A 288,358-nucleotide genomic window follows, 5' to 3' on the forward strand; every position below is an offset into this window, starting at 1 on the left:
TAAAGGGTTTATCGCTATTCGCCTGCACTTTTCATTGTGGGACGTGAGCGTTAAAAAAGATCTCCCATAAACAAGATTTATATCAATGCTCACGTCCCACAATGAAAAGTGTAGGCGAATAGCTTTGCGGACGCATGTCGGCAGTTGCCGCACCTCAGCGCCCCTTTGTAATTGAAGTAGTAACTTAGCGCGATAAAATCACGGAAAGCTTTGTTTTTAAAGCTCGTGCTTTTATCGACCTAAGTTACCACTTCAATTATGGACGACCAACTAGCCCAACAATCAACTCTTCTAGCCCCTTTGTACGATGGGGAGATCAAAATATGCATACGAATAATCATTTCATCACAGCTACAGTTAGCTCCGCATCCAATGGAGCCATTTACTGCATTATACGGTTTGAAAAGTCTTGTATTGGTTGGTAAACACACAGTGGACTGGTAAGCTTCCTTAAAAAACTTCGGGAAGAGACGATACATATCTCTGCGGAAACCCAGTGACCCTGCAGAACAACAAATTTGTCCTCAGGTACGGATATGCGCTTGCGCACGGAGATACTTGATGTTTCAGTCCGCCAAGTAGAGCCTTACGCTCTTCCACACCAACGTGTTCTTTCTGCCCCGCCTATATCGGCATAGAACATTACTTCTTAGAATGCACAGAATGGCTTCACGAATACAGTGTGCCACTGCATTGCTCGAATGCTAATTTCATTGATATCGATAGTAAGCGGAAAATTAGCCCTGTCGTAAATTTTTTTTTTTTTAGTAATGAAACAGTAAATGCGCATGTAAAACCTGAACATAATATAGGTTCATGTGTATTGCCCCATCGCACAGACTTCTTTACGAAAGTGCGTGTAATAGTCAACGGGTTCTTCCATTACCTTGATAATCTGAGAATTATTTATTCGGAATATGCCACTGGGTGCCTGCCTATTCTTTCCCAGTCCTACGACTCCCTCAACTGTGGCAGATCGGGTAAAGAGGCCTTAGCTGAGGAGGGGACCTACCCACTCGTTGGGCTAGAATAAAGGTGTGGCGAGAGTCAGGTGGTATTATTCGCCGCAGCGGCCATGTTGTCGGAGCGCAATGGCGGTTTTGTAATGGCGATGTGTGCTTGTGCGCGTGCTGCCCCGTATGTCTCATACCATGTCAAAGGCGTCGTTTTTGCAGGATTGGGTTAGTCTCCGTGTTTTGTTCCTCTAGGTCATCGATACCATGCTCAGCCAGCTGTTGTTGTGGCCAGGTGCTACTGGAAGAAGTAAAAAGCGTAAAGTAAGTGCGCGTGCTACTCCGTACACCAGGTACCAGGCCACAGATGTAGGACGATCGGGGAATATATATGCCGTCTTCGACGGATTCATGCTAACGTGAAATCACAGACTGGAACCACTGTGCTTCAAAATATGTACGATAAATGCCTTGCGGGTCAGTGACAACTGAGGAATGTTCCGGCTTTTGACAGCGGACGATTTATTTTTGGCACGTAAAACAGCGATGTGGAAGGATGGCTGCCATCAGTAACTTATTTATTTGATTTAAAGGTACTCTTGGCTGATGCTGCCGTTACAGGAGTGGGGTACAAATATGGCACAAAACCCATCGTTGCTTACATAAAGCAGCAATGTATAGCTAACACCTAGAATTACAAATCACGGCGTGCCATTACACATAACGGTAATACAAAATCTGTCATAACAACCGTCATGTCAAACATAAAGCAGCAATTTATATCCGAAAAATCCATCACGATACTACATTCTAGAACTTACATGATGCATGTTACATCACGTACATTACAAAATTATACATAACAGTACTACTTTCTACAACACACACGACATATATTAGATCATGAGGATTCACTTAGAAAATATTTTGTAATCTTCGTTTCAGGATGTTCTACAGATTGAGAATCAAATATAACATCCGGTAAATCATTGCGCTCATTTATGGTTCTAGGGAAAAAAGAGTATGTATATGTGTTCACACGAGATTTAGAGACTAGAAAGTTTCTGCAGTGGTCCCTTCGTAGGCTGTGGACTTGTCGCGGAATTAGGCATTGCGCCGCATCAAAGTTAAATAAATTTGGAGAAAGCAAAAAGAACAATTTTATTCTGGCTATGCGATGACGTTCCAAGAGAGGGGGGGGGGGGGGGTAAATGTAGTTCTTGAAGCATCTCTGTTACAGAATCAGCACGAGAGTACCTGGAAAGAATAAATCTGGCCACCCATTTTCTGCACCCGCTGCATTTTATGAATTAATCTTTCTTGGTAAAGGTCCCATATGATGCTTGCATATTCTAGTGTAGGCTTTACTATTGTTAAATATGCTGTGAACATTACGTGGGCTGGGGCGAGTTTTAATTTGCGACGTAAGAACCATAACATCTTTTCAGCGATAGAGCAAATATTAGTGATAAGCTGAGTCCACTTGACGTCTTCAGATATTCTTACTCCTAAGCATTTACATTTGTTAAGGCTAGTTAGCACAGTGGAACTTATTTGATAATCAAAATTTAAGACTTGCTTAACGTTATTTGTAACACATAAAACAACCCTTTTTTCTTTATTTACTAGCATTTTACAAGTTTCGCACAATTTCTCAATAAACGTCAGTACATCGCTGAGCGTATTTTCATCATTTTTCATATTTTTTCATCATGAGCTTATGCAGTGCAAGATAATGGTTTTGAATCTTGCCCACAACGCATTGATGTCATCGTGAGAGCTTAGACAGACTCTAGATGAAACGACATATAATTCATGATACCTGTATTGTCAGCTTTATCAAAATTGGGGACGTGCGCCGTGCATTCTTTAATATTTCTCGCGGGAACCTTGTTTTTGATTTGTACAAATACAAGTTGATGGTCTGATATGCCTGCTTCAACTGCTACCTGATAATTTTCAAACCGTCGATCAAGAAATACTAAGTCCAGTATATAGACTGCACTGTTCCCGTTTTTCGAGTTCTTTCCTGTACCACCTGTTTAAAATCGTTAGCGAAAGCACAGTGGAACTGTGCTTTCGTCAATAACGTCAAGCAGCACTTCGAAGTCAGCTCGTTCCCGTGTCTCTGTGGTAACTGAGTTCCAGTCAACCCCCGGCAAGTTATAATCCCCGGCAATTATTAACCATTGGTTTCGCATCCTCTGTTTTTCTAAGTAACGTTGGATGGCCCCTAAGTAGTCGTTAAGTGCGTTAGGGGATCTATAGATTGCTCCTATTACGACTAAAGTAGTTCCCAATTTCATTTGGCACCAAGCGCTCTCGTGATTAAGGATACCGTTCATGCTTACACATTCAATATTTCATTTTATTTTTTTTTAGGAATACTGCAGGCCTTAGAAGGCACAGGCAGGAGGGGAAAGGTACATACAAAAAAAAAAGAAAACACAGTAGATTGACGAAGGAGTAAAAAAAAAAGCTCCGGAAAAAATGTAATAGGAAGTACATTTGCATAGTGAGTAAAGCACGTAAATAATGCATAGAGAGTGGCAGATACAAATTGAAACACTGTTTCACAAGCACAATTTCAAAGCACTGGAAATCTAATAGAAAAATAGAGGAGTGCATAATTCAAAATTACTACAACACGTAAATCAATAAATATTGCACAACAATACAAGTTGAAACGAGATTTCGTAAGAACAAGCACTAATATTAGATAGTAATAGACGCTATTGAGTCAGTGCTGAGAAGTTTGTTATAAGGTAGGCTGTTCCACTCCGTAACTGTTCGAGGGGAAAAGGAAGACATAAAGACATTGGTTCTACCATTATAAGGCGTTAATGAGGCAGCGTGGCGATGTCTTGTTCAACGGGCAGTAAGGGGTGTTATGTAAGGTTCGGGAGAAAGAGATTATTGTTACTCAGTAAGAAGAAAAATTTAAGCCTGTGAATTTTTCTTCTTAGTTGCAAAGACTGAATATTGTGTTCAGCCATTAACTGACTTGGGAAATCACTTGAGCGATATTAAAAGAAGGTGAACCTTACTGCTTTACGTTGTATCAATTCTAGCGCATCGATGTTAGCTTTAGTATGGGGATCCCATAGAATACCTGCATACTCGAGTTTAGGGCGGACAAGAGAGGTGTAGGCGATAAGACGGGTTTCAGAAGGAGCGTGTTTTAATTTATGCCTGAGGTAGCAAAGCTTCTTGAAAGCTGAGTCGCAATGATGGGAGATGTGCGTGTTCTAACTAAGGTTACTGGCTATTGTAACACCGAGGTAGTTATATTCATTCACCTCCGTAAGAGGTTTGGATGCTAGGCTACAGGTAAACGACAATTTATTAATTTTTCTAGTGATATTCATAACTACTATTTTATCAATGTTAACCTGCGTATCCCAGCGCGCACACCAAGCTAGTTTGTCTTGAAGGTTATAGTTTAGAATAACTTGATCTTGTTGGCAAGTGATCTCATTAAAGAAGAGACAGTCATCAGCAAATTGTTTTATTTGTACGGGTTGAGTAACAGTGTCTACAATGTCACTAATATATATGTTAAATAATAATGGTCCAAGAACACTACCCTGGGGAACACCAGAAGTGACAGGAAGGGTGCTGGAAGAGCAATTATCAACTACTACGAATTGCGTACGGTTAGAAAGATAAGCGCGAATCCAATTTACAAGATGTGAAGGAATGTTGAGTTGTTGAAGTCTTTCTATTAGCTTTGCGTGCGATACAAGATCAAATGCTTTCCTGAAGTGCAAAAAGATGTCAGTTGGCCCTGATTTGTCGATAGTGCTAACGAGACTGTGAATTACAGTGGTTAATTGGGTTACAGTAAAGAGGCCCTTTCGAAAACCATGCTGCATAGGAGATAGAATGGCCCTATCATCGAGAAATTTATTGATTTCAGAAGAAATGATATGTTCTAAAAGTTTGCAACAAGATGAGGTTAGTGAAATGGGACGGTAGTTTGCCACTAGTGATGGATCGCCTGTTTTTAGTATCGGAACAATACGAGCAGAAAGTCAGTCGTTAGGAAGCACCGCTGATGAAAGGGATGCACGAAAGATAATTACGAGAAAGCGAGATAGCATTTCAGCGTACCTGTGAAGAAACACGTTTGGTTATCAGGCCCAGGAGATGATCTTGTTTTAATACTCCGAAGCATAGAAAAGACGCCAGAGAAAGAAATAAAACTAAAATCATCGTTGTGTGGTACGCCATTCACACGAGGGGAAACGGGCGAGTTCGAAAAGACACCGTTAAAATAAGCATTGAAGTGAACAGCGATATCTTGTTTAGCGACGACAGGATTGCCGTCATGCATAATATGGTCAACTGATTTACTTAAGTTAAGAAGGGTGAACTGGTAATAGCGAAGTTTAGCAACACTGATAGCCTCATTTAATTTTGCTTGGTAGGGTTCTACTATGTCACGAGAAATACCCTGTCGTCTTAGTCGCTTGACCTTTCTCTTTATGTGCACTATATGTCACGTGTCATCCAGGGAGTAGCTCTATATGTTTTCTAGGTTTTATTTGGAATAAAGTTGTCAATACAGTTAGCCCAAATATTCTTAAATTCATCCCAAAGTTGAACGGTGTCATGTCCCCCAAAACCGCTAAGACGAAAGTCAAGATAATCCAGTATGACCTCATCCCTGGCTTGTGAAAAATCTTTTACAGTAATGGTTTTAGAATGAGTAGATATGAGAGGATCAAGGTAGCAAGAAAAAGCCACAAGTTCATGATCAGAAATGCCATGTTCAACAGAGACAGAATAATTATCTAAAGTCCGGCTAATAAACACAAGGTCAAGTAGTGAGGCAGAAGTAGTGCGAATTCGCGTTGGCTCAGTAACCACTTGCTGCAAGTTGTGCATCAAGATTATGTTACGCAACTGCTCATTATTTACACTAACATCAGCGCTAGGAGTTCCGTGAATCCAGTCAACTCCCGGAAGATTGAAATCACCTATGAGAAAAATTTTGTCGTGCAATAAAAGACGCCATGTGATCACGCAGATCATTGAGAAATTGCGGAGCGGAATCGGGAGCGCGGTAAACAGCAAAAATCAAAAGAGAGGCAATATGGCATAAAATTTTTATAGAGATCACTTCAAGATTATCAGCTTGACGTAGGAGAACTCCCGAGATATCTTGTCTCACCAAAATAGCAACACCGCCACCTATAGCACGTATATCACGACGGAAAGCACGGTAATTAGAGGGAAAGACATCCGTATCTTCTATTTCGTCATGCAGCCATGTTTATGTGATGACGAGAATGTGTGGGTTACGCCCAAGAATAATCGCGTCAAGCTGATCCCTCTTGTTGATAACACTACGTGCATCGATATTTGAGATTCGGAATTCTTGAGGGGGAGCAAGTCAGTCCCTTTTTGAATACTGCGATAGTCGTGGATTTTAATCCTGGTGTTCGTGGCATCATTCCATATAAAGTATTCGTTGTTGACCCGCAGTTTCGCGTCTATCAAAGTAACCTTTTTGCCCTCTTTTTTTCAGCCTTGGCGCTCTCCCAAAGCAATTTATGTTTTCTGAGGGTTTCATGCGAATAATCATTTTGTACAGAAATTCTGGTCCCTTTTAGCTTGTTGGCGTTTTTTAAGATTGCACGTTTTTCATTGAAGTCCTGAAAGAACATAATAACGGGTCTTTGTTTACCAGTCTTCCCTAAATGGTGGATTCTTCCAATCGAGCTGTAATTTACGTTTAGCATATGGGAAAATATGTCAGTCACAATTTTTTGCTTAAGCTCGGTTTCTGTTTCAGCGGCTTCCTCCCGAAGGCCAAATAGCATCAAATTGGAACGCGTACTCCTATTTTCCAATTCTACTATCTTGGTTTCTAGAGATTTAACGGTTTGTTCGAGTTCATCAACACGAGCGACACGTTCTACTAAAACAGTGAAACGATTGCACCAATCAGTAAAAAGTTTTTCCATATTGTTCTGCTGTGTTCGAAGCATCGCCATATCTTCAACCAACTTAATTTGTCCTGCCAGTATTTCTTGCAGCACTTTTTCAATATTGGGGCCTGGATTCGTCTCAACGTCATCGCACAGCAAAAATAAACACATACAGTACATTTCGTAAGCAATACTAGCACAACGCCGGGGGCACGGCCAGACCAAAAGACAGCGGCAATCGCTCTTAAATGAGGCAGAGTAGTAACTAACCTGCATAAAGCAGAGGAAAGGCTTGTGAGGCCACATGCCTGCAGTTGGTCCGCCGTGCCCACTGAAATTGTGCAGCTGCAGTCGTCCTTTTGTACAGCAGCCCACTGATGCCACATGATGTGTAGGTGGCGCTAAGGTAGGAGTGCGCGGAAGGAAGGAAGGTGTTTCCTGATAAGTCTCCATCGTTCCTGACGTGTTAAGAAAACACGTGAAGGAACAGGCACATTTTGGCAGCTTGAAGATCCTATAGAATAACTGTTTCGTTGACACGTCGCTCCGGTCAAACCAAGAACGAGCACCTGCATAAAGCATAGGAAAGGCTTGTGAGGCCACATGCCCGCAGTTGGTCCGCCGTGTCCACTCCTGTATTATGATTTTCTGTATTATGATTGCAACTCCTCCTCCTCCTCTAGTTTCTCTATCATTGCGCATTATCTTAAAGCATGGAGGTCTCAACTCGCTCTGTTGTATATTTCTGGTCGCAGCCACGTTTCACTAACAATAACTACGTCGGGGTCATTACTGGCTAGCACATGTTTTATATCGCCGACTTTGTTCGCGAGGCTTCGAGAATTAAGGTTTATAAGCCGAAAGTCTGTTTCCTGGAAGACGGTATCGGTTCAGTGGTCATTATCTGTCGGTGTAGTCTTTGATCGTGTCAATTCGGTTTTCGGGAATGGCCATATCCTGACGTGGTTATTCTTAGAATAATCCCATACGTAGACATCGTTATCTACAGTAAGCATGTCGCGGTTCAGGCGCACGCGCGAGCCTTCTTTTTCTTTCAACGCAGACTTCCAGAGTAGCCTGCGCTTAGTCAGCGTTTCTATTGAATAGTCGTCTCCAACAGAAAAACCACTTCGTTTCAGCTTTGCGCAGTTTCGAAAAAACTTTTTTTTCCCTAAAATCATAAGGCTTCAGTATTACTGGACGAGGCCTCAAGGTTTCTCTTGCGGATTCGTTCTTATTCGGCTTTCCGATTCTGCGCATCCGCTCTATTGTTTTCAAGTATAGACCAAGAATTTTTTTCAATATTTCTACAACTACTTTTTTTTTCAAGTTCTTCTGAAGTTTCAGTGTTACTCTCCTATATTGCAAACACCGTTAGATTGTTTCGCCGCACTCTATGTTCTAAACCGACAAATTTTTCTCGATGTTTTTCCAAAGCAGAATTCAGCCTCTCTTTTGTCTCTTTTAGCTCAACAAGACTTGCTGCTTGGTCCCTGCAAAGCTGCACAATGTCTTTCAGGGCCTTAAGTCTCTCGCTTAGGCCGCTTACGTTGGCCTGAATTGCCATTTAGCCGTCAAACAACCCTTGCACATGTACTCTTAATTCGGGTCCAGGATTTGTCTCAACAGACATAGTGATGCAAAAGCAAAAAACAACACCCGTGGGCATGGCAGCACTACGAGAAAACGATTGTCGCTCCTATAGCACGAGTTGGAACTAACTTGTTGAGAAAGCAGAAACTTGTTTGAGCACATCGCCCATGCATTGCCGCCGTGCCCACTGGATACTTCCGGCAAGGACGCTTGGTTTATACGGCCTTCCCATGGGGTTGTTTCACCATGGTTCCTGGTGTCGAGGCTGTCGATGATCCACAGGCGAGGCTCCGATTCGGCAGAATCAGCAGCAGCAGCAGCCAGATCGGTCAGGAGCATGCCCCGTGCACTCCCATGGAAAGAAGCGCAGATGAAAAGCGCCTGTTGAAAAAGCAGAAACTAGTTCGAGCACATCAACCATGCGTTGCGGCCGTGCCCACTGGGTCTTAATTAAGGGCACGAACCCTCCTTACCGCATATGTCGTACCGGTGTGCTCGAGGGGCGCAAGGAAGTGAAAGTTCATCGTGAAACTTTGTGCTACACAAATGGGGACGAAAAAAGATACGCAAGGACGAACGCCAAGTGAAGGTTGGCGGCTGCGGTGCAAGAGGGAATAAGGCTGGACATAACAACGTAGGCCTCGCGCACGTGAGACGGCACATTGGGCAGATTGTCGCACATAGGCCTGGTCAAATCACTATCTGCTTGCATACGCGCTTACTGCTCGTTACCACGCGAGGATACCACAGGAATTTCTCTCCGTGAAGCTTAACTTACAGTGAGAACAATATACCTCAAGCCGCAATCAATGTATTCAAACGCGTAAGGACGCGCTCCTGTTCTCCTCTTCGTCAGCGCGCGGTGACCGTCAGGTCTTGCCACTGCGCGGCCGCCCGAAACTTGTTCACTAAAGCAAAACGACTTTTATGAAGCGACGTCCAGCATGTGTATTCGTTCTCATAAACTGTAGATTGGCTAGCGACAGGTGGTTATGTGCGTAAAGTGTGCTGCCGGTTCTGGCCTGTGCATTCTTGCAATGCAGTGAGGATGCGAAGATCTTTTTTCATAAAAGCCGTCAAAAGTAACAGGGGTTCCACTTCACAGTCTAACTTGCAAAGTTCAACGTGAACTCCTTTCAACTCTAGAGCCCAATATTCGGACGAAATGACTTAGGCCACGGCATCGCGATGGTACACATCGCGAGTGCATCCGTTGGTCGGATCACTATGGCGTGCGCAATTCCGCGCAGCCCGGCGTGGTTGCGCGCCGAAGGCGAGAAATGCAAACAATAGAGGAGAATCTGCTCCGAGAAGATGGCGGAGTAAGGCCAACTTCCAGCGTCACTGACCTTCACAAAGAGCGACGTCAGGGCATCTCCTTAGTTTTTCCTTCCCCGTGGTTAACGCAGAGCTTTCTTTTATCTTCAAGAACTTTACAATCCAGAAGTCAAGACAACTCTTAGATATGCATGAATAAGGGCGGAGAAACGCTAACACCTGCAAACTCTTCGAACACCATATTGTGTAGAAGCGAAATTTCGGGCTGCAAGTTTGCAGACTTGGGTTTGACCTTCTAACCAAAGCCTGAACACGGGTCATGGGAAGCAGGATATTTGTCATGAGTTAGCTCAAAATTATGCTAACTTTTTTGCTATCTCATGTGCCCTCTTTCTTCCAATCTGCCTTGAAGCTAGCGGGAACGCAATAAGTCAAGCTTGCGAGTTAATGAAATGCACATTTATGCACTTCCTCACTACTGCTCATAGTCGCTAAACGAAGCGCTTACCTTTGTTTCTTTTTTTCCGCAGGTTAAAGAACATTGCCCCATGATAAGCTTTGTCAGTTTGGCTCTTATTTTTCCTTCAATGTTTCCACTTTCTTTTAAGATTCTCCACTCTGCCTGCTATATGCAATAACGCCGAACGCTCGTGCATTAAACCTTGGCGATGGCGAAGAAACTTAATTTTCCCAGCGCTGCCCTGTGAACAGGCTGGTCAGCGGAAGTAAGGTATTTACTGTTGCTCCCACGTTGCCCCGTGTCCTTTCCGCAGGCTGCCTCACTTCTTGCTTTCCTCTGTATTCGATGGCACCACAAACAGAGAATGGCACGGGTGACACGTTTGCCGCCTCCCGCTCAGCTCATGCGCAAAGACACAAGTGGATGAAAAGAAAGTGTCGAATCTGCGTGTGGGACCGACAAAACATAGGGCTTACGAGTCAGCAGTCTGAGACAAAAACGTTTTAGACGCCACGCTAACGTTCAATTCATCACTTTTGTATTCCTTATGGCGGACAGACATTCCTTCTTTTCAACTGACCTCCATATTTATGCACACATTTAAGTTCTTGTCACTTTGCTTCTCGTGCGTTCAGGATGTAGACGTATGCTTCCGTGAATGGCTCGAAAAACGGCACGAGTAAAGGCCGCAAGCTGACAGACACTCGCTAGTATATGTTATGGGGCGTGCACGTAAGTGTTACTAGACATAAAATCAGAGAACCATAAAGATCCTTCCTGTGTAAATAAACCATCTCATTGTCCTGTGTTTTCGCCATAATTTTTTCTCAGTGAATCGACATAGCTAAATTGATGCTGCGTGCGCGCGTGCATGCTTGCACACCTTTACTTCGTTGGCTTCGTGTGCGCGACCCATGGCGACGCTGCTAGGTCAAGCTTCCTCCTAATGCCTAATCCTTAAAGCTTGAGCAGTTACATCCTTGATATAGGTCGTATAATTATTGCGCTAAAAAGTAAAACAACAAAAGAAAACAAAGTTGACCCCGCTTCCACTACTGCGAAGAGGGGTGCAAGCGAAACTCGGGATCCGCGGCTCTTCGTTGTCGTAACGCCTCGGCTTTGCGCTCCCTCACGGCGAGGTCGGCACGTCGACGACGACCCCTTTCTAGGTGAGTTCCCGGCGGCGTTCATGAAACACCGCCGGTTATTGAGCCGCATGCCCGATGCGTGGCCCGTTCCCGCTGCCATTCCTTCAACGCAGCCTGCTCTTCGGCAGAACGGATCAAACGCAGGCCTCCCCATCTGACTGCCGAGCCCGAAGTGGCGGGAAATGCCAGGCGCGATGCGAGCGAACACGCGATCACATCATTTCCCCCCTCGGGAGGGAGGGGACGCCCGTGAGTGGCTCGCACCTTGCGCTGCGTCTACTTCTTCATACATATAAAAACCCCACTTTAAAGGGTGCGATTGATGAACCGACAATGGCTGAATCGGTTAGCGTGGTGGTCTCACCACCCGGAGGTCGGTGGTTCGTATGCGCAGCCCGGGAACTAATTGTTGCTTTCGCGCGGCTTCAGTTTTTTCGTGAGGCAACACCAACACAGACGCCCACACGAGTGAGCCAATACAAGCTTAACTTGTTAGAAAGCGATAAAGCGTATACGCATTCCCTTAACAGCCACTTCGCTAGAAGTACTTCATATCAAGAGTAGTAATGAAATAAAAGTATTATGCACTATTCGAGCTTTGCGAAGTAGGTGCGCGCACATACACAGATTCACCGCCTTCCTCTCTCTCCCTATACCTCTGTTTCCCTTCCCACAGCACAGGGCAGCCAATCAGACGCTTATTATTTTGCCATACCTGCCAGCTTTCTTTTTTTTTCTCCTCCATTTTCTCTTAAACACCGGGGGTGATAGATTGAGAATCCCTACTAATTGTTCCCCTCATAATTTCATAACTTGTGTACTTCGTAGCCGATACAGAATCTGTTTCTAACCAATTTTCGTTGTATGGAAGTTCATACAAAACCCTACATCTATGCACTTCAAATGCATACTAATAACTACCAGTTATGCAAAAAAGAAAACGGGGTTTGATATCTTGTTTTTATAGACAAACCATCAAGAATCTTCATTTATTCTTACGGAGCTCTTTTCTTGGGACTATACATAACGGTCATCATGCATCATGCGGCTTTTTCTTCCCTCTTTCTTTCCAGCTTCCCCTTCCCCCACGCATAATAGCTGGCTAGAGGAATGTACCTCAGGCGAAGCTCTCTCCATTTCTCATCATTAAACCTTTTTCTGTCTCATACATAACGGGCCAGTAGACGACTGAAATGCGACATCTTTTCTGTGAAGCATGACAGAAAAAAAAAGAACATGAGTATGGTGGGTTTCTGCCGTGACTGAATTTACCTGTTAGAAATAAATGGTCATGTGCTTACTCTTCAAGATGCGCAAGTAGTAACAAGTGCTACTGCTGATCAATACAGGGTTTCAGCGCTGGCCTTACTCATTCCTACCCATGCAAGAGGCCAGTGTACGTCCTAAATTGACCGTCTTCCACTTCGACTCCAAGCCTGAGTTATAAAAGAAAATACATTTGCGGAACTTGATTAGTTAAGGCATAGTCGTAGCAGGTGGCGGCATTTTTTTTTTTTTCGAAATGACCGACACAGCTTCACGTCATGGGCATTCAGCTACAACGACTACGTTTACATGAGCCCCACTGCTGCGCCTCGAGTCAAAAGCCGGGTTCAGACAGTCGGACTCGACAGCGTTTGCAAGGACATGTACCTGAGGAGGTCGACATTTTTGTGGCAGAGATAACGCTTCCGATCACTGCTGGCTGCGAACCAATGACCCGACCCGTCAGCCTTTATTTGTGTGCTTCAAGTGGGTCGGACTGGCTCAGGCCGACAAACTTGTGTTTGCAAAATTACAACAGAAAAATATCATTACTGTAAGTGGACTCGACCCGTTCTTGCCGGGTTCACATAAACGCTCCGAATGTAGCACTCTGCCTAATGATCAAACAGCAATCACCTCCGAGAAAGCGCCACAGCACTGAAATGAGCAGTGAAACGCAGAACAACTGATATATTGCGACGCCATACCGTTAAACCACTAATAATAATAGATAGCACAAGGTGTAAAACAGCAACAAAATGCACGCCATTCCTTTCCAGATAGAAGAAAATAAACGGCCTGGCATTGTGTAAAGATGTAATAAACAACAGGTAATCTCATGAATACAAACGCTTCATGGATTCGCCTCGTAAACTACGATATTTCAACACTTCTATCTGGACTGGTAACGTTGTTTCGAAACGTTGTTATGCGAGATTTTTTTCATGTGCTTCTAATTGCATGTCTCGGTCTATTAACTCTTGTGAGGGGCAGGAACCTTTCTTTTGTCGGGATACACTTCACGGCGTCCTTGTTTGCACTGCGTTGTTCGTATGGGTTGCACCTGCATAGCCTTTTTTCAGGCCATGCAAGATATTTATAAATGACCTGTGCAAGATAGCACAATTCTAATTTTTGAACTGGATTACTAAAGAGAAGGACATGCACGAGAAATTGAAATGCGTAATTTGCTAATTCAGACAGATACATAAATACGTTTCAATTCATTATTGTACGGCACATATTGCAATTTATGAACTATACAGCTTGAGCCTCTACTTAGTGGCTCAATTTAAAATTAATTAAATTATGGCGTTTTACGTATCAAAACCACTTTCTGATTATGAGGCATGCCTTAGTGGGGGATTCCGGAAATTTCGACCACCTGGGGTTCTTTAACGTGCGCCTAAATCTAAGTACACGGGTGTTTTCGCATTTCGCCCCCACCGGAATGCGGCCGCCGAGGCCGGGATTCGATCCCGCGACCTCGTGCTCAGCAGTCTAACACCATAGCCACTGAGCAACCACGGCGGGTCTTAGTGGCTCAAGATGGTATGCAACTTGAAGCCACAATGTTAGCATAGAGGCTCGATAGATAGATAGATAGATAGATAGATAGATAGATAGATAGATAGATAGATAGATAGATAGATAGATAGATAGATAGATAGATAGATAGATAGACAGACAGACAGACAGACAGACAGACAGACAGACAGACAGACAGACAGACAGACAGACAGACAGACAGACAGACAGACAGACAGACAGACAGACAGACAGATAGACAGATAGATAGATAGATAGATAGATAGATAGATAGATAGATAGATAGATAGATAGATAGATAGATAGATAGATAGATAGATAGATAGATAGATAGATAGATAGATAGATAGATAGATAGATAGATCTCCATTTTTAATGCTGTTTTGACTTTAATGAGACCACATTGATATTATGGAGCAGGGTGAAAAAATGGTATGTAGAAAAAGCGCGAAGGTGCAAGCATACACTTAGTACAGGCTCGGGGAAACTTTTTATTTTATCACAGCGCCATCTGCCGATCCATAAACGCAAGGCTGAATCTTACGTTATGCGAGAAAACTGGAACAGAACATTGGACAACGAGTGTTCGATGTTCAGGAAACCTGTTGCGTGAACTGCCGTGACGAGTGTCTGGGCTCTCAAAAGCCTAAGGGGTAATTTGTAAATGACATATAACGAAGCTAAGGACTTGGCGGTATCAATGTCCCTCCAAGATATAAGCTTCAAAATTGCAGACGTTGAAGATGGGCTCTAACATTATCTTCTATAAAAAAACAGAAAGAAAACGAGAGCGTAGTTTTTAAAAACCATGTGCGCAAGCGTGGTAATGCTGCTTAACATAAATGTCAAGCAGTATTAATAATTGAGAGTCATCTTACTGTTATCCACGCTGCCACCTACAAAGGATGGTGGTCAATCCACTTGACTCCTATTATCCTGCGTTCTGTAGAACCCTTCAAAAACCAGGGGCATGTTTCATGGTGATTAAACTTAACGCGTATTATGCAATGCACTAGCAGAAACAGGGAACGAACTGGTCACGATGCAAAAAGTCCAGTGACTGAGTGACTGAGTGACATGTCTAGTATTTGCGCGTCATAAAACACAGAAATAAGCCGTATCTTCCTCGACGGTCACAAGTCAAACTGTTCAACTCTCGCAACCTAATAGATATAGTGCAGTAGCAGCAAGGTTTGGCCTTCAGCATTGCGGCTATGGCATAGTAACAGGTACAAATCGTTCGAAGAGATGAGGACAAAGAGGGAGGACGAAGCACGAGAGCTAGCATTCTACAAAGTGCTTATTTGAAACACGAGGAGCACATATATACATTGACGACGTACACACGCCATAACAAGTACCATGCTCAGGGATATTACGTATGTGCTTTGGTACACGTATACCTTCACTTTCTCGCAAACTCTCTCGCGACTATCACGTGTGCTCTGATATCTTGACAATTATTTTTTTTAAGCCTATGCGTTTCAAAAGCAAACAGATCACATATCTGCGCATGACATACGTTGTAGAATATTGTGCGTCTTGAATGTACGTGAGTGTCTCTCAGCCTCAAATAAACGAGTTATTGAACGCTAATGCTCGTGCTCAGTCCGCCTTATTCGCCCCCTCTCTTCAAGCACTATATATCTGCTGCTATATGGTAGAGAGTCTTGAACTATGGCATGGAGCGTTGAACGGCGACCCTCTGCATGGGCTGCCAGCTAGTCTGGTCCCGCGGCTTTACACACTCCCGGCACGCGCCCCAGAAGCGCTTCGGCGAGTATCTGTTGCCATGACTCTCGAATATTTTCTAATCAGTTACGGCGCGAGACGCTTTTAGAACTGCGCGACAGGACAAAAGCAAAGTGGGTGCCCAAACTTTTAGCTAAGGTGAACGGGTACATAGCCTAGATGTTGCAAATCGTTTCATGCTTTGTTTTCCAATTGTTCTTGCTCCATTCTCTGTCGCTACCTTATTTTCACTATTGTTACTTTGTATGACACTCGGCGTACACCCCCTCCCCTCAAGTGGCCACGGTTCAAGTGGCAGCCTATACCAAGTCTAGGTCGTAGCGGTGCTTCCCGCCAGACTTTCTTCTCTCTTTCTTTTTAACCCCTTAGTCAACTTACTACTAACCTAACGACGTCACATGCAAGAACTATTTTCTTTTAGGCCGGTGCCTATGCTCAAGTACCTCTCGCTATTACAATTGTCAATTGCAGTTGTTACGATAATCTTTAACGAATTACGAGCTTTCAAAGGTTCATTAGTTCTTATTGACCTGCGTCTCGCGTGCGTTTTTGCGACTGCACTACAATCGAGGATCAACAGCCAAAATTAACGGCCAACATTATGGTAATGGTGTTCGAACCTTAATCTGCTACTTTTAGCGAAATTTAATAATGAGCGCAGACCCACCGAACTGAGAAGCTTTGTGTAAGAGTGGTGAGGAGGTAGAATTAGTGGTAATGGGGCTTCTCGCTGAATGCACAAGTATCGGACAGTTGCACGGAGACTGCTACAGCGTTCCCTGTATGTAGTGTAATTTGGCAAAGTGCTTGCGTGGGCCGAATCTCTCTGAGTTGGAAAGGATGGCAGTTGCAGAAGCCAAGAACTGGTCAGCCTTTGCGAGCTCAGACATCTTATTGAAAAATCGATGAGGTATGTACTCGTATCGAATAACAATGCATGAGACATGGTGATCGGCCAATTATGGCAACGTATCAGGCTCGTGTCGTACCATATGCTTTGAGTACCTGGATTAATGTTTATTGTTCTTTGCGGTGCCATATTTACGGTTTCCAGGTGCAATAAGACGAAATTGTTTGAACAAGAAATATCCAGAGGCTGCGAAGGCTTCGATAAACCATTTGGCAAAACATCACAAATGTGATCGGCGAAACAGGTCACTTTACGGTGCAGGCAATTCATAGCGCACTTTCAACGAGCTCGGTATTTCAGCGAGAACATTCAGTGATTCGTAGAAACTGTGGAATCCAGAAAGAGAATACTTTTTTGAAGACACAATTTAGCTCCTGCGAGAAAATAATAATTTTCGACATTATCGCTTTTTACCTGACTGAATTTACAGCGCACTAATTCACTTCTAATAAGGCAACTTGGTCCGCATTCTCCAGCTTCTGCAACAAAATTTGCCAGAAGAAAAATTTGACATAAACCTCAATGAATATATTGATTTGTGAGCTTTTCTCTGAAAATTTGCTAAAAACAGCACTCGAATTGCAGATCAAGCCTTCGTCGTTTGATATTTGCTGCTGAAACACGAAGAGGCTGAGCATGTAGCGAGAAAAACATTTCTCAAGAACGAGAAAAACCACGTCATTATTTTTTCCAGTGAATCTACGTCTTCGTTTCTCAGCCAGTGCTACAGTGCAGCCAGACATCACCTCAGGAAAGCGACAATTAAGTCACGCAGAAATGAAGATATGGCGCCGCGCAACAACTTGACAGTATGTTTAGTAACCACCCATTTTAGTATTTAGACGTCTTAAAGGCAACGTATGCCATGAGTCAGTTACATAGCTAGTCATGCGGGGCCTACTAATAGACCACTACTAATTCTACTACTACTAATAGACTACTACTACTACTACTACTACTAATAGACTACTACTAGTAGACTAAAAAGCTGGTGTGTTCTCTTGAATTTAGCGAAAAGCACCGTTGTCCAGCTATATAAGAATAAGCGCAAAACCGACTGCGCGTTTAAAACGACAGACAGCCTTGAGCAGTTTTTTATGCGTGAGGGGTCTATATAGCTTGATTTCCTAATATAGGCGCAGAACGAGCCATGGCGCGGACAAATAAAGTGGACGCACAAAGTTACGTAATTGCGACTGTTCCAACTTGCATGTCTGCAATAGAATCGGTTCCGTGTGTGTGCGCGCGCGCGTGCGTTTATGTGCGCCATTTCTAGCATACGTCCGCATACAGATACGTTAATGAAGTCAGCGCTTCTAGTGTGCAGTTTATTTAGTGACCGCGTGTTGCGCGTTGTATCGTCAAAACAGGAAGGCAGCTTTAAACAAGCGCGCCAATGCAGTTGTTCATACAGAATTGCTGTCTTTGTATAGGTACTCTCCTTGCCTATTCAAGCAGAGTTTTTTTTTTTTTTTTTTTTTGTCTTCGCGAAACCTCCCGAATTTCCCGAACCATGGCGGGATGCTCCTGCCTTCCCCAAGAGTGCACACTAACAAAAAATTTAAAAAATTCACGAGCAGCAGTGGGATGAAACCTCGGTCCCCTAACGAAAACAACAGCTCGATGCTCTGATTAGAGCACAATCGCCCTTACGCTTCTACCGTGGCAACGTCAACTAGCTCCTTGACATGATCACCGCGTGTGGGGAAGGACGGAGTTACGGGTGCGCCCGAGCCCACGCGCGCCCGCAACAGTTTCTTTTACGTCGAATAATGCACGAGTAGAATAGGCAAATTTGTAGTATTTGAATTAACTGCTCCAAGAACCCTCGCTTCACATTGCTTTCTAGATGTGCGCGGCATCCGCATAATTTTTTTTTCCCTGTACCTATCGTTATGTCGTCATCTTCCGTCAGCATGGAAAGGGAGATTAGAAGGACATTCGTTCGGTCGGCCCACGTACTTTTCCATTAAATCCATTGGTCTTCTTCCTCGCCGCTGTCGTATAGACGGTTGAAGGTAATCTTAAATATGGCTCTGCAGTATGTAGGCGCCCTATAGGTAGCTTTGGAATTGAAACCCGAATGTCAAAAAAAGTAAAAACAAATATTTAGTATTGTGCGAAAGACGACCAATTTTTCACGAATAAGAAAATAGCCTTAGTGTCTTTCGTAGAAGCCTATTTTAGTTTGTATGTAAATATTTTTTGTTGTTCGCCGCGCCTGGCTATGAAACATTGGGAATTTGGAAAGTGGTGCTTTTCTGATTGTATATAATTAGTGCATTATTCAAGTGGAAAATAATGAGAACGCCGCACCTGACATCCCCCCCACTTCCCCTGCTTTACTCTACTCCCTTCGTTGATGTCGCACTGCCCATTAAGAAAACATCGTAGTCATACAGGCATTCGTGTCCAAGTTTTATGCGGAGTTCTGCAATCTTTAGCGCTTAGCAGTTTATGTTCTCGCATATAGATGCCTCCTTTAGTATTTAAGTAAGGAAGAACAACGACTTAATTAAAGATGACGGTAAATTTACAATGATGTGTCAATGTAGCCCCAAAACTAGGGTAAATGTAATGTAATGCCTTATGTAATGCGTCCGGGCCTTTAAGGCTTCAATAAATGAAATGAAATGAAATGATGAAATGTGAACACGTGCAAGCTTGCGATACTTCTCATTCGGTGGGTATCAATGGTACCTCATTTGTCCTGCGCTTTTTGTTTTATTTACGATAATGACCGGCGTACTAATATTTCATGCTATGTGCACATTTCTTCAATATATTGCTGTGTTTATTGTACCACCGATGTCTCTGGTCAAGTAAGATTTTACTAGCAAAGTGTGGGCGAATCAGGGCATCTCTTATCGTGGAGAACCCTCTCAACCAAGGTGGACTTTTGAACAATTCCGCATCGCTCTACAAAAGATCTGAATCGAACTTTCCTCTGTGTGTAAAGCCCATAATTCATTCCCCACATAAGCTTCCCGGCTTCCACTTCTCTTATACCATTGAACATACCAATTCTGCGAATCAATTGGAAGAATTCACCGAGTTGGAAAACCTGGAAAGCAAAGAGCAGTTATAATATTCTTCCAAAACTGCAATGAAAAACACAAAATTATGAAAAACGCTTACAAACTTAAAGGAACAGACTTATCAGTTCAACACGATTACTCACGTGAGACACTTCGGAAAAGAAAGCTTCTTTGGGCTAGTGCCAAAGGGGAGAAAAAAGGCGGAAGGAAAATAATGCTGATAAACGATAAGCTGAAAGTGAACAGTGAAATTTACTCTTGAGGACAACGCCACGTGCGCGAGGGTCAAACTGCCCCGACGTCAGTCCAGTTCAGGCAGTGAGTGACGTCAGGCTTCCAGCGATAAGGAGCTGCACCTACTGAACCTTAATGCCCGTAGTATAGCTAATAAAAGCGACCAACTTGAAGCTCTAATCTTAGATTATAATCCGCATATTGTAATAATCACCGAAACTTGGCACAAAGTTGAACTAAATGACGAAGATGTTTTTCCTCCGTTGTATAACGCGTTTCGTTGCTACAGATAATCAAGGAGTGGTGGTGTAGCTGTGTTGGTGAAGCAGGGTATCGCAGCTTTTGTTTCACCGCATCTTATTCATCACGAGAGCGTCTCTTTAAAACTGTGCTTCTGGGGCCGGTCTTTGCTTTTATTTGTGGTTTACCGACCGCCTGATTCACCACAAACGTTTTTTCCGGACCTGGCTGATCACATGTCTAAGTAGATTAATGATAAAATAATTCTTGCTGGTGATTTCAACCTGCCTGGATTGGATTGGAATTGTCCTGTTTCGGGCTCTGCCCCTGGCAAGCATTACATTTTTGATATTATGTTACAAGATAACATTCAACAGGTAGTTACACAACCCACGCGTGTCCAGGGTACTTGTGCTTCCATACTTGATCTGGTGTTTATCAGCCGATCGATTAAAAATTTTCCCGTCTCGGTGAAAAACAGCCTCTCCGATCACAATATGGTGTATTTTTCATGCAGCATCCAAAATCCCAACAACTCTCCACCTACAAAGCAAGTCTGTGTAAGAGACTTTTCGCGTGCCAGGGACGAAAGTGTGCTTGATTACCTTGATCTATGCCTGAGCGATTTTAAAGAAAATGATGTGCATATACTGTGGGATAAGTTTTAAAAAATCTGCACGTACTACATAAAACATTTTATTCCCAATAGAATAAAGAAAACGCGCGAAAGAAATCCTTGGATCACGCGTAGGGTCTTGCATTTAAAACGAAAACTAAAGCGATTAAAGCGTACATGTGTCTGCCGAAATGCTCTAGCAACTGCACGACTTGCACTGCGTCAAGCTGTGAGCCAATCAAAACGTCATTACTTTGAACACACGCTGCCAAGCTTTACTCGAAACGTTCCGCAGAAGCTTTGGGGACACTTGTCCAAGAAAAACAAGCCTATCGACCAAATTATGCACAATGACGTTCTTGTCACCGATAAAGCCAGCATTGCTGAACATTTTAATACATATGTTTATAGTGTTTTCTCGAAATCTAACTCCCAAATACGACAAACAGCTCCATCATGTCCTCCCGAACCAAGCATTATATCTTCTGCAGGCATGTTATCCATGTTGTTAAATTTGAAAACAAAAGTGTCTCCTCGTCCTGACGGGATTTCAAATATGTTCTTGCAGCGTTATAGAAATGATATCCAAATTTCTTGTCATAATTTTCCGTGCAAGCCTATCAACTAGCAATGTTCCTTCGGATTGGAGAGTTGCACGGATTGTACCAATACTTAAGAAAGGTACCGCATCATCTGTTACAAATTTTCGTCCAATATCGCTTACATCTTCTTCTTGTAAACTTCTTGAGCACATTGTAGCCACTTATATAACTACATTTCTAAGTGACAGAGACATTCTATTTCCATTTCAACACGCATTTAGAAAGAGACTTTAAACAGTCACCCAACTAACATCTGTAGTTCATAGCTTTGCTGATACACTAAATGGGTCCGGGCAGATTGACGTTATTTTTCTAGATTTTAAGAAAGTGTTTGACCTTGTTTCACATGACAAACTAATATGTAAGCTTGAATCTACTGGGCTTCCTTCTTTCATAATTAACTGGGTGTCTGCTTACCTTTCTAACCGCACACAGTTCGTCAGTATTGATTCTCACTTTTCCAGCCACCTCCCAGTCCCTTCTGGCGTACCGCAGGCAAGTGTGCTGGGATCATTACTCTTCCTAATATACATAAATGACATTGTTGATATGATTAATGAACCAGTGCAGATTAGGTTTTTTGCCGACGACTGTGTATTGTTTAATGATATTAGGTCTTCTGAACATCAAGTCATCCTTAATTCTAACCTTCGGAACATTCATTCTTGGTGCAATCGATGGGACATGAAGCTTAACAATGACAAAGCAGTGTTCATGAAAGTTACCAATAAAAAGAGTAGCCTATCATCTTCATATAACCTTCCATCTGACCCGCTCGAGGAAGTTAATGAATACACTTACCTAGGTATTACTCTAACCAATAATCTTGGTTGGAATAAGCATATATCAAGCATATGCACGTCAGCTTATGTTACTAAAGCTTCATGCTAATAATTTCTACTTATGTTATTAGCATTTAATCCGACACAACACTGGTCAATCAATAACCATTCTTTTGAGTCGACAACGTCGTAAGTATTGTGAAAACGGCCTGTAATGAACAGGCAATCTTCCTGCGTAACTTGAGAACTTGCCGCTTGTAGGTTTATTGTCATGTGGACGACGTAGAATTCATTACGAAGGAGTCTGCCATGAATGCCTAGCATTAGAGTGAATCGGCAGCATTGTTTGGTGCGACAGCTCCAGTAATCAACAGGGACCTTCAAGTGTTTGGGTGTACTTCAGTGAAAGGAACAGCCCATTTGTTGATAATGGGCTCGCTGTGAGATGGAGTCTGCATTCACATTCTAAGCATCTAGCCCATAAGATGTATTTCGTACCAATAAAGTAGCCGTGAGACTTGTTTTAGCGTAATTTTTATGGAAGCCAATTGGTAATGTTCTTAAACATACCGTTTGTCAACCATGCTTCGGGCTAATCTGCCGGTAACGTCTGAAATTTTGGATTGCTTGGTGAGCACGGGCACGCCAGTTAAGAATGGCATTGGGGCTTATTGTGCAAGGTTATATTGTGCTTTGATTGCAAGTAAAAGTACCCCACGTGATAAGAATCATTTCAAATGTCCCGCCCCCTTCGCACCACGGCGTCTTTCATAGCGTCTATTACTTATTAAGGTTAAATCCCAATAATCATTTTTGATTGTCATCGTACACGTGATGTGCGAAGCAATCATCATTCTGCCTATTTCACTTGCTCCCGTGGCACCGTAGGCACAAAAGCTGAAGTAGACGGTGTCCTTTCGTTTTTATTGTTTTTTACAATGCGTAATTAAGTCTGTATAATATTTTTAACTCCAATTCGCGCATGATTTGCGATTGATAGCACTTGGTGTGTCATTCAACGACCACTGAAAAGGCCCAGATGAAGATATGTCTAGCCGCGTCATGCGCAGAATTGAGAACACAAAAAGGACTTGCTGTCGTCGGTGCGGTAAAATCAAACTGAAAGATAATTTACTATAAGAACAGCATGAGCATAAATCAGTAGCGTTTCGCCAACTCCTTTGAGATGAAGCAAGGAAAGACTGTTCCATATTAACCTACGTGACGTCAGTTACAATGATTGATAAAAAAACACAAGAAGAAAACACATAAAAGGGCTGAAGTCGTTCAGTAAAAGGCAGGTTTGTGCGACCGCAACTAAAATCGCTATCGCACTTTTCATCATCACGGTGTTGCTTTCTAACCTATCAGCTTTGCCGCTTGTATTCGCGTCCTAGACTGGGAATCTTTTGTTATCGTGAAGATTTTTCACTGTGTGTGGTCTACGTTATTCAAACCAGAAAATTTTGACTATGCAGGTGCAACGCCTATGCGTTTCGAAACCTGTTGCCCAGAAGCGAGTGCAAGCTTTTGTTGATTACAAAAGGTAAGTGGAGTTACAAACTGATGTATGTGGAAGATGTATATCACGTGGAGCGCGTCTGATGGGGCTTCAGAACGAGGTTTAAACACTTGGCCACGCTAGTAATCCTAAACGACGTGAGGTGTGTAACGAATACAAGGAAAACATTTATTGTTGGAGGCATTGTGTCTCGCTCCTCAGTATACGAATAAGGAAATTCAGAACTGTTGTTTCGATTATATATATATATATGAGAGCAAATAAGGGTAGCTTGCGCGAGGAATTTTTCCCTGAGGTTATATACAGAGCTCACGTGAAGCAAACATTCAGTGGACGTCTATTCGAGCGCTAAAGTGAAAGCTGCTTCAATCAATGTAATGCAAGAAGCGTATTTTCGAACGTTTACCCTCTACAGCGGTATCCTCAATGTTACGCACATTGCTCGGTATCGTTGGGCACAATCACTGAGGAACGCTGTAGAGATGAAAAATGGTGCGCCAAACTGCATTCGATGATTTATTTATGAATAAATAAATCAAGATGCATTATTTCAAGTCGGCGGGTATACTGGAATCATTTATGAATAGCACATGGAGTTATGAGCAGGAGGTGTTGGAATACGTGCAAAGGACAAAATCTATGTACAACCATACACCGTTGACTCACAGGAGGACAATGTCACCGGCTGTGCGGATGTCTGTGCCGTACAAACGAAAGACGGAATTGCGATATCCACTGTATTTATAACTCCAGGCACCCAAGTGTGATATTGAAAAGCTGATGACCACGGACTCTGCGTGGGTTAGCCGTGATTACACTACCCCTGTGATTATCGTTGCCTTCAATGGGGGCATTTCAAAGGCATACAAGTAATGGTTTACTTAGTTGGTGTTAAAAGAGTTCGGTTTGAAGTGCCACACCAATCCAAGTCACTCAACTGCTCAAAAAACGGTCGTGTATAGATTTAGCTTTGGCCAAGAATCTGTCTAAGACTGTAACCGAACCAATCATTGTATATCGAAGTAATCACAAAGCTGTCGTCACTAACATTACCAAATGATGAAAATTAATATGTGTACCCTTGTCTAACCCTGTGTGTTTTGTTACAGCTTCGCTGGTAATCCACCTCCACGGAGTGGGATGGATCCCCAATTTTTCCTATTTGACGTGTATTTATTTCCTCTTGCTGTAGTATGCGTCCCCCTTTCCAGACAGTCCCCCGTCACTCTCTTTCTCTCTGACTAGGGCCTATTTTTGAGTAAACAACAAAAATGGCCGGGAAGCGTCGTTAGGTAACATGTGTATGTACAACCTCGGGGGCATACATGACGAGTATGAAGCCGCGTAGAATGGCTGTGGCTTCAAAGCCAGGTAAAAAAAAAACTTCCCGTTGCTCTAGTAGGCCTAAATCAGGAAGCTGACTACTCTCTTTACATTTTTGGCTGCTTATTTGTGCCCTCTAGGGTCATTGTTAGCTGCGTCGTTTCGTTATTTCTAGTGTCGCTATTCGGTTCTGTCTCTTTTTTGAGCCTTGTTCCCGTACACATACGAAGTACGGCACAGCACTGAAACCATGGCTCGCTTAAACTAGAGCCTTCGCAGAACATAAAATCCTGAATTTACCCCGAAAAAGGTGCTTGTTAAAAGTGACAATACCGGGCGTCTGATTTCGAATCCCCGGGGGCGGCGCCAAGGGACCGAGTCTTCTAGCGCGGCGTTTCGCGGGATCTGCGCGTGTGGAAATGCACTTCATTTACAGTCGTCTCTGACGAGACGTTCTCCCAGCAGTCGGAATAGCTTGAACCTTTGCTACACTCGCGTCATCACCCACGAAGGAATGCACCAGTTACATATTTTCTATTTTTCTCTTGTCTTCTTCCTTTCTTTCTTTCTTTCTTTCTTTCTTTCTTTCTTTCTTTTATCCGTGAATTTCGCAGATTCTCTGCAGTGGTTCGAAGCGTGAGGCATTTCGTACGAACTACAATAGTGTGAAATTTTTGACATTGTTCTTCCTCTGACTTGAGACGTAGTTTCCAAACAAATCAGCATCGGCAGAACTGCGGCACTGCGTGCTTGAGACGTTCCATGGGTGTTTTCTTAAAATACATGGCAAGAAAAGCAGCCAAACGAAACGAGAGCTGCCACGCATTTTGTGAACGCGCGACGAGGAACGATATTGCACGTTCAATGGCGCTGCATAGAACTGGTGCTTGCAGTCCCTTGTTAGTTCGCGTAGGCAAAACTTTTGCACCACGGAAAAGAAATGAACAGTTTTTCCTGCTTTGGAATTCCCAGTCGACCTTTATCCGCTAGAGATTTCTACAGCAGCTTTCCTGTTGAGTACCGATTCTTCGTGCCTGTGAGTTCGAGAGATGATGCTCTTGTGCCTAAAGCTAGTGTGTTGAAGTGAGAGACGAAATGAACGTTGCGCGCGCTGAAAATAAATTCTGAGGGCATATATCGTTCGCTACAAAAGTTACCAAAGCAAGCTCGAGCACTAGCGTTTACGAGAGCCTCATGCACGGCGGTATAGCGAGCGTGGAATAGATGGGTGACACGTGGATTTGCCTGAACTTTGTCTTTCTGGGTTCGAACTACTTTGCAACTTTGCAAAATGACCACTTTCAACAAAGTATTGCGTCTTAAATGCCATAATATTACCAGACTTTAAAAATCTTCCGCATTATGGCTATTACATTTCTGCCTTCGCAAAATGATACGTGGACACGCGGACACATACACCACACTTTTCCCTCATCGTTTGATTATATAAGAAATGGCTAACAGCTGGTCAATACAGATTTAATGCATACATATGTATGGCGGCATTGTAGTCGCTTGTTCTCTAAGGCCCCTCTGTTGTGCGTAAAAGCTTCAGCCATGAAAATGTGCATATGCTATAGGTTTAAAAAAATGAACGGATCTAGGTTTTCGAACGCGTTACTTTGTGGAATAACACCGACTTGAAGCCAACTGGCCTGGCAGAATGAGAAATCGGAACCAGGAGTCGTATTGAAGGAAAAGAGTATGACAAGCGGTATATAATTTTTTATGTTTTGTCAGGATTCTTTTTTTTATTACTATTTTCGCTTTCTGTCGTTGGCTCGAACGCACCCGCGCCGCTGATATCCGCCATGGTACACGACGCAAAACAAGCGCGAAATGCAAAAATCATGCCGATCCCACGCACTGTGGGAATCAGTGCACGCGAAGCTTCCCGTAGTGTCTTACGCAAACTGATGTCCATGGTGAATGTTGGAGTTGTAGAGTGCTTGGTGCAATACGAGAGTGGTCAGGTAATGTTCTCCTAGCGCGCACCACTTGTCGTCGTCCGCGAATTACATAGAAGACACGGCGAGACGCGTTTTCTCGAAGCTTTGTCGCGGGACATTCTTCATAGCCTGCGAGAAAGTTGGCACTGTCATCGCCGCACGCGGCGTATCGTGGCAGAAGTTAAAAAGGTACTGGTTTGGGCTAGTTCGTATGTCCTTATTAGCAAGAGCTATAGCGCGAAGCAAAGGACGAGTACACAACCCGACAGAAGACGACCGTCATCTTCGTCGTCTGTCACATTCTGTGCCATCATTTGCTTAGCGCTGCAGCTCTCGCTAATTGTGGCAGAAATGTTAAAATTTCATTAAATAATGCTGCTTTACGTACCAAAACTAAGACTTGATCATCATGCACTCCGTAGTGGATGAGGACTCCTGAATCATGGCCTGGCCACAGATCTCACGAGCAGCTAGTTCCAAAGATCCACCATCTCGGAGCTCACAAATTACATGAAAGACTATTTTAATAGTTGCCCAGTGACTACAACACAGCGTGCTCCTGTATTAGAGTAATAAATATCTCGCCCGTCTTTATTTTAGTACAACGGGTGCAATAGGTCATTGCGCATAATAGCCACACTGACCACATCTCCACCAAAAATTAGCAAGAAATTTCCACCAGTGGTCTTTTTTTTCTTTCCCTATGGGAAAACGAGAAAACCTTATGTTGAGATGGCAATGGATGTCCCACTGTCTAAACATTTATGAATGGAAAAGGGTATCGCATGAACAGACTACTGTCTGATATCTCCTTACACTATGCAGTTCTTTCATAGCTAACTCAAGCACGAATCTCCAGTAAGAAAACAGCGACAGCGTGAATCGAAGACATAAAAAGTACTGGTGGGATGCCAGATAGAATGTCTGGAAATGGCTGATTGGGTCTTAATCCGTTCGTCCACATTATTTTAAATATTTATTTTTATTTTAAAAAGAAGGCATGTGAAGGCACATTTCTCAGAATAAGTAGGTCTCCCTCATCTCTAGGCTATTCGACTGGACGCTCACAATTTCAAATATGCCTTTTTTTCATCGCACTCCTCCTGCAAAACTCACTCTTTAGACGACCTCGCGAGGCACCGCTACCTACGACATCGAGCTGGAATTTGGTTAGGCGCCTTTTGTTTTCGCAAAGTACAGGTCCTACGTAGAGGAAAACATGAACGGAATCAGTGCTTACGTGTTTTGACAAGGTCCTATGCCACTCAATTAGAAATCATTCCAGATATAGTTTAAAGTTTAGCTTTGATCCAGAATATCGAAAAAGAAAAAGAACTGAGAATATCACAACACGAGGCCAACGTATTTTTCATTCAGGACGAAATTGACACGAAAAATAGGTCATTGCTTCAGCTGGGCTTGTACTCAAACTCCGCTTTGTGATTTTATTCTGTTGTTTCAGAGTCACTTATGTATGTTCGGTTCATATATTCTTCATTTGAGGTTGAAAATTTGCACCTTGCTCAGTTTTCAGCATACAACTAGCTCCAGCAGAAGCCTTGATAAATAAATAATCGCTGGTAACATCAGTTGTTCCTTACATCTGAGGTTTTAGAAATTGACTGGACATGTTCGGCTTTGACAAATTCATAAACACTTGTACGAATATATATATATATATATATATATATATATATATATATATATATATATATATAACTTCTAAACTTCGAGCGCGCGTTGGGTGAAATGCGTGTCACACATGATCCCCAGTAATTCAAAGATTTCTAGCGAAGAATGAGAGGCTCCCTTAATGGACACCTTCACCAACAGTATTCACGCCACGAACTAATGTTACCATGGCGAATACGAGTAGTTGTTCTCACTGCAGTCGCGTAGAACGATTGTAAGGAGACGACTGGGCAAGAAAATCAGAGGATATTTGTCAAATTCAAGTGGTAGCTTGCCGGTAGACCTGTTGCGATATGCGCAGAACACTTACAGGATAATTTTATTGGATAATGCACTTAAGATTGTGCAGTGTAAGATCTTTGTATACAACATGAGAAAAGCAATGCGTAATGACAAGTCTCATTGCGAAATATTAAAGGAAAATGACGTAATGATATTCACTAAGGAGCGCAGGATGCGAGCGTCTACACGTATCCATGTCGTCACTGGGAGGAATAAACAATGGAATCTCGCTTTAGTGGAACTCCTAACGCGGCAGTAATGTGGTGCAGCTTATCTTCTGCGTAGAAAAAAATATAACACAGAGAAACAGGTTGTAAACAAGAAATCAATAAAAGATAAAAATGTAGCTAAACTGCAAAAGAGATTCCTAAACTTTAAGGAATTGTAAATGAGTTAAATGTGTCATATCCTGAACAAATGGTTGACAAAAATGCGAGTGAGGTTGCTCCAAAATATATCCTTATTTAGGAGAGATTGCCTTTCACATTGCCTGTTTAGCGCGCTTTCCTAGAGCTTATGACTGACTAGCTTCATAGTGCAGTCGCGTACGCTGCTTCATTGCAATGTCCATTGTTTAGGGCGGAGAAATATTTTTCACGTGTAGCCGGCATTTCCTATGAATATGCATTCATGGTAATTTGCTCGAGTATGAGTACTTTCGAGGGCAATGTGCCCCAGTGAGCATATTAGGGTTAGGGCGTTTTGGTTCTCTGCTACATGTAAAGACTTCACATATATTTTGACAAACCCGAATAGAAAGACAGTCGTGTTTATTCTTAACTTATTTTAAAGTTGTCACCTTAGCTATGGTGCTGAAAACGTGCTACTGAAGGGAGTGATTATTCTAGCTTGTTCTTGTCACAGAATATGAGCCCCTTTAGTCAGAGATTAAAAAACGGAACTGCTTTCCTAGACTAAGCAAATAATTTTCTGTTTTTTAAGGGCAAGCTTTAGTTTGGGAGCTCGTATATAATTCATAGCAAAGAAGGAAACACTTTTCTTGGTAACACTGATTGGACAGCGTTACGTGGAGAAAATCTTTGAAGGAGTGGTAGGTGAGTTTCTCAGCGAAGTCCCACAGTCCCGTCTTCCACTTCTGAGGTATCAGCAAGAAGGAGCCTCAGCACTCAGCATCAGCCAAGGACGAAACTGGCTGCATGCGACTTTTCATGCGCAATAAATTGCAAGCCATGGCCGTTTAAATTGGCTAGCTAGGTCACCTGAGCTCTCCCCATTCCATTTCTTTCTTTGGGTTTATGTGAAAGATCGTGCTTACATGATCGTGCTTACATACATCGAATTAGCTGACGACCACTTGAATAACGCATGTCTGCAGTAGAATTCCGGCGTTGGTCATTAAGAAAGCCACTGAAGATGCGATAAAGCGGACCCAGTATAGCGTAGCTGCAGAAGGAGCTTGAAACACACGTCTACACCGACTGGACCCGTCCCTTCGACTTCGACCCCGTCTGCACTCTCTCGACTCGAGACAACAATAGTTTAGTGTCTGGCTTGGTGTCAGTGTCACAAGATATTTTGCCTTCCGAGTCGGTATGGACAAGAGCGAGCCTTGCAGTCCCTGCGGCGGCAAGAAGACTAAAGAACACGTAGTTTGCCGCTGTACTCAATACAGCGTGCACCGGCTGTCGCTGGCTCCATGTTGACACGCCTTGACGACAGGTCACTTTCAGAACAGACAGCCGTGGAATGCCGACTTGAACAGTCGTCCCACCGAAAGCCACTCAAGGCTTTGTTGACCTTTTTACTAAGCAGTCGCCTATTAGAAAGGCTATAATGATCCCGTCTTTTTTTGACGCCTTTCTTTTTGTCCCCGCTCTTGTTTGCCTCTTTACTTCACCCTTCCCTTCCCCTATTGCAGGATAGCAAACCAGACGGTTGAACTCTGGTTCACCTGCCTGCCTTTCTCCATTTGCATTTCTCTCTCTCTGTCTATCTCACTTTCTCTCTCTCTTTCCCTAAGCAGCAGCTGGTGTTGAACGGCGCTTACGAATTCATAGATAATAAGGCCATACTGAAATCTCACGTATTCCTTGTTTTTTTTTTCTGCAGGCGTTTACTTTCTTGAACGCATCGGCTTTGCCTTTTGTCAACACGTGGACGGCTTCCCGGTCCGTTTGTTTCGCTTTAATTTTATGTCATGAACCTGTTTTTTGCAGCACGTTGTGAGGATTGGGAGGTCAATCCCACCGTTCGTAACTTGTTGTCAAGATTGGAGTCGGGCATGATTTAGATGGTAGCTGGCCCATGCCGTCATCCAACATATCCACGCTGAGGACGTTGTTGAAGGGAAGGACTGCTTCTCATCGAGAACGAGGAATATGGGTTTATTTACAGTATCGACATAAGGACGCTGCAGTTCATCAGTCTAGCATGAGTGCGAGAGAGAGTACACTGAGCAGTCGCACAACAGCGGTTTATAAACACTCAGTCCTCCCCCGGTCCCCAGGTGAGGGGAACGTACGACCACTCAATGCAGCCGAGCCGCCATTTTTGGGGAGGGCTTACATACACACACACTTCCGCACCGGTTTCACGGAGCCCACCGAGGTCCGATGGTCTTCGCAGAACACGGGGCTTACTTCAAGAACGGAGCGTGGGAAGGGGTCACCGAAGACGTTCCCTCGAGACCTCCATGCCTTATGGCAGACCGGGTCGGCGGTGTCGTGTTCAGGCAAAAAGCCTCCTTTGTCGAACTCGCCTTGGCTCCTGTGCCGGAGAGTCGAGGACGCGCTTATTGTCGACTTAGTGACGCCGTGGCTAGAGGGCTGCGGTGGCGTTCCAGGAAAAGCGGGCGCCGCTGTCGCAACAGGCTGGCAAAACTTGCACCTCAGCGGGCCGTTCTTAACAGCGCCTCCACGGCCCGGAAAATCTCGACTGTCCAGCGCTGACAACCGCTGGGCAGGAAGAGAACGGCTGGTGGCCAGGGGGGATGCCTTGGCTCGCAGCGACCACTTGTGTAATGATGTCACCACCCCAAAACATCAAACAAGGACAGGCAACTGCAAAACGAACCCCACAACACGGCTCTGCGCCTAGATGACGTACCTTGGATCTCACTTTAGACCTGCTACGCTTAAAAAATAACATAAGTGCAGAAACAAAAAATGCTGCATTTCGCTATGCGAATTTTTGAAGCAATTTCGTGCGGACAAATTCAGCAATCATGGAGGGAATCCTGCTAAATGAGAGGAGATCTTCTAGGCTTAACAAAATTAACTGTAATAACCCTAAAATTTAGGCGGGACCCTTAAACGCAGAATTCACATCAGCCTGCTCAAACCCTCCGCATTGCTATGCAACTTTCCCTTCTTAGTTGTACTCTTGAAGAGTGAGACTCCATCGGAGCAAGCGGCCATTTTTGTGTGACATTTGATTGAGTCACGTCAGAGGACAGTGGTCGGTCTCGAAGACGAACGTCGCTCCATACAAGTAACACGACAACTTCTGGGCGGCCCAAACTAAACAAGCTCATTCCATCTCTGAAGCGCTGTATGCTCCCTCTCTTACAGTTAGTTTGCGGCTGGCATAGAGGATGTGATGTTCCTCAGTGTCACAATAACAAGATAGCTGAAATGGGACATACATATCAATAATGTTTGCGCACGCGCGTTCAAACAGCTCGGATTTTTACGAAGAAAGCTAGCGACGGCCCCAACCTCGGTGAAATTAACGGCTTATAAAACTCTGCTTAGGCCGATATTAGAATACGGCAGCATAGTATGGAACCCGCATCAAAAGTATATAATCTTGGCATTAGAAAAGATCCAAAGTAGGGCGCTCCGATTCATATACACAAGGTATTCAAGGTACGACAGCGTAACTGCGCTTCGGACACAAGCAGGCATACCGACACTTGCTGGTCGGAGGAGGTTGGCCTGTTTGAAGTTCCTTTACCTTCTTTACCATGACCCGATAAACTTAACAAAATCCGACTACTTGGTGCCCCCCGCACGTCACTCCAGTCGAACTAACCATGATAAATGTATCAGACCATTCTTTTCTCGTTGCGGGACACTAAAATACTCATTTTTTCCTTGAACAATACATCTGTGGAATTCCCTGCCAAGTGACATCGTTTGCTCACAATCTGTGCATTCATTCGTGTCGGCACTCGAATTGCACTTCGAGTCATTATAGGAATGATGACCGCATTGTGGTCGTCTTGGCTGAGCGTTCCTCAAAAAATTATGAATGACGTATTGCCATACCCAACTTCTTTCACACGCCGGTGTCCATACGTTGTTTCGTACTTATCTGCGCTTGGTTCTTGCGCACGTTTGTCCATAGGGAGGTATGATAATATACATTACGTTTGATACTGTTTGTACATTACACGGCACACCCAAATGCATTTTTTCCTGTATTAACTGCTTCTTACACTTTACATGGCGAACGCACTGTGTAGGTTGTTTTTGTTTCATTGTATTTACTTATTGCTGACATGGCGCGTCCATTGTAACCATTGCTTTTTTGTTTGAGTTTGCTGCACACCTCCTGTGTGACAAAGCGCTACGCATGTACCGTTTGTATGTCCATTCCTGTATGAGCCTCTCTAGGCTTACAGTATTGATAAATAAACGAAAAAAAATTAGTTCGAATCTACCTGGCTGATCGCTGAATCTGTCGAGATATTCCCCTAACACCCCTTTTAGCACATATAGCTGCTCGGGTCATAGGGCGTGCGAGCTTACCGAATGTTTTACTACTGCTTCTAGGCCGATTTCAGAGTTGGAGGTCGCCTTATACTCTTTAAACTTGGTACTAGTGTCATCCTGCCCTTTGATGGTATAGTTAACGACTCCGCTAGCACACATTATCTGTGTCTGCCCACGGTACAGTGCTGAGAGAGAAGTGATGTGCAGAGTACAGGACCAGTTGGACAATCGTCCACTTTCAGAACTGAAAGCTTTAGGCCAATGGTCCGAAAGAACATGCGCGTTGAAGGCATTACTCGCGCTGCTAAGGTTCTTGCGGTCCACGGGCCTTCACGACAGACTCTAAGAATGACGCCCCCTACCGCTCTGTAGTGCACGCGCTTTGTTCGTGCTGGTCTCCCTTTCTTTCTATCTCCGCCTTCCTCTCCGCTTCTCTTTCTATCCCCCTTAAGCCTTCCCCCTGCGCAGAGTAGCCAACCGGAACTTTCTCTGGTTAACCTCCCTGCCTTTCACTGCATTATTTTCTCTCTCTCTCTTAATGACTCCGCTCCGCTCTACATACGGCTTCATCAAATTGCAGTGATATATCCTCACTTCCTTCCTGCGACCGGACATTTTCAGAGCATAGTTAGTTTTTGAAAGTTTGTGCAACACTTTAACGGGCCCGTCCCAGTGAACTTCAAGCTTGTTCTTTCTTGAAGGTTTGAGGATCATTACCTGGTCTCCGGCGTTAAACGTACGAAGTCTCGCATCCTTGTCGTAATAGAATTTGGCGTTCTTTTGAGCTACTCCCATGTTCTTTCCGACTAGTTCTTGGGTTGTGCTTAGCCGGTCCAGCAGATTTAGCACGTATTCAACCACTACTGGACTACCCCTCTTTCCTCCCACATCTCTCTTAACATTCTCAGCGGAGAACGGAGTGTCCTCCCATACACTAGTTCTGCTGGCGAGAACCCTGTAGCCTCATGTGGAACCGTTCGCGAAGCAAACAAAGTTGCCGGCAAACAGTTCTCCCAGTCCCCCTTGTGCTCGTAACAAAGCGCACGCAGAACTCGCTTAAGCACTGAATGCCACCTCTGTACACTGTTTGACTGAGGCTGATAGACGGAACTGTGTATCAACTTTACCCCGCACTTTTGCAAGAATGTGGAAGTGAGGGCGCTGGTGAATACTGACCCTTGATCCGCCTGAATTTCGGCTGGAAACCCAACTCGTGCAAATAATGTCAAAAGTGCGTCTACTACTTCGGTGGAGCTGAGCTCTTTCAGAGGGATTGCTTCGGGAAACTTTGTAGCCGGACACAGCATGGTAAACAAGTACCTTTAACCCGATTTTTGTTTTTTGTAGAGACCCTACCGTGTCTATCACAAGTCGTCTGAAAGGTTCTGTTATTAAGGGCACCACCTTTAGTGGAGCTATCCATGTCTCTCCTGGTTTACCCAAGCGCTGGCAGGCGTCGCATGATCTTACAAAGTTTTCTACCTCTTTAACACAGCCAGGCCAGTAGTATTCCATAAGCAATCTTTCCTTTGATTTGTTTATGCCTAGGTGGCCGGACCACCCATTCCCATGACAGAGACTCGAAAGGTCCTCCCTGTACTTAGTAGGTACGACTTACTGATCTAGAATCCTACCCTTTCGATCTCTGTAGTGCCGATACAACAATTCTCCTCTCTCTTGTATCATCACGTGGCGCTTAGCAATGCCTTCTTTAGCTGTGTGGTGTAATTTAGCTAAGCTCTCATCATCCTTTTGCTCCGCTGCAGGTGGCTCTCTGTCCACACGTAAGAGCTGATCAAAGTTCCTTGCGGCCGGTGATAGGAATGACTCTGTCTCGCTTGCGAGTGCATCAGCGGGCTCTTCCTGCAGGGGTGCACTTTGACACCCTAGCGATCCGCTCTCATTGAGCTGGTCAGCTGGCGCGCTTTCCTCGACCGTTTCTTCATCCCTCGAGCCTAGCTCGAATTCGGTTATTGAATTTATCTCTTTAGCTGCTTCCGCTGGAGCAGCTGGTGCATTTTCAGCCAAAAGCGACGCGATTTTAAGAGCTTGGCCTCGCGTCAATGGTCCAGTGATTTTGACTTTGGCCATGGGCAGACACACGCTGTGTTCTTCTACAACCTGTTTGATCAATGGTACTTCTGCAGTGAAGTCATCTACCGTCACGTAAGACGGATGGACAATGTCCATCGTGGCGGCACTGTCTCTTAGCACTCGGCATGGTTTGCCATTAACTTGCAGGTCGTGAAGATATGGGCTTAAAAGTTACATATTCTCGTCTTTTTCATCTACGTAGGAAAAAACTACTCTAGGCTTTCCGCAGTTCACAGCTGTATGTCCCAGTTTCTGGCACTTATAGCAGCGGATCGGTCTAAACGATTCGAATTTTCTTTTGTGTTCTTTTTGTGCGGTTTCCCCGTTAAGTAGCTCCTCGCTCTTTTCTGCGGACTTTTCTTCCACGTCTACAGGCTCCGATCCTCTAGTTTGCGAACCCCTTTTGAGCGGAAATGGTTTCAGCGGTCCATTTCGACCGTCCCAATTACCGTCCTCGGCGTTCAGCTTGCGTTGCCTACTCTTCGGCTAATTCCGCCGCCCTTTCTACAGTGTTTACATTTCCTCTGTCTTGCACTCACGGCTTCACAGATTGTGGGATGCTTCTGTAAAACTGCTCTAGACACATGCAGTCAATAATCGTGTCTCTGCTGTCGTACGCCTCCGCGCTTTTCAGCCACTCGGCTAGGTTGGCCTTTAAGCCGTATGCAAACTCCGGATACCCCTCGCTATCTTTCTTGCCTGTGCTCCTTAACATTTGGCGAAAAGCTTCGGCTGAAAGGCGGTATTTCTTCACGAGACTAGCCTTAACTTTCGCATAAGCATATGCATCCTGTGAACTGAGTCTGGCGATTGCTTCTGCCGCCTCACACGGCAACATAGACAGCAACCGCTGTGGCCATGTACTCGGACCGAAGTTCATCTTCTTGCAAGTCGTTTCAAAATTGCATAGGAACAAGCCTATGTCGGTCCCGACCTCAAATGGCTTTAATGGCCTGTCCATGCGGTATGATTCTGCCTCACTTGATCGTCCCAGGGCCCCTGCACTTCCTTGAGACAACTCCAAACGTTTGCTTTCAAGTTCAAGTTGCATTTTTCTTAACTCGTGATCTTTATCGCGTTCCTCTCTCTCTTGTTCTTTTCTCTTCCGTTCTTCTCTCTCTCTGTCCCGTTTCTCTCTTTCTTTCAGAAGTTCCAACCCCATTTCAATTTCTTCCTCACTGCTCTGTTCGGAAATTAGCTTCAATAATGCCGATTTTAGCATTTTTTGCGTACATCTACGCCCAGTTCCTCACCAACAATCAACAATTCGTCTCTCAGCAGTGTCCTTACCTCCATGATTGCTGCTTTACTGCATTGGTCCTGCTAACTAAATCTACCTAGGAAAACATAACCTAGCTAACAATCAACAATCTAGCTTCCCTACAGTTCTAAACAGAACAACTACAAAATGAAGCCTAGAAAGTCAAAGCAAGAACCAAGCACTCACCGCAGACACAGCACCACGTCCCGAAGTCCATCTCACCGCTGTCAGCCAGTTGTGAGGATTGGGAGGTCAATCCCACCGTTCGCAACTAGTTGTCAAGATTGGAGTCGGGCACGATTTAGATGGTAGCTGGCCCATGCCGTCATCCAACTTATCCTCGTGAGGACGTTGTTGAAGGGAAGGACTGCTTCTCATCAAGAACGAGGAATATGGGTTTTTTACAGTATCTACATAAGGACGCTGCAGTTCATCAGTCAAGCATGACTGCGAGAGAAAGTACACTGAGCAGCTGCACAACAGCGGCTCATAAACACGCGGTCCTCGCCCGATCCCCAGGTGAGGGAAACGTCCGACCACTCACTGCAGCAGAGACGCCGTTTTTCGGGAAGGCTTACACACACATACTTCCGCACTGGTTTTACGGAGCCCATCGAGGTCCGACGGTCTTCGCAGAACTCGGGGCTTACTTCAAGAACGGAGCGTGGGAAGGGGTCACCGAATACATCCCTCGGGACCTCCCTGGCTCATGGCAGACCGGGTCGACGGTGTCGTGTTCAGGCACAACGCCTACTTCGTCGAACTCATCTTGGCTCCTGCGCCGGAGAGTCGAGGACGCGCGTATTTTTCTGCGCATAGTCGACTTAGTGACACCGTGGCTTGAGGGTTGCGGTGGCGTTCTAGGAAAAGTTGACGCCGCGGTCGCAACGGGCTGGCAAAACTTGCACCTCAGCAGGCAGTTCTTAACAACGTACACACTTACATGAAAACTAAAACCGTCACTCTAATTCGGTTTCGGTCTGCAGCAAGTGTCTGCCGCGAAATATAGCTCCGTGCGCACTCTGTCGATGCAGTGCCAGCAAAGCCGGGATTTCGAAGCATGCTATGCCTATTGGAATCTGAACCCCGGAAAGTTTAACGCTACAACGTTATCTAGTGAGGAGAGTCTAGCAGTGCTATTGAACGAATTAGAGGGCAGTAAATGGGATATAATACGACTCAGTGAAGTTAGGAGGACAAAAGAAGCATATACAGTGCTAAAAAGCGGGCGTGTCCCGTGCTACCGCGGCTTAGCGGTGAGACGAGAACTAGGAGTCGGATTCCTGATTAATAAGGATATAGCTGGTAAAATACAGGAATTCTATAGCATTAACGGGAGGGTGGCAGGTCTTGTTGTGAAATTTAATAACAGGTACAAATTGAAGTTCGTACAGGTCTACGCCCCTACATCGAGTCATGATGACCAGGAAGTTGAAAGCTTCTACGAAGAGATGGAATCGGCGATGGGTAAAGTCAAAACAAAATACACTATACTGATGGTCGACTTCAATGCCATGGTAGGCAAGAAGCAGAATGGAAACAAGTTACAGGGGGAATATGGCATATGCTTTAGGAATAGCAGGGGAGAGTTATTAGTAGAGTTTGCAGAACAGAATAATATGCGGATAATGAACTACTTTCTTCCGCAATCGGGATAGCCGAAAGCGGACGTGGAGCAGCCCGAATGGCAAGACTTGAAATGAAATAGACCTTATACTCTATGCTAAGCCTGGCATCATACAAGATCTGTTCGTGCTCGGCAAAGTGCGCTGCAGTGACGATAGGATGGGATGGCAAGAACTCGAAGTAACCTAGACCTGAGGAGGGAATGGAAGAAACTGGTACATAAGAAGCTGATCAATGAGTTACTGGTAAGAGACAAAATAGAGGAATTCCGGATCAAGCTACAGGACAGGTATTCGGCCTTAACACAAGAAGAGGACCTAAGTGTTGAAGATATTCTTACGATATCATCGAGCGATGCTCAAGAGACGAGCCGCCGCGAGAACGACGACGAAGTTGGTCGGTGACCTTGGCACGAGCGAGTGTCAGCCTGGCTCCAGTGTAAACAGCGTGCAAATAGCATCTTTCGTCTGTGTCTTTCCGCTCGTAACATTTCTGGTGGAGATGCGGGGGTACCATGACTGGGACCTGGCTCTACCTTACATTACCTTTGCATATAACTCTTCCCGTCTCGAAACTGCTGGCTTTTCCCCGTTCTAGCTCTTGTATGGCAGCGAACCGACGCTACCACTGGACACTCTGCTTCCGTCCGCCACAGCTTCAATTAGCGATTATGCCCGTGATGCAATCACCCATGCTGACCATGCTCGCCAACTTGCGCGCGCTCATCTACAAGTGTCTAAAGACAAGCGAAGACAACGCTACGACCTCCGTCACCGTGATGTCCATATTGTGCCCGGCGCCCTCGTGTTGCTTTGGTCACCATCGCGTAAAGTCGGCCTTTGTGAAAAACTGCTTTCCTGTTACACAGGCGCATATCGCGTGATACGCAAAGTGACCGATGTCACCTATGAAATCGTTCTGGCCACGCCCACTACGTCCTCCGCTGTGACAACCTGTAACATTGTCCACGTTGCCCGACTCAAGCCCTACAACTCTCCATGCACCTTGGACATTTAACAGCACCGTGACGGTGCTTTCCCGGTCGGGTGGTAATATTACCATATCATCGAGCGATGCTCAAGAGACGAGCCACGGCGAGAACGACGACGAAGTTGGTCCGTGCCCTTGGCACGAGCGAGTGTCAGCCTGGCTGTCTGGCTCCAGTGTAAATAGCGTGTAAATAGCATCTTTCGTCTGTGTCTTTCGACACGTAACAATATGAACGACAATCTTATGGGCATTATTAAGGAGTGTGCAAAAGAAGTCGGTGGTAACTCCGTCAGACAGGATGCAGTAAGCTATCGCAAGAGACGAAAGATCTGATCAAGAAACGCAAATGTATGAAAGCCTCTAACCCTACAGCTAGAATAGAACTGGCAGAGCTTTCCAAGTTAATCAACAAGCGTAAGACAGCTGACATAAAGAAGTATAATATGAATACAATTGAACATGCTCTCAGGAACGAAGGAAGCCTGAAAGCAGTGAAGAAGAAACTAGGAATGGGCAAGAATCAGATGTATGCGTTAAGAGACAAAGCCGGCAATATCATTACTAATATAGATGGGATAGTTCAAGTAGCTGAGGAGTTCTATAGATATTTATACAGTGCCAGTGGCACCTACGACGATCATCGAAGAGAGAACAGTCTGGAGGAATTTGAAATCCCAGAAGTAACTCCGGAAGAAGTAAAGAAAGCATTGGGAGCTATGCAAAGGGGGAAGGCAGCTGGGGAGGATCAGGTAACAGCAGATTTGTTGAAGGATGGTGGGCAGATTGTTCTAGAAAAACTGTCCACCCGGTATACGGAATGCCGCATGACTTCGAGCGTACCGGAATCTTGGAAAAATGCTAACATAATCCTAATCCATAAGAAAGGGGACGCCAAAGACTTGAAAAATTATAGACCGCTCAGCTTACTATCCGTTGCCTACAAAGTATTTACTAAGGTAATCGCAAATAGAATCAGCAACACTTTAGACTTGTGTCAACCAAAGGACCAGGCAGGATTCCGTAAAGGCTACTCAATAATAGACCATATTCACACTATCAATCAGGTGATAGAGAAATGTGCGGAATATAACTAGCCCTTATACATAGCTTTCATTGAATACGAGAAAGCGTTTGATTCAGTCGAAACCTCAGCAGTCATGGAGGCATTAAGGAATCAGGGTGTAGACGAGCCGTACGTAAAAATACTGAAAGATATCTATAGCGGCTCCACAGCAACCGTAGTTCTCCATAAAGAAAGCAACAAAATCCCAATAAAGAAAGGCGTCAGACAGGGAGATACGATCTCTCCAATGCTTTTCACAGCGTGTTTACAGGAGGTATTGGATTGGGAAGAATTGGGGATAAGAGTTAATGGAGAATACCCTAGTAACTTGCGATTCACTGATGATATTGTTTTGCTTAGTAACTTAGGGGACCAATTGCAATGCATGCTCACTGACCTGGAGCGGCAAAGCAGAAGGGTGAGTCTAAAAATGAATCTGCAGAAAACTGTAGTAATGTTTAACAGTCACGGAAGAGAACAGCAGTTTGCGATAGGTAGCGAGGCGCTGGAAGTAGTAAGGGAATACATCTATTTAGGACAGGTAGTGACCACAGATCCGGATCATGAGACTGAAATAATAAGATGAATAAGAATGGGCTGGGGTGCGTTTGGCAGGCATTCTCAGATCATGAACAGCAGGTTACCATTATCCCTCAAGAGAAAAGTGTATAGCAGCTGTGTCTTACCATTACTCACGTAAGGGGCAGAAACCTGGAGGCTGGAATAGCTGCAAAGCCACGAGACCTGCTGTTAGTGCTTCTTCCACATCATCATCATCAACGCAAAGCGCTCTCTCTTCGCGTTTTCGACAGGCAATGCAGATGCTTTCCATCAGCTTATTCGAGTGCAGTGCTTTATGTTGTGGGTGGGAGCGCAGTCACGTGCTGTTTTTCCATATTTCATGAGGTTTGTTTGCCAGTCGGAAAAAATTGCACGCCATTAGTGCCTTATTGCCACTTTGATTATTAATTAGCGCAGTACTTCTTGAATTAGGTAATTAATTGCAATTATAGAATTAAATTTCAGGAATAAGGTAATTACTGGCGGCCACACCACAGCACTGAAAACGATATACACTAGGTTTTCTTGGAGTAAGGCAACTGCTCATTTTTGCACTCTTGGTGCATGGTAGTTGGGGAACCCTGTATAACTCACTCAGTAACAGAAATGAGGCCTAAACGGACTCACTCGAAATTAGAATCAACAGCAGACATGCGCAGGAGCGTTTATACTTGGGTACATAGAAAAAGATTCTGCTTCACCGCAAAGGCGGTGCTCTATTAGTGATAGTGAAGTATGCGACAATTACACGAAGGAAGATCGCACTTCGAAGGGACGCAAGATGCGCGGTGGTGTGAGAGGATTCAGGCTGCGAAATTGAATGGTGTCTTACTATGAGATCTTGAAAAGTATCATATAATTCCGCCACTTCATTGAATAGTTCTTCGAGGTCACCCGATTATGCTTCAAGGGCAAGAAATATATATATATATATATATATATATATATATATATATATATATATATATCACATGGAGTTCGGAAAGCTGGTCGCGCCCTCGCACCCATCCCGACAGGATGAAAACTTTCTGCCTATGGTAACAATGTTTCACAGCATCCTCGTAGCCTTCAGCTACGGGGAAAGGACTGAGGAATGAGAGCTGACCCAGAAGGGCGTTGTAGCAGTTTACAACAGTGTCCCGAATTGTTCGCTGCCAGCAGGCAACAGGGGGGCAAGCTGACACGTACGCCCCCGATCGTAACGCAAGGAAGAAAGTCATTAATTCTAATGGCCGTATGGAAGCTAGAGAGTACACAAGTGTTCTAGCTAGTGCTATGTGGGACGTGACGTATACGTGCCAGTCGTGTAAAAGAAGTGTAATTAAGTCGAACTTCCTTATGACGAAGTTCTTGGGGCGTCCGAAGTCCTTCATTAAACAGGTCACTTAACTGTAAATGTGGAGCAGCGCACAGCTCACACAAGAACAGGGACTGAATTATTCTTTCGTTATGCAGGTATTTCCGTTCTACAAAGAGAGGCTAGACTGTAGTTGGTATCGGCACGACACAAGCGTGCGTATGAATTGAGCATCGCTCTGCTGTCTGTGTTGTGTCAGCGGTTCGATCCCATCGTCTATGCTCCATTTTTGCGAGCTGCGTTCTGAAGCTTCGCCTTCCGCATGGCTTAGCACGACGCGAGGTAACTCTCATCTGTGGCCTATAGCTTGGAGTAGCTTTTACGAATGCGTACTCTTAACCTCATCGGAATGACCACAAGTCCAGATTGTGATGTTTGCGGCTGCAAAGGGACAATAGCGCAGCCCCTGTGTGATTGACTTTGTTTCAATGCACGAAGTCTTCAGCGCCACGCTCAACAGGACCGACAACCATACCGTTACGGAAGGCAGAATTATTGGACCCTGGTCGCAGCCGACGTCGGTACAAACAGCTTTGAAACGGCTATTGTGTTTATTAAGGAAACGGGACTCAATGAATAACTCTAAAGTGTGCTAACTGATGCTTTGATTTCTCTATTTTTTTATGTTCTCTGCCCATACCCCATCCGCCTGTTTAGAGTAGCCAACCGGACGATTAATCTTTCTGGCTATCAACTCGTGTTTGCCTTCCTTATTTTTATCGCTCATGTTTTACTCTCCTGACAAAGCTGCCTTATGAACACAAGAAATGAGCGGGGACAGTAGCTATTGGCGCCGAATATAGCACGCGCCAGTCTACATGTTAGCGCTTATAACAAACGCAGTGACTCTGCAAATCTTTATAGTCTGCTGACAAATACTTCGTCTTTGTATGATTAACAAGAAAATTGGAACAGTCCTGGCGCTCCGTTTTGGCAGGAGCGAAAGCCTTTTAGCTGAATATGTCCTACGTAGAGCCCGTAAAGAACACGAACGTGGTGTTGGCGGTCATATTTAGCGAGAAAGCCCCTTTGAAAGTCGAAAATATCCACAACGTCGATGCCGACTCTCAGTTGCAAGAAAAATCGCATTATGTGAACGTCGCCGCGTAGATGTGATGTTGCTGTGATGCTTGCAGTGACCGAAGTTGACATAAAAAAGGTTCATTCATGAGCGTAGGTGCCCGTTGGCTCTTGGAGTACATAGTGGCACACACCTAGCGGCCTTACTGTAGATACCCAATGGTATGTTTGATTTTGGCTTCTAGCGCGAAGTGAAACACGACACAGAAAGGAGCAGACAGGACGAGCGCTAACTCTCAACTAAATTTTTATAGATTAGTTTAGAAAAGATTTAGAAGAAAAGATTAGTAACTCAAATAAAGTCAATGAAAGCGACTGCATTGCATGTCGCAAATCTGAAGACTGTCTGTTCTGAGAGTGGCATGTTGTCAAGGCGTGCCACCATTGCCGCCAGCGACATCCGGTGCACGTGTATTGAGGACAGCGGCAAACTACGTGTCGTATAGCCTCCTCGCCGCTGCAGTGACTGCAAGGCTCTCTCTCGTCCATACCAACTCGGAAGGAAAAAGATCTTGTGAAACCGACACCAAGGCACAGTCACCAAACTACTGTTGTCTCGAGTCGAGAGAGTCCAGATGGGGTCGAAGTCGAAGGGACGGGTTCAGTCGGTGTAGACGTGTGTGTTTCAAGCTCCTTCTGTAGCTACGCAGTACTGACCCCACTTTATCACATCTTCAGCAGCTTTCTTGATGGCCGACGCGGGGATTCTACGGCAGACATCCATTATCAAAGTTGTCTTCAGGTAATCCGATGTCGGTCTTGATCAGGTAAGCACGATCTTCCACATGAACCCAAAGAAAGAAATCGAGTCGAGAGAGCTCAGGTGACCTAGCCGGCCAATTTAAAGGGCCGTACCTTCCAATCCATTGCGCATGAAAAGTCCCATCCAGCAAGTTTCGTCCTCGGCTGATGCTGTGTGCCGACTCTCCTTCTTGCTGATACCACACAAGTGGAAGACGTGAATGCCGGACTTTGCTAAGAAACTCACTTACCACTCCTTCAAAGATTTCGTCCATGTAACGCTGCCCAGTAACTGTTATCAAGAAATGTGTTTCCCTCTTTGAACTTATATAGGAGCTCCCAAACTAAAGATTTTTCTTAAGAGTAAGCTTTAGCTCGGGCCCAACTCCGACGCGGCCTATTCAAATACATGTAAAACGCAAAAACTTACGGACGGAAAAAAACTTTAATGGGAAAAAGACCTGCGAGGTTGCCAGCCCGGGCTCAGGCCACCCGGGCATTATGTGCGGGGAGGCATAGCCTTTCCACCGCTGCCCGGGCTCTCTGGATAGCCCATAATTGGTAATGTAGTTCCGAGCTAGTCAGAGCGCTTAGCCATGGCTCCTCGAGAAGGTCCGGTTCTATCTTTTTCTCTACATATACTGATCTGATCTGTGTGCACTTCCATAAGATGTGTGCCATGTCTGCATGTTCGTGTATGCAGAGCTTGCAGCTCGCGTCTGGGTATTGTGTTTAATTTGTTCTGTTTAAGTGTATTGGGTTTCGGAATGTTCTGGGTTTGCAATCTTCTCCAATCTGTTTCCTGAGACCTGTCGAGTTGTTTGTGGGGTCGTGGGTATGCTTCTCTTTGTTTCGTGAAGTGTGTCAGTACACAGTGGTACTTGACCAGTTTGTCCCTGTCGTCTTTTATCACTTCTTCGTCGTACTCGCCTCCGTCTTCTCCATCGCCTCCGCCGCAGCCCTTCCTCCTTCCCCGGGGGTTGCGTGGTGTTGAGCCGTCACTGTCCGTGCCACGGTGGGTTAGTTCTCGCGCGACTCGGTGGGCCTTCTCGTTGAGGTTGGGAGGGGCATTCATGGTAACTTCTCCCAAATGGGCCGGATCCAGTTGAGGTATTTGGATGAAATTTTGCCGTTATTAAAGTCTTCTGCTCTGCGGTTCAAGATTTTGGCCGCCTCGGTGGAGACCCAGCCCTTTGTGAAATTCCCAATAGCCGTCTTGGAGTCGCTGATTATTGTTCTGTATTGTTGCCGACCGTTGATTACCGCAAGAAAGTTTTTCTGAGATAACGCGTGGACCAATTTTAATGAGATCTGTTGTATTTGCGCGAGAAAGTTAAATTCTAGTGACTGCTGGAAGCGGAATTTCGATTTCAGGCCTGACTTTTGTTAAAGCGATTTTCAAAAATTCAGCAGTTCGAAAAAATAGAAGCACGAAGTTTACAAATTCATAGCTTTGCATCAAGAACAGATAGCGCGGTTCTGTAAACGGCATCAATTAGATCATTCAAAGCGGACAAATTAGATATGTAATTTTACATCTTATGTGAATTAGTTGCGTTGGTTACAAGGGTTCTGCAAAAGCTGTATTTCCGTATTACTAAGCTTTTTAATATTCATGTGCAACATAAATTTTGTCCGCTTTAGATGTACTATTAGATCCAATCCGCAGTACTGTATTATCATTTTTCGTTGTTCAGTTACAGAGTTGTTAACTTAATAGTTTCGTTTTGTGAAAATGTTCGATTTTTGCCAATATCTTAAAAAACATTGACGGCCTAACTCAACAATTCGAAACCAACAGTCACCATATTTTAAGTTTTTCTTTTAAATGCCACAAACCTCGTCAAATTTGGTGCAGTGATTGCCGAGAAAAACTAATTCTCCTTTTACATGTATTTAGATAGGAGTCACTGCAATCATCACAACAACATCACACCTACGCGGCGACGTTCACATCATGCGATGTTGCTTGCAATTGAGAGTCAGCATCGACGTTGTGGACATTTTCGACTCTCAAAGGGGCTTTCTCGCTATATATGACCGCCAACACCACGTTCGTGCTCTTTACGGGCTCTACGTAGGACATATTCAGCTAAAAGGCTTTAGCTTCTACCGAAAGGGAGCGCGACGACTGCTCCGATTTTCTCGTTAATCATAAAGTTACGAAGTATTTCTCAGAATACTACAAAGTTTTGCAGAGTCACTGCGTTGGTTATAAGCGCTATCAGGTAGACTCGCGACTGCTATATTCGGCTTCAATAGCGCTGTGCGGCAAATCACCGTGGCTATACAACGACGAAGCATTTGTCAGGATAGTACAAAGCTAAGGTAAACTGTAGTGGTTATGAGCGATAAAATAAAGAAGGCGAACACCTAGGTGAAAGGCAGACAGGTTAACAGATTAAGTGTCGGCGTGGCTACTCTGCCCAGGCGCATGCTGTATGGGCAGAGAACATAAAAAAAAACACAAAGCAAACATCAGTTAGCACATTTTATAGTTATTTATTTATTTATTTATTTATTTATTTATTTATTTATTTATTTATTGATACTGCGGTCCTGTTTCCAGGACCTTAGCAGGGTGCATACAAAGTGAAAAAATCTAAGTACAAAATACAGTGATACATAACATAGGTCACTGGCGATGTACAAATGCAAGCAGTTACTGAACAACACACAGTAAATCACTCGCTACATAAACATAGGTGCGACTCAAACAATGGCAGAGAGCATTGAGTTACAACGTCATCAGTAAGATTATTCCATTCAACAGTCGTTCTGGGGAAAAAGGAAAATTTGAAGCAATTCTTTTTAGTAATTAATGGTGTTATTGTCTGTGAGTGTCGATGACGTGTAGTATAACCAGTAGAGAAAGTGATAAAGCGTGATGTATCAATGTTGTAATGCCCTTTTATGAGCTGAAATAAAAATTTTAAACGGCATGTTTGGTTCCTTTGTGTCACAGATGGCAATCCACTTCTCTTGAGAAGCTCCGTAACTGAAGTGCGGCCATACGAAATATATATGAATTGTACTGCCCTTTCTTGAACTTTTTCTACTTTAGTAATGTTTCTTTTAGTAAAGGGATCCCATATGACAATTGCGTATTCCAACACTGGTCGAATGATTGCATTGTAAGAAAGAAAACGCACAGGAGGCGTAGCGAATTTTAGAGAGCGTCTTAGAAAAAATAGTTTTTCAAAGGCAGTTTGCCGTGACAATGTCAACATGTTTGTTCCACGAGTTATTTATTGATTCCCGTTTCCTTAAAGAACGCACTAGCCATTTTAAAGCAAAGCATCAGTATGACATTTTATAGTTATTCATTGAGTCCCGTTTCTTTAAAAAACGCACTAGCCATTTTAAAGCAGTTTGTGCCGACGTCGGCCTGGACCAGGGTCCAATAATTCTGCCTTCCGTAAAGGGATAGTTGTCAGTCCTGTTGAGTGTGGCGCTGAAGACTTCGTGCATTGAAACGACGTCAATCACACACAAGCTGCGCTATTAACCTTTTGCACCCGCAAACATCACAATCTGGACTTGTGGTCATTCCGATGAGGTTAAGAGTACGCATTCGTAAAAGCTACTCCAAGCTATAGGCGACAGATGGGAGTTACCTCGCGTCGTGCAAAGCCATGTGGAAGGCGAAGCTTGAGAACGCAGCTCGCCAAAATTTGAGCATAGATGGTGGGATCGAACCCCTGACACAACACAGACAGCAGAGCGATGTTCAAACCGTACGCATGCTTCTCTCTTGCCGATACCAACTACGGTCTAGCATCTCTTTATACAACGGAATGACCTGCATAATGAAGGGATAACTCTGTCCCTGTTCACGGGGGAGCTGTGCGCTGCGCGACATTTACAGTGAAGTGACCTGTATAATGAAGGACTTTGGACGCCCCAAGCACTTCGTCATAAAGGTGTTCGACTCAATTACACTTCTTTGACACGACGGGCACGTATACGTCGCGTACTACATAGCACGAAGTAGAACACTTGTGTGCTCTGTAGCATCCATACGGCTACTAGAATTGAGGACTTTCTTCCTTGCGTTACGGTCGGGAGCGCACGTGTCAGCTTGCCCCACTCTCGCCTCGTGGCAGCTAACGCTTTGCAACGCCGTGTTAAACTGCACCCCCGGCTTCCTTCGGGGTCGCCTCGCATTCCCCAGTCCTTTCCCCGTGGCTGAAGGCTACGAGTATGCAGCTAGACATCGCACCATAGGCGGAAATTTTCATTTTTGGGGGGCATACTGGGCCCCGACCAGCTTTCCGAACCGCATATATATATATATATATATATACATATATATATATATATATATATATATATATATATATATATATATATATATATATATATATATAGCTCGCATTTGGAGAAACTTCGTGTGACCTTCAATAGCTATTCAGTGAAGTGATGGGCTTATATGATAATTTCCAAGATCTCATAGTAAGATCTCAAATTCGCAGAATTGTGTTATCATTTTTCATTATTGAGTTACAAGGTTGTAAACTTGATAGTGTCGTTCTTGAAAATTTCTTATTTTTGCCAATATTTCAGAAAAAATTAACGGCCTAACTCAAGAATTCGAAACAAACAGTCACCAAATATTAAGGTTTTCTGTTAAATGCAACAAACCTCGTCAAATTTGGTGCAGTGGTTGCCAAGAAAAACGAATTATCGTTTTACATGTAATTAGATAGGAGCACCCGAGCTAAAGCTTCGTCGTAAGAAAAAAAAAAGAATATTATTTGTTTAGTCAAGGAAAGCGGTCCTGTTTTTTAATTTTTGACTAAAGGGCTCATATCATGTGACAAGAACAAGCTAGCATAGTCATTCCCTTCACCAGCATGTTTTCGGCACCATAGCTAATGCGAAAACTTCAAAATAAGTTAAGAATAAACGCCACTGTTTCTTTCTATTCTGGTTTGCAAAATATATGTCAACTGATTACATGTAGAAAGAGAACCAAAACGCACTAACCCCAGTATGCTCACTGGGGTGCATTGCCCTCGAAAGAATGCATAGGAAGTGGCGGCTACACGTGAAGAACATTTCTCGGCACTAAACAATGGAGATTCCAATGAAGCACCATACACCACTCAAGTATGAAGGCCGTCAGTCATAAGCACGCTGCACAGGCAACTTGAAAGGCAAGCTCTGGTAAATAATAATTTAGTTGGAGCTACTTCACTCGCATTTTTTCAGCCATTTGTTCAGGATACGAGACATTTAACACATTTACAATTTCTTAAGGTTTCGGAAGCTCACTTGTATTTTAGCTGCTGTTTTATCTTTTATTCATTTATTGTTTCCAACTTCTCTCTCTGTGTCGAAGGTTTTTACACAGAAGATGGGCTACACAACGTTACTCCCGCATTAGCAGTTTCACTAAAGCGAGGTGCCATTGTTTATTCCCCCCTGTGATGACATGGATACGTGTAGTCGCTCGTCTTTTGCGCTGCTTAGTGAATTTCGTTATGTCATTCTTCCTTTGATTTTTCGCATTGAGAGTTTTCATTGCACACTGATTTTCTTATGTTGCATTCAAAGTTGCCAAGCGGAAGATTTCACATAGTTTGTTCTGAGCCATCGCCTATCTTCCGCGCAACAACTGTGCCTGCTCTGAAATTCTGTGCAAGCTTGATAACGTTCATCTGCCCATTCGTCACCACCTACATAAGCAGCATCAAGACCAGTGTGTCACAAGTGGAACGTTCCTGCCCGGTGGTCGTGGTCGTGGCTTGCCTCCTCCGTGCTGGAGCGCAACTACTCAAGCTGGCGGTTGGCTGTGTGCACGTGTGCGAACGTTTATGCGGACAAGAACATGTCACCAGTCCATCGTGTACGCCTTGCGGTTGCTGCAAGACACTTCAGCACCTGATATTGGAGTGTCTGTTTCAGTGCGTAGCGCATGTCGGTAGCGATGGACCAGCATATCCCTAGCCTGCGCTGTACGACACTCGAAGAACGTTTGTGCCCGGGTAGTTGGGGGTCTGGACGCCGATCAGGCTGATCGCGCTCAACTTCCTTTTATAGAATGAACTAAATTAGGTTCGCGTTTGTCGCTCAGCTACTATTCTTCTATTTCACATTCTGTAGAAGCGTTAACTTCACTGACCGATTCTACCGTGTGACGGTTCTTCCTATCTTCCATTTCTGTATTTCCGTCACTTCTCTTCTTAAGAGCGCGCAGGCGTTGTGCCCCTTCCGGTGGCAGTTGTCAGACTGCTCCTCGCTCACCCTTTCCTGTCAAATGTATATATTATTAATAATTTCACTCAAGAAGCCGGTTGGAGGGTCTCCATCGCTGTGACCGCGTGCAGTCGCCGTTCACTGTACGTAATCGGTGGTAGCCTCCATAAACCACGCTGTGCTTTCTGTTTGCTCAAGACTATTACTTTGGCAGTAAAAGACTTCCGTCGTTTCGAGAGTACTTGGATCAACGTTCAGCAGGGATGCTGTGGGCTTTTTTTATTGAGTGCCGACAGCCAAGCCTATGAGGCTCGCCGCGTTGTCCCTCATACTACGCAAACGATTCGGTTCCAACAGATGGCAATTGCGTAAGTCCTCGCCGCCAATAGGCACCGGCTGGCTGTGGTAAGGCGCCAGCGGAGCGTCAGTGACGTGCTGGCGAACGGCGCCGCGAACGGCAGAAGTCAAAGCACTGGCGTGTGAAGCAGACGACGGTAGGTAGGCGGTCACGGTGCGTCCAGCGATTTCGCACTGCGGGTTTTAAGGCCTGACGTACGCGAAAACAAATTTTCGTGCATGGCCTTTTCAGAAAGCTCGGCACTTGTACTAGCCAGGCCACGTTCACGGCACCAGGTACTATACAAATAAGAAAACTAGTGCAAATCGCGATGCAAATGAACCCGACCAAACGAGCTCACCGCGGTAAGCAAAGGCGTGGAGGTCCAGCGTTTATAATCGAGATGTTATGTTGCTGTTTCAGTTAACATTGTGGCGTGGCTAATCAAGTATACAGGGGAAGAGCACAAAAAGCAATTCACCTACAATGAAACATGTATAAAATACATACCATTGGGTATTTATCGTGAGACCGGTAGAAGCCAACGGGCTTCTACCGCTCATGAATGAACCTTTTTTATGTCAACTTCAGTCACTGCTAGCATCACAACATCATCACACCTACGCGGCGACGTTCACATAATGCGATTTTTCTTGCAATTGAGAGTCGGCATCGACGTTGTGGACATTTTCGACTCTCAAAGGGCTTTCTCGCTAAATATGACCGCCAACACCGCGTTCGTCCTCTTTGTAGGTTTTACATAGGACATATTGAGTTAAAAGGCTTACGCTGCTGCCGAAACGGGGGAAGAAGACTGTTCCGGTTTTCTCCTTAGCCGTACAGAGAAGAAGTACTTGTCAGAAGACTGCATATGTTGGCAGAGTGACTGTGTTGGATATAAGCGCTAACACGTAGGCTCGCGCGTGCCACATTCGGCTCCAAGAACAACTCCCCTGACTTTTCTGTGGCAGCTTTGTCAGAAGAGTAAAAAATGAACGATAAAAATAAGGAAGGCAAACACGAGTTGAAAGCCAGACAGATTAATCGTCCAGTTGGCTACCCTGCATAGGCGGATGGGGTATGGGCAGAGAACATAAAAAAAAATAGAGAAAGCAAAGCATCAGTTAGCACACTTTAGAGTTATTCATTCAGTCCCGTTTCCTTAATAAACACAATAGCCGTTTCAAAGCTGTTTGTGGCGACGTCGGCTGGGACCAGGGTCCAATAATTCTGCCTTCCGTAACGGTATGGTTGTCGGTCCAGTTGAGCGTGGCGCTGAAGACTGTGTGCAACTGCTACAACGCCCTTGGGGGTCAGCTCTCATTCCACAGTCCTTTCCCCGTAGCTGAAGGCTACGAGGATGCTGTGAAACATTGTTACCATAGGCAGAAAGTTTTCATCCTTTCGGGATGGCTGCGAGGGCGCGACCAGCTTTCCGAACCCCATGTGATATATATATATAATGTATATATATATATATATATATATATATATATATATATATATATATATATATATATATATATTTCTTGCCCTTGAACCAAAATCGTGTGACCTCGAAGAACTTTTCAATGAAGTGGCGGAATTATATGATACTTTTCAATTTCGTTCAATTTCGTCGTTCAACACCGTTCAATTTCGCAGCCTGAATCCTCTCGCACCACCGCGAATCTTGCGTCCCTTCGTAGTGCGATCTTCTTTCGTGTAATTGTCGCATACTTCACTATCACTAATAGTGCACCGCCTTTCCGGTGAAGCAGAATCTTTTTCTATGTACCCAAGTATAAGCGCTCCTGCGCATGTCTACTGTTGATTCTAATTTCCAGTCAGTCCGTTTAGGCCTCATTTCTGTTACTGAGTGAGTTATACAGGGTACCCCAACTACCATGCACCAAGGGTGCAAAAATGAGCAGTTCCCTTACTCCAAGAAAACCTAGTGTATATCGTTTTCAGTGCTGTTGTGTGGCCGCCAGTAATTACCTTATTCCTGAAATTTAACTCTACAATTGCAATTTATTACGCAATTCAAGAAGTACTGCGCTAATAATCAAAGTGGCAATAAGGCACCGCCACTCATCCCCAAATGACATCCAACTGCCATGTTTTCAGCGACGTACTAATTGCGTGCAATTTTTTCCGACTGGCAAACAAACCTCATGAAATATGGAAAAACAGCACGTGACTGCGCTCCCACCCACAACATAAAGCACTGCACTCAAATAAGCTGATTGAAAGCATCTGCATTGCCTCTCCAAAACCCGAAGAGAGAGCGCTTTGCGTTGATAATGATGTGGAAGAAGCACTAACAGCAGGTCTCGTGGCTATGCAGCTATTCCAGCCTCCAGGTTTCTGCCCCTTAAGACACAGCTGTTATACACTTTTCTCTTGAGGGATAATGGCAACCTGCTGTTCATGATCTGAAAATGCCTACCAAACGCATCCCAGCCCATTCTTATTCTTCTGATTATTTCAGTCTCATGATCCGGATCCGTGGTCACTACCTGTCCTAAATAGATGTATTCCCTTACTACTTCCAGCGCCTCGCTGCCTATCGCAAACTGCTGTTCTCTTCCGTGACTGTTAAACATTACTTTAGTTTTCTGCAGATTAATTTTTAGACTCACCCTTCTGCTTTGCCGCTCCAGGTAAGTGAGCATGCATTGCAATTGGTCCCCTAAGTTACTAAGCAAAACAATATCATCAGTGAATCGCAAGTTACTAGGGTATTCTCCATTAACTCTTATCCCCAATTCTTCCCAATCCAATACCTCCTGTAAACACGCTGTGAATAGCATTGGAGAGATCGTATCTCCCTGTCTGACGCCTTTGTTTATTGGGATTTTGTTGATTTCTTTATGGAGAACTACGGTTGCTGTGGAGCCGCTATAGATATCTTTGAGTATTTTTACATACGGCTCGTCTACACCCTGATTCCGTAATGCCTCCATGACTGCTGAGGTTTCAACTGAATCAAACGCTTTCTCGTATTCAATGAAAGCTATGTATAAGGGCTGTTTATATTCCGCACATTTCTCTATCACCTGATTGATAGTGTGAATATGGTCTATTGTTGAGTAGCCTTTACGGAATCCTGCCCGGTCCTTTGGTTGACACAAGTCTAAGGTGTTGCTGATTCTATTTGCGATTACCTTAGTAAATACTTTGTAGGCAACGGACAGTAAGCTGAGCGGTCTATAATTTTTCAAGTCTTTGGCGTCCCATTTCTTATGGATTAGGATTATGTTAGCATTCTTCCAAGATTCCGGTATGCTCGAAGTCATGCGGCATTCCATATACCGGGTGGACAGTTTTTCTAGAACAATCTGCCCACCATCCTTCAACAAATCTGCTGTTACCTGATCCTCCCCAGCTGCCTTTCCCCTTTGCATAGCTCCCATTGCTTTCTTTACTTCTTTCGGAGTTACTTCTGGGATTTCAAATTCCTCCAGACTGTTCTCTCTTCGATGATTGTCGTAGGTGCCACTGGCACTGTATAAATCTCTATAGAGCTCCTCAGCTACTTGAACTATACCATCCATATCAGTAATGATATTGCCGGCTTTGTCTCTTAACGCATACATCTGATTCTTGCCCATTCCTAGTTTCTTCTTCACTGCTTTCAGGCTTCCTCCGTTCCTGAGAGCATGTTCAATTGTATTCATATTGTACTTCTTTATGTCAGCTGTTTTACGCTTGTTGATTAACTTGGAAAGTTCTGCCAGCTCTATTCTAGCTGTAGTGTTAGAGGCTTTCATACATTTGCGTTTCTTTATCAGATCTCGTCTCCTGCGATAGCTTACTGCATCCTGTCTAACGGAGTTACCACCGACTTCTTTTGCACACTCCTTAATAATGCCCATAAGATTCTCGTTCATATTGTTACGTGTGGAAAGACACAGACGAAAGATGCTATTTACACGCTATTTACACTGGAGCCAGACAGCCAGGCTGACACTCGCTCGTGCCAAGGGCACCGACCAACTTCGTCGTCGTTCTCGCCGTGGCTCGTCTCTTGAGCATCGCTCGATGATATCGTAATATTACCCCGCGACCGGAAAAGCACCGTCACGGTGCTGTTAAATATCCAAGGTGCATGGAGAGTTGCAGGGCTTGAGTCGGGCAACGTGGACAATGTTACAGGTTGTCACAGCGGAGGACGTAGTGGGCGTGGCCGGAACGATTTCATAGGTGACATCGGTCACTTTGCGTATCACGCGATATGCGCCTGTGTAACAGGAAAGCAGTTTTTCACAAAGGCCGACTTTACGCGATGGTGACCAAAGCAACACGAGGTCGCCGGGCACAAAATGGACATCACGGTGACGTAGGTCGTAGCGTTGTTTCTGCTTGTCTTGAGACACTTGTAGACGAGCGCGCGCATGTTGGTGAGCATGGTCAGCATGGGCGATTGCATCACGGGCATAATCGCTAATTGAAACTGTGGCGGCCGGAAGCAGAGTGTCCAGTGGTAGCGTCGGTTCGCGGCCATACAAGAGGTAGAACGGGGAAAAGCCAGCAGTTTCGAGACGGGAAGAGTTATATGCAAAGGTAATGTAAGGTAGAGCCAGGTCCCAGTCATGGTACCCCGCATCTCCACCAGAAATGTTACGAGTGGAAAGACACAGACGAAAGATGCTATTTACACGCTGTTTACACTGGAGCCAGGCTGACACTCGCTCGTGCCAAGGTCACCGACCAACTTCGTCGTCGTTCTCGCGGCGGCTCGTCTCTTGAGCATTGCTCGATGATATCGTAACAATATCTTCAACACTAAGGTCCTCTTCCTGTGTTAAGGCCGAATACCTGTCCTGTAGCTTGATCCGGAATTCCTCTATTTTGTCTATTACCAGTAACTCATTCATCAGCTTCTTATGTACCAGTTTCTTCTGTTCCCTCCTCAGGTCTAGGTTACTTCGAGTTCTTGCCATCCCATCCTATCGTCACTGCAGCGCACTTTGCCGAGCACGTCCACATCTTGTATGATGCCAGGCTTAGCATAGAGTATAAGGTCTATTTCATTTCTAGTCTTGCCATTCGGGCTGCTCCACGTCCGCTTTCGGCTATGCCGATTGCGGAAGAAAGTAGTTCATTATCCGCATATCATTCTGTTCTGCAAACTCTACTAATAACTCTCCCCTGCCATTACTAAAGCATATGCCATATTCCCCCAGTAACTTGTTTCCATTCTGCTTCTTGCCTACCATGGCATTGAAGTCGACCATCAGTATAGTGTATTTTGTTTTGACTTTACCCATCGCCGATTCCATGTCTTCGTAGAAGCTTTCAACTTCCTGGTCATCATGACTGGATGTAGGGGCGTAGACATGTACGAACTTCAATTTGTACCTGTTATTAAATTCCACAACAAGACCTGCCACCCTCTCGTTAATGCTATAGAATTCCTGTATTTCACCAGCTATATCCTTATTAATCAGGAATCCGACTCCTAGTTCTCGTCTCACCGCTAAGCCGCGGTAGCACGGGACATGCCCGCTTTTTAGCACTGTATATGCTTCTTTTGTCCTCCTAACTTCACTGAGCTCTATTATATCCCATTTACTGCCCTCTAATTCGTCCAATAGCACTGCTAGACTCTCCTCACTAGATAACGTTCTAGCGTTCAACTTTCCGGGGTTCAGATTCCAATAGGCATAGCATGCTTCGAATTCCCGGCTTTGCTCGCACTGCATCGACAGAGTGCGCGCGGAGCTATATTTCGCGCCAGACACTTGCTGCGGACCGAAACCGAATTAGAGTGACGGTTTTAGTTTTCATGTAAATGTGTACGTTGTTAAGAACTGCCCGCTGCGACCGCGGCGTCACCTTTTCCTAGAACGCCACCGCAACCCTCAAGCCACTGCGTCACTAAGTCGACTATGCGCAGAAAAATACGCGCGTTCTCGACTCTCCGGCGCGGGAGCCAAGATGAGTTCGACGAAGCAGGCTTTGTGCTTGAACACCACACCGTCGACCCGGTCTGCCATGAGCCAGGGAGGTCCCGAGGGATGTATTCGGTGACCCCTTCCCACGCTCCGTTCTTGAAGTAAGCCCCGAGTTCTGCGAAGACCGTCGGACCGCGGTGGGCTCCGTGAAACCGGTGCGGAAGTGTGTGTGTGTAAGCCTTCCCGAAAAACGGCGGCTCGGCTGCAGTGAGTGGTCGGACGTTTCCCTCACCTGGGGACCGGGGGAGGACCGAGTGTTTATAAACCGCTGTTGTGCGACTGCTCAGTGTACTCTCTCTCGCAGTCATGCTTGACTGATGAACTGCAGCGTCCTTATGTAGATACTGTAAATAAACCCATATTCCTCGTTCTCGATGAGAAGCAGTCCTTCCCTTCAACAACATCCTCAGCGTGGATAAGTTCGATGACGGCATGGGCCAGCTACCATCTAATTCATGCCCGACTCCAATATTGACAACTGGTTACGAACGGTGGGATTGACCTCCCAATCGTCACAAAGTGCTGCAAAAACAGGTTCATGACATAAAATTAAAGCGAAATAAACAGACCGGGAAGCCGCCCACGTGTTCACAAAAGGCAAAGCCGATGCGTTCAAGAAAGTAAATATACCGCTTCTAAATGAGCCGGATTCGCAATCGGGACGCCTGCAGAAAAAAAAAAGGAATACGTGAGATTTCAGTATGCCCTTATTATCTATGAATTCGTAAGTGCCGTTCAACACCAGCTGCTGCTTAGAGAAAGAGAGAGAGAAAGTGAGATAGACAGAGAGAGAGAGAAATGCAAATGGAGAAAGGCAGGCAGGTGAAAGAGAGTTCAACCGTCTGGTTTGCTACCCTGCAATAGGGGAAGGGAAGGGTGAAGTAAAGATGTAAACAAGAGCGGGGACAAAAAGAAAGGCGTGAAAAAAAGACGGCATCATTATAGCCCTCTTAATAGGCGACTGCCAAGTAAAAAGGTCAACAAAGCCTTGAGTGACTTTCGGTGGGACGACAGTTCATGTCGGCATTCCAAGACTGTCTGTCCTGAAAGTGACCTGTCGTCAAGGCTTGCCAACATGGAGCCAGCGACAGCCGGTGCACGCTGTATTCAATACAGCGGCAAACTACGTGTTCTTAAGTCTTCTTGCCGCCGCAGAGACTGCAAGGCTCGCTTTTGTCCATACCGACTCGGAAGGGAAAATATCTTGTGAAACTGACACCAAGCCACAGTCACTACACTATTGTTGTATCGAGTCGAGAGAGTGCACATGGGGTCGAAGTCGAAGGGACGGGTCCAGTCGGTGTAGAAGGGTGTTTCCAGCTCCTTCTGCAGCTCCTTCTGCAGCTACGCAGTACTGAGTCCCCTTTGTCCCATCTTCAGTGGCTTTCTTAATGACCAACGCCGGAATTCTACTGCAGACATGCGTTATCCAAGTGGTCGTCAGCTAATTCGATGTCCGTCTCGATCATGTAAGCACGATCTTTCACATAAACCCAAAGAAAGAAATGGAGTGGGGAGGGCTCAGGTGACCTAGCTAGCCAATTTAAAGGGACATGGCTTGCAATTGATTGCGCATGAAAAGTCGCACGCAGCCAGTTTCGTCCTTGGCTGATGCTGTGTGCTGAGGCTCCTTCTTGCTGATACCCCAGAAGTGGAAGACGGGACTGTGGGACTTCGCCAAGAAACTCACCTACCACTCCTTCAAAGATTTTGTCCACGTAACGCTGTCCAATCAGTGTTACCAAGAAAAGTGTTTCCTTCTTTGCTATGAATTATATACGAGCTCTCAAACTAAAGCTTGCCCTTAAAAAAAAGAAAATTATTTGCTTAGTCTAGGAAAGCAGTTCCGTTTTTTAATTTCTGACTAAAGGGGCTCATATTCTGTGACAACAAGCTAGAATAATCACTCCCTTCAGTAGCATGTTTTCAGCACCATAGCTAAGGTGACCACTTTAAAATAAGTTAAGAATAAGCACGACTGTCTTTCTATTCGGGTTTGTCAAAAGATATGTGAAGTCTTTACATGTAGCAGAGAAACAAAACGCCCTAACCCCAATATGCTCACTGGGGCGCATTGCCCTCGAAAGTACGCATACTCGAGCAAATTACCATGAATGCATATTCATAGGAAATGGCGGCTACACGTGAAAAATATTTCTCCGCACTAAACAATGGACATTCCAATGAAGCAGCGTACGCGACTGCACTATGAAGGCAGTCAGTCATAAGCTCTAGGAAAGCGCGCTAAACAGGCAATGTGAAAGGCAATCTCTCCTAAATAAGAATTATTTTGGAGCAACCTCACTCGCATTTTTGTCAACCATTTGTTCAGGATATGACACATTTAACTCATTTACAATTCCTTAAAGTTTCGGAATCTCTTTTGTAATTTAGCTACTGTTTTATCTTTCATTGATTTCTTGTTTCCAACCTGTCTCTCTGTGTTATATTTTTTCTACGCAGAAGATGAGCTGCACAACATTACTGCCGCGTTAGGAGTTTCACTAAAGCGAGATTCCATTGTTTATTCCTCCCAGTGACGACATGGATACGTGTAGACGCTCGCATTCTGCGCTCCTTAGTGAATATCATTACGTCATTTTCCTTTAGGTTTTCGCATTGAGAGTTATCATTGCACATTGCTTTTCTCATGTTGCATACAAAGATCTTACACTGCACACTCTTAAGTGCATTATCCAATAAAATTATCCTGTAAGCGTTCTGCGCATATCGCAACAGATCTACCGGCAAGCTACCACTTGAATTTGACAAACATCCTCTGATTTTCTTGCCCAGTCGTCTCCTTACAATCGTTCTACGCGACTGCAGTGAGAACAACTACTCGCATTCGCCGTGTTAACACTACTTCGTGGCGTGAATAGTGTTGGTGAAGGTGTCCCTTAAGGGTGCCTCTCATTCTTCGCTAGAAATATTTGAATTTCTGGGGATCACTTGTGACACGCAGTTCAGCCAACGCGTGCTCGAAGTTTAGGAGTTATATATATATATATATATATATATATATATATATATATATATATATATATATATATATATATATATATATATATATATATATATATATATATATATATATATATATATATACATATATTTATTTATATATATATTTGTAGAAGTGTTTATGATTCTGTCAAAGCCGAACATGTCCAGTCATTTTCTAAAACCTCAGATGTAAGGAACAACTGATGTTACCAGCGATTATTTATTTATCAAGGCTTCTGCTGGAGCTAGTTGTATGCTGCAAATTGAGCAAGGTACAAATTTTCAACCTCAAGTGAATAATATGTGAACCGAACCTACATAAGTGACTCTAAAACAACAGAATAAGATCACAAAGCGGAGTCTGAGTACAAGCCCAGCTGTAGCAATGACCTATTTTTCGTGTCAATTTCGTCCTAAATGAAAAATACGTTGGCATCGTGTTGTGATATTCTCAGTTATTTTTTCTTTTTCGATATTCTGGATCAAAGCTAAACTTCAAACTATATCTGGAATGATTTCTAACTGAATGGCACAGGACCTTGTCAAAACACGTAAGCACTGATTCCGTTCATGTTTTCCTCTACGTAGGACCTGTACTTTACGAAAACGAAAGGCGCCTAACCAAATTCCACCGCGATGTCGTAGGTAGCGGGGCCTCGCGACGTCGTCTAAAGAGCGAGTTTTGCAGGATGAGTGCCATGAAAAAAAGACATACTCGAAATTGTGAGCGTCCAGTCGGATAGCCTAGAGAAGAGGGAGACCTATTTATTCTGTAAAATGTGCCTTCACATGCCTTACTTTTAAAATAAAAATAAATATTTCAAATAATGTGGACGATCGGATTAAGACCTGATCAGCCATTTACAGACATTCTATTTGGCATCGCACCAGTACTTTTTATGTCTTCGATTCACGCTGTCGCTGTTTTCTTACTGGAGATTCGTGCTTGAGTTAGCGATGAAAGAGCTGCATAGTGCAAGGACATATCAGACAGTAGTCTGTTCATGCCATACCCTTTTCCATTCATAAATGTTTAGACAGTGGGACATCCAATGCCATCTCAACATAAGTTTTTCTCGTTTTCCCATCGGGAAAGAAAAAAAAGACCACTGGCGGAACTTTCTTGATAATTTTTGGTGGAGATGTGGTCAGTGTGCCTATTATGCGCAATGGCCTATTGCACCGGTTGTACTAAAATAAAGACGGATGAGATATTTATTACTCTATTGCACAAGCACACTGTATTGTAGTCACTGGGCAACTATTAAAATAGTCTTTCATGTAATTTGTGAACTCCGAGATGGTGGATCTTTGGAACTAGCTGCTCGTGATATCTGTGGTCTAATGCGGAGAGTAAACTCCTAAAGCAAGAAAACTTTATTTATTTATTTTTCTTAGAAAACAGATAGCGTAGATTACCTCCACGTTGCATTGTTCAATGATACGAATGCGTCTCAAATATGAATACAGGCAACTTTCTTTCACGTAAACTTCTTTACTCACATTTCTTGAAGGCCGGGAACCTGGGTGTCACAATTTCAAAAAAGAGAAAAAGAAGGTAGAAAACCAAGCTCTCCATATCCTACAGCCATGAAACTGTGCTGAGGGGATTCCGCAAAGCAACCTTAATTATCCATCTCATTGCCAACCGTATGTCGACAAACTCATGAATCGACTTGTTCAGACTCACTCATACTCACACAGACTCAGTCCAAGCCGTGAAACTGAGTCTGAATGATTCCGGCTGAGTATTATTTTGGTGAGTCTCAGTCCCTGTATATCGGGCCAAGTGAAATGTTCTTGATTTGGAGCCTGCGTTATCCCAGGTTTATTAGAATTTTGGTCAGTCTGAGTTTGAGTAAGAGCTGCTGAATAGAATATTGATTGGTCTGTCTTCGAATTAGCGCATGCTGAGTAGAATTTTGGTGAGTCGGAGTCCAAGTGAGCCTTAAACAAAAAATATTTTTTTATTGCATCTGATCTGATCATTTTGCCGACCTATGCTGACGTTTTTCGTGTGTTTGTTTTACGTCTTCATAGAAGCATACACAATTATCTAGGCTCAATAATAAAACTCGAATGAACAGCTTTTACACTGCAATATAATGCTGGTAAAATGTATCGGTTATTAAACTCAACCCAAAATAATTCATGAATGAATGTATCGGTTATTAAGAGTGAACATCTTCGATGGGGTAAATCCTCATACATAATGAAATGAAGTGATGAACCAAGAATATGGACAAATTTAAAGCTTTGAAGGTGTTTAGAAATAAGCTCAGCGATAAACGAGAAACCGCGAAGCAAGAGTATTTTATTATCAGTACTATTTAACGATGTGGTGAATAATTCTGTTCTGTTCTGGAAGCGACTGAACAGCCTTATAAAACATACCGGTGTAGCTAACGTTGATAGCAGTCTCGTGAACAACATCGTTGTCCGCGCCGCCAGCTTTTTCAATGTTTTAAGCGCCCACTTCGTAGCCGTTGGAGAGCCTAGATGTTGCACCACGGCAAATACTCCCTCGATTCACAAAACAGCAAGCTTTTGTGGCAGCATGGTGTTTTTCTTTTCTCATGACTGAGAATAAAGTCATCAATGTGTCTCATAGCCTAAAAAGTTCCAAGTCACGTGATGCAAATGACATGCAGATTAGGTCAATGATGTTTATTGTGGACATAATTGCACCGATTTTAACTGAAATTGGTAACTTATCTCTAGAACAATGTTGTTTTTCCAATGAAATTGTGATTGCAAAGGTGGTAGCAATCTACAAGGGTGCAAACAAAAATTAGAAATAATTTTAGGTCAATTTTCCTTTTACAAGTCTTTTCGAAGGGCTTAGAAAAAAGTCATACATGAGAAATTGTATAGTTTTCGTAGACAAACACTCGCTTATCTTGACAGCACAATACGGATTCCTGAAAGGCATGTTAACGGAATTGGCGTTATTATTAACCTTATTAACTTATTAATAATTCGCCTTATTAACAGAAAGGATTTTATAACTCGGCACTTGACGCAAAAGAGGTAGTCTTAGGTATATATATAAATCTTACGAAAGCATTCGATTACGTTCCCCATATTACGCTTCTAGGGAAGCTTGAGCAACATGGAATACGTGATGATACAAACAAGGTTTTGTCCTCCTATCTTCAGCATCGGTCTTAGTACGTTAGCCATGACTTGAAACTCGAAAATGAAACCTATCCCACACGGTGTGCCACAAGGGAGCATTATCGGGCAACTTCTTTTTATAGTTCATATGAGTGATATTTTTTCCACTACGGAAAATATCAAATGGATTGCATATGCCTCTGACACCGCCATTTTTTTCAGCGGCACTATTCCAAACACTCTCGTTAATTTTACAAAAGTCATGCTCCAGGATATTTTAAAGTGGTGCGATAAAACTTCCTAAGAATTAATGCTAAGCAAAGACAGGCCGTCATCTTTCGCTCAAGGCATGAGGCCCTAAATCTTGAAAGCTTGTATCTAAACAATGAGGAAATAACAAATTTAAGTGAGATAAAACTCTGGAAGTTATATTTTCAGAAAATTTACTTTGTAGCAAACGTAAAGAGTTTCCTTGCAGTATACGCTAGACAGAATAGCAGGAATATTACACAGACATCGAAATGCCTTTCCCACTAAACTGAAACGAACTGTTTCTATCTATATTAAATTAGTGTCACCTAGTCTGGGCAACAACATCAAAGCAAAACATCACAATAATAAAGTTATGTAAAAAACGCGCAATTCGTGCAGAAGTAAATATTTCCTCCAACGTACACATTTCTAAATATTTTTCGAATACGAAATAATGTCAGTGCAATTTATTTACTCATTTCGCATGGCGTGTATATAGAAATCCGCATCGCAAAAGGGAAATGTTGGCTACATTAATTCGTTTAACCTGAACCGTCACGCGATTCCATATAATACGAGACATACAGACCTTTGTTTGGAACGTTTATGTCGTACAAATTATGGAGGCAATAGGTTTCGTACCGCATTGGTCCTCTGTTAATCACACTGGCTACTAATAGACTAAACCCGGATAACACGTCTATTCGTTCTATTTTCATTCATTTCTTAACACAAGAGACCCTTGGATTACTCTTGCTTGCTCTTTATCCAGACTGACTGATCTTGATGTGCTTATTTATTTTTCTCTCCCGCCCCCCCAGCTTACGATTATTTTCTATTTATTTGTGTAATTTTGTCGACATCTCAGTTTATTGCTATTGCATTTTTCCCCCTTCTAAATTAAGCATTGTACTTTTTAACTGAAGTCATTTCCTACCTGTACCATTTTGTTACTGGAATAGGACTCTTTTTCTTCGCATTTTTGTATCTCTCACACAGTGCCCAGATTTATGTCAAACTACCTCGTACTATACCAGCGCTGCTGTAACACAGGGGGCCGTGCTTAGTCAAACTGCAGTGTGCAGCTCTTTCCCGGCATCCTCTTTCTCCTCTTGAGATGAATAAAGATTGATTGATTGATTGATTGATTGATTGATTGATTGATTGATTGATTGATTGATTGATTGATTGATTGATTGATTGATTGATTGATTGATTGATTGATTGATTGATTGATTGAGTCACTCATTCATTCGTTTATTGATGAACCGTGGTTGATAAAGGTATGTCGGCTGAAGCCAACATTTCGACAAGCGGGCTTGTCTTTCTCCGAGTAGCAGCTGCTTTCATTAGCAGCGTTTTAAGTACGCGTAGCTCACCTTACTGTTCAATTAATGAGGAAGGAAAAAGTGAATACGCTGGTGCGCAATTTGTTTTGTGAACTTTGTCTTAGTGTTATTATGATACGAAATGGATGCACATGCGTGCTCTGGGCAAATATTGTTAATTAACCCTTGAATCCTCTCATTTGTGATCGTTCTGTTGCAGTTCATTTGAACATTACGTTGCAGATGCTGAGGTATCCTTTATGGTCCCAGACCAACTAAATGAGGTTATTATGCAAATGGCGTTCCCATATTTATTTATCTACTCATGCATTCAATGCACTTGGAGTTCGTTCGTACAATTGGGCTAAAGAAAGCTGGAGCAGTTCTTTCGGCAGTTCGCGACAGAATAAAAGAGAAGCTTGGCGAAGAGAAGGATATCGTTTTGCTCAATAGAGGAAGAGGGAAGAAAGGGGGGGGGGTGAAAAGAGAGAATAAAGAAAGAAGGCAGTGACGGAGCAAGAAAAAACGTTTGAACAAAAGAAAAAGGGTCTTCATCAGTGGAACTACGGTGGGAAAGTGTTTTCCACCCGCCGACATGAGGGTGCGAGTGAGTTCTTCCACGTGCCCTTTCAGTCGGTGTGAAACGAGTTTACGTCTGCACTTCATGTTGCTTCATTGCTCTGCCTGGCGCGGCGGTAAATGCCTTTGATGCGGTGGTCTGCACTCAGGACACAGGCGGGTACCGTACTCTTGTAACAGCGAGATGTTGAGGGCCAACGTATATCGTCAGCACGCGCCGCTGAGTTCTGCGGTGATACAGCAGAGCTAGGAGTGCCGCCCCTATTGCGTGTACCCGCAGAATTTCTCGTTGCTCTTTCGTTTCTTGTTTTTCGTTTTTGTGCTTTAGCGAACAGATTTATTCGCTTCCTTTTGACAGTTTTCGTGTTCGGTGGTAGAAGGTTGGGCTTGTAACACCGGTAAAAGGCGTTGACTCAAAGGGCGCTTGTACCCGAGTTGAAAGAAATATTAACTTGCACGTGCGGGGCTCTTTGAGACGCACTTGCGTTCCACGCATTCTGTCGCTCTCGATGTGCTGGTTAACGGCTTGGCTCTTTACGGATTTACGCAACGAAAAAAACCCACCACCCAAGTATTCTTTACTGCAACAAATGTACGCCCTCAAGTGCACCATTCTTTTAATATAGCAGCTGTTCATTTTATTCAGCTATTCACGCGGAGCGTTCGATCAACCATTCGTCTATGTGGACAACGGTCGTCGACAGTTTCTGCAAATATTATTGCGAAGCAATACTACTTTAGGTCGCACTTCAGCCCGTTCCGTGGTGAGGCGGTGGTAGGCACCATTGACCTTTAGCGTGACCTCGCTGCGTGACGTCACACCACTTGACCTAGAGTGACGTCACATCAGCTGTGTAAAAACGGGGCCCTATCTCACGCCGTCGCGAGGCGAGGCGGTAGCCACCAACGGCGGCCTAACTCCCGCTCCTCTCACTAGGGGCGCTACGGTCGGTGTGACGTCACACCAGCTGTGTAAAAACGGGGCCTCATCTCACGCCGTCGCGAGGCGAGGCGGTAGCCACTAACGGCGGCCTAACTCCCGCTCCTCTCACCAGGGATGACTTCTCTCGACGGATGACTTCCTCTTAGATGATTCATTGTAAGCCGTAACACTAGCATAACCCAAGACTACCACCAGCCTTACTACCAGCTCATCCGAGAATAACACACTATTGCTTCGCAATCACCAGGCTTAACCAAGCTAAGCCACAGCCGTTTTTTTTTAGCTATTGCTTAAATGATTTATGAAGGTGTAATGCCCGTAGCCCATGATTCTTTTTTTTTTTTTTTGTGAAGGTAGGACGTCGCTGACTGAAGGCAATCCTACGTGGGTCAAGGATAGGTAAAGTTCAGTGACTGCTAACAATCTTACTGCCGCGCTTTTACAGCCAATAGGTATAACAAATCGGTCGATCTGACCCCTCGTCCGTTTTTTTGTTGAAAATTTTGTTTCGTTTCGCGTTGTTTGGCAACTAACCACGATTTATTAAGACTACCTAATCGTTTCCGTGAGCCAATCTCGAAGATAGTGCTGTGAAGCATAGCGGTGAAAACCGCATGGTTTTGCCGATGGTACGTCGTGCGGCACCGCTAGGGGAGTGTTCTCGCATTGATCCCTCGAGACGGCTAGCGTTTGGAGACGCTGAGCCTCTGATCGAAGACAGAGACGCTGTCATTTGAGATGCGATGCCTCTGGTCACAGAACCTGCGCGGGTTTCTAAAGTGGTCCTTGAGGAAGCGGTGCTCGAAGCATCGGTTTGGGTCTTGCGAACGTGTAGGGCATGGTGGTAAGGGGAGTGCCACCCATAACCCATAATTCAACGTGGTGCCACAAATACCTACCTCCTAAAGCATACTAGACGCATCCTTGCACAGAAATCGGGATAGGTTGCTCACAGACGTTTTTCGAAATAAATTAGTAGCATGGCTTTCGCATTCATTGCGATATCTCAATTTTCCTGCAATGCTAGCGAGCACGCATGAAAATATTTGTCAGCCCATCTAAAAGTTGTGTCGACACTCTAAAGAAAGGCTATACGATAATGATTAACGGAGACTTCATGGGCGACTATAATGCATAAAAAATTAGGCTTTGGTAATCAGTTATCGTGTTCTATGGAGGTCTTTATTGGGTAACGCCATGCCAGCCGTGGTATCAAAATTATTTGTTCGCAATATTTTCATTTTTGTTCGTTTAGACAAGCAGACACTGAACATATCACTGCTACCCGTTGTTGAATGAGTCAGCCCTTGTACCACGTGATAAAAAAATACCTGATTATCACTTGTTCTTTTCGCACAAAGGCGCAACCGTTGGGTGTGGGTGTTTGTATGAAAGCTCACTAACTCTTGCCAATATTTTCCGCCACTTAGCAGCTCTATCTGTAAGCTTACTTAGGAAATTGTGCTCACCAAGTCAGCTAATGATGAAAGGGAATGCTCTTGATTGCAAAGTTAGACAGAGAAATTTAATTTTTGAGAATAAGAGATTAGCAGTACCTTCCGAGTTCTTGTCCTGTTTCACAACTTTGAGAAAGCTATGCCTAGAACGGTGACTGCCACGATCAGGGATAATAAGGCCGCGTGCCGACAGGCATGGTGATTAATTAGACTATTCGCCTGTACAGCTTGTTCTGATGTGATAAAGACGCAGTCAGTGTGAAAACGCTCATAGAAGAAGGTTCACGACGTTCACAAACGTTCATACAGTCAATTCGCCTTTAAAGAGAGCTGTAAGGCTTGTGAGTGCAAAAGTGCTTAGTATAAGGTCCGAGGAACCCTTCCTCCGAGAGCACTCTGCCATCTAAGCGGTGGAGGCTAGCTCGCAGAGCACATGGCTGAGCGTCGTAGGATGGACAGTGGTACAGAAGGTGCCCTATTGCCTCGACGCACCATGAATGCATGCGGTAATGTTGGTCATTGTGATGAGGAATGAATAAGCATTCTTGATGCAGTGCCAAACGCCATCCGACACAATAGGGCTGTTTCGCGACGGGATAGTCCAGGTAGCCGGCTAAGTCCTAAGTAAAGGATGACTAAGTGAAAGCGGGAGTTCGTGAAACCTAGTGAATTTCACCGCCAAAGTGGGATGTGGCGAGAAAGTGATCGAACTTGTCAAGAAGCGTTCGTTCTCGAGTGCTATATAGGTGCTCGCAAATCTTGACTAACGCTGCACGCATACCTTCATCTGCACTGTCATGGCCAAAAATTAGGCAGTGGCTCACCAGCCATTGAAATTCGCTGTGGTGTCAATTCTTGAATGCTTGGCAGTAAGCGTGCCTTATTTCCTACGCTAACTGCTCTCCTGAACCATCACGTAAGGCGAACTGCCGAGTTAGTAGGACTGCCTTGAAGTCACAGAAAATATCTCGCCTAAACTTCATCTTGTATTCAATTTTTTTTTTTTTTGAAGAGGACCGCCTTAAGGCATTATTTATTGTTACTTCATCACCTGAAAAACAAATGTATTCAGTGGAAGAAATAGACAGTACTTTTCGCTTTCAGGAGCTTATGAAAGCCAGTCGTGCTTATAGGGGCTGGGCCACGGGGCCCGGCACTTGAACACGCATATCAGCTTGCGTGCCTTCGAGAAAGTGTGCGCACATCCGTCGGCGACGCCAGAAATCACGTCTCTGTCAATCTCCTCGTGGAAACAAAAACACTCCTCTAGAGCAAACACATTTAAAGATTACTTCCACTTTAAGTTGTTTACTTTCCCGCGTTGTTTTTTGAAGGCGCGGCACAGGCATGGAATAATGGATCGAATACCCATCCATTATGGGTCCTTATCAAGACGAAAGTAATGCAATAAAATGCCGCTTGTCAGACAAAGGTTTCAGCACACGCTGGTTGCTGAAACCTTTGGAGTTCCAGTGAGTCTGAAAAAGATAGAGACGTGTCGAAGCATTCAATTTTCAACATAATCTCACTGTAACGCAACACGTTGCGCCAGCGGTATTGTAGTTCTAACCGTGTTGAAAGGAACGCTTCAAATTGCGTGCCCAAGAACTTCATAACAGAACCGATGACGTCACTGTCAGCCTCATATCTTTGTCCTGCAATACATTTCTTCACATTTTGAAAAAGATGGAAGTTTCAAGAGGCCAGATGTGAGTAATAACGCAGGTTTGGTAAACGGAAACCATTCATATGAAGGGTGCAGCGATACACGCTCTTCTGGTAGAGAAGCTTAGTTCAAAAATACAGGCCATTTTTTTTTCTTTTCGTCTTTTTTCAAGGAAACGTTATAGAGGAGTAACGAATACCATCGGGCACTATTATTGCCCTGTTCAACGTCATTCCATAAAAATAGATTTAATAAGTCTTTAGGCAGTTTGAAGATTTGCGAGAAGCTGATTAAGCTTATGCAGGTTTGTTGTTTTAATGCCAATAACATTCTTAGGATACGTCATACATTTTTTGGATGGATGGATGGATGGATGGATGGGAAAAAATTATTGTGGTCCATTAGGTCGTGCTAGTTTCCTAGCCCGAAGCGGGCCACTCCCAGGTTCGGACAGAAAGGCGAAGCCTTTCGGCCGCTTTGTGGACCCTTTGGACTGCCCATAGCTTTTCTTCGAATGTGAGGCTGCTTAGAGCTGCGTCCCACCGCTCTTCAGTTTAACAGTGAAGCTGTATACCTCTACCGTCCAAGGAACTTTTCGTGTCGTTGCAAGCAAAAAACTCCCCATACGTGGGCCGACCCGCGGTGGAGGTGAAGCAGGCGTTAAGCACTCCCCATACGTGGGCCGATCCCGAAGTTAGTACAATGCCGGACCGATCCGCGGCTGAGGTGAAGTAGCCATTAAGCAGTCCCCATACGTGGCCCGATCCCGAAGATAGTGCAATACCGGCCCTACCCGCGGTGGAGGTGAAGCAGGCGTTAAGCACTCCCCATACGCGGGCCGATCCCGAAGAAAGTGCAATGCCGGGCCGACCCGCGGTGGAGGTGCAGTTCGCCATTAAGTGGCCCACACACTCAGCTTCACTGGTCATCCTTCTCCACAGAGTGGAAGGGCACTGTATTTTTTCGGAAACTGTCTGTTTTATTTGTTTTAGTTTGTCTTATTTATGTAAATGTTCTTTTTATTTGTACAGTACAATATCAGAATTGGCTAAAGAAATCTAATATGTATTTAGAAATACGATCACGTGCAGAAAATTATAACCGTGAATGATGGGAAATTATCGAAGTTACTATTTGTCTTTACTAACCCTCCTTGTGTTTTAAGCTGCTCAAGACGTATCCACTAACTATCGTTAAACAGATGCCTCAATTTAATAAAATTTGCTGCGTTATACTCGAGAAGCTCTAAATTACTGCCTAACAGCTCACGTTCGTTGCTTAGCAAGCGCAGCTTAATAATTAGCGCACACAGCTGGCAACGATTGCTTTTACTGCCAGCGTTGAGAAATACCTCCTGACGTTTTGCGTAATTGATTATTGCGCCTTCTCTTGCAAGAAGCTGCTATCACACCCTAAGAAGTGCTTTGGGATGAAGGCACAATGCGTCGAAACCTAACCAAAACTCAACCGCAACTGAAATTGAACTGCAATAGGAAATTTGCCGCTGATCTTCGGTGCGCCGTAATGGAACCCGCCCAAAATGCTTTCTTCCTACCATACTTCTTTTGTTGTATGACTTATTTTGATCTCTATAACAGATTGACAGCAAGCATTTCTGCGAAGAAGCCGTGTCACCGCTGGTAACAGCAGCAGCCCGCTATCAGTGTCTGCTCATTGTCAATTCCGGTTTTGTTCCGGTTAGGTTTTGTTGTGCTGAGTGGAAGCACTTCCTCTATATAGTGTCGCAGTACTTTGTTGCAGCAAAATGCGTAAAAACATTACGCACAATGTTTGGCACAGGAACTCATGTGTTAGGTATTTCACGACACTCGCTGTGAACTGAAGAGTATTCCGAAGTAGGCTGCTGTTGTTCAGGCGGAACAAGATGTACACATAGACGTTTCCCGACACTTTATTACGCAACCCGAACAAGATGAACACGCAGGGCGGCTGCAATTTGAAGTCTATAACGGTTAGGAATAAGAAAAAAAATCAAGTATTTCATGTGGTTTCACTAGCCTGTTCGTAACAGATAGCGGCAGTCAGAGCGTTATTCTGTAAATACAGTTACTGAACACTTAAGAAGCTATGCACTAAAGGATAAAGCAATTTCCTTCGAAGCCGATATTTTTACTACCTTATTCTATCATGATTCACTGCAGATACCAACACACATTTACGCGTACTGTACACAAGAAAACGTGATAGCACTATTCGCCGGTTCTTGCGATAGCAATATTACAGCAAAAATAACAATATTCACCGGTACTTGTGCATATTCGGTTAGTCGACGATGATGTATAAGTGAAAACATTCTACCGTTATATGCAACGAACTTCTTTTTTATGTGTAAACGGTATCTTACTCCGTAGTGATATTATTAGTGAAGCTAGAAAGCGTATTGTATCTCTGCATGAGGAACGAACATCTTATCGTCGTCAGAGCTGGCATTGAAGTGTTGCCTCATGGCTCTGTAGTATGCCTTCCGAATAGTTAACGCCTAATGTCTGTACCACTATTGCTATACCTATAAGGCATTTTGTTCGCAAATAAAATGCACGCCATTGAACTTAAATTTTCTCTATATTTGCCATTTCTGGACAAACTTTACGTATCACGAAAATTGGGAGAGAAAACTCCGGCATTATGGAATGCTTTTACGAGAGTCTAGGAATTGATTTTGTGATCCTTACCTAGCTTTTCTTCAAAACTGTTTTGGCTTTGAGTACTATTTATCGCCGCATAACTTTGTCTACAATTATCCACTACCATCATTAGTGGCGTGTAATCACAATGCGTGTATTTATGCATACCGACTCTCTCACTGCTTGAAAAGACATTTTCGCGCAGTTGTACGTTTAAATTTTACGCCGGTATAACAAGACGTGAATCTATTTTGCTTAACCGTTCAAGAATTATTTCGATTACGTTCGTAATGGTGTGGCCAGGGCATATCTAGAAAGTCTGTATTCAAAGTACAGAAAGATGCCAACGCAGATAAGTAATGGTAACGTTATTAGGTAGTATACACCAAAGAAGCCCTTTCTTCGTATTCTGACCCTTGAATTCTGTCAAGAACTATAAATAATTCGGGCTTTATGTTAGATGTCGTGCTAAAGTTATTCTATTGTTAATTCACGTTCATGTGTTATTTTATTCTCTTCTAGATGTATCCTTCCTTTTTTTCAAACACGTTCTTGGCTTGCATGAGGAATAAAAATAAAAACGTCTGATGAGCAACTCGTTTATATAAGTTCTTAATAATTCATAATAAATCTAAAGATAACTCTCCGCACGCAACTGATACTATACTCGGCTCGAGGTGTTATTAGCACGATAGATTTATAGCTATTGCCTTCTGGTAACAGTATACTCACACATATAAGTTATTTCACGGCTGCAAGATCAATCCTCTACGACGAGGCAGAGAGGCCAGCGCTACTTGGGAATGAGCAAACCCGGGAAACAAAATTTTTAGCACTTCTGGCCATTGTTTGACGCTTGCGGACAAGTTCGAAGCTACGTTTATAGTCTAATGATTTACACTTTGTACATAACAAATTTCGATTTTCAAAGCAATGCCGACCTATTGTGCTCCCAACCAGTAGAATGCTATTGCAGAAACATTTTCAATTCGCTAGTTTTAGTCTGTGCTGCCACAAATTACGTTTTATTAGGAGAACTACCTCGTTAGACGTTGAAATAAATGTTTTTTGGCTCCTCTAAAGCTGGGCAGGGGCTGCCCTAAAGTACAGAGGCTCGCCGGCAACGCGAGCACCGGTAAGGATGAGGGTTGTGCTGTGAAGGCTTTGCGAATTGCAGAACAGGTGCAGTGTATAGCCTGCCTTTCTCTTGTGCAAAGTATGCCTATGACATCCAGGCCTACGCATATTCCTCAGGGAGTGTGATTGCGCGTTCAGAAGCAACGCACCTTCGCACTTGGCCCTACATTGTAGAGGCTGTTTATGACAACCACTGCCTAATGAAGCAGATGTTTTGTGCACGCACCGTAATCAAGACGCGCGCAAAATTTCAGAAGTTTATCGCGCAAATGAAAACGACGCCCTGTCCGTAAGTACAGAGTGTTCCATTAAGTAGCTACTCTGTGTAGTCTTCGACTATTTCTGTAACCTTATTAGTATTGCTTTCTTGTTCATCTGCTAGGGCATAATTTTTTTTAATTGGTGCTTATGAATGCAAGTATACCGTGCTGCATATGCTATAAAACTCTCGCGCTAGGTGTCGACATCTGACTTCTTCTGCGACATGGGGTGATCATCCCTGTGCGCACAAATATTTGTTTCCTTGCGTGCTTTCATGACCTCATAGGTGCTTCCAAGTTTAACGCCCACACATAGATCGGTGATAAAGCTCCCGTGAAAAAAAATCACAGCTAACCTTTCATTTCAACATTAAATTGGCATTGTGATTACTTCTGACGTCGACATTTTGAGGCAAACATGCTAATAAACTCGGATACAAGTTAATCTTCATGCAAGATCATTTTGTGGACCCATCGGTAATGATAAAATATGTGCAAGCATTATGAACTCCCACACGCTTACGGTCATAAGTATGCCCAGCACTTCGCCAGTGCCTTTGCTTCACAACAGTTCTCAGGCCGTTACACTTCGATAGTCTTCCAAATAATTTCCCGTAATGCCACAGTAAACCCGTTCGAACACTTGAAACGCTTGTGCGACCGCGTGGAGCACTTATCCACTTTGGCTCATCAAATTATTAGCATTCGTTCTAGCAAACATGTGATTACCGTACCAGCGGAATTATCATGCGTTCCGCTACTGTCAGCCAGCAGTCTGCAATATATGCAACAAATATGCAAACCTTGCAGTTACACCAATACTTCGCCTTCGTAATGTACTCAAGAATATGTGCGTATCTGTCTACAAGTAGTTACTTCCGGATTTTTTTTGTCTTTCTCCTTTTTTTTTACAACAACGCTGTTTTATTTCTTTTCAAATCTGAATAGAGATGCTTAACCTGAGTGCCACTTTGTTACTGTTCAAAGACATATCACCAACATCCGTTAGTTCGTCGAAAAAGAAATAGAAGTTAGCACTGCATATAAAACAAATAATGGCACTTTCTCGGCTTGTGTCCAAAGGCACAGGGCGAACTTCTGAATGAAAATAAAGTAAAACTTAACAGACATTACAGTGATTCGTTAAAATCGCTTCGCACGAACGAAGTCCACCAACATCGCATTAGCCCAACAATATCCATGGACTCACGTGTCCCTGCATGGCACTTCATCCCACTTTTCCTGTATAATTCCACAAGGCCCTAGCGACGCCTTTCAAGCACGCCTGTTGGAACGCCGCTCTACCGCGAAACGACCAATTATCTCGGCTCAATTTCCTCCAAACTTTAGGTCGCCTCTCTGACGACAATCTTGGCTGTTGCTCGGACAAGTGACCTCAAGCGCACTGTGTGCAAACCCTTATGCAAAGCAAGGATGGCGCGCTTGACCAGACCGGAGAACGTGTTGTTGGTTCTAGACTAGAGCCAAGTGCAATGCGATGTCCAGCGGTCAGTTCCAAGGAGATCAACACCCCCCAATATCCTCTCCGACTCGCTCTTATAACCTTCCGTCGGGCTCAGACAGGCAGTGGGCTTCTCTGTCGTTGCCATGGCGACTGGACTCGTATGAGAAGTTTCTCCGGTGCTCGTTCCAGGCGGCCGACAACCAGCAGACGTAAGCGCTTCGCTAGAATGGTCACGTAGACAACACGTACGCTGTTTTTCTATCCTCTTAGTGAGAAGCCGCATGTTCCTGTTTGTTTACGGGAGAACTGCCGTACTTTACTTCGGCGACATGAGACTTAAGCTTAAAGTAAAACAGTGGTTTCTGCGCAGGAAGCTATAGTCTCGTAAAAACATAAGCGAGAAACGTATAAACGGCTTTAGAAAATGCTACAAGCAGGCACCAATACATTTCACGCGGTACGAAGGAAACTCGTCAGAGAGTATGCCGAACTATGCCTCCGAGAACGCGAAGGCGGCGGCTAAATACATTGCGGCGTTTCTAAAACAAACGTGTGCCACCAGCACCCCTGCCACAGGCAGCCAGTAGATTTACAGCATGAATTATTACATCTCTTTTTCTTTTTTCTTTTTGCTTCAGCTCTTGCCAGCCGAGAAACCCACGCGAGTCATTCTGCAGCACTCAAAGGCAACTGACTTGAGAAACGTTAGGCCGGTCATTCTCATAGCGTCATGCGCAGTATTTAGCCATCTCTAGCGTTTCTTCGTTAGCACCGGAGCCCCAGCCGATATGTTGGCGCTAATAAAACAGCCAACTAGTACTTTTTTGTTTATTTTACCTACTATTCATGCGTTGGTACTTTCTGTCATACACAGTACAACACGCTTTAAAAACTGTCATAAAATATCCCTGGAGTCAGTTTGTCCCAGACCATTCCGCAGCACGTCAGATGTCTTCCGCAAACTATTTTTGCCGTAAATGACGATCGGCTTCGCTTTCTAGCCAGCGACTGTAAGCAGTGTGTTCATCTTGGTGATGTTTCAGCAGCGATGCTGCAAGATAAATAGCGTGGTCTAGAACGCATATCCAATACACGACGGGGTGTGAGAAAGTCCATGTATATGCAACATGCATTGTACTGAACATGCCCGAGGTCACAGCGAATTCCTACGCCGGAAAAATGATAACTGGGATGTGAGGTTTAAATTAAACAGGGTCAATTTAGGAAACGGCATCATTGGCAACCACATTGGATGGGCAGAAAAGGCGACGGAATGGTAAGCCTAGTAACAATTCAGTGACGTAGTCGTAAGCATAGTAAGGATTCCGTGGTGTAATAAATAATCTATGAATATGGTAGGAGTTATAATAGCTGTTCAACAATAACTGGGTGCAAGTAGCACGACGAGTATGATTGTGAGCACAGGCTCTTCTGTTACTTCACATTGATTTTCGATGATCGAATTTCATTTATACGTCAATGTCGAAACATTTTTTTTTAATGTCGCTCCCTCCGCGTAGGCGAAGACAATAAAGTCCTCTTCCACCCTTAGTACTTGTCGCGCACATGGCGTGGACAAGCGTAGCTTCACATTGCGTTAGCGTGCAGAGGGTGTAGCATCCAAATTTCACTTTCTTGGAAATCTTTTAGCAACACAAGCATAGCGGTTTGGACGAAGTGTGTCCTTGTTTCTCTCTTTTTGTACCTGCTTATTCTGTGCTACGTAGGTGAAGTCTTGTTAGTAACGGTTGCAGCTACCTACCAAACAAGGTGGTTGCAGTGTAGGCTGTTTTTCGCCTGTTCTAAAGGTTTCGTTCGCTGCTTTATTTATCGCATAGCACCGCATGAGGGATCATCTGCGGTGAATGTGTCTCTTGGAGCAAGAGCCTCTAGGAATTTCCGACAGTCGCAATATAACGGACTGCTGCTGGGCCATCGGGTGCTCACCGACCTTCCTGCTGACTAGCACTCATGATATTACTTAGCCGCACGTCGTGCATTCCCAAGGTGATGTAACGCATCAGGTTACGCATAGCCAAGTAAGATCTACCGTCTCTTGAAGGGGGGGGGGGGGGGGGGGTGCTGATCTCAGAAGCGGTGGTAATATTATCGTGCAAGCTTTGATCCCGAAGATGGGAGATGTGAGGCGGATATCTCCGTCCTCATTACCAGTCAATAAGTTGCTTTTTACGCGAGCTCTCTATGCAAACGTAGTTTGGCAGTGATGAGGATATTGCTGACACCTGTTTTCCTACCAAATGCCACATGCGCCTGTCGTATAGCAGTGCTTACAGCATTCCACACCCTTTTTCCACGATACTTCAACTCAACAGCAGCATGCGCCGCTGAGTAGCGGGGACCTCTTCAAATGCAAACAGAGGCAACTTCAATGAGATTCAATTCCCATAGAGGTCAGGCAGTCAATTAGGATTAATTTTCGACAAAAATTTCAATTGTTGTTTCATATGCAGGTGCAATGTGTATTGTAATTCGCAGTAAAGATAACGTATGTCCATGCAAAGTTCTAAGCGTTTGTTGAAGGTTAACGCTTTCGCGTTGCTTTCGAACATTGTACTCCATTAGCTAATTGGGCGGCCAGCAAAAAAAGAAATAAGAACGGGGGAAAGAAAGAAAATGGCACAATCTTTATCTCTAGGCTTAGGTCCATAGAACGAGACCCTCGTAACCTTCATTGACAATGCGGGTATTATTTTTTTAGCCTTACATTAAGGCTTTTATTGCGTTGCAGAATAAAAGATTCGGTATTCATTCTTCATAATTTATTTACCTTTATTCCCTTGCAATCGGGGGCATAAGGCTAAGAAATTACATTATTTTATGCATAATTATATTGCGCTGTCCTCCTTATCCAAAGTGTGTTACCTGTTTTCTCTAAAAGTGTTTATATAGATACGGAACAGCCGCCACGGTGTGGCTGCACTGAAAAGAAAGGAGACGACGTGTTCCCGATTGTTTGTAGAGTCGCCATCTCGGCCACGTTTGTCTACGTGTAAATATATTGTAAATAGACTTGTGCATCAGCTACACGTAACATAATTTGGTGGGGGTGCTGGGTAGTGAGATGAGAAAAAGATGTGGCATGATCAGGACCCGAAGAGAATGGGGCGCCTTTCTTCAAGAGGTCATTAAGGGGACGTGCAATGGTCGCAAAATCCTGTAGAAAGCGCCATAAATAGGAGCACAGCCCCACGAAACTACTGATCTCATTTGCAGACTTCGGGACAGGAAAGTTCCTAGTGGCACGAATTTCGTTAAGATCGGGTCGCACACCTCTTGCATCCACGAGGTGTCCAAGGACAGTGATTTGGCGGCGAGCGAAGTGACATTTTGAAGAGTTCAAATGGAGACCGGCCCGGCGGAACACGTCAAGAATCGCTGAGAGGCGATCGATATGAGTGTCGAATGTGGGCGAGAAAACGATGACGTCGTCCAGATAGCACAAACAGGTGGACCACTTGAACCCCTGAAGCAAAGAGTCCATCATTCGTTCGAATGCGACCGGCGCGTTACAGAGACCGAAAGGCATCACCTTGAACTGATAAAGACCGTCAAGGGCAACAAATGTATATATTCTTCTCCCAGTCCATGTTTTCGAGGGCAATTGGCCAATAGTCGGAACATAGGTCGATAGAAGAAAATAGGTCACATCGTACAGGCAGTCTAGAGCGCCATCAATACGTGGCAAAGGGTAAACGTCCAGTTATTCCACTTTGTTTAGGTGGCGATATTCTACACAAAAGGGCCACGTTCCATTCTTCTTTTTGACAAGTACGACGGGAGGAGTCCAGGGACTACAAGAAGGCTCGATAATGTTCTTGACAAGCATCTTTGTTATTTGCTGTTGGATGACTGCTCGTTCCGACGAAGAAACACGATATATGGACGTCGGTGAATGCGGCTCGCATTGCCAGTATTTATGCGATGGGTCACGACAGTCTTTTGGCGCAAGGGCCGATTGTCGAAGTCGAAGAGGTCGCGACAGCCATCAAGAACGCGACAGACGCCTTCAGCTTTAGCAGGTATAAGGTCAGAGGAAACCACCCTCTCGATATCGACGCCACTGCCATGGGTAGACGTCGCGGTATGGGCTGAGCTGCAACATGCTTCGACTGGGACGGGCACCCCCAGGTGGGGAAATGGTGACGCAGGCCGGGGCTTCAGTCCTGGAGGATTGTGTAGATGAATTGCCGCAAGCAGGAGCCGAAGTGGCATTATCGGCGGTGCGACAGCTGCGAACCTATGGTGAACGTCCACCTACAACAAATTGACTCACCGAAATAACTTAACACTTACCACTAGCTACAGATTATACCCACGGGGGCGTGCAAGCGCCTGTTGCAGCGGTGGATCAGAACCTTTTTTTTTTATGTTGTCTCTCCGGAGTCGTTGATATCGCAAAAAAACACAATATTTTTTTCTGTTTTCGGCTCACTATAATAAAAGGTTTCATTGGAAGCTTATACAGACCCACCGAAACATTATCAGAGAAGGCACGTAAACCTTCACATGCGAAGGAGACGACCAGACGGCGCACATGTGGAGAACAGAAACTTTTACTGCGGATTCAAGAAACAAGATGTTCTTTTTTTACTTCTTTGAAGCTGTCGCAGTGTCATTCAAGTGCGTTCACGATAGCCGTTTCTTTGTAATATGCTTTTTCGACCTTTGTTTCTATATCATCTACACATTTTGCGTTTGCGGCTCGTTGCCACATATGTATATTTTTGTTTACTTAACTTGGTTTCGGTTGCAGAGCCTCGACAATTTTCTTATTGAATGAAGGGACTCCTATCCCAACACACTTGAAGAATGTAGCACGATATTGAGAAAACGACCATGTAAAGCACAGGCAATGAAGTCAAGCAAACATAGGTGTAATTATGTGTGGTTGAAATTGAAATTCCCGACCAGATAGAATGTGATCTCTTTCGCAAGCTCACGTGCCTGCTTGGCGTCAGCCACATCCACACTACCACGTATCGCCCATCGGCAAATGGAATGATTGATTGCTTTCACCGTCAACTTAAAGCCACGTTGATAACCCGTCGGGCTAGCTTTTCTTCGCCTGAAAACCCTCCTCTCGTATAGCTAGGCGTGCGCTCCTCTTTCGAGGAAGACTTTTCGAGGCTGCACAGTTGAGGAGCTGGTCTATGGCACAACGTTGCGGTTCCCCAGTGAATATTTCGCACCAGCTACTCTTGCCACGCCCGACCCAGGCAGCTATGTTCAGCAGCTCCGCTTCTTGTTCGCACGCTTGCGTCCTCGCCCTAGCAGGGTTGCATCATCAAGTAATATATTTGTCAGCAAAGACATGCCTACAGGGAGCCACGTATTCGTACGGCGTGAAAGCATCCGACCATCTCTTACGCCGCTCTATGACGGCTCTTTCAAGGCACTCAAGCACAAAAAAGAAACTGTTACCGTCGACCTCAACGGAGGTGAAGAAGACGTGGAGACAGACAGGGTCAAACCATCCTACTTAACGACTTCGCCATCATTATCTGCTGTGAACGATTTTACAACCGCTGAGACCACGAATCTACCTCCGATCACCCGGCTTCAGAGGCTGTTTCTTGGGCACCTTTGCACCGTTCCTCTTCTGCTAAAAGGGGAAGATGAAGAGAGGGAAGAGAGCCCTGTAGCAGCCATGGTCATCTTCTTCGGCCGCCTTTTATATATAGCTGTTATATATAGCTGCGATGCCAGATATAAATGGCTTTATGTTTTTAAGCCATTGGCTTAGGTTAGCCGGAACAACGTGTATTTCCACAAATATATCCACCACGATATCAACCTACACAGCCACAGCCAACAGCATTCCCAGCAGCTAGCAATGACAGCCACGCCAAGCAGGGGTGGAAGGCGGGTATTGGGAAAAAAAGCCTCGCTTTCAACCTGCAGTGAGAGAGGCAGTAGTAGGCACTTGCAAGAGGAAAGTTATAAGTGTTGCCTGTGATTGATAAACAGTCCCGTCCCGCACTACCGACTCGGGCAAATAAATATAAAGGGTGATTATAAATTATTCAACCAAGTTTATTGAGATTTGGTCAATACTGTGGTTGGATGCACCGCGTCCGATATCTTATGGCAATATTTTCGACCGACAAATTTCCTCTAGCCGTCTTCCAACAAAATCCAACAAACAGCAGCTGAATATTTGCTCTCGCAAGCACTGGCATCTGCCGCAGTGCTTGTTTGCCTAGAGGTCTAATCTGAGTGGCTTTCGCACCTACGATATTGTTAGGAAATTGGATTTCGCGGTGCGCCGCAGAAATTTACATAAGCGCTTTTCTGGGTAGCTCCTAAAGTGGATCCACGATGCTGTGTGGAACCTTTCAAGCTGCGGTCCCGCATCGCTTATCCTTAACACAACACTACCTTATAAGTATTTCTTTCGTGATTTGCTTTGCGTATTTCATGTTATTTTCGTGTTCGTTTCCTCGTTCATTGCTCGGCCGGATACATTTACTGCTCCTCGGAGGTTAAGAATAATGCTTAAGCAAAAAGTAAGTGGAAGAAAAGAGAGTTCCGAGCTAAAGCTGGATTTATGTTTAATATTAAAGCGTTTAATTCATTGTTTTCAGAAATGACTTAGCGTAACAAAGGTCAGGGGACTGTAAGAGTTTTGCTGTTTTATTTCAATACAAAATTACAGTTCTTTACGACTCCAAGGAAGAGTTGCGAAGCGTATTTACAGATTTCAACACTAACCAGACGAAAAGTAACATGATAGACATCACAAAGAACGCCCCATGCTGTTATTTGCTTCTTCTCTAAACAATTTGTGAAAATGCGTAGCTTTATTTCACTTATGATGCTAACTGGGGGTGGCTGCTTTGAGGTAGCTATAGCATTGAGTTTTGCTTCCCCAGGTGAGGCTTTAAAAAATCGAAGATATATTTTTTGTCGTCAGCAGTGCCTCACAGAATCTGCGGGACGTGCTGATCAACAGCATCTATCCCCAGTTTTGAAAGCACAGTGCTTGACAGGATGTGTGTGAAATTTAACATACCATAGCAACAGTTAGCATGCGTTTCTTAATACGAATAGCATTCTTTGCCTACTTCAGTCGTTTTAAGCTTGCCTGCCTGCCTATCTATCTATCTATCTATCTATCTATCTATCTATCTATCTATCTATCTATCTATCTATCTATCTATCTATCTATCTATCTATCTATCTATCTATCTATCTATCTATCTATCTATCTATCTATCTATCTATCTATCTATCTATCTATCTATCTATCTATCTATCTATCTATCTATCTATCTATCTATCTATCTATCTATCTATCTATCTATCTATCTTTGTTACGCCGAACCAATGGCAGAAGTTGTCTCGTTGACTGGGCCACCAGGTATGTGCTTCTGTCCGTGATGCCGTCATGATCGTTCCATGTTCGTCGTCCCAGCTTCGCGATGTGACCCTCATCTGCCAGCGTCGTCATACCTTCTTTCCCAACCGAGTAATCTAAGTAGTCTAATAGCTTAGGCCACTGGGTATTAGCTTGTAGTCGTGATGCCGTCGAGGGCTTTGCGACGGCGTCATTCCGGCTTTGCCATCCGACTCTTTCCATGCCGTCGTCGTCATGGCATCGTCTTCATACAGTCGTCATGTATTCCTTGTGACACCGTCATCGTGATGCCTTCAATCAATCGTGGTCATTCTAGCTACGTGACTTGACTCCCGTCACGCTGTCGTCGTCACACCTTCTACTGCGGCCCAATTGTCTACCTTGTCTTTCGTGTTCGAGATGCCGTCCTAATGTTGCATCATCGCCACTGCATGCAACTCTGTCATCCGAATCTCGCCATGTCATTGTCACCATGCCATCTTTGTCACACATTCGCCGTTGTGTCAATGTCATCGCGTTGTCGTTTTATCATTGGCATCACTTCAGAAATATCACCTCATTATCGTCATGCCGTCATGGTTATGCCACCTTCGTCGTTCCATGGACGCAATTCTTTTTTCATCAGTGAATTGTGATGACGCTGTCATCATTCAATCGTGATTATGCCGCCCTTGTCATGCCGTCCACTGGAGACAGTCACTGTCTTGCATCCCTTGTAAGACCGTCGTCGTCATTCCGTCGCGGTCCTGCCATCGGCGCCGCACCAGCTTCGTCATGCGACTGTCGTCATGCCGTAGTCAAACGCCATCGTCATCATACAGGTTTCATGAAACAGTCACCGTTACGCCTTTGCCATCGTATAGTTGTCATCATCTTTTTGTCCTTATGCAGTTGTCGCGCCAATGTCTTCCTTGCGTGTTTGTAAGTTCGTCATGCACCCGTTTTCATAGCGTCGTGATGTAGCCGCAATTCTAACTTCAATATCCGACTCCCATCATGCCGTCGTCGTGGGCGATCTTCGTCACGCAGTCGTCGTCGTACAGCTGTCATCATGCCATCCTCATGACGGTGTTGTTCTACCATATTTGTCACTTCAATACCGTCATCCCAATCTCGTAATCCCGTCGTCGTTATACCACATTCGTCTATGCAGCGTTGCCATTCCTTGTCATTCTAGCGTAATCTGGATGTCGTCATTCAGTCGTGATTATGCCACTGTTGTCATGTCATGAGACAGACGCTATGACGCATCCGTTGCCATGCCGTCTTCTTCATGCCAGCAGGGTCTTGTCATCGTCATTATTTCAGCCTCTTCATTCGGTTGTCGCCACACCGTCCTCTTTACGCCATTGTCGTCATACAGTCGTCGTTATCTCACTGTCCTCAAGTCATCATCATCCCGTTGTTGTTACACCATCGTCATAATTAAGGAAGTGGCATCTCACTGTAGTCTTCCATTGTCGTTATACCCCATTCGTCATTCTATCGACATGATTACTTCTTCACCATTGTATCATCGCCGCGTCACCGCCATACAAGCGAGTGCCATGGCAGAGTGAGACCGTATAACTGAACCGTATATACCGAGATCGAGAACCGTGAGACCGTATATAACTGAAGCAGCAGAAGTATCAAAATTACCGTTAGACGTTTTAAATAAAAGTGACTTCAGGTATAGGGTTTATCACTACATTGATGAAATGCTATTCGCATTATTGTCGACAGTCGTCACAAGAGGAGGTCTGCCGTAATATTTTTTAAGGTGTGAGCTATTTTGCATGCCAGCAGCAGCCACGGTCCGGAAAGTCCTGGAAGGCTTGCAAAGACAGCTTCACTTTGAAAAATAACTTACGTCCAATACACATTTTGGAGTCTATCTGAAGCGAAGCTTTCGTAAAGCGAATTATTAAACGCTGTAAAAACGTCCATGTTCTGCAACGCGTATTGCGGCATAGCGATTACATGTGTGGCCGGCCAGTGAGAGACGCGTAAACCCCCACCACGCTACGCACCTGATTCAAGCGACCGCAGATTATATATTCTTCGGGATCGGCCAATATTATTGCGATATTAACTGTATGAACACTCCAGGCGTATTTCTGCCGTCGGCGTCGCCGTGAGGTTCCGTATAAAGTCCAAGCGCAATAAAACCATCGCCGCCCGCCGTATGCTATATGTGCGAGTTAAAAAGTGCGCGAGGGAGGAACGCGGGCCGGAAGCGCGCCCTCTCCTGTCGCGCGTGAGAGGCGGCGGTGAGGCGAGAGTAGGGGGAGGGGGAAGCGTTCTTCTCCGGTGGTTGCTGCTTACGGCGCGGCCGTGTGGGCGCCGTATCTCCAAAGTGATCCGCAACGTGACCAAAGTGTGCATCCGCACCGGCATCACTTTCAAAGTGATCTACCATATTTGCCGAGTACGTGTGCCGGTAGCTTCCTATGCGCTATACCTTCGACGTTTCGTCCAAGCTGAAGAGAGAGATGCACGAAGTTCAGTTTGCTCGCTGCTAGTGCCGCGATTCCTGACTCCATCATTTTTACACTGAGTTACCACGCTCATCGAGCAAGATGTGTTCGTGTTTACCTGTGCGCTTGACACCATGCTTCTTATTTCAGTTAAAACATGTTGGTGGGCTAGCTGGTTTGAATCCGTGATAGAATGGGTAAGCGCGACTGAGCAAGGACGTATACACAGACACAGAGGCGCAGCGCTGTCTCTCGGTGTGTGTTTCATTTTAAAACTACCTTCAGTCGCGCTTACACATTATATCATTGTTAATTTTGTTAGTATGCGAATGTTTACATGTTTATACGGCCGATAAAACTACTATGCTTACTTTCTTTAGCTATCTACTAATTTGCTATCGCCATTGGTGCTTCGCCTTTCGGGGGAAACTGCGACTTTTTCTTTGCACCATAATTTGCATTGTTCTGAGTAATAGTATTAAGTAATAGAAGAAGACTAAGTGGCGCTACCTACAGGCACCATCATTTCCCTAATTAGAACTAACAAAAGAAAAGTAGTAAGACCCTGGAGAATTCACTCAGACAACCCACATAGAGATGCATCAGGCAAAGGAGGTAGGAGTGTTTACTCTCATCATTATAACTTTCATAAAACTGCACATTTTCTCTTTCAAAGGAAATAGACCGGACGGTAACGTTAATGAACGTCAACGGTGCTTCATACTTTTGGTTATTTTTAGCATAGGTGCAAAAGCATAATCGATTGAACAAACCTAAACGACCCCCGCTCAGGTGCCTCAGGGGCTATAGCATTGTCTACTGAACACGAGCACGCACGTACGATTCCCGGCCGCACCAGCCGCATTCTGTTGCGGGTGAAGTGTAAGAATGCTCATGTATCGGGTTATCTGTGTACTTTAAAGAGCCTCAGGTGGTCAAAATGCACTACTGCGTCTACTGCGTCATCCCTTCTCCCCAAATGCGCAGTTTGCAGACGTTTTGCCTCATAATGTAATTTAATTTTTACAGTGTAGTAACTTATAAATAGCAGCCAGCCAATATGCCGTATAGGCCGAATACCCGAAGCTTCGGGTTTATACGAATCGTTTATCATTGGACGGCTGGCTCTCATATTTGATTTGCACCTGTTTGTGCGTAGCGCTCAAGTAGATCGTGGTCAGTGATAATATTTGTAAAACTTTTACGATACGCAAAGGCCGTCAGAGATTGGCTAGATTGGCGGTGACCATGGCCTTCTAACACCCACAACATTCATAATAGCCGAGTATTCTAACGCCAATCAGTAAGAAATGGCCACTCCGATTATTTTGGTTGGTGAGGGCGCCGAGTATTAAACGAACGGTTGCTATGCAGTTTTGCGCCGTTGCAGCCTTCGCTGCCTTCCTTCTAGTAATATTTATTTGTGCCGGTGACAAAAGCCCCCCAAAAAGTCTTAATGACAGGGCTCGGCGAAGGACCAACCTCATAAGCCTGTTGACCCAGTGGGCAAGCGCACGCCCGCACCTGCCCTAATTACGAATATGATTTATTGAACCCTGCCCAGCCCCAATTCATTACAACATTTCTTTTCCGCGCTAATAGCAACAGGCGGGGCAGGCAAAACATTATGAACAGTCTTTCTGGAGAATGTGATGGCTTGTTTTCATTGTGTACGTAAATTTGAGTAGAAATGAGTATTTAATGTCTTTCCTTCGGGCACTTCTCATTCTCTACAGAAACAGATTACGGACAGTCTGACAGCTAGAAACAGTGAGCTGTGACTTCGCCTCCATAACTCAGTTATTCACTCAATGAGCTCACTCGTAGCTCCCTGATTGCTCACTCATCAGTGCCCATTGGCGGCGGTACTAAACAAAACTTTGCTTCTATTCGCCGTATGGTAAGAACAAAGCTGAGCGCAAGGAGGTGTCCTGAAGCCGCCGACGCGCTGATGTCGACAATGGCAGCGAAACGACGACTGCACTACTGAAAGGGCGGCCGCACGAATGGGTGGACGGAAGGAAACAATAATCTAAAATTTTAGCGTTTCATACCTTCGTCGGCGAGACTATACCCAGTCCGCCCGGGACCCTAGCGGTTCCGATCTCCCTATTGAGAGCCGACTCTGCAAGGAAACTTCAACTTCCTGCACCGAACTTCGCGCACAATTATTGGCCGCCTCTTTGTTCCTCCACGAGTCACGAACGTAAATTAGATGTTTTCTTCAAGCTTCAACTGTCATTGCGAAGTTCAGCTTCCAAAGAGACGTTGTTATGCCACCTCTGGATCGGGGCAGAGTTTACAAGAGCTTCTCGTTCCGCATTCTAGCGTGTCTAGAAACTACTGAACATCACCTGCGTTTTGATTCTCTCGGTGACGCCCAGCGCCAACCTCTTTGGACGCTATCAAACAGGCTGCTCACAAGTCGCAGGCTCACAACCCAGCGAGGACGTTGCTATTCAGTACCTGAAGTACCTGAAGCACAGGTCTGTACAGTCGTTCAAAGATTTGGTGCGCACCTCAAATTGTGCGCGTAACTATTGCTCTCTCTGTCTTTCCTTCTTTTTATCTTTTATTTCTTTATTCCCTTCTCCGAGTGCCGGCCTGGTAGCAAACCGGGCTTCTATCCGGTTAACGCTTGCTTCGCTGTCTTTTTCTTAACTGCGGCAGGAGTAAGAACTCGTTACCGTGACTTTAAGACAAGCCTGCGGCTCGAAACAAATTGTAAGACCAAAATAAAGATCTTTTAGCGAAGAAACTTAGACCGACATACGGTAAGCAGACGTGCAATCGTATCAGGTTACATATTGCAGTGCTTCGCATGCATCTGTTTCGCTCTTTAGCTTTATTTCGAATAAGTCACCCATATTTGTGAGAGGCACATGGTTTTGACTCTGGCTAGGCTCTTGGCTTTGGCTAAGTTACTGTTCTTTTTTATTTTACTCTCGGATAAAGAGCCTCTAGAAGTATCCTTTCTGCGAGTTAAATCGTTTTGTAGCAAGTACTAATTGCGGAGTGAATTCCTTTCGTTATATTCTCCATCTCCACTGGCTAACAGATAGCAAAGTCCCCCCCTCCCCTGAACGCCCCCAAGAATAAACACTAGCGTTGGGAATAACTACGGTACCAGGAATGACGGTTACTTGAGAGAGCCAGGGACCTGAAACGAAATAAGCCCTCGTCGCTGTCACTTTAAACATAAGCATACCGCTTATAGCGAACGTAATATCACTGCAGGCTATAGGAAAGAAAGTATGATTTTATGAGAGGCAAAAATTGAACCTGAAGAAGAAGTAGTGGTGATTGCGAAGAGTCCAGGGCACGGCGCATTACAAGCGCGTTCAAACTTTGTTCTGACAGTTTGGACAGTTAATTAGCAGCACCAGGTAGGAAGGCTATAAGCGAGCTCTGAGAATAGCGGGAAACAGGCGCAACATGTGAGGGTGCGGAATAAGCCGTGTCTCCATACGTCAAGCTCATTTTACTTTCATTTTTGCTGTAACTGTCTCACGGTGTCCTTTGATCCATCTTTTCGAGTTTTCAGGGCTGGTGTAAATCAAGGGCTCAAAAGTCTGCACATTTACGAGAACACTGCCTTCTTGTCATGTGCTGCTTCTGCAAGAACAAACCGTAGCTGCGCCTCTCATTTGCCCCCATGCTCCATGAGCTACAAAGTTATGTGGTTTTGTACCATTTTCTTTCCAGCGCTCCTTTGAACTCACAATGACTGGATTGCACCTGTCTTTCTTTATAAGCTTCATTGATTCTCTTGATTCGCAAGCGTTTACTTATATTATCAAATTCATCAATTTGATGTTCAGCAATTTCAGCAATTCATGTTAGCATCAAGCATTTAGTGGACCTAAGCAGGGACGCAATAAGGCCGGGACCTGCTTGTTTTTTCCATGCCTCGGCAAAGCAAACTATAGTTTTTATTGCGAAATCAATTATATGTACACTTCATGCGCATTGCCGTCGTCAGCGTCAGCGTCGGCGTTGCCGTGATGTTCCGTAGAAAGTCTAAGCACGATAACATCATCGCCGCGTGCCGTAAGCTCTTTGTGCGAGTGAAAGCTTGCGAAGGTCAGCAAGATGTCACTTTTTAATTCAGCCTACTCTCGAACGACTGACGTAGCCGGAGGGGTGCCAACCCCCCGAAATTTTTAGCATGTAAGTACATATATTTACACGCACATATACAAACATGCACAAACGCACATATGAGGAGTAGGACCCCCTTGATCCCTCGATATAAAATCCTGACTACGCCCGTGGCTCGAACAGCTCAAAAGTTCGCGTGCAAACGCGCTGTACCTTGCGACAAAAAGTGGTGCAATTCTTTTAATCATGCATATAAAGCTATCTCATGGAGGCCGGAAGGCAAGAAATGTTTTAAACAGTGTTTAGAGAAAACTTCACACAGACGTGATGGACAATTATGTGGGCGCATTTTGGCTGCCGAAACCAGACAAATAATGATCGTCGCCAAGAGAACTATCGTGCTTGCTGTTATGTCAGTGACTGTGAACCGTGACCGTCATTCATCACTAACCGTCGTACGCAGCAGCTGCACGTTTTCGATATATGCGGTACATTTCTAGATTTAAACGCATTTCAAATGTTCACATGCGCACAATTTAGGCAAGCCTTACTTTGCGATTCATACCGCAAACTTAACAGTTGCTTCGTAGCAGCAAACCTGCCAGTGTAAAAAATATTCAAGATGCACGAGCTTGTAGATCAAATTTATTTCGTACAAGGGATTGGATGAGCAATGGCTGGTGGCAGCAGGGGATGAGTACTATTTCTAGGAGACTTAGAGGCAGAATTCAAAACCAGTGGAAAGGCAGCAAGTTATTAAGAGTAAAAACAGGTTTTTTTATTGCACTACTTACATAAGATGGCAAGCTTGCAAAGTAATTATTCACACATTGCAAACAGTAATATGACAACACATTCTTTTTTACCTCTTCATACGACTGAGGTTGTAACTACTATAATACAGTGCTTATTAAAGATACAAAAAAGAATTTTACATTCCTCACGTCGGCTAAGGCTGATCGAACAAGCAACATATTAATATGCAGGTGGTGAATGCTGAAGCTATCACCGCCCTCTCATCATCGGGAGCGCACGACGTTTTCGCTTACTACAACACAATGAACAGCAACATGTCAATCAGAAGGCCGACCAAAAATAAATAAAAAAAACAGTAGAGAGAAAACAGGGTGCAGCGGGCAAATTGAATATCATAGTATTTACTCTATTTTTAACACACTGTTCTAGAGCCGCAGAGTCAGAACAGTCGTGCAAGCAACACAGCGAATTGGGCGAGTTGGTACTTTAACATTCTTCGCGTATATGTGCAGCGCGACACAGACGTGCCGTTCATTCTTTGTCCCGCGTCTCTATCGCTCTGCCCATATACACTAAAATTGCATAAGTGAACAACCTCTCATGCCAGGCGTGCGCATTTCAGCGTGTACAGGAGTGTTACTCGAGATAAATGATGCTTTAGTATACACAAACCGAACTCACCTCTGTAAACAAGGCGAATGCACCTCGCATATCGTGGTCCCTTTCGGAGCCGGCTGGTCTCCTCTGTGCGCACGGCACCGCGTAAAGGCTATGCCCCCTTCCGTGCGGTCTGCGTAGTTTGGTGCACTGCACCCCGCCATACTGGAGTACAAGTGTCAAAATGATGTGTTTGTATCACTTCACCAAAGTCATTAACTTAATCTCGTCGAATACAGTACCTGCAACCCGAAGTCAATTGGTGCAACGCACGCTCGACGGTCCGCTGATTGCAATTTCGATGGCACTGACGGAAACGAGTCGGCGGCGCGACCGTAAAGTTGGCTTCGCAGCAGCGCAGCTCGATATTTGACGTTATTTTGCACCCCATGATAGCGCTCGGCAAATGGCGGTGCGGGCGGTGCCGCAAACGTTGTGCGCAACCCTGCTCCTTGCGGGAGCATATAGAGGAACACTAGAGAACGCAGAGGATGCGCGCCGTCTTCCGTCGCGCGCGTGGCACACATAGGAGGGGAGGGACTGGGGGGGAGGGGGGTTTACTGCGACGGCTGCGATTTGTACAAAGTGCGCCGAGTGCTGGTAACTTTCTATGCGCTGTGTTTTCGATGCTTCGTTCGCGTTGAAGCGACACGCAGCACGAAGATCAATTCGCTCGCTGCGGCTGCCGCGCTCCTCACTCTAGCGTTTTGACCGCTAGTTTCCGCGGTCATCGAGTGAGATGTGTTCATGTTTACTTGTGCGTGCGTGAAACCGTGCTTCTTAATTTACTAAGCGAAGTAAATGATAGTTGAATGACGATGTTTAACTATCATCTGACAATTGCGTCTTTATAAATTGCTGACTAAACAGCTTTCATACGAATTCATTGATTCCACGTATCTCATTAATAATTACAATACCAGGTTTGCACCAATTTTCTACTGCCTATAGTTCACTCTAACTATGGCAAAATGACATCATTCTTCGCTGCTTAAAACTGTAGAATGGTTTACCCAACACCAATAAATCTTCATCCTTTCATGCATTTAGTCATGCCCTTAAGCTTTTTTTACATTTCACTAAGTGTACGTCGTTAATAACGCTACATTTGCCATTTGTATGTATTAACAGTATTTTAGGCACCATAGACTGGTACACTGACAATTGTTCTTCATTTAGGTAATATTTTTATGTTTTATTTTTCACGGCTTTTTGTTTGTTTTACGTAGCTTGCTGATCTTTCAACGTCTCTCCATTGTTGTTATTAACAGAGAGTCCCTCGCAGTCTGACTTTGGGACCCTGGCCTGTATATCGTCTACCACCCATTCATTTCATTTAAATAATAAAAAACTGAAACTGAATGTTTACAAATTTATACAGTCGATAAAGCTACTATCCTTACATTATACAGCTGTCTACTTATTTTCAATCGTAATCGTTGATTCGCCTTTGGGGCGAGACAGCGACTTTCTTTTACAGCGAAGCTGTCTAAGGCTAGGACCTGGCGGATCGCGTCCGCGCGTAGAACAACAATTTTTCATACGTGGGCCGATCCCGAAGATAGTGCAATGCCGGGCGTAACTGCGGGGGAGGTGAAGCAAGCGTTAAACACTCTCCATACGTGGGTCGATACCGAAGATTGTGCAATACCTGGCCAACTCGCGGAAGAGGTGCCGTTCACTATTAAGGGACCCATATACACAGCTTCGCTGGTCATGCTTCTTCACAGAGTGGAAGGGCACTGAGTTTTTTCTTTTCATTTTTGCTGCTGGTGGACAAATGTATATTTATTTTTTTCTGGCCCAGACTTGCTCTTCTTCATATGTGTGAAGCATCCAACAACAAGGTACGGCTCTTCAATCCCCTACGTACTCTTATCCGTGACTTCCCACTGGTATACCGACGTTTTAGCTTCGGCACAAAATTTAAAAAAGGTTATCTTTGACTTTTAAATCATCTTGTAAAATAAACTATTGTTATTGTTTAACTATCGCAATTCTACCATAAAAAACTATAATCATCCAGTGAGATGTGTTCATGTTTGCTTGTGCGCGCGTGACACCTTGGTAGTTAATTTAGTTAGTAAGGGAATACTTCCAAGATAATAAATCCGATAAAGCTACTATCCTTACATTGTATAGCTCTCTTCTAATTATCTATCGCAATCGATGTTTCGCCATTCGGGCGAAACTGCTACTTTTTTCAGTGTAAAGGATTTTGACGCGTCTAACACGGTTCTAATAATTGACTGTTTTTCGCTACGAAATCATCTACGTAATAGCACTGCCTTTCTAGTGCTTTGTAGAATAAGAGCTATTATTGCGTGTCTTGCTTTTATCGAGTACAATAAATCAACAAACGGCATATGAACACTTCCCTTCGCAACCATTCGTAGTACAATCTGTTAAAATTTTTAATGTAGCCCAGTAATATCTACCAAAAGGAAAAGCTAAGTCTTAAGGTGGACGTGGGCTTTCCTTCTACCGACTTTTTCGAGTGCTCTCATAATTGTACACGCAGGCTGTTGCAGCTCGAGGTGGCGTTTGGGCCACCAATCCACCCGGCTCGTTGATGAGTACGTCCGGTAAAGAATGAAGGAAATGGGGCCTATTTTACATTATTTACACAGGCTCCAGATACGGAAGCCCGCTAGCCATGTAGGAGCATATTAAGCACCTCAGTTCGCGTCATGCCACGTCAGCCCACCTCTCACTGCACCAAAGGTCTTTGCTTTTAGTAACATCGTCTTCCCTAGGAGACTAGACTAGGGAATCTGATTATTGTACCCCGACCAATCACGATCGCCGAATCTGTCACAAAATCCCTCCCAGGACGTCGCATCCCAGCTCCGCCTCCTATGTTGCACCTTCGCCCCCGCATTTGGCACAAGCGCGTAGCAGTCTCAGAAACCAAGGTCGACGCTGTTCCCGCAGTAGCTTTCGACTTTGGCACCTTTCATCAATTAGTTCAGCTTGTCAGGGTCAGGTTCAGGTAGAGTGGTCTTCGCGGCATTCGCCACCTCAAGGTGAGCTCCTTTGTTTGCACGTCACAGTCTATTTCGGGCCCCGGTGTCGGCTAGGCATTCGCTGATGAAAGGACTGCCTCGTGGGAAACGTCTCAGGAATACTCATCGCCCTACTGTGACGTAACAAGGCTTTGACGTTCAATTAAGTGTTCCTTGCATCGTTTTGCTATCACTGTGCCTGCGTTTTGTCGAGAGAGTGCAGGTAGTCTACATACTAATCCTTGGTTGCACAACGGCCAACTATAACAAAAATTACACTTGCTACGTAGGTGCATGACGTGACCAAGTAATGCACGTCGTGCTTTAAGGAGTTCTAGAAATAGAATATTCCTTTGTTTTGCGATCCATTGTTCTCGGAGCTCACATTTCATTCTAGCGAATGCAATCTGAGCGAAAGCATTCATATATACCCTTGAGTTCAGAGTTACTATGAAAGCGTACGCTCTCGTCAAAGTTCGTCTCAAGTTATAAAATTGGAGTTGCGAGGCATCGCACAGGATCAAAGCGGAGATAACGGCTTTGGGAACCTCGTCTTTCGACATGAAATGGAAGTGCTTCGGAGACGAACACGCCTGATCTTCGATGGAATTGGGCGTCTCTAGGTACGAGAGGTTGCAACGTTCTGATTTATCAAGTCCTTGCTGTTGTCGTCTTCAATTGTTGCAAAAACGTATCAGGCTATCATGCGCCAGACACAAGGCATAATAAATACTGGAAACGTTAGAGCAGAAATTAGATAATTGCAATGAACTTAAGGCGTATTTAACACCTGAGTTTCCTATAAGAATCTAAAAATATTTTTTGTGAAATGCAAGAGCGTGCTCTCCTGATAATAAAACAAGACGGAGTGGTCTTTTTGGTACACCAATTGCTACAGTGGAAATCGCCTAAATTTCTATCATTGATCAATTCCTGAAGGAGACTGCGTGAAAAGAAGGGAGTCGTCAGGGCGCCCCCAATGCAGGTCTTTCCATCTTCAAGGCAATAACACAGTTTTACTGCGCCAAATGGATGCCAACGTCTTTGTTTACGCTTACCTGCGTACTTTTTATAGCGAAGTCAAGCACGTGCAGTGTTTGTCCCATTCTATATGTGTGCGTTGTTTGCTGCACGCTGCGGCTATGGGCAAGCACAGGGTAAAACGTATTTGCCTGTAACTATCGTTCTTCTTACCGCAAAGGGTTTTGCTCGTAGCAAATACTGGTTCGCAGATGCGCTCCCCCCCCTTCCCCCCCCCCCCCAAGCCCCACCTTCGGGTTGCTCTTTGGCTGCTGCACGCAAAGGCCTATATATCGCACTTGTGGAGAAAACAGGGCAGTATGATCGATCACGCCGCGTCTAGAATTTTCAGGTCGGCGACGGGGCTCTACGTCGCTAGCACACCATCAGCGGAGCTTGAAGCGTGTTAGCCGCCTCTCTAGCCACTAAGCGGGATAAGCTGTACACTGTATCCGAGAAATTGTACCCAAATCTTGGAGGCAGCGCTCCTGAGAAATAGTTCAAGAGGAGCTTCCAGAACATATTGCGGACGCGATAGCGCATCACCCGCCTGATAGTTGCGTGCCTCACGCTTTGCACGGAAATTAGCTCCAATTTCCATGGTTACCATACTAGTCTGGATTTGGCCGCTCATGGCTTCCTTTAAGAACGTTGCTTAGTGCTCTTTTCCTTACACACTGATGTTGTGGTTGTGTTGTCTTAATATACGTATTTGCACAAAATGTCTTCTGCTGACTATCGCTGCTGTGTGATTGGTGACCGTCATACGCGTATAGGTGCTGTGCTTGCGGTGCTGGTGCCCGCTGAGGCAGTCTTTGTGTGCCTGTGACATCTTCTTGTTTGTATAATGCGTGACGATATTTTATTCTTGATTTCTTTTTTTTATTGTGGCATGAGTAACTGTTAGGCAAGTTTCGAGCATTCACGGTCTCCTATTTATACGGTCCCCTCGAATTAATATTCCCCCATGAGCTTCAGAAGCCCTTAATGTCTCGAGATAGTGTGTGTGTGTGGGTGAGGGAGGAAGGGGGGGGGGAGGGGGTACGGAGGAAACCAGTTTTAAAGATGCAAGAATTGTATTCACAATTTCACAAGAATTGCCTTGGTCAACAATTTTTTCCAAAATAACACTAATAATAATCGACACCTCTCCATGCAAGGCACGCGACTATGAATGTTGAAGCAAACTGCTAGGAGATTTGACAGTTTGCAGCATATGATCCCGCCTCCCCCTAATATCTACAGTGCTTGTTTTCTAGTAACCGCCGCTACAGCCTCTCTTTTGTTAGAAATGTCCAAACTTCAGATACACAGCAACATCTCAATGAAAGCTGATATGCCGCCGGTTGTCTGTGCCGAAAAAAGAGAGGGAAACCCGCAGTATTGCACAGAACATTAGCACCTATGGTGAGCAGAAAAGCAAGAGTAAAAAAGTATGATGATAAGTGTCAGAAAGGTTTCTTTTCGTCTTCTTTTTTTTTCTTTTTCTTTTTTTGCTGACAGGCGACTTTTCCCACGCCAGCTACAGTCTATCCTGGTGGCCTCATGGAGGGCAAAGTGCAAACCTCTCTAGGCGCCCCGCCAGCAGCGCAACTACTTTGGCGTTAGAGGTGTGGTAAGGTGAGACGTGTTTTATGGCCGCGTCCCTCTATCGTTCAAGTCGACATTAGTCTGGGGCTGTTGGCACTGACAGTGACTTAAAAGCAGGTCTTCGCGGGCATCACTACGTGTATGCTAATCGGGTGCGGATAGACTTATTTCTCAGGCTATTCTCAGATTTATTTTTTTTATGCCATTATCCTTTCCTCTTCACGTGACAACTTCTCTCAAGATTTTGTATTGTTATGCTACTCTTGCATGAAAGGCGCCTAACCCGGGTATTCTGAAATAGATCTTATCTTGAAACGTATGCTTGACTTGGTGTAACTGACGCCTGGCATAAACTCGCCGAAGGCAACGCAATGAGCGTATTGGGCACGTTAACGCCAGCTGCCATCTATAGATCCAGTCAAGCATGAGCTTCAAGTTAAGAGTTATTTCTGAATAAGGGGGTAAGATTTGGAAAGTTGATGTTCTCGATGATGATGATGATGATGATGAAGCATTAACAGCGTAGATGGTTCATTGTCATAGGGGTTAAGGCGATGTCGACAGGGCTAGATATAGAGAAGTGCCAGAGTGTGAGAGGGTACGGCCAAAACGGAGTTAGTGATCATAGATGAAAACTTGTACTGGCTGACAGATAACAAGACAAGAACTCCCTTGATATCGTGATTTCGCTTCATGTACGGCCCAAACGATGAAAAGTTCTTTACGTTTGACCACTTTCTAACCTTACGTGAGGCCTCCTTACCGCGAAGGACCGATGGAGGAAGCGGAGCGTACTCTGGAAGCTCCTTTCGCCCGTCCTCACGTAATGAACCGTTGCCGCCCGCCTGGGTTCAAGAAGATCTCTTAAAAGCTTTACGCGAACACCATTATTCTATAAAAAGATGTATCGTCGCATAATTTTAAATTGACGTTCTCACATGGAGACGCGTGCACCCTCTCTTCTAGTGTTGTTTACTAAACGTACAAAAATACCGCATTATAGCGAAAACATTTGTGGGCTCCATCAATGCTGGCACGCCGACAGTCGTGCAACGCCTAGCAACGCCACCCACGCCGAAAGTGCGGCTGAAACGAACATGCCTGGCGAAACATACCGTGCACGCGTTTCTACGCAGGCGGGTGACAGCGTGCTTGCACAAGCAAACTTCACGTGGCTAAGCAGTAAGTTAAGTGCTCGTTCAGGGCCAGGAGTGGCGTAAGGACGCATGAAGGTGTAGCTTCGGAGCTACCTTACGCTGAGGAAGCACCAAGGAAACCTTCACTGAGGGTCCCTCAGTAAGGAAGCTTTCATAGTCACATAAGGTGGCCTCACCGCAACGAAGGCTTCCTTACTGAGATAAGGAAGATTTGATTGTTTGGCCGTAAGGTACACCTTACAAAAAACCTAGCTTGACGAGGTAAAGAAGAATGTGAACTTATATTAAAGTGAAGCTTTTGAGGTCGTCCCCTAAGGAAACCGACACAACCTAGCGTTATCGATTTTTAGTGTCATATATTTACTTCCTCCCCGTTCATCTTGGTTTAATTGCGGCGGGCATTAGAGAGCAATTCACGAGCGGCATGCAAGAGGAACTCTTTACTGAGCCAACAAGAGGAGAATGCGCCTTCGTCTACGTTAAAATGCGAAGCCTTACTATTCAAGAAGCAAATCGTATGCCTCTCCTGGGTAGAAACCTGTCTGCACAGCAGCTGATATGAGATGCCTTGAACTAAACTCGGCAACAAGTATCGGACAGGAATTTACACTTACAGTTTACCGTGGAACATGTCGTACCCGTAGAAAATGCGCAGCCTAAGCAGGTTTTCAGAAGAGTGCATACCACGTTGTAGGAGTTATTGCGGTTTATTTAAGCTACATATAAATTTAAATACACGAGCATGCATTGACGCATTTCTCCTTCATCAAAATGTGGCCGCTGCGGCGAGGAATCAATGCCACGATTTTGGGCTCAGCAGCAGGACACTATGGACCATATAACGTAAAACTATTTCAATATGTTTTTATTCTAATCTCTTGACGTCAAATTTGCGTAACCGCCGACGCAAGCATCGAGCGGTCACCCGCAGGGTTGTCTAAACAAACAAATCAAATGCTCCCCTCGTTAATAGGAGGTCAATTTCGTTTGCTTGAAAAACGAATAACATTGCCTGCACTGAGCGGCTTGTCTTATCTAATTGGCTCACAAGAGGCCAGGAGCATGCCCAAGTGGAGAGGGATTCGATGGGGCCGAGCCACTGAGCTGGATATCGATAACCCGATGAAGAGTGTGGCGCCGGCGTCTGCGATTGGTTCGCTTTCCCTTACTTAGCTTGCGGTGGCTCGTCGACAATCACGGCGGCATTCAACGGAAGCTTAAGAATGACGCTAGAACGAATCCTCAGCAAAGAAGACTTGGCAGAACGAGGTCGTAAACGTGCCGAAAGTTCTCTAATATGCCACACTGCCACGCAAAATGTTTTATTACATCCAAATAAACCCATGCTCTCCGGCAGGGGCAAGTAGCCAGTGCCGGAGCGATCGGTGGCAGCCATTTTTTATTCCGTTCGGAACTGGGCAGGCTCCGGCTATTCAGAAGAAAATTCAGTTTTCTTCGGCATATTAATGCATCTTTAACGCGTATGCGTCACTTTTACGTGGTAAGCTTTTGCGGTTTTGTGACGTCGCGTGATAGGCAGGTGAAGTGGGTGCAGCCCGAAAACTTTTCACCAATAGCTGAGGGTTAATGGCAAAAAGGCGTCGAATCAGAAATAACTATATTTGTTTTGTTCGGCCCAATTATGCATAATCAGTGTGTACACGTCATATCAGATGGGGAGCTATTGCGGTTTTCGTGACGTCGCGTGACAGACAGGTGAAGGGGGGGTGGTCCAAAAATTTTTTCACCAATCGCGGTGAAAAATTTTTGTTGCAGAATTGGAATAGAACAGTTTGGAATAGTTTTACGTTAGAGCGCCCCATATATATATTTCACTTAGTTATTTTTACATTCTACCGCTTCCAACTTATTGGGCAGAAACTTGGAGGTTAAGCAAGAAGATCCCGAACAAGTTAAAGAGCACGCAAACAGCGATGGAACGAAACAAATTTACTCGACATCCCAGCCCTGCGCAAGTGAATGTCCAGCGAAGCTATTGAAAACCGCCACTACCACGGCTGGCATGCTTTATTGCATTGGAGTAATGGTAGTAATGATAATTTAGAGTAATGGCAGTAAAGAGGGTTATGGTAATTTTTATTGCACGCCGCTGCTGGTCGTATTTTCGCTTCTTTTTCCCTTTGCTGCTCCTCGTATTCACGCTGCTCCTCGGGAGTGCAGACTATGCGTTGCCTACCAACAGCGGTGCTGCAACAACAATGAAATCAGTTGCTCGGCTGCTTATCTTATATACAAAAGGCTAGGGACGTCAAACTCCACGTAGCAAGCTACCGTCGCCGCGGCAGCTTGCGCAAAAGTAACCTTTACCAGGAAACGTATGCGGGTAGTGCTACGTGCTTCGCGTTGTTATCAGGAACGCCTTATCTTCAATTATGTGGTTCGGATGCTTCTTTTGAGCTTATTCTTTATTGTAACGAATGTGTGCACTGTTTGCTTCACTTTGCTGAGTGCTTGAAGCCTGCTTCGCCTCCGCCACGAGTCAACCCGGTATTGCACAACCTTCGGGATCGGCCCACATTTTGCCCACGGAGGCGGACGCGAAAAATGCCGACCAACGAGCGGGCAGATCCTTCGACGTAAAATTTTAGGCGTAACGTTAATAGATCGAAAACGAACAGAGAGAGAGAGAGAGAGAGCAAGGACAGGAAAGGCAAGGAGGTCAACCAGACAAGCACCCGGTTTGGTACCCTACACTGGGGGTGGGGAAAGAGGAATAGAAAGAGAAAAAAATGGAGAGGGCAAGCACTGAGTGCGTGTGGGAAGTGCACCACCATGCTCTGGAAAGAGGGCACAACATTATATTTCAATAGATCCCTGCTCATCGTGGCATCGTCGGCAACAACCTTGTTGACAAGGCTGCCCGGTCTGCCCACGAAGATACCCAGACACTTCCAAAACCGTTCACGAGGTCCGACGCTGCCAGGGAACTTCACCTACTTGCACGCAAAAAGTCACAAGATCTCTGGCGTTCTAGTGCCTTCAATTGCCGATTACATAAACAGGACCCCGTGCTATGGCTACAACTGCCATCTAGCCTTTCCCGCGGCGAAACAACCTCGCTGTGGCGCTTGTGGCTGGGAGTGGCGTTCACGAACGTTCCTATCGTTTGGAAATGGCCGGTATCCCGGTGTGCGGCTCCTGTGGGTGCGAGGAAACCATCGAGCACCTATTTTGTACCTGCCCTCGCTACGATGGACAACGCCTCTGTCTGCGGGCGACTTTACACCGACTGGACTCAAGACCGTTGACCGAGTCAAAGATACTCGGACCATGGCCACAGCCATCACTGGCACGAAAAGCGATTCGTTCCCTAGTACAAGTCTTGAAAGCGAACAGTGTATGTCAGAGAGCAAACGAGCATAGCCGATATTCTAGTTGACATTAAGAAAAAAAAATGGGGCTCGGCAGACCACGTAGTACGCAAAGTAAATAACCGGTGGGTCATTCGAGTTACAGAAGGGACGCCAAACGAACGTTTCATTTCGATGGAACAACGCATTTCCCTGAGTCAAGCTGTTCCGATCGCCTGACCAGTAGCCCTACCAGAGAGAGAGAGAGAGAGAAAACAAGGGTAGGAAAGGCAGGGAGGTCAACCAGAACAGCATCCGGTTTGCTACCCTACACTGGGGGTGGGGGAAAGGGGAATAGAAAGAGGAAGAAAGGGAGAGAGGAAGCACTGAGTACGTGTGGGAGCGACACCATACACAAGGACACTATAAACGGTCTGTTAAGCCCGTGCACTTCAAGTACCGCACTAATGCACGAATCGCTTTTCGAGCCAGTGACGGGTGTGGCCACGGTCCGAGTATCTTTGACTCGGTGAAACATCTCGAGTCCAGTCTGCGTAAAGTTGCCCGCAGAGAGAGGCGTTGGACATCGTAGCGAGGGCAGGTACACAATAGGTGCTCGTACCAAAAATACAGAAAAAGATAGCGCTGACGTTGATGGCTATACTATGCGTCGTGAGAAGGTAATAGAAATATCGGGCAGTCGCGGTGCGCCTCTCACGGAGCTATACGTGCCTAAATGCGCTGTCAACGGTGCCTGCGGAAATTATCCTAATCTTTGCGCTCAGCGATCGCAAAACCGTAACCCTCATTAATGAGCCGTTGCCTCGATATATGCCCCGGTATAGCGTCGAATAGCCATGCTGATGGGGCTTTCCAACCGTGAAGCCGCGCTGAAGAGATAGCAGGCAAGCGGTATAATGACTCGGGTGGAAGGAAGCATGTGCGCAAGGTACCGCACAAAAGAAAGAATAAATAGATCTAAAACATTTATACCTTCAAGGAGAATTTCCTCTCACTGTCACAGAAACAAAAAAGGCCTCTTAGTGAAAAGAAAAGCTTTCTGCTCCCGTGCAATTTTATCAACTTGCTCCCCTTCTCCCAGAAACATTGAGCTCTGCGACTTTTTGCGATATTTATGCTTCTGGTCGTTCTTTCTCCGAGGCGCTGGCGCCTACGCCGATGGACGACGTATTATCCGAGCTGTATACTGTGTTTACTGTGCTATTCTTGCACTGCAAACTCCGTTTGTTATATATGTTACTTCGTGCTGAGAATAGGAAGATTAGAGCTGCGCTAACGCTTTGTGTTGTTGCCAGCCTGTCTGCGAGAGCAGACATGTCTGTCACTTTGCCTCCATGTTGTCACCATACTTGGCAATAGCTGGCGGGGTGCAGTTCACCATGGGAGGGGGAAAATAAAGCTTTCTGACACTCATCACCATAATTTCTTATTCTTACGTTTCTGTACGCTCAGTGAAATAATATTTTCTTCTGTGTAACGCAGCGACTTTTCCTGTTGGTTTTTCTTCCGGCAGGGACAACGGGTAACACATCAACTTCCATTGAGACTTGAAGTTAAAGAATGTGCTGTTTGTCATTGGCCAGCCACCTTCTCTAAAGATACGCTCAGCATCAGGATTGGCTAGAATTTTCTTCTGAGAACAATTCTAGGGTGAGAGAGTTTTGTTATTAAAGGCCCTGCCACTTTAAAACAGGCTCGCTCCCCCCATTCTCACGCCCCTCTCTCTCTCTGGGCACCAAGGCCTTTTGAAGCCCATAGCAGAATTGTGAATTTCGGAGGGTGGTATACATATATAGCAGGCTAAGCGCTGTCACTAGCTTTCTTCTAATAATCGTCACTCATATCTTACTGAAGCTGTACAGACAAGAATACGGGGCCACTGAGTAAGTGACAGGAGTTCGGACTACGGTCGAGTCATGTGAGATTTTTCTACATCTTTTCTAATGCACTTTGGGAATCAAATTGTATATTAAATTTCAGAGCCGCCCTCACCTTTCCCTTCCTTTTAAACAAACTCAATCATAACGAAGCAAATACACAGACACCTCTAAGCAGGCAGCAAACAGGGAAATGTTTTGAGCCCGCGCAGCCTTGTGCGCGTGATAAGCAATTTCCACGCACGTAAGTTGCATGGAAATTCAGTTTCGTTTTTTTTTCCTGACGCGAAGGACACCTTTGTGAAAACTCACAGCGCTCAATTTCATTCCAGCATATATTTTTCATCCATGTTTTTTTGCTGCACGTAGTTGTAACAAGTATTTGTTTAGGCAAAATACTTTATTTACAGATGGTTTTTCTAGGTAGGGAGCTCCTATGACGCACCGAAACAAGATATCAAAAAAGCGCACCCTGCGAAGGAACCTGTAAATATCGGTGCCTCTCGGTGACTGTAAATATCGGTGACTCATACATTATGCAACTCTTGCTAAGAGTACACTGAGAAGTTTATTGAAAGTAGAATAACCAATAATCCTGGAGGTAATAAAAAAAATATTGCCAGTGCAGATGGTATTTTCGCCCAGATTAAAAAATCACAAGTCATGAAATTGTCCTCAGGCGAAAATAAAATACAAGCTAGTTTTGTGACAACTTAAATATGGCAGTATGACATTTCATACTTCCCGAAGAACTAAGCGTCACAGAAAACCTGAGGCATCGCCACAGTCTCTCTTCGCAGCCAAGGAAGGCCACTGCTGTGTCCGACCCTTAAGGAACAGCCTGCAGTAAGTAGTTTACGCTGTGGTAAATAGCTACCTTTAAATGGTGGTAGGGCCACCAGAAGCATAGTATTTGCGCTTTCAGTCTCCGTTATCGAGCACGTATAGGGACGCGGGAAGAAGAACTATATCCTAGCACACCGGCATGTATCTGAAAAAAACAACAAACGTATTAAGAGATGCAGTACCTGCGATATCCAACAAAAAACAGAACCATGTGACACACGCACCACGCATGATATGGCCTCACACGTGTTTCGCGCCGTCTGTTGCCTTTCCAGTAACTCAGCTACAGCACAAAGCCGCCTTCCTTGCCTACTTCCGCCTGGGGATCCGTGGGCTGTCACTAAACCACGTACCGGCGTTGCGGCATAGTGTGGAAGGACAGGCAACTTGGTCCGGTATATTTCTTACTTTTCTTGACTCTTAGCCAAATATTGCTTACACCCCTGTATGCCGTGTTTACTTTCGAAGGACGTAGGCAGGTCCATAGTGCTTCTTCCCGTGAAGTTAGTGTCGAGGTATAGCTCGACGTGCATTCCCACGTATGTTCCCTCTTGGACGCGAAGACGTCACTTGTCTCCGCAGACTTTCATTTCGTTGCTTTCTTCTACTCTCGTTTGCTCGGTCGATCGAGATGGCTTCGCTTGGGAGAACGACAAGGCGTGCTTTCAGGAAAACATCTTCACTTCATCTAGAAAAAAAAAACTGTGTAATCATAGACTCAATAGCACCAGTCCGACAGCACTGCCACACGAGCTGTGACATAGGCTAGTTGGTACAATAAGAGACAATTGAAATACCAACAAGCTATGTGTAATATCATCATGATTACGGCTTCTAATCGTATTGCGGAGCTTATACCGTTTTTGGCGGCGGTAGAAGTAGTGGCGCAAAATCACACTCTCGCGTTAATATTTGCGAAAGGTGTTTCCCTATGTAATTCCTTGTTTTGTTGTAATTTGTCCATGACTCTACGCGTCTTGCATGCGCAATGACGCGAAATAAACAAGACGCCCGCATAGCACACATTACACTAATGTTTTGTATGCGTTGCTTTTCGTGTAGTTGGTGTCCCGCTATCGCACATCTCTTTAGCCTGTTATGCAGAATAAGTAAAAAAAAGGCGCATGAATAAACGGCAGTAAAAAGTCACTATTGAATGAAGCCTGAATTTATTTATTTTTATTATTATTTATTTATTTGGTACATACTGCTAGCCTTAACGAAGGCTTTGGCAGGAAAGGGTACATTCATAAAAGGGAAAATACATCAGACACACAGGGTTCAACGATAATCGTTTACAAGAGGCCTTGGCATTAGTTTAGAAACAAGCTTATTCATACACACGTACAGCAATATGGACAATGCATATTCTTGGTGAGAATATGCATTGGTGAGTTCGCGCGCTTTTTCGCTACCTGAGGACAACAGCCTTGAGTGCCCGACTATAGACATCCTACACCTAAGTTCTCTCTCACTCTCTTTCACTCCCCATTCCCCTCTCCACGTGTAGGGTAGCAAACTGGACTCAGTCTGGTTAACCTCCCTGCCTTTCCGTCTTCCCTTCTCTCTCTCTCTCTCTCTCTTGGTGAGAATAGAACACAATGTAAAAACCACATTTCATCACGTAGCAACAAAGATATGGTCAGACAGCTTAGACAAAAAAGAATCGAGGGTCCTACAATCGACAACCTCTTGTGGTAACAGATTCCATTCTCTGATAGCTTGTGGGAAGTATGAATACCTGAAGGTGTCATTGTGAAATCGATACTGAAATAATTGTTTATTGTGCTTATTTCTTGAAATTCTAGCGTTAGAGTGTACTAAAAACTTGTTTTTGTCTACTTTTAGAGCATTGCTCTGGAGAATGAACATGAATTTTAGTCAGAGATATCTAGCAGGATCGCTAATTGTTGGCAGTCCGGCTAAGCGTAGAAGCTGAGTTGGGGAATCATGACGACGGTATTTATTATAAATGAATCTGGCTGCATTTTTCTGTACGCTCTCTAACTTCGCTATGGCACATTTAGTATATGGGAACCAGCATATGGCGCCATATTCTATAACGGAGCGAATGAGTGACGTGTACGCGAGTAGTATGGTATTGGCTGAAGCGTAACTGAGGGACCTTTTGAGGGAAAAAAGCGCTGAGAGTGATTTTGTTGCCACGTATGACACGTGTTTGGTCCATTTTAGATCGGAAGAAATAATGATACCTAAATGCTTGTATTCTTCAACCCCTTCTAGTTCTCTTTGCTGAATTTGGTATGGAATGGTTAGTGGTGCTTTCTTTCTCGTGACTGTCATGCAGGCCGTTTTTTCTGCATTTAGCGTCATCTGCCAGTCTTCACACTATTTCGCTATCTTTTTAAGTGCGTGATTCAAAACAACCTGATCATCCTTGGTCTGTATTTCTTTATAAATAATGCAGTCATCTGCGAACATGCGTACCGTTGCGTCAATGCCATTTGCTATGTCGTTGACAAAAAGAACGAAGAGAATTGGAGCTTAAACTGTGCCCTGAGGCACACCGGATAAAACATCAACGTAGTCTGAGGATCGCCCTTACAAATGAACGAATGATTGACGTCGTGACAAATATGCTTTTAACCATTTTGTAAGAATACCATGTCCCAGAATTCCTTGCAGCTTCTGGATTAGTTTTGGATGCGATACCCGATCAAAAGCTTTCGACAGGTCTAGACAAATTATGTCTACCTGTCCTCGCTTATCGATTGTTAATGCGCCTACCGCAATGTGTGTATGACTAAATAGTTACTATCAGTCATAGCCTCACAATTCATGCATGTTCCCTCCACACTCATGACGTGTACGCACTTGACATGGGCGCCAAAGGGTCTAGTGTAGAGGCGTATGTGTTTGGCTAATTGTGGATTGTGTTGCCTAGCACATGTGCCTCTAAAGGCGCTGTCACAATGGACCCGTTCAAAGTGGGCAGCACATAAGCAACAGTGCTTGGCTTCGCTGATAGGCCATGCCTTTAACGTATGACCTATCAAGCAACAAATGTTAAAACGACCAACGGATTGATGGCCAGTTGCTGCGCAGCTTTTTATGGGCTTTCGAGAGCTAACAATCCAAACAAATTATTCTTCAGGTTTTTTTTTTCGTTTTCCTTGATGCAGTGTGCGTGGCCTAATTTAGACGTTCCAAAGGAATGGTCGGAAACCACGAGCTGATAAGCCACACTGCATGTATACGCGTTCTTTTAATGTAGGTCATTGCTTCTAGAAGAGTTGAAAGTTTGCGGATTATTGGAGATAAGTTATGCACTCTTTCATTTCATTTAGGATGTCACTGGCTACTCGTCGTGGTGGCTCAGGAACTTTGGCGTTTTGCTGTTAGGCCGGAGGTAGCGTGTTCAAATCGTGGAGGTGGCAGTAACATCCTCACGGGCATGGAAGGAAAAAATTGTTGGCATGTTGAGGCTTCAATGGAGATTACACACAATTATACGTTCTGACAGGTACTTTAATATATGATATCTCTAATATATATATATATATATATATATATATATATATATATATATATATAAATATATATATATATATATATATATATATATATATATATATATATATATATATATATATATATATATATATATATATATATATATATATATATATATACTGTCGAGAGGTGTTCTGGGGTAATTAATGAAGCTCTGAGAGAGTCACGCAGCTCGCAGCGAGAGGTCACACTGCTCAGGCGATCCAGGCACACGGCGTCAAATGAACTCGTCGTCGTCATCGTCCTAGAAGCAGTACCTACTGCTTGTTTTTCTCCAGTACAATATATATATATATATATTGTACGCGTGCATTGTGACTGTAAATCAGAGTACTGCAGGGGCTGCGACAGCAGGCCCTTGTTCTTGTGTGAGCTGCGCCACCTTTACAAAAAAGTAGCTCTTATAACGAAGGAGTTCAGCAGCCCCAAGCCCTTAGTCATAGGTCACATATGCTGGAAGTAAGATTCTCCAACCGATCAATTTAACAGCGACAGCTTAATTAATTAAATTAAAGTGTATTAAAGCGTTTAACATCCTAAGACAACAAATGCCTCATGGCAGATGACGTGATGGGGGCCACTTTTTTTTTTGTATCGCACTAGAAGGCGCACCTGCCGGGGAAACAATGTCTATACGTGCCTCAGAGCACATGAGCTAGAAGAAAGCAAAAAAAAAAAAAAACATAGAGAAGAACGCGATATCGCTATAGGCTGGAAGGGATAACAGAAATATGGCCTATTGTGAATATAAAATGATTGCTAATAAACTTCCAGTTCAGACATACAGATTTGTGGACCCCACTTCATTAACTCTGGTTCTAGCAACCAAGGACCATAAATCGTATGGCCTGGTTTAATATCAGTAACACTTCATTTGGGCCTAGTTGGTACATACTTCTGAACTAAACGTAACCGCGCAAACATCTAAGACGAGCCACAAAAAGAAAGACACGACACACACTGGCGCTGTGTGTGTCGCTAGCAGCGCCAGTGTGTGTCAAGTCTTCCTTTTGGCGGCTCGTCTTAGAAGTTTGCGCTGTTACGTTTAGTTCTGATTTAATATATTCCGAGCACGAGTGTTCAGCACCAAACAGACAAATAAACTTGCTTTAAGTTTACTATGAAGGCCCACCAACGCGTTCTAAAAAAAAGAACTATCAATACCTTACAAAAAAGAAATGTAGCAGGGTCACGCCGAGCAAATACCCTGTGAAGTATCTCCTTACACAGTCGCGAGCGATGTCTTTCAGCATAGAGCACTTGTGCTTCTGTTATTTTTGTGGAGCCACGTAATGGAACACCAGTATAATAAAAGGAGAGGGATTTCTCCATGACATGTAGTGTGCCCCAGCCCATCCACCGCAGTCAGTGCCTTTCCCATCGCGGCTCGACTCGCTCCTTTATGACCAAATTATCATCTCGCTTTTTTATGTAGAATTTAAATAATGTCTCCCTTAGTAATAAAAATGGGGACTGAGAAGCCGTTACTCCTCGCGAACGAGAAACTATCTTTGGATAGTAAAGCCTCGTCTTATGCAAGCTAATCCGTCTGTCTGTTGAATCTCCAGCAGTGTCCTGAATGCGTTCTTGTTTCGGTTTTCTTTCTTTTTTTCGCTCCTGGTATAAAAAACGAGACTGAGGGCTTTTCACTGTCTATATTTGCGAACACCTAGGTGCTTCCCAAGGGGAACATAATAGCAATTTATAACTTGACAAGCATACTAAAGACAAGTTCTCGTGCCAGCACTTCGGGGAACCTAAGACAATTCATTTTTAGAAGCGTTTTGTAAAGGCGACGACCAAATCGCATCTTTTACGAAATCACTGATAGGGTAAAGAAAGCTGGAAATAGAACTGGCCGTAGGGAATATACTGCTGCATATGAATAAACTAACAATTCTTGTGAGCGTTTTTTGCAGCGTATTTCGTGCATGTTCTTTATTGCAATACATTTTTCTAGCGCGTATGTTGCATCCCGAGTTGCGTGGTTGAGACTACCTTGCTATTGTCATCAAATGAACACTTATGTAACTAATAACACCTTTATATAGCCTGATACTTTAATATCTTGACAATATGTAAATACATTACGCCTACATACAGCAGGCAATTAACCTAAGAGTGTAATTTCGGAACAACCATTTATTAAGTTTACGTGTTTTCGACATGTTTGTAAACGTGCTTAGGCAGTTGCACATCGTCATTTACTTGCTTTGTAATTATTCGTCCCTTGCTACTGACATGACACAGAAAACATTAAATGGAAGTTAGCTCTTTTAAACATCTCTTGCTGATATACCGATTATGACTAACCTGAGATTTCTGCATGGTAACCAAAGCTCTTCCCTTTCATTGGTGTTAGTGAATAAACTTCACTTAGCTTGACATTGACCTTTCGTTTACGAATACTCCGGTGTTTTCTTTTCTATAGTTGCGAGAGAACGACGCGTTAATGGTAAACGTAATGGCAGTCTGTAAGCCTATTAGTGTCATGGCAGTAAGAAGGCAATGAAGTAGATAAATAGTCAGTTAACGTGCAAAACACAGTTCTTTATTATAGAGTAGTTTTTTTTTTCTCTAACAAACAAAGTTTATTTTATCAGTTTGTGAAAGCACTGAAAGGTTTATAATATTTATTAGGTAGCCTTCCCTTCTTTTTTTCTAATGACGGGGATATTACATACCAACTCTCGTTTTGCTCATCGTCTTGAATTTCCATCTCCCGCCTTCGCCGTGTTTTCCCTGAAAGGTTTCAGAGAACTTACAGCGATGCTAGAACAGCGGCGTCTCTTATTAAATTAGCGCTGACCAAAGGCTCAAAAGAAGCGGCCACTGGATTTCTGCAGCGATGTGCGTCGACAGGGGAGTTCGTCTTACATTGGGTGAAAAGCATCTGTATTCCTCTCTCTCTATTTTTTATTTCTTTTTTTTCATTAATGAATGATTGACTGGTAGTGTTGCGTTTACCATATGTATTCGATTTCGTAGCACATGTGTGTCTCTATATTTAATATATAGCCTTCGCTTTGTTATTATTTTTTTTTCTGTGACCTGGGTATCACGTACTAACTGAATAGGCTGTATTCATCGGCTTCCGCTGCTAGAGCTAAAAAGGTCAATCGAGAAATCTGAGCTGGCTGGGTGAGACGATGCCTAACGAACGACTTCAAATGATCAGCAATAAAGGCTTGTGTGGCTAGCGCGGGGATTTGGACACACGCGTCATACTGTTCGTCACTTTATCCTGGCATATTATGCTCCTTTTCACAGGTATGTATAGAGTAAAGCTATGATAATCAAATACCTGCCCCTGCGCAAGATTCTCGACGCTGACTATCTATTTCGTATTAAGCGGGAAAAGGTGAAGTGCACGGTCGACGCACCCTGGTTAAGATAGTTTCGTACTGACTATGCATGCTTCACGTGCATGTTTTTCACAACGCCGATGCACGCCTCCGGTGCAGCAACAGAAGCATTGAGGCGTTATAAAACGCGCTGCCTGCCACGTATCCCATAACGCGTGCAGCAGTAGTGGAGGGAATGAGCACAGCGGTCTCCAGCTTCACAGTAAAGCATTGCAGTGCAGACAGTACGGCAAATGGGAATAGCGAAAATCATTAGGTGCAGAGGATTATCTCTCGCTTTGTCAAAGAAATCCTTCGCGCAGACTTGAAAGAGTGCTCATGTGAATGCTGAAGGAAAATAACAGCTGGAAAGAGCAAGATATCAACGAAGCAAGTTCCATACTGCAGGAATTGATAACTAGGCCACACATAGTAAAAGAAATGCTTATGAGTCTTTCAGAATGATCTTAAACAACACACTGTAGCAAAATGCTGGGCAATGGAGACCGTACTGTTTTATACTCAGGACACGCTATAGTGAAGTATGAGTGCGGACTAAAAATATAATTGCCAAGAAAACGTACACTATAACACAATATTCAACAAGAAACAATAATATTCACACTGTTATATGAAATCATCGAATATATAAAGAAATAGTGGCAGTGACATCACTTCACTTGGAGTGCTTAACCATGGAACCACTACGTGCGGACACTGGTGGCACTGGTTGGGTCTAACATAAGAGAACCACTAGCGAGAAAAACAAATAAAAAATGGAACTTCGTTCTGCAGTGTGCAGTTATTCTTTGTTATTCTCTTGAGCTTGCCAATGGCAGCTCTAGATGAACCGAATGAAATACAAGGTTCTCGTCTCCAAACGGCAAAGAAGGACGCAGCAACAATATAAAAAGAAAAGGCGTGAGCAAGATTAATAGAAACATTGTATGAGGGCAGTATATCTCACAGCGTTTCTAAAATTGTTTTAGTTTCAAGACGAAGTGACAAGTTTCTAACCCTTTGTGTCGGTGGCGACATGCATCGTCCTCGTTTTTCCCGCAGCCTCGTTATTGGATTTACTAGGGTTTTCATTACGTCTTTAACTGCAATACAAAAGCAGAGGGGGTGGAAAGTAACGACTTCCGGCATAGAAACAGGTTACAGGTTATGTAATTCATAAGCTTATTGTTTATGTTTGGGACTGCCGGCTCTTCAGTGGCTCATTTTCCATTTAAGATGGCGTTATCAGCCTGGTGTATAAGAGGTCGCCGTTGACACCGAAATGCTCTGATGTCCCCCAGAGAACCAAATGCAATGTGCTCTGCGCTACGAACATGGCCACACAAATTTACTGTCGTTTGCACCATCTGCGGCTAGCCTCTTCGCTGCGTCATGGCTGTTGAGAGGGTGTCAGATTGATGTTGTACTTCCCTCCATGGCTATCTTAAACGGTCGGAGTTCGATGGCAGAGACGCAAGTCGGCTACGACTCTAGCTAAAGCACCATGCCGTCTCTTATGGCACTTGTGGTAGGACGATTAGACACTATATATATAGGCGCCGACTAACGCTTTACATATCATCCGTGATCTGTGTCGTCAAAGCCGTGCGATGGCATTGCATGATGGGATCCTTTTACGACTGCGCGCAATGACAACCAATATCTCTGAAGATGCCGAATACCTTTTCTTGTTTGTTTCTTACTTTAGGGACTGAAGAAATGTTCCGGCAACGGGCGGTGTGATTCGACGTTCACGCGTTGTCAATATAACGCACTGTGACTATTCATGTAGTATTGCTGGCTATACCATAGCTATGTCATCTTTTTTTAATCAATTTTCTTCCTTTCTGTCATGAGTGCAGATTTTTGGGCTAATTGGTTAGTTGGTTCATCAACTGAAGTCATAGCGCTGGATTGACAGGGACAAGAAAGGCGACAGGACATCCGGCCACCTGTCTTGTCTGTGTCAATCCAGCGCTATAATTTCAATTCTCTGCCATGAGTTTCCTTCTTTTTAGGTTATGTAATTCATAAGCTTATTGTTTATGTTTGGGACTGCCGGCTCTTCAGTAGCTCATTTTCCCTTTAAGATGGCGTTATCAGCCTGGTGTATAAGAATATAGTAACCAAAATTTCCGTTTTCAGTAAAACTATCAGGAATGAAGACTTTCCCAACATTAAGAAAAAGGTTCGTTTACAGTAGATTGCCAGAAAGCGTGAGAGCGTTTCTCCTTGAAATTTATACACAACTATACTGTTTCTTTATACTGTAAAGTACAAAATACGTTATTTAGTATTTCTTTTCCTTTACAAGAACTCAAAAAATATTGAGAAATTCGGTTATTATACGCTACCAAAGCTCAGAGTGAACGCAAAAAATAAATACTGTGGAGTTGTGTGTAGCCTTCGCATAAACGAAACGCGTAAAATATTGGCTTTTACGAATCACAGAATTTGTCTTACTCGAATGTTCTCTCAGGTCAGTTAAGTTCCATTAGATCCACAGCGATTATGTGAACTTTGTAAAATTATGGAAAAAAGTTTAGCGTCGTGTGCGAAGACACCTGGTTGTCAGAGTTGGTTGTCACCTGGTTGTCACAGCAAACAGCCGCCTACGCCTTGCTAGGTACCAAATTGGCATGGTATGACAAGGGTGTATGACGAACATTAGTGATCGGTCATGACATGAATATCATGACATGTCTGTCATGTAGGTGATGAAATAGCCGCCTACGTCTTGGTGCTCTCATGGTCGTTTCGTAACTTGGTACCCCCCTCGCACAACGTCCCTTCGCACAGGGCGTGGGATCTGCCGGCTTTTTGTATAGAATTCCCGATTTCTGTTCGCAATTGACTGTTCATAAGATTTCGTAGGCTGTGTTTTCGCTGTGTGTAATATTACAGCGCGTTTTATTATTTCTTCAGGGAGACCATGTCTCCCTACCCACTCCTGTCTATGCCTTCGCTCTAAAGTCATCACACAAAAAGAATAGTGAGGCTTCAGAGAACTTGGATTCTGCACTTTCACAAGCTTCTTTCCAGGCTCTGATATCTGCGTAGACAACATAGCCTTCCGGGAACTTAGATGTACAAGCCGACCTCTCCGTTTGCCTTTTCAGTTCAGCACGTGCGCCTATGCGCCTAACGTTGTCCCACACTTCGATAGATGTTCCCCCGAAATTGATCCGTTTCGAGAACGAAGAGTCCTCTCTTGGTCGACATTCTCGTTCCGAGAACTGTGGCCCACAGATCCTGAATAAGGTGTGCCGCATTTCCACCTACGCCTTGCAGTTTGCTCAGACAGGGGAGCACGTCAACGCGCGTGGCGCCGATTCATGAAATACCTGTCCTTACTTGCTCCATCGATTCCCGTGCTAGATTTTACTTGGAGCTTTATTTGAATATTGGCCGAACGGACACCGTGTTTATCGTACGTGCGCAAGTGTTGTATTTATTTTTCTCTCACTCTCTATCTGTTTTCTTCTTTCTTTCTTTTGTTTTTACTTTGTAAGGGAAGCATCGCTTATCACTCGGTGCACTTATCGTCCAACGACGCTTGTCATGCTTGGTATTTGCCTACCGTATATGCAGCAACGGGATTCTAATGCGAAGCCGTCTGTTTGCGCATCTTCTTCAGCTTATGCGCACACGTGTACCTCTGCTGCGAATGCTGCTGGAGACACCCTTGTAGCAGTGGCTAAAGCATGCAACCTATCGCGAGAGGTTTTTACGTAGGAGAGGTTTTACATTTCGTACGTACCAACAGGCCAACAGCGAAAATAGACCTTAACATTTTCTTAAACAAGCATCCCGTTGGAATACGAACATCATGGCGCATTTCCCGTACTGCTCTATAAATACTTGCATTACAATTAAAGTCAACCAAATCGGTGATCATCACCAGCTATCAGACGAATATAATAGGGAGTAGCTCGAACATTGGTAGCGGCTTACCGCCATACTGCAGCACCCTAATGAAAAAAAGAATGGATGAATATTTACATGCCTTATTACGTACATACGTGTTAGGTATTTGCCCGATTTCGTTCAAAGCCGTAAAAAATGACAAAGGTGACGCATTTAAAAAAAAAAAAGAACAACATGTCATGTAAGGCACTTGCACTCGTTAGAACGCAGGATCTCGCAGCCTTCTCCGCCAGCTCAAGGAATTTTTAGATAGTACGCTGCTGCGTTACGAAGCTCTTAAGAGCATTCCATTCCCAAATTGATCTTGGGAAGAAAGAGGAGTAAAAGGTGTTGTGACAGCGACGTTCTCGTAATGCAGAATCGTGTGCATGTCGCGTTTCTCTGTAGTTTGCCTTGTTTCAGTGAAGTTTCTGGTACTAGTCTTAAAGCCGTGGTGCAGCGGCATAAATAGATGCTTTAGTCCTTGAAGCTCAGTACGGCTGCCGATTGCAGTTAAAACTGCTCGGCGTAATATTTCTGCCGGAGAACCAATGCGCCCATGTCGACTGCTAATGAACTGCACCGCTTTCCGCTGAAAATGTTCGAGCCTACTGATAGCGCAATCTGTGAAGGGAAACCAGATTACATTAGCCTATTGCATCACTCATCTGACGACTGTGCCGCATGCTAAATGCTTAGTTTCCCGGGCTGAGTGCCGTAGCATTCGCTTTAAGAATCAGAGATCATGGTTTTAGCATGGATTAAAGACTTCCTTTCATCTCGCGTTCAGTTCACCGCTGTTAATGGTTCTAACTCTTCAATGGCTCAAGTCACATCCGGTGTACCCCAGGGGAGCGTGCTTGGTCCCCTACTCTTTCTAATATTTATTAATGATTTACCCAACTGTGTATCTTCCCAAATTAGACTGTTCGCTGATGACTGTGTTGTGTACCGTGCCATTAAATGTGAACCTGACCACCAATTTTTACAAACTGACCTCGATTCAATTAACACTTGGTGTTCATCGTGGCTAATGATCCTAAACCACTCTAAGACAAAGCTGGTCTCCTTTACAAGAAACTCTTCCCGCATCCCAACCACATACACTATTAATCACGTAACAGTTGAGACAGCTTCTACTTACAAATATTTAGGAGTTCACCTTCAGTCCGAGTTAACCTGGAACTATCACATTGATCTGATTCTAGCAGCTGCTAACCGTTCTCTTGGCCTCTTAAAACGTAACCTTCGACACGCTCCGGCGCCTGTGCGTAAACTTGCTTATATCACTCTAATCCGACCTAAAATTGAGTGCGCTTTAGCCATATGGGACCCAGATCAAACCTACCTCATAGATAAGATCGAATCCCTGCAGAACCGTGCTGCTCGTTTCATTTTTTCAGATTACTCACGTTTCACTAGCGTCACAGTGTTAAAGGCTCGTGCTGGTCTTGATAACCTTTCCCATCGTCGCAAACTTGCTCGCTTAACACTTTTTCACAAAATTTACCATCATCCATTGCTTCATGACGATTTCTTTCAATCACCAACGGTGGTCTTGCCACGCCGTGACCCTCCTTTCAAGATCAAACGCATCATTTGCCGCACTTCATCTTTTGCGAAATCATTCATACCCAAAACAATTATTGAATGGAACCAGCTGCCTGCTTCAATCGCAACTGAAATGGATTCTTCTAAATTTCATGAACTTCTAAAAAATGAATGCGATGAGTAGCCTTTTTTCTAGTTTTGTTCCGTTACCGCAATGTGTTTGATTTTTAATATTTTTTGTTTTGTTTATTATGTTGCGTTTTTCCATTATGTCTCATTGAGTGTTGCTGTTCTGCTATTTTATTCTTGTTGCCTATTCCTTGAATACGCTTCTCTAGATGTTTATTGAATTTTGTCATCCCCCTATGTAATACCCTCGTTGTGAGGGCCTTGAGGGGTTTCTTGAAATAAAAAAAGAACAGCAACTTTTTTGTGACTTTCGCAGCTATACTTTCCACAGCTGAACTTTCCATCTTGCAGATTAATCCTGCACATTTGATTAATTTATGATTGTAGAATAATTTCTGGACATTTTCGCTAGAATTGGGCAACAAATTCTATCGTTAAATTAAAATAAGCTATGAGGTTCAGCGTGGCAAAAAGACGCGATGATTATGAAGCGCGTCGTATTGGGGAAATCTAGATTTTGACCACCTGAGATTCCTTAACGTAGACCCAATGAATCATACAGTAGTGCATTCTTTTTCTTTTTTGTGAATTTCGCGTTCATCACAATTCGGCCTCCATGGCTGTGAGTTGATGCCGCGCCCTCGGGCTTTGCAGCGTGACGCCAAAGGCACTACACCACCGCGAAGGCTAACTTTTATCATAGTGACCGGCTCCCTTGGCGTCAGCACATAAGGAATCGATATGGAATTTCTAGGAAAAATAACGTTTTATGTGGCGTTTGGTAAAATGCCTCGCGAAAGGTGTCCTGAAAAACAGAGAATCCTCTTTTTTTTTCTCACAAGGCATGGATGGCGTTCTTAATTGTAAGCGACGTGTCACTGCAATGTTCTTCAACGAGAGAACCAGCGGGGCTCTGTCGCAGTCTAGGCCCAGTGAGGAAAATTTACTGATTGTACGACCTTCGGCTAGGACTACAAAAGTCTTTCATGGTGTGTTCGCAAACTTGTTTCCTTTCAAGTTTGATACTGATGCACACGCACGCACGCACACACACGAGGTCGCGTGGCGAGTCGTCTTTCAGACGCGTCCACGATTAACAGCACAACCTGCAAAAATTATAATGTATAACTACACCAGCACTTTCAGGGATATCTGAGAGTTCCAGAGCAGATTCTACATGTACGACACGGTGCAATTTTCTTGCTTTACCATACATAGCGCGCCTCGCCTGTGCTGCAATAAACTGTTTTATTGTTTTACTAAAGGTACGTCATATGTGAGTACCAAAAGTCAACCGAATATTACGTCATGTACTGCAAGGACACATGATTTATTATTGCCAGGAGAAGGCTATGTGATGAAATGTAATAGCTCATCTTTTCAATCCATTGTCCCTAGTCCTCCGATACTATAAATGAGGCACATCCAGGACCTGACGGCTGCTGCCAGCGGGCCGTCACTGAAACTTTCTCTATCCTGTAATCCCACATGCAAGCGCTTTGAAAAGAGCACATCTTTCCTCGCATTTCTCGTCTGGCATTATGTGACATCATAAGACGAGCCGTCTCGAGAACGATGGGCACGACAGTCGATACGGGTTTCTTCTTTTGTTTCCCAAAGCGTATCTCAGCAGACTGTGTTCCAGCTGCGATCGACAAGCTGCCACAGGCTACGTTCACTATGCGGCTGTCTACGATTTCAAAAACGAAAACGTATTCTCTTCAGCGGCTTTGAGGCCGCCCGAGTTGTGCAACTTCAACACAAAAAAATTTAATCATGTATGCGCAATGTCACAAGGACGAAGGTGACGTATGGTGCTTGTTGCGCGAAGAATGGCCATGACAGGTGTATGCACACAAAAGTACGACACGCATCAAGCTACGTTTAGGGATTCGCTGCTTCATTTGTCGCAGTGGGAAACACCCAATCAGCAAAATCAGCGAAGAACAAGCGCATCACCAGTTGTACATGCCTAACGTCTATATGAAGAAATAAAGCAAGTCAAAGAAAATGTGGAACTTATTTATTAATTCTAATAATGAATTGGTGTGCTTTAGAGATATCTGTGAACCGACATAATATGTTCAGGTCTTACTTATGAATCGTAAAGAGACATGTCCATTCTATAGTATTGGCCAAGAACGATCATACACATACATATTTAGTTGCTAAATAGAAGAAAATAGAGTGAATCTGAGTATCCGTTCAATATAATGCGCACATTTCAGCTAGGTCAGTGTGCTTGAGGATCTCCTGTTAGCCGGCATTTTAGGAAGGTAATATTATAAATAATTAAATCATTACCCGCATACATAGTCAGCATAACAGAGCTGTATAAGAGACCTCTCTGGTAGTTTCACGTAATATTCGTATCTATATGTACAAACATATCCGCCGGGATAGCGACCGGCCCAACAGCAGACAGCAGCCAGGCTACCACACGAAACCCTGGAGAGCAGGCAAAGAAAGATTAGCTTTCAAAATTATCATGTCTTACCAGTGCAACGCAGTAGCTTCTGCCGAACGGCAGAGACACCGATTGCACAAGCCCTTTAATTGAAAGTCTTTGAATTGTTTATCCTGGCCTGCTCATTCGTCCATACTGGCGTTGTGATGGTAAGTTTGTAGTATCGCTCCAATCAGTTTTTCCCGATGTCATTGTCTTAAAGTAGCAGTTCGGCACTGTTCGAACCGCTAGGCAAAATGGGAGAAAAGGACCCTCTCTGGTAATGGACTCGGCGAAGCTTCGTGCAATAGCACCGTCGGTCATTTCTCCGGCTGCAGAGCAGAGATAACGCGTTCTTTGCAAGCGGGACACGAAAGCACGCACTCGAGCAGGTCCCGGACGCAGCTTCGGCTATACACGCTCCAGCGGAGACGCCACCAATCGAGTTTTTTTCTGACTCGTACCTGAGCCGCATGAATATAGCATATTCCCCCTCCGCTTCTTCTATAGCGGTTGCAAACAATGAGCTTCATGCCTCCACTGCAGGTGATCGGGACCAGGTGGTAGCCGCTACGTCCAAACTTATAAATAGCTGTTTATAAACTGGTGGTTTTTGTATGTTTGACGTTCCTGGTAATGCTGCCGTTCTCTGCAGTACTATATGTGCTCTTTGAAGTCATTTTGAACGTTTTATTTCTTCAGCCAACAAGTACGTTCCCTGGTGACGCAGCGTTCATGATGATATGGTTCCGCTGCATCCTACCAATTTCTGATCCCTGGTCAATATCTTCGCTTTGAAAATATCCGCAACAATGATCATGGGATGGCGATGAGCCACGTTTCCTTAGATTTCCTACAGTTAATTCCCTTCTTGTCGACGTGGTCGTATTCTCCAATAGGTTCCCGAGCTGTGTACGTCTCATCCCTTTCATTTTGACTGTGATCTTCTCGACGGTTAGATCCCTGATGATTCAGTCACTCTGTAGTTTTCACGGGTGGCAGCCTGTAGTACATATTAGGGCAGCCGAAAGCCTACTCATTCCTTATTTGAATGTCCGATACACCGATCTGTGACTCATGCAACTGTGAAGAGGCGATCCAGCACGCGTTGTGTTTTAGTAATATCTGTGACATCGAACGCGTTGTTCTTCAGAGGGCGCTAAACCGATTAGACAGAACACCGTTTTCAGAGACTAACCCCCGTATTCAGTAATGCACCTCAACTTAAAGCCCATGCTTGACTTGATTTTAATGACGCCTGTAGCAAACGCACCGAAAGAAACGCAATAAGCAACTTTGGCGCGTTCGCAACAGGCGTCATTTATATCAAGTCAAGCATGGGCTTCAAGTCAAGAGGCATTCCTGAATACGGCGGTAAGATTCTCGGACCATGGCCCCACGCGTTGCAGACTTACAAAGCGACGCGGACACTGCTTACAATTCATGAAATCAACTGGCTTCAGTGGCCGATTGTAAACGTGAAGTGATGGGCAACCGCTCGTATTCATACCGACATTATGTTCTTCCCTCCCTCTCATTTCTTTTCTTCCCTGAAACCCCTTTATCAGTGTACGGTAGCGAATCGGACGTGTGTCTAATTGACCTCCCTAGCTTTCCTTCCTTCTTTTCCTCCACCTCCTCCTCCTCCATGACAAATACCCCTAAAAAACTGTTCATACCAGTATGCGTAGCTAGCTACGATCGTTCACGAAAAGAGAGAGAGAGAGAGAAGGGATGGCTTTTTATTACTGCGTAAAGGCCACTTCAAAAACTGTCATGGCATCTCTTTACTGGGGAGGTCCTCCGTTATGGAAACGCTATGGTATGTGTGCGTGTGTGTGCGTGTCTTTATTGTAATTCGTTTTTAAAAGCTCAACTTTTTTGCATCTCCTTGGTGCACCAGGCCTTTTCATATCTCCCATCTTTAAGAGGACAGCGCACAGGTATCGCGCTTGCTGCGACGTTCTTTATTGGTGCAAAATTGTGTGAAGCTTCCGGGAAACTGCCATACAAGCGAGAATCCAATGCATCAAGATGGGAAGTGAAACCCCACCGTTTGGTCCGCGTGGCTTAATGGATAAGGCGTCTGACTTCGGATCAGAAGACCCACCGTTCTTTCGTTCTCCTCATCTTTGGCAGCATGCAGCAAACGCATTACGATATGTCAAAACTGGAAATGGCCTTGAAAGTGCTGAGAAGGCTTCGTGATTTCTCTGAAAGCCATGTCCGTAGGTGGACGGCTGAGCTTTCATGCTCGTCGATAGTTCGATTGCGTTCGCTGCTGCCGAAATTTTGCAGGATCTGCAGCTAGCGCCTATGTACCCCGCATTAGAACTTCGAAAGAGAATGCCGAGGGTTAAGGACATTGCCGTGCACGATAATCTGTTCGAGCTAGAAATGCTGTCATCGCATGACGAAGAAAGAACTGGGACACCACAAAGAGAGTATTTTGCGGATAACTATGTATATATATCAGGTCGGTATTGCCTTTGAATCAGTGCTTCTTTATAGGACCGGCTTCCCGTGAAAAAACGTTGCAACGTCCAGGCACGTGTGACTCAAGAAAATTTTGCGAAGAACATGCCAGAGGCTCTCTTACACATAAGATTGTGACGCACAGGCAGTGTCGAAATTTTCCGAAAAGCTTTCCTGCTCTTAAGGGACAGAAATGAAAATAGACGAGATAAGAACGCAATCAGTGGCAAGAGGAAACAAGAAAAAAAGGCATTGCTTCTTTAAATTCATAACACATCTTCGAAAACCACGCTCCGGCAGTTTTTCTTTTTTCGCATGCTTGCGCTCCCAGAGTGTGTGCAGCTCTGCGCAATTCATAGAGGCTCCGAGTCATCACCTCACGCGTCCAATGTGTTCGCGCTCTCTGGATGCACGTTGCCGTTGACAGAGACCATAAGCTAGACAAAGCTGGAAAGACGAGCAAAATCGAACAAACTTTTTTGTTCAGCGCCCACAACTTCAAGTCTGCGCCACTCGGTTCTCTCTTTTTATTTTTTCCATTTCTCATTCGCAGGACGGCTCAAGGGAAATCCAATCTTGCCGACACGCCATCTTGGAAACAAGAGCGCGTTGTCCACGCGCGCCTTCCTTCCCAGATTGACAAAAAGAAAGGAAGAGCCCATAGTGGAATCACACGCGACTGTTGCGGGAAACTAAGAAGAAAGAAAGACAGCAAAACTACATAAGAATTTGAACAGAGGAGGAAAAGTAAAAAGCATTACAGGCCACTGATCAGTATTACGCGCGCTTCGCGGAATGTTTGGGAAGAAAAATCGCAGTGGTCGCCCAGTGTGGCAAGCCGTGCAAGTCATAGCTGGAACACTGTTACGCGTGGTGACAGCGAATGTGTTTCTCTCGCGCCATAGATTTCAGAAATCAATCGTCGAAAAGTGCGAAAGAAAGGTTCACGGTGAATTTCGCCTTTGGCCTTTCTTTCTTATCCTTTCGCTTGGTGTTGTTAGGTATCTTTCTTTTTTTTTCTATAGGCGCTTGTCTAGGACGCTTTTCTTGCACCGTGGCTCGCAGTTGCTACCTGCATTCTGCTGCATGAGTATAAGGTCGCGGGTTAGATTGCCCGCCGTGACGGTCCATGTTGGTCAATATTAATCTCAAGCACTCTGCGACAGCATCTAGTAGTCCCAAATTCGCTTTGGGACGTTAAACCACGTGAATCATTCAATTGCTGCCAGATGACTCATTTCTTGTCCAAACAGGCACACTTCATAGCATGTGCTGCCACCGTAAGCTTTGATGACGATTTCTGGCCCTTAATGGCAGAAAGCAACACTGGAGGTATGAAAGAGGCTATGCTGATGCCGGAATAATTTTGACCGCCCGGGGTTGTTTTTTTTTTTTTTTTTTTTTTTTTTTTTGACGTGCGCCGATGTATAAGCACGTAAGAATTTCCGTATTTCGCTCCCATCGAAATGCGGCCGCCGCGGATGGAAACCTAACCTTCGACAAAGCCGGGCTTGCTAGCAAAAGGCCATAGCCCGGGCGTCACCATGGTGGGTACCGTGAGCTTTCGTGTCAGGCAGTCTGGAGTAAAAAAGCCCAAGCACTCCATAACCATAACTGGGTTAATCGCGATGGTGCATTGCCGATCGCGATGGTGCATGGTCCAGCAACACCGCAGCGTGTTTGCTTTCCTTCGTTTGTAATAGCTTCAGAAGACAAAAAGGATGCGTTGTTGCACTACGTCAGCATACGATGGAAACGTGAGACTAGACCTTTCATAAAGATCTAAAGTGCCCCGATGTCAAGCTTACAGAGACTAGCATCGAACCAGAAGTCATCATCTGGGGCTGGTCTGTGAACTGTCATTGGAATGTCCTTGTGCACCAGCCACACTTTTCATGCAGTCAATGTGCACGATGGTTCCATTGGTTCCATTGAAGTCTTTATCAATTATTAGTAACGTCTTTGTGTTACTTAACGAATTTACACTCACGTTCTGCTGCGGCGGAGAGAACGAGGCCAATGGCGGTGTGCCCGCAGTCCGCCGTTGTCGCTTGCGTTTGACGTCTCGAGTTTGATCAGCGGTGTGGTTAGCAGTATCCGCGCTCTATTGGCGCTTGCGATTCTTCAAAATTACATTGCTTCAAAATTAAATTTGTCTGTCACGTACGACAATAAATGGCTCATAACCCTTTAAACGCGGTCTCCCCATTACGATGACACAAGTGAAATTCTACGCTGGAATGATGAGCGGCAACGGAGCCAGCTGTGGAATACGACGATGCTCGAGCCATTGCTGATGATGATAGTTGTCTGTATACAGGCACGAGCGGACGGATTTTCATTTCGCCTTGCCCTATAAGGTTTCGCGTTAAATTTATTATTAGTAAATGCTCTTCTTCGAACCTTTAGGTATATTTTCTCGTCCCTGCGATGACACAATGATGATCATTACCGCGAAGCTATTGATACAGAGTCATACGGCGACGACGCCAGCGCAGGTGTAGGGTGGTAAAAAAAAAATATGTCGCCCTGATTAACTGCTGGCGTGATAACGAGCACAGAACATTTCGTATATGTAGTTGCGTATGGTAAGCGGCATTCTTGAGATAACTTCAGAAAAAACATGGACTCGAGTAAGCTTGTTAAGTGAGTTCGGATGTGTCGTCACAACTAAGGTCGTGCCGGAAAAAGATCGCACCGAGGCATATAGGAAGTGGCTTTGTTTTAACTTAAGGTAGCTCAAAGAAGCACCTTTCAACAGCAAGCAAAAACGTGCATGCTGAGAGGCGCTCTCTATGAGATTGGGACGAGACTGAGCTCTTCTTGAGATATAGAACATACGCGCAGTCACTTTGAGAACATAATTATATGGGTTGTTACTCATTTCTTGTGAAGTGCCCATGCTGTACAATCAAGGAAAAAGCGTGTTTACAGCGCAGTAAAGAGTGGTACCGAACAACGAGTTAGCTAGGCCGAATGCCTTCAAAGTGGACAGTCGTGAAACGGTACCGATCGCAGGCAGGAAGCATCTCAGAAACGTGCAGCAGCAGGCAGTTCTACAGGCGCATGCTTCCTTTTAGTTCTTCAATGCGCGTCACGGCAGTTATCACTTATTCACGGGTGGTCGCACCGAACTTGTGGTCAGCCATGTCGTATATTTAAGCAAACCACCGGATGACACACCAAATTAATCTTGACTGATAAAGCATTCTTCCAGAACTCGGTAATTCTATATTAATAGGTGGATTATTAGACGTCAAAATGAAATATGAAGTTTTCCTTCGTTTCTTTCTTTCTTTCTTTCTTTCTTTCTTTCTTTCTTTCTTTTTGACGTCAATGAGATGTCACGGGCTTCAAATCATCTTCTTTGGTCCGTTGTAGCTATGTAGCAATATCCCCCCCCCCCTCTGTATCGTATTGCTAAAGTTGGTACGCGGCCTGTCTAATCTTTCCGTTCCGCCCCTCCCCCACCTCAACTCCCCTTCGTCGGTCAAGTTATCTCTAAATGTCGTCTCCACAGGCTTGATCCTACATCGAATCTGCAGATTCCACCGCACTTTTGCACCTAATTCTGTAACTTTACTCATTCCACTGTGGTTAGTGGTGGCTATCACGAAAACCGCCTCATTTCTGATTGGAATGTCAAGAACACCAATCTGTGACTCACGAAACTGCAAAGAGACGATCGCATACGTGGTGTGTTTTTATGATCGATATGACATGGGACTCGACGTTATTCAGAGTGTTTTAAAGCGGTTATATAATAGACCATTTTCAGAGAGACAGGTACTTGTACCGTAGCCCCACGCATCGCACTCTTCCAAAGCGACGCGGTCACTGCTACGGTTAATGAAATCGACCTGCCTCAGTGACCAATTGTAGGGCGAGCGCGCGTGCTCGCATTGATAGCATCTTCCTCCATCCTTCTCATTGCTTTCTTTTCATCCCTTATCCGGCCCCTTCTCCTCGCGTAAGGGAGCAAACTAGACAGGAGTTTGTTTTGCTACCTATCTATACCTTTGCTTTCTTCCTTTTCCCGTCCTCCTTCTAATGCCAACCATAATTCAAATTATTCTCTTTGGCTATGGAAGAGGGAGCCACAAGCGTAAACGAACCCGAATATGGTTTTGCTTGTCATCCACTCTTTTTGTTTGCATACGTAAAGTCATAAACAAAACTTGCTTTATTGTATGGACCCTGCGTTATGCCAGCGTCTTCATCATACCTAATTACGTTTTCCCGTGACATCTGTGTTCATAAAGAATGGATTCCTACAGCATATATCTCTATACTGCACAATTTTTTATGTGTAGGCGTGAACAGAACATGTAGGCAATCCAATTATCTATACGAATTCTTTAGACTGTCCGACGACAGCAGTCCATTCCGTTAATTTTGGGTTTCTTTGGTTTGTTCGATCCCCAGAGTATTTTACAAAAATTATGAGGTAGAAAGAGCACAGGATGAATATAGATAGCCAATAAATTTCCTGTGAAGATGGCAATGGAGTGTTCGTGCAGTGTACTAATAATTGGTTGAGGTAGGTGCTTTAGCTATAAAGAGAGCCACGTCACAAGAAGGAAGCCACAATGTTCGCGGCGCCCAGCAGACAGATGACAACTTCCATTTCTATGTCGACACAGCAAAGCACAGGCGACAAAAACAGCTCTCCGGCAGATCAAAAGTGCAATTTCCAATTATGTGGCGTCACTGTAGCTTCTTGTTAGGTACCCTTGGTTGACAACTCTCTCGATTTTTAATGGCGTTGTCCACAAAAAAAAAAAAAAAAAATTGTCGCCATCAATGACTTCATCAGCGTCTTCTTTGACGTCAGTAATAATACGCAGTTATAGTTAGAATAAGTTTGAGCAAAGGGACAAAAGTTGTAGTGAATTATGCCGATGTAAAGTGAACGAAGATGAATTAAAGTGGACTAAAGTGAATTAATGCGGATTAAGGTTGGTACAAACTAAATCAAGGTGCATTAAAGTGGATTAATGTGCATTCAATGGAACTGAGGTGGATTAAAGCGGATTAACGTTGCTACAAATTAAAGCAAGGTAAATTCAGGTGGATTGAAACTGATTAAAGTGGTTTAATGTTGGTACAAATTAGAGCAAGGTGCAACAATGTGGATTGAGGTAGAATGAAGTGAATTAATGTGGATTAAGGTGAAGTTGTGAAGGACACGGGAAATGAATGAAGTCCCGTCTCATGGACGTAACCGATCAAATAAGACTTCTTGGGCGAGTTGGTTCATACTGCGAGCAAATAAATGGACTGCGCCGAACCCAAGACAAAGACGTAACAAGGAAAACGGCGAAGCGCTATGTACTGACTATGGCCTTGTCTTGAATTCCGCGCAGTCTATTTATTTCCTTGCCGTAACCGATTAACTAGAGAAGTCACAATGCTTTCTCATTCAAATCGCGTAACCATACTCAGGTGACTGTCAATTTTTACAGTTGCTTTTGGGCAAGCCCTCTTGACGTCTATCTGCTTTTTTTTTCACCTCGAAGCTTGTTGGAAGATTGTATAAATGGCCTTTCTTCCAACGTTTCGTCAAATCAACCGACGAACTCTTTCTGTAGGCACTGCGTGCGGGCGGGTTTTTCCTTCAGTGCATCGGTTCTTTTTCTTCTCCCTTCTCTGTTCTACTTTCTTCTTGATGCCGATACTGGAGCGCTGTTATTTTTTTATAGTCGTACCCAAGTACAACGAACTCCGATAAAGCAAATTAATGTCTATTTTGAAGGCGCGAAGTTTGCTGACCGGTGCTCATGCAAAACTAAACTTCTTTATAAGCAGCTGAACATTGCATATATCGAACTTGAGGAATCCACGCGGAGCATCGAGGCGTCGTCCGACGTTTCAGGACCCACCAACTGCGTTCGATTTGGTGCATTGGTGCTGTGGCGACGTTGAGGGAAGGTCAGCAAGAGCTTCACAGTTATGCTGCGAAGCAGTTAAAGGCACACGTAAACTTCACTGCCTGCTATACGCGCGGTACTGTTTGAATGATTACGTCCTTGCATTTTTACTCAACTGGAGGCAAGCAAGTCCTTATGCAGTAAACCCCTCTTGTGACACAGTCACCGAGACAAAGAAATTGACTTCGTTATAAGCGGAATTTTGTTAAAACTGGAGGAACCATGGGAGGGTGATAGTAACGTGGGAATACAAAACATGGAATAAAGTAATTTTAATCAAGCGATTTTATTATAACAAGAGCTTATTGTTATAACATATGCGCGCATCACATAAGTTGGTTCAAGCTTATTAGACGAGTTTATGTATATCGAATTACCTGATATGTGAAATTATATTAAACGCGTAATTAAAGCCTGTTCTTAAAATCGGGTTTGACAGCTTTCCCTAGGCCACGCGCAGGCAAAAATTTTTCACTCGTGATGCGTAGTATAAAAATGGTAAAGAGTGCGTTTTCATTTTCACCTGTGTCATTCTTTTGTGTCTTCCATGCATGTATCCAGATGTTATGAGAAATACGATCATCCAACTAATCCTCGCCTGGATTCAACTCCGAACGGGCCATTTCTCTTCCTTAAGTTCGGTTTTCCATCAAAAGTATTATTTCTGCACGCCTTGGTTTGTGGGTTGCTTTTCCCATCTCGCCCTCCTCTTTCCCTCTAAAGAAGAAAAGAAAATGTTGTAAAAATTGGCCAATGTCTTTGCGAAAAGAGAAATCATAACGACAGAAAAATATCACGTGGTGGTAAAATGACTCAATTTTTTGTGGCCTGGATTTCTCGCTGGTTACTTTCTTTCTTGTGACGACGCAGCTAGCGTTGTATGTGCATGGTTCAAAATTTTATAGCTTCGTTATTTGTTCATTAGAACGTTTAGTGTTACAAGCAGTATTATTTGTTTTTCATTTATATGTAGAAAAATGGCAATGTGGGCTTCGTGTCAGATGGCTACCTGGAATTCCCGTATTCGTTGTTTAGGCCGGAATAAGAAAAAAAAAGAAAGAAAACAGTATCATCAGCACCATACACACACGAAGACGTCACAAGCTCACAGAGAATGTGTCTTCACGCTCCAGCACCAAAAACAGAGCCCAATACCTAGGAGAATAACAAACCACGCTGAAGTTACGTACTCAACACAAGGGCTTTGATGTATAAAGTTATAAACAACTATTCTTATTACATAAGCTGATCGCAGAGCGGACAACAGTGGCCGGACATCAAAAGGTTAAAAAAATAAGCATAATGTAAATACGAAAAAGCAAATTTCCGTGCCTATAGCTTCTCCCGTGTGCCAAGTGCTTGTAAATATTGTCACGTGGTGGTGACGTTGAATAACACAGTAGCAATACTGTGAACGACAAAACAAACTTTTATTGGGCGAACCTGTGCCCACAAAACAGGCTACACTTATAGCACAACGATAGCGGCGAACACGCTCGGCGATCGTCGAAAATCTGATCAGCGGGTCAAGCGCGTCGGCTTTTATACAACAGTCGTCGAATGTTCCAGACTAATTGTTGGGACCCGCATGCCTTCCACAAAGTTCTACAACATTCGAGTCACGCGATGAAATCAGATAACACAAGGTTCGGCGACAACAGACAGCCGGGTAAAAGCATCGATAACTTTCCAGAAACGTCGGATACATGCAGGCGCGTCCCTCGCTGTGCGATTACAGTTGTTAAGCGGCGAAACGTGGTCGGCCGATAAAGATAAGCACACGTGTCAATATTTTCTTGCCGATTATTTAATCCATTACCATTAGGAATGTCAATGGTCATTACCATTAGGAATGTCAATGGTCATTACCATTAGGCATGTCAATGTCAACATCGTATCCATATGATAATCATATGGTAAGAAGCCAACAAACATAGACACCAAGGAAAACACGAAAATTCCTTGTACTTATTAAATGAACTAAAAAAATTATAAATTAATGGAATTGAAAATGGATGAAAAAACAACTTGCCGCAGTTGGAGAACGATCCCACATCTTCGCATTATGCATGCGATGCTCTACCCATTGAGCTACCATGGCGCCGCCTTCCCATAAATTTTCTTGGGTATCTATGTGTTACTACTACAACCGACCCTGGGAGTGTTAGCCAGCGCCACCACTCACAAGCCTTGGCGGCTGATGTGGAACATCCTTTCTGCCGCAGGTGTCCTGATTACGTGATCTTTTTGGGTGAAGCCAACTGGTCAATAAACCCACATGTGCTACCTGAAGACATCAATGTTGCCGGATTCGAGAGCATCGTTATGTTCTGAACGAGAAGAAAGGAGGTTAACCGAGGGGCCCGATTTTTATGAATCATAAGAAGCCAACAAACATTGACACCAAGAAATACATAGGGGAAATTACTTGTACTTATTAATTGAAGTAAAGCAATTATAAAATAATGGACTTCAAAATGGATGAAAAAACTTGCTGCAGGGCAGGAACCATCCCACACCTTCGCATTGCGCTTGCGATGCTCTACCAATATATATATATATATATATATATATATATATATATATATATATATATATATATATATAAACGGGTGGATGTCCGATTTTCCCCTTTATATATATATATATATATATATATATATATATGCCTGAAGAAAGAAACGACCGGAGAAAAATACGCGACATCAGCCATAAATTGTGCTGCTAACCCGAAGCCTTCTAATTCGGTCTTTGTGTTTGTGTGCAGTGATTTCAACTTTCATTGTCTGCCTTGTACGACTTAGTAACACAGGCACTCAAAAAGGCATTATTGATTTTCCGTACAAAGTTCTTGTGGCACGTACTTGCGCTTTCAATCATCTTAACGCGTTTTTATGAGAGCATTCACTTTCTGACGTTAGTAAAGCCTATTTATGTATGTGAATAGCAGTAGCTTGTAGTAGTAGATCTGTATACCCTTAATGATTATTGTTTTGTGAATATCTGTATTGTAGGTAATTCCCTTGCATGGCAGTAAATATTTTGAATATATTATTATTTATTCATTCGAATTTCTAATTCGTTGAGGTTATTTTCGCTAGTAGTTCCCCACGCAAGCATCCCATGATACAAGTGGGCATAAAACAGCGCATAGTACATTTTCTTTTGAACCACAAAGGAATCAGGGAGAATAATTTAGAGAAGCAGCCAGAAACCTTACCGACTTCATTGTACGTCTACATGTTTGTTCCATGAGATATGTTCATGTAATGAAACCCCAAGGAACTTTTGCCTGAAAATGCATAAAAGCCTTCATTTTTAAACCTAACCTCGTAACAAGCACGTTACAAAGTTTATTGATCATCCGAAATATTACGTACTTGCTTCTAGCAATACCAACTGTGGCGGTATCCTCTTGTAAGCAAACGTGAAGTTTGTATAAATCATTGTTTTTCTTGGACTAAAGTTGGACAATGGATTTACCTGTAAAATATATATAGCGTTATCAGCATTATAAGTTTAGGTGAGTGTGGTATGTAGCAAGGAACGTTATTATATGTTATGAATAAAAGAGGACCTCAGATTGAACCTTGTGGCATGTCTTAATTAACGACTGGAGACACAGAAAATTTACTACCAATCTGGACGAACTGCTTCCTATCAGAAAGCCAATTTTTTGTTAACTTTAAAGCTACTCCACGTACATCATAGTCAACAAGTTTGTGTGCTGAAATATCACGTTAAACCATGTCAAATGGCCTCTTTAAATAGATGAAGACAAATGTATTCAATGCCTCCACTCTTGGCCTTGATCACGGCCTTTGAGCGTTTTGATTACGCTTACATTGCGGCCCACAAGAGAATTGGCTCCAGGAGAATTTTTGCCCATGGTCGCCCCGGCAATGCTTTCAGGGCCACCATGCTGGTGTGCTGAAGAGCGACGGCTTCATCTTCAAAAATAGCCCACATATAGAAGTCCATTGCTTTAAGAGTGGTTCTCCCGCCACTCATCGTCTGAAATAAAGTCGGGAGTGAGAGCGCGAAACGTACTGCTGTGGTATGGATTTGCTCTTCGATTGTTGTGCTGGCGCGCCGTCCTACTGCAAAGTACACGACTGCTCACCAAGGTTGGACAGGGATGGAGGCAGTGAATGAGGCTACGTAGTCTTTTTAAAGTACGTGTAAGTGTTGATCTTTGCACCTTTTGTCGCAAAAAAACAACAAGAGAAATGTGGCCGTTTGTGGTTACCTCAGCTCAAACTATGACCGACACGGAAGGGGAGTTTCGAATAATTGCCCAACTGACTGCATCAGTAACCTGCGATGTCAGAACAAGCATATGACAGTTCTGAGTGTTGTCATGGACCTCTACGGTGCTCGAGGGTCGTGCCAATAGCAGTCGGCATTTTTCCCATTTTCCTTTTCTCTGCACCTCCGTCAGTCACGTCTTCTCTGGAACGTGTAGGGTAACATCTTGAGGTGCCTTCGCACGGCTCTTATTGTGGTTGTCACTAACATCCAGCTCCAAGGCCGGCCTTCTGATGCTTCTTCGTGGCTGGCATTGTATTCACTTCCTCACAATTTTATTAACGTGAGAAGTGAGCACAAAGACAGGACGCCTAGTGAGGGCTCTGTCATTAATAATGCTACGTTTGAGAGCCCAATGGACAATCCTGCGGTGAAATTTTAGAATTTTGGCGACCTCGGAAGGAGCGTGTCTGGTCTCTTTGAATGACGACAATGCAGGTTGATGTGATCCAGGGTACGCCATTTTCTGAAAAATAAAGAAAGCAGCATAAAACACGGTTGAAGCACAGAAGAAAGAGTAAAGAATTGTTTGGCGGACAATATGAAGAAACGTTAAAATTCGGAGGCGCAGTTATCGATCAAAGTGTGGGACAGTAATTATGGCGCATCCTGTAGATCATCCTTGTAGTTTTTTCATTATTCATTGAAGCGATGGAAACATTCCGGCATATACCACCTCCGATGATGAAATCAACAACTTCGAAATGGCTGAAGCCCGAAGCTAGCATATTATGAGGACGTTGGCTTCATCGGGTCATATTATTGTATTTTCTTGGCTATATCACACATTTATTATATCCTCTTTGGCAGACAGCACAATTCTAACCATTGTTCTCAACTGCTCGTAGCGGTAGACATCACTTCCCCAAGAAATAATATATGTAATCGACTAACTAACCAGATCTCTGGAATTAGGTTGTTTAATAAATCTTTCAACCCACGTATCACAATCTACGAATTGAAGCCTGTGAATTTGCAGGCCATATAAACGTGGAACAAATTCTGAGGATGGCACCGGCTGCGAGCTATGTGACGTCAAACTTTCGTTTGAGGTCACAAACTTATCTTTTTACGAAATCAGTTTTGTTTATCCATTGAGCCACAAAAGTAACTGGAAGGCCAATGTATTTTGTCGGACGCTTTGAAAATTATTATCGAGAAACTGGAGCATTCTTACAACTCATTCCCAGTGGACACTGCATGCCATCTCACTGGCTACAATTCGTAAATCGGTATACCTGCAGTAAAGTGAATAATTAAACAGCTTTTTCATGCAATCATGCTAACTATTCAATTAGGCATTCTGATTTCTCACGGTATGCCCGCCACCACACCGAGTAATTCAGTTCTTTGGTTATAACTGTGCCATCTGCCAAAGGTCCTTCAGAAATATTGGTGCCATAAAAATGACCTGGTATATTATTTCCATGGATTGAAACGTCCTTGGAAAGAATTTAATCTTGTGCAGACAACGTAATATTACCAGTTTAACTTCAATGCTGTCGTCATATTGCTGTTTTGAAGGTCAAATTTGTGCTTCGTTAACAAGATTGAAGTGCTTAAATTCGGAGAAAATTATTGTAGGTTTAAATGGCGAAAATAACAAGTTATATCGTTATAGTTAGTGTGCCGGTATAGCACTTTTTTTACTTTATTGATAAAGAACTCGAATAATGACATCATTGTAGTGCAAGATGTAGTGCATAAATTTCGTACGACACTAGCCCCACATTTTCGCAAATCAAAAGAAAACCACTGAATCAAAGTCCATGGTATAAGCTTCAGTATAACAGCTGCGTTTCATACGCATGAGATATTATAGCAAATGTATTTTTTCTACGAATCTAAAATACACAATGAAAACTTCTTGCTTACACAGTAATCATGCGATCTTTTACTTGTTCTCACAAATACTCGCTGCAGCAGTGCTTGGGCAATCCGCGATGAAAAGAACGCACTTTCAATTTCACCGTTGGCCGTCGGCCTTGAACTCGACCTTTTGGGTTGTTCCTAAGTCTATGATAAAGATGCGCCCTTTTATGATTTGAAAGAACAAAAAAAAAGACTTAAAATTGTTGAAACGCCAACGCTCTATGCATACAAAGTCAGAGAGCTCCGGCTCAGGCCAGTGCCTAGAAAAGGAGAGAGTAAAAATACACACACAGGTCTGAAAAGAAAGATGGGCTCTACGACCGGTGTGTGATATTCGTATTCACCCGCACCCTCTTCTGTCATTTCAGATTTTCTTGATGTCACCATCTTAAAGCGTCTCCAGTATGGGTGTGCTGACTTTTGGTAAGCTACCAATTTTTTTTATTAAGCTTACTCTCTCCCTTTTCCCCTTTCTATTCCCCTTTCCTCCACTCCCGGTGTATTGTAGCAAACTGGGTGCTCGTCTGGTTGACCTCCCTGCCTTTCCTGTCCTTGCTCTCTCTCTCTCTCTCTCTTAGTAGAAGAAAAGAACGCAGCAATGTAAGACCTACGTGAGGAACTTTCTGCCGGGACGCGATCTTCAAAGCTTCCTTCGTCTTTGACTAAGTGATACCGAAAAAATCCGATCACTTAGGTTAATGAATAACGTAGCAACTAACTACGGAGCAGAGCGTGATAAAATTTTGAGCGGGCAAAATGAGGCCAGCGTCGCTACAGTGAGCCTGCTATTTGTGAGTAGCGAGAGCGGTTGCACGAAACTCGTCGCTCTCGGCTCTCTCTGGGTGTGTTCTCGGCGCACTCTGGGTGCACATTGCACAAATACAGTCACGTGAGCAAATCTCTGGGGACCATGGCGTCAGAGAAAAGTATTAATTTCTTCCCGTCTCGAGCGAAGAACAGCCTGCTCAAATTATCGAATAAACTTCATTATCTCTCTCTTTATCCTCAACAGAGCGTGTGACGCAGAATTGTGTCAATCAATGCATTACATCGCTCGAACCGGAGCAGGTAGACTACAACTCGATTTTAGCCTTCCTGCCTAGGCTGCGTAGAAAAGAAAACAAAAACACTTTCGCCGCATTTGCTGTCTCTTGAGTTTTGATCGTGACTCTACATGAAATGAGGAGCGCATTAAGACTTGAAATTGATTTAATTGGATTAAGTTTACGATAACCAACAAAACTCAGCGCTGAGACAAATGACGAAGAAAATGGAGTACTCGACAGATGCGTAGACTCACCATTGAAATAATATTCGGACCTACGCAGAATACACACATGCACAGAGGCGCCACAAAATAAACAAACAGCAATATCAAAAAAACACCAATGCCTCGCCATCGCGCTGTGATGTGTTTTTTTTTATTTATTTACTTATTTGTTTATTTATCTATTTACTTATTTTAGCTTCCGTGCGCGTTTATTGTGATTGGATCCGAATAAAATTTCAGTTGTGAGACTGCACTTGTGTCATGCACTCCTTTCTTTGCCTTCTTTTCTTCTTTTCGCTAAGTTGCCACAAGGAGTGCGCTGACTTAAGGTGTAACCATATTTGAAGCAGCTTGATGTCATGGCACGTGATTCCTGCTGCACTGCGCGAACAGCTTTATTTGCTGCCCTCCAGTAACTCTTCCGTATATGGCATGAGCACAAAAGGAAGTCGCGAAGAGATCCATCTGTGTGGAAGCGCTAGTGCCGAAAAGAAAAGCTCAGACTCGTGGGACGAAACATGCGGAGCAATGCGCTGATGATCCCTCTATTATCTTTTTAAGAAGGCTTCCATAAGCACTAACAGAGAAGAATTGAAGAAACGAAAGGGTTCCAGTAATTTGAATCCTGTTGAAAATGATGCCGGAACAAATTCCTTGAATTCATTGTACAACAGCCATGTTGGCTTATTATTATTATTATTATTATTATTATTATTATTATTATTATTATTATTAATATATAATTATTATTATTATTATTATTATTATTATTAAAGTATGTAGGAGATGGCGCCTCATTAATATGTCGGCTATTCCTCTGCTCCTAATAGCAATAAAACGATTAACACTTAAACAACAAAATCTTAGCAGTTGAAAAGACTGAAAATCAAGTTTCCGCGATTAGCTCGCAAGTCATGGCACACAAGTTACTAGTTCGCAATCAAACTCACAAGTTAGTTCACAAGTGCAATGAGATTAGCATGAAAAAAAATAATATGCGGTCCTTCCTTACCCGCTGTGAAATGAAATAAAGCCCAGCACGAATTTATTTCGTAGCTGATTTAAGTATGGCGTAAACTGGTGCTATACTGTAGTCTCTGAACACTCCAGCCCTAATAGTATAAGTTCCGCTTTTGGACCTTGTCTCCTCTAATGAGTAATTAACAGCTAATTTGTTTAGCCATGTAAGAATGCATAATCTTTTATTTTGAACTATATTCAGCAATTATTACACAGTTACCGATGTGTACTGTTGCGAATATTAGATGGTTATAGCGTGTGCGGTATCCGCGTAAACGCAAGCGGACTGGGCGTTTTCCCGATGAACGGAAACGCAAACATGAACGGCCTGCACTTTGCCGCCACTTGGTGGCGCAGGGCTCAATCAGACCAACACAGAGCCAATATTGCAGGAACCAAGTGTGTTCTACTTCGCTGCTGGTTAAAATGTTGAGTAGCCGTGTGATCATGTTGCTGCCAAAAATTTACACCAGCAGGAAAGTAGACTATGCACTTGATTACAGCAATATTATTTCTTTGCCTGGTGAAGCTGCGCGCCAGCGAGTGGCTGCACCGTGCAGGCCCTTCATGTCAGCGTCTCCGCTCATCCGGTGAAACGCCCAGTTCACTTGCGTTTGCCCCAATACCAGACATACTAAGGATCTATATTGTCTCGGAAAAAAAGTAGGAAAAGAAGCACCTTTGCTGCGCAAAACACACGAAGTGCTTCAGCGAAGCATCATGTCTGCTCTGATCGCTGACTTAAGAGTACGCTTTGTTTAATAGGCCTGCAGTGAGGGAGGGTATAAGCCGTTATTCTGATGTGTTTCTGCACGCACACGTGCTATACATAGGGTTGCCAGCCAGCCGAATTTAGCGGAACAGTTCTGACTGTTGAGTAAATGTCTCGTATCCCGACTTGACCCAGCCGGGAGGGCCAGATGTCCCGTCTCTACTCGGTAACAAGTACACCAGATGTCTCTTTTTATTAGTGCCTGACAGCTCGTTTGCACATTTTTCTATTTTTATTCTGTTGCATTTTCTTAAATATGAAGGCGGTTCTGTTGAGGGGCCTAACCTTTCACAGTACCTCTTTTTATATCGGTAGCTTTGTTATTCAGGAAATTATAATGCATTTTTCTTGTTATACATCGCGATATCGCAGGACAAAAAACAACTTTAGCTTTGTAGCACGCATAGGCTGGCGGTTCCTCGTACTGACAGAGTCGGTCATCACCTGCCGCTGCCCTTCTTATCGCTCTGTCCCCTCTTCCTCCCCAGCCCTGACGACTTCGTCTGCTCAAAAGCTAGCTACCCTAGCTATACATGCCGCATGGGGTCAATATGCGACACGTGACCGCATTGCATCACAAGACTATTAACAGATTCAGAAAAAAATTTTTCGCTCCAACTAAGCTATTCTTATTGATCCTATAGTAACCAAACCATTCTATATATAATGTAAATAAAGAGAAAGTTCAACAGCGCCACGAATAAAACTTTGCACTGTTAAAAACAACCTATACGTTAGAGATGTATCCACGGCTTAATCGACTCGTGCGACTTGTGGGGAAAAGGATGAAGCTGCTGCCCAGTGAATAATAAACTGATAAACAATGAATGATAAACGATTTCAGAAGCCCAAAGTGTTTTATTTTTTCCACAATAAATGTGATGAAGCGGAAATACGATACAAGGGTATCATCATTTTCACTATGTCCACTGTGTGTGGCATACCACGAAGTTGCATTATTGAAGCTTGAATGCTTGGTTTAGGAGTAAACCCACATGACGCAACCGGTTAGACAGCAAAGCCGTTGCTCTTTAGAAATATTAGATACATTTAAAAGGAACTTTCCTGTCTCATTCCTGTTCACACCTGCAGTCCTTACTAACAGGCTATTTCTGCGCTCTAACACAAGCATACGTGAAGTTCGAAACATGCGATCGCTGGAGCTTCCTGCGATTAGCTCAACGTTCCCTAAATTTACCAGCCGCCACCAACCTCTTTACATCCAAGCAGTTAATAGATTGTTCAACCTTCGCAACATGTTACCTTCTATCCCGCTTCACAAGACGCAGGTTTTCAAATGCCACTGCCTAGATTTATGAACGATGATATCCTATACCGCATCACGTAATGAAGAACTTGGATAGTAAACAGACCACACATCTCGGCGCACGAACTATCTCAGCACTGTCCGCACGGCCAGGCGGAAATGGCAAGTCGTGGCGGCGAGAGAAAGCAGCACGTTATCAGCTGCGAGTGGAAGTTCCGCCGTGGCGATGCGTATTGCCGAGTGCCATCCCACGCAGAATCCTAATGCGGCCAGAGAGGAAATTGCGATTCGCTGGCGCTAACTTCAGTGACTTTCCCTGCCCGTGGAAAGTGCTAGTTAGTGGCAAACGTCGGATGCGGGCGCAGCTGTAGGGTTCTCTTGCGGCGAGAGAGAACGGAAATCCCGAGCGTCTGCTAATCGAGGGCTCGACCCTGTTTTTAAATGTGCGCTACGAAGTACGTGGAAAAAGGATGGTATCGCTGAACGGGTAGGTATTCCTATATTGAGGCAAGCCGCATGAAAAAAATATTTAATTATACTAATGAAAGGGTATCCCACACAGCGTTGTCCGTTGTGAGATCGAGGAAGCGCTTTTATAATCAAGTAAGGTGAGATCTGAGTTGTCGACCACATGTCCCATTACATGCCTCATAGATACGCTAACTGCGTCCACATTATTACGCGGTATTTTGTTGCCTTTTACTTATGTCTGTGCTTTTAGTCTCCCGGTCCACCTCCCTGCCTTTCCCACCTCACTTCTCTCTCTGTCTTCCGTTGCCACGTGTTTGTTCCAGTATACGTTCGTGTGATTTCATTATATTAGACTTCAGTTAATAGCCGACCCTGTGCTATCTTACTTTCCTTCATTTTAAGTTCTTCAGGCTGCTTGCCTCATGAAGAAAAGTAAGAAATGCCGCGAAGTCACGCACGCTGCGCGTATTCTCAATAACGAAAACCGGCAGCTACGTGGCATCAGGTGGACTCCACTCGACGGGGTAAACGGCGCGTAAAGCAAGAACAAGTGAGAAAACGAGAACACAAGCGCTGTGTTGTCGTTGGAGCCTACAGCCCGTGACAGTAAAACATATGTGGCGGTGAACTGGCCGATTTTCATGTCCCAGATTGCTTTACTACAGAAATACGAGAATGCGCTTTCACACATATATGATGATTCGGCATGAAGGCAATAATATAGCGTGCCTGCATTGATTTATTTATGTTCACTCAAATATGCCTAAGTGTCAAGTTCTAGCTTACATGATTTGTGTTGTCGCCATCTAAGAACATTGTCTTAGCATACTTACCATCTAGCATACACTCTCACTCGCTGATAGTGTGGTACGAGGACAAGGATATATGTACTTTGCGCTGCTGAACTCAACGTCCCAAGTTCAGTCCCTGGCCACTGGGCCACGATTTTTTTCGTACATGATATTTATTGCATTCTACATAATACTATATGCGAGAAACGTGCGGTCACTAGCCAACACGTCCACAATGACGGCCTAGAAAGGACCTATAAATCATGACGTACACACCATGCAGCCTATAAGATTACGGCAGAATTCATCTAGCGATGTCTGTAAATGGTAATGCGAACAGCAATCGAGCAATGTAGCGACGTTCGTTCTTTGCGCGGTCCTTAACTTGTTCTCGAGCTTCTTTGTGAGTTTCTGCCCCATACGTGAGGAACGGTAGAACGCATTGATTGTACACCTTTCTTTTCAATGATGGCGGTAAGCTTCCAGTCAGGCACTGCAGATGTCTGCCGTAGGCACACAAATCCATTTTTATTCTTCTGTAAATTTCCTTCTCATGATCAGTGTCCCCTGTGGGTAACTGACGTAGATAAACGTACTCCTTTACAGACTCTAAAAGGCTGATTGGCGATCCTAAACTTTTGTTTCCTTGCCATGCTATTGGGCATTAGCTTTGCCTTCTGCACATTAACCTCCAACCCCCCTATTACACTTTCTCTGTTAAGGTCCTTAATCATATGCTGCAGTTTGTCCCCATTGTTGCTGAACAACCCAAAGTCATCTGCAAACCGAAGGTTGCTGAGATATTCGCCGTTGGTTCTGACTCCTAAACCTTCCCAGTTTAGTAGTTTGAATAATTCTTCCAAGCAAGAAGGGAATAGCCTTGTAGCGATTGTGTATCCTAGGGTTCCTGAATGGTGTCCCTCGCCGCCGCTCCGTACAGGGTGGGGACAACCGCATCGTCCGCTACTACATCCGCCATTACATATCTCACTCCCTATGAAGCGCCCTGTGGGCGCGCTCGTATAGCTTCAGTTTTTTTTTGCAACCAAAGGCATTTCGCGCAAAAGAGACTGGTGCGAATATGTCTGTCTGCGCTCACAGACTGTTTGCAGGTTCAAACTAAATTTAGCAGTCACACGCTGTCTCCTGTCATTGAAATTCAGTGGCTCGTCGGTCAGTCGCTCGGTATAGTTTTTCTCATTGTGGGCTTGGAACCTATCTTGCACGGTTTAAACCTGCTTTCTTTCACCACTTGTAGTACGTACCTTCGTAGCTCTGACAAACCTTGATGCACACAGTAAAAACGAGTCGAGTTTTTTTCGGTCACTGGAGGCACCCGGAACATGTTTTGGCAAATGTATGCAAAGCCTCAGCCTTGCATAACATGAGATCAGGAGATTCTCTACAGACTCGCTGTGCTCGTGGGAGGTCTTCACGCAAGGGGGCACCATGTTCCTCAAACACTCAGTCACAGCCTTCAAGGGAGACCTCAAGTGAAGCAACTTTTCAGTCCAACTCATGCCTCCGAAAGGCTCTTCGCGTCATTTCAGCGTCAGCAAAAAATTCTTACTTGGATATGTAAGCTTGCCACCTTTACGTCTGTACTCTTTAAGAAGAGTCAAATGCGCGTGCTCACTGTCACCTCGGCCTAATAATTAAATTAAGGCAGTGCTGCATTGCTCACATCCTGAAACAGCTCGCAGCATCACTTTTAAAAGAAAACCGCCGATTTAGGATAGGATGTTGCATTCAATGGTTTCAAGTTGTTGTGTGAATAAAATTTCAGAGTCATCGATGACACTAGCCCCCACTTCTCCACGCTTTTGTTTACTTTTTCATAGCATGTCGGCGAGGTCTCGCCTAATCTTCCCGATACACTGCAGCTTTCTCTTGGGCTTTTCTCTTTCTCTTGGCATTTCTGGGATTGTTCGTGCACGTGGGAACGCAGGAGAGTGATTTCACTGAAAAAGGTAGTGACAGTGTCCGCAGCTCCTTCCTTACAGCAGTCGCCTTGCGAAGTGAGATACGTAATGGCGGTGGCTTTCAGGAAAAACCGGTCGAGGCGCCGAGTACGCCTTCAAAAAATGTCCCCACCCTGTCGCGAGCGGCGGCGAGGGAGAGACCATTCAGCCACCCTAGTGTGCCCTTTCCTGACCCCTTCTTTTATAGTATAGATATCTTTTTACTTTTCTTGGGGAGAATCAAGGTAGCTGTGGAATCTTTGTAGATATTTTCCAAGATATTGACGTGTGCCTCCGATACTCCTTGATTACGTAATGCCTCTATGACTGCTGCTATTTCTAATGAATCAAATGCATTTTCGTAATCTATGAAAGTCATATAGAGAGGTTGATTGTACTCCGCAGATTTCTCAATTACCTGGTTGATGACATGGATGACACCCATTGTAGAGTATCCCTTCCTGAAGCCTACCTGTTCTCTTTATTGGCCGAGTGCTGTCGAGTGTTGCCCTTATACTATTTGAAATTATTTTGGTGAACATTTTATACAATACTGGAAGTAAGCTACTAGGTCTATAATTTTTCAATTCTTTAAGGTCTCCCTTTTTTTGGATTAGTATGATATTGGCATTGTTCCAGATCTCTGGAACCCTTGAGGTCAAGAGACATTTAGTATAAAGGGCCGCAAGCTTTTCAGGCATGATATAGCCTCCTTCTTTGATTAAATTGACCATTATTTCGTTTTGCCAAGTTTCCTTTTCATTGTTTTCATACTGTGTCCATTTTTTACTGCTTCCTCTGTATTTCTTGCGTTATAATTTTGAATATCCCTTACTTTCTCCCTTTTGATCAGTTTTGACAGTTCCGTGAATACTATTTGAACTTTTGAGTTGGACATTTCATTTTTTCACGTTTCTTTAAGAGGTCCTACCTTACTTGAGAGAGCTTACCCACTGGTTGTCTTATTGCCTTACTTCCTATTTCTGTTGCTGCTTCTGAAACCAGTCTAGTTAAGGTTTTGTTCATTACCTCTATGTAGTCTTCGTTCCTCTGTCCTAAGACTGAATAATAGTTTGAAAGCACCAGCCTTAATTGGTCTGCTTTTACCCTACTCCGTCTAGGTTGGCCTGTTTCTTTGTCTTTATCTCTTCGTACTGGGGTAAATCCTAGGCCTCACTAATCTGTGATCACTGCGCTTTATCCTACGTAATACTTCTACATCCTGCACTATGCTCGCATCGGCAAGAAGTATGAGATCCATTTCATTACTTTTTTCTCTATTAGGGCTTTTCCAAGTCCACTTTCTATTGCTACGCTTCCCGAAGGAGGTAATCATTATTCGTAGCGTATTCTTTTCCGCAAATTCTACCAGCGTCTCTCTTATAATGTTCCTAGAATCGATGCGGTAATTGCCAGTTGCTTGTTACCCAGCCTGCTTTTTGCCCGCTTTTGCATTGAAGTAGCCCATGACTAGAGATACTGAGTTTGCACTTTCCTCATCGCTAATTTAACATTTTTATAAGACTGTTCTATTTCTTCATCATCCTGAGTGGAGGTTGGAGTGTAGGCTTGTACTACCTTTATTCTATGCTTCCTATTTGCCTTTATTATGACTACTACTACCCTCTCATTGATGCTGTAGAATTCGCCAATGTTGCCCGCTAAGCATTTACGGCTTAGGAATCCTACCCCGTATTGCTTCTTTTCTGGGAGTCCTCTTGGAGACTGACAAAGTTCGAAAACAAGTTAAGTACTGCACAAAGAGCAATGGAACGATGAATGATAGGCGTAATGTAAAGAGACAGGAAGAGATCGGTGTCGACTGCCTTTATTCTTTGCCTCCTGTTTAGATTTATTGTGACAACTACTACCCTCTCATTAATACTGTAGAATTCGTCAATGTTGCCCGCTATGTCCTTATGGCCTGGGAATCCTACCCCGTATTGCTCCTTATCTGGGAGTCCTCTTGGAGACTGACAAAGAAGCTCGAAAGCAAGTTCAGGACCGCACAAAGAGCGATGGAACGAAGAATGATAGGCGTAACGTTAAGGAGGCAGGAAGAGAGGGGTGTGGATGAGAGAGCAAATGGGCATAGTCGATATTCTAATTGACATCAAGAGAAAGGAATTTAGCTGGGCAGGTCATGTAATGCATAGCATAGATATCCGGTGGACCATTAGAGTTACAGAATCGGTGGAGGAAGCTGGGAAGCGTAGCCGAGGACGTCACAAAACTAGGAGTGGTGATGAAATATAAAAATTTGCGGGCGCAAGTTGAAATTGGTAGGCGCAGGACAGCGGTACATGGAGTTCGCTGGGAGAAGCCTTCGTCCCGCACGGGACATAAAATGGGTTGATGAAGATGATGAATGCAGCGACAGACCATATTCTTGAAGTCACGTTTATTTAACACGTGTAGTGTAATTCTGAGACTGTTTTCTTCGACTATATGCCAGATACTCCGATATCGACCCACTTTTTCATGGCACTTGCTTGCCAAGGTTTCACTTAAGCATGGCCGCATGACGATGACTGTGTGATGCCGACGCATTGACCATGAAATGAAGAAGGAATGATAATGATGGGACGACAACGGTGACCGCATGACTACGATGAGATGACAATTCTTAAATTATAAATATGCCATGACGACGACAACGTGCCGACGAAAACTTGAGGACAATGAGATGACGACGAGTGTATGAAGACGATGGCATGACGACGACGGCATGAAGACAACCGGATGAAGAAGCGGAAATAACGACGATTTCACGACCACAGTGGCATGGCGACGACGGTATGACAAAGGATGCATGACAGCATCTGTGACGAAAACGCAATGATGACGATGACATGAGAGCGGCGGCCCAATCACGATTGGATAACGACTACATGATTACAATGTCCTGATGAACATGGAATGACTTGCGATGGATCGACGAAGGCTGTATAACGACAATGGAATGACGATACTGAAGTGATGATGAAATGATAACGTGACGTCGTTGGCTTGACTTCAGCGGTATGACAACGACGGCATGAGGAGAGTCGGATGTGGAACTTGCAATAATGACGATGAAAAGATTGCAACAGCATCCCGTGGACTGTGTAACAACAATTACATGACGACGGCTGTATGACGAGTACGCAGTGATGACGATGGCATGACAACGGCATGAGGAAACTCGAATGACGCGACGAGCGTGTGGTGACAATGGTGTGACGAAGACTGCATGACGAAGATGGTGTCGCGACGACGGCGTGACGATGCCAAAGTGTCGACGATGGCACGACCAGGACGTCGTTACGGCGACGGCTTGACAACTGAGGCATGATAGCGACTGTGAGATAATATTGGCATGACAAGGCTGCATAATCACGAGTGAATGAACACAGTGTGATCCCAACAATGAAGATGAAATATTGACGCAAAATAGAGCGACGAAGGTGGTATGTACAAAGACGATGGCATGACGACAATAGGGTGGCGTTGCTAAAGTGCTGGCAAAGATGAGATGACAGCATGCCGACGGCGGCAGGAAGACGACAATGTGATGACAGTGGCGTATGGTGACGGCTTTGATTACTGAGTTATAGTTGAAGGCGTGAGGATGATAGCATGCCGATACTTAGGTCACGAAGCTGGAATATACGAAGCTTGACCGAACACGACGTCATCACTGTAGTGGTGTGAGAACGAATGCATGACGAGTGCACGACGACAATGGCGTTACGACGATGGCATGATGAGTGTCGAATGACAAAGCTGGAATCACGGCGATCCAACCACCACGTAGGCTTCAAGACCCCAAGCCCATATCTAGTGGCCCAAGCTAATAGACGACTTGGGCCGATGGGTCGGGGTAGAAGGCATGACGACGACGGCATATCGAGAGTGAGGTCACCAAGGTGGAATGACGACAATGACATGATGACATACCTAATGGCCCAAGCAGGTGAACAAGTTGGGCGTCGGGTGGGCGTCGGGTGGGCGTAAGGGGTCGGCTGGCAGGCAGGCAGGCAGGCAGGCAGGCAGGCAGGCAAGCAGGCAGGATAGATAGATAGATAGATAGATAGATAGATAGATAGATAGATAGATAGATAGATAGATAGATAGATAGATAGATAGATAGATAGATAGATAGATAGATAGATAGATAGATAGATAGATAGATAGATAGATAGATAGATAGATAGATAGATAGATAGATAGATAGATACTATTCACATTAAAAACCATAATTTTTGGACTTAAAAGAAGTGGCAAAGAACGGAAACTCATCATGAGATGGTACGAGAGAAATACGCGTGCGATGGCGTCCTAGTCTAACAGAGTTTCCACTAGGCCATGGTCGCACACGTACTTCTCTCCTGTTGAACAGGGCTATGAGCGATGTGTGCGTGCGTCGTGCAGAAAGTGTTTGCGAGTGCGCTATATTTTCCATATCGATTGAAACATGCTTCACGTGGCAATGTAGCGCATTAAATATAAAAGCAACAGCACACGCGAACGTGCAAGTTTTCATAATGCCAAACACGCAGGAATGAAACGCGTGAAAATAGTATTTCATAACAGCTGACCTTGTCACTGAACATAGCGTATGTGACGGCTTATAGCCAACAAGTTGCTTATAGTAAACAAATGTGGCCACCCTGCTCCACGCACTCTCCGTGGCACATCATTCTTCCTGGACCTTCGACACAAACAGCAAACCATGAACGAGTACAACAGGGTACTCCACAAAATCAATTTCAGCACGTCAAGCAACATTCAGCAAGAACGACATGTTATGCAAGAGAAGCGGGTACCATTATTGATGAGCTGGCAAGGTGAAAGTTTGCCCCTTGTTTACCACCAGAAATGGAGATTAAATACTGAAGTGTCCCGCAGGTATACGTAGCGTGCGTATATTTCATACCATGCGCGTACATTGCGCTCCATGTACTGATAATGTCGTATGTGATGGTTCCTTAAGGTGTATCCACACGACGGACGGCTCCGCGCAAATCTGTGCCGCGGACGCTTATTCCGCCGCCCGTCCGGCCACAGAACACCTATACAAAGGTCCGGCTGCGAAGCGCATCCAGACGACGGACGGACTGAGTAGACGACCGCGCCGGAAAAATAAAGATGGCGGCTACGCCCGAAGCGACTGCCGTCCGCCTCGAACCTGTCAAGTCGTCGTCGTCCACTGTGTGGCCCGTAACTTTCAAACTGAGGATTGTATTTGGTTTAACTTTGTGTCCAGAAGCTTCGACAGCAATGTATTCGTGATGAGTGGACACCGTTTCCGAAAGCGATACCCAGATTCTCGGCGTGTAGGCTTAGAGTGGCTGTATTGGCTGAACATGGCCTCGAAGATGTTGCGGCGGCCCGGGCGGATCTCAGTGGCCGTAAGTTAATATACTTGCTTGTTTTTACTCACTCTAGATGGCGCCATCGGTGTAACAAAGACTTTGTCATAGGTGTTTTCACTCTGGATGAAAATGGAGATCGAAAGGAAACGACGGTTGGCCGCAATGGCTGTTTGTTGTTTTGTCCGAATTGGACACGAATGGTGTCAGCAGCGATGAAGCTGTTTCAGAAAGATCCCAAAGCCGCGCTTGTTGCCAGACTGTAGAGCATGCTAGGCTAAATCCGCAGCATACGACCCCCAAAATCCGGATGCGAAAAATAGCTCGGCATTTTCCGTCCGTGGGGGTCGCGGACGACGCGCGGACGGCACAAATCCGTGACGCGTAGTCACGTGATGCGCAGTCCGTCGCGAAAAAGACGGATTTCGTCCGTCGTGTGGATCCACCATTAAGAACAAATGTGTGAAACAAATATGTGATGGTGCGTTTTTGTACCTTTTTAATGATGTACTCGACTGATGTAGTATAGCAATCGTTATATAGTACATCGATGTGATAATGCGCTGTTGTAAAGCGACGTCGTTAATCAATAAAGTATAGCGATATAGTGTTTTGAAACTTCAACATGAAACACTGCTTAGCATTAAGCCGGTTCCAACAGAAGTTGACGCTGATGAATTTTTACTGCTGTCTTTTTTGTCGCTTGTATTTCTTATTTTACCTCAAACTTACGTTTAACCAAGCAACTATCCCAATCGAACATGCCTTTTATAATTAGTTTTTTTAGATATTCACATTCCGGCTAGCTGTTTTGCAGGTCCCTCAAGCACGTGCTATTGCAGTAAATGCGACAGCATTTCTTTGGCTACGTACCTGACCAAGGAAACTTTTGTCGTGTCCACACGATAAACGAATGAGTGCGAGTATGAATGTAGAGAGTGTAAGGCCCGACATCGATAATTTGGAACGCCGATGACGTCATTTCAAAGCCAACCTAATGCAGCGTCATTGATTGAAAGTAGACAAAGGAGGAGATGCAATGGAGAAAGGAGACGCGCGATGTATTTGGCTGCAAAAGCGGTGAAGTGAATACACCGTCACACTTCGCTTCGTTCCGCTTTCCGTCGCTGGCTCGAGCGTTGTGCGTACAGACACTAGCGATCCTGTTGCGAAGCTGTGTGCGTGCGGTGGTCTGAGCGGCATGGACAGTTAGTTTTTGTCAGTGAAGGTTCAGCGTGATGCTAGACTTCACTATCGTTTTGAATGCACCACCGTTCGGGGTGAAACTGGCAAAATCATTATACTCCCTCCGTGTGTTTGCAGAGTTTCAATGTTCTAAATTTGACAAACGCCTGTTTTCACTGATACTTCCCACTTGCGGCCGCACCGCAGCCCCTCCCGTGAGTGCTTCCGCATTAAGATGCGAAATGTACGCCGTCCTCTGCAGTTCCTGAGTGACTGCACTTTGAGTGGAACCACACGCGGCGAATCGGTCACGGCGCTTATAGCAAACAAAATTGCTGCGTGGACGAGCAGGACTCGTCGTTGGCGATGTTGGGGCAAATTGGTAGGATGCGCAGAGCTCGGGCTGGTGGTTAAAGGGCTAAGCAAACATGAGCTAGGTATCTGGGCCTCCCTGTAAATAAACATCCCGGCTCTTTGTAAAGTCATGCTCGAAACCTCGGAAATAAAAGTTAAAGGAAGAAAGAAGGTAATTATTATAAGTGGGTTCAACCCACATCGATGAAGCGAGCGCTTTGCTACTACTTCCCAATCGTTTTAAATGCGAGGAATTTCTTGGCGAACATCTGTCATTTTGACCGGTATCTAGCTATCTAATCGCCCACGTCTTGGGGCCCTCATGGTCGTTTCGTAAGCTTGGTACGTACGAAAATTGTCGTAGTATGACAAGAGTATATGGTGAACATAAATTATCGGTCATGACATGGCTATCATGGCATGTGTCACATGCAGGTCATGAAACAGCCGCCTACGTCTTGGTGCTCTAATGGTCGTTTTGTTAAATTGGTAGGTAGCGAAATTACCCGCCGTTGTTGCTCAGTGGCTATGGTGTTGAGCTGCTGAGCATGAGGTCGCGGGGTCGAATCCCGGCACGGTGGCCGCATTTCGATGGGGGCGAAATGCGAAAGCACCGGTGTACTTAGATTTAGGTGCACGTTAAAGAACCTCAGGTAGCCGAAATTTCTGGATTCCTCCATTACGGCGTGCCTCATAATCAGAAAGTGGTTTTGGCACGTAAAACTCCATAATTTAATTTTTAGGTAGCGAAATTGGCATAGTAAAACAAGCATGTATGACGAACATAAATGATAGGCCATGACATGAATGTCATGACATGCGTGTCATGTAGGTCATGAAACAGCCGCCTACATCTTGGTGTTCTCATGGTCGTTTCATCAATTTGGTAGACTCCCCGTGCACTGGTTCACATGACATCGACTCCCACAGGGCGTGGGATCTGCCGGCATATTGTGTCTACACGTTTGGGTTACAAAAAACAATAATTCACGCATAATTAGGCAGTGGCGAGAACAATCGTAGCCGCGTCTCAGCACATAAAGCATCTACTTCGAAAAAAAAGTAATAAGCTCAACAGCTTTCTAAAAGGTAAGAAAACAAATGCTTTTCATCAACAGTGGATACTAGTCCAGTGGGAAGCTACTTAAATCATAGACGTATTTGAAATGTGACATCACTTGGATGAAGTGTGGCTGCGAAGCACCAATTGCCTCTACCTCCTCATATAACTTGCGAGTTTTTTATCTGCTTTGCAAGGTCATAATTTGCAACATGTCAAAAGGTGCATCCTCGCTTTTAGATGGCATCAGATACCGCACGGTATGACGATATACATCAAGGGGCTTTTCTAAAGCTTTCTTTCTTCGTTCATAGTACATTTTTTCTTGCATGGCGTCAAACTCTTGCACGGCGTTAAAAATACCCAACAAACACGATTTGTATAACAAAATCAAGAGATAAACAAGATTAACAGGCATATTTCCCTCATAAATAAAACACACTCAGATTGCAATAGCGGCCCCGAAAAGGAGTTCTCACCTCGATCTCCGAGTTCACGCGTCAGACAAAGGACAGTACCTTAGAATAGAAAGTTGCTCCTTTCGTGGTTCAAATTACGTCTTAAGTGTAACCAAGGGATAATTGAACAAGCAACACTTCTGATCATCGCTTCATCCATTTCGCAAAAAAAAAAGAGGAAGAAAAATCAGAGGACACCTAAGCAATTCTAATAAGTTGTGAACGCGATAGAATTGAACGGCGCTTTGCACTGCTGGTAATTTACAATAGCTGTGCATGCTGCCCGAGCTAGCAAGCAGCAGCAGCTGCGTGCGGTGCCAACATCGCATGCCACCGACGTGGCGATGCCCTCTCCCCTCACAAAGCACCTGGCACAATAGCTTCGCCAGTAGGTGTTCCCTACCCGCCGTGGTTGCTCAGTGGCTATGGTGTTAGGCTGCTAACACCATAGCCACTGGTGTTAGCAGCCTAACACCATAGCCACTGAGTACGAGGTGGCGGGATCGAATCCCGGTCATGGCGGCCGCATTTCGATGGGGGCGAAATGCGAAAACACCCGTGTACTTAGATTTAGGTGCACGTTAAAGAACCCCAGGTGGTCAAAATTTCCGGAGTCCTCCACTACGGCGTGCCTCATAATCAGAAAGTGGTTTTGGCACGCAAAACCCCATAATTATTATTAGGTGTTCCCTTTCACCCGCTCTATCAACGGCCGATAGAAAGCGCAAGGCACGTGTACTTCGATGCATGACGTCGTGTGCCCGATTGTCATAGAATCTAATGAGGGTACCCCCGAGTAATCCACGGTGATTTTGGCGTCAGCGCCTTAGTGACGCCGGGCTTGACGGTGAAAATGTCGGAACCAGTAGCATGACGTCATCAAGCCTGCTATCTAGGAGGCGTTGGCTCTGCTCCGTCGAAGAGCGCTCGTGCTGACAGTGGGATCAAAGGTGCAGCCAATGGCAGTGCGAGATTGTGTGCCGTTTCACTGCTACAGATTACAGACGCTTTCTCTATCGCTCAATGGGTCATTTCAGGCTTTCGCATCAAAAGGAAAGAAGAAACATATTACATATTACTAACTAGATATTACTACGGTTTAACCGAACATATTACTGCAAAGCGACAAACTGGAGCAAATTATTCCGCATCTTCCTATGGTTGTTTGCAGATTGGCACCAAACATTAAAAACATAATGCCTTTTTTTACAATAAAGGGTGATATCTTCGGAGGCTGCTAGCCTTGGAGTAAATCACGATTAAGGATTGTTCCACCAATAAAAACGTCCTCAGTTGACAAAAGAAGTGAGTCTTCCTCGTGCTTAAAAGTGCGAGGGAATTTTTAGTGCGAGACAGTTATTTTGTTCTCTAATTGCTCGAATGCAGAATGTGTAGCATGTAATACATTGGACAGACAGACACTCCTTTCCGAGTTTGTTCTGACAAAGCGCCCGTAAAATCTGTCCCGTAGCTCCCTCTCTCAACATAGATAGACACACCTGAGCAGCCCTATGATGATTTTAGGTCAGCATACTGCTTTGCGGATTTGAAATCCACTACTACAAAGCTTGTTAGATTTGAACACGCGTAGCGGGTGTATCAAAGAGAACGATATGCTCACATATCCAAATAATATAATTATCATCTCTTCACACATATTCACATACAGGGTACACAAATACCGCGACCAGATGTATATATATATATATATATATATATATATATATATATATATATATATATATATATGTATATATATTGCTATGTGACAGCTGAACAAGAGTGCGGCAACTGGATTAAGACGACGACGTGCGTTGTGTTTACGTGAAGTGACTTCAGTATTAGCTACGGTTTGTGAAAATTGAAAATATATCGTGTTAAAAGTTTCCATTTATTTCCACATGACATTTTGGTGGCGGTGCAGGATAGGCCTAACCTTGGGCCGTGAATTTCCTTCGCGAAGGAGGAAGCTGCACAACATACATATGTATACACTCGTCAAGAAACTTTTTTTCTTTTTTTCATTTTTTCTTTTTTTCTTTTTACAAGAAGCATATTTGTTGCAAATCTATACTCTCGGGACTACAGCGCTGTGCGGGATGTTTCTTAGTGTCTGTAGGCAGGCACCTTATGATGCGGACGACGACGTTTGGAACTTCTTCTTGCAGCAAGTTCTTTGTCGAAGCAGTGCTTTTTCAGCTTTATTTTGCAGATTACTAGGTGATTATCGCCTCTACTAGCAAGTTGAAGCCGTGGCGCGATGCGGGAGCAGTCATCCGTCGCCTTTATTCCGTACACTCCTAGGAGATTAGCACTTGGAAAACTCTAGCGTGCGCAACCGGTTCCGAAGTGTAGGAGCAATTCTCTGCAGCCTTGTTTTGTACGTTGCTAGGAGATTACGGCTACGGAAGAGGGTGCATCCGGAAAACATGGACTATGTTTCCGGCATGCATCCTGTGTCGACACTAGTGCATTTACTATAGATACGTTTCCTTCGTGTGTTAGCACACAGCCTACGATGACGCCTTGCCTCACACGGGGAAGTTGCACCGTATGTTGCACCGCATATTGCACGTGTATCACGCAATTTCTCACCTCTGTATTGCACTGTGTATCCGTTTCTTTTTTTTCTATTGACAACTTTTTGGTTGCGAACTAGTAGCGTAATGTTGCGCAAGGACTCTACCCGAAGTGTACAAAGCAACTTTGGTTACGTCTGTAAAATCATTCTTCATAAAGGCTGTCGCGATGAGATGCCGTGTCTCCAAGAACACACTCAGGACTTCGTGCCCTCGGATGACGGAGGAGCCCCGTTTATTCAGCCCGCACTCCTTATATGGGCTCTTCGCATATCACGTGGTCAGCCGTGCAGTCGCAGACGCTGTTGGCGACGCCCCTCTCACGTGGCGTCGCGCGTACATACGAGCATACATAAATGATTCCAGCAGAAAGGCCGGACCCCGGCCGAAAAATTGCAATGTCTGTTTTTCAACATGGGTTTCTTTATATACCTATAGAGTTGCAGCTTGTCGAGAACTCTTATATTTCAACTATATATATATATATATATATATATATATATATATATATATATATATATATATATATATATATATATATATATATATATATATATATATATATATATATATATATATATATATATATATATGTAACACTGTGTCTCGCCATCACCACTCATCTAGGAATCCCTGGCCCAAGACCACGCGACTACCAGAATAGAGACATCTCACATAACTTTCTAACTTTGCTGAAATTGCCCAAAAATATCGGTTATTTTAGTGTCTGAACTTCCATGGCAATATTATGAGTGGTGTTACAAGGAAACTTGACGTTACGGAATACGCTGATATGCCTCACTGACTTCAATGATCAATTGGTCACCGTGGGTGAATTATACAGATACATACAATTTAAATGCGCTGCGCAGCCGAAGGCGAAGATAGTGAAAAGTGATATCGCAGTCTCTACATTGAGAATGAGGGGGCTTCTCGCACAAGTAACCAGACTGCGAAAAATAATAATAAACAATGTAGCTTTAACTAAACACTAATATTGTGCATCAACTATATATATATATATATAGGTGCGATATTTCTGGAATACGTGTCAGTAAATACTTGTTATTTGCTTATCAGACACCTATACTCGCGGACAACTTTCTGTGACTATGACGGGAAAGCTACGGGCGCGTGGCTTCTGCACATGCGTAACCGCGCCGAGTAGTCCGCCAGCGTTTGACAGTGGTTGCTGGGAACAGACGGCGAATCGACGCAGCTTCCACGTGCGGCGGTTTCGCGTTTGCCCAGACGCGGAAACGAAAAGCCGCAAAATAAGTAAACCTTTGCGTTGACTGGTGTGTTTTATCTTATTTAACTGTTGCTAATAAGGTGTTTATGTTTTCTCTTCCCTAACTTAAACTAACGCGGATGAAAACGCGGGACTCTTTTAAGAAGCGCTCTCACTTGTGCGCGCTTTGCCTCCGTAGCTGTCCTTTCATTGCCACAAAAAGTTGTCCGCGAGTATAGACAATTCGAGGCACTTCAGGTGCGAACGCTCGCTACACCATCTTCCTGAATGTGCCGTTAAATAAAGCATTGCTGTCTGGAAAAAGTGTCGACCAGAGATCAGTTCTCTCGGGCAACGTTTCTTAGGTGACGCAATGGGGCGCAACTAAGAAAACTCTTCGAAGCCTAATGGCAACGTTACTGAAACGAAACACAACCGCACGCCTGCCTTGCTGTATTCCGTCTTCTATGGAATCGGGGATTGGTGGTCCCGGTTGCTCCGGTAAGCCTCCCTGATTATGGAAGAGCCTCGAGCACCGGAACCTCGCCTGCTTAGCTTAACAGAAAGCGTGCCGGGTTCTGCATCTGCTCAGAAAGAACAAAACAAACAACACAACATTACTAAAGAGAACGAAGAATAAGTCCGTGCCAGCCGGCTCCAGTGAGTGGAAGAAGCGTTGCCAGGTAATCCCAGTGACCCGCTACTCTCGGCGGAGTGCTAAGCGCCGAGCGGGAATATTGAATCTTCCACCGATCTCTGGCCCGTCTTAGGTCTTTGCTTTTAGAGGTACTCGAAGATCTGAGAGGCTATGCTTGTAGACGGTGTCCTTGGTTCTATTCTTCGCCGCAATGACAAACTAAAAGCGCGCTAGCGTTTTTGTAGCTACGCTTGTTTTCGCCTTTATCATAATTAAAGTAAACAACCTGAAACGAGGCGAACAAGGAGAATAGGGAAATACATGTCTGATCCCTGGTTTCAGAGGACCTATACATAACATGAAAGTGACATGACAGTGACAAAGGAGTGGTACTTTTTTTGCACATTCACAAACATAATCCCATAAATGTGGGCAGTCTTTTATTAATTGCCGTTTCGCTCCAAGCGCTGAGCAGTAATCGGGACAGCAGACATGTGAGGTCTGTGCTGCTGCGCAGCGTAAACATCGCCCCCGAGGTTCTCAGGCATCCTAGGTGTATGCGTATGCTTCATAGGTGTATGATATGTTTGCGTGTATGCGTATGCGTAGGGAGTGCGTATGTGGCAAAATTGCATCGTTCGCCTATACATGTTCAAAGGTGAAGCCAACGCGCGAAAGAATGCGTGAGCCGCAGCGGCGCCACCTCACGGTTACGGTTTATCTAGGGACTTTGGTTTTGGTGTTTAGGGATCCCCTCCGAAAAAGCGCCATAAGCACGGCAGGAAAGCCGTCACCCGCAGACACCGACTAAGTTAGACCGATATTTTGACCTCAAGACAAAAGCCCCACCACCTTTACTATACCTGTGGGGTCATAAGCTGCGGGCCTAGTTCTCTGCAGAATGACTCAGTGACAAAACAAATGATATATAAATATCCTCATTGCAAAAAATATGCGTCGGCATAAGCGAAATTCCTTTAGCACACCTAATGTTTTCACGTTTTTTGTGCCAACTAATTTAACCCTTAGCTAGGCACAAAACGGTAAAGCGCTGCTAATCCGCCGATTTGTGTGATGGTGGCGTGACGTACTACTTGGCACAGATTTTTCGCGGAGCCCGGCATACAACATTTCCGTGTTAAAATTATGCAGATACAAAGCCACGTTAGAATCTATAAAATGGATATTTAGTGAAGCGGTTAATTAAATGCTTCACAATAAAACACAAATTGCACAATCTCCTTTCTGTTGCCTTTATGAAACGTGCAATATCATGCACTGTTATGCTTACGGAGGGCTCAGATCGCCAGTTTATTCTCCCGCATGCAACTCACTGTTTTCACGTTATGCCTAAATGCACACACCAAATCAGGCAAATAAGCAACCAATCTGCGAACCATCAACACCTGACCATTTTCGTAGAACTTCATTTTGAGTCTCGTGCCACAACTGAAATCCGCTACGCTTGCACTGTGGGATATAATACAATTTCTGCGCAACATAGGACTGGACGCAAGACTGTCACTCCTGAGACCTCAAGACAGGCCAGGGAAATCATCGCTTCTTAAGTTGGTCCTTAGTACGAGCTCAAATGTTACAAAATTAAAAGCAAGTCTTTCTTTTTCTCCGAATATAGAATGGTAGGATGCTGAAAACAGCATCTCCACGTAACTCTAGAAGGTAACCGTCCCCCAATGTTAAATCAATCAACAGCGGAATAGTTCATCGCCGGAATGAAGCTTCAATTTACTATGATGGCGGTTTAACTTGAGGCTAATATATTTTTCAACTTTAGCGTGGTGATTGGGCTTGCTGCGCATAACGGCATTAATTATAAAAAAATATTTTCAGGCTGCCTTGTACAAATGAATACAAAAATATGGCCCACGCTCCCAGAAAGCTACGAAGCTAGAAAAGCCCTTAAATGCCAATGCCAGCCTATACTGATGCTGGACGTATTATTAGCAAATGATGATGACCAATGGCAAAAAGGACTTTCCAGCATAAAGTTTCGCGATTACGTGCCGATGTTTTCTTGTGTTGATCCCGTTTTCGACGTGAATTACGCATCTCCGTTAGTTTCTCAGTTTCTACAAAGTTAGACTATTGAGAGAAATAGCTGTACTCCGAAATATGAAGTCGTCAACGTTCTCAATTCAAGTTAATCATGACAAGTAACCTGAAGATCCTACAAGTGGCAAGAGGAGAACAACAAAACCATGAATGTGCGGCTATAATGAGTCGAGCTATAGCTATATCAGGCGCTTCTCCGAAGACAGTAGGTAACTTTTAAATATCGCTTGTCGCAGACAGAGCAATTGAGCGCCTCCTTGAGCTCGTCTTCTCAAGGAGGCGCACATTACACGCACGAGAAATCGAAGTGCCTAACCTACTAATTAAGAAAAAATTACTAATGAAGTTTTCAGGTAATTTTAACTAGGTTTTCAATAGATTAAGCGCCAAAAGTGACGGCACACAAGAAAAAATACAGACAGGACAAGGCGCTTCCTTCATATTGCATATTGCAGTTTAAATATTTTACTGAGGCTGCAAGGCATACCACCTTGAAAGGAATTCTGCAAGTGCCATCATCTTGGAGATATGCACCGTAAAACTTGCTGTAAACATGCACTGTCGTCCCAGCCACTTTTTACAGAAAACCTGTTTATGGCTACGGTTCTGTGAAAGTTAAATATGTGCGAGCAAAAGCTATCATCATCAGCAATGGTTCGTGCCAGTTCTCGCGCGTTGTTCGTAGTCTTCTACAGCTGGCTCATTGCCGCTCATCATGCCAGGGTTCCCATACTGCCCCTCCATCTGCGAAGCCGCTGACGGCACTGGCCCACTGCCAGTCGGTGCGGTGATTTCGGACTCAAATTATTTGCCTCGATATATTGCGAAATTAAAACACATATATAACGAATATGTTTAACGAATGTATAAAACGAAATAACACCAATGTATAAAAATAAATGTATGTGTGTACCTTCCGTCACGACGACTACCGATCAGTATAATAAATTGGCTCGCACTTTTGTCCAAAATTTTATATCGCCTCTTTCTCGTGTGCCACAACTTCTCTAGTCATCCACCTTGAAAAAGTGGAATGGCTCATGATATATTTAACAGAACACTGTTTTATGCATTGAAGCACAAAGGTAACTTGACCTCCAATGTTCGCAAAGTTCAAGAATTAAGCTCTCGAAACTGGTTCCATCCTGACAATTCGTTTCATTTGACTCGACCATGCAAACTACCAAGCTAAAATTAATAAGTTGCAATATTCACTGTAACATATTTATTTGGTCCTATTTAGTAAATTTTTCTTATTGTTCAATTGGGCATTTCGATTCTCGTTGTACTAATGTCCACCTGTTTGGGAAATCTAGCTCAAGAATTATATTTGTTCTATCTGCCACAGATTATTTCGTAAAGTTACTTAGATTCTTTGCAGAAACACGCGGTATATCCGCAGAAATATGGCGCGTTTTTTCAGTTTATGAGAGAGCCTTCGCGACCAAGCAATTTCATCCCTTTTAACATGTGTCATTAACGATATCAGGGCATCAAGTTAGCCTAATTTTAGGAATATTTCAATAAAAGTACTTATGCGCATCAACCAGGAAATACTTTCTCATGGGCAATATTTATTAGCTCAAACGTATATTTATTAAATCTTACTCCGCTGCTGTTCTTATTGTTGCTAGTGCTGTTGTTTATTAAGACAAACCCAAACAGAAGAGGAGTTATCGGTGTTTGCTTCCGAAGATTACCCATTTACCCTTAATGACAATGTAAAATAGAAATAGAGAAATAAGTATAAATGCTTGCGTTTGGGAATGCTTAAACCACAAATGGTCTAACAAACGAATAGCGAAAGTCAGCTTCGTAAAATTCTAGTTGAAACACACACCGCGAATGACTCGTATACAGAGGTTTGAAGTGCAGGAATGAAACGCAATTACTCACGACGCAGTATACTCAGTAATCGTCACAAATTCCGGCGCTGTAAGAGAAGTGCCATTGTCGTTGTTGTTGTTGTTGTTGCTTTTGTTCTTGTTTTTGTTGTTGTTGTATATGATATGAGAGGTTGGATTGCGCAACATTTTTACGAGACACACAGAAGAGAAACACACACCACAGAGCGCTTCCAACATATTTCGTCTTTTGTTTTTTTATTTGTTTTTTGTCGCTACCGCCCCCACTCCCGTCCTCCCCCCCCCCCCCCCCCCCGCCCCTGAGTATCTTCCTGTATTTATTCCATTGACAAGGGAATAAAACGATAGTTGCAAGTAGCGCTCTGTGGTGTGTGTTTCTCTTCTGTGTGTCGCGTCAAAATGTTGCGCAATCCAACCTCTCATATGCTATACCAACACGCCCAGTCGTCGACCTTGGCATGTTGTATATGCTAAATTCAAGCACTAGTGCGCACCCAGTAACATAATTACAAATGTTCAGCTTTCTTAGCGGCTCCTTTAGCTAAGCCATAATGCACTGAATTAAAATAAGTTCGGTACATTCTTCAACAAGCTATTTATTGCAGGCTTAATAAAAAAATTAAATCTGCAATTTAAACGCATGTAGCTTGATGTGCGTTTCATGAGCGTCATACGGCTTTTATTGATCTCCGCGAACTGCAAAGCATATTTGAACGCTGTAATATATGACATTAATAGCTTAATTAAGCGGTACCTGCTACGCAGATTATTCATCGCAAGCAATCGAGGATATGAATGTTAAGACCGGTACATTGATTAGTGCGTAACAAAAACCCAGATTGTTCTGAACGCATACCTGCCAAGCCTCGCGACTTCTTTTTTTTTTGTATTGTTTGCGAATTTGGGCTCGTTTTAAGGCTTGAAGAAATGGTGTCAAATACTAGGAAACATTTTGTTTGTTAAAAATTTCGCCCTTCCGCCTCCTAAAATATTCTAGGAAATCTTCAGGCAGTCAAAAGACAACAATAGGATAGTTGCTTCCTGCAGGTTTAGGATTCCAAGTTTCTCTGTCAGGTAAAACAGGCAGCATGAAAGTTGCTGCAAAATTCACTGTTGTCTCAAAAACAATGTGCTGCTTGTCTATTTGTTGGTGTTCGAAATTTCTTGAGCATTGTGGTGCATCTAAAGGTAAATTATTGTAATAAAATGCGTATGTATCCCACAAGAGGTGCGCGCCCTGGGCAAAAAAAAAAGCAACAAACAAACAAAAAACAATACGGGAGTCTGCATAGAACCCTCGAGTTATGTCTGCGGGATTTTACCAGTTTTAAAGTTCACAGACTGGCAGGTACGTAAACTTCACCGGCACATGCCACTTTCTTGGTTATTTATAATTGCTGTCGGCAGCCTGTAATACAGGACAACATTTTTTTAAATGATTGACTCTTGCGCTGCGCGCGCCCACGTCATGGTAATTAATTTTAGTTCAATCCGAACGAACTACCTGAATGTCAGCAGCACACGCGGCCTCACGCTAGAAGGCGATTCAGAATGTTTCCCGCATACCCACTACAGAAACTCGCAGTTAATCGCGTGCTCTCGCAACTTCACGTTACATGAAAAGCCAAAGCTCGATGTTTATTTGTTCAAAGTCTGTTTTTCATAGCGTACGACTTGACGAATGAAATACCATCTGGCTCTCTTGTAGGACTAAATAGAGTTCGGTGCGTGCCCTACACGGAGAAAAATAGGCGTGGATATAGCATTTTCAGCGCAAAACTTTAACGCAACCACGGTAAATTAAGACTCTCGGTGTTCTTTCGAAGCGAAACACAACCCGTTGCACGCTCGACCGAAAAGTTAGAGTACTTTCAAACCTCCGATGCCCTTTGAAGACCGAAGTGATCGAGTGCCGGGAACTGATGCTCAGAACTCGATGCAAATATTTCCATCCGCGACAGGCGCCGTTCGGGACAAAGAAGCACCAACTGAGGAAAAATGGTCTGTTAATGTCCTGATTATAGAGTGTGTGTGTACGTACATACATATTGCTGCAAGGCTGCGTTGCTGCTGGCAGCAAGCATGAAAAAGTTTTATAAAGTAAGCTTGCAATGCAGAGCTCTTGAAACCTGTTTTCAATGAATCTGAAACTTGGAGGCGGAACTCTTTATCTGAAAACACATAAAAGAAATCGGTAGGTTAAAGTTTCTAATTAATCTGATGGTAAATGTGGAAATTACAAAATGTTTTGTCAACAAACAATGTTTCACAAGAAATGGCAAATCAGGGTAAAGGAGGAGAGATATTTTTAAGTGCGATTGAGGACCTTAACAGACTAATTGTAAGAGTGGGGTTGAAAATTAATATGCAGAAGACAAACACAATGATCAATAGCCGGGCAAAGGTACAAGAGGTCAGGATCGCCAGTCAGCCTCTAGAGTCTGTGAAGGAGTATGTTTACCTAGGTCAATTAATCACAGGGAACCCTGGTCATGAAAAAGAAATTCACAGAAGAATAAAAATGGGTTGGATCGCGTACGGCAGAGATTGTCAGTTTACCATTATCATTGAAAGGTAAGTTGTACAATCAGTGCATTTTACCAGTGCTGACGCATGGGGCAGAGACTTGGAGACTGACAAAGAAGCTTCAGAACAAGTTAAGGACCGCGCAAGGAGCGATGGAACGAAGATTGCTAGGCATAACGTTAAGAGATAAAAGCGGTTCGGATCAGAGAGCGAACGGGTATAGGCGTTATTCTAATTGACATCAAGAGAAAAAATGGAGCTGGGCAGGTCATGTAATGCGCCGGTTAGATAACCGTTGGACCATTATAGTTACTGAATGGGTACCAAGAGAAGGGAAGCGCAGGTCGAGGACGGCAGAAGGCTAGGTGGAGCGACGAAATTAGGAAATTTGTAGGTGCTAGTTGGAATCGGTTGGCGCAGGACATGGGTAATTGTAGATCGCAGGGAGAGGCCTTCATCCTGCAGTGGACATAAAACAGGCTGATGATGATGATGATGATGATGATGATGATGATGATGATGATGATTTCATTTGCAGACAAAGGGTAGTAAGGCCAAGGAATGTAATAAAGGCTTCTAACTTTCTTTGGTGTCATTCAGTTGTAGAATTATTAATGAATATGGGTTTAGTTTGCTACGAACTTCGTATTCGTAATAGGAAATCTAAGTAAAAATAGTATAAAATGCAATTTGTCTCCATTGGAAGGCGGATGCCCAAGGTTCTAAGAATGGCTGGCGTCCTCCAGCATCTCATCCCGCTAGTAACAGAAAACGATTTCGAAGGCTGTGCTTTTGCTGACTTCCTGCGCCGGAAATGAAAGCATAGTCGCGGAAATACGTCATTTACCTCAGATTTTATACATCAGCTGTTAAAATAGCCGAGGGCTGTCCTTCCGTCCAATTTCTGGGGCATTTATGTACTTACATCTGCTTATATTCTAGCCCTGATGCTTATGCTTATGACGACGACGATTATTATTATTATTATTATTATTTATTGGCAACCAAATTGAAATGGGGTGGTGAGAAACAGTCACCTAGCCTGCTTGAGGTGTTTGTGTGTGCTATGCAAGCTTTTAATTGTAGCATTCTGTACACGTTTCCTTAATCGACTTCTCTGTCTCTTATCTATCTATCTGATATCGCGCTTCCCTATCCATGCAAAGTATCCGATTGTACCAATCTCTTCCATGTATTCTACCAATACATTAAGCGTCTCTTGCTTATCTCGACTGCTGACCGGTTGGTGCTTCTGCCCACTTTAAATCCAAGCGCCTCCGGGAATTTTGCGTTACCTACGGCTCTCACTGGGCCTAAATTCCTTCTCTTTCCTCTGTGATGTGCTGAGTGGTCTCCAGATGTTTGCTGCAATATACAAATGCATCATCCAGTTGCGAAAATTTGCTCCCGTAGGTTTTAATTTTTAGGCAACCAGCTGGAGTCTTAAGTAGCAAGGCATCGCGCTTAATGTTATGGTACGGATTTTCCATTCAGATTTCTTTCTTCCCATTCTTCAGAATCACCATGGTCGGTTTTGCTTCCATTAGTTGCAGTTGCAACTGTGTCGGCTACTCTCATTTTTCTTTTCCATCGACCCTGGTTGTTTACTAAACTTTCAATTACCCTGCACTCGGCTGCCAGCTTTCTTGACCTCTTTCTCCATTTAACGCCCACGCTTTTGAGGGACCGATACTTCCGCACTTTCGGCACCCGTTTATCTTTATCTATGTACTCGAGTCTTTCTTCAAAACTAATTTTAGTCTGTGCTTCTCTGACTTTAAAACAGACCCAGCGGTCTTGTGGTTTAGCCGTGGGCTCCCGAAGCGAGCCGGCTTACCGATCTTTGGTTAGCATCCAACCCCGGCAAGATATCTGATTTTAAGCACAGAGTGGCATTGGGGAACGTTAACGCTGGCGCCATTACTGATTCCCAGATTCCATGCACCACCTCATAAAACTGCAGCCTCAAAGTGCCGTATCCTTCATTATTGTTCCATTCCGCTTCCCTTTTACTTTCAGGTTGTCTAGATGGGTGCTTGAGTAAGTGTTTCCAGCGTTCATGTCTACGTCCATGTTTTTATATTGCTTGGCTATGGGTATGATTTGCAGTTGAGCTGGCACTGCGTAATTACCAGTCGCTTTCTTAAAGATCATAATTCTCGATTTCTCGGTGCTATACTTAATGCCTAGATTTGTCGCTGCGTTACCACAAGTACTCAGAAGTTTGAAAATCTCTTTCATTGTCCGCTAGTTGCACTATGCGCTATATCAGCTTGTAGACCTTCTGTTGCGCCCTTTGCCTATTACGAATAAGATAAATCAAACCCTAATTCATTGTATTCCGGTCGTCCTTCTATGTACTGAATATAGAGCCTGTACAACAAAGCATGCAAACAGTGGACATCTTAGGTGAATTCCTCTCACTTGATTGCATTTGCGGCCTTCCCATACAATATGTACTCGCTTGTCACAATACACCTCCCTCAGAAGCTCCACGATATCGTCATCTATGGGATCGTGTTTGAAAATATCCCGCAACAATTTCCTGTCCACGTTCTTGTAAGCTCCCTTGATATCTAGAATATCTAGAAAAACGCTGCGTCCCCCTTCCTCTCTCAAGGACAGGCGCTGCTACACAACTTCGCGTTCTGGCACGAACGCTCTCCTTAGCAGAGTGAAATACCGCACGTACGAGGCGCACCAGACTGCAAATCCTAAACCCTTCCCTGCAACTCAGACCTCCGGCAAGGCTGCACCGACGCGAAGCATCGCACTAATTGGAATGGCTGATAACATCACATGGGAATGCGAGAGAAACAAGACATTCCACAAACATACAACACCAAGTGCGGAGCAATGGGAGAGCCGGCTCACCAGATGCGAGCTAGGGGTCCAAAGGGCCCTCATAGCACACGCAAGCGAGGTGGCCCGACTCAGTGGTGCCCTGGACTAGGGGCCCACCCAAGGCTGAAGAGGACCCAAAGTTTTCAAGAATGAAGACTTCGTCCTCAACTCGCTAATATCTTAAAGAACCAATAAAGTTTTCCATTCCATTCCATTCCATTCCTGCATGTGTTGCTTGCAGATGCGAGGAGAACATTGACCACTTTTTGTGCCACTGTCCTCAATTTCAAGCACAAAAACCATCTCTGTCCAGCACATAGCAGAAATTAGATGATCGTCCTGTGAGTGCACAGACAGTACTAGGGCACCGTCCCCACCGATCATCGGTTCATAAGGCAGTGAAGGCACTTTTGTGCTTTCTGAGAACGTCTGGTTTGTACGCGCAGCTTTGACTCAAGTACTAATGGTGCATATCTCTATAACCTCGCTCTCTCCCTTCTCTATCTTCGCCTTCTCCCTTTCCCCAGCGTAGGGTAGCCAACCGGACTCTTGATTTGTTAACATCCCTCCTGCCTCCCATATATATATATATATATATATATATAAATGTATATTCTGGGCTACCGAAATCTCTATGCAGTGAGTTAGTACAAACATATTATCATTTAAGCGCTAACCTGGTCTGAATCCATTCTGTAATTCCCCCAATAGTATATCATTCTTTTCCACCCATTCCGACAATTCTAATTTGATGGCTTGCATTGTTATTCTATATATCTCCGACGTTACTGTATTGGCCTGTCTTACCCTGGAGGTGTTAGCCAGTGCCACTTACGGTCATGTCAACATGTGAGGAAGGAACGGTATAACGTAATAGGCGATGGTATAAGCAGGCGCCTGGAAAAGAAACCTGCGTGCCCTACCCCAAGTCTCCAGGATTACCAGAATTTCCTGTGCAATGCATATACACTACATCTATGGATCTAGCGAGAAAATTATTACTTAATTGATACTGATGGACTGCTTGGTGAGCCATGATATGGAAGAATCAGCACACTTGAAATAGACATGTTAACTTACGCATGAGCGCCTCTGTACATCCAGCGCCTGTGTGCGACCTTTTTCATGTGTGCGTGAACGTGTCGCTTTCAAGTGCGCTGCTTCTCATTATCAAGGTCACTTCATGAGATGGGCTCTATATTTTAGCAATGCCCATACGAAGGAAACATATTGTGGAGCTAAAGAAAAGTGCAAAAAATCGTTCTTATTATTTTAGGTGAGTTGTATAGGCGTAATTACCAAAAGCTACTTTCACAATGATAAGTCCGATACCCTCTGTGCTTCTATCTTCCCTAAAGGACTTCTGTCGAGTCTGTACACTGACAGCGTCAGATAGCGCCCTTATTGAGTTCGCTACAGAAATTGCTCTACAATACCCTGCCTTTGCCGTGTCATTTCTCTCTGTCCCTCTCTGTCTCTTTCTCTTTACGCTTCAGTGCGGTACTCCAGCACCCGTTACCGACTACAGGAGTATTCAAGTTGGCGAGACAGTTATAAATTACGTTTAAGTACTTGAAAAGTAATGCTTTGTAAGCTGAAGAAGGAGCAAAAAGCATGAGGAGGAAGTGAACTATGATATGAGGAATTAGCGTACACAAACACAATGAAGGCGCTTGACAACTTTTAGAGCGTTTCATGCAGTCCGACTGCTTTCACAAAGCGCAAGAGTGTTTTCGTAACAATTCGCGCTGACGTTGGCTGGAACCAAGGTTTAAACATTATGTTTTTCATAAGAGGACGGTTCCCCAGTTTTCTGGAGCCACGCAACGCGCTGTTCCTAGTGAACTGAATCCAGAGTGCTAACAGAAAAGGCGAGCAATCATGTTGCACGCAAACTTGCTGCCGAAAAGAATTTGGCAGACCTTAAAAAGCAGTAAATTCGTTCCCGCCCTCAACCGCCGAGAAAAGCACCACCTTCCCCATGGCCTACCACCGCTTGACGTAACTTTCATCCTCTGTCTATGGCTTGCAGTGCCATTCACAAATGGCTTTCTCAGGTTAACAGCCGGAAGCCGCAATGTGGAGGTCGTGGGTGAAAGTGTAATGTTAATTTTATAAAGTGGAGATATAGAGGCATTCATATATATATATAAAAAAAGCAGTTCTCTCACATAATGACACAATACACGAGCACCATATCGCTTTTCACACGTTAATGTCTCACTGCTCGATACAAAACAGCGGAGAAATCTGCTCTAGACAAGCATTACAACATCGCTTGTTACCTTGCTACATGTTCCGTCTAACTTAGTGCTCCTCATCTCCGTTCTAATGCTGGCTGATTGATCGGCTGCTGGTAAACAAACACCTATGTACGACCAATATAAGTGCCTGCAGTAGTTTTCAGAACAGTGATCCCCCTACTCCCCAGAAACTTAGGAAAGACAGAGAAACAAACTGTATTTCTTTTCTTTAGAAACAACTACACAGCAAGAAATCAAGGTGCTCACTCATCGAGTCTCTGTAATACCTACAGAATAAATGCATGGCTCCCTCCATTCCAGACCACACACACCTATGACAGCAATATACATAGCTTTGCTATTCCGAGTGAGTCTACAGCTTCGAAAATTTATTGGGCAAGTGTAAGTATACCAGTTCCTGGCGCCATTTCTCCGTTTTCTCGCGGGGCGTATAACTGAGCTCCGCTGAGATGAGCCTAAGCTTCGCTCCGGCACCTTAGATTAATCAGCGCCACCATTTTCGCCGCCACGAGGCTGCTGCCGGGGTCGAGATAAATCGCCGGTGCCGAAACAGGCCAACGCAGGCGCTTTGCACCCGAGTTGGGATGGCTCGGCCCTCACTAAGCACTCAATCTGCTTGCCAGCTTTGCTCTAACCTCGTCTGTTAAGGTGACGATGCCATGCCACCGAAGCAGTGAGAAGAAATCGGTGAACTGGATGCCTGCATCTGTAGATCCTTTCTGATTCTATTTTCGTTACTCCTAGTGAACAGAATGCTTGTAACGAAACGATCTGTTTAGACCGTAATGTCATTCCGAGACAGGGCCACCTCGAGGGTGGCGCGCACCGAAGTTTGTGTTGAACTGAAATGCCGAAGGCATTTGCCACTTTGGAAATTCCGAAGGCATTTTCTGAAATATCCTGGTGCTCTGAGTTGCACATTTCCTAGGGCGTCGGGTGGCTTTGTAGCCTGCGCCAACGGGCAACCACTGTCGGAAGTGCTGTTGTCGACCTATGGCCTCATTCTACATAATCGATATAGGTAACGGAAGCCTTGTTGGAATTCCTGCAAGCTAAGAGAAGGGACGTGTAAGGCTACTGTGTAATGTATACATACGCATCCACTTCTTCCCATGTCCTGCGCGATTGCACTCCCTTTTTCCCACATATATAGTTGTGCATACGTTCGTGAATAGGGCTTCCCCTTCGTAACAATATTTAATTCCCATACTTTCGCTTCCAGTTCCTCAGTGTAGAGTAGCTGTCTAGAGCTCGCAAGCTAGCAATAAGCCTATGTAGCCAGAAAGCCGTCTGCAGCCTTAATGATAAAGTTTATAGGATCAATGTACTAATGCTCATTCGAATGCTGCCTAAACATTCATATACTTGTAGCCTCCATACCCACTATTTCCTCTGGTAATGTTAGTTCGGACGAGGGTGGCGATGTGGGCTTGTTGGTTAGTCATCAGGGAATGGTATCTACTATTGCGCAGCAAAACACCAGAAGAGACGACGGACGCCCACACGCGCCAACTATCAGCAACGAAATTATTTTTATTACGGAGATCTCTTTCAGGTATTATCAGATATTGCCGGGGATATTATTGACTTTAGTGAATTTAGAAGTATACTGTGGTAACGCTTACACAGTGGTTAATAGCCTGAGATATTACTGACTTTAGTGACGTTAGAAGTAGTGGTGAAGCTTATACAGTGGTGAGTAACGACCACGCCTTCCGCTGCAAATATCTTCCAGATGCGAGAGAATACGGGGTAGGATTTCTAATTCATAAAGACATACTGCGTAACATGGATAAATTCTACAGCATTAATAAGAAGGTAGCAGCCGTCGCAAAAAGCCAAATAGGAGGCACAGAATTGAAGTACTACAAGCATAAGCTCCATCCTCCACTCATAATGATGTAGAAATGGAACAGTTTTTTAAAGCAGTTGAATTATCAATGAGAAAGGTGAAAACGGAGCACACTTTAGTCATCAGCTATTTCAATGAGAAAAGGGGGAACAGCCGGCTGGGGGACAAGTAATTGGTAACTACAGATTTAATTCTAGGAATAGTAAAGGAGAGATGTTTACAGAATTCCCGGAAAAGAATTCACTCGGAATAACGAATACCTTACTCAGGAAGCCCAGTATAAGGAAGTGGACAAAAAAAAAACATATGGAGATACAGGTACTGAAATAGATATATGATACTCTTTGCCGATCCCAGCGTAGTGTAGCATATAGTGTTATCTAGGGCAAAAGCCAGTGATTTTAGGCTAGTGATGCCTGAGATGGCTTTTAATTTGAAGAGAGAAAGAAGAACATTAGTGAGGAAACGACAGGCCAACCTAGAAGCAGTAAGGGAATTCTCGCTAGTACTCGCTAACAAATATGTAGCTTTAGATCAAGAATATGAAGATAACGTAGAGGTATCAACGAAACCGTAACTGTGCTGATTTCAGAAGCAGCAGTTGAAGTGGGAGGTAAGACACCAAGGCAGCCAGTAGGCTAGCTCTCGCAAATAACAAAGGACCTAGTAAAGAAACGACAAAACACGAAAGTGTCCAACTCAAGAGATCAGATCGAATTCGCTGAGCTGTCAAAGCTGGTAAACCAGAAGAAAATAAGCGATATTGATAATTATAACTGCGGCAAGATTGAGGAGACGGTAAAAATGGCCACAGCATGAAATCAGCGGGAAGAAAACTTGGCATAGGACAGGGCAAGATGTATACAGTGAAATATGAGCAGGGTAATGTCATCAGCAATTTCTGTGATATAGTAAAAGCAGCAGAAAAATCTATACTGACCTGTACAGTACCCAAAGCAGCCACGAAACCTTCATTGGCAGTAGTAATGAATAGAATACAGAAGCTCTTCCTACAACTAGTTATAAAGTTAAAAGGACCTTGCAAGACATGTCACGGGAAAATGCGGCGGGAGAAGATGGAATAACAGTAGGTTTAATAAAAGATGGAGGAGATATAGCGCTTTAAAATATTGCAGCTCTTTATACGCAATGCCTTACGACTTCTAGTGAACCAGAGAGCTAGAAGAACGCCAACATTATAGTAATCTATAAGAAGAGCGACGTTAAATAATATAGCGACGTTAAATATAGGCCGATTGCTGTGCTTTCAGTGTTGTATAAAATATTCCCAAAAATACTTTCAAATAGAATCAGGATAACGCTTGACTTCAGTCAAGCAAGAAAACAAGCTGGCTTCAGGAATGGATATTTTACAATAAATCACACCCATGTCATCAACCATGTAATTGAAAAATCTGTGAAGCACAATCAACCTCATTATTTGACTTTCATAGGTTATCAAATGGCCTTTGGTTCATTACAGATACTAGTAGTGATGGAGGCACCGCGTAATCCCCTATTCTTTCACTATGTAATCACAAACACTCACATTGAAAGTGCCACCTTCTTGCAATATTTGCCTGTCACTATATCGAAAGATCTTGATTGGCCTCCGTATATGTTTAATATCATCCTTGCTGTCAACAAACCCTCGGAATAATTAGGATGTTACATTCAAACCTTTCCTACCTTTGTTAAAGTTATTGCATGCAAGTCTCTAACTGACCTAAAATTTGATTATGTGTGCGCAGTCTGTAATAATGACCGATTTATTCTGATTACATTGGAAATGCAAGGAACTGTTGTATCGCCGGCTTCTCCACAAGTTCGTTACCAGAACATTGTTATCTGATAAATGCCCTAGAAGTCGTGCGGAATCGTGCTACTGGGTTATTCCACTAATCGTATTCATACAAAAAAAGCACATCATCATTAAGGCGGAAACTAGTTTGATAACCCTTTACTCTGGCCGTCACATCGCCAGCCTATCACAATTTCACCGTTCTCCTAATGAGGAACTTTGCATCTTACTACCGGTCCGCATATCACTTGGTAGAGGTCATCCTCTAAGTGTCGCTCGCCCTCCCATTCCAGGCTGTCACTTCTCCTTTTTTCACACGCACCGCTGTAGACAGGAACGGCCTTCCCATACACATCATAGCCATCACAGATTCATAAGACTTCATTAAAGATGTAAGAACTCTTCAGAGATTATAATGGGGGCAGTTTGACACCTTTCTGTACAATCACCTCTAATGCAGTAATCTCGCAGCGCGGTCCTTAAGGTAATAAATGAAAGACATTTTATACCGTCATCCATTTGCCGCTTTTCTTACGTCATGCCACAGAGGGCTGCCTGCTCTGATACACACTTTCGCTCCCTCTATCAGGAAGGCGGGTGAGTCGCTAATAAGTCGACGTCTTGATAAAAGCAAGTTAGACTGAAATAAATCTGTTGACGCAAAGGCTGTCCAGCGTTAATTTGAGCCAATCCGAGTCCCTTCTTCATTAGGTATGCAAAGGGAATTACGCTCCGCATAAGTTTCACGCGTCGTTGAAGCACTTTATGCTCGGATGCAAATGGCACTAATTCCATCGCTTGGGAAGGTCCGTGCCTGAATGCATAAACGCGTTCTTAGGACGGGTGAACCACGTGACCTTCTTTGAAGAGATGGGCTCCCGTTAGCACGACCTCCTTGTGTGAGCTTCCTCGGTGCCCCATTTGACGGCTTAATTTCAGCCCCGTTCTTTAGAACTGTTGATTTCAAATACTGCGGACCTCTCTATCTGTTTCAGAGCATCTGTGGCTTCCACACAACGTGAGCTTTCTTTCTTTCCTTTTTTTTTGTTTTTTTGAAATCAAGGGGTTTTATGTTCCCAAACCACGACTTCATTATGAGGCATGCCGTAGTGGGGGACTCCAGATTAATTTTGACCACCTGGGGTTCTTTAACGTACGCCTAAATCTAAGTAAACAGATGTTTTCGCATTTCGCCCGCATCGAAGTGCTCCCGCCGTGTCCGGGATTCAATCCCGCGACCTCGCGCTTAACAGCGCAACACCTGAGCCACTAAGCAACCACGGCGGGTGCAACGCGAGTTCTATGGAATCCACTGCAGTGCATGACCCGATGGAATGGTCTATCAGGTGTGCACTAGCTTCGAAATGTTTGACAAAAACTTACCCTTAATGTTGTCGTCGTCGTCGTCGTCATCATCGTCGTCGTCGTCGTCGTTGTTGTTGTTGTTGTTGTTGTTGTTGTCGTCGTCGTCGTCGTCTTCGTCGTCATCGTCGTCGTCGTCGTCGTCCACGACAGGCGGTGTGGCCGAAGCGATCTCTCCTCTGTGACATTGTGAGGGCGATCGATCATCTTTTGGCGATTCATGAGGTCGCAACCAGTAGATCAGATTACTATCGACAGAGGCTAACTTGAACGCTCTCAGTGATGGGAAAAAAGAGCTAGGTGTAGCGTAACTGGCAGGAACATGTGACACCTTTTGTTAAAGAAATACCACACCACCACATTTGCAGCTGACATGGCAGCCGGCTACACAAAGCAGCCTTGTTTAGTTAGCTTATTGATTTTCGCGAACAAAAGCTGGATTTTCAACACTATGCAGCTATGAGCTCTGAAATTACAATTCAAGCCAATCGCAATGGCATCATTATCCTGCCTCATCGACCGCTCCGTCGTAGCTTGAAGCGCTTTCACCCTGGTTTCAAGCGGCGATCACCATCGCATTTTTTTCGGGCTTCGCAATCCGGATCCTGTGCTGCTTGAGTGCGTACTTTCGTGACGCAAACAGGCTGTGAAGCAATATCCTGAATGCAGGAGGCTGTGCTAGAGAGCGACTTGGGTCGGAGATCGGCGGTAGTCTTTATCATTGTTGTCATTCTAACGGCGTCAAACCCACACCGTCTGAACGAAAGGGCTCCTCTTTTTACAATACGCCAAGATGCGCCCTGGATAGGAGAGATACCAATATTTTTTAATGGGATAGGCGTAGAAAGAAGCGTCCAAAGCCTTCAGCAATGTCTTTGTAAGCTTTCCTTATCCACTAATGGCTTGGGGTCACTTAACAAATATACTCACAAAAGACGCTGTTATATATGTTTATGAACTGTATTATGCTGCTGATATAGGCCAACTTTACAGCCCCTTACAGATTTGCCAGCATCTGCTAAAGGAAATTATTTTTTACACAGCTGCATTGAAGAAAGATTCGGCTTTTACGTCTCCATATTCGTAACATTCAATGCTTCGCAAGAAATAGAAGTTTTGAACGGGATGAAGTGTGAGATCTTTAAGAACAATAACACCAACAGCAGCTTCATCTGGTGGGTTGATAGCGCTGTCGCAGTACTACTAAAATTGCACGTGTCGGCATTGCTGCTGTCATACGACAATCATCTTCGTGATCATCATTATATGTTGAAGCCACTGAAAAACAATGGCTCTGACCTCCAACTACGTCAAGTCCTCCATAACCCGTATGCGCCCTCACACTCTAAATGTTCTTATCCCATCTAACCACCTAATTATCAGCGTCACAACATAGTCTTTCCCTCGGGTCGCGTTTTGTTATCCTTGAGTATCACCAGTTATTTAATTTCAAGTGGGCTGCCTTGCGTTTGGCTCTTTATCTACCAAATCTTCGCAACTTTTCACTCCGAGAATCGTCATCCTTCATTCATGTAACAATTTAGAGTTAAAGAAGAGCTTGAGGAATTCGTGCTTATTCGACTGCTATTTACAGTCCATACTTAGTAAATAAATAAGTAAGCATTCAAAGCAGTACAAGGACCATCCTGTTCTACCACGCTCTCTTAATCACAGCTGAAAGTAATGATTGGGCCCTCATAACAGTACCCAGGCTTCAGTACTTTTTTTAGATTGAGCCCACTGGACGTTCGCATAAAGCTTAGAGGCTGTCTGACATCAATTTATAGCGCTGCCGAAGTGCTATGTCCTATAGGACATAACATAGTTATAGGTGCCATAAAACAACCAGAAACCTAATTTACAAAACATTTTTGTTCTGACGAGATGTTTGTCACCATCCAGCCTCCTTAACCAGCCATACGTTCTGTACCGTATATGACGATTTGCCGGCTCTTTATCTTAGCCATCGCTTAAGCGGCATAACTGCTTTATATATGCATTGTTAATAATTCTCTTTAACGAAACTGGTATTGTATCATGGTAATAATTCATGGTACAAGTTAATGAACGGACATGATTGATTTGCTTGTGTCTACATACAGTGATTATACAGGGTGTCCCAGCTAAATTTAGACAGCTTTTAAATATATGCGAATGCCACTTAGCTGGGCACGCCCAATGTGCTGTTGTTCGCCGTCCCTTGGAGATACTCAAATCATTTTTTTTCATTCCGCCTAATTAGATAACTAGGCTTAATTAATTAATCAATTTCTCGAATATGATAGATGACAAGTGTCAATGACAATTGCAGAGCGACATGAAAAACTCTCGATGCAGCTTTTTGCTCAATACGTGGCACATAAAAGTGTTTTTCTGAGCGTGAAAGAAGACCGCGAATATACGCACAGTGCGTCGAGCGGTCAGTCGCGCGGAACTTTTTCAGGAACTAGAGCAGCGTATGAAAGAAACCGCATATATAGTAGAGGGCTCCAAAACTCGTGTGGTTGTTTAACGAGCATCAAAAGTATACGCCATACATGACCGTTATTGCGCTCGGTCGCAATGGGAAAACGTGCGCTATGGTTGGGAATTGAACCCGCGACATCGTGGAGGAGCCGCAGATCGGACGCCATAAGCTACTGAGCCACAGCGGTAGATGATTAACAGACGATGACATTAGGTGAAACGAGCGCGTTCTATAGCACTAAAGCAGTTTCTATTTTTCAAACGCACGTGTACAGTCAAATAAATATCCAAGAAAGGAATACGACACAACAAACAAAACTGCGCATTCTGAAGTTTGCTCGGTGGGGGACAGAATAACCAAAGCACCACCAAAAGAATTTCACGAGCCAGTTACGTGACACTAAACAGTTGCCGCTCTAACCGACGTGCCTGGAAACGGCAACGTGAAAACTATTACCACACGCCGCCTCTTTGACACAATGCATGCCTCACGCATAAGCCACCGGGAAGTAAGAACTGTACGGTGGTGTCAGCCACTGCTTCCGTTGGCCCAGAAACAGTGGCGAAGCAGTAAACGAAAGATGATTGTCGGTAGTGCAGCCTTACTTCCGGAAGGAGGAACCCGTCGGAGCGTGGTAGGAATGGTGAGAATCCCCAGGCGAGGTTCTCGACGGTCTGGCTAGGGCCGTGCACCACGTGACCGAGGTAACCATGCGCGTTTGGTCCGGTCAGTGTTCCACATTCGCTAGGGACGACCGTAAAAACCATACGAGCACCATTAGGACGGTAAGCGGGGAAACTACACACTGCGAGTCCATCACGCTCGTAATACGCCTTGATCCATGCGGCTGACCGGCACTGTGGAGTCACGTACCTGCTTCATAAACCGTCAGGTTGAGTATGGGACGCGATGGCGGAAACCAGAAGGTGCACCTCGTGGATTGCTTAGCAAACAAATTATATTTCGCGTAAGATAACGTTTATTGTAGGAAATGAATGCAGATAAGAAGGAAGCCTATCGTAATTTCATTTTTTTTATCCCTCTCGGGAAGAATAGGAGCGGAATAATCTTGCTAACTTGCTTTAACTTCAAATCCTATATGAAAGACACGTGAAAACTTGTTCAGGTGTCGAACAAACGAAGATCTATTTTGCAAGCAAGAAGACACAACATTTTAGTAATAAAAATGCATTTCTAAAGAGCATACGGCGTTATAAAAACTGTGGTAATTGACCGGCAAGCGTAAGCAACTAATTTTGTTGCCGCAGAATAAACAAGTTTTTAATTTCGTTTCCTTTATATTTTATTTTTTTTTAAGGGGGAAGTCTCAATTTATATGAGACGCAACACGAAAAGGCGGGCTATACAGCACAACAGGAAAGGAAGCGTCATACGAAAACAATTCAATCATGCGGTATGTGGAAATTGCAGGGTAATGCTTTGAAGGAACGCTTCACATGGACGCATGCAAATTGTCTGACAATTCCTGGGAGAGTGTGAATTTTAGACGCAAGTAATACTATTTCACCTCAACGTTCTCTGGACAATAGTAATTTATCTCTCTTTTGCTGCAATCCATGTGAGCGAATGTGATAATACTATCTGCCGTGTTGGCTTATCCGCTATAGCGCGGCGTTGCTAACACGAGGTTCATATTCATAATGACATCGTCGTTTTGGCACGTGAAAGCCCAAAATGCTACTTTTTTTTATTGTGACAATGTTAAAAAGTTAAGCCGTATGTTCTCGCACTAGATAAGAAACATTATTGCGCCTGTATTCGAGGAATAAAAATCTAAAGCTGATTGCGAGCAGGTGCTTAAGTTGCCTGCATAATTACCCCCCCTCCACAAACACACACACAAAAGAAAAAAAGTGGAAAGAGAGCAAACGCTAAAAATGTTCAATAATCAAACGCAACGTATAGTATAACTGCTACCCTCTATCATGCCATCCTGTGCACGCCAAGTCTAAATTCCATGGTATCTTGCATTGACTCATTTAAACAAAATCTCTTCAATGCATTCGTCTGGTTTTACTCATTTTGATTATTATCAATTTATATTTAACAGACGTTCCAGGTGACGTATTATGCCTTGTCCACACTGAAAAATAAAGGAAAGAAAGTCCACGCAGAATCTTCTCTGGCAGTTATTTGAATGGTGCGTAAGCATTTCGTAGTACTGACCCATTCACTGTACTTAAAGAATAATAAACTCAAACTGAAGCAGACGTGGTTTTTCGCGAACCGCGAATGAACCGTGAAACAGAGAAGCGCGGTTGCAACACCGAACTGGCTAAGTGAGACTTGCACGACACGACGTAGAAGAGCCGAGTACTATATCTGAGCAACGTTCACTGGTGTCATGGATAGCCCGCAGCGGACGTGGACGCGGGATGAAAGAACGAGGAAGCTGTACCAACTGAAGGAAAGATATGCAACATCCATTAGGTGCACTGAGCCATTATTAACCGTTATAAACCGTGCTCCGGCGGCGGCTCCGTCTGGCGCGGTGGCGCGGCCCGTATCTTGAAAGCCACGCGCGATGCCGAGAGAGAGTATGCCGACTGCTCATGGGTTCGCGCGCTGTGTTCTCGGCGCTTACTTAGCGTTGAAGAGAGACGCACGGGCCCGTATCTTGAAAGCGATCTCCGAAAGCGTCAGAGTGCGGCATGTGCTGAGAGCTCCTTGTGCGCTGTGTTCTCGCCGCTTCGCTGACGTTGCAGCGAGAGGCAGTACACACGTGTATTCGCTGGCTGCGGCGGGCGCTATGATGAAAGCGATCGTCTTACGGGATAGCCGGAGCGATGGTATTTCCGTTGGGTACGCATAGGAATGCTCATGCGTTGAAATCTTGACCATAAGTAAAATACGAGCGATGGTTCATGATGAAGAAATAAACGTAAAAGCTCATTTAGGGCCCGCCGATCGTGCATCCATAATGGCAGCTTCGGCGCCTACGACATGAACACTGAAATCAAACTCTCTTCGCGATTATCCTTGGCAATGATTCGAAAACGCATTAACTTCCTTCCCCTCCACACTAAAAGCATGCACATATGTCCTAGCCTTCCGCGTTGGCCTATTTAGTGAGCGCAGTCATAAATAAAAGCCTTTCTTTCTTCTTTCCAACAAGATAATGCATAACACAGGCCTCGCACTGCATTGAAACGAGAATTGAACTGTTTAGGAAAAGACAAAAAAAAGTTGCCTCATGAAGACAAATATACCAGCTTTCTTTACGACGGCTATGCATAGAATAAACCAACACGTACAAAATATTAAATAATGATAAAATAAACCAGCACAACCTAAAACGAGAGTAAAGTATGAAAGGAGGGTTGACGTCTACTTTAGAGAAGTACTTGAGAAGCCTTTTACGGAACTATAAGATATTCTGCTACTCACAACGCTGACAGAACATACTGCACTCGTTTGTGCTATGATTAAAGCACTGATGTTTGAAACATTGGCACGGCAAAAGAAAGGTTGATTTTAAGTCTGTAGGCACTCATTATTGCGTCGAAATGAGGGTGTAGTATGTAGATGCAAGTTCCATTACAAATGCATAAGTTAAAGTAAAGACGTAAAAGGGAGCCTTCTCTAATTTCCACAAGACACGCCGCAAATCTAAGGCAAGCCGTCCCGGACGAGCCTTAATAGCAGCAAGACTATACACTCTTTTTACGGTAACGTTTACGGAAGCGTACTTTTCAAATCGACAAGTAACTGTCACACTATTGAATTATAAAAAGAAGCAACAGTCGCATGGTTGTGAGGCTTTGATTGTTTGTTTGTTACGTTTAGAGGTAACACGAGTGACATGAACGTTAGAAAGCGGGGGGAGTTAACCGAGGGGCGCGATTTTTATTAGACATGTCATATAAGAAGCCAACAGTAAATGAAATGCTTAGCAAATGAAATAAAGAAACGATAAGTTAATGGAAATGAAAGTGGATGAAAAAACAACTTGCTGCAGGTGGGGAACAATCCCACAACCTTCGCGTTATGCGTGCGATGCTCTACCAATTGAGCTACCGCGGCGCCGTTTCCCCATCCACTTTCTTGGGCATGAATGTCTCCTAGTAGAGCCCTGGAAGTGTTAGCCAGCGCCACCAGTCACAAGCCTTGGCGGTGGATGTGGAACATCCTCGCTGGTTCTCGTGACGCATACGGCAGAAAGGATCTTCCACATCCGCCACTTAGTTAAAAGTTAACTCCTTCACAATCATCACAGCGCGTGAACGACTAGGCGCTATGTGACGCCGCCTTCGACATCATTTACCCCTGTCAGCCGTGAAGTACTTGTATTGTGAAGACAAATACGAGGGTTCTTTGTGTAAACAATGCCTTTATAAACATCCTATGTCGGACCATTGTTAACCACTTTCCATATTCCTGTGCACCTCTGATTTATTTTCGTTGTGGTGCCTAGTTATTCTTTGGGAGATTTTTATGCTTGACTAAAGAAATCTTGAAGTGCTTGTGAACGTTCGAAAACAATATTAAGCAGTCATATCAGCAGGAATCTGATATTTGTTATCTATATTTGTTATTCATTTATTATTTTCCTTGCTCCAGACACACACCTACCCTAGCCACATGGTCCTACATCACTGTTAACCGGATTTTACCCGGGTAGTAGTGATGCTACCAAGCTTTACAGATGCCTGTAAGGCTTGCGGACAGCGAGCAACGCACATGCTCTGGGATTGTGCCGGCAATCACGGTAATGGGACCACATCCGTTCGCGACGCGTCCGTAGTCGTGGCCGTTACCACAGTACGGGAAGCCTCAAGCTCGCTCCTTCCCGACGCCGCCCCGGCTGCGGGGGCCGCCGGGGACCTTCTCCATTGGCGTCGCCGCCGCTGGGAGGCGGCTCTCAAAAGTTCAGAGTTGACAGACCAGCTCTGGGCCGTCCAGCAAGCCAAAGATGCCGCCCGAGTCCAAGAACTTCGAGCCGCCACCTGAGGCCACCACAGCGAAACTGCCGGACCATTCATTAATAAGGTTTCTTCTCTCTCTCTCTCTCTCATTGCGATTCAATGCCAAATGTTTGGTGGTGAAGGGCTGTATAGGTAAATTGTGTAACTTCACCAATCGCCACCCTTACTCCATACAATAACTAATTGTTGTGGAGAGGTCGGCGACATGTAGTACTCGCTGCGATTATTTGAAATCCGTAATAACTAGCTCAATGAAAATCAAATCTTCATTCGTAATTTCTCACATCGGTGTACCGTCACTGTCTCCTTGTTGTTGTTCCACTCTTACTGGTGTACGCACGTCGAGATGGATACGGAGCTCCTTATGGCGGTGGAGTGAAGTGCCAAATCCACGAGCGACATTTGCTGTCACAAGCAGCGCAACATGTCGTCTCGTTTGTGAGTCATTTCCCAAAGCAACACGAGTGAAGAGTAGCAACCCTTTACGCCGTCCCACCTCCAGAGCCGTTGATATAACGTGTAAATCATTTTTTTTCATATGTTTCTGTTATCTGCAGTTCTGCCGAAGGTTCCTTTGGAGTGTAGTATACGAACTAAGAATCAAGGGCCGCATTTTCACGCGTATTTCGCTGTAAGTTCATCACCGTGTTTTATTCAGAGTTAAGAAATCAAATATTGTCCGCACTCCACCGTATGCGGAGGATACAAAAGTTTTGTCACCTACGACAACAGTTGAATCAAGTTAGGACTCCATGGGACCTTTTCGGTGAGACACGTATCACGCACAGCAGTAAACATAAAATGCTCTGACGTCTTGAAGTCTCTGCTTTTTATTGTGTTTATGATTCAAGTTCTATGTGTGGTCCTAGGGTTGTGCGCTTGACTGCATGCTGCACCGTAGCAGCCAGTGGGACAGAACAAACAAATCGATTTTTTCCCCGATGGGGCGAGCCTGTAAACTCTCCCAAGGAACTTAAAGCTTTTTTTTTATTTGGTCTGGCTTTACCGCTAAAACATTTAGGCCATATTCAATCTCTGTCATCCCAATTCCATCGCTTGAATTCGTGGCTGCGCACCACACTTGTCACGTTTCATTGCAAAGATGGAGCGCTTCGATAAAAGCCAAACGCTTGACGTTGTTCTTTGGCTTCAGGAGCAACGTGCGCGAGTGCAGGTTTTCACGGGGAACCGCACTGCCCATAAACATTTCAAAACTCGTTTTGGGTTCCCACTATAGCGCGGCGAAAAGGGGCATTGCGAGGCTCCAATCCTAGGTAACTAGGTCACAATTTTCTCGTCCTATATGTTTTGTCTCCTAATGATCCAAATAGATTAGCAAAATAAAACAGCATGAAGGAATGCGTGAATGCATTTACAAAGGCAACGCTTTCTGTCCAAATGCCGTCGCCCGTGCCTTAATTTTAGATGATTTAAAAATATGGTAAGAGCCCTTCGATGACACCGGCATCTCCTTGTCGCATATTAAATAAAATTAAATTGGAAATTGTTCCGCAAAATGAAGGACACGGTCAGGGAGCACAAGCGCATGAAAAATTTTCGCCCATGCATGATGCCCGGCCAGGAAACCAACGAAGAGACTCACGTATGATGTCGCATCATATAAGCCTGCACAGTTGCATAATCAAGTAAAAGTACTTGGGATTGTACCATGGGACAAACGGAAGTTCGCTGTTTTGCAGACGAGTCGACGAATGGAAGTAGATATACCTACGCAGCATACTACGGAACTACCTAATAATCTGTAGCATGTGTAATGAAGAAGAGCACAAGGACAAGGCCAGCCAGATCGTCTGTTACTTGCCTGCAGTGCAACCAGTTGGCCAGCCGGATCACCAATGCTTAGCACGAGTGTGAGCCGTTCGGGCAACCAGCTGTTCCTGCTCTTCGTCACCTGCCTTCTAGGTTATGAAGAGACGCTACCATCTGATCTGTTCGATACACCCCATTACAATTGGTGGAAGGTGCAGGGTATTCAAGAACATCTACACCCTGGAACTCCGGTCTCGGACTCTGCCTCTCGTCATGCGTGATTCTCCTCAGCCCACGTCGCCGCCACCCTCCGTTGCCGGCTCTGGCGCTGTCCCGCAACGCCATTCGGCGGTTTTCAGCGGTACGGATGAGCAGGACGTCATGGGCTGGTTGTCTACCTATGAACGGGTGAGCTTGAACAATCAATGGGGCGGCACCGCTAAGTAAAATGCCGTAATCTTCTACCTTGCGGGAGTGGTTCCCCTGTGGTTTAGAAATCACGAAGCCGACTTTCAGTCCTGGTCCGTGTTCTAGATCAGTTTCGCTGAAGTTTTCGGTCGCCCCACCGTCCACAAGTTGCGCGCCGAGCAGCGGTTACGAGAGCGAGCGCAACAACCCGGTGAAACATTCACTTGTTATATCGAAGAGGTTCTTGACCTATGCAAACGTGTGGATTCTTCTATGCCCGAAAATGACAAATTTAAGCACATTTTGAAGGGCATCGCTGATGACATTTTCCAAATGTTGTTCGCCAAGAGTCTGCGCACCGTAGCAGAGCTCATAAACTTGTGCCAAAGCTACGAAAGGGTTGAGGAGGCAGCGCGATTTGACCAGGCGCCCCTCAGTGACTGACAAAGCCCTCTCTTCCATGACAGTCTTCTCTGATCGTTCCCCCCTCCTCACAGAAATCCAAGCTTTCATGCGGGAGGAAGTCGCACGTCAGCTTTCTCTACTACCCTTCGCTGAGCTACCCCAACAGCAGCCGCCGCCGCAACAACCTCCTGCACAGCTCGCCCCTACGCTCCGGTGGGTTATTCAAGACCAAGTTGCTGAGGCTCTACCAATGCAGCATCAGCAGTACCCCGTCGCCGCGCCACTTACTTACGCATCCGTTGCCGCGCAGTCTCCTCGTCAACCACTCGTTGCGCTACATCCACGGCCGCTACGACCCGTTCATCGACATGCTCCTGCCTTTGCTAATCATTGGCGCACGCAAGACAACAGGCCCATATGTTATGCCTGCGGTATTCCTCTGCCACTGCCACATGCTGCGCTCTGATGAGTGTGTGCAGTTGCCTCCCTACGCCGACGTGCAACCTTTGCACGACACTTATTTTAGTCGGCAGTCGAACAGGCCACCAGCCGAGCGCCCGGTCCTTAGACGTCGTTCACCTTCCCCGCGTCGCCGCTCGTTGTCCCCCATACGTCAGCGCCCTTCACCGACGCAAGAGGAAAACTAAGCGCCGCAGTTAAGGAGGCAGGAACGGCGTCGCCATAGATTTGTGCAAGTCCTTCATTGTCGCCTTCGAACGTTGTCGACCTTACTGTTGACGGCGTCTCTATAGTTACGCTAATTGATACTGGAGCAGCCGTGTCTGTTCTAAACGAACGCCTCTCTCGTGCTTTACGAAAAGTTACGACGCCACTTTCTGGGTTTTCTCTTCGCACAGAAAGCGCCCTACCGGTTCAGCCTTCAGCAGCATGCACAGCTAGAGTTGTTATTCAGGGCGTTCTCTATATTGTGGAGTTTCTGGTTCTGCAGGCCTGCTCTCACGACGTGATACTTGGGTGGGACTTTCTTTCGCGAAATAATGCCGTCATCAATTGTACACTGGCTGAAGTCAAATTATCGCTTCTGTGTGACGTGCCCCTCGTCGGTGCCGCTTCTCTTCCCGCTAAAGTAGTCCTTCGGAAAGACATCGCCATACCGCCGTACTCGTCTGCCGCTGTTCCCGTCTTCTGTGACACTGTCTCTGTAGGAGCTGTCCTCTTCACTCCTTCGGAACTCTTCATAATCCGCAAAGATGTTCCCCTCCCTTTCGCCACTCTTTATATTTCAGCTGGTTTCAGCTACATCTTTGTTTGCAATCCGCTTCCTACAGCCCTGAAGGCACTTTGCGGCGAAGCGCTTGGCCGTGTTCAACCTCTTGATGAAATGGTTATAGCCGACGTGCCGGATGCTTCGTATGCAGAGCTCACTGACTTCTGCGCACTTTCCACTTCTGCTTCGCCATCACCTGACTTTTTCACACCTTTCATTGCCAATGATCTTACTTCCGAGCAGCACTCCCAGTTTCTTCACCTGCTTGCCCAGTTCCGTTCTTTTTTTGATGTCGCTCAGCCTACTCAGGGTTGCACGTAAACCGTCAGCCACCACATCGACAGTAGCTCCAATGCGCCATTGCGGCAGCGCCTACACCGCGTCTCCGCCAAGGAGCGTCAAGTGATCAGTGAGCACATGGACGACATGCTTCAGCGCGGCGTCATTCGACCTTCCAATAGCCCGTGGTCATCACCAGTGGTTCTCGTCACAAAAAGGATGGTTCCATTCGGTTCTGCGTCTATTATCGCCGTCTTAATAAGATAACCCGAAAAGACTTTTACCCTCTACCACGCATTGACGACGCTCTGGACAGCTTGCAAGGCACTGAGTTCTTTTCTACATTGGATTTACGCTCGGGCTACTGGCAGGTCCCGATATCAGCAGCTCATCGCCCTAAAACTGCATTCATTACTCCAGATGGTTTATACGAATTTAATGTGATGCCATTTGGCCTATCCAATGCGCCTGCTACGTTTGAACGGATGATGGACAATATCTGACGCGGCCTAAAATGGAGCACGTGTTTATGCTACCTCGACAACATCGTTGTGTTCGCCACTGATTTCAGCACGCATCTCCTTCGCCTTAGGCAAGTGTTGACGTCCTTGACCAACGCAGACCTGCAACTGAACCTTAAAGAGTGCCTGTTCGCCGCACGCATGCTCATGATTCTAGATCACGTCGCATCAAAAGACTGCATTTGCCCCGACCCATCAAAACTTCGCGCTGTGGCAGAGTTTCCTAAACCTGAGACACTCAAAGAACTCCGTGCCTTCATCTGCCTCTATTCTTACTTCAGACGCTTTGTTCGCAATTTCGCCTCGATTAAATCCCCTCTGACACAACTCTTAAGTGGCGCCAACGACCTATCCTCCTGGTCTCCTGCATGCGACACCGCATCCTTGACCTTACGCCATCTCCTGATGCCTCCGCCTATACTGCGACACTGCGACCCCACTGCCTCAACTGAAATGCACACCGATGCCAGTCGTAATGGCCTTGGCGCTTTCCTTGCGCAGCGCAAGCCTGGCTCCTCCGAGTACGTCGTTGCTTACGCCAGTCGTGCGCTGACCAAAGCGGAACGCAATTACAGCGTCACAGAAAAAGAATGCTGGGCCATTGTTTGGGCCCTTGGGAAGTTTCGCCCTTACTTATACGGCAGGCCTTTCAATGTGGTTGCTGACCATGACGCCCTTTGTTGGTTATTCTCTTTAAAAGACCCGTCTGGACGCCTAGCCCGCTGGGCTCTGCGCATTAAAGAATACGACATACACGTCATCTACCGCTCTGGTCGCAAGCACACTGACGCTGACGCTCTGTCCCGCTCTCCCCTGCCAGCCGGCACGGCCTCCCTCTCCACCATTAAGGCGGTATCCTCGGTCGACATCGACACCTTCGCATCAGAACAGCGCAAGGATCCTTGGGTAGCCTCTCTTTTGGATCTCCTTTCTGGTTCGCCTGCATCTCCCATCTCCCGCTCCCTGCGTCGCCAGGCTGCCCGTTTTGCTGTCTGGGATAACGTTTTGTATCGACGCAACTACCAGCCCGATGGTCGCAAGTGGTTGCTGGTTATCCCTAGGACTTTGCGTTCCGACATCTGCGCATCTTTCCATACTGACCCACAATGTGCACACGCAGGCGTTTTGAAGACGTATGAGTGTCTGCGGCAACGTTACTAATTGCGAAGAATGTTTACTTTTGTCCAAAAGTTTGTACGCTCATGCCCGCAATGCCAACGCCGCAAATCTCCGCCTCATCTGGCCTACGGTTTATTACAGCCGCTTCCATGCCCTGCTCGTGCCTTCGACCGTGTGGGAATTGACCTTTACGGGCCGCTACCGCTAATACCCGCTGCCAAACGATGGATTATTGTCGCAGTTGATCACCTTACACGCTATGCTGAAACCGCTGCTCTACCTGCAGCGACCGCCAGTGACGTTGCATCATTTCTGCTCCATCATTTCATTCTTCGTCATGGCCCACCTCGGGAGCTGCTGAGTGATAGAGGACGTGTGTTTTTGTCGCAGGTGATTGAAGCTCTGTTTGCTCAATACCGCATAGTTCAGCAGACCACCACTGCGTACCATCCTCAAACTAACGGGCTTACGGAGCGTTTCAATCGCACCCTTGTTGGTATACTCGCCACGTACGTTTCATCGGAGTATACAAACTGGGACATCATCCTCCCATTTGTCACGTACGCATTTAATACGGCTACACAAAGTACTACAGGATTTTCTCCATACTTTCTTCTCTACGGTCGCGATCCTTCCCATACCATCCGTGCGGTTTTGCCTTATACACCAGACACGTCAGAGTGTGCTCCCGTTTCAGCCGTCGCCCGATAGGCCGAGGAACGCTGTAAATTAGCCCGAAAGTTCACCTCCGCCGACCAACAACGACAAAAAGCCAATCGTGATGGCAACGCTATGAATCCGAACTTCGTTCCCGGCACACTTGTCTTGTTGTCCGTGCCTTCTAGCACGCCTGGACTTTCGACAAAACTTATCTCGCAGTATGATGGACCATACCGAATCGTCGAGCGCACCTCCCCGGTCAATTATGTCATAGAGCCGCTTACACCTACATCCCGCAAGTGCCGCCGTGGACTGGATGTTGTTCACGTTCACCGCCTGAAACAATTCTATGACCCGCTCATCTCCACGTTGTAACTCGCCAGGATGGCTCCGCTTTTGCACAGGGGGTAATTGTAATGAAGAAGAAGAGCACAAGGACAAGGCCAGCCAGATCGTCTGTTCCATGCCTTTAGTGCAACGAGTGGGCCAGCCGGATCGCCAGTGCTTAGCACGAGCGTGAGCCGTTCGGGCAACCAGCTGTTCCTGCTCTGCGTCACTTGCCTTCTCGGTTACGAATAGACGCTACCATCTGAACTGTTCGATGCACCCCATTACACATGCTAAGACTCATGTGACGCATATGTCATCTATATCATTGTGACTTTCATCTTAAAAGACGCTAAAGCTTATTTAACATTAAAATACTGGCATTTTTCAAGAGAACGACGCCATCTGTGCGCGTCGTACACTCATTATAAAGTAATCGCCTATTTCCTTTAGAGAACGATATCAAATTAAGGCGCGTGGAAAGTACAGTTGCAATGACACAAGTGATAATACTATAACCTGCTATCGATACACGCGGTTTTAGCAGGCGACCCTCCGCACTGATCTTCAAGGCCACTCACGTCGAAAAAGAAATGTAGTGCACTACTTCGTTTCTGTGGCGCACTGTGGACTGGGGTCGGGCTTTATACCGAAAGAAAGAGTACAGCATATGTGGTGTCCCAAGCCACTGGTGTGGGTGTCTTATTTAAGAAATGGGTTATCCTTAGCGATTCACAGGCTGCCCTCACTTCACTAAATAGCGTAGACAAACATTCGTTGAGTGCAAACCCTTTGCATAAGATGCTCAGAGAGCACGGAAATGGAAGTGCCAGAAACCGCATTACAGCATTTCAGTGAATACGAGGACTCTGCGATATTCCTGTAATCTCTGCAGCTGGTGCTGCAGAGATTGGTATTGCAGCTGGTACTGCGAAACTGGTGAATTCTCGTGCAAGAATTCTCGTGTACCCGCGCACTGGGTGCACGTTCACGAGCCCCAGGGTGGTCAAAATTAAACCGGAGTCTCCAAATATACGAAGCGCGCATCTTATTGCGATTTTGGTACGCAAAACTCCAGGGTATAACTTCATTTTTTTTTTTTTCATACGAAGGGAGCGCGGAATAACGGCATGACTCGATGTGAAGAAATAAAGATACCGTCTCTGTGATATCGAGCGCAGACTGTTTTACTTCTTGGCGGTGACCGTTTTTTTTTTCACCAGGTATTCACTGCCATTGTACTATCTCTCGGAGCAAGACGAGCATACTGTGTTCGAAGTTTTTCGATTGACATCGCCTATTTTAAACAGAGAGATCATTGCCTGATGAAATCGTGCGCATCGCGCGAATAGTGCTCTAGATTCTCGAATGCATTGGAGCTTGAGCGATTCGCAATTACCCGGGCATTGCCGACAAGCTGTTCCAAAGGTCCCGCTGACTTTCTCCTCCACGACGTAATTATACATCATGGTGCTCCTCAGCAGCTCCCCACCGATATCGGGAGGTACTTCTCACGAGTGGCACCTCCTTCGTGCCTGCTCCACTGATCATAAGCTCGCCACCACTTATCATCCACAGATGAATGTACTGACCGACACAAGCATGTATAAACAGTTCCTCGATTTCCCTCATGGATTAAGATTCGGCAGGATTAAGATTAAGGCAGAGGTTCGCCCTATAGGCGAACCTCTGCCTGGAAGGAGATTTCTAACTTACGCTTATAACTGCATGTGTGGCTGTCCACCATCACTTCAACGTGACAATATATTTAGCATCGACCGTGACTGTAGCAGCGGAAAACAAGTGGACGTACTTGAATAGTTTAATAATAAACAAACTCGTCTGCGGGGCAGGCAAAAGCGAAGTAAAAGAGTGATTTATATCGTTGTGTGCGCGGTCGACGTGTCGGCTACGCTTGTCGTGGCTTTATTAATTTAGTCATCGCGTCCTGTTTTCGTTTTCATTGCATCCACTCAACGCAATAAAGCTGTTACCTAGTGCGAAAAAAAAAATCTGTTTAAGCGTCCACGGTGACGAAAATAACAAAAAGAAAAGGGCTTGAATCCGCATTCGTGAGCTGATGCAGGCGACACGGGAACACGAGTTCTGTCGGGGTAAGAAACGATTTGTTTTCGTCAGCCGAGATTAGTTCGGCGTCGCAAACCCGACAGAAACCTTGCTTCCAGTCAAGAGAGACAAAAAAGGAGCTGCTGTATGTGTAACATCTCAGAGAAAGAAGAAAAAAAGGAAGAATATGAAAGCGCCAGTTTTTAGTGGCTGCCGCGTTCAGCCATCGTATATTGCGCAGAACGACACGTTTTTTTTTTTTTTTGTTATATTTCTTCCTGCAGGCCGCGTATGTTATGCGCTGCTTCTGTACTTCCTGTACGCAAACAAGTTCAAGCAGTCCTATATTGTTGGTTACCTCAGTTCTTCGCCTTTAGTTTAAAGGCTTTGTTTCGGTAGAAGTATAGTATGGGAGGGTAAGTGAATCGACATTTTCGAACTTATTCTCCTTATTCAAACAATGTCCAGATGTGAGCAAGAAAGCACCCCGGACTTCTCAAGTGTATATATACTTGAACACAGGTGTCATCAGCACGCCTATGAAATATCGTAAAGCGTCTTGGGTAACAGGCCTGGAAGGAGTACTAATCAACGCGTAATGCGCAGGTTTGCGAGTGTTTCAATACGGGACACAAAAGAAGTCGAGTAGGAGTTTTATAGACTATGAGCACATGAATGCGCAGGCCTTCATTACGGCCTGTTACGAAACCTGCATTGCCAATAGATGTACAGAATGAGCAGCATCAATATGCAGTGTGACTGTTCTGGACTGCTCTAATCTAATGCTGCAGGGAGTTAATCAAGTTGAATTCACTTGAATTATTCGGTTTTACGTGCCAAAACCACGACTTGATTATGAGGCACGCCGTAATGGGGGCATTCGGATTAATTTTGACCACCAGGGGATATTGAGCGTTTCCCCAATGGACGAAACATGGGCATTCTTGCATTTCGCCCCCCTCCCCTCCCCCCATGAAAATGGAGCCCCCACGGCTGGAATTTGATCCCGCGACTTCGTGCTATAGCAATGCAACACCATAGCCGCTATAAGCCACCGCGGAGGGTGAAGCTAACCAACTAGAACGTCTTGTATTGATTATTTAATGCATTCTTTGAGCAACGTGTTGAAATAGTGATATTTCGATCCCTTGGACCGCTAGTCTGAAGCAAATAAATATAAAAACAAAGCTTCTACACTGTATATACATCGGTGCCGAGCTAGTACTAGAACAATGACTAAGCTGACTACTTGCCCGCAATCAGCCTACTTAGGCACAGTGTGCCACTCCTTACAATTCTGTGCAAGCTGACAGACTTTGCTCAGAGTAAGCTTATATCAGAAATCACAAATAACAAATTGAAATCTAAGATAATGTTCAAGCTGATTATACAGGCTCCAACGTGTCTATCTGCTTTTTTTAATTGGCGGCTTTACTACACACATACATACGTCTATTATGTGCCTCAAGACACCACTTGAGTTACATATGTGGTGCGTAGTAAATATGTTAATATTGTATGCCAACGACAAGCCAATAAATACAGAGATCGAGACAATGTAACTATACCTCAAGTACACATATATATATATAGTAAGAAGCCAACAAACCTTGACCCCAAGGACAACACAAGGGCAATTACTTATACTTACTAAATTAATTAAATAAATTACAAATTAATGGCAATGAAAATGGATGAACGAACAACAATGCGGATGGGGAACAATCCCACGTCTAGGCGTTACGCGTGCTCTACCCATTAAGCTACCACGGCGCTGTTTTCCCATCCATTTTGTTAGGTGTCTATGTTTTGTACTAGAACCCTAGGAGTTCTAGTAGGAAACTAATCGTTCCGCCCCTGCGGCAAGTTGTTTTTTCATCCACTTTCATTTCCAGTAATTTATAACTTCTTTAATTCAGTTAGTAAGTCCAAGTAATTTTGCCTATGTTGTCCTTGGTATCAATGTTTGTTGGCTTCTTATGATATCACGAATAAAAATCGGGCCGCTCTTCTCGTTAATATATATATATATATATATATATATATATATACATATGCCAAGCGGTTAATCACGTTTACGCATTTACGCGATCTCTGTGCCACCTGAAAAACTCCGCGATGTCTCAAAAAGAAATCAGTCTAAGCGAATGACTGGGTACTGCTCGGTATTTCTGTTCCCTGCAAAGGTTCTACTTTCATTTGCTTGTAGTGAGCAAAGGAATCAGAAGGGCGTGTCAGCCTCGTTAAGACGTGTAAATTCATGTTGCGCGTACGAAATGCGGATCAATACTTTCTTCAATAATTTATAGAGAAAAATAGCGCAATAACTTTCCTTTAATCGACAAAGTGCATTCACCAAGTATGTTTCCATTCATTCATTGAAATGTCTATCGTGCACGATTCCAACAAGCTATTTCTGTACTACCTCAATTTGCTCATTACTTCCCACTTATACGTTGTTCCAAATAACAAATGCAAACTCTACACGAGGCCTGAACAGCCTACAAAAAAAAAGCGGTACAAGGCATGAAGAGCGCTACAGCGTAAAGCTTTTCCAACCTGTTTCTATTCCATTTCTGACATTTACCCTCCACGATTGGTGATAATGTTTCTGGCCTCACTCACTTCACCTGTCTGTCAGTGACGTCATGAAAAGTGCGAAAGCTCCCCCTCGGATACGACTTGTGTGCACAATGATCACGCATCAGTAGGCCGAACGACAACAACAAATAACATTTTTGATTTTACGCCTTTCTAAACTTTCGCCTTCCGCTGCAGCTAAAAATTTTTCGGGCTGCGTCGACCTCACCAGTGTGTCACGCAACATCACGTTGCCGCGAAAGCGCACCCCGTCAAAGTTACGTCTATGCACTGAAGGCGCCTTTATATGCCCCACAACCTTTGATTTTTTTTAGAATAGCAGGAGATTGTCCCGTTCCGAAAGGAATAGAAGATGGCCGCCTGCCGTCCGCTCTGGCCCTGCTTAATCAAAGCTGCCAGCGGGACTCGATTTCCTTGCGTATAATAACATTTTATTGTGGTACCATAACGTTTTCGAGCTCTTTCAGCAAGTATACGACGTCACTCTGACAACTTTTCTCCACTGAGGATTCGTTTTCGCGGCAATTTTAACACCCGTTACATTTCGCCGCGATTTTTGACCAGCACCACAAGCTAAGCCAGAGGAAGCGGGCCCACCCTAGACGCCGACACGACCCTCTTCATCCGGGTATCTACTTTCACTGCGCTAGCTCGATTCCACCGAAACGCTCTCCACTGCTGCGTGCTCCTCGCCTCTTGTAAACCGATTTGATCAGAACCTCTCAATAAAGACAATGCTCCTCGTTTTGAACCGAAACAAATGTTACTTCCTATAAACGAGGAAAGCGTTTGATTGGTCGATTGAAACAACGCCTCGGGTCACCACCTGATTCTTGTATCGACGTCAGGAGATTGCATTAAGAGGAAGCTTTAGCTCGGGTGCTCCTATCTAAATACATGTAAAAGGAGAATTCGTTTTTCTCGGCAACCACTGCACCAAATTTGACGCGGTTTGCTGCATTTAAAAGAAAAACTTAAGATCTAGTGACTGTTGGTTTCGAATTTTTGAGTTAGGTCGTAAATCTTTTGTTAAAAATTGGCAAAAATTGAAAATTTTCAAAAAACGAAACTATCAAGTTTACAACTCTGTAACTCAACCACTAAAGATGATAAAACAATTCTGTGAATTGCATAGTGAAGTACATCTAAAGCGGACAAAATTGATATGTTACACATGAATATAAAAAAATTTATTCATAGGGAAATACAACTTTTGCAAAACCGTTGTAACCAACGTAACGAATTCACGTAAGATGTAAAATGACGTATTGAATTTGTCCGCTTTGAATTATCTAATGGATGCCGTTTACAGAACCGCGATATCAGTTCTTGATGCAGAGCTAGGAATTTGTAAACTTCGTGCTTCTATTTTTTTCAAACGCTCAAATATTTGAAAATCGTTTTAAGAAAATTCAAGTCCTTAATCGAAATTCCGCTTCCAACAGTCACTAGAATTTAACTTTCTCTCTCAAATGCAACAAATTTCATCAAAATCGGTCCAGGGGTTATCTCATAAAAACGTTTTTGCGTTTTTACATGTATTTGAATAGGCCGCGTCGGAGTTGGGCTCGAGCTAAAGCTTCCTCTTAAGAACAGATTGCGATAGCTTTACTTTATAAGAAACCAGGGGTCCTGTAACGTAAAACTATTCCAATCTGTATTTGAAATCGTCGTAGTGTGTCTCACCGAGAGCGTGTATATATGATTAAAGCCTTGAGCGAAGTCAATAAACTTAAGCAGGGCCCGAAGGGCGCATTCACTTTTATGCGAAGGGAATAACCTTTCTCTGCCTTTTCGCTAAAATCATTTGCAATATCTGCTCTTATCGGCGAACAGTCGTCGTGGAGTTAGCTGTCGGAAATCTTGAGAATCTAGTCTTGCCCTAACATGGAACAGATGTGAGCTGGTATTCATTTCGAGACAAGTGCGGCAGAAATGACGGCTCTACAGGGTGTCCCAACTACTATGCACCAAGATTTTAACATATGCAAATGCCACGTAGCTGGACGAAACCAAGGTAATGTTGTTGGCCGTCGCCTGAAGACACTCAGCTTACTTCTTTCATTCCGCCTAATTACATGATTAGTCTTAATTTATTAAACAACTTATCAAATATTATAGTTAGTTGAAAAGCTTCACTCAGAGAACTGTAGATCAACATGAAAAAGTTCTGATACAGCTTTCTGCTGCTCAACACGTGCTACATAAAGTGTTTTTCTGAGCGTGACAGAAGCCTGCGAATACACGGAAAATTGGTGCGCGACTATCTCCTCGAGGCACTTTGCGGGTATCCGCGGGCTTCAGGCCGCACGAAGGTAAACTTGCTCGCTGCTGCGGGCTTTATATTAAAGGCACTCGTCTGACGGGATGGACCGATAGTCTGGCGGACGGACGGTTTTCTCGCTGGATAAGCCTAGACAAGCTTACGCACTTAAAAGAAAAGTCAATGTTTTAATAAACAGGAAAAAAATTGTTCCACTGTTCCGAGAATGATGCAACTTGCCTTGCATCGCGGCGAAGTAACAAATATACGAAGTAAGAAGAGTAATTTCATCGGCCGTATAAACTTGTAAACATTCGCTTACTAACTAAATTAAAAAGAATGATGTTACGCACGCACAGGCAAACATGAACGTATCTCACTCGATGACCACGGACACTCACTGTGAAAACGCTGGCGTGAGGAAGCACAGCAGCAGCAGCGAGCGAGGTGGCTTTCGTGCTGCCTCTCGCTTCAACGCAGACTAAGCTACGAGAACACAGCCCATACGATGCTATTAGCCATTAGCGCACCTAGACTCTGTTTCCATCGGAGATCGGTTTGAAGATAGGGTCCCTGCATCCACGCTTAGCCACGCCATACGCAGCGTTTCCCGAAGAAGAACGCCTCCCCCATGTCTTGCGCGCGATGGAAGAGGACGCGCTTCCGCTCACTTTTCTCCCTTGCGCATGCACAATCGAGCCCTTATTCTCGGCTCACCATCGCACGCTTTCACTTGCACGCACATCATACGATGCGTGGCCACGACGTTATTGCGCTTGGACTTTATACGGAACATCACAGTGACGCCGACGCCGACGGCGGAAGTGCACCTGGAGTACCCAAATAATTGCTATCGCAATAAAGAAAAGCTATAGAGGAAGAATCGCTAATGTACAACCAAGGGAAAAGTAGAGGCAGAGGTCTGGGCTGTCGCTGAAAGGCCATCAGAAAGACGTGCTTCACTCGCTGCGTGTGAACTAGAGCGCAATCGCAACGGCACCATTGGTGCCTTTATTGCTATTGTGCTCATTCAGGCGCTTGTAGGAGTTGTTGTGATCCGGATTCTGCGGTGTGTGGTTTGAACTCAGGCGTCACCCAGCGGATTGCTTCCTTACGCCGCTGGAGAGTGCCCAGAGCATGATAGCTGGCCTACGCTATACCGGTTCACTACACCGGCTCACTTAGTCAGACTAAGCCGACTAAGCGCATTCACGCCGCCGTTCGTCTCTATCGGCGAGAGTTGCTTGTTGGTAAGGAGATGAAGTCGGGAGGTTTGAAGAAAACTGTTTGGTTCACTTTACATATTTACAACTCACACGCTCCATAGATATGGCAGCACGCTCCATGTCGAACATTTTACATCTGATCTCACTACATATATGAGCATGGCACGTGTATGCACGCTACATGTCGAAGCACACACTTGTAAGCGCACAAAATGCATCAAAGATGTCCGTTTTTAAAACAGCTCCTTTCCCTAAGTTACTAAACGAGGAAATTGGATGACCGTGTCTCGGCCAATCAATGGGGTCGCACGGTTCGTAGTACTGGGCCCATGGTCGCGCCACCTTGCTGGACTCCGTATTTGATGTCCACTACAAACCCGACTATGATGCCATGACGAGGCCATCTGGAAAAAGGGGTCAACGCTGTTCCACGAAACTCCTTTATATTGGTTTCTTACTGCATTTAATGGGCTCTGTCACAGTCAGCTTGTCAGAGTCAGGAGCCTGACCTTGACGGTCGTTATGCTTCCATAGAATGCGGTGATCGCTGTCACATTCAAGAGAGCTACCCTGACGATGGTGAATGGGTCCATTCGTGGGAAGCAACCAAAAATGCTCGTTGCGTTTTGAGACGGAACAACGTCAATTCGAGTGAGTTTTTTTTTTTTACTTCTACTTCCGTAAACGACTTTCCTGCTAGTATTTCAGCCGTGAAATCCAGTCAACTTATTTATGTTTTGTGTTATATGTGCCTCTATTCTGTAGAGCTAGATACGCAAACTCTACTTCTTTGGTTTTCTCACCTAGATCCTTATAACGCTTTGTTGCTTCGAAGTAATTGCGTGAGAAAAGAAACGTCCTTATTGCCACGCAAAATTGTGAACACGCCTCTCTGCCGCAATCTTAATGCAACCCAAGGTGTTCTCGGACATAACGCTCTTTGATAACCAGGGAGTAACTTCAGGTTAATAAACACCGTCTGTCAACAAGAGCGATACCTGCATAGCGCCAGGTCATGGTTTATGTTGGTCTGGTGAGCACAAGGTCGCGGGATTGAATCCCGGCCACGGAGGCCGCATTTTGATGGGGGTAAAATGCAAAAACGCCCTACTTTTCGTTTAGTACAGCTCAGGTGCACGTTAAGTAACACCAAGAGGTCAAAACTTCTGGAGTCCCCCACTACGGCGTGCCTCATAATCAGATCGCGGTTTTGGCACGTAGAACCACACGATTGAATTATTTTCAGGTCACGGTTTAGGTTCCCGGCCGCGGCAACTTCATTCTGATGAAGAAAGAATGTAATAGTTCTCGCCGGCCGAGCTTTGGGTGCAGGTTTAACAAGGATATTAGCCGATTTGCTGGAGAATTTAGCATTAGCTATTATCAACGATCTTGCACAGTGAAACAAATGAGCGCAATCGACAGAGACGAATCCAAAGAAAAGGGCAAGCCGAGCGCTTACTCTCCACCGACAGTTGATCTGTGTCGATTGCGCTTTCCAATTTCACGATGGAACCTTACCAACTCGCCCTATTGCGTACTTTGTGGGTTTGCAGAACTTTACAGAGAAGGTGTTAATGCAACTAGAAGCGCTTAGAAACGTTGTGTACGCGTCTTCCCGGTTTACTGAAAAAGGATAGATAACTCGCAATGTTCATATTTTGAGAAATTATGGCCAATGTTAGTGGAAACGTGTAGGAAAATGTCGAAGCATGTTTCAGAGTAAGGCGTTAAATGCAAATCGCGGAACTCTCGTTCACGGCCCGTTTAGAGGCGTTATACGAAACGCCTCAAAAGTTTCTCCGCTTCGCTGGAAGGGCCAAAAACGGTACATTTATTATTTTGATGAAATGAGTGCCACTTGATGGGTAGCGTGTAAAGTAATTTAGAAGTATTTGTGTTATTTATGTGCTTTAGAAATAATTACTGGATACATCGCCTTCTCTCAATCTTTATGCGCTGCACAAGCCATGTAGTTCATCCGCCAGTCTCCCCTGTACATAATGCAAGGCATGGTGTTTATATTTCGCTGATGTAAGAAGGATGTTGTGCGTGGCAGACGGTAAACGGTTATTTTGTGTAGGTTACCTATAGTGTTTGTAGAACGTTACTCATCGAGCGTTCGAGAGTGCCATATTGCCGTTGCTCGAAATGTTTGCCAGACTCCTAAAACAACAGTGAAAGACGCCAGCTTCGAATTCCGGGAAAATAGGGTGAATATAAAGTGTAATGTGTTTTATTTGCCCTCGCACTCTAACTGACCAACACAATAATATATGGCAGCACTGGTAACTTTATTTTCTTTCTGCCACTTTGATAAAGAGTGCATGATTTTCTCAGTCTCAGTGACACTGACTTCGCCAGAGAGCTACTCCATTGCGATTGCGATTGACCAGACTCTACAAAGGGAAGTTCGTTGGCGTCTTAACAACAACAGTACAGGTGGCCGTTGCCTAATCTCCTAAACAAACCTATATTCCTATGAATAACAGGAATATATTATATTATATATTATTGGCAATAACCTGCCAATAATATATAGGACGGTCTACCTGGTAGAAGTCTTGCTTCAGAGTTGAATCGAAAGTTTTAACATGAAGCTTGCTTCGAAGTGCTCAAAAAATGCCACGTGTATGCAATTGACGCACGAGGCGCGCGCGTTTTATTTGAATACATTATGATCACGTACGTCAAATTAACAGCAGGACAAAATACAAATTTTTTGTTTTTGTTTTGATAACTATTCAGCTTCGGTCGGGGATCTCCAAGGTGTTGACAGACGAACCAACCTGCTTGCGTTAGGCGAGCAATAGCGTGTGTAACGGCATCAGCAAGATAATGGTCCTGACAATAGTACCACGACTGATTTTTCGCCTTCCGGAGAAGAAATATTGCGACCTGTTTCTTCGCGACCTAGACGATCTCAAAAGTGCTACAATGTCACACAGCGCCTACGTAGCGCTGGCTGAAATGAAGAGACGTCTGCAAAATTTGAGCCGATTCCCAAGACGGCGCAGTCAAACAGCGTCTCAAGATACTAGCTGCAACAGGAATTCAGAATGGGAGGAACTGGATTGTTCTTGTCTTTATAAACAATTTGTTGCTATATGACACGGCGCATGGGAAAGACATCAGTAACATTCACTATTAACATTCACTTCCCGAGTCTTTCCCAGAATGGAATTTGTCGTGTGTGCATGCGCCCTCGTTCGTACCATGCGACTTGTTGTGTACTGTTCTACTCTATTACACATGTATTGCTGTGAAGAGATCTAGGTAAATAGTACCTCGGCTGATCCACTCGTCTGTTTTAAAGTAGTAAATGATTGATTAAAAATACTAAAGTACATATTTTAATGAAAGAATGTCAATCAGGGGGGGGGGGGGGGGGGATAGTAAGAATGTCATGTACGTACGATCAAGGTATTCAACATAGCAAAAGCGCAACTGAGAAATCACTCGATGTCTGTCCATGCCACTAACCGAACAGTGATACAGTGTCGTTTTCGTCTATTGATACAAGAGTTCACGTACTAGCAGGATGGTAGCTCCTGTTAGGAGTGGCCGCTGTGAGAAACAATTGTTGTCACGCGAACAAAACAATGACGACAGTACGGACGTTGAAGACGCCGAGAAGCCCTACGACTACACAAATTTGAACGAGCGCCCCCGTGACCGTTGACGTCTGTGTGTGCGTGAGGGCGCATTTATGCCTTCTCTCTTTCAGACTCACTCAGTGTTGGCGATGGCGTGGCGGGAGCAAGCACAGACTAAGGTCCCTAGATAAAACAAAATTGTTTTATCTAGGGACCTAAATTACTGACGTGTATCGAACGCCGGCCTCTAGCAAGGCGAGTGTTTTCCTGGGAAGCTATAATAAGCGCACCTCGCCGACAACATTCAGCATAATGTTTAAGCGTTTGCTTTCGTTCTTCGCCGAGAAGCTTGTCGAGCTGACCGGTCCTCACGTAGCGATATTATCGAACTTTTTGTTATTTGTTACGTCGCCTTGTTTCTGCCTGGGCCCTTCTCCGCTGCTGGTTAAGCTCCAGACCGTTGGGCCAACGCTACCGCCCAAGTCCTGCGTGCCCTTTGCAACAGTGGTGTCAGTGGGGCGTGCAACAGCGGTAACAGTGAGGCCATTTAAAATAGTCCAAACACACATCTCTCATCTCTGTTCAATTACATACGAACTACAGCCTGCCATTGCGACCCAGAATTGAACTCTAGACTTCGTACTCATCTAGCAGAACACCACAGCCACACCGCAGTTGGTGATGATGCTGATATTATAATGCATGCGTCTATGTACCCGAATATAGTGTGTTTGCTAAATATTCGTAATATTACATGAATAGATCAAAGAAATCATTCTGCAAACCGCGGTTCGTCGGTGTCGAATTAGAGAGCGCGTAGACAAAGAAAAAGATATTTCAAAATGTCTGCATCGCGGTTCGTAGCGAACTTCCAATGTGCTTTCACACACAGTAATCCTGATGAAACGCCGCGGAATGACTTGGGTTTACAAATCAGTTTACCAATGAGTTGGGTTTAGAAATGCTGCGCGAGCTGTGATTTAGCAGCTGACGACGCAGGAAAAAAAAAAAGCATTTGTTTGCGTCCCTACAATCGTATTCATGGAACGCACTAGCTTCCAGACCGGGAGCGGCTACCGTATACTCCACTTCAGAAAGTTCCAGCCTGACTGATTACGTACTGCGTGCTTGGCAGCGAGGATTTTCTCCCGTGCCTCGCCGCGAGGTTCTGTATGACACTGTACTCAGCTTGCTCACAAGTGCGCAGTTTGCAATAGCCTCTCCAAGCTTCTGAGACAGGCTGATTTGTTCTAAGTGCTTTCCAAGCTTCGTAGTCGCTAACAAGAGCTCTTTCGAGGGCTGGAGATAGCTGCACATTACTTCAACAAAAACTTCGTTCCTTGCGTCTATTGTCTATCTAGAAAACGCGAGGCTAGCAAGAATAAAACAAAGAAAAAGCCGGCAGATACCACGTCCTGTGGGAATCGATGTTATGCGAACCAGTGTTCGGGGAGCCTACCAAGTTAACTAAATGACAATGAGAGCCCCAAGACGTAGGCGCCTGTTTCATGACCTACATGACACGCATGTAATGACATTCATGTGCTGACCTACCATTTATGTTCGTCATACGCTCTTGTCTTACTATGCCAATTTTGGTACATACCAAGTTAACGAAACGACCATGAGAGCACGAAGACATAGGCAGCTATATATGTAGTTACCGTCCGTCACTATACGTTGTCCCCAGTTCTTGGAAATTCAGTTACATTACCTTACCTCCACGTGGGGGTCATTGCGCCCTGCTATTTCTTGGAAGTGAGGTTTCTGCCCGAGTGGGGCACCACCACAGACACTTGGCAAACCGGCTTTTACAGTGGAATAAAGCCAGTCGACTCTCCATTTTCAACCTATCCAAATGCGTATTACTTGCGTATTACTTGCGTTTTTTTTTTTTTTTCGAACACTGTCATGTACGACGCTGCTCCTACTTCTGCTTCAGAGAAGACGCCACCATTACCCCTCCTGTCATCGCCGCGGACCTTCAGCTTCGCAGCTTTTGGAACAAGAATGCTCGAGTTTCGTTTATGCAAGTAGAGGCCCGTTTCCCAATCCGGCGCTTCATTTCACAGACAGCAAAGCACCTGCACATCGTCGTCGTCGCTCTACCCTCCGACACTGCTGATGCATAGACGACTTGCTAGAGTGTGCGCTTTCGGCCGCAGCATACCACCACCTGAAAAGCACGTTCCTGCAGTGCCTCGAGCCATCGCAACAGAGTAGGATTCAATGGCCCTCTTCGAGAACTCTGCGACCAACGACCATCACGACTCTTGCACCGGTTGTGTCACTTGCGGGTGGCCACTCCGCAAACGAGAGCCAACTTCCAATTTTGCGTGAGCTGTTCTTGCGGCGCCTCCCACTGTCGGCACGCATGGTGCTGGCGGGCTCCAACGAGACGAGTCTCGATCGGCCAACTGCACTCGCTGATCGCATATGCGACTGCTCGCCAGCTGCACAGCTGTCTATTGCCGCTGCGGGAGTCTCAGAGCCAGGAGACCAATTCTCACGCCTGGAGGAAACAGTCGACCACCTTGCCAGTGCATTGGAGAAGCTGACGACGGGTGACAACATTCGCGACCAACTTCGGCGCAACCGTTCGCCTTCACAGTCTCGCAGCGCACCTAGAGACATTAAAAGACGTTGTGGGGCTAGTTGGTGCATAGCTTTCAATAGGTGAAGCGCCAATAGTGACGGCACACAAGAAGGAATACAGACAGGACAAGGCGCTACTTGCAACTGTTTATTGAAGTCACAGGTGGCTGATTATATAGCCATGAGGAGAGGGGAACGAAAAAAGAGGGACACTGAATATGTGAATGCGCACGTGCGAGAACACTGAAGATATATGTGAAGGGAATCACGCTTAATCTAAATCTAAAACTTATCTAAAAACATGCTTTCATTCGTGTATATATTCAGAGATGGGGTACTGACACAGTTGTCCCCACTTTTCTTTATCTCGTTGGCCTCCAACAATTAACGCGCAACAGAATCTTACTTTTAAACATGATTGTCGTATCGTGAAGCCTTGCTTGAAATACTTGTTCATTCTCATTCCCGCAGGCCTTGCAATGAAGCGGCAAGTTTGAACCATATCTATTTTTCAATGAAAGCTTGTGTTCCCGCAGGCTTTCATTAATACTAAATTTAAATCTAAATTTAAAATTGTGGTTTTTTTCCGATAGCGTGAAAACTTGCTACCTTGTGCCACCTGATTGGTCCGGATGACTCTAAGAAAGTAGGGTTTTCTATTAAACATACGAACCCTTTTGTTAAGTGTGAAGAAGGGGTCGTATACCACATACCACTGAAGCGTGGAAAAGAGTATATCGGCCAAACTGGCCGATGTAATAATGAACGCCAGTGGGAACATAAGCTTTTATTGAAAAATGGATATGGTTCAAAAAACCCGCCTTATTGCAAGGCCTGCGGGAATGAGAATGAACAATTATGTCAAGCCAGGCTTCATGATACGACAATCATGTTTAAAAGAAAATATTCTGCTGTGCGTGAATTGTTGGAGGCCAACGAGATTAAGAAAAGAGGGGACAACTGTGTCAGTACCCCTTCTCTGAATATATACACGAATGAAAGCATGTTTTCGGATAAGTTTTACATTTAGATTAAGCGTGATTCCCTTCATATTGTTACGCCCACAAAAGGCGTTACTTTGAAGCCGGGTAGAGTTAGAAGCGATGGCCTTGGTCAACTGAGCGCCTGTCGAGACTCAGCCAGCCAGCCACACGTCGTCGTCCTCGTTCACTACCCTTCGGTGCCCCCACATACTGTTTGTTGAGGCGTGAACCCACTATGCACCTAAGCGCGTCACATTCGTGAACCCACTATGCACCTAAGAGCGTCACATTTCCCTCCGCGCAGACGAAGCCCGCCGGGCAAGTCAAACAGGCTGTCGAGAAATAAAGGGCTTTAAACGGGCGACATGCGAAAGTTCAGTCTTTGCTGACCGTCGGCCATTTGATGTGAGACGTGCTATGCGGTAGGTTAATTCGCTGATGCGCTCCGTAATAACATAGGGTCCAACATAGTGGGCCAGCAGTTTTTCACATAGTCCACGTTTCCTGGTTGGTTTCCAGAGCAACACTAAATCACCAGGGTCATATATCACGTGTCGGCGTCGGCGGTCGCAGCGTGCCTTCGTGCGGTCTTGTGAAACATGAGTGCGTAACGAAGCAAGTCGTCGGGCTTCTTCAGCAAGACAGACTGTCTCTGATATACAAAGATTATCGTGGCTGGAAAACGGGAAGATAGTGTCTAGTGTATAACGAGGCGGACGAGCGTAGAGAAGAAAGAAGGGACTGTAGCCCGTAACTTCATGCTTTGAGGTGTTAAATGCGTACGTAATGAAAGGTAGCACGCTGTCCCAGTTCTTATGATCTGACTCGACATACATGGACAGCATGTTAGTAAGAGTTCTGTTCGTGCGTTCCGTAAGGCCATTTGTTTGGGGATGATACGGGGTGGAATGTCGAAACCTTGAAGCACATAGACGAAGCATCTCTTCGACCACGTCTGCAGTGAACTGCCGCCCACGATCGCTGATGATGACTCTGGGAGGTCCATGTCGGAGAATGACAAAACGCAGCAGAAAAATACACACTTCGGTTGCAGTAGCCGATGGTATTGCAGCTGTCTCACAGTAGCGTGTCAAGTGATCGGCACACACGATAATCCAGCGATTCCCATCGGATGAACGCGGGAAAGGACCGAGGAGGTCGATGCCAACTTGCTCAAAGGGAGAGCTGGGGGGTGGCACTGGATGGAGTTGACCAGGAGGAGCACTCGTCGGACGCTTATAACGTTGACACTCGCTGCAGCTGGACACATACTGGGCGGTCGTCTGGCGCATTTTAGGCCAGTATGAACTTCTGTGGGAGCCGCATGGTCGAAGTGTCGGAGAATGGGATGAGACGTCAGACGAGACTTCAGCTCACGAAAACTAGCTTCACATTCAGGAGTCCACTCAAAGGGAACGCCCTTCAGGAGGAGGCATGTCAGCGGATACGCGATGTTGGCAAATCCACGAATAAACCGGCGGAAGTACGAGCAAAGCCCTAGGAAACTGCGTAGCTCTTTTACATGGCGAGGTTGCTTGAAGGCTTCCACCGTAGCAGTCTTCGCTGGATCAGGCCGTATACCGTCCTTATCCACTAGGTGTCCCAGAACGAGTGTTTGGCGCTCTCCAAAATGACACTTCTTCGAGTTGAGCACCAAACCCGCTTTGTCCAAGCAGTCTAGCACAAGATCGAGACGTGCGTTGTGCTCACTGAACGTGCGCCCGAAAATCACTACATCATCTAGATAGCACATGCATACTTCCCACTTCAAACCACGCAGGATGTTGTCCATGAAGCGCTCGAAAGTTGCAGGCGCATTACAGAGCCCGAACGGCATCACATTAAATTCAAAAAGTCCATCTGGTGTTACAAATGCCGTTTTCTCCTTGTCTGCCTCGTGCATAGGAATCTGCCAGTACCCCGACCTCAAGTCAACAGACGAAAAGTAAGACGCTGATGAGAGGCAGTCGATAGCATCATCAATACGCGGAAGAGGATATACGTCCTTTTTAGTGATGGTGTTGAGGCGGCGGTAGTCAACACAAAATCGCCATGTACCATCTTTCTTTCTAACCAGGATCACTGGCGCTGCCCACGGACTACAGGATTCTTGGATTACATTCTTATTTAGCATTTCGTGGACTTGGTCATTGATCACCTTGCGTTCCGACGGTGAGACTCTGTATGGTTTCTGTCGCAGCGGTTGGGCAGATCCCGTATCGATGCGATGGTGTATACGAGAAGGAGGAAACAATGGTGGTCCCTCTTGCTGGAAGAAGTCAAACAGTCGGGCATGTTTTAGCAGAATATTCGCTACTTCGTGACGCTGCTTAGTGCTGAGCGACTTGTTTACCATAGTCAGAAATGAGGAGTGCGCCGCAGGGCAGACATTAGCGAAATGGCGCTCATCCGCAGAATCAAGGGCCTCTGTAAGAATGGCGAGCGATAGCACGTGATCTTCATGGTAGGCGGCAAGTTTCAGACCCTGTGGTAGTATTGCAGGTTCACTCGAACAGTTTACGGCCCATAAGTTGGTGCGTCCCTGAACAACTGACAGCGTGCAATACGGTATCAGTACATTCCTCTTGATGCAACTCAGGTGAACGGGCTCCACGGTAGCGTCAAACGTTCCGTCGGTGGTGGGGAAACAGGCGACTGAAACACACGTTGCGGATAACGGAGGCACAACTGTATCCCGGGATACACAAAGCACACTTTCACGACACGGTGGGGCTTCCATAAACGCCGCAGCAAAGCTCGTACCTACACTGATTTCACCCGTTTTGCAGTCGACGGTGGCACCACACAGTTTCAAAAAATCAAGACCCAGGATTACGTCATGCGTAGAATGAGGTAGAACAGCGAACTCCGCGTTAAATATTTGACCACCCAAGGTAACGTCTACATTACACACGCCCACAGGATACAACAACTCCCCACTCACTCCGCGAAACGTATCGGCACGGTCCCAGCGAAACATCACCTTTCGTCCTAGGAGGCTTTTAAACGCAAGACTCATCACTGAAACGGTTGCTCCCGTGTCCACTAAGGCCATGGATGAAACCCCGTCAATTAATACAAACACCTTATTCTTAAACATACAAATGGTTGGAGGTATCTCTGTCGATATCGAAGATTGTCCAGCGACCTCACCTCCAACGGCCGCGCTGGCTAGTTTTCCGGGGGTGGCGACGGGTATCGACGCCGCGGAGAGGGCGACCGGCTTACACGAGGAGCGGGTGGTGGTGTCAAGCTGCGATCGGATGCTGGAGAACGGTTCCGTAGCGGCTCCGGGTGCTGGTGAGGCAAGCTTCCTAAATATGTGTGCGAGGGCGAATATGTTTCGCCCAGAGGAGCGCGGTACCGCCTAGACATCGTCGATCGGTCGAACCTCGGTGGTTGGCGGCGATTGCAGTACCTGGCAATGTGACCCAAGTCGCCACAGCTATAGCACACAGGTAAACGACGATCGATGAACTGCCCTTCGAAGCGCTCAGCCGTGGGGGGTCGTGTAGCAGAGCGGAGCGGCTGAGCCTGCTGCACAGGAGGAACGGTCGGTCTGCGTGCAAACCTGCTGGGGCGAGGGTGTTCTGCTGGTCGGTGTTCGGACGTAAATGTGTCCTCACGTGGCCATGGAGCACCTCTGTGGTTGACGTCTGTGACACATACCGCCGGTTGCCAGGAAGCGCAGGGTGCGGCAGGCGCCATGTGTTGCGGGTAATAAGCGTCAGGTTGTCGTATGACGTCGCGCGCAAGTTCCTGGTGCCGCAGCAGTTCTTCACGCACGATCTGCCGTATAGTAGACGAAAGATCGGCAGACGGGCTCTCATCGACGCTGGCAATGGTTGTCACATTCGCCAGGCGTCCAAACTTTGGCACAATGCGACGTGTTTTCAACGTCTCAAACGTACGGCAATGACGCACGACATCTGAGACGGAATCAACGTGTTCCCGACTTATGAGGAAATTGTACACATCTTCTGCAATTCCTTTGAGGAGATGTCCGACTCGGTCTTCCTCGGACATCTGCGGATTTACGATTTTGCACAGCTTGAGGATTTCCTCTATGTATATAGTGCATGTTTCTCCAGGAGCTTGAGCTCTTTGAGCAAGTGTTCTCTCGGCGCGTTTCTGTTTGGCGTGGGTGTCGCCAAAACACTTCTTAATTTCCTCAACAAAGTGCTCCCACGTTGTTAGGGAGTCTTCGTGGTTTTCATACCACATCAACGCTGTCTCACTCAGAAAGAGTGCAACATATTCAAGCTGAGTGACAGAATCCCAACGGTTGTAGCGGCTCACCCTTGCGTAGTGCATCAGCCACTCGTCGACGTCTTCGCCCACTTTTCCCGCGAACGAGCGTGGTTCCATGTAGTGCCGCAAAGGTCCAACTGGCGCTGACCTTTGAGAAGGTGAAACTATAGCTGGCATTTGTCCACCTCCGTCCTGAGCCATAGGGAAGGTCGTTGGCAAGAGACCGGCAAGACGACGGCTCCGGCGAAGTTCTAGATGTTGCGACTCCGTGGTACGTTCTGTCGTACCCAGCACCTCCACCACTCTGTTACGCCCACAAAAGGCGTTACTTTGAAGCCGGGTAGAGTTAGAAGCGATGGCCTTGGTCAACTGAGCGCCTGTCGAGACTCAGCCAGCCAGCCACACGTCGTCGTCCTCGTTCACTACCCTTCGGTGCCCCCACATACTGTTTGTTGAGGCGTGAACCCACTATGCACCTAAGCGCGTCACATTCGTGAACCCACTATGCACCTAAGAGCGTCACAATATATATCTTCAGTGTTCTCGCACGTGCGCATTCACATATTCAGTGTCCCTCTTTTTTCGTTCCCGTCTCCTCATGGCTACATAATCAGCCACCTGTGACTTCAATAAACAGTTGCAAGTAGCGCGTTGTCCTGTCTGTATTTCTTCTTGTGAGCTGTCACTGTTGGCGCTTCACCTATGGAAACCTAGAGACACGCCGGGGCAGTCGTGCTGGTATCACCGTCGCTTTCGCGAACAGGCAAGTCACTGCACCCAGCCCCGTTCGTGGACGGGAGACGCACCGACCAATCGCTAACGGCCCCATCCAACATTGGTCCTCGCGCAAACCGCCTCTTCGCTGTCGTCGACGGCATCACCGGCACACTTCTCCTCGTCGACACCGGAGCAGAGCTGCCCGCCACGGCCGCTGACCGCCAACGCAGCAAGTCCATACCCACGCTCCACACAGTGAACACTGTCATCGCGTTGTATGGGCTCCGGTCATTAAGGCTAGACATTGAACTCCGGCGCTTGCACAAATGGGTGTTTGTGATTGTCGACGTCAGCTTTCTCATACTGGGAGCGGACTTCCTCGTGTATTTCAAGCAAGATGTGAGTGTTCGCAATCGGCGCATGAAGGATAAGATCACATTCATCGATGTACTTCGCCTGCAGTCCAACCTCACCTCATCTGGCATCTATACGTTTCGGCTGGTCTCAACGTACGACAAGGTACTTGCTGAGTACCCGCAACTCACGAGCCCCAAAACGATGCGCTGCCCGCGAAACACGACGTGACGCATCATATCACCACCACTGGCCCACCTGTCGCCGCGCTGCCACGGAGGCTCGCTGGACGGAGGTTAGAAGTCGTCCGCCAAAAGTTCGAACACGTGCCCCTCTCCGGCGTTATTCATCCTCGTAATTAAGCTCGGCGTTATTCATCCTTCCTCCAGAAATTGGTCTTCACTATCCATCTGGTTCCAAAGCAGGAAAGTGGCGACTGGCAGCCGTGTGGTGATTAAACCGAGCTTTGAATGCCGTCGCTACACCGGATCAATATCCTCTTCCTTTCATACATGACTTCGACGCTTGTTTCGCAAGAACCAAATTATACAGCAAGAACGATTTGGCGAGCGCGTACCACCAAATTACTGGCGAACCCTGCGACATTCTGAAGACAGTAATCACTACTCAATTTGGCCGATTGAGTTTGTCCATATGCCGTACGGTTTGAAGAATGCCGCGAAAGCTTTTTAAAGGTTCATGGACAAGGTTACCTGCGGACTCCCGTTCTTTTTCGTCTATTTTGACGATATTCTCGTTGCAAGTCGCCCAGAGGAATAGCATAAAGATAACCTTGGCCTTTTATTTGAGCGACTGGATGAAAGCAGCCGGGTTCTAAAGCCCCAGAAATGTATTTTCAGAGTTTAATCGCTGGATTTTCTCGGCCGTCGCATTTCGCCCCAGGGCAATCAAACCACTAGAATCACGCAAGCGGGCAATCGGGGACTTCCCCTCTCCAAACTCCTTCCGAAAGTTGCGCGTGTTTCCGGGGCTCATAAACTTTCAGAGCCCTTCATACCATCCTGTGCTCAAGTTCTTCAGCCGCTTACCTACCTGCAGCTTCGCGTCTTCAAAATACCAACTACCTTTCACTGGTCCTCGGAGCACGAATACTCCTTCCAGGAAGACAAAACGCGGTGGACTACAGTGTTGCTGATTCATGCGTTGCCCGACGCCCCAACTCGTCTTAGGGTAGACGCGTCGACCACGGCAGTGGGTGCTGTACTGCAGCAGCACGATGGCATAGACTGGAGGCCGTTGCGCTTCTTCTCAAAGCACCTTAAACACACAGAAGTTGGCTACAGCACTTTCGGGAGGGAGATGGCTATCCATTGCGCTGTCAAGCATTTCCGTGCTTTTTTTTCTTTAAGGCTATAGCTTATACATTCTGGCCGACCACAAGCCGTTGACCTTTGTACTCAAGAACAGTTCCTCGTACTCAGAACGTGAGCTTCGGAAACATTCCTTTATGTCCTAATTTTCTACAGACTTCCGCCATATCTCTGGGACCGAAAATCAGGCAGCTGAAGCACTGTAGGGGATCGGCGCTGTGCTTGATGAGCCTGTGTATTTCCAAGCTCGAGCCTCCGCCTAGCAAAACGAGCCCAAGCAGCGCCAATTGTGGCAAAAAGGCTCGTCGCTCCAACTTGCGGAAGTGCCGCTTCCCTACGCAACTACTTTTGTCGCGTGCGACACATGGCAGGCAGCTCCTCGGCCGTTCGTCACCCATCAGTTTCGGCGGCCGATATTCAATTCATTGCAAGCGCTAAGCCATCTCGGCATCAAAGTGACACAGAGACCTATCACAGACCGCTTCGTCTGGCCAGGGATGAACAAAGATGTTCGAAGCTGGCAAGAAGTTGGCAAGAAGCTGCCAAGCCTGTCAAGCCGTGAATCTGACCCGGCACACGCGTTCATCGGCGCAGCCGTTTCGACCACCAGAGAGCTGTTTTGATCACGTACATTTAGACTTCGTCGGACCTTTTCCGCGGTGCCAATGTTTCAGGTACCTGCTCACGTGTCTCGACCGGTACTGAAGGTGGCCTTAGGCGACGCTTCTACAAGACATCACGGCCGAAAGAGTGGCAGAAGCATCTGGTGCTACCTGGGTGTCACGGCACGGTTGTCCTTAGCGAATAACTACTGATCGAGGCCGACAATGCCAAAACTTGTATTTTTTTTATGCCCTGGCGAGATTGCTCAGCACGCGCCTTTATAAAACCATGGCTTACCACCCGCAAAGCAACGGCGTGGTCGAACGTCTCCACCGACAAGTGAAGGCATCATTGACCGTCACGCTCGACAGACAGCACTGGGTGGAAGGGCTAACCCTAGTTCTACCACGGGGCTCCGAACAACAATCAAGGATGACCTCGGAATCGGCGCCACCTAGATGCTCTACGGATCAGCATTCTGCGATCCAGGCCAGTTTTACGGCCCCCAGGAATGCACACCGCCAGCGTCTGCGCAGCGCTTAGAGAGGCATCATTCCTGGCTCGAACAGCTTTGACCTACACCCCAACGTATCGCCCGCAAGCCGCCTCCGTTCAGTTTCCCGACAATAGCCTCAACCACGCACGTGTTCTAGAAGCGCGACTCTATCAAGTCACCATTGACTCCTTGTGTGTGGTTTCGCGTTCAGAGAAAACCAGAGAAACCGGCTAAGAAGAGACAATTCCGTCCGACCGCCGTGAAAACAGCGTATCTTAAACATTAACACTTCCTTGCTTCCGCCATTCACACCTAAGCGTCCGGCATATTAGAGGGGAGGGGGGAGGGAGAACTTGTAGCGACCGTCCGTCACTACACGTTTTCCCCGCTTCTGGGAAATCTAGTTACATTGCCTTGTCTCCGTTTGGGGGTCATTTGCCCCTGCTATTTCTTAGAAGTGAGGTGGCTGCCCGACTTGGGCGCCACCACAACCAGTCGGCAAGTCCGCTTTCACTTTAGAATAAATCCATTCGACTCTCCGTTCTCAACCTGCCAAAACGTATATTACTTGCCTTTGCTGAATTGAGCTCCCAACAGATCTATATATATATATATATATATATATATATATATATGATGTAATCAGAATCAGCAATACGAGCCGCGGTTACGACCTTGGTCCTCCGCTGCGTTCAGTCCTGAAGCTCTTCCGGTGGTGTGTCTTCCGGTGCGGTTGACGGTTCAAACGGGATTGCTGGTAACAAGATGTACCTGAGAGCCGACTGGCGCCGTCCAAACACCGGGGCGCGTGACTGCGTCCATTACTGAACAATGCTGTGCTCAAGAGGGGTGGCAATCGGCAGAGTTCATGTGCACGTTTCGTGCAGACATTTGCGACGAAAGCTAAGAGGTTTGTATCTGCCACTGGCTCCATACGTGCTCCAGACAGCCCAGAATGCGTCTGCGTTGTAGCCATTGTTCACTGCGCACATCATGGACGTTTTGACCCCCATGGGACCCCCTCATGACCCCTTTTTAATTCAAAAGGGAACCGACGCATCTGGCGCCGAGCCGATGAGGACTTCCAAATTGTGGTTGCTCTCGATTCAGAGAGCAAAAATGTGCACGACCCGGAAGTGCCGCAGTGACAGCTTTCGTTGACGTATGGCCCGCAATTACTACACTAATAGATGTTACGAAGGTCGTACTCATGTATGAGCTTGCGACAGGGTGACACAACATACTTCTTTCCCCCTGCCGCCTTGGGTAGCAGATTCTTCTTGCTACTTAATGTTTTATTGTATCTGCTGTGTTGGGCTCTGTTCCGTTACATTGTTGTGTACGCATGTCTTTTCGCGGTACGTACGATGCTATGCGTTTGTGGCTCTGACCACTGTTGCGTTCTTTATATGTTGTATTTCAGGAGAGGAGCAAACACCTTGAGCTGTTATAAAAGAGGGTGGATGTAAACGAGGCTCAGTGCTTAAATAGCCGGCGGACCACTCACACGACGATCCTTGTAGATGTTGGGTGACCGGTGTGCCGGCAAAGCATCCTCAAAACAACTCGATGGTGATTGGACTGTAAATGTTTGGAGCATGGTACCGAGAGATAGAAAACGTGGCCCCGTCCAAGCATTCTGAAGTAAACTTGAGCTGCTACGCACTGTCGGCTCTGCTGATGTAGAATTGCCCTATGAGTGTTCCAGTTCCACCTTGCATCTGTATGCTTAATATTTTGTAAAAATCACTGTAGATACAAATTGTCTCCAAGCTTCATCTCTGTCTGCTTCCATCCATCCGAAGCCTCCAGAGGACCTATCGCCCCTCTCCTCAGCGATAGCACTCTTCACTTGCGTGGAGAACCTTTGGTGGTGCGTCTGGGACGCCCAAATGAAGAAGTGATACCTCTACCCCGAGAGGGCGGAAAAAGTACCTGGATCTTTTTCTTCTTTTTTTTTGGGGGGGGGGGAGCACGAAGAATATATATAAACGAAAAATGAGACACCCACCCAAACGTAGCAAGGTGCTACGAAGGAAACCCATACAGGTTCCTCGAAAGAAAGGTTTCGCAGTTGAAGAAAAATTGTTGTTCATAAATTCGACTTCACCTGCTATTTGCTAGCCGCCTGGTTAGCTGAGATGGTAGAGCGGCTGTTCCGGAACGGCGGTGGTCCTGAGTTCGAGTCCCAGGGCAGGACCAATTTTTCTTCAACTGTGAAGCCTTTCTTTCGAGGAACCCGTATGGGTTTCCTTTGTAGCACTTAGCTACGTTTGAGTGAATGTCTCATTTTCCCTTTATTACTCCTCTCCACCTGGCGAGTTTCCGCAGAAGTACTAAATCAAGAATATATATATATATATATATATATATATATATATATATATAAAGTGATAGACTTACTAAGTTGGACGCGTTATGCACATGTTCATGACACTGCCGCTGCGGACAGCGACACCGTCGACGATTGATTGATTGATTGAGTAACTTTTATTTTACAGTCCTGCAGAACGCGTATTAGCACGTCGCGCGCCGCTCCCACGTCGGGACCGACAGGCCTAGCCCGCCAGCCGCATCGTGGTCCTGCTGGACAGCCCAACGTTGCCGATGGCATGGAGTAATATAAAAGCTACGCGATTTTAAAATTGTATAATACCACGCGAGGATTCGTGTTCCCAACCCACAGATTGCTAGTCGAAGAATCTGCCCCCGCCCCCTACTCCCCACCACACGTATCTGCGTTTTTTAATCGATACTACAGAAAGAAATACTGCGACCGGAGGGTAATATTTTTAACCTCTTGAGGGTTCCTAAAAATTATATGCTCACTTCATGTCCTGCAGCACAATCGTAAACCAGTGCCCAGTGACTGTAGAGGTGAAGAAAGTTAAACGAAGCCAGTTTTAAGAAGAGAAACACAGGATAGCAAGAAAGAAGATGAAGCATACCTACATTTGTCTAGCTCCATAGAGTTTCTCACTATATTACCTAGAGGGAAATCTGCCGCTGTTGCGCTGTGGCGTGCATGGGAATGCCGGTATATTGTGACTGCGGATTGGCATCGTTCTCGGAGACCCAGAAGACTTTGAAGACGTGCCTGGCTAATAGCATTCCGTCTGTCACAATGATTCATTCTCTGCTAAAACATCACGTAAAAGGCTGTTTAAGCTTTATTATTACACAAATATAGGTTTTGTCTAATTATGAGAACTTATTATTGCATGTACAATTATATGAAACGCAAGAAAGTATCAACGGGCCGCTAGAGTTGGAGGACAGACGACAAGATTCATGCTCCCTTTGGAGCAGTTTGTCGTCTATTCTCGCTTTTTTTCCCTTGGTTATGCATCGTAGGTGAGTAAACTTCATTGGAAGATGTAATATAGGGGAATGAAAACATCTTATGAATATTTTACTTTAAGAACGCGTTATTTCTGTAGCCAAATCCACGTTTTAGACAAAGCCTCTTACAACACCAGCCAATACAAGCCTCGCAATCACATATACCGTCATTCCCATCACGGCACAGTGCCCCTTAGGAAACTCCCCCAGACAGTGGCGCCAGATTTTCCTCGAAGTGTTATGGTGAGAAAGTCTTTGTCTAGCTCCAGCGAGCTTGCTTTCTTGCTTGCTTGTTCCTCATTTGTGGCACATACCCACTACGGGGGACAGGCCAAGAAGCCGGCGGGTAAAGGTTAAAGGGCAGGTGGAGCGAGAAAAACTTAAACGAAAAAGTAAATCAGGGTGAAGTGTAACGTATGTGATAACTACGTAATAGATTTGCCTGACAGATACAGAATAAAAAAGGAATTGTAATTACATGTAAACAGCGATTTCTGCGGTGGAATTAGCATAATTTAGAATACACTAAGAGTGATTTAATGATCTATACAATTATTGATTTGGAGAATTAGCATCGTAGACTTCTTGTGTCACAGAGAAAGTCACGAATGGCAATACGAATGTCAGTGTGTCTATAGCCCAATCAAGAAGCCCCGACGAAGAGGATGTTTTGAATAGGTAAAGAAATGTCTAGGGGTACTGTAACGTAAAAATATTACAAACTTTTCTATTCCAATTCTACAATCAGCCCTCCACAATTGTTCTAAAACTTTTTTGGACCACTCCCACTTCACCTGTCTGTCACGCAACGTCACGAAAACCGCGATAGCTCCCCATCTGATATGACGTGCACACACTGATTATGCATGAATTGTCCGAACAAAAGAAAAATTTTTATTTCTAATTCGACGCCTTTTCGCCTTTAGCCCTCGGCTATTGGTCAAGAGATTTCGGGCTGCACCCACTTCACCTGCTTGTCATGCGATGTCACAAAACCGCAAAACCTCACCGCGTCAAAGTGACATGTATGCGTTAAAGATGCATTAATATGCCGCACAAAACTGAATATTTTTTTTTTAAATAGCCAGAGGTTGCCCCGTTCTGAAAGGAGTAAAAGATAGCTGCCGCCGATCCCTCAGGCACTGGCTACTCGCACCTGTCGGATAGCATGAGTTTATTTGTGTGTAATAAACCTTTTTGCGTGGCCGTGCAACGTTTTCGAGCACATTCGGCACGTTTACAACCTCGTTGTGTCAACTCTTCTTTGCTGAGGATCCGTTTTAGCATGATTCTTAAGCTTCCGTTGCATGTGCTGCGATTGTCGACGAGCCATGGTAAGCTAAGTAAGGGAAAGCGGGCCAATAGCAGACGGTGGCACCGCCCTCTTCATCCCAGAAGTGGTGGTTCTTGTGGGAAAGGAGGAAATGCTAGCACTATCTTCTGCAACCCATGCGTGAGCACGGCTCAGCGCCAGCAGGGTAGGGGAGATGGGATTAAAAGAAAGAGAAGGTAGAGAGTCGTCCCAGCAGCATCACAGCAGCCCGACCGGGAGGACCCAGTGGGTTCGACCAGACGAATAGGCTGGAGGTAGACCGTATCGGAGCTGGCCCCGTAGAAGTGAAGTAGTGGCGGATCAGGAAGGCCGAGCTGGTCCGTCTTTGTAGAAATTTCCTACAGTCTCGCCGAGAGCCCCGACAAGTCGAGGTACTCGGTGACACTTAGGAAGGCTGGTAGCTGATTACGACAGGGGAAGAGGATATCTTCCTGTCGTGAACATGGGAGCCCCAGGCGGTGGAACTCTTGCAGAAGTCGGCCTCGGTGCTGCAGGTGAGCAGGTCAGGCCAGCAGGAGGTGCTCCAGAGTGTCTGGTTTACCACAAGAGGTACAGTCTGGCGAGGTGGCTTTCCCAAGGCGGTGCCGGCGGGCTGCCGTCCAGTAGCAGCCAATTCGCAGTCGGAGCAGCAACGAAGCATCCCTTCGTAGGAGGCCGTGCTGTGGAAGAGGCCGTGGAGGCGGGCCCAGGGATACCCGTTTGTCCAGGTGGCAGGCGATGATGTGCCGGCGCAGCCTGTCTCTCGAGAAGTCTGCGGCCGTTGCAGCAGGGCTGAGGGGGACGCTTGAGTGGTTGGCACTTTTTGCAAGAGTGTCCGCCTCTTCATTGCCCGGGATCCCCACGTGTGCCGGTAGCTAATGCAGGGATAGTGAGCATCCTGCGTCCTGAAGGGCCGTCAGTTTTGAAGAGAGCAGCGCAACCCCAAGGCTAGCCCTGTCAAGGTTCTGCAGGCAGAGCAGCGCCGCCTTGGAGTCGCAGAAGATGGCTGCCGGGGTCACTCGTAGCTCCTCTGCAAGTAGGTCCAAAACAAGGTGGAGTCCTGCTAGCTCTGCTGCGGTAGAGCTGCGGTCTCGGGAGGCGGCGCAACTTGCTCTTTTGTAGGGCCGGTACAACGCAGGCTCCTGTGGATGACCCCATCTCCGGCATCACGGATCCATCGACGAAGATGTGAAGGTGGTCCCCAAGTCTCTTTTGGAGGAGAGAGGCTTGAGTCTGCTGTAGGGCACATGCTGGGGAATGGTTCTTCGAGACACCTGGCAGCTCCGTCGAGATAGGGATTGGTGGCCGATGTGGTGGGCGATGCTGTACAGCGTTTGCAGGCGTGTCCCCTATGACTTCTCTATAGAGGCCACACAGCCGTCCCATGTGTGATGCTGGCCGGGAGCGTAGGCGGGTCAGCAGTGCTTGACCATCTGCGGCATAGGCACGTTGCAAGTGCTAGGCGGCGCCCCCTGTCTTTCCGACCCCTAGCGCCATCTGACGAATAGTTGCGCGAATGTGGTAGGATTACTCACGGCGTCAGCAGCTCGCGCTGCGTGTTTGGCGCCCTGTCAAACGGTAGCGATGGCGCGAAACAGCGTGCCGATATTAATTTTAACCAGGTTTCAGGAATTACAAGATCTTGACAGCTTTTTTCGTGAAAAGAATTTAGAGAAAGGAAGTCGTCTATTTGTAGTGGGGCACGTCTACGACGTGAGGGAAGTGTTGAACTCGCACTCATCAGAAGTGACTGCTAGGTCTATTCCGCAAACGAAAAATAATGCCCCAGCGAGATGCGTGAAGCTCAGCGTAAGTTACTTCGTTATCCACGGTGTGGACGCATGAAATTATAGGTGACATTGATTCTTGAAGATCGGCGGCAGCAGACAAATCCTGGCGGGAAGCTGCGATTGCCGTGCTGGCATCGCAGGGAAGTGCAAGCACGCCGCGGTAGCTTCCCTGTACATACAGGACGGCAAATGCGAATCCAAAACATCTCATCCAAGAACGTGGGGCGCACGAACGACTCATAAGACCTACCCTAAGTATTCTAACGTTGCCCTCCCCAAACACAAAAAAGGTGAAGAACTTACCAGTTGTGTTAGACTACGCTGGCAAAATATTTTTGCGCAAGTTACTGGAAGTTCGAAACTTTTATGTTGCGATTTTTTCAGCGCGTGCAAAGGAGGTTCTAATAAACGACGTCGTCTAATATCTTAGTGAACTCAACTGCCCTTAGTTGATATGCTGGGCGCAGAAGGATGTATGCCAGCTGAGCCAGCTGCAACCCCTCCTCGTAGCTCTCAGCAAGCCCTAACGCTGTTTCAATGGGCGAGGATTGGGAAAGAGCTCCACAGTTTACTGTGGTACAGTGAGGAAACAAACTACTTTGTCTGCTGCATATCCTGGTACGCACTGCAGGCGTCCCGTTGCTGCCATCATTGCTGTAAAAGCAACCAATTCAGAGTTAACGCACTTGGCATAACGCCGGAACATAAAAGAGCTTATGCCGTCGGACGAGTGCGATCCAGTGTGAACGCCGTTCTGCTTCATACGGTCGGCTTGGAAACCTGTAAAACTTTGTTCCTCGTGAGTCGGTGTACGTGCTGTTGCAGTCCACTACGCACAGCTCGGTTTGCACTTAGGTATTGCTCAGAAATACCAACAGCTACGCGCGAAACAATGCAAAGACAGGCTTTCCAAACGCAAGCGGGCCGGTCGTATTCTGCCGGGTCCGCGCTCGCCGCCGCGAGGGGCGCCCTAGTATGCGCGGGAACTACGTTCGCAACCTGCCTATGGTGTAGGTGATCAATGTGTCGTAACCCCTGTTGCAAGAAGAGTAATGACAGGGGCCAGGCACCTGCCTCCGCCAAAGTGGCAGCTACTTGTGAGGTTCGGGGAACGCCAAGACAGAGCCGTACTGCTGACCGGTGCTTCAGCTCCAGCTTCCGCAGGCGGGGTGGGGGCAGCGCCACAAGAGGGAGGGCATACAGTAGCCGTGAAGTGGGTGCAGCTTCAAATAGCTGCAGGGCCCACCTGGTGGTACAGCCCTGTCCACGGGCAAGGAGCTGTGCGATCGCCTTCCGGACCCGAAGCGTCTGGGCGCACAGGGCCTTGGTAGCCGGCAGGCAGGTCAGCCGATGGTCAATGCGCAGCCCCAGGTAGGTTACTGCCTTGCTCCATGGGATCTGGACGCCCTCCAAGCGCAGCCGGGCAGCTGAGCGGTGGGCTGATGCTCTGGGGTGTAGTAGCACAGCCTCGGTCTTCCTGGCCGAGATTGTGAGGCCGATGCTGCACAAGTAGGCAGCCGCAGTGTCCAGGGCTCTCTGTAGGGCCGCACGTGTCTTGCGGATGGGTTGCGGTGGTCCCCGCACCCATAGGGCGATATCGTCCGCGTAGACTGAGGACTGCACGAGGAAGTGAGGGTCGATCGGCAGGGCAGCAGCCAACCGTGCCATGGCCAGGTTGAAAAGGAAGGGGCTCACTGAACCCTGTGGTACACCTGCAGCGACTGGACGGGGGGTGCTCTTAGATTGACCCACACGAACCCTGAGGGCTCGATTGTGCAGGAACGACAAGAGGAACCCCCGCAGGTTATGCCATTATCGATTTTCAGTGCAGTGGCTCTGTCCCATCGACTCTCTCTCTACTTGAGTGCGCTCCTCGCCTCTTGTGAGCCAATTAGATAAGAGAAGCCGCTCAGTGTAGGCAATGTTATTCGTTTTTCAGGCAAACAGAAGTGACCTCCTATGAACGATGAGAGCGTTTGATCGGTTTGTTGAGACAACTCTGCGGCTGACCGCCCGATGCTTGCGTCGGCGCTTACGCAAATTTGACGTCAGGAGAATAAAAAAAACATATTGGAATAGTTTTACATCATAGGGCCCAAGTTTGCGGAATAAAAATTCAGATTTGTTCCTCTCATTTTTACATTGACGGCATCCTAGTAGAAAGTGGTCAATGTTTTAATGTTTCTGGCAGGTGTTACACAGAGGTCACTGGGCCAGACAAGACCTCTATAGGTAAATATTTAATGATGGGATGTGGCGCCACGTTAAAAAAATAAATAACTCCGGATTAAGTCTCTTTCTTCTTGTTTTAGACTTTGAAATCAACTTACTGACGCACGTCTCAAAATGTTTACTCCACCCGAGGCCACACTAAACATTACGAGAATTACTACGCAAATTTCCCTAAGAGCGATGCGCCTTCACTTTAGGGGTAAAACTATTACTTAGTAACAACGTTGCTCACGTTCGGAGACACTCGGTTTTCACCACGCTTTTTCTTTGATTGGCTAGCACAATGACGAAAGGCACTCAAAATTATTCGTGATGCTTCTTCGATGAACGTCGAGACTCGAACAACAAGCGCGGCTGGCAATCAGCAATTTGAAGCAGGTTTTAATTCATTTCGCTATGTATGAAGTTCCCATAAGATCCTAAATATTGTGTCTTGTTTAATGCAACATGTCCAATGTCTATTGGCTTGAGACGCAAATTGCCGCGGCCATTTCAGTTTCCAAGCGCACTCGAAAGAGGAGAAGTGATGCATTTCTTGCCAAATTAGGCGGGGATTCGAATCACGTTCATGCTATTTGTTATTGAGGCTAACTTGATTTAATTATTCATCGCTACTGGCTCTATTGCGAGCACTGCGAACGAACGAAGACGGCACAAAATTGGTGTTACAGGAACAGTCCGGGTAAGTACAGTCTTATCCCATCTATGAAGAAGCTAGTCAGTGCTTCACCGTGGCCCACAGCTTGTCGTGGAAGCACTGTTTCTGCGAGGGCACGCTGTAGCATCCGTCGGCCACCGCGATGAAGCTTACAGCGGCGCCGAGTCAACCGGTGCGTCCACGATCTGGTCCGGCAGCACAGTGCACTGTTTGGTGTCCGGCAAGCGCATGGCCAAGTAGGCTGCGGTGACGCACATTAGTGACACCACGCCCAGCGGCACCGAAGACGCTGGCAGGAGTCCCAAGTAGACTGCCAGAGGCGTGGCGACGCTGGCGGCATCCGCGAAGCACTTGCACAGTGCCAGGCCCGTGCAGCGCACCACCGTAGGGTACATCTCGGCCGTGTACAGGGTGCCCACGACCTGCGACGCGTCCGCGCTGACGCTGGCCACCAGCAGAAGCGCCGCGCTGGGAACTGCGCTGTCGTCGCCGAGGGTGGCGGCCACAAAGCAAGCGAAGGCGGCAAGCCCCAGCGCCCAGCACTGCGAAGCCCTGCCTCCCAGGCGTGCCGCGGACACGATGGCGACCAATTCGGTCGGGAAGGACAGGAGCGAGGAGAGCACCAGCAACGCCGCTGGGTACAAGTCCAGATAGTGGATCTTCACCGAGGCCGCTTCTGACGCGACTGCGGTTACCGTCCACAGATAGCAGAGGATGACGCTGTTGCGCTTGCGGCCTCGCGCGCGAGATGCATCGCAATGATTACCCTCGGCAGCTGTGGCTGAGCGGCCTCGCTCGATATCCCGCCGCATGTGCGCCAACTGCTGGCGCACTTCGAATATGCTCTCGCCGTTCAGCATAGCCGCCTGCATGATAACTGTCTCCGCCTCTTCCGCGTTGCCTCGCGCCAGCAGCCATCGAGGTGATTCCAATAGGGCTGTGAACACGCTGAGCATCAGGAGGCACGGTAGCATGCTTGTCAGCTGTAGCGTGTACCAGCTGAACTTCGCCCACATCATAACGGCCACGATTACTGCGCCGAACACCTTTCCCATCATCGCCGCTATCGAGTAGAGTGTGCGGCGCTCCGGTGAAAGAACTTCGATCAGTAGCACAAAGCTGGTGTTAAAGAGGCTGCTGCTGGCCGCTCCCTGCAAGAGGCGCATGGCGATGAAGCTGTTCATTATGGTGGAGAACACGATCACTACGCCGGCCGCTTGGAGCACCACCGTACAGAACTGTATCACCGGCTTCCGGCCCAAACGGTCTGCTATTGGCCCTAACACGATCAGCGTGCAGATGGCACCCAGCGAGAAGGCGCAGCAGCTGAGCGGCAGGAACCAGGCACGCTCGCACACCAGATCAAAATCCTGCACGATGGAGGCTCCGTAGGCGGTCTGCGCATACTCCCACTTAACGCACGGCACCGTGGCGATGCCTGTCGAGTTCCACTCTGCGTTCATGCGGCACCTGCTGTAGCGGCCATCCTCGGCTCGTGGGATCATTGCCTCCTTCCATAATTCCGTCGACATGTTGCGCAAATGCGCCGGCCTGGCGCACCAGTGATCGACGTCGTGGTTGGCGATCCGCAGTGGCAATGTGTGGAACGGTAGCACGAAGGCAACCAGTAGGACGAAGTAGAACACGGCCGTTTGGAAAGGGCCATGACTTCCAACCAGCTGTGAAGCATCTTCGCATCGCGGGCACCCAGCTGTCTTGGAGGCGGAATGGCGCGGTTGGATAGAAACAGGGTCCTCCGGTTGACTAGCGGAAATTCGCGATGGGGAGCTTCTACCTTTGTCCAAGGAAGGCACGCTGGCTTGGCGGTCATGCCGCTCATCATGCCAACGCAGCTTGGACGGCTGCTGCTGTTCACGGAGCCTGGTATGCTCGTCCGATCCTACGTTGCATGTTGCAGCTGCGCCGTTACCCTGTTGTTGCGCTGTTTGCAGAGTCTGATGTGGAATGCTGCTGTTGGAGGTGGAGCGTAGACGAGACAGCAGGGGAGAAAGAAGCATCTGACCCCGGTTCGCCCACTGTCCGGAGAATGTCCGTAAGCGCAGAGATCGCAGTGCTGCCAGCTCGTGCAATGACGTGCGGCGCATCACTGCCGCCCGGTACGAAGCACCCAGCAGTAAGGGCCGGTCGGGCTCGTTTTGCTTCGCAGGCTGCACCTGAGCACGTGATGGTAGCTGGGGCGGTGGAGGAAGCAGCATCGCCGGTGTGCTGGGTTTGGGGTACCCAGCACGCGGCGACGTCTGCAGCGGTGACAGCGAAGTGAGAACTGTTGTTGGGGACCCCTGGCTGGGGCTGAAGACTTGCGATTGCGTAGTAAGAGGCGATGGTACGGCAGCCGAAGAGGAAGGCAATGCCGGCGACGTCCTAGGTAGCGTAGACAGTGATGCAGCGACGCCGAAGCGTGCGGGTTCCTGCGACAGCGCAGATGGTAGCGATGGAGACAGCGCCGGTAGCGATGCGGTTTCACCTCTCACCAGTGGCACTGCCTGCTTGCGGAGTCGCGAATTCTTCGTTATGCTGCTGGACGGCGAGTCTTGAACCTGCGGCGCAGGTGACTGCTCTACTGGCAAAACCGAAGGCGGTGTCTGGAACCCTGTCACCTTCCGCCGTCGCCTTGAGCCCTGGCGCCGCGCCTTGGATGCCTTCGGCATGATGCCCTCGTACTACACGCTGGTGGCAGTTCAGCGATATTCCGCACGAAGCGGCCCCGGCTTCTCGTGATGCAAGATGGAGAGAAACGTCTCGGTGATGTTGCTCATCCGGTGTTCGATCTTCTTCTGGGCGCTCGGGGGCTCGGGTGGTTGCTGATCTCGCGTGGCGCTCGTTGTTATTCGTCTTCCTCACAGGCGGACAATTGCACAATCGCGACCTTGCTGCCGCGCCTAAATTGGCAATTGGCATTTCTTTTGGCGGGAGCAGACAACCACGTAATTTATGTGTGACGTTAGCGTGGTATTTTATCCGTTTATCTGGTGCCGTCGACGGCACTTGTGGCCACAAAGATCTGTTTTGCTTTAATTTATATTACAGAGGCAGCCGTCGACGGAATCGATAAACTTCACTTTTATTGCTTGTAGAGATTAGGCTGTAAAAATGCTATGTTCAAGGACAGGCACCCTATGCGCAAAATTAATTTATATTTCTGCATTAAACTTGACATACGACAACAAAAAATATCTGATGTCGTGTCTCATAGATATCATCATCATGTCTATGATTATGATCTTAGCTGAAGTCGCCATGTGTCTAGCTGAGTATTTGAACTCGTGTGCGGGAAGAGTATCATCGACGTTTTTGTAACCTGTTGCCTTCATTGTTCCCGCGCTGTCGTTGTCGTAACTGAAGTCTTCATCATTGCATGTCTTATCATTATCGTTCACGTCATCGCCTCCCTTGTTATACAGATGCTTTAGGTGACACTTATATCCGGCGCTTCTTTTTATCTCAATACGGGCTTTCACCACATTCGTATGGCACATTCTGTTGGGCACTTTGGTCATGTGTGCATATAACTAGGTGTCGATGGCGTAAGTACGTGTAACGTTGGAACAGGTGTGCTTATCATAACTGTAGAGGCCGACAATAGCTCAGCCTGTATGAGGTTCGTGCGCGACCGTTGGCGGCGCTGTGAACGGCGCTTTCGTGACGTCAGACGGGGGATTCGGCTTTGTCAGTAGAGAAGCTTGGGAGGCCTTGCTACCAGAGCGAGTCTGAAGACGACGAGCAATCCGCCTGGCCGTTGAGGTCGTGAAGACTTACCGTCCTCAACGCGCGGGGACTGCTTCGTCTTCCCCCCCACCCCCCCAGCTAGGTGTAGGGGGGCACCCCAGCTCGGTAGCATAATAAAGTTTTCCATCAATCAATCAATCTATCGGCTTTATCGTCTGCTGCGCTTCGGCTAGGATAGTATCATTTTCATGCGTTTACTTGCGCTCAGACTGCGTGCTCGCGCAGCGCGGTGCTCTCGAATTACTGTATGTATTTTTTTTTCCATGCAATATTGCAGTGCGACTGGCCGCTCGAGGCACTTTGCGTGTACTCGCGGGTTTTTTTTTGCTCTCGGAAAAACACTTTTATGTAGCACGTAAGAGCCACAAAAAGGTGAATCAGTAATTTTACAGCGTAAGCTCTTGTGGGCTCATTGCAATAGCTGTTCCGGTTGCCGATGGTGTCCTCCGCCGCCACCGCCAACGCCGGCGTCCGGTGTCTGTAGCAGCTATCGCCAGGAATGAGATACATAATACCCAGCTCCAGCCACAATAGAACCCGGACCCGCGGGGCGGGAGTCAGCTACTCTACAACGGAGCCACGCCAGCGCGTGATAGCATTCCGCGGAAAGATGCCTTATAAACGCGTCCTAGCGCGAAAGGAGACGCGTGATCTCACATGCGCGCCGCGTAGCGACGATGCATGCACATCTTGCATTGCAGTTGCACATTATTACACCAGGTAGAATGCCATGTAGCAGATGCACAGTTTGTAGTACAAGGCAGTTAAGGAAGGTATAGGGAAGAAAAAGAAGTTTGAGAATATGTATACAAGAATGCTAGAAAATATATGTACCTGATTAAATTAACCTGGCTAGGTGATTATGTCACGGCCGCATTTCAAAAGGCATACCAATAACTCATTATTCTCATTATCATCGTGTCTTGACACTTGCCTTGCGATGGGAGATGCGCGCCGTGTATCGTCTATATGTAGGCCCTTTGCATTGCGGTTTCATGTTATTACACCAGGAGCCACTTCATATAGCAGTTGCACAGGTAGCGGTACGAAGTAGAGAGGGAAGTCTAACTTTGCATTACAGTTTCGTTATATTCCACTAGGTGTCCTGACATATAGCAGCTGCGTATAGTAGTTGCATGCTGTGCGTAGCTGGTTTACTCAAGTATGCTAGGTGGCTATTTGTAACCACCCCGCTTCGAAGGGGATGACAGTAAGCCATCATTATTATCGTCACGAACAACGACGTACTGTGCCACGGGTCAAGGGTTGGGATATGTGCGTCACGTACTCTGGCTACCTGTGTTTACCTTTCGGTACACGTTATGGCGCTCCTCGCAAGGTACGAACTGCTGCTGCAGAAGCGAATCGTAGAGCTACACTTTTTTTTTAAATCACTTTAGATACAAATTGTCTCCAAGCTTCAGCTGTGTCTACTTCCATCCATCTGAAGCCTCCAGAAAACCTATTGCCCCTCTCCTTATTGGCAGTACTCTTCACTTGCGTGAAGCACCTATGGCAGTGCGTCTAGGACGCCTAAATGAAGAAGTAATACCTCTACCTCGAGAGGGCGGAAAAAGAACCTGGATCTTTTTTTTGCGGGGGGGGGGGGGGGGGAAGAGGAAAATATATGAAGGAAAAATGAGATGTCCAATTATACGTAGCTAAGTGCTACAAAGGAAACCCATACGGGTTCCTCGAAAGACAAGCTTCACAGTTCAAGAAAAGTTGTTGATAAATTCGACTTCGCCTGCCATCTGCTAGCCGCCTGGTTAGCTCAGATGGCAGAGCGGCTGCCCAGGAAACGCGGTGGTGACGGGTTCGAGTCCCGGACCAGGACAAATTTTTCTTCAACTGCGAAGCGTTTCGTTCGAGGAAATTGTATGGGTTTTCTTTGTAGCACTTAGCTACGTCTGGGTGGGATGTCTCATTTTCCCTTTATTACTTCTCTCCACCTTGCGGGTTTCCGCAGACCTATTACGTCAAACTCTTACCTTTGCTTCAGAGTTGGTGATAAATTAGACGTGACCTGCCATGCGCTAGCCGGCTGGTTAGCTCCGATGCTAGAGTGGCTGCTCCGGAAACACCTTTACACTTGCTAGTAGGTACAGCGGGACAGGGCGTTTTTCGCGGCACACGGCGTTTCTGCGCACGCGCGAGTGTGAGCGCGTGCAAGAGAGAAAATCTGGGGGCTTTTCTCTATGAATCTGTGACTCTGCCTAGGCACTACGGATGAGGTTTCTTAACGCGTGTTGCATGCGTTGGTCCCCTAGACATGCCGGAATTGCGGAGCGCGGCCGAGTTTGTTTACGCTCCGCCGCTGGCGGCCCGCGCGGTGAGGCAGTGGACCCAGACGCTCCATTGGGTGATCGCTGCTGTGAAGAGGCCAGGTTCTGACTGGTGTTGTATAAGTCGCGGGTTGCCTTCTTCGTCGCGACTATAGATTGGATTTTTTACAAGCCCTGCTCCAGGAGGGCACATGTAACCGGCAAACGGAGGCCTCTGGAGAGCACATGAGGTTAGAATAAAGCAGGTGGCGCAAGATCTCCGGGGTACCCAAGGAGTAGCGGAAGGATCAAAGCTGGAAGGAACCAATTCGGGCTCTATCTTTGGGGTCTCCTTTGCCGCTTTGGTGTCGAGAAGGCACCGCCAGTAATGCGAAATAATAACACGTTGTTTCAATTAGTAAAGAAACACGACTGAATATAGATAATTACGTCGAACCGCCAACTTGCGACGCTAAGTTCAGCACTATCGCGCTCCGCGACTTCTGCCAGCATGCCTAGGGACAAATGCATACAACACACGCTAAAAAACTCCTCCGTAGTGCCTAGGCAGAGTCATAAGTTCAAGGAGCAAAAGGCCCCACATATCCTCCCTCGCACCCGCTCTTCCCCGTGCATGCGCGCAATGTTCCGGCGTCTGCGCAAGTGCCACGCCCCGCTCTACCTACTAGCACTTGTAAATACGCGCGCCCGAAAGGCGGTGGTCCCGGGTGCGAGTCCCGGACCAGGACGTACATTTCTTCAACTGCGAAGGTTTTCTTTCGAGGATCCTGTATGGGTTACTTTTATAGCAGTTAGCTACGTTTGGGTGGATCGCTAATTTCCCTTTATTCCTTCGCTCCACCTTGCTGGTTTCCGCAGAACTATTACGAGTGTATATACATATATATATATATATATATATATATATATATATATATATATATATATATATATATATATATATATAGAGAGAGAGAGAGAGAGAGAGAGAGAGAGACAGAGAGTGATAGACTTACCAAGCTGGACGCGTTATGCACACTGTCATGACATGGGCGCTGCTGACAGCGACAACTTATATGCTGATGTCATGTTCTGCAGCATATCCGTTAGCCAGTGTCCAGTGACTGTTGAGGTGAAAAAAAGTTAAACGATACCAGTGCTAAGAAGCGAAACACAGAATAGCAAGAAAGAAGACGAAGCATACATACATTTTTTCTAGTTCCATGGAGTTTTTCTCTATATTACCTAGAGGGAAATCTGGCGCTACCGCGCTGTGGTATGCATGGGAATGCTGGTATACTGTGACATCAGAGTGGCATTGTTCTCTGAGAGTCAGGACACCTTGAAGAATCGCCTGTATCCTCTGTCACATTGATTCATTCTCTACTAAAACTGCACGTAAAAAGCCCTTTCAGATTTATTATTACAAAAACATACGTTTTCTTTAATTATGAGAACTTGTTATTGCACGAACAACTATATGAAACGTAAAAAGATATCAGCGGGCTGCTAAACTAGGAGGACAGACGACGAGATTTATGGTCGCTTTGGAGCAGTTTGCCGCCTGTTCTTGTTTTTCTTCACTTGATTACGCATCATAGGTCAGTAAACGTAATTGGAAGATGTAATATAGGGGAATGAAAACATTTTAAGAAGATTTTACTTTAAGAACGCGTTATTTTTGTAGCCATATCTACGTTTTAGACGAAGCCTCTTACAACACCAAACCAACACAAGTCTCGCAGACACATATACCGTCATTCCCATGAGGGCACAGCGTCCCTTAGTAAACTACCATAGACGGTGGTACTGAAAGATATCTATAGCGGCTCCACAGCCACCGTAGTCCTCCATAAAGAAAGCGACAAAATCCCAATAAAGAAAGGCGTCAGGCAGGGAGACACGATCTCTCCGATGCTATTTACAGCGTGTTTACAGGAGGTATTCAGAGACCTGGATTGGGAAGAATTGGGGATAAGAGTTAATGGAGAATACCTTAGTAACTTGCGATTCGCTGATGATATTGCCTTGCTTAGTAACTCATGGGATGAACTGCAATGCATGCTCACTGACCTGGAGAGGCAAAGCCGAAGGGTGGGTCTAAAAATTAATCTGCACAAAACTAAAGTAATGTTTAACAGTCTCGGAAGAGAACAGCAATTTACAATGGGTAGCGAGGCACTGGAAGTGGTAAGGGAATACATCTACTTAGGACAGGTAGTGACTCCGGATCCGGATCATGAGACTGAAATAATCAGAAGAATAAGAATGGGCTGGGGTGCGTTTGGCAGGCATTCTCAGATCATGAACAGCAGGTTGTCATTATCCCTCAAGAGAAAAGTTTATAACAGCTGTGTCTTACCAGTACTCATGTACGGGGCAGAAACCTGGAGGATTACGAAAAGAGTTCTACTTAAATTGAGGACGATGCAACGAGCTATGGAAAGAAGAATGATAGGTGTAACGTTAAGGGATAAGAAAAGAGCAGATTGGGTGAGGGAACAAACGCGAGGTAATGATATCTTAGTTGAAATCAAGAAAAAGAAATGGGCATGGGCAGGACACGTAATGAGGATGGAAGATAACCGATGGTCATTAAGAGTTACGGAATGGACTCCAAGGGAAGGAAAGCGTAGCAGAGGGCGGCAGAAAGTTAGGTGGGCGGATGAGATTAAGAAGTTTGCAGGGACAGCATGGCCACAATTAGTACATGACCGGGGTAGTTGGAGAAGTATGGGAGAGGCCTTTGCCTTGCAGTGGGCATAACCAGGCTGATGATGATGATGATAGATGGTGGCGCCAGATTTACCTCTAGGTGTTAAAGTGAGAAAGTCTATGTCTAGCTCCAGTGAGCTTGCTTGCTTACATGTTCCTCATTTGTGCCGCGTACCCATTGCGGGGAACTGGTCAAGAAGCCTGCGGCTAAAAGTTAAAGGGAAGGCGGAGCTAGAAAAACTTAACGAAAAAGTAAATCGGTGAAGTAGAACCTTTGTGATAACTAGGCAATTGATTTGCCTGACAGATACCGAATAAAAAAATAAATGTAGTTACATATAAACCGCGATTTCTGTGGTGGAATTAGCATAATTTCGAATACACAAAGAGTTATTTAATGATCTATACAATTATTGATTTCGAGAATTAGCATCGTAGCCTTCTTGTGTCACAGAGAAAGTCGCAAATGGCAACCCAAATGTCCGTGTGTCCAAGCGTCCAATGTCCAAGCGCACCCGAAAGAGGACAAGTGATGCATTTCTTACCAAATTAGGCGGGGATTCGAATCACGTGCATGGTGTTTACTATTGAGGCTAACTTGATGATATAATTATTCATCGCTGCTGGCTCTATTGCGAGCACTGCGAACGAACGAAGACGGCACAATAGTGGTGTTGCAGGAATAGTCCGGGCAAGGACAGTCTTATGCCATCTATGAAGGAGTTGGTCAGTGCTACACCATGGCCCACAACTTGTCGAGGAAGCACTGTTCCTGCGAGGGCACGGTGTAGCATCCGTCGGCCACCGCGATGGAGCTTAGTGCGGGGGCGAGTCGAACGGTGCGTCGATGATCTGGTCCGGCAGCACAGTGCACTGTTTGGTGTCCGGCAAGCGCATGGCCAGATAGGCTGCGGTGACGCACATTAGCGACACCATGCCGAGCGGCACTGAAGACGCTGGCAGGAGTCCCAAGTAGACCGCCACAGGCGTGGCGACGCTGGCGGCATCCGCGAAGCACTTGCACAGCGCCAGGCCCGTGCAGCGCACCACCGAAGGGTACATCTCGGCCGTGTACAGGGTGCCCACGACCTGCGATGCGTCTGCGCTGACGTTCGCCACCAGCAGAAGCGCCGCGCTGGGAACTGCGCTGTCGTCGCCGAGGGTGGCGGCCACAAAGCAAGCGAAAGCGGCAAGACCCAGCGCCCAGCACTGCGAAGCCCTGCGTCCCAGGCGTGCCGCGGACACGATGGCGACCAATTCGGTCGGGAACGACAGGAGCGAGGAGAGCGCCAGCAGCGCTGCCGGGTACAAGTCCAGATAGTGGATCTTCACCGAGGCCGCTTCTGACGCGACTGCGGTCACCGTCCACAGATAGCAGAGGATGACGCTGTTGCGCTTGCGGCCTCGCGCGCGAGATGCATCGCAATGAACGCCCTCGGCAGCTATGGCTGAGCGGCCTCGCTCGATTTCCCGCCGCGTGTGCGCCAACTGCTGGCGCACTTCGAATATGCTCTCGCCGTTTAGCATGGCCGCCTGCATGATGACTGTCTCCGCCTCTTCCGCGTTGCCTCGCGCAAGCAGCCATCGAGGTGACTCCAATAGGGCTGTAAAGACGCTGAACATCAGGAGGCAGGGTAGCATGCTTGTCAGCTGTAGCGTGTACCAGCTGAACTTCGCCCACATCATTACTGCCACGATGACTGCGCCGAACACCTTTCCCATCATCGCCGCTATCGAGTACAGTACGCGGCGCTCCGGTGACAGAACTTCGATCAGTAGCACGAAGCTGGTGTTAAAGAGGCTGCTGGTGGCCGCTCCCTGCAAGAGGCGCATGGCGATGAAGCTGTTCATTATGGTGGAGAACACGATCACTACGCCGGCCGCTTGGAGCACCACCGTACAGAACTGTATCACCGGCTTCCGGCCCAAACGGTCTGCTATTGGCCCTAACACGATCAGCGTGCCGATGGCACCCAGCGAGAAGGCGCAGCAGCTGAGCGGCAGGAACCAGGCACGCTCGCACGCCAGATGAAAATCCTGCACGATGGAGGCTCCGTAGGCGGATTGCGCGTACTCCCACTTCGCGCAAGGCACCGTGGCGATGCCTGTCGAGTTCCACTCTGCGTTCATGCGGCACCTGCTGTAGTGGCCGTCGACATGTTGCGCAAATGCGCCGGTCTGGCGCACCAGTGATCGACGCCGTGGTTGGCGATCCGCAGGGGCAATGTGTGGAACGGTAGCACGAAGGCAACCAGTAGCACGAAGTAGAACACGGTCGTTTGGAAAGGGCCATGACTTCCAACCAGCTGCAAAGCATCTTCGCACCGCAGACACCCCGCTGTCTTGGAGGCAGAAAAGCGCGGTTGGAAAGAAACAGGATCCCCCGGTTGACTAGCAGAAATTCGCGATGGGGAGCTTCTACCCTTGTCCAAGGACGGCACGCTGGCTTGGCGGTCATGTCGCTCATCATACCAACACAGCTTGGACAGCTGCTGCTGTTCGCGGAGCCTGGTATACTCGTCCGATCCTACGTTGCATGTTGCAGCTGCGCCGTTACCCTGTTGTTGGGCTGTTTGCAGAGTCTGATGTGGAATGCTGCTGTTGGAGGTGGAGCGTAGACGAGACAGCAGGGGAGAAAGAAGCATCTGACCCCGGTTCGCCCACTGTCCAGAGAATGTCCGTAAGCGCAGAGATCGCAGTGCTGCCAGCTCATGCAATAACGTGCGGCGCATCACTGCCGCCCGGTACGAAGCACCCAACAGTAAAGCCCGGTCGGGCTGGTGTTGCTTCGCAGGCTGCATCTGAGCAGGTGACGGTAGCTGGGGTGGTGGAGGAAGCAGCATCGCCGGTGTGCTGGGTTTGGGGTACCCAGCACGCGGCGACGTCTGCAGCGGCGACAGCGAAGTGAGAACTGTTGTTGGCGATCCCTGGCTGGGGCTGAATACTTGCGATTGCGAAGTATGAGGCGATGGTCCGGCAGCCGAAGAGGAAGGCAATGCCAGCGACGTCCTAGGTGGCGGAGACGGCGATGCAGCGACGGTGAAGCTTGCGGGTTCCTGCGACAACGCAGACGGTAGCGAAGGAGACAGCGCCGGCAGCGATGCGGTTTCGCCTCTCACCAGTGGCACTGGTGGCTTGCAGAGTCGCGAATTCTTCATTACGCTGCTGCACGGCGAGTCTTGAACCTGCGTCGCAGGTGACTGCTCTACTGGCAAACCTGAAGGCGGTGTTTGGAACCCTGTCACCTTCCGCTGTCGCCTTGAGCCCTGGTGCCGCGCCTTGGATGCCTTCGGCATAATGCCACCAACGTACTACACGTTGGTGGAACTTCAGCGTAATTCCTCGCGACGCGGCCACGGCTTCTCGTGATGCAAGATGGAGAGGAACTTCTCGGTGATGTTGCTCCACCGGTGTTCGATCTTCTTCTGGGCGCTCGGGGGCTCGGGTGGTTGCAGATCTCGCGTGGCGCTCCTTGTTATTCGTCTTCCTCACATGCAGGCAATAGCACAATCGTGACCTTGCTGCTGCTTAAATTGGCAATTTGCATTTGTTTTTTGGCGGAAGCTGACCACCACGTAATTTATGTCCGACGTTATCGTCATACTTTATCAGCTTATCTGGTGCCGTCGACGGCGCTTGTGACCCCAAATATCTGTTTTGCTTTAACTTATATTACAGAGGCCGCCGTCGACGGAATCGATCAACTTCACTTTTGTTGCTTGTAGAGCTTAGCTGTAAAAATGCTTTGTTCAAAGACAGGCACTTTGTGCGCCAAATAATCTATATTTCTGCATGAAACTTGACATATGACAAGGAACAATATCTGATGTCGCGTCTTATAGATATCATCATCATCTCTATGAATATGATCTCAGCTGAAGTGGCCATGTGTCTAGCTGAGGATTTGAACTCGGGTGCGGGAAAAGTATCATCCACGTTTTTGTCACCTGTTCCCATCATTGTTCCCGCACTGTCGTTGTCGTAACTGAAGTCGTCATCATTGCATGTCTTACCATTACCGTTCATGTCATCGTCTGCCCTGTTATACAGACGCTTTAGGTGACAGTTATTTATACCCGGCACTTCCTTTTATCTGAATACGGGCTTTCACCCCATTCGTATGGCACATTCTGTTGGGCACTTTGGTAATTTGTGCATAAATGCATAAATGCATAAAAACGTTGCGGCTTGGCCTCCTCCTTATAGAATTTGTCGAGTGATCAAATAGATAAATAACAGCTTTTCCATTGCCAAAGGTGCTGCAAACAAATTCTTGAACGGCACGCGCCGTGAAGACTAGTAAAATGTGTATTTTTTTATAAACGAATATACTCTTATATATCAAAAAGTGTGCTCAAAATAACTTATTTCCATGCTTCTATGTTTTTTGTCTATTTAATACATAAAGAAAATGTCAAACGATCTTTAGAAATATATAATTTTGAGACCAGCAAAGCAGTGCATGCCGCTGATATGAATAGTGTAAAGCCTATGAAATGAACAAGTTGAGGACAAATATTTTTATGAAACTTTGTTAACATCCCTGCCTTTCTCTCATTCGCATCTCTCTTTCTCTCTCTCATTCAAGAACCTTATTTACATTTTTGTACATATGCAACGACCAGGGAAAAATCTCAATGACGATGCCCTTTGTTAGAATGTATTGCGCAGGAGCAACTGTCATCGCTCGTGTATCGTGAGCAATTCCACCAATATTATGGTCGCAACAGAGAGCGTAACGTCGTCGGCGTAGATGGTGCGCCGGACTCCCACAACTCTTTCTAGCCGGTTGTCCACCCCGATCATCACGAGGTTGAAGAGTAGCGGGGAGATCACCGAGCCCTGCGGAGTTCCGACGCTGCCCTGCTTCTTCTCTTCGAGGTGCAGGTCTACCGCGCAGATTTCGGTGGTCCGTTCCGTCAGGAAGTCTTTGATGTACTGGTATGTCCTTCTGCCCATGTTTAGCCTGGATACTTGCGCCAGGATAGCCGAGTGCCTCACTTTTTTGAAGGCGCTCTGCAAGTCCAGCCCGAGTATGGCCCTGTTGTCCTTGGTGCCCGTCGTATCGTCGATGATCTCGTTCTTCAGTAAGATCTCGGCGTCTTGCGTCCCGAGCTTCTTCCGAAACCCGATGATGGAATGATGATGAATGAATGGAATGATGGATGATGGACGTTACGCTATGGGTACCGGGAGGAAGCGACGGACACATCGAGACAACGCTGGAAGAAGCGGTCAACGCCATCGAGGAGCAGCTGGGCGGGTCTGGACTCGTTTGCTCTCCGGCCAAGTCAGTACTGCCGGCAGGAGCGGGCAGGAAAAGAAAGAATATGGAAGTCAAGTACGTGCGTCCCAAGATCACGGTCAAGACAGCGGGAGGACAAGTAATACCGGAGGCCGAGAAGATTCGAGTGCTCGGGCTGCTCATCCAGCGAAACCGAGTCAACGGTGAAACGGTCAACAAGCTCGCGGGCAAAGCGGTCGCTGCAATGAGACTCATCAAGAGGGTGTCCAACAGACGAGCGGGGATGAAGGAGGAGAGCCTGACTAGGCTCGTTCAATCCTTCGCAGTTAGCCACATAACGTACGTGACCGCCTTCCACAACTGGACGCCGAGCGAACGTAACAAGATAGACGCCACCATACGCAATGCGTATAAGGCTGCACTAGGTATCCTCGGGAGCACGAGCACCGAAAAATTCATGGCGCTGGGAGTCCACAACACGCTGGACGAAATAGCCGTAGCACAGAGAACGGCGCAATTCAAGCGTCTCTCTGAAACGAGAACCGGAAGACAGATAGTGCGGGACCTTGGCCTCGAGCCGAGGGAAGGCAAGCTGCTGAAAGACGTACCTATACCGGATAGCATCAACAGAAAGCTCAGGGTCTGCCCGATCCCGAGGAACGTGAACCCGGAGCACAACAAGGAGCGGAGGTTGGCGAGGGCCAGGGCTCTCGTGGACCTCCACGCCAGAGAAGAAGGCGCCGTCTACGTGGACGCGGCGGAGTATCGAGGGAGCAGCGACGCATACGCGGTGGTGGCTGTCGGAGCATCGACGGGTGCAACGAAGACCGCGGCGAGCGTCTGGACTCGAGAGGCGCACCGGGCGGAGGAGGTGGCCATCGCCTTGGCCGTCTCCGACCCCGGATGCACTACAGTGTTATGTGACTCTAGAACGGCAGTGAAGAACTACGCCAAGGGTAGGGTATGTAGTGAGGCCGCGCGCATACTGCGCAAGGCCGAAGACATCGCACGCAAAAGGGCTGTGATGATCAAGTGGTTTCCGACCCACATGGGCAGTGACGTGAAGGAACGCGGGTACGTGAACCACAACGAGACGGCCAACTCGGCCGCGCGAGGACTAACCAACAGCGCAGCTGCTACACGGCCGACTCGGAGTGTTGGTCGCGGTGCAGTGCCAAGGACAAGATGACCACCTTCAACGAAATAGTGAAGTGGTACAGACTTAACAGACAGACTATGCCGCCACCTCACCCGGGGCTTACCCGGAAGGAGGCAGTGTTATACAGGCAATTACAGACGGGGTCCCTGCTCACCCCGGTGCTAGCTAAGCACGTGTGTCCGAGCGTGTACGCGAGTGACGTGTGTAGACTGTGCGCGAAGGAGAGAGCCACCGGGGCTCACATCCTTTGGGACTGTAGCATAAATTCGCGAGAAACCAGAGAGAAGACAATGATCCCGCAGCAGCTAGAGGCTGCAACGAGGAGCTATGACCAAGATACACAACTCAAGGCCGTACAGCAGGTCTCGGCAGCTCTAGAGAGGCAGCGACCACGCGAAACCGAGGAGAAGGGGGGCAGCACCCCCAGGAAGGGGGCGGCGGCCCTCTCGGACCCGTGGAAGTAGCGAGGAACCAAGACCTCGAGGAGCACAATGCACGAGACTGACGTATAGTGGCCGCATCGCGGCAGACGCTTGTCCTCCCTGCCTAACCGACTCTGCAGGCATGTTCACTAAAGTTGTTCTTTCTCTCTCTCTCTCGCAACAGAGAGCGCGTATGAAAAGGAGGAGTTCTGCAAAATATGCAAGGGCAAGGGAAATGAAAGTGAGCCAATGCGAATATATGAATAACGGCGTACTTTATTTAAAAGTAGTATCCATGAGCATTTAGACATTTGTCCCGCTGATTCACGAGTCGCGTGATTCCCGTCTGATAAAACTCCTTGGGTTGCTGCTTCAAAAAGTCTGTAACTGACTTTTTGACGTCATCGTCCGAAACGAATCGGTTCCCTTGAGCTGTTTTTTTTTTAAATGCCCCAAAATGTGGAAGTCAGAAGGCGACAGATCTGGGCTGTATGGCTGATGTTGCAGCGTTTCCCACTCCAAGTTTGCCCGTTTTGTGTTAACCACATCAGCACGTGGGGACGGCCTTTGTCGTGCAGCAAGATGACCCCATTCCTCAATTTTCCACGTTGTTTGTTATTGACTGTGACGCGCAGCCAATATGACGTTTTACAATATTAGAAACGATTGTTACTCTATCGAGGTTTAGCAAATTCGATGAATAATGGCCGCTGACAAGCGAAAAAAAAAAGCCAGCAACAGCTTTCCAGCGGAAATGACGGCCTTTGCATTCCTTGTGGTGGTGAATTCAGATGTTTCCACTGTAAGCCTTGCCGTCGTATTTCAGGCTCGCAGTAGTGGCAGAATAATTCGTCCCCGGTCACAATTGCAGACAAAAAGTCGTCACCCTCGTTGTGATACCGGATTTGATGAGTCACGGCAGCTCCGAAACTCTCCGTCTTCTGGCGGTGGTTCAATATCTTGACCATCCATTGTGCACACAAGAGCCGATATCCGAGGTGTTCATGAATTATGGTGTGACCCGAACCGTCACCTGCTATAAAACTGTGGAATGGTTTACCCCTCAGCATTAAATCTTCATGCTTTGATACATTAATCATGCCGTTAAGCTGCTTGATATGTGTAACTAAGTTTACGTCATTCGTTGCACTACATTTGTCATTTGTATGTGCTGACAGTTTTTTTGCACTGTAGGCTTGTATACATTCACTTTGTTTTTATTGATCTTATTTTTCTATGTTGTATTTTCGCGATTGTGTATGTTTCTTTTAGTTAGCTTGCTCTTGTTTAATACATCTCTACATTGTTATTATTAACCGAGGGTCCCGTTGCAGTCTTTGACTTTTGGCCCCTCGTCTGGATATTGTCTCTTACCGATTCATTGTATTTAAAGAATAATAAACTGAACTGAAACTGAACTGATGTTCACACGCCCTGCCAATTCATCGATGCTTATCCTCCGTTTTTGTCTAATGAGCTTTTGCAATTGTGTTGGGGAGATTGCACAGTGGCTTTGGCCCGGTCTTGGATCGTCTTTGCAACGTTCACGTCCTTTGAACCGTTTCTCCAACGTTTCACAGAGGACAATGAAATGCATTTTTCATCGTACACGGCAGCCATACGGCGATTAATTTCTTTTGGTCAGACATGTTCAGCTGTCAAAAACCTCACGACACCACGCTGTTAAACTTTAGGAGTGTCCATTGTGCCACGAAACCAACTTCAACCCAGTGTACAAGAGCATTAAAGAATCTTTATCTTCACACCTCCGTGTCACTTCTGTAAATGAGAGATGGCTCTGTGCCATGCACATGCCACGCATATAGCGAACCGAACCATTATTGCGCGGAGTTGGTTGGCTCACTTTTCTTTGACTCGGCCTCGGGCATTAGGAATGCGAAGATAAAATGGAATATAGGAATGCGAAGGTACAGCTTGATAAAGGGCAAAAAATGTCATTGGAAACAAAGTTCTTGCAAGTATACACAACCTTGCAACAAGGTATATAAATATACTTGCAAATCTCCAATAAATCTGCATATCTAACAAAAAGTCACTGTATATGATGCGTCAAACAAGGCAAATAAACATCTTGCGCAACAACAAATACACAGCTCACAGCCCCCCCCCCCCCTTGCCTCCGTCCCCATGATGTATCGCGCGCGACAGGAGGCGGCGCGCTTCCTCCCCGCTTTTCTCCCTTGCGCACACAAGACTGAGCCACCATCGTCGGCTCACCCATGCCACAACCCACCCTTACGCTTTCGATCGCACATACAGCATGCTGCGCGGAGTCACGATGTTATCGGCCTTGGACTTTACACGGAATATGAGGGTGACGGCGATGGCAGGAATGCACCTGAAGTGACCATATAATTGCTATCGCAATAATATCATGAGAATATCCGGCAACTGAAGTGTCCCGTAGTCCATTACGTTCCACTAAACAAGAAATAACAAAATTGAACTTTCACCATCCGACAATTTGTTGCGCCGTAGCAATGTCTCTTTTTCTTTTGTGGGGCGGGTCCACGGAAATAAAAAAAAAGACTCAAGGAAAGCATATCGGCCATAATTAAATGCCTACTTTGGGCAGCTAATGTGGCTGCCGAAGGAATATCGCAGAAAACTTGAGACGCTTGGTCCACAGAGAACCATAGGCATACTGCTCGGTATTCTACACGGGTGAGACAAAAATTTCCTGAGAGGTTGCGCTCAAGCGAACATGTTGCCACCCGCCGAGTCCCCGCAGTGATGGCGGCGAGCGACCATGCATTGTTTCGTTTTCCCGTCTGCAAGCCAGAAAGCGTCCAAAACTATGCCAGGCGAAAATCCACTCGGCCAAAGAAAAACGAAAGCGCATCGAAGTGCGCCGCGTGGTGGTCCGGGCAACACGAGAAAAACGCATGCGCTCTGGCTTGTTCCGGCAGTCCACGGGTAGCGAGAAAAAAAGGAAGAGGCTCAATGTGTCCTTGCGAATAAAAGTAAAAGTAGAAACATAAATAAGAGCGTAGTTACCTTTGGTGGCTTTAGCGTCTTGACTTCGATGCTTTGGCGCAGGTGAAAAAAGAATGTTGGTATTCTTTTCTGCGACATAACGGCACAAATGAACCACCACAACGGTTCGTCTCATCTGACCTCGCTGCGTGCTTTGTCAACTTGTCTGATAGTGCGTTGACATGCTATTCACAGCGTGTTTACAGGAGGTATTCAGAGACCTGGATTGGGAAGAATTGGGGATAAGAGTCAATGGAGAATACCTTAGTAACTTACGATTCGCTGATGATATTGCCTTGCTTAGCAACTCAGGGGACCAATTCCAATGCACGGTCACTGACCTGGTGAGGCAAAGCAGAATGGTGGGTCTAAAAATTAATCTGCAGAAAACTAAAGTAATGTTTAACCGTCTCGGAAGAGAACAGCAGTTTACGATAGGTAGCGAGGCACTGGAAGTAGTAAGGCAATACATCTACTTAGGACAGGTAGTGACCGCGGATCCGGATCGTGAGACTGAAATAATCAGAAGAATAAGAACGGGCTGGGGTGCGTTTGGCAGGCATTCTCGGATCATGAACAGCACGTTGCCATTATCCCTCAAGAAAAAAGTGTGTAACTGCTGTGTCTTACCAGTACTCACGTACGCGGCAGAAACCTGGAGGCTTACGAAAAAGGTTCTACTTAAATTGAGGACGACGCAACGAGCTATGGAACGAAGAATGATGGGTGCAACGTTAAGGGATAAGATAAGAGCAGATTGGGTGAGGCAACAAACGCGAGTTAAGCACATCTGAGTTGAAATCAAGAAAAAGAAATGGGCATGGGAAGGACATGTAATGAGGAGGGAAGATAACCGATGGTCATTAAGGGTTACGAACTGGATTCCAAGGAAAGGGAAGCGTAGCAGAGGCGGCAGCAAGTTAGGTGAGATGAGATCCAGAAGTTTGCAGCGACGACATGGCCACAATTAGTACATGACCGGGGTAGTTGGAGAAGTATGGGAGAGGCCTTTCCCGTGCAGTGGGCGTAGCCAGGCTGATGATGATGATGATAAAATTTTTCTGAGATTCATGTGTAACTTATCAATTTTGTTCTCTTTAGACGTACTATGATACGCAATTCACAGAACTGTGATGTCGTTTTTAATTGCTGAGTTACGTAGTTGCAAACTTCATAGTTTCGTGTTCTAATAATTTGCGATTCTTTTTCTAATATTTTAGCAATGACTTCGTGCTCTAAATCAGAAATTGAAGACATTTAGTCACTAGATTTTAAGTATTTCTTTTAAATGCAACAAATTCGTGATGTTTGGTGCAGTGGTTGCCGACAAAAACGAATTCTCCTTTTACATGTATTCAGATAGGAGCACCCGAGTTAAAGCTTCCTCTGAAGGCTTCCGTTCAGCTGAAAAGGGGCTGGCGCTCCAGCGCGTCGAGAAACCCATTTCACAGTCACGTTATGGCTCACAATCAACTATATTTATAAAGTAAATGATTTTAGCTTCAAAGAAAAAGAGGTTCACATTCTAGGCTTTGAGATGATTCGGTGGGGTTGGGAGTTGGACTCGCGAGTCGGACACGCTACCGCTTCGTCACACAGACAAGCTTGCAAGGTGCGAATATAAGCGAGGTTTATATGTATGCTGTGCGGTCTTTCAAATGAAGCTGTATTTGACGATTGTTGGCTCTGAGTGTCCACATGCTGTCGCCATAAAAAAAAGAAAAAGAAACAGCGATCTGCTGTTCCCCGACATAAAACTGTATTGGACGGCTGTTGAGTGCCACCATGCGGCTGCTGCGCTCCCCCCCCCCCCCCTCCCGTGCGCTCTAATTACACCGCTGTCCAACAGATGGCACGCGAGCTCATGCAAGCCTCTTTCTTCATTTCTGTCTTCTGCTTCCAGTGCGCTGCAGTCCGTTCTGCAATGGATAATGTCCAAGATTCGAAACCACTGAAGGGAACCATTTAGCTATCGCGTCATACCCTTAAAGGCGCAGCTTAAGTGTCCTCCTATCTTTTAATTTAGTTAGTAAGCGAATGTTTACAACTTTATTCGGCCGATAAAGCTATTATCCTTACTTCGCGTAGCTGTCTATTAATTTGCTAGGCCGACACTGTAACTTTTCCTTAATCAAATCAAATCAATCAATCAGCTGATCAATGAATCAAAACGTTTATTTTCTATACAAGAAATACAATATTTACAATCTGAATCTCTAGACTTTATAGCTAGTTATGGGCCTATGCATGGATGATGAAACAAGTTACTGCCAACTGGAAATTCACACATCACAAGGAAGCGTGTCTATCTGTCACATACAACAGCACATACGTACGTGATTTATTCAGCTTTCGCTCGCATATTCATATTATATTTTATCTGGTTTGTTGCCTTGTGCGGCTTTCTGTACGCATACAACCTGCCTTGTTCCGTGAACTGCGGATTGCATTTCCTTGAGGACATCACAAGTAAATTATGCTCGCACACTCGTATTTCTCCGCTTGTTCATTTCAGAGCCTCACTTATTGCTTTGAAGATTATCTGTTGTCTACGGAGAACAAGGTGGGCCATGGTGATATCCCAGCAGCAAAAGCACCCCGCAAACTTTGGACGTTACGTAAAATACCAAAATTCGCGAGCAACATGCGGAAACGTTCCTTAAACAAGGTCAACAAGAACGCTGCGTTTGTTTGGTTGGATTTGTCCCAGGACTGAATAAGAGGCTGAATTCAATTCGAGAGCTTGAGTCGGTTTCTGTGTGGATAATCGTATTAGTCTGGTTTCGTGAACTCGAAATTGGATTCCCGCGTAACCCTCCGCGCATAGGCGTCCATAAATTTGCTTGTTTCCGTCACTGTCTTTTCGTTTTATTCAGTTTATGCGGATAGGCTATGAAGTTTGTCTTCAAGTCATGCAGAAAGAAACGAGGCTAAGTTGTTTGTTATCCAGTAAGGGCCTTCAGTGCAGTACTGACGAGGAACAGGACTCAAAGAGAATTCTTAGCATGCTCCTCTTTCTCATTCAAAAAAGCTTTCTTATGGTATTTATTTTCATTAGTATGGTATTCTTGCAGGCGTTCGATGGCAACGAGGTACGATTGGCAGCAATTATACAACTGAAAGTATTGTGTGGCCTTTCTGCAGGTAAAGAAGCCAGATGGTGAGAAGGTAGTCGGGCAACGTGCCGAATGTGCGCCCTGGCAGCATCGGTGACTATGCTATGTATGTTGATATTGGGTGATCCCGCCCTATGAAAATCCTTCCCGCTATAGACTCACACTTTGGAAGACTGGGACGCGTCCATAGGGATTGAGCTCGTTGTCCCTGGAGTGCACGTAGGTTTATTTTTCAAGTGTTGCCTAGCAGAGGGAGGCTGTATCTTGCGAGACCGAGTAACCAGGCATTATAAAGCTGCACTGTTGAATGCACCGATGTGCCACATGATTTTCGGCGGAGAAATTTGATTTGTGTTCTCGTTGTGACCTCGTCTTTAGGTATGAAACGTACGGGCTCCATGGTAGGTCGCGGTTGATAATTAACCCCTAAAACGCTACGTTTCCGTGCTCAAGCAATTGCTTGCCCATTGAGTCTTACAGAGTAAGGCCTAATTGCCTTCCGAGTGAATAAAACATGGGAGCATTTTTCTGAAGACATCTCTAAATTATGTTTTCACGAATGCAGCGATGTTAACATTTATGCCTTTTGTAGCCTTGCTCGTACCCACAGTCGTGTTACAGCAGACGCCCAGATGCAGGAGTCAACAGCGTAGACTGATACTTGAACTGCGTTGGGCAAGCATTGGACAAGGCCAGCGAGCACCAGGTTGAAAAGTGCCAAGCTCCAGCACCCAGCCTTACAGTATTCGCCGGAATGTTTGGAGGCGAGTCGTGGCTCCATCTTCGATTATCATGAAGAAATGTATCTTGGCTGCATAACCACCTAAAAGTGCCTACACCGATCCTGGCTTCAATTGGAGCCTCTATAATGGCATAATGTGCTGCATTGTCACAGGCGCCTACTATATCAAGGAACAATGCCGCATTGAGTTATCTCAGATGTTTTTGATGTTGAACAAACGTGAACAAATCGATGATATTATCTAAGTATGAGCGCCCACGTTGGAAGCCAGTCATAGCATCTGGGTAGCCGTAATTTTCTAGGTACCATTTCAAGCACGTCAAAACTATTCTTTCCATAATCTTTCCGATGCAACTGGCGAGAACGATGGGCCTGTACGCCGGCAAATCCAATCGTGATTTACCAGGTTTGAGAAGTTTAACAAACGGCTGCATTTTCATTTTGCTGCGCTCTTAGCGAAGTGGCTAAGGAGATGGCATTGCCCTGCGCCTTTGCATTTAGCTAATGAGAAGGCGTGTTGGCATATATCATGTGCGCTATTACTTTAAATCTCGTCTCCTCATGCAGCTACTAAAACAGCCGTACGACGCAATGAGCCTCTCCTATAATAAGGGTTTGCGAGTAGCGCATTACTCTCTTGTGCGATGCTGACTCATTTCCGAAAACCTACTTTTATGTATTGCTAGAATATTGAACAACAAAAGAAACATGTATGTTTGTAACCTTTCATTAAACGAAAAAAAATATATGGTGTTACCTGTAATTTTATGTAGGATCAGAAATACATTTTAAATGACAGAATACGTTAAACAGACAAAATACGCTCTCAGCTGCTCCTTGTTCGCGCTTAACTCTGGGTAATGCTTGCTTCATAATCAACAGTAGTTATAATAAATGGTGATGTCTGGGCATCGCACGAAATGAAGTTGAACAGCTATGCAGACGGTGACCTGAAAACGCCGCTGTCAACCTGGATGCTAACAACCAAGCTATCGAAAACACTACTGTATTTTTCTATTGTTTGAGTTTATCTGTTTTTCTAACTCATCACCATTCAATTTGTTCTTTCGACACTGACGGCGGAACTCCGCCATCGTTTTTGATACGTTTATTTCAGATTGCTTTACCTACCAGCATAGGTTGCCTGTCATGTGAATAAAATAGTGCAGCAGTGGACAGTCGGTGAAAAACAGGTGCCGCTCGCGAGCACCACCGATTGCGCTGCAATTTGCTATAAATCACGCATGAATTGTGATAGCAATCGGCCTCTGGATGAGATCTCGGTGACCGGCGAATGTACGCGCCACTATCGTTGTTCTTTGTGTCTTGCTTGATTATCTAGTAACAAGAGCCCCAAACAACAAGTTAGAATTCTGACTCACCGTTTCACAGTGCTTGGTTTCTTCACCGTCACTACAACGTGACCAGAGTAAGCTAGATATTCGATTAAAACCCGGGAACGGGAAACTGGAATATGAACAATGATTTACTATAGCGCATGATTCAGCGACCCACTATATGCATCTGAACTAAACCAATGTACAGCTGGTGAAAGTATGAAATAGCGTTTCTTGACGCTTAGCTGAGTGAAAAGAATTACGGGACGTTTAACAGAATACTATGTCAGAACGTTATACAAACAATTTTAATTAGAGACGGCTATATTACGTACGCCGTACGAGCTAATGTCATGTTAGGTTTTGTGCAATGCTTTAAAGTATTGTAAGCACTATACTTACAATACTTGTAAGTATTGTATTTGTAAGTTGCTTTACTTGTAAGTACAGTACTTCATATAGTAGGCATATTTCCGCACTCTTTAGTTGCCCTCTGTCTCTAAGAGCAACCATTGCAATTCCAAAGAATAAGCAAAAGGAAACGGGGAGGAAAGGGAGAAAATAACGACAGAAAGTTACAGGGTTCCTTTCCCTAACTCTAAAGCTTTTCTTTCGGAAAGTAGCAACTGTCTACTCACCAGAAGAAATCCAATTCATGGGAACCGCAGAAACTCCTTGCGCAATCTGCAAGAATTAAACATCTTTTTCGGCCTACATCGAAGCAGAAAACTTTGGAAGATGGAAGAATATCACAGAACAGTATTTCATGAAAGTGAACTAGAGGAGCCAAACTAAGTACACGAATACTCGCTTGCGTTCGTCATGATGTCTCAAACCACGGAGAATTGAGTTACTCGCTACGACAGGCACCAAGTCATTCTTTTCTCTTCTTCTGTATTTTTGATTTCCACGCGCGTGCGCGACCATCATCTCGTTTTTCACTTTGTCACGCTCTTATTTTCTCTTCACCTTCAAATATTTCCTGCGTGTTTGTCCGGACCAGGTTGCAGCAGCCAATTCGCAGAGACCTCAGTCTTGTCAATGCTAGCGGCGTTATTGTTGCTATTGACAAGTGCAGCTTCTCTGTTATCTACTAATTCAATCAACTATTTGTTTTATTTGTTCTATATTACTGACTTTCAAGTACTCAACACGTTGGGAAACTCTGGCCATTTCGAGCCGCACTTTCATCTTGGATTGAGTAAATTCAGTGCGGTTCGTCTGCGTGGAACAGGTTCAAGAAAAGCAAAAAAAGCGAGCGAAGCGAACATCGAACGCAGTACGTTCGCTTCCCAGGTCGCTATCCCGTCTCGTCTTTGTACGGCTTTTGAATGAAAGAAAGGCGGCAGTGCCACTTAGTTTCACGGAGGCTTTATTCCATAGAAACTGAAATGGTCACTGAATCCGGAAAACAGGTTTCGGTGTTGAAACCGGCATTTTCGAACGTGAGAACCGCTAAACCAATGAACACGATGCGATTGTTTTTTTGGAGACAAAGTTTGCTGGCTGCTCACAGCTTTTTCTCTCTGTAGCAACATTTCAGCAGATGAGAGAGGTTTGGCATCATCTATATATGCTAGCATTTTGTAGCCAAAGTAGCGCTTCAGTATTTATACGATATCTAACCGGGAAAGTAGTAAGGCAAGCACTTCTACACAGCAGTGGCTCAAGTAGGTGCGGTGCAGAGTGAAATAAAGAAGCTCAAGAAGAATTGCAAAGCAAACCATACGGTTAGATGGTGTCTGCTAAAGTCTTGTCTTGGTGTAGAAGCGTGGCACATTCAGCACTTCGTGAGGAGCAAGTCGAATCCTGCCTGCTGTTTGTTCCTGTCTCTGTTATTCTTCGTTATTTCTGTTTATTTCTTGTCTTCTGCTTTGTTCCTCTCCACTGATTTCTTTCTTTGGTGTCTTTTATTTAACTTGTAATTATCTGTATTTTAACGATTCCTTCGTTTTCTCAGTAACACTCACTGTAATTCAATTACTTTTTCCAGTAACCGATTACATGTAACCAGTTATATTTTTGACAAAACCTGTTATGACAGGTGACGTTGATTTGAGCACAGTCCAAAGGGAGGAAAACATGTTACCGCTTCCACCAATCACCGCTCTGCAGCTAGGCCTATACCGCCTGAATATGGCTGGCTTGCAGACTTACACTCTTCCCTTGTAATTGCGATCTCTGAGCTTTCCTTTTACAACAAACTTATTTCCCTCTCTCCTGAAACCACTTACAGGTGGCTTCACAGGCTGTATGAGCTGTTGCTAAAGTTTCTTAGTGCAGTCTATGATTTCTTTTATATAGACAGAAACTTTTTGTACGTTGAACTCATGGGTTTTTATCTGTTTGATGCTACGTGACCCATATGTACCAATTTTTTTGTGAATGTAACACACGAAAACTATCTCCAAGGCTGAATCATATGAATCAATCATAAATCAAAATTTATTTGGCCGCCTTCCCGAGAAACCAGAAGGTTTTCAGGCGTCCGTTGCAATTAGTCGTTTATATCTAAATTACTGAGGAGTGAAAGGCGCCAAGAGAAGGTGCAGCAGCTTGTCGTTCATCAAAATGGCGCTTCTATTGCTCGATAGCAATAGTTACTTTGGGCATCGATGCTAGTGAATCGCCTAATGCAATATTTTTTTTTAGTTTATCGCTTGCTCTGTCGGGAAAAGCTTGCCTTATCCCAGCAACAGTGAACTGCGCTCCACAAAGAAGTCAGACCCGAGCATCGCGGCAATCAGTAACCGCAATCTCTTGAGCCTGGTGTTCGCACATTACCACGCAGCCCTGCTCTTCAGCGCACACGTTGAGTTTTTAGTGTCGTTGCAGAAGTCCTCACAAGTAAACGAGACAAGCTGATTACCGAATACAACTTTGAAAAGTATTTCTTAGTGAAGATAACCAACGCGTTAAAGGATAAAGGGCACATATTGAAAGAGTCGTTTTATTCTACTCTATTTGTGCTATGTTAATTAAAATAGAGAGGAAAGTGATGTTATAGTAACCAACTAATTTTTAATGATTGCTCAGTTACCTTTGTGAGCCAGTAATTATTAACCGTAGAAAATTACATTTTTGGATTAGGGAAATGTAACTGTTACTCTTTTTTTTTTGCTGCAACGACTACAAGTCTGATTACAACTTATCGCTGTTTCGTTTAATTAAATTCTGTGATTGCGTCCGTTCTTGTAGGTTTCAAAAGTAAAATGTTCATCGTCATTGCCACACTGGAAACTTCCGTGCGTCTTAGACGTAGGGCGAAGCTATAGAGCCATATTCCCCCCTCTGCCCCAATCATCTGCCTACAAAGAAGTGAAGGCGCTTGTGCTTTCTCAGACCGACCGCCTGTGTGAACACCCTTGACTGCGCGGCGCTGTCCGTGCGTCTTTAAGGAATAGAGGAGTAATTACGTGTTACCAATTCAACAGCCCCTCCTTTCATAGTCAAGCAATATAAATACCCCGGCGTATACATAAACGAAGGAACGACTTATTCAAGCTCCCACCAAGGTTACTGAAAATAAAGGGTAATGGTAATTATGAAATGTACGGATGTATATTTGTTTTGCTCAAATAAAGAACTAGGACTTTGGGGCCACAATAAATATTAGGTTGTGCGTGGAATCTGGAAAGGAGTAATGGTGTCAGGGCTATTGTGTGCAAATACCATTCTGTGCTTAAAGCCAGATATCTTCTCGGGGTTGGATGTTAACCAAAGATCGGTAGGCCTTAGTAGCGCACGGTGAATCCACAAACGAGGCAGTGTAGGGTGACGTGGGTTGGGCCTCTCTTTGAGTCAGAGAAGCGAAGCGCAACATTAGCTTTGAAGAAAGGCTCAGGAATATAGACAAAATGAAATCCGTGGGCACCTAAGCGCTTCATATAAATTTTGAGGGCGAAAGAATAAATCTCCAATCGAACGACTCTAAGCGGTCCTTCGAGTTTTGTGCTCCGAGTAATGTACAATAGCGGTATGTGCTGCCCGAGCCAGCAAGCAGCAGCAGCATGCGGTGCCAACGCCGCATGCCAACGGCGTCCTGAGCGAAGAGAGGCCGAGGAAGCAGCAGCGGCCACCAAGGCTGGCAGGCGTGCGCAGTAGCTAAGCCCAGTGGGGATGAGAGAGAGAAATGAGGGCGGCCCCCGAGAGTGAAAGTGCCCGCTCCCCTCACGCAACACCTGGCGAACGCAGCAGCAGTTTTGCCCGCTCTGCTCTGTGCTCTTTGCTTTTTAAAAGTGCAGTACCAACAATCCCAGGTATCGACGCTGTTTTTCAGTTCCCGATACTCGGGCAGATGATATGACGCTGGTACTGTTCTGTTACGTTCATAGGGCTATGCGAGAATTTCCGCGAAGCCCATGGTAAAATATATCGCAGGAATCCATGAACAGTGATGTAGTGCTTAACGCGAATGGAAACATGCGCTAGCTCATTTCACGGACGCGTGAACATCTGTGAACGATCAATACCCTAAGCATAAAATAATTTGCAAGATTTAAGTTCTGGTCAGCCAAAGTTATCAAATACGTGCGCCTTCAACATCCGTCAAGCAAAGGTGCATTCGTGACGTCATGACAGTGCCCAAAAGAAGGTACACGGCGACCTTACTATTCTGCGTTCCATACATGGAAATGAACGCTGCGGAGGCTAGAGAGACTTCTTGCAGTGGCTTCGTTCGCACTTGGACATAGTTCGATGTCTTTTTACCGAAATGACACGCAACAGTTGCTTATATAGCCTCAATACTACTACTACTACTACTACTACTGGTACTACTACTACTAGTGCTATTATTATTAATATTATTATTATTATTATTATTATTTGTTTTGAAAACTGATATACATTTAACAGGAAAGGGAAACCGAGGAGCAGCTTGGCAACTGCCACCGGAAAGCGCACAACGCCTGCCCACTCTTTCGAAGGGAGGTGACAGCAACACAAATATGGAAGATAGAAAAAAGGGGTGGAAAGGTGAAAGAAAGAGCAACAGGACAAGTTTAAAAGAATAAAGTAGAACACACAGTACACATCACAGACAGTAGGGCTGGTCACTGAAGGTCATGCAAGTACAGAATGGTAAATAGAAGAAATAATATTGCCGCTTCTAACATAAACGTAAGTTAGTTAACTCTAGAAAAGTAAGTATAGCGCGATGAGGCTCATCACGTCGAGACGCACAACGACTGGTGTACAAACAAACATTCGTGGAGTGTCGTACACCGCAACCCAAGGAGATGATAGTCTATCACTACCGACATGCCCTGCGCAATGACAGCGGGACACTCAAATATCAGATGCTGAAGGGTCTCGCTAAGACACAAGATGTACGCGATGGACCGGCCACACGTCCTTGTCTGTATAAACGTTCACGCACGTTCCCGCAGCCAACCCTCAGTTTGAGTAGTTGCGCTCCAGCAGCGACGAGGCAAGCCTCGACCGCGAACACGGGTCGGGGACGTTCCATTTGCGACGCGCTGGTCTGGATGTTGCTTGAGTACGTGGCGACGAATCAGCAGACGAGCGTCATCGAGAATGAAACAAGTTTTAATACTTAGAAACAAACACACTTTGGTATGCGGCTGCTAGTGCGTTGTTTTAGGTCATTTTTATTTTTCTTGGTCCTTTCAGATTTTCTTTTTTAATTTGCAATCCGTCGCGAGGAGCCTCACACGCATGCTCGCGCGAGCGAACGCTGTTGACGCGCAGCGAAGCATGGACGGAACGCTCGGAGCGATCACTTTTCTTGATCGAGCTTCTTCCCTAACTTCCACAGCGTTGACTGCTATGTTTGGAACGCAGTATACAGTGCGGCACTTCCAAAAAGTGCGCTGCTGAAGCACGATGTCACTTCGACCGAGGTCAGCTCCACCACCGTTTTCTTCGTAAACGTGGTTCAGGGATCATCAGAATCCACCGATGCCAGAAACCGCTCTGTCACACCACCAGTACAGTGCCGCTTTTCGCCAAGAAACACAAAACCCACAGGCATCACAGAACCAGCGTTTAATGAGGCTTGGTAGGTGCGGGAGCGAGATCGAGCATGCCACCATGCCTTCCCAAAATACCCTAAAGGTTCTCTTCCTGAGTGCCTAAGACCGGATCACGTGAGGAATTTGAGTACGATATTTAACTGCGCGCTGAATTCGCATGGCCCTGCATATTTTTTTTGTGTCTTCAGATGTTCCCGCCACCTATTGTCAATGTTGTACACTACTGAGTGAGCCCGAATTTCGAACAATGACCGCTAATTTAAAGTATGTGAAATAAGTCAACGTTGTCACTTTTAGTGCTTTAAAAAAACAATTTCCAGAATCATTCAGTTACGTTGAAATCAATGGAGTGTTCGCACTTTTGTATGTGCCTTATGTGTATCAGTCTGATAAACGTACTTATGCATCGTAGATTCACAAGATCAGTAACGTTGTTTTATTCACGATGTACAAGAACTTTGTAAGTAAAAAGAACAGTATATAAAAAGTAACTTTGAGAAGCTTTACTTGCGGAATACTAAAACGGATTTTCTTAGATATAAAACAGTGCTTTTTATTTTTTATATAGCTGCTTCTGTCACCCGCCGCGGTTGCTCAGTGGCTATGGTGTTAGGCTGCTGAGCACAAGGTCGCGGGATCGAATCCCGGCCACGGCGGCCGCATTTCGATGGGGGCGAAATGCGAAAACACCCGTGTACTTAGATTTAGGTGCACGTTAAAGAACCCCAGGTGGTCGAAATTTCCGGAGTCCTCCACTACGGCGTGCCTCATAATCAGAAAGTGGTTTTGGCACGTAAAACCCCATAATTAATTAATTAATTAATATCTGCTTCTGTTGTATTGATGTTACGAGTATTGCCTACTTAAACGAGACTGTATTCTGTATTCTATTTGTTCTTAATATGTTTCCTGCATTCAGTGGTTACTGCTACTGCTATTCTTTCATTAGTGTTATAGTAGTGACTTTCAAAATCACAAACATATAAATTCGTTGCCTACGGTATTCAGTACATCTCTACTTTGTACGCTTTCTAAAGTACGTGTGTTGAAAAGGTGCTGTTGCTGTGAGAGTGGGGCAGCCAACTCCGGCAACCTTCAAGCATTTTCGTATGTCTTCTGAGGCAGTTTAAACAAATTGTCTAGAATAACAGTGTAAAATAAAATAAAGTAAAAGCGTGTTCGTTTGAGCATTTTAATACACCTTTTAACAGCCTTAAACGCGCGACACCACAAAAGAATTACAGGCCAGAGCGCTATCCTGTGGACTATTCCTGCGGAAATAACGTAAGTGTTCAATAAAAGATAACTCTTCTGTGTCGCTAAGTACAACAGAAAATGTTGAAAGAAATATAATTTGTTTGGGTCACTTAGGATAACTTTAACCGCTCACCTCACGTTATCGGGAGAGAAACTCGGCAAATATTGTCACGGATAACTTATGCTATCCCAAAAACTTGCAGTTACGATCAGCAGTAGGGAAGCAAGGACAGCATCAACCTGGAGAAAACGTTTCCACAAGAGGTGCTGTCTCCACCCTGACCAATTAAATAAAAAAAATGTTTCGGGTTTTACGTGCCATAACGTCGATCTGATGGTAAAGCACGCCATACTGGGATATTTTAGAATACATTAAACCACTTAGAGCTCTTACAGGTCACCGAAACCGAAGTACATGACTGTTTTCGCATTTCTCTCCCACTGAATTGCATCATCATCAGCAGCAGCAGCCTGGTTACGCCCACTGCAGGGCAAAGGCCTCTCCCATACTTCTCCAACTACCCTGGTCATGTACTAATTATGGCGATGTCATCCCTGCAAATTTCTCAATCTCATCCGCCCACCTAATTTTCTGCCGCCCCCTGCTACGCTTCCCTTCCCTTGGAATCTAGTCCGTAACCCTTAATGACCATCGGTTATCTTCACTCCTCATTACATATCCTACCCATGCCCATTTCTTTTCCTTGATTTCAACTAAGATGTCATTAACTCGCGTTTGTTCCCTCACCCAATCTGCTCGTTTCTTATCCCTTAACGTTACACCCATCATTCTTCTTTCCATAGCTCGTTGCGTCGCCCTCAATTTAAGTAGAACCCTTTTCTTAAGCCTCCAGGTTTCTGCCCCGTACCTGAGTACTGGTAACACACAGCTGGTATACACTTTTCTCTTGAGGGATAATGGCAACCTGCTGTTCATGATCTGAGAATGCCTGCCAAACGCACCACAGCCCATTCTTATTCTTCTGATTATTTCAGTCTCATGATTCGGATACGCGGTCACTACCTGCCCTAAGTAGATGTACACCCTTACTACTTCTAGTAACTCGCTACCTATCGTAAACTGCTGTTCCCTTCCGAGACTGTTAAACATTACTTTAGTTTTCTGCAGAATAATCTTTAGACCCACCCTCCTGCTTTGCCTGGCCAGGTCAGTGAGCATGCATTGCAATTCTTCCCCTGAGTTACTAAGCAAGGCAATATCAGGTTACCAAGGTATTCTCCATTAACTCTTATCCCCATTTCTTCCCAATCCAGGTCTCTGAATAGCTCCTGTAAACACGCTGTGAATAGCATTGGGGAGATCGTATCTCCCTGCCTGACTCCTTTCTTTATTGAGATTTTGTTGCTTTCTTTATGGAGGACTACGGTGGCTCTGGAGCCGCTATATATATCTTTCAATATTTTTACATACGGCTCGTCTACATCCTGATTCCATAATGCCTCCATGACTGCTGAGGTTTCGGCTGAATCAAACGCTTCCTCGTAATCAATGAAAGCTATATATAACGGTTGGTTATATTCGACACATTTCTCTATTACCTGATTTATATTGTGAATATGGTCTGTTGTTGAATAGCCTTCACGGAATCCTGCCTGGTCCTTTGGTTGGCAGAAGTCTAAGGTGTTCCTGATTCTATTTGCGATTACCTTAGTAAATACTTTGTAGGCAACGGACAATAAGCTGATAGGTCTATAATTTTTCAAGTCTTTGGTGTCCCCTTTCTTATGGATTAGGATTATGTTAGCGTTCTTCCAAGATTCCGGTACGGTCGAGGTCATGAGGCATTGTGTATACAGGGTGGCCAGTTTTTCTAAAAAAATCTGCCCACCATCTTTCGACAAGTCTGCTGTTACCTGATCCTCCCCAGCTGCCTTCCCCCTTTGCATAGCTCCCAAGGCTTTCTTTACTTCTTCCGGTGTTACTTGTGGGATTTCAAATTCCTCTAGACTATTCTCTCTTCCATTATCATCGTGGGTGCCACTGGTGCTGTATAAATCTCTATAGAACTCCTCAGCCACTTGAACTATGTCATCCATATTAGTAATGATATTGCCGGCTTTGTCTCTTAACGCATACATCTGATTCTTGCCAATTCCTAGTTTCTTCTTCACTGCTGTTAGGCTTCATCCGTTTCTAAGAGCATGTCTAATCCTATCCATATTATACTTCCTTATGTCAGCTGTCTTGCGCTTGTTGATTAACTTCCAAAGTTCTGCCAGTTGTATTCTAGCTGCAGGGTTAGAGGATTCCATACATTGGCGTTTCTTGATGAGATATTTCGTCTCGTGCGATAGCTTACTGGTATCCTGTCTAACGCAGTTACCACCGACTTCTATTGCACACTCCTTAATGATACCCGTAAGATTGTCGTTCATTGTTTCAACACTGAGTTAAAGTCGAATACCTGTTCTGTAGCTTGATCCGGAATTCCCCTATTTTCCCTCTTACCGCTAACTCATTGATCGGCTTCTTATGTACCAGTTTCTTCCGTTCCCTCCTCAAGTCTAGGCTAATTCGCACTCACCCCGAAAGGGGTTGAACCTGGGAACTCGAACTGAGGAGCGCAATCCCATAGCCACTTGGCTACGGCGGCGGCTGCCTGACAAAGACAAACCCGCATGCCGAAAGGCTATCTCTTACGGTCGTAAATCATTTGTCGTGTTTCAACTCGAAGTCATGTGCTACAAACAAAACGACTGACCAGGATTCGCTTTCGCACGTTCCAGTAGTAAGCGAATATCAGGTGTTGCTTCGGTAGGATCAATTCGTCACTGGTTTATGTCTGCTTCGTGCGAAAGAGGTGGCATCGAAATGAAACGTCGGAGTGGCATTTGCAAAGCTATCATCTTTAGAGTGCTCGCTCCGTAACTGCGATACAATTAAAATGGACAAATAAAATTCGCCATTGAAATTGGAAAATAAAACTGGCAATTAATATTCACGAATAAAATTCACTCAAAGCATAAAAGGTGCGACGCGGGGTTCCAGTATATAATGCAATGTCCTTGTTGCATGAGCAAGCAATTTTTCTGTGCCATGGAGTTCTATTTATGCGCTTGTGTGTGTCTCTACATCATTAACTGCGACAATGATGTAGAGTTAAGTGAAGTTTTCTGAGCAGTATGCGTTGCAAAATGCAGCGATCAATGGAACCCTCAATGCATAATTGGCGTAGAAAATGGAAAAATTCGCCGAAAAGAAAGAAAAGAAAAACGTAGGCACTCAGTGTTCAACTATCCCTAAGATAACGACAGCCGTACATCAAGAATGTGAAAGAAAAAGTATTTATCTGTAACGAAATGGTTCTGTTCAAAACTAGGCAGAAGCATTAAATTTTTCCCACATTATGATTGACGTTTAACTCTGGCAATAAAAAAAATGGCAAAATGCTTTTAATTTCGCGGTCCCTTAATTCGCGAGCATTTCGCAACGAGAAATTGTCTCGTTGTTTCTCCCCAGAAGACCAGAATGGTTCTGGGTTTTTGGTATTGTCATCGGAACTAAAACAATCGAAACTCTGTTAAGTAAGAACCCTCTTCCGATGATGCAAATATTTTTGTGTTTCCAATATTTAATGGACCTTGTGTCTCCCGTTATTTTATTAAAAAAACAATTTACCTTCTGATCAAGAGAGAGAGAGAGAGAGGAATAGAAAAGAGTAAAAGCAAGGCGGTTAACCAGACGCAGAGAGGGTGGGAGAGGAGATATAGAGAGCACTGTTTCGCACACATTTGAAGGTACGCAACGAGTCTACATACGGTTGCCAAGACCTCTCGACTTGAGGTACTTCAACAACGCTTTCGTGGCTTTCTGTGCCATCCACGCGTGCGTCCATGGCGCAAGGATCTTCATTTCCGAAAATTCTCTATAGTCCAGCTGGTTCAATGCTGCCCGGATAGCTTCACGCTCGACGTCGTACTGGGGACAGAGGCAGAGGATGTGTTCCATCGTTTCTATAGTTCCACAAGAGTTGCACGTGGGAGTATCCCCCTTTCCAATGCGGAACGAGTAGGCATTTTCATGTGTGTATTATACATTATTTTTCTGCAAGAGCCAACCATACTGACTGTATGCATGTCTGAATCAATAACAAACAGCCGCTTCGCCATATTCGCTGCTTTTAGAACGCCTGTGATATGCTGACGACGAAGCTGGTGCCTATGCTAAACGCTTTCAGGTAGGTTGCTAGTGAGTAAAATTTCAATATTTTACCAGCATCACATTTTGGCAATAAGATTATAAAATACCAAAGAATGCGATGGTATTAAATGAAATATAAAGAGGAAATTGGCAGAACAAGGAGGACATTTTTAAGGCCAGCTACTGCATGATTTCTTGGCACAAAATACAGATCATTTCCGTTTTTTAATTTAGAGAACAAGAAAATAAGTTAATCAAAGCAACGGTGTACTATTTGACCTTAACGACGCTGTAACCTTGTAGGCACAATCTCCTTGAGATATTTATCACACCCCTCGGTGTATTGATGCATGCCTTCACTTGTTCTACTAAAACACATAATTTTATTTTGTTTTTCACTGTTTGTCTGTCCCTGCTCTATAGTAGGGCATATGCTTTTGTTTCTTTTATGGGCAGGGACATGTTTAGTATTTCTCTAGCTAGTGCGATTTCCGTACGAACTTCAACACCGCTTCAATCTTTTAAAGTATGTTCCGCGGGCGAAATAAATTACTACATTTTATTGCCAGTAGGCTGAGCACTTAAAATAAAATGTTCAGCGCTGCATTTCGTGATGGTGCAACTGACGCGAAAAGACGCACTTGAAGCTCTACTGGCGCCATCCAGTCGAATGTAAGTCGCTGAAAGGACAGAAGGAGGCAGGACTGACTCGGGCGGTGCTGTATACGGTCCTATACTAGAATGTAACGACACCATTGCGCACCCTCGCCACGCTGTCACCGAGTTCAGCCACAGCTCCGTCCCGACAGGCTCTACACTTGTCTTTCTTCCGAAGAGCCCCAAGTTCACGCTAGCCTGAACACACATTTATTACGTTGGTTCCTTCAGTATTCTAGCCGGCCTCCTACTGGATCAGAAGAAGCTGTGTGGCATCTGTCTTGCTCGCATTTCTATTTCTCTAGTGTAAACTTTGAGCTTTGTATTTTCTTTTGAAGAAAGCTGTGCCACGCTGACAACGCGCATGACGTTTATGACCTGCAAGCACAGCGCTTCGCGTTAAGTGAAAGGCACGCAAGATGGATGCTGATTATTGTTCGGGGACAAATTCAGCCCCGAAGAGTGCAAGGTCTTTCTCGTGGCATCTTCGGCTGTTTCCGAGCGCTCTCGAACACTCTCGCAAGCACCGTTGCCTACGACTGGTCGAAAAAGGCATTTGGTTTGTAAGGGCATGTTAAAACAAACAGCAACAACAACAATAACAGCAAAACAATTGCTATAAGCATTATAGGCTTGTGTAGATGCCCCCTAAGGGGGACTTGCTTGCTCATGTCTTCGCGGACGGTTTTCAAGAAGACGCTGGCCTGGTCCGTCTTCATCTCAGTCGAATTCGACAAACTAATTTCCCGATAGATGGGATACATCTTCATCGTTGATGTAGCGACGTCGAATCCAGTCGCTCAATGTGGATGACTGGATCTCTCGCGGTAATTTGTTCATGATGCGCTGCTTGCAGATTGCCTCGTGTCTATAGGACAATGCCACACCACACGTCTTGTAGTGACTTGTTGCTGGCAGGTCGTGCACATCCCTTCGTATGGGTTCTTACCAAAGAAGAGACGTCTCTTGTTGGTTGACATCATTGTACTGGTATTCAGCCTTCTTCCACGTACTTGGGTTCCTCGTGGTAGCTGCCTCGCTATTTTAGGGAAAGGAACATCGCATTACGATCCCCTCTCTAGAGCGCGCCTTACGTATGGCTGGTTCTATTCGATGGCTCTCGTCGAGCGCCCTTACGGCGCTCCGAGCCCAGTCGTCGGAGCGGCCGTCACGATTGAGAGCGTTTTCCCCCACGTCATCACAACATAGCGTCACCGCTATTGGTGACGGTCCACTGTAAACTGAGCCACTGCCTCCTGGCATTTCAGCCAACACTTGTCTCGATGGTACGTCCGCTATTTTTCTCCCGGCAGCTCCAGGAGCTTTGGGTAGGTGTGCTCGGATTTTCGCTGTTGTCATGCGGTTACGCCTATACTTTGCCTCTATAGAGAGCGAGTCTATAGGTACTGCTTGTGTGCTGGTCCTCTGTCTCAGAGTTCGAGGAACGCCAGATCTGTCCAACCTATTGCCGGTGGATGGAAGCAAACAGTCTACCCCCGAGAATACGTCCCTCCACTTAATACTCCACCTCGACTCAAGAATTTGATAGCAGCGCCACCTCTCGGCTTAAGAAGACGCTACGCTTCTCATCAATTGATGCGAAGCTTCAATGAAGTACAGTATAACTTTTGGAGAAGGGCGGCGCTGACATCAACTTTCTTGAGTCAAGGTGGCGGAGTATTGAGTGGAGAGATGTTCTAGAATACGGGGGAAAATACCATTAGTGTGTATAAACCAAAGCGCTGAACCCTAGTTAGGTGACAGTGTTGCTTTTGTTTTGCTTCGTGTTCTGGCCTTGAAAGCTTCTTCCTAATGTAGCTGTGTCAGTTTGACTGCAATAATATAATGTCGTTGTGTGTGCGATAATTGTTGTTCTACTATAGTTTTAGACCACTTAACGCAAGTGTGCAAACCTATATGTGTAACTGTGCCACCTCTTCAAGTAGAAAATTCGAAATGACCTCACCAACGCATACCACCTTGGCAGTCGGGCCCATTTGCCGGAGGTCTGCAAAAGGCGAACAGGTCCCGTATAGAAACGGTGTATAGCGTTTGCTATATATATATATATACATACATATATATGTATGTATGTAGATTGATACTCAGCCATTCCGTGGAGTCTGTGCACCGGTTCAGAGAATTAACTTGCGTGCCACCCTGAAAGGACCCGAACAGCATCCTTTTTAAGGTGTGCACCTTCCGCCGGTTTCCTCCGGGGCGGATCGGGGATTGGTGATCAAATAAGAGCCGGGAGGCTCAAAAAACATCACGCAAGCCCGTGTGCCTCTGCCTTTGCGTGCGCCATTCTTCGGCTATAGTGCATGTTTTTGCACCATATCTCACGCCGGTGATCGTTTCCAAAGCAGCATCCAATTCCGTTTCTACTGAAGGCACCAAGAGACCTGCCTTTTTTTCTGATATTATAAATTTATGTAAGGAAATGTTTGCGCTTCGTAGAGGCGCCGGCTCCTTTTCTGCCCCGACCTGCGGTAAATAGGGGAACACGTTGAGAAAATTAAAGCCGCAGCGCAATAAAAAGCACATGAGAACCAGTTCTTGCGAGGAACTCAAAAGTTCGGACACATAACCCATATGTTCACAAATGAAGTTAACAACCTGGAACACAAGCCAAACAGGTATTCGTAAACAAACAAAGAAAACAAATATGTTATTTTGCTGTGAGACATTTCATTCAGCGTTTTATAGAACTGTTTTATTCAGCGAGGCACACGGTTATAGACTGTTGGCCGCTACTTGATTTACTTCACTAGTTAGTGCACTCCAGGCTTTCCGCAGAGTGCTTTTCTTGGGCAATGCGTGTTTATTTTTTGTTTTGTTTTATGTAAGACTGCTATGATCGTGTTGTTGTTGCAGACAAGTCGTACAGCAAGGCGCACATACTTTGACGTTATACTAACGCGAGTTTCAGAAGACTAATTAACAAATATTTGTAGATTACTGCAGATTACTGTAAGTTACTGTAATTCCTATAAATTTTTAAATTTCTTAATCTTGCAAATTTACCTAATTCATATTTATCATCCAATTTCAAGGCTTAGTCTAGGCAACACCGAAAGTGAGTATGCTTAGAACGCCGAAATGGCAGCGGCAGGGTTAATGCCAGACAGAACCGCCCCTAGAGGAAACGCGCAACAAGGTTTCAATAGTGGAATATGTCACGGCAAATACTGATGCTGAACTTTGCGGCAGATGCTCGCGAGGCAAGACGCGCCCTTGCCGTATCAGTATCTACAGTATTTGACTTTGATTGTATGTCTATGCTCCTTTCTTTGCTTATCTCTACTTTGTTATCACTTTACGTCCCCCTCCCCTCTCTCCCCAGCGTAGGGTAGCAAGCCAGATCTACCCGTCTGGTTAACCTCCCTGCCTTTCCCCTTTCTTCTGCCTCTCTCTCTCTCTATAGAGTGACTGGCCGTGACGTTCAGTTTCAAACTCCGTCACGCTTTTCGTCACGGGGCGTTTCAGCCTGCTACGATAGTAGGATGCCCTTTCTACGCTCCCGACACATTAGGTTTTGACATTAATTCGATTGGGTGTCTAAATTTGGTGATGGTTGTGTAGAATGAGGTGAAATGTTTGAAATTTTGATACTTTGCGCCTGCATTGAAACAAAACTGCCCCGACATTCGCAATATAAGCAACTGCCCCCATGGCTCTAATAGAACATAATTAACAGTTTTTCCTTCATTAGCCACGTCAAACATACGTTATTTGCGGAAAAAAATGGCAGCCTTACCTGCAACTTCTTCGGCGAAGATGCCACACTTCCTATGTTCAAGTTCTTTATGAGAAAAAGAAAAATGTGTATAGTCTAAAAATAATAAAACATCGTGCATATGTGTTTACTACATATGAGGAACAGTGCTCTCCTCTGGATTCGTCTTCTACAGTGTTAAGTGGGTGCTACGGCATTCTGCATTAAAAGTTATTTTTTCGTACTGTTATTGAAATCCAGAAATCACTTCGCGGAACCAATACGAACTTTATTAATGGTTTATGTGGCGACTGCAGGTTCTTTTAAAGAGTTTGGCCCTCCCAGCAAACATCGGGACCGTCCAGGAAAATGAGTAATTCGAAGCACCACCGAAATTTTGGAAGTACGTTCCAGCATTCTTCAACTGCAACGTGACGATTTCCGTGATGAGTTACAAAACTGTATGCGGAACGCCCCGAGAAAAGTAGCGTGCGTTTCCTCTGCGCTTTCTGTCATGGATCGTTACCTCCGTATATGCTCTGAATGTTTCACTAACGCATAGTTCACTCTATCCTTGGCATTCCTTGCTCTCATGCATTATAAATTGACAAGCACCAGCTTCTTTAACCTTTAAATATTAAGAAAGTCGTTCAAGAGCTGTGAACATTCTAACACCGCAGAAAAACCTCTATGATCGCACTGTGTTGGATACACTTATACAGAGCGTCATGTGCGTCCGACGCAATGAAGAAATTACCGCAAAATAATGTCGTTCCACGTAAGTTCTGATAATTATGTGAAAAGTGCTGTTGCCGATACATGCATGTATCGAAACGTTTGGGCACTGCCTCTGTCTTGAAGAAAGTAATTTATTTACTCGCACTCAAACACTGTCACCATTGAATAATCCTCTTGCACAGCAACGCGGCGTTCCCAGCGTTCCTGCCACTTTGCGTACATGTCCTGGACGTCTTGCTACCGGAAGCAGCAGGGCGCCCTTCTGCGGCTTGACTAAGGCAATCGTCCCAAATTGGTGACTTTTGAGCTGGGTTTATAATTCTAGGAAGAGAGGGAAGTAAGCTGGACACTAATCTGATGAGTAGGCTAGAAACCATGTCGTTTCCAACGAGAAACTCGCGTGTGCAGTGCGATCTGTGGCAGGGTGCGTTGTGGCCGTGCGGTGTGCACGTCCTCATGGATCCCAAGTCGGGTCGTTTGCTGCCAACAGCTTCCCTCAGACGCCCTAAAACACGGCAGTAAAACTCGCTGTTTATAGTCTGGCCATTTTGGAGGAATTCCCGATGCACAATACCGTGAATGCCGAAAAATATGATGAGCGTGCACTTTGTCGGGCTGCGGACGTGCCTAGCCTTTTTTTTTTCTCGATTGTGGAAGCGTTGGGCTTTTCCGCTGCGACGACTGTTGCTTCCTCTCAGGGTTGTGCCCGCACACGTAAGTTTCGTCCTTAGCGATGACCTTCGACGTGAAAGGCAGGTCATCTGTAAGGATTCCGTTTAGGTCTATTTGACTCTCTTCCCAAAATTTAAAACGCATCTTAGAGGTCGCCACGTTGACACGATTGCTTAAATCGAGCTCAAATCGCAGAACGGTGTTCGGATCGTTCCGCAAAAGAGACTTCCAGGACATATTCGCAAATTGGTAGCAACACTGGGCGCGCTCTGTTGCTGTGCACGGGCAACATTTCTAAGGTGAGAGCTATCCAATGCACATAAAAAATACTTTCTTCAAAATATACCTAGTCCGGAAATTTTGGATACCGCTAGTATGTTTCACTTAGTTGAACAATGTCCAAGAAAATGAAGAAAAACAGATTTCATAAGGGAAAGGCAGAGAGGTTAACCAAGTTGTGTCCGATTGACTACCGTGCGCTGGTGGAGGGGGAAAGATGGACTGAAGTATGAAAAGAAGGAGAGAAGTTCGCGATATGCATGGACACACCCACATATCTCATCACTCAGTTCATTATAAGCGGTCAGACAGTCTCGTGGATTTCAAGAAGCGCAGCAGTGCTGTTAGTGTTAGGGCGAAAATAAAGCTGTACCGAAGGAGATGACATTCATAGACATTCGTTCAACATTGCTTCCATTTAGTAAGTGAACGCATTTGAAGATTACCCTCCCTAGTGGCTTAGCGGCTGTGGTGTGGCGCTGCTGAGCACAAGGTTGCAGTATCAAATCTCGGCGAAATGCAAAAACGCCCGTGGGCCGACAGTAGGCGCTAGTTAAAGATCCCCGGGTGGTCAAAATTATCCTGGAGTTATCCACTACAGCTTGTCCCATAATCAGATCGTGGTTTTGGCGCGTAAAACCCCTGTATTTCCGTGCTTGAACACTGCATACCTAGTGGAATCTATGTGAAACGAGACAAAGTGCTTATTGACGCTCTTAGATAAATTACTGCCAATACCGTACGGCAGGCACGTGGTTCGTGTCGATATAGACAAAAAGTAACCTAGCAAGAACGCAAAAGGAATACCACTATCAGGTCAGAATAGTAGGCACCGAGGCAAGGTGTAGGACTGGACATACGAAGAAGTAAGAAACATACGAAGACTCAAGGGTAAAGCAATAACCCGAAAATCTATATATTGAAAGGGGGGTAAAACAAGTAGACAGAACGAAGAAGGCAGTATTCCTAAGAGACGCAGAACCAGGCACATAACTATGGGCACATTCCATGACCTTCCTTCGCCTCAGAAGCTCTGTGCGCTCTGTGTAGCAGCCCCGAGAGTCAGAAGGGAATTGGTCTCGGGCAAGCCTGTCAGCCCTTGTTGCTTAATTGCTTTCTGGGGCGGGCGAACTTGTGGACAGCGCGGGGTAAGGCCGGACGTTGACGGCTTCCAGTCGTTAAAAGCGAAGTGAACGGGCCGCCCAGAAAAACACGTCGGCCTGCTCGGCATGGCTCTTTCGTGGAGAAAACGACGTTGCCGTATATTCGTACGTGACGACACTGTGGTTTCCAAAGCCGCTCGTTCTTGACAACGCGGAGGCCGCCTAACGTGTAGCATGGTCTGTATGGGATTAGCTACGTTGACGGGAGCAGCCGGAGATGCTCATGACAGGTCTTGTGCGCTCATGATATTTTTTTTCCCTACAAGAAGTGCTGGATTACGTTTGTACACCCCAACGTTGCAGTGTTCCCGTTGGACCAGTTGGACCTGGGATGACGCAGGAAAGGCGTTAACACCCTTTTGTAACACCCTTTTGTTAACACCTTTTTCTAACACCACCCTTGTGCGGTTACCAGCCCCGATAGATCAGCGCCTGTGGTATTATGCTACTGAGAAAGAGGTTGTGGGCTCAATTCCCACCAACGGCGGCAGCAATACGATGACGGCAAGGCCTGTGCAAAAAACGCTGTAGTGTGCACTTATGTTTAAGTGCGCCTTGAACCCAAGATGGTAAATAATTAATCCGGACCCCTACACTACGGTGTCCCTCATACTAACACTATTGTTTTGGGACTTGAAATCCTATAAATATACAATCGATTGATATTAGGCGAAGGTGTTTCGAGGAAGAAACAAACTTTCGTTTGTGCACTGTAACAATGTCCCCGGCGGAATAATTATGTGGTTATATTACCTACTATGTCAAACCCATGCTTTCCCGACTGCCAGTTTTGTGACGTCACGAAGCGCGTTCTAGATAAAATACCTTTTCTGTTTGTTTATAAGCCCTCGTCCAATGCCACGGCAGCCACATTCCACTTGCGGCGAAATGAATAAACGCTCACGTGCAGCGATTTGGGCGCACGTAAAGGAACCCCAGGTGGCGTAAAAAGTTATCACCAGCCTCCGTGCACGTATATAGCTTCTGCGTTTTAAGGCGTTCAATGGCCTCCAGTCTTTCTCTCTGTCTTTCACACACCGTACCACACGAACGCACTCTCAAGCCCACACACACGTACAACACACACACATGCTAATAATTATTATTATAGATTATTATTACGCTAGTAGATAATTATTTCAATTTGCTGGCTGATTCTTACATATCACCACGAAAGGACAGCACAAACCACGCAAAAGCGCATCACAGGCAAATTGCGCATCGCTACAGTGTTAACCTAGTAGACTTCAAACAATGGCTCATGGTCAATGATGGCTTCTGTCATTCAATGGATGAAATGTTTTTGGAGTAGAATATAATTGTGGCATCGTATGCATAATACAGAACGGTGAGCTATAGCAACAGTGCAGAATAACAAGACAGCGAAACTGTGGAAGTATGAGGTATTCTCAGACAACTTAACCACATAGTTCTGCGTGAATATGCACTTCCAAGGAACATCCGCCTTCTCGAGATCTCATAGGCAAACAGCAACGAACTTTATTCTCCCTAACCATTTCAAACTTTCTTGACGTGTTAGGTTATTTCGCACGTTGCACTTACGTATCATCATTTTAACCAACAATATATATTTTTTGATATCTTGCACTATTCAGTTCTCTCGCAAAATGCCTCAAAAAGGAGCCACGCGCTGGCTTTAATCACTGTTTTGCGATGGTAGTCGGCGTAGCACCACAATGCGTATTGCATCACTACAGGAGACCGGGAGAAAGTTTCGCAATTACAGGTTAAAAAAAGCCTTTATTGGCGCTCCATTAGAGAAGAGATACAACTTAACCTGCATGAAATATTCGAAAATAACTTGTCGAAGCTGTTTATTCATGCCCTGAAGTTAAACATGATATTGTAGAAAATTCATTACGATATCCTGCACGTTTGAAATGTCAAATTTAATGAGTAAGTGAGGTAAGATAACCTTTGAAGATGCGTCGGGAAATTTAGGCCTAAGAAAACCGTCAGGAAATGAATGAAACTAAAAGGTCGCGCGTGCAGCGCTACGTTGAAATTGGGGTACCTTGACGTCTTGTTTTCGCCCTTGCCGAGGTTGCAATTATTATAAACTGCTCCGTACGCACAATTTTTCTGTGCTACTACACGAAATAAAATGTTGTCGTCTGAGGGGATCGAACACCTCGTAGTATTGGCAGCTCACAAAGGTGTATCTATAGCATACGAAGCAAAAGTGAAAATGTACTTCAATTGCTACGTCTTGTCCACGGACGTATAGAAATGGGAGAATGCAATCTGCGGTACAAGTTTTTTATTCTCTCCTCGCGTACGTACCGGATTCGGCACTCCACGTCCCCGCGCATTGCACTTGTTCAGCGAGACGCCATTTCTCGAAATAAACCGCGAAATAGTTACCGGCGCAATTTCGACGGAAAATCGCAACGAGCGCTGCGGCGTTGCGACGAACCGGTTGGTCGCAGCCGAAAACGGGAGGTTAGGCACTGCGATAGCAATTTTCGTCGCATGCGACGGAAATCCCACTTCCGGTGCGGCGACAATCGCATCATGCTAAACAGGCTTGAGTCAGGGAGCCGCAGTTTCGGGTCCAAGATCGGACATGTTGCAGTGAACACCCGGAAAAGACCGTGGTATACCTATGTTACATTCGCCAAAAAAGTCCCGGCTCCATCGACATTCAAAATACAATCCTATTTCAGCACCCCACCTCCCCCTCCGTCATGCTTCCTTAACACGAGTCATTGTAACGCGTGCACCTAAATACTTTCCTTCACTTGTGCGACTCCTGCGAGAAGTGCAGGAATAAAAAGGAAAGATCGTTCATTAACCCCGCTCCTTGGAATTACGGTCGGATTAGTGTCCGGACTCTGCGGACAAAAAAGAGGGTGCCTGACGGCCGATCGAGGCGGCTCGTTAAGACCCCCACAAGGCTTTTATTGGTTGCACGTCAGACTGCAATTAGAAGCCCGGTACCGAGGGTTAGCGTGACCGGAGGTATTAGCGAACCTATGGTTAAGACCCTTGCCAGTTCCTTTTGTTAATGCCCCGTCACGAGCAGGTGCCGCCTATAGCTCTTTCATAGCTTCTCGGAATCTTTTTTTTCTTTGTTATTCGGTGAGAGCATGAAGGATTGATTTAGGTTCTCATTATAAATCAATACGCGCCGTAATGCAAAAGCGAAAGTGAAAAAGAATCTACAGAGTTTGCCTCGCGAAGAGGGTGAACGAACTTGCAGTAGCGAAAGCTGAATAAGCGAGGTGTTATGCCGCTGTAGTCGTGTCGCTACGCCGTTGCACTGCTCAGCTCGAGGTCACGCGTTCGATCCCGTCAGCGGCAACCTAAATCCTATGAAGGAGGAATGCAACAAGGCTAGTGCGTGTACTGAAATTTAGGTGCGCCATAAACAACCCCAGGTGGTGAAAACATCAGGAGTCCTCCACCATGGCCTTCCTCCTAATCATGTGCGGGTGTGTTTGTCTTTATTAATGCGAAAGCATTATGAGCCCAATTGAGCGAAAATCCGTCGTAGTCGGCGTGACCTAAAGATGGTACCCTAAATGGCTGACGGCACAAAGAGTGAAAACACATAAAAAAACAATTTCAGATTGACGTCAAATCTCCCAAAGAGGGTCCTGTAGACAAATTAATTAACGACTTGGAAAAGAAAATGTGGTACATTTCGGTCTGGACGGGAACGAAGCCGGGCCTCCGGGGAAGGAGACGAGCACGCTTCGCCGACGCCATGGCGGCTCCACGGTAATGGCTGAGCAAGGTGTGCCTAGTGCCTGCGTCATTGCACACGTCACGTCACAGTTATCTCGCTGACTAAACGTGTGGCCTAGTGCGTGCGTCACCGGGCATGTGACGACGCAGTCAATGAGGAGGTGGTGCCACGACATGAGTATGTAAAAGGAGCGTGTTCATGACGTTCCAAGGTCTAAAACTCTATAATGATTTCGCATTCCCGCACGTTATCAGTCTTAAGTATATCTGCCGAATTTTATTGCGATAGCAGCAATATGGACACTTCAAGTGTATTTCTGCCGTCGGCGTAGACGTCGGCGTTGCCATGAGATTCCGCTTAAAGTCCAAGGGTGATGAGACCGTCGCCGCGAGCGCTACGCTGTATGTGCGAGTGAAAGCGTGCGAGCGCAGCCGACGATCGCGGATCAATCTCGCCCGCGCGAACGGTACAAATGCGAGGAGGAAGCGCGCCGTGTTCTACCGCGCGCGCGGCACCCAACGTTGTGAGGCACCGAGGGGAGGAGAAGGAGGGGGGCGGTGTTCCCTTCGGCTGCAACTGCGCTGCGTTGGGGGTAGAGTCTAGGTACGTCAGCGGCTCGTAGTTTAACTTGTGCGTGCTGTGTGTCCTTGGCGCTCTCTTCGCACTGAACCGATAAACAGCAGGGATGTCACTTCTCTCGCTGCTTCTGCCGCGTTTCCTCCCGCCAGCGTTTCGACAGCGAGTGTCCGCGGTCATCGAGAGTGACGTGTTCATGTTTGCTGGGCGCGTTGACACAATGCATATTAAGTTAGTTAACAAGCGAATTTTATTTTTTATTTATTTATTGACATTACCCCTAAGGGCCCTCACGCGAGGGTACTACATAGAGCGAGGGGGGGGGGGGGGGGGCGGCGTAATGTTTACATTACGGTCATAAGCTCATAATAAGCTCATAAGGTTTACAAGTTCATACGGCCGATAAAAGTACTCTACTTACTTGGTATGGCTGCCTGCTAATCGGCTATCGCAATCGATGCTTCGCCTTTCAGGTGAAACTGCGTCTTTTCTTTCTTTACAGCAGCGAAACTCTTAATACCACTTCAGAAGCACTCGAAAACATTAGGTTCCACTTACCACTTTTTTTTTTACGAACACATATAACCTTCAATGTTTGTACTCTTAGAGAACGTGACGAAGAATCGGAGGAATGCTGAGATAAATTTGAAGTTTGACTGTCCATTGAGGATTAAATAAAAATTTCAATATCCTCGTTATCACGCCATTTAGAGACTCTAAAAGTTTATGCGATTTCTTGAAAAGACAAAAAAACAGTATAAATTTTATATTTAAAAAAAAGTGGGGGCCCCTTTCTTTGTGACAGGAACGGAATGTTTCAAGCCTTTAGGTTCATTATGTGCTTTGAAAATAAATACTGAGCACTCGTCCTCACCCACATTTACCGCGTTGACAAAGGCATGCAGTTGGCCTTGCGCGGTTTCCTCAGTTAATTATGTGAGGCTTACATTTCGTTAAAGTAGGAAGTACGCTTTGAATTCCGAACGATAAATATTTAATTTGTGTAGGTTATAAATGTAGACATTTTAGAAAGTTCCATATTCAAGCGTTCCTTAATGTCACGTTTCTGTCATCCGTAGTGCTTCGCAGCGTCATGAAACAGCAGAGAAAGACACCAGCTTCAAATTTAGCGAAACTAGGGAAAATGTCAAATGTAATCGGTGAAGAAAATTTCTTGTCTCCGGTTTGAAAAGGAGCATTGGAAACAATGAGTAGACTATCGCTTGTTTCGGTTTTCGAGCGCGTGATATGAGGAATTTACTTTGTATCTCCGGTGTGCTCCATGAACTATACAAGTCACCTTGTTCATATTTGACAAGATTAAGGACTTTGCATACACACGTGGGTTTTGTTTATACATGTAAATGTGTGCGCAAAACTGAATACATGAAGATATTGCAGGGCCTTTTGCAATACCTTACGTATGCAAGTGCTTTATCAGTATGTTTTACGAGCAGCGAAGATTGTGCCAGCCTTTACCAACGTATAAATTCCAGCAAGACAGCTCAGCGAACTTCGAGGGAGCGTTATGAGAAAATTAGTGCGCCAAGGTAAATGCATGCGCATCTGTTACTTCATTTGTAAACAATATATTGAGCAAATGCTCCAGATTGTCGTGTTTTCGTTTTCAATTATACTATTTATTTATTTATTCATTTGCTTCTGACAATACATGACATTTCATGATTGCCATAATGCTTGAGCTAAAGGCAAATCAGTATGCTTATTTGACTCCTAGCCCTGTCTTAACGAAGAGCGAAGACAGATGTAAAAAAAAGTCGCAGTTTTATGAGAAAAGTGGAGCATTGATAGCCATAGCAGATTATTAGACAACTACGCAAAGCAGGATTCCTAGTTATGTCCACCTTATAAATTGCAGCAAGCATTCACTTACTAACAAAATTACAAGCAGGGTGTCCCGCGCGCACAAACATCAACAAGCGTCATTCGACCACTGTGAACTGAGCGCAAGGCGGCAAGGTGCGCCCGCCGCCGGCACCGCGGCAGTGCCACGACAGCTAGAGAAGGGATGGTGAGGGCGGAGTGGACGGTAGTGGCGGGAGTGATCTTAACGGCGCTGCGCGGAGAAAGGGGGTGAGAGGATAGACGAGAACACGTGGTCCGGCTTTGGAGGAGCGAAGACAGAAAGGCTCACGCCATGTGCGAGAGATGGCGCCCGGAGCGCGCGCAGCTAAAGCAGCGTGCTAGCCCCGGCTACGGAGCTGGTTACGGCGAGGCACGACGGCGAGGTCAACGGCGACGCGAAACATGGGAACGGGCGCCATAGAGCTGCGCTCTAAAATTTGTTTGAAGATAGCAGAATCTTCTCGGAAGGTTAAAAATGACCGCATACACGTGGAAGTGAAAAAACTGAAAGTGAGCAACACAAAATGAAATGACTAACACCTAAACATGAGCAGCACAAAAGAAATAAATAACACATGAAAAAGAACAACCCAATATCAGAAGCCAGAAAGGCTACAATACCGCTTATTCGTGAAAATGATTACACCAAAAACCATGCATAGAAGTTATACAAGAAAGAACTCACATTGCGAGAAACCCCAGTTCTTTTTAAACCAACTACCTGAACCTTCTTTAATAGCGGGTGATCTTAACGTACATAACACCTTATCGGGTAGCAAAACAACCGACGCCAGGGGGGCTAGCACTTGAAGATTTTATCCTAACAAATGGCATATGCCATCTAAACTCTGGCGCTGCAACCGACTGCTCCGCCGCCACAGGAGCTATGAGCTGTGTAGATCTGGCGCTGTGCTCTCCATCTCTATTTATCGATTTTCAATGGAGCATTATCGATAATTTCTATGGAAGTGGCCACATGCCTGCTATCATTAAAAATATATATGCTTTCCAGACACTGCCATCGAGATCACCTCGTTGGAAACTCCATGTAGCAGACTGGCCTCTATTCAAGAAGAACGCCAGTCTGGATGACATATCAGCTAATCTAACGATAGATGAAATTAATGAAACGATTACTGCCTCTGTACTTGTTGCAGCAGAAAAGACAATCCTGCAATTCTGCGGCTTCTTAGGAAAAAAAATAAAAAATCTGACGGACGAATGAATGTACAAAAACTAAAAAACAGCCTGAGATATCTTTCGGCGGTACCCCCCCCCCCCCCCCAACACAAGATAACCTCTTCTTTTTCAAAAAGCGAAGGCCAACTACACAGGCAGACAAGCCGACAGACAGTCTTGGAAAAAACTATGCATCGTCCATAAATAGCTGGACAACATCCAAAAGAATGTGGGATCAGCTTAGTAAGTTAAGAGACGACTGCGTTCCTTATACAATCCCAATACTCTCACCGCCAGGAACGCAAACAAATTTAAAAGAACAAACAGACACATTAAGGCAGCATTTCCATGACATATCAAGCTCAGTAAACTATTCTACTAGATTTCAAAATTATAAGTAATCCACAGAGAAACTAAAGCTTTCGTCAACAGGAAGTTCCCGAAGATCGTATAATGCCCGTTTAAGACACCCAGAAATCAACAGGGTACTCAATACTGGAAAAAATAAAACAGCACTTGGTCGGGATAGAGTACATTACACAATGCTCGCTCACCTATCCCCTAAAGTAAACGAGACCTTGCTTCGTTTTTCAACAGAATCTGGGAAACAAGGAAATTGGCGAACGAGTGGAAGAAAGCCATTATAATCCTTTTCTTGAAAGCTGAAAAGCATCCTACAACAGCAACCAGCTACAGGTCTATAGCACCCACAAACTGTCTTGCAAAGTTTTATGAAGCCATTGTAAGCGTATAATCGACATACATCATTGAAACCGAGAACCTGCTGTATAACCGTCATTGTGGGGGCAATAAAAGTTACTCTATAACAGATAATCTAGTCCGACCAGAACACGAGATACGTGCGGCCTTTCTACACAAGCAATACTGTCTCACAGTTTTCTTCAATTAAGAAAAGGCGTATGCCAAAACATGGAGGTTTGGTATTTTAAGGGGCTTAGCAGATTTAGGTTTCCGAGGTAGTATGCTCAAATGTGTAGCCGATTTCATGTCCGAACGAACATTTCAAGTGCGTTTAGGAACGGTACTGTCATGCGTTTTCATTCAGGAAAAGGGCGTGCCACAGGGATGTGTATTAGGCACAACACTGTCTGTGGTGAAAATGAACTCAGTCAATAATGTAATTACATCCCCTGTAATGCACTCATTATATGTGGATGAGCTATAAATTGCGTGTCGTGCATCAAACTTGACAACACGGAACTTGACACGAATGCGTCGATCACATTCGACTAGGCGAATGATAGCGCGTGGGGAAATGAGAAAACGCATGGGTTCCGATGGTGAAGCTTCCTTTACTCAACTCTCTGACACTGTTTCTGCAAGTCATTGATTACTATTCTGCTGCTAAGACCAAACGTGTACAGTATTCAGTAATGTAGAAAGTTGGGCTAGTTGGTGATTGATCATCATACCTTGCTGGTGAAGCAGCGCACTGACACGGACACAGAGTCACAGAGTACAGGATGCGGACACAGAGTACAGGACACCGTCTTGTGTGTCTTCTCTGTGTCCGTGTCAGTGCGCTGCTTCACCAGCATGGTATGATGTATACAGTATTTGAAAGGAATAAGCACATAACTAGAACTGTCTAACATCACACAGACACATGACACGGCACGGCATGGCACGGCATGGCACGACACGACACGACACGACACAACACGACAAGACACGACACGACTAGTCGTGACTGCGGATGTCGAATGGCTTCTTCAGCGAAAAAGCTCTGTCAAATAAAGTCATCTAACCACAACGCTGAGTCTATCGCTGCTGAGCCGGCATTCTCAGCAAACTCAATTATACGATGTGGGACATGCCTCTTTATTCTATGACACATGTTCTCATTTTGCTTCGTCATTCTAATTTCATGTTTTCTTTCCCACTTTCTTTCTATAGCGTTTCGTTTTCTTCCAGCCAGCTTCCCGTTTTCCAGTCTTCATCTCTCCACACTTTTGTCTCCCTTGCTCGCTTGTACTTTCCTTCAAGCGGCGGTGTGGGTCTGTGTTTGCCGACAAACAAGGCGTCGCCTCTACCAACACAACGACGCTTAGATTGCGCTTCGCAGTATGAGTCAACAAAAAATAAGCAATCTAGTCTCACGCTCTCAATTTCTGTCCGCGTGCCCCACTCTAATTCACAGGCAACACACTTCTTTGTCGACCGCAAGTTAGCCCGCGTAGCATAAACACACTCTTCGGGGTTCGTAGCTTCTCTTATGCTGGAAAAAAAAAAAAAACTGCATGCTGAGACATTGGCAAGAAAAACTTCCGGCGATTGCATGACAATGTTCCATCCCGGCAGAGCGATAGAGCCAGTCCTATTTGCATGCAAATCATGCGAAAGATCCAGTTCTGGTGCGTGCCCCGCTTTCATCGGACACGGCTCAATGTATTTCGCTTGCCGAGGCTCGCGAATGAAAAGTGAGAAAAAAAAAAACTGTCAGGCTGCCTTACCGGTATAATCGCATATACAGTTGATCTCATACATTCTGCTTTAAGATGAGCCGTAGGGAAAGCTGCTAGAAAAAGAAATAATTTGCAGTATAGCTGTCAGTTGATATTGGAGCGTTATAACTAAGCTTTAACTTCTAGCGTGCTTAGTAGTGATCAGTCGCGTTTTTTTTTAAATACATTACTGTTAGATGTTAGCACGTACCAATTTCATTACACCCGCTGTTATCCAATAGGGAAGTGCGTGACAATAAATTTAAGGCCAATGTCAAAGAATTCTGAGCATTCAAAAAATTTATAAAGCCACCTGTATCTGCACGTTCGTATGTAGCCCGCTTTAGCATATGATGCAATTCGTATTGCTGTAAAGGAAGTTCTGATATCATGATGCTTTCATGCCCCTATTGTGTTGCCTCATCGGATGTAACATGCTTGTGACATACGCAGGGATATAGCTTTAACCAGACCAATAATGTTTCATTTGCAAACGAAAGTTGATATGCATCAGTGAGATACGTTGAAAGACGTAAAGATTTAAAAAATGCGGGCCGCTCCACGAGGTAAGTCAGGTGCAAAAGTTAACGAACAACAGTTTAGCCTGTTTAGGATATTCAACAGGCCAGCTTCATGCAAAATGGGTAAGAAGCAACACTATTAAAAGACTCTATTCACATAGCTTAGCACATGCGGGTCTTGTGCCTATATATATATACTTTATTCCTCCCGCACTAAAATTTGCTTGCGAGTTAGCGCGTGGGCTGTATTTCACGATTCCTTGTCTCTTGGATGCTACTACTATAAGTTCTTAAAACGTACCTACTCACCAGGCTTTCAATCCTATTGCAATATGTACGCGATGTTGTGCGCTACGCAAACTCTTGGAGCGCTGAACTCTTTTTCGGAACACACAGCAGACAATAGGTGTCACCTAAAACGTGGCCACCGTGACGTTTTTTCGGCTCTCGCAATCGCTGCTCGCGCATGCACTCTGTCAAAGCATAGCCTTCAATATAAGTTTTTGTTACTTGGAGGGAGCAGGAAGGAACCGGCGTGGATTTCGAGACCACCTATGCTATACCAAAAAGAAGAAAATAAGTTGTGAGCATCGCGAAGAAAACAGCGGACACAGTTACCTTTGTGTCCGCCGGTGGGGATGACTTTATTTGTCGGTTCCATTACATAAATGCACTTGGAGATATTATTCACTGCAGATCAACTTGATTTTAACTGTACAGAAAATAAATTCAACATCACATTCTGCTGACCACGCTCGTTTCAGATTTCAATGAATAAAATTAAGGAAGTATCCGCTGACTCACATTCGATAGAGATTTATGACAGGATCTATTCCTGTTAAAATACTTCGGCCTTGAGGGCACAATAAAATAAATAAATACAATTGAGCCACACTGGGTACGCATTTCATTGACTAACTATATAGCACTCCCAGATTCTGAAAGTCTGAACGCGTTTGGCTCGATAGTCGCTAATCGAAAATCATTCATTATATTGAGGTTTTATATTAACAAGGTTGCGTGCTGTTGAGTTACTTATTCGATGACTATAACGACACACTTATGCTATCGATTTATTGTTTGATTGCATTGGACAGAGATTCACATAATTGGGTGCACCCCATGTCGCGCGAGACTTTTGTAATGAAACGCGTTCGTCTAATACACAGGAACGAAAGCGACTGTTCTCTAAAAGGGCGTTTTTTTTTTTTTTTGCAGCTACCCTATTTGATGCACTAGTTTTCTACAAACTAAATGAAACAAAGAAGAACAAAAACAAGGGAAACAAAGGCATGTACACAACTGCATTGTTTTCCTTAGGAGAAACGGTAAAGAGTTTATCTTTTCAGGTGTCAAATGTGCAGAACTGCCTCGATGACGGCGTACGTCAAATTTACTGAGAACTTATGTCCGAGTGCTCGGAGTACTTTAAAGTCAGGTTTCCCCATTGTTGATTATTAGGGTAGCTTATATGTTAAATCGATATGGCAAGATTTCGACAATGTCAGATACTTTTTTTGCCCGTGGTCTTTGAAACGAAAGATTAGGGGCCTATCTTTGACAAATGCCGAAATTCAAGAGTAATTATCCGGTCCTGAACAGGTACTTACAACAAAAGTTCCTAGCTCTCTGTTCTTCATAAAATTTGTCTTTTCTCTCTCCATTTCGCTCCCCGCCAGAATTGTACGTACGACCACATTGTAGCCAATCCTGATGTTTCACATATTATGAGTGATTACGGCAACTGGCAATGATTACGTATGTGAATGAAGACTTTTTTTCTTTTGACTCAGCAGATACCCCTTTAATCTTAGTTTTTCTGCTAAACCGATGCCTACTCGGTTTATTCTTTTTAGGCGCATGAGAGGCACGCCCGGGTTCCGCGCCAGAGCCCGATACGCAACACGTACTAAACAAACGATCGGCGAGGGCTTTGCTAATTGCGCTCTGTTGAAAGCAGTCGCCTCACGTGCAAATTCGCTGGTTTGCCGGCCGCTGCTGGCTTTACCTAGAGTTAAAATAGAGCTGAAATTAGCTGGGAGTTTCACAGACAAAATAAGGATTCGCTGCAGCCTGTTCTACTTAGAAGGTTTTCCCATGAATTCTGAAGTGCGTTATAAAACTACGCTCTGTGATTATGCTTATCCTAGGAATAGGAATAGGAAACTAGAAATGGGCAAGAATCAGACATATGCGCTAAGAGACAAAGCCACCAATATCGTTACTAATATCGATAAGTTAGTTCAAGTGGCTGAGGAGTTCTATAGAGATTTATACAGTTCCAGTGGCACCCACGAAGATAATGGAAGGGGGAATAGTGTAGAGGAATTCGACATCCCTCAAGAAGTAAAGAAAGCCTTAGGAGGTATACAAAGGGGGAAGGCAGCTGGGGAGGATCAGATAACAGCAGATTTGTTGAATGATGGTGCGCAGATTGATCCAGAAAAAACTCGCCACCCTGTATACGCAATGCCTCATCACCTCGAGCTCATCGGAATCTTGGAAGAACGTCAACATAATCTTAATCCATAAGAAAGGGGACGCCAAAGACTTGAAAAATTATAGACCAATCAGCTTACTGTCCGTTGTCCACATTGTATTTATTGAGATAATCGCAAATAGAATAAGGAAGACCTTAGACTTCTGTCAACCAAAGGACCAGGCAGGATTACGTAAAGGCTACTCAACAACAGACCATATTCACACTATCAATCAGGTGATAGAGAAATATGCGGAATATAACCCACCCTCATATATACATTTCATTGCTCACGAGAAAGCCTTTGATTCAGTCGAAACCTCAGCAGTCATGGAGGCATTACGGAATCAGGGTGTAGACGAGCTGTATGTAAAAATACTGAAATATATCCACAGCAACAGCCACCGTAGTCCTTCATAAAGAAAGCAACCAAATCCCAATGGCAGGCGGATACGATCTCTCCAAGTCTATTCACAGCGTGTTTACAGGATGTATTGAGAGACCTGGATTGCGAAGAATTGGGGATAAGAGTTAATGGAGAATACCTTAGTAACTTGCGATTCGCTGATGATATTACCTTGCTTAGTGACTCAGGGGACCAATTGCAATGCATGCTCACTGAGCTGGAGAGGCAAAGCAGAAGGGTGGGTCTAAAAATTATTCTGCAGAAAACTAAAGTAATGTTTAACAGTGTCGGAAGGGAACAGCAGTTTACGATAGGTAGCGAGGCACTGGAAGTGGTAAGGCAGTACATCTACTTAGGGCAGGTAGTGACCACGGATCCGGATCATGATACTGAAATAATCAGAAGAATAAAAATGGGCTGGGGTGCGTTTGGCAGGTATTCTCAGATCATGAACAGCGGGTTGCCCTTATCCTTCAAGAGGAAAGTGTATAACAGCTGTGTCTTACCAGTACTCATCTACGGGGCAGAAACCTGGAGGCTTACGAAAAGGGTTCTACTTAAATTGAGGACGACGCAACGAGCTATGGAAAGAAGAATGATGGGTGTAACGTTAAGGGGATAAGAAGAGAGCAGAGCGGATGAGGGAACAAACGTGGGTTAATGACATCTTAGTTGAAATCAAGAAAAGAAATGGGCATAGGCAGGGAATGTAATGAGGAGGGAAGATATGAAATGGCCATTAAGGGTTACGGATTGGATTCCAAGGGAAGGGAAGCGTAGCAGGGAGCGGCAGAAAGTTAGGTGGGTGGATAAGATGAAGAATTTCGCAGGGACAACGTGGCCACAACTAGCACATGATTGGGGTAGCTGGTGAAGTATTGGAGGGCCCTTTGCTCTGCAGTGGGCCTAGCCAGGCTGATGACGATGATGATTCTTGGACAATTTTCGAAACTGTTTTGATGTCACCTTGAAAAAAAAAATAATAAAGGAGGTGCACAAGCGTGGGCAGCACGGTGTCGGTAGCGGCTATTTAACGCGAAAACAAGACAGAACGGTAACAGGATATGCAGCACGTAGTCCATATTTGGCGGGAACGCTCAGTTGATAATTTGCAATTGTTTGAAGTTGAACTACAATATCGAAGATCTGTAATATTGTTAAATATTGTTGGCGTGCGTATATGTCAGCTTGACGCTTGGCAAGATATATATATATATATATATATATATATATATATATATATATATATATATATATATATATATATATCCCCCTCCGCAATTGATGCCTAAGAATGACTGATGTCCTATTCGCTTCATTACTGTTTACGTATGCCCTTTAGGAGTTATTCATGCTGTACTTGTTGGCCCAATACAAAAACAGACACAAAACAAGATATCGCAAGAAAAACTCACCTCCTCGTTGTGAAATTGAAACTGTGGGAAATGCAGCGACAGCTACGGCGTTGCCGCAGCTGTAGTTGCAATTCTCTATGACAGTTATTGGTTTAGAAATATTTTTATACAGAGATATTTAATGTGCAAATTCGGATACATTCACAAACTATTGAAATTAAAATGAGCACTAGAAACGAAGGAGCAGATGACGTCATAATGATACTGAAGCTGGTCCTCTTAGCAGTTGCAATATGCTGTCGTAAATTACATAGATTCCGTGTGCGTTTGAGCTTATCCTGTGGAAGGCACAATTTCTGCGCAATAAATATAAGAAAGCTTAGACGGCTGATCGGCTTACACTACTAACATTCATAGAAAGGGGCGGGGAGGGGGGGGGGTGAACCCCTGAAGGCACCGCCGCAACAAATCCCAAATGTCCACGGCCTCGGGCTTTAATTGAATCAACACAAGCACTAAGCATCGATAGCTACCTTCAAATTGCCATCGATTGTTAAAATTAAATTATGGTGTTTAACGTGCCGAAACCACTTTCTGATTATGAGGCACGCCGTAGTGGAGGACTCCGGAAATTTCGCCCACCGAGGGTTCTTTAACGTGCGCCTAAATCTAAGTACACGGGTGTTTTCGCGTTTCGCCCCGATCGAAATGCGGCCGCCGCGGCCAGCCGGGAGTCATCAATTGTGACTTTGTGTTATCGTGTGTATGTTGCGCAAGGCAATGAGGCTTATGAGGCCAGTATGCTTCGACTACCTCAATGAGTGCAAGGCGTATAGGCTGATCGGACACAGAAGAAATTAAATTAAGATGATTTTAAATTTTATATAAAGAAATGACGCGCCATTTCATCGTACGCAAGAATATACGCTACTCCTTCCAGTACAAATGATTACATTCAATCCTGGTGTTGTACGTGTCAAAACATCAATACATTTACGAGGCACGCCGTATTGTGGGCTCTGCGTTAATACTGAAGGCGTGGGGTTGTGTAACATGTACCCAAATCTATGTACGCTTGTGTTTTTGTACCTCGCTTTCGTCGAAATGCAGCCGCCGCGGCCGCAGTCGAACCGGGGACCTCGAGCCCGCAATCTAGAACCCTCGCCACAGACATTGGGCAATGGCGGCGGGTCACCATGGATGACAGTAGCCAAAGCTGGTGGTCAGAACTTAAATAGATAAAATTATGATAAAACAATCATGTACTGCACGGTGGAGTGCGTTCTACCACTAAGTGCAACACAGTTTGTACGACGATAATCGTATTCTCTCAAGTATGCGGCCGCCTTGACTGCTAGAGGGGCTAGCTGCAAACAAACAACGGCTCTCCGGATGTACCAGTTATCTGTACTCTCAGACATTATGTATGCGTAACCAGTCCTCAACGTACCACCTAGTTCGATGGCCCTAGTGAAACGAGATCATCGCGCTGCCCTTCGACAAATGCTTGGATTACGTCGTAATGTACAATCTTTTGCATTACTTACTGAAGCGCATCAGTTACCCCTGAGGCTGCAAGCAGACCAGAGAGCTCTATATCATATTGATTGTCTGCACCGCGCATCCAATGCTCTATCGCTCCTTTATCGTCTGATTAACTGCCCGTTATCTCGAATGGGAAATGGCGACATTATTTATGAACAACGCTGACATTTCTGAACATGCTGCTCCATTCGTGCATTCGCCTCCAAAAGATATCGCCAAATACGTATTCGCCATTTACCTCACACTCCCTGACACAAACAAAATGTCTGATGTGCCTATTTCTGCAATATTCCAATTGGCTCAGTCTCACACGTTTGAAAGATTTCCTGATTATCTTCAAATATTCACAGATGCATTTGTACACAGCGACGGTCAAGGCGCTTCTGCAGTTCTTTTCTGACCTTCGACTCTAGTACGACGCATCTTTCAGATACTCCATCCAGCCTCGTAAACAACTGCGGAGCTAGCAGCGATTGGTGCGACACTGAATTACGTGCAGTAGGAGTTAAGTGCATCTAAGATTGCCATCTTTACGGACTCCCGAGCTGCCCTTATCAAGTTACAACGCAGTAAGATTGAATGCCCAATTGTGCGCAGAATTACTGATTCTGGAAACAAAATTCTGTCACGTGGATATCTCTTGTTGCTGAGTGGATACCTTCACGCGTAGGAATTGCCGGAAATGAAGAGGCCGATCGAGTGGCTTCAACTTGCTCTCATAACAACTGAGTCTGCTCTGAAATGCAATGGAAACTCGAGGACGATTGTCTGCTAATTCGTCGCCACCTACTGAAGCAGTATCCAGACCAGCGCGTCGCAAATTCAACGTTACCGCCCAGTGTTCGCGGTCGAGCCTTGCCTCATCTCGCTACAGTGCAACGATACTCAAGCTGAGGGTTGGCTGTGTGCACATGTGGGAACGTTTATACCGACAAGGACGTGTGGCCAGTCCATCGTGTACGTTTTTCGGTTACTGCGAGGCACTTCAGCACCTGATATTGGAGTGTCCCGCTTTCAGTGCGCAGCGCATGCCGCTAGTGAGGGACTATCATCAGCTTGGACTGCGGTGTACATCACTCTACGAGTCCTTGTACCAGGCTCATCGCGATCTACTTACTTTTCTAGAATGAACTAACTTAGGTACACGTTTCGAGCTCAGGCACTATTTCTTCTGTTTTAACATACTGCAGTAGTGGGACCTTTAGCGACCGGTCCTATTTCTACCTGTTTGCTATCCTGCACTAGGGATGGGGTAAAGGAAGACAGAAAGATGAAAACGAAAAGTTCACGCATGCAAAGAGTGAACTTTCCCTCTTCCGGAGGACGATATATCTCTAAGGTAGTGCTAAATATGATTAACGAAGTTACACTACATTACAGAGAAATAAAGCTGCTATTTAAAGAGGCTGACTATTTAGCTAGTGCATATTCGTCTTTTTGCTTTGCAGGATGGGACAAAGGGAATGAAGAGCTACAGAAGAATAAAAGTAAATAAAAGAAAAAGGCACAGTCCTAGATGATGAAAATAGGATTTCTATTATGTAACTCGTAATCTTGACGGTTAATACAAATCTAGAAAAAACTGTTTTTGACACTTAAATTTAACTTTTTCTTAGTTATCAGTGGAGAACATAATTACTTATCGCGTGCTCCAACAAGCCATTGATGGAGACAAGCTTGACGCACCTGTGTCAACAACAACCTGTTTGTCTCACATTATATACGGTTAGTGAAAGTTTGTGTGCGTGCGTGCGTGTGTGTGTGTGCGTGTGTGTGTGTGTGCGCGCGCGCGCGCGCGCGCGTGTGTGTGTGTGTGTGTGTGTGTGTGTGTGTGTGTGTGTGTGTGTGTGTGTGTGTGTGTGTGTGTGTGTGTGTGTGTGTGTGTGTGTGTGTGTGTGTGTGTGTGTGTGGATAACAACGGTTCGTGTGTGTAGTGATTATAAGGGTGAAGGGAAGAGAGAAGTGCAGTGCCGTAACTGTCTCTTAACAACGGTTCGTGCGCGGCTTTCCAGCTTTAGCAGTATGCTTTCAGCAACAACCACTGCCAGTTCTTATGATTCACCACCGGTTACAACCTGCGTCTAAGTAGGAGGGGCACTAACAAAAGTACAGCTCCCTTTGGTAATAAGTGAATGAAAGCAAATGAAAGTGACTTCGTCAAGTAGTTCATTTCTAATAGTTGCAGCAAAAGGAACTAGCGAGATAAGATAGCAAGAACCACCTGGATACTTCAAGCCGGAAGAAAGCTAAGTGCAGTGAAAGTGGTCTCGACAGCGCCCGAGGTAAATAGGAGCCTAGACATAGAAAACGCGAAGAATCGCTGCGTTTTTCATTATAATGATTTCCAACTAGCTGAGGAAGTATGCTATGTAGTGATGGGCGGGGTCCGATGTGTACACGATAAGAAAAATACACCAATGAGTTGCTATGTGCGCATCGATATACAGAAGGTAAACGCGGGTTGCGCTGTATGCAAAACACGCACATATGGCAAAGTCGTATCTTACCACTTCAAAAACCAGAAAACTCAAAGGCCGAGCAACCAGCATTCATGCTACTACGATTGCGATCGCGAAGGTGCACCAAACAACTGCTGCCATAAAGCCGTATTGGGCTTAGCGACACACAATGAAGGAGCAATAGTGCATCTGTGTGTTTGTATAAGTTATTGTTCTCCCGTGTGCTACTTATGTACGTTATATATGTTACCTGGACTGCATTGATGCACAGTGGGCAAGTATTGCTTCATGCCTGTGGCCAACACCACCATAGCCTTAGAGCAACGAGTATACACAATGCCTTAGTAGCCCAAGCGAAATTTCGAGCACATACATGTAATCCAACTTTATAGAATGATGAGTAGCCTTGCGCTCGCTGTGTATGCATTATAAATGTTCACCCACCACTGTCTCAAGGAGGCGATACGTTCTACAGAGTAATTATTAATATAGGTAACAGAGTGTTCACACTCTTCCTTCTGCTCATAAAGAAGCACCTCAAACAAGAAAACAAAGGAGATTCTTGGCGCAGGAAAATACACCCCTTACTGCTAGATTAAAGAGAAAGTGTATGCGAAGGCAGACCCCAGAAAACGAAGAAAATGGGGCATCCAGTTACCAGCAATGCAAACGCAGCCGCAGGAAGTCATCGCTACTGTTGACTTCATAGGAAATTAGGTATACATGCAAAGGCAAGGCTAAATCAACAAAAAGGGCGATGCCGGCGGTGTATGCTTGTACGGAGCCCGTCGACGGAAACTTGAATGGATAACCACGGTCCAGGGTTGGCGGCTAAATAAACAAGGAAGTCATCAAAGGCTGGTCATCTATCGTGTATGGGCAAACAGCACGTTTCGGCGGAGAACGCCACCAAACTCGGTGGTCAAGCAATGATACAGAAAAACTTTCTGCTGGTTGTAGTACAGTGGCCGGTACAGCGTTGTGCCCCTCGGAATTTATAAGCCTCTCGCTTTCCCGTGCATCTTCTGGGGCCAGGGTAGCTGTGCGGTAGACCTAAAAGTTGGATAAGAAGAGTGGTGAGCACGCCGCGTTAACAGGAATGCGAGATGAATGTACGCAAAGAAAGAGTAACAAGAATGAGGGTGGCCTTCTGTTGCCAGTTCTCTATTGACATGGACCTTCTTACGTATTCACTTCTTTTAGACACTATTTCCCATTACGTGAACGTAAGAGGCTGCTTGAATGGTATCATGCGATAGCAGCATGACGTAGTTTCGTCGAGACCAAACAGTTCCGGCTGCATAAGAAAATAAAGAAGTCCGTTAATGACACAATCACAGTCTACCAGTGTTAGTGTACATACGTATGTGTCTGCTTGTGTATGTGTGTATGAGAGTTCCCTTGTGTGCATAAGTCTGCGCATGCTAATGACTATACATCACAATCTTTGTCGTTTCTTAGTTTTACTTACCACAATCGGCCTAACACCTTCTCTGTTCATCATTTTAACTCTGTGGCAGAAGCTCCTAAGCAGAGCTCTTGCTAGGTGCGTACGGTTGGATCACCTAAGAAGGCTCTCGTACGATAATGCATTTCAGAAGGAAACATGTGTGTGCATGTTTTTTTTTTCTTTTGGGGGGGGGGGGGAGGGGTCATAGAGAGAGATTCAGACAACGGAAAGTCAAGAAGGTTAACCAGGCTGCAACCGGTTGGCTACCCTGCAGGGAAGAGGGAAAGGGGACAAGGATAAGCAGAAGGAGATAAAAAAGGTTCACGGTACGCATGTACACACGAAATGCGTTTATCGTGAGTTTTTAGTCGCCGCATACGCGTAGTAATTCACTTTGGTATACAAGAACTTTCGTTTTAAAGAATGACGCTATTATGTTCTCTAAACTTTAACTTAAGAATATTACGGCGCGTGTCTATGTGCTTGATCCGTCTATGTGCTTGTTACGAGGGGCGTTCTTTTACCAAGCCATTTAGAGAAAGACGTATATTTAGAATGCATGTATTTTTCAATGTATGTCTGTGCTCTGAATTTCCAGTGATGTGAACTTCCTTCCACAACTTCGGTAACAGCTTGGCGAAATTCCCGAATATTATATGACCTACGCAAGTTTTAGATTACTGCAACGTCGGTTACTCTGCACAAGCTTGTATTCTTGACATGTCTTGAAAGCACCACACGTTATGAGACACCAGAGTGTCAATGGGTGCATAAACGTCTCTACTGTAAATTTAGAAACCGGCTTGGAAACATCACATTCACGTGATATCTGTCCGTAAATGTGGGTCGCTGCCGTTGGTTTGTTTGGTACTGAATATAAAGAAAAAATACGAATCCATGTAATTTAGAAATAGTAAGTACGAAAAACCAGACTGCAATCCCTCCTCATGGGGCCTCTTACTTACCCGTCGATATGATATGATCTACGCCTCGCCGCAGTTGCTAAAGAAACGCACAATCCCAAAAAGCGTTATCTTAACGGAAAAACGAATTGAAGGTGGTTCCGTGAGAGTAATTTGCATCAGCGTATTCACTATTTTCACCACGTTTGGCGAGTGATGGGTTTTAACGTTCCAAATAAAAAGTGAGACTTTGAGATACCGTATATTTTAACACGTGTGGCTGTTTAACGTATTCCTAAGTTTAAGTCCAAGATACCTCTTTGTATTTGTTTTTTTTAATTTCGCCCCCATTGAAATGCAGTCCCTTGGCCCGTGCATGAAATCCGCGACTGGAGCTATCTGGAGCCTGATGGCATAAAACCTTTCTTGAGACTCACACCTAGGTGTTTTCCCTTCATGAGCTGTCTACATAAATAAACACAGTAACGATAGTTATCCCTTGAAAATTTTAAGTGATAAAGAGTCACAATATAGAAGAGTGAAAACAGAAAAGGAAAACATTACCCATACATATCGGTCCCACAAATGTTCTACAGGCAAGTTTTTCACGAACGCTCGGCTCCAAAATACCGAATACGAATGCAGCGAACGGCATAGACTCATTCAAAATGCAGCTCGGTCAACGTTCCCGCACAAAATGAGGGCTGCGCCGCAAAACCCAATTTCTGAAAAACACGCGGGGTGGAAAATTCGCCGAGCTGAGATCGCCGCAGCTTACACGTGGAACGCCCAAGAAAGGCGTGCTACTTGCTCACGTAAATATGCGGCGCGGTTGGGTTTCTTTAGAGCATCGAATACACACACTTCACCCGTTGCGGAAATATGCTCAGCGCAGCTTTATCGCCGGTGAGGGCTTAGCGGAATAAACTTTCGACCGCTATCTCGCGTGGTGCTGAGAACAACTTTACATTGACTTTTAGATAAAAAAATTATGGGGTTTTACGTGCCAAAACCACTTTCTGATTATGAGGCACGCCGTAGTGGAGGACTCCGGAAATTTCGACCACCTGGGGTTCTTTAACGTGCACCTAAAGCTAAGTACACGGGTGTTTTCGCATTTCGCCCCCATCGAAATGCGGCCGCCGTGGCCGGGATTCGATCCCGCGACCTCGTGCTCAGCAGCCCAACACCATAGCCACTGAGCAACCACGGCGGGTATTGACTTTTAGATAGAGAGAGAGAGAGAGAGAAGGGAAGACAGAAAGGCAGGGAGGTTAACTAGACTGAGTCCAGTTTGCTACCCTACACGTGGGGAGGGGAATGGGGAGTGAAAGAGGGAGAGAGAGAACTTAGGTATAGGATGTCTACAGTCTGGCACTCAAGTCTGTTTCCCTCAGGTAGCGAAAAGCGCTCGAACTGCTTTCTGGGCCAATGAACTATGAGGCCAGGCCCCCAAGATCTTCGCTTCCGTAAATGGCCTGTCATCCAGTCTATTTAAGGCACACTGGAGAGTCTCGCGTTGATTATCGAAGCGAGAACAGTGGCACAGAAGGTGACTGATGGTCTCTTCACACTTGCACTTCGCGCACATTGGTGAATCCGCCATTCCAATTCGATAGCTGTAGGAGTTGGTGAATGCTACTCCTACCCACAGCCGACACAGCAGTGTTGCGTCACGTCGTGGAAGGTTCGCTGGTAATGTAAGTTTCAGTGATGGGTCGAGGCTGTGTAAACGACACTTAGAGTTCTGAGGTGTATGCCAGTAACCTAACGTGATTGTACGAGCGAGACTGCGAAGCTCTCTTGCCGCGTCGACTCTGGATAAAGGTATAAGGAGTGTCGGTGAGCCAGCCTGGGCACGTCGGGCAGCGTCATCGGCGAGGTGATTACCAACGATGCCACAATGTCCCGGCAGCCACTGAAATATGATATTATGTCCTCTTTCAGAAGCGCAATGGCAGGTTTCGTGGATTTGTGACACCAGCTGTTCATAATTGCCACGTCGTAAACTTCTCAAGCTCTGGAGGGCTGCTTTCGAGTCACAAAATATTGCCCATTTGTTGGGCGGTTCTTTTTCAATGTATTCGACAGCAGCGCGAAGAGCGGCCAGTTCAGAGCCTGTAGATGTCGTTACGTGTGATGTCATAAACTTGATGACGACCGATTGAGATGGTAGAACAACGGCGCCCGTAGAATTTTCCGAGACGGAACCATCCGTGTAAACATGAATTCGGTTAGAGTATGAACAATGCAGAAGTTCCAATGTGATCTGCTTGAGAGCCGCGGTGGTCAGGCTAGCTTTCTTCACTATTCCTGGAACAGCAAGGTACACAGGAGGCTTCTTCAAGCACCACATAGGGGATGGCGTTCTTGTTGCGGGTGAGTGCCTCAAAGACAAAGAGTGCCGGTTAGCCGCAATTGATCTGGAGAACGCTGCCCTGGGTCTTTTCTCAGGCAATCGAGCGAGATGGTGGTCAGGGACTCGGGATATATGGCGAACATGCACCCGGAGCGCGTCGATATCTATATAGGTCCTTATTGGGTGGTCTCTCGCGGTGGCAATTGTTGCCACGGTTGAAGCATTTCGAGGTAGCCCCAGACATGTTCGAAGGGCTTGGCCTTGAATGCTCTGTAGGACATGGATGTTAGTTTTGTTAGCGTTGGACAGCACTGGTGTGCTGTATCGCAAGTATCCTAGGAAGAGCGTCCTGTATAGTTGAAGCATAGATGCCACGGATGTGCCCCACGTTTTAGCGGCGAGAAACCTTAGTATATTCGAGATAGAAGTAAGCCTCTTCTTCAAATATGTGATGTGGGGGCTCCATGAAAGGTCTCTGTCTATAATAACGCCTAGGAATCGGTGAGTTTTTGCGTAGGAAATTGGTTGGTGGTCAATAGAAATGGGGGTACCAGGTCATGGGCTTGTGGGTAAAGGCGACTAAGGCGCACTTCTCGGTCGAAATGCTGAGGCCTTGCGCACGCAGGTACGATGATGTTAGGGTCACTGCTTTTTGGAGCCGTGCACGCACCTGGAGACGTGTAACTGCCGAGGCCCATATGCATATGTCGTCAGCATATATGGAAAGGTTTACTGTATGTGGTAGAACTTCGGCAAGGCCAAGGATTGCAAGGTTGAACAAAGTGGGGCTAAGAACCCCACCCTGAGGGACGCCACGGTAAGTGTAATGGTCAGCAGTTCGGCCATCTGCACTGTGCACAAAGAAGGATCTTTTGAATAGATAGCTCCGAATCCACCGAAACATGCGTCCACCTATTCCATTATTTTCCAGAGCATCAAGAATGGCTTCATGCGTTACATTATCATAGGCGCTTTTCACGTCGAGGAATAGTGCAACCGATATACGCTTGTGGTGTTTTTCCTGTTGTACAGACGAGACTAGGTCGATGACGTTGTCAATAGAGGAACGGCCTCTTCTAAAACCAGCCATGGCATCGGGGTATACGTTGTGGCGCTCAAGATACCATTCTAGGCGGGTGAGAATCATTCTTTCCATGACCTTCCCAACACAGCTGGACAGCGCAATGGGTCGGTAGGACGCTAGGTCAAGTGGCGACTTTCCAGGCTTCAGGAGTGGTATCAAGCGGCTGGACTTCCACCGCTCAGGAACGACGCCATCATTCCATGACTGGTTATAACATTCCAGCAGTCTGCTTCGGCCATCTTCACCTAGGTGGCATAAAGCAGCGTAGGTGATGCCATCTGGTCCTGGCGACGATGAGCGCCTGCATGTGGCCAGAGCAGCGTCCAGTTCCTCAAGTGAGAAGGACACATTCAATTCTGGGAAGCGTGTCGCAGGAACTTCACCCAGAATTTCACTATTGATGGTGACCACACTGCCCGCAATCTTCACACAGAAATCTTCGGCTATCTCGACCTGTGAGCGGCCTTGATGGAGGGCTAGGGCTGAGAATGGGTGTCGTTGCTGTGGAGACGAGCCAAGGCCGCGCACCGTCCTCCATATGATAGACAGAGGCTTGCGGGGGTCAAGTGATTCGCAGAACGTCTTCCACCGTTGTTCCTCCAACCTGTCCATACGACGTTGGATTTTCTTCTGTATACGTCGAGCGACTCTAAGGTCATGAATTGACTTCGTGCGCCTGTATCGCCTCTCGGCTCTTCTGCGAATCGTTCGAAGTCGCTCAAGTTCCATGTCAAAATCCGTACGTTTTTTCGCAGATGTAAATGTGTACTTAGACGATTCCAGTACACTTGTAATAAGGTTTTCAATGGTGCCGGTAAATCCTTCTTTGCATGCCTCTTCCACCTTTGTCTTATACGTTCACCACCTTATATATGCTTGTCGGGAAGTACAAGAGGAGAAGCTTCCAAATCCATTGATAATTAAGTAGGTGGGAATATGGTCACTACCATGAGTCTCGATGTCAGAGAACCATCGAACATTTTGACCAAGTTGCCGTGACACCAAGGTCAAGTCTAAGCAACTGCTATAGTTCGCACCACGCAAGTACGTCGGACTGCCATCGTTCATAATGCTAAGTTCATGGTCGGAAGCAAATTCCACAAGTTTCCGGCCCCTGGAATCTATTCTGGAGCTTCCCCAAGCCAAGTGATGAGCATTAAAATCTCCTGTGAGAATCCAGGGTCCAGTAGTTGCCGTCAGGATGTCTCGCAATCGGTCGCCGTCGAACCGACTATATGGGGATATGTAGGCGCCGATAAGGGTGAAGGCCACTTTATTCTTTGTAATGCGGAGACACACGTATTGGTTTCCATCATGAGGCTGCACTGAGTGGGGGATGTAAGTCAGTTCTGTACGGATGTAAACAATTACTTTGCTGGGTTGCCCGCACGTTGACGCCATAAAGGCTTCGTATCCAGAGAGTCTTAGCGCTTTCGACACGTTCGGTTCACATATTACCACTACAGGAAATCGGTTCGTGAAAACGTATTGGCGGAAACATGAAATCCGTGATTTAAGTCCTCTGGCATTCCACTGGAAAATTGTCGCGCTACGCACTTCATCACGGAGTGAAGGCAGTGGAAGAGCCATTGTGCTTATGCAAGATTTGCAAGCACTGGGCTCAGGGCATCCAACACTTGAACTGCGCTTCGAGCTGTTGGCGTATTCGAGTTGCCCACAAGCGTGCGAATCGCATTTATCAAAGACTTGAGCATTGTTACAATTCGGCGGTCATGCTCTGTCAGCTCATCTGGGTGAGGGGTGGAGCATTGTGGTGCCTTTCCTTGTTGGGGTTTTTCCACAGGGCTTATCCTTGGCAGTGGTGGCCATTCCTCATTCACGGCAGTCTTTTCAGATGCTCCGTTATCTATACACGGTTTGGAAACATTCTGCACTGAGGTTGGAGCAGATTCAACAGCAAGAGGCTGTGCGGCACGCGTATTCTTTGTGCGGAGAGCAGAATTCCTTGATGAGCGTCTGCGACGAGAACGACGTCGCCTGACGTCAGCAGCTGCTTCACGATGGGTCGACCGGTCCCTCACCATTTTCTTCAAGATGGAGAGTTCTCGCCTAACTCTAGGACAATCCTTTGATGAGGCATCGTGGGGCCCTTGACAGTTCGGACACTTATAAGCTTTTGCCTGGCAGTTGCCTGCAGAGTGTTGTGCTGCACAGCGGGAACATATAGCAGACTTTCCACAGACGGCGCTCACGTGGCCGAATTTCTGACAGTTTCTGCACTGAAGCGGCTTGGGAACAAAGGGCCGGACAGCATGTCGAAAATGACCTACCTTCACATGCGATGGAAGGCAGTCACCTTTAAAGACAATTTTCACGCATCTGGAAGTTCCGAGACGGGCCACCTGTAGTATGTGGGTCCCATGATTCGCAGGCTTTATCAAAAGTGGTAAATCCTCGCCTGAAATGGCCGCATCAATGTCATATATGACGCCTGTAGTAGTCTCTTTTCCCATCGGTATGATGGTACGGACGTTCATGCCACCGAGAACAGTGACAGCTCGCAGAGAATCTAACGCCGACGCTTGGGCGACGTCTACCGCGACAATATTCTTCCGAGGGTTGACTCGTACGTCCTCAATGCCATTTGGCAACAGTCTCTCGAGTTCAACCGATGCAACTTGCCTGTTGAGGAACCTCATGTTGTCGGACGGTAGCACAGGTAAGAAAAGGATGGTGTACTTTGGCGAACTTTGCGGAGTCCTCATAGTAGATGTGTCCACAGAGGCCCCAAGCATCCGCCGCTTTGCTTTCTTACTCAGGACAGTCACGTAGTCGTCGTCGGAGCTGTCGTCGCTCTCGGTCGAGTCTATCAGGGTAGCCTCGCTGTCGCTCGAGAGGCTGTTCCGCTTCCTTGAGGCTGCCGACGCGGGCGCCGCTACATCAGGTCGGAGTGCGGGTGGCTCCACTTCCATTCCCGTCGGGCAGGGAACAGTGTTCCCCGGAAGAAAGCGAGAATTACCACAAAATACTGGTGACGGAGAACAAACACTCAGCAATAGGATCACTTCGTCGTCGTCAAGATAGTTCGCGTTGCTGCAAAGGGGTGGTTCCCCTTTTTTTAGGCCATTAATGTGTCCCATCGGCGTCTGCAATCAGTGAAGGGTGCAACACCTGTCTGACTGAGTTGGCGGACTGCCTGAGATAAGTGACAATAAACTTGGTAACATGCATGAATAACTAGGGCGATTCGAAGGGCTCGATTTCTGTTATTCACAACCGTATGCAAAGAAAGAGGCAATGAAGTCGGCAAAAGCACAGGGCACATACTTATTGTTTTATTTGCAGCGTAAAAGAAAAGAGGTAAAGGAAAAGGAAAGTGAACGAAAAGATGACTTGGCGCAGGTCGGAGGTGTGGGCGCGTCGTTCACAATACACTGCTGGCGCTCTTCCGGTAAAGTTGCGCGCCGAGCCATCGTGCTGTTCACTTTATTGGGTATTTGCATATGTGCACAAGTGAGGGCCTCGGGATGTTAGCCCAGCGCCGCTCGCTGTCAAGGCGGCGAATGCGGACGCCCTCTTAAATGCAGGTGGTTGGGAAGCGTTACTGCGCCTTGAGAGAGAGAGAGAGAGAGAGAGAGCAAATGATAAAGGAAAGGTAGGGAGGTTAACCAGGACTGAGCCCGGTTGGCTACCCTACACTGGGGAAAGGGAAAAGGGGACGGAAAGATTAAAAGAAGAAGAGAAAGTCTACTGGGTATATCGTTCGGTCACTCAGTTCGGATCACAAACGCTGACTCAAACCAGTACGAAAACGTACGAAAATTATTCCCATTTTTTATGCAAGTGCTGATCCCTAACACATGCGCTAAAGTATGCCTCTGCTCTGTAATATAATTACGCAGCTACGAATGCAATTTGCGTTTTTTCTTAAATGTTCTTTCTCTCTCTCTCTCTCCCCCGTCTGCAGTGACAAAAACTTTCTTTTTGTGCTGGCGTGTGAACCATGTTTCTAAGGTAAACAATTTGTGCAGAAGCCAGCAGATGCAAATGTAATGGACAGCTGACGCTGCACGAAGCATCCGCGTTCTCATCAGACCACCTTCTTGCGACGAAACTTTCTGAATGCAGCCATTGTCGCTCCATGCAAAAGGCTGCGCCAGCAGAATGCCTTTTGGTTGTGGCTTTCGTTCTCTGAACACGGTTTGATAAGGTAGCACGGTCGGTCCCTGGTTGCAGTGCTTTGGGCGCCTAGCAGAACAAAAGAGAAAGTGGACAGACAAGGACGTCCTCGTCCTGTTGTGTTTTGCCGGGCTCCTAAAAATTTAAATTATGAGGTTTCACGTGCCAAAACCCCTTTCTGATTATGAGGCACGCCGTAGTGGAGGACTCCGGAAATTCCGACCATGTGGGGTTCTTAACATGCACCGAAATCTAAGTACACGGGTGTTTACACATTTCGCCCGCATCGAAGTGCGGCCGCCGTGGCCGGGATTCAATCCCGCGACGTCGTGCTCAGCAGCCCAACACCATAGCCACTGAGCCACCACGGCGGGTTGCTAGGTGCCTAAAGCACTCTGATGAATCTGCAGCAACAGGTCAAAATTTGAGATGATCTTCAGTACGCTGCGCTTGTATAATTCAGGATGTTCTCACTTCATAACGTAATTTTGAGCTCTTATGCAGATATACGATCGGTACTTTTACGGTTTGTTACCAGGCTAATGGGACGATTGCAGATTGCGTAGCGCAATTATTCTAACCCGGAAGCCACTCTGCAATTAAAAGTAAGGGAGATAACATAAGCACGGGAACGATTTAGCAATATATGTTGCGTTACATCGTCGAGACAAAATATATATAAAAAATGTGAACGGAACGGTTTGCAGCACGCTGACTAGCGGTTGTACATCGAAGCTACGCTACATCGAAGCTCGCTTTCCTATTGTGAGCATTCCGGGCAACAGTGCTCTGCTTTTTCAATGCCAAAAAAATTATTTCTTCGTTAACCCCCTTATCGCTTAACTGAGTGTGTGCCGCCGGTTTTTCCGCCTTATATAGCAGGTATTTCTGTCCGAGAAGCTCTACGCCAGTGCGCACGCCTCTAGTCTTCGTAGTCTCACACACAAACATTTCGATACAGAAGCTGTGTATTTGATGCCGGTTCATAGATACCTCTACAGCACGCAGGCCTGTAATAGAGTGCTGCATGATACTGAAAGGCTAACGTTGCTTTCCTAAATTTATTATTCTTGAATTACCACAATCTTCGGTCCCAGGGTTCGTCCGCATTCTGGAACAGGTAGTGCTACTGTGACACAAGCGGCATAGAAATTTTAATATATTGTGTCTCAAACTTGCCTCTGTCGAACACCTTCCTCTCATTCCTCCTATATTCTATCCTTGATTAGTTTTCGTTACTTGGATGCACAGAAGGCTCCAGCATAATACAGAATGACGAAGCGAAATGAGTTGCCGAGTCAAGCTCTCGGTTTCCAGAGTCCTACGGGTATTGGGAGGATTAGTCCTGC

General features: G+C 45.4%; 1 protein-coding gene and 1 long non-coding RNA gene across 2 annotated transcripts; one reads left to right on the forward strand and one right to left on the reverse strand.

Moving 5' to 3' along the window:
• Positions 1–23,844: 23,844 nt before the first annotated feature.
• LOC140218778 (uncharacterized) lies at positions 23,845–208,390 on the forward strand. The gene is made up of 3 exons (XR_011894964.1): positions 23,845–23,902; positions 132,950–133,004; positions 208,215–208,390. It is a non-coding gene; the product is annotated as an uncharacterized lncRNA (long non-coding RNA).
• Positions 208,391–225,667: 17,277 nt separating this feature from the next.
• LOC140219083 (solute carrier family 22 member 13-like) lies at positions 225,668–226,981 on the reverse strand. Its single transcript, XM_072288964.1, has one exon. The coding sequence runs from the start codon at positions 226,979–226,981 to the stop codon at positions 225,668–225,670; it is 1,314 nt and encodes a 437-aa protein (XP_072145065.1).
• Positions 226,982–288,358: the final 61,377 nt, after the last annotated feature.

This window comes from Dermacentor andersoni, chromosome 6 (assembly GCF_023375885.2).
Source record: "Dermacentor andersoni chromosome 6, qqDerAnde1_hic_scaffold, whole genome shotgun sequence".
NCBI lineage: Eukaryota > Metazoa > Arthropoda > Arachnida > Ixodida > Ixodidae > Dermacentor > Dermacentor andersoni.

Bases quoted from the DNA above. Each gene is read 5' to 3' on its own strand.
- LOC140219083 (XM_072288964.1), bottom strand. From the start codon at position 226,981: ATGAACGCAGAGTGGAACTCGACAGGCATCGCCACGGTGCCTTGCGCG.